This window comes from Cyprinus carpio, chromosome B15 (assembly GCF_018340385.1).
Source record: "Cyprinus carpio isolate SPL01 chromosome B15, ASM1834038v1, whole genome shotgun sequence".
Lineage (NCBI taxonomy): Eukaryota > Metazoa > Chordata > Actinopteri > Cypriniformes > Cyprinidae > Cyprinus > Cyprinus carpio.
This window is the reverse complement of record NC_056611.1, coordinates 18,345,178-18,570,177: the sequence shown is the minus strand read 5'-3', so window position 1 is coordinate 18,570,177 and position 225,000 is coordinate 18,345,178. Positions and strand designations below refer to the sequence as shown.

General features: G+C 36.7%; 12 protein-coding genes across 23 annotated transcripts in view; 8 read left to right on the top strand and 4 right to left on the bottom strand.

Moving 5' to 3' along the window:
* Nucleotides 1-9,768, bottom strand: part of bcas3 (BCAS3 microtubule associated cell migration factor) — a 218,411-nt gene extending 208,643 nt beyond the window's left edge. The window contains exons 1-6 of the mRNA XM_042739622.1: nt 9,635-9,768; nt 8,850-8,941; nt 8,594-8,648; nt 8,300-8,375; nt 7,261-7,367; nt 1,332-1,413 (exon numbers count right to left, since the gene is read on the bottom strand). Of these exons, the coding sequence (XP_042595556.1) occupies nt 1,332-1,413; nt 7,261-7,367; nt 8,300-8,375; nt 8,594-8,648; nt 8,850-8,920 (391 nt within the window). The 5' untranslated portion in view covers nt 8,921-8,941; nt 9,635-9,768. The remainder of the gene's footprint in view (nt 1-1,331; nt 1,414-7,260; nt 7,368-8,299; nt 8,376-8,593; nt 8,649-8,849; nt 8,942-9,634) is intronic.
* Nucleotides 9,769-10,249: 481 nt separating this feature from the next.
* ppm1da (protein phosphatase, Mg2+/Mn2+ dependent, 1Da) lies at nt 10,250-17,507 on the bottom strand. Its single transcript, XM_019073356.2, has 6 exons — nt 16,894-17,507; nt 14,662-14,890; nt 13,959-14,083; nt 13,313-13,494; nt 12,999-13,229; nt 10,250-11,261 (listed from the first exon to the last, which is right to left on the bottom strand). The coding sequence occupies exons 1-6, from the start codon at nt 17,372-17,374 to the stop codon at nt 10,986-10,988; spliced, it is 1,524 nt and encodes a 507-aa protein (XP_018928901.1). The 5' UTR covers nt 17,375-17,507; the 3' UTR covers nt 10,250-10,985.
* A 1,046-nt stretch (nt 17,508-18,553) lies between these two features.
* On the top strand, nt 18,554-33,114 carry ccdc9 (coiled-coil domain containing 9). Of its 7 annotated transcripts, none has more exons than XM_042739618.1 (16): nt 18,554-18,692; nt 19,154-19,209; nt 19,499-19,603; nt 19,807-19,956; nt 21,383-21,703; nt 23,602-23,685; nt 23,783-23,950; nt 24,387-24,568; nt 24,997-25,055; nt 25,298-25,345; nt 27,118-27,232; nt 27,771-27,915; nt 28,049-28,502; nt 29,232-29,363; nt 29,468-29,566; nt 30,163-30,200. In XM_042739618.1, the coding sequence occupies exons 2-16, from the start codon at nt 19,207-19,209 to the stop codon at nt 30,183-30,185; spliced, it is 2,088 nt and encodes a 695-aa protein (XP_042595552.1). In that variant the 5' UTR covers nt 18,554-18,692; nt 19,154-19,206; the 3' UTR covers nt 30,186-30,200. The 7 variants fall into 7 exon arrangements, with proteins under 7 accessions (XP_042595552.1, XP_042595551.1, XP_042595547.1 ...); XM_042739617.1 differs by lacking the exon at nt 30,163-30,200 and adding an exon at nt 32,574-33,114 and having other exon boundaries at nt 18,556-18,692; nt 28,049-28,523; XM_042739613.1 differs by having other exon boundaries at nt 18,556-18,692; nt 28,049-28,523; nt 30,163-30,287.
* An 8,219-nt stretch (nt 33,115-41,333) lies between these two features.
* kiaa0753 (KIAA0753 ortholog) lies at nt 41,334-60,338 on the top strand. Of its 3 annotated transcripts, none has more exons than XM_042739610.1 (17): nt 41,334-41,741; nt 41,901-42,432; nt 42,528-42,634; nt 43,505-43,567; nt 43,683-43,904; nt 43,988-44,180; nt 44,555-44,724; nt 45,143-45,276; nt 45,382-45,528; nt 45,705-45,794; nt 46,332-46,419; nt 46,640-46,693; nt 46,844-47,014; nt 47,610-47,685; nt 47,917-48,037; nt 56,206-56,427; nt 58,950-60,338. In XM_042739610.1, exons 1-17 carry the CDS (start codon nt 41,640-41,642, stop codon nt 59,077-59,079), a joined length of 2,622 nt encoding a protein of 873 aa, XP_042595544.1. In that variant the 5' UTR covers nt 41,334-41,639; the 3' UTR covers nt 59,080-60,338. The 3 variants fall into 3 exon arrangements, with proteins under 3 accessions (XP_042595544.1, XP_042595546.1, XP_042595545.1); XM_042739612.1 differs by having other exon boundaries at nt 41,335-41,741; nt 44,555-44,718; nt 45,146-45,276; XM_042739611.1 differs by having other exon boundaries at nt 41,335-41,741; nt 44,555-44,718.
* A 1,304-nt stretch (nt 60,339-61,642) lies between these two features.
* LOC109056116 (membrane-associated phosphatidylinositol transfer protein 3-like) lies at nt 61,643-134,642 on the top strand. Its single transcript, XM_042739609.1, has 20 exons — nt 61,643-61,988; nt 72,991-73,086; nt 80,493-80,597; nt 95,015-95,085; nt 95,175-95,395; nt 105,580-105,769; nt 107,827-107,934; nt 109,173-109,345; nt 111,705-111,862; nt 111,995-112,165; nt 118,948-119,148; nt 119,779-119,927; nt 122,276-122,398; nt 126,632-126,748; nt 128,215-128,363; nt 128,593-128,742; nt 129,099-129,282; nt 130,764-130,892; nt 131,001-131,389; nt 133,760-134,642. The coding sequence occupies exons 1-19, from the start codon at nt 61,964-61,966 to the stop codon at nt 131,319-131,321; spliced, it is 2,841 nt and encodes a 946-aa protein (XP_042595543.1). The 5' UTR covers nt 61,643-61,963; the 3' UTR covers nt 131,322-131,389; nt 133,760-134,642.
* Nucleotides 134,643-142,879: 8,237 nt separating this feature from the next.
* On the top strand, nt 142,880-153,543 carry LOC109056113 (multidrug and toxin extrusion protein 1-like). Of its 2 annotated transcripts, none has more exons than XM_042739607.1 (17): nt 142,880-143,198; nt 143,422-143,523; nt 143,732-143,797; nt 144,029-144,177; nt 145,521-145,563; nt 145,697-145,741; nt 146,012-146,109; nt 147,446-147,543; nt 147,659-147,772; nt 148,085-148,152; nt 148,774-148,882; nt 148,981-149,056; nt 149,141-149,210; nt 149,877-150,009; nt 150,307-150,420; nt 151,098-151,172; nt 151,251-151,392. In XM_042739607.1, exons 1-16 carry the CDS (start codon nt 143,058-143,060, stop codon nt 151,121-151,123), a joined length of 1,452 nt encoding a protein of 483 aa, XP_042595541.1. In that variant the 5' UTR covers nt 142,880-143,057; the 3' UTR covers nt 151,124-151,172; nt 151,251-151,392. The 2 variants fall into 2 exon arrangements, with proteins under 2 accessions (XP_042595541.1, XP_042595540.1); XM_042739606.1 differs by having other exon boundaries at nt 142,887-143,198; nt 150,307-150,401; nt 151,251-153,543.
* A 175-nt stretch (nt 153,544-153,718) lies between these two features.
* On the top strand, nt 153,719-163,009 carry slc47a4 (solute carrier family 47 member 4). Its single transcript, XM_042739605.1, has 17 exons — nt 153,719-154,394; nt 154,866-154,967; nt 155,083-155,151; nt 156,031-156,179; nt 156,298-156,340; nt 156,458-156,502; nt 156,594-156,691; nt 158,398-158,495; nt 159,157-159,270; nt 159,501-159,568; nt 159,665-159,773; nt 159,873-159,948; nt 160,126-160,195; nt 160,607-160,739; nt 160,840-160,934; nt 161,035-161,133; nt 161,366-163,009. The coding sequence occupies exons 1-17, from the start codon at nt 154,254-154,256 to the stop codon at nt 161,654-161,656; spliced, it is 1,800 nt and encodes a 599-aa protein (XP_042595539.1). The 5' UTR covers nt 153,719-154,253; the 3' UTR covers nt 161,657-163,009.
* A 337-nt stretch (nt 163,010-163,346) lies between these two features.
* Nucleotides 163,347-170,805, bottom strand: slc47a3 (solute carrier family 47 member 3). The gene is made up of 17 exons (XM_042739608.1): nt 170,324-170,805; nt 169,555-169,656; nt 169,376-169,444; nt 169,133-169,281; nt 168,913-168,955; nt 168,650-168,694; nt 168,478-168,575; nt 168,297-168,394; nt 168,066-168,179; nt 166,782-166,849; nt 166,599-166,707; nt 166,369-166,444; nt 165,848-165,917; nt 165,008-165,139; nt 164,165-164,260; nt 164,040-164,082; nt 163,347-163,936 (listed from the first exon to the last, which is right to left on the bottom strand). The coding sequence occupies exons 1-17, from the start codon at nt 170,435-170,437 to the stop codon at nt 163,722-163,724; spliced, it is 1,641 nt and encodes a 546-aa protein (XP_042595542.1). The 5' UTR covers nt 170,438-170,805; the 3' UTR covers nt 163,347-163,721.
* A 4,487-nt stretch (nt 170,806-175,292) lies between these two features.
* On the bottom strand, nt 175,293-184,872 carry slc13a5b (solute carrier family 13 member 5b). Its single transcript, XM_042739603.1, has 12 exons — nt 184,000-184,872; nt 180,704-180,832; nt 180,461-180,597; nt 180,146-180,357; nt 178,989-179,160; nt 178,797-178,919; nt 178,508-178,720; nt 178,197-178,303; nt 177,967-178,088; nt 176,500-176,661; nt 175,981-176,118; nt 175,293-175,648 (listed from the first exon to the last, which is right to left on the bottom strand). Exons 1-12 carry the CDS (start codon nt 184,126-184,128, stop codon nt 175,523-175,525), a joined length of 1,770 nt encoding a protein of 589 aa, XP_042595537.1. The 5' UTR covers nt 184,129-184,872; the 3' UTR covers nt 175,293-175,522.
* Nucleotides 184,873-185,943: 1,071 nt separating this feature from the next.
* Nucleotides 185,944-199,321, top strand: LOC109056110 (WD repeat-containing protein 81-like). Of its 2 annotated transcripts, none has more exons than XM_042739602.1 (12): nt 185,944-186,237; nt 187,230-187,628; nt 187,813-191,318; nt 191,436-191,543; nt 191,637-191,830; nt 191,935-192,116; nt 192,205-192,370; nt 193,025-193,190; nt 193,282-194,109; nt 195,611-195,756; nt 195,922-196,104; nt 197,431-199,321. In XM_042739602.1, the coding sequence occupies exons 2-12, from the start codon at nt 187,270-187,272 to the stop codon at nt 197,755-197,757; spliced, it is 6,165 nt and encodes a 2,054-aa protein (XP_042595536.1). In that variant the 5' UTR covers nt 185,944-186,237; nt 187,230-187,269; the 3' UTR covers nt 197,758-199,321. The 2 variants fall into 2 exon arrangements, with proteins under 2 accessions (XP_042595536.1, XP_042595535.1); XM_042739601.1 differs by having other exon boundaries at nt 185,945-186,237; nt 187,220-187,628.
* Nucleotides 199,322-199,869: 548 nt separating this feature from the next.
* Nucleotides 199,870-204,478, top strand: LOC109056109 (alpha-2-antiplasmin-like). The gene is made up of 9 exons (XM_042739604.1): nt 199,870-200,018; nt 200,846-200,917; nt 201,034-201,111; nt 201,192-201,492; nt 201,649-201,792; nt 202,967-203,155; nt 203,351-203,493; nt 203,588-203,792; nt 203,913-204,478. The coding sequence occupies exons 2-9, from the start codon at nt 200,861-200,863 to the stop codon at nt 204,242-204,244; spliced, it is 1,449 nt and encodes a 482-aa protein (XP_042595538.1). The 5' UTR covers nt 199,870-200,018; nt 200,846-200,860; the 3' UTR covers nt 204,245-204,478.
* A 772-nt stretch (nt 204,479-205,250) lies between these two features.
* The window catches only part of LOC109056107 (replication protein A 70 kDa DNA-binding subunit-like), a 24,372-nt gene continuing 4,622 nt past the window's right edge, over nt 205,251-225,000 (top strand). The window contains exons 1-14 of one of the 2 annotated variants that reach the window (XM_042739599.1): nt 205,251-205,425; nt 205,901-205,948; nt 206,335-206,413; nt 206,842-206,950; nt 207,531-207,625; nt 207,795-207,857; nt 208,947-209,073; nt 209,187-209,289; nt 209,363-209,431; nt 209,528-209,720; nt 210,292-210,428; nt 211,111-211,259; nt 219,730-219,862; nt 224,329-224,505. In XM_042739599.1, the coding sequence (XP_042595533.1) occupies nt 205,393-205,425; nt 205,901-205,948; nt 206,335-206,413; nt 206,842-206,950; nt 207,531-207,625; nt 207,795-207,857; nt 208,947-209,073; nt 209,187-209,289; nt 209,363-209,431; nt 209,528-209,720; nt 210,292-210,428; nt 211,111-211,259; nt 219,730-219,862; nt 224,329-224,505 (1,515 nt within the window). In that variant the 5' untranslated portion in view covers nt 205,251-205,392. The remainder of the gene's footprint in view (nt 205,426-205,900; nt 205,949-206,334; nt 206,414-206,841; nt 206,951-207,530; nt 207,626-207,794; nt 207,858-208,946; nt 209,074-209,186; nt 209,290-209,362; nt 209,432-209,527; nt 209,721-210,291; nt 210,429-211,110; nt 211,260-219,729; nt 219,863-224,328; nt 224,506-225,000) is intronic. The other variant, XM_042739600.1, reaches the window with a different exon arrangement.

The window sequence follows — 225,000 nt, the reverse complement described above, 5'->3', positions numbered from 1 at the left end:
GCCAGCTGACAGCATGCCAACATAATTGTGAAGGACTGATTTTAATATTATGAAGGGAAAACAGCGGGGCTCTGGCGAGCTCTCAGCGCTATTAAGAAACAGAAGGTAGTCTTTAATTTAAACATGATATATGGAAAAGCCAGTAAGGAAGAGAGACATGGAACTGTATAAATAGCCACATCTCGGTCTAGCTTGATTCGAAAAAGCATGTAACTGCCGAAAACTGACTTTACTTTCTGCAAATTTCTAGGCAAATAATAGTGGCAAACATGACATGTAAAATAACGAGCTGTTTATGTAACATATGACATGTGAAATAAATTTAAGTGTAGCGGGAGATCACACTCTGTCAACACATATTTCAATATGGAGGTGGACGCTTGTTCTTGACGAGCTGAAAATTAAGATGCCACAGGAATGTAGAATTTGTAATAATATTTCAGAGAAGCAGTTTTACTTGCAGTAATGAAAAGATTTCTAGCAGGGGTTATAAGCCTAAGATGGAGCTCAGGTCTATTCTAGAAAGCAGTTGGTGGGGGGGACAATGCTAAATGCAAAAAAATTAAATGCAACCAAATATTTGTGCCTTCTTAGGATGCCAAAATAAATGTAAAAAAAAAACAACCGTCTTGCTGTTCAGTCTACACTACCATTCAAAAGTTTGGGATCTGTAAGTTTAGGTTTGTGTGTGTGTGTTTCAAAGAGGTTTCTTATGTTACCTAATGCTGCATTTATTTTATCAGAAATACAGTAAAACACAGTAATATTGTGAAATATTGCAATGTAAATTTAAGTTTTTTTTTGTAAAATTGTGATGTAAATTAATGTTATAAATGTAATTTATTATCATCCTGTGATGGTGAAGATGAATTTTCAGCAGCCAATACTACAGTCTTCAGTGTCACATCATCCAGAGATCACTGTAATATGCTGATTTGCTACTCAAGAAACATTTCTTATCATCAATTTTGAAAAAGCATTTAGTGCTTTTTAATATTTTTGTGGAAACCGTTATCCCTTCTTTAGGATTCGTTGGTGAATTAAAAAGTTCAACAGAACAGCATTTATTTGAAACAAGTCTGTTACTTTTGATCAATGTAATGCATCATTGGTTAATAAATGTGTTAATTTCTTTAAAAAAATAATAATAATAAAAACTTTTGAATGGTAATGTATGCCAAGTTTTGCATATTGCTAGGCCTATGCAGTATTAAATTTCTTTGTTAGATTTCAAAAAGATTTTGTTGGGGCCACTATATGTTAAAAGTCATGCACTTATGTGGCTCTGTAGGATGAGCGTAGCCCAGGCTTTTGGGGTGTATGAGACTTACTGATATGAGGAGCAGGCAGGATCCTAGCAGTTCGCACAGGTCCATGCCTCACCGAGAACAGCTCCTGTGCTTCCCCGTTCAGCTGCAGAGAGACAAAACAAACAGACATGCTTAAAACACACCGGACAGTGATGTTAGAGAGATAAACTCAGTTCAAAGACAGCAAAGAGTACTGTGGGTGTGAGAATGTGGTGATGCATATGGGTTTGTACCAGAGCCACATCACAAAGGTTATCAGGCCCGAGACAAAATGGCAACGATATAATTACAGTACAGAGTTGTAAGGGCTCCAGCATTTTATCTTTTATCTGTACATCAGCTAACACATTCCATTTGAAAGTGTTGACACAGAGTGTCCAACTGAGAAACACCCATGACGAATGTCCTAAATACTGTGGCATCACTTTTGGAACATTAACATAAAAGTACTTGACTGTGAATCACACAATGCTCTGTTTGGACTGCAGCGGCTGTGATGTGGTTTGATAATGAGTCACCCAACAACTAGAAGATAAACATCAGGCATCTGTGGACAAACCAAAGCAAGACACTGCTGTGTAATGTTATCTGGCCTTCGGATATGAATGGAAAATGGATAAAAGTCATTGACAAACATGCTCTTAAATGAAACTTCAAAGCCGCAGTCTGTTTTTTTTTCCCATAGTTAAATGATCCTATCCCAGCTTAATGGAACAGTTCACCCAAAAATGAAAATCACGGGTGAATCACTTACTCACCCTCATGTTGTTCCAAACCCTGTATGACTTTGTTTCTTCAGTGGAACACAAAAGGAGAAATTGTTAAGTCTTTTTTACATAATGAATATGAGCGAGCACTGGGACTGTCAAGCTCCAAAATAACAAAAAGCTCCTCTGAAGTTTTATAAAAGTGGTTAATATGACTCATACATTATATTCCATGTCTTCTAAAGCCATAAAACAATAGCATTGTGTCAGGAACACACCAAAATTTAAGTCATTATTCAAACTTTGATAGTTCTTCTTGGAGAAGTAGCCATGATAATTATTAATGTTCCAGTTCACAAACTAGTCATTCTTTTGAACTGGATCTTTTCAAAGAGCTGATTTATTGGTTCATCATCTGAATGTTTCAGTCACAATGATTCGGTTAACGAGGCCACTGCTTCATATTCAATAACTTATTCAAAGACTTCAGTAGGCCGATTTCCCTGAAACGTGTAACATTGTGCAACTACTGCTCCCGACACTAGCTCAACCAATGGTGTGAGTTTGGGGCGGGACTATCTGCTATGCAACCAATTAAATGAAATTTTGAAATCTCAGATCCATTCAGAATTATTAAGTCTTTTCTTGCCTCTGCCAGTGTAGGAAAAATCAGAACTGCTGATCAACTCAATGCCATTCGGGGTCAAAAATGTGGTTGCGGGGCATCAAAAAACAATGGGGCACAAACAAAGAGATATTTGTTTACACTGTAGGACAAATCAATGCAAACTGAGAGAAACGGACTTCACATGAAGGATGGAGGGTGAGCCAACAACTAAACCACAAAACAAAAGCTACCATGTATTCCATAAATGTGCTCTTCAAATAAACACCATTTCCACGAGTAACTGTCCCAGGCCGATATTTAGCACCTACAATCACCATTTGATTGAGTTGTTATAACAATACAGACCTAAATCAAATGAAGTCTTAATCATGTCATTCTCATACCAATACTGTAATAAACTGGTGGAAATCCGGAGATCTGTAAAACCAAAGCTGGGGGGTGGCGTATCACATCGCAAGGGCGGAAATATCTTGATTGGCGCACAAATCCAGTGGCCTTTTATTCTAGCTTTTTGTTTTAAGAATTAAGCCCTGAATGTGCATCTCTTTGTGTGTTAAATTACAGAAATGTTCTTTATCACATTACTGGGCAAAATCCATGTGTCTTAAGCAGATAAGCCCACAGAGGATGATCGCTCTTTTGCACAATTAGTAGCTTTTTCGAATGCAGGATCAGAGTTGTGTTTTTATTAAAAGCGCTCGGTGCAGACTTTGTAGCTGCCAAGTGGGAGATTAATATGGCATCTACAGCATGGTACATTTGATGTGAGAGAGACAGAAGGGGAGAAAACAAGAGAGAGAGGTAATGCACGCGGGCCACCACAAAACAAAACCCCTGGCTGGCAAATGGGGCAAAGGAATAATGGAATTTAGCGGATTGTGAGGTTTACGTTAATGCGACTGTCATTGTGCATTACTAGACTGCTCATCCTCGCTTTACACGGCTTTAGTGGTGACATCCATCACCAACCTCTCAGCTATTACATTACTATTTATCACAGCAATATGCAAAATTGAGGCTTCTTTTTGTTTTTCCCTCTGGTTGTTTCTAATGTCTTTCACATGGATACAATGTAGATGCTGGTCATAAAATGAGTTTTGTTAATCTCCAGCCACTCTGTGTGATGGAATTCAGCGAATCGGAGCAATTCAACGGTATCTGGAGTTGAGAGAGATGGCAGCTCTGTCTGTATTCTTAGAAAGCGGAGAGCATCTGGAAGTAGAGCGGACCGAGGACAAAGCCCAGCATTAGACAAGAGAGACTGGTGACATCTCTGTCTCCTGGCCTTCTGGGCTCTTGATATGATAGCAATAACACAGACATGAACTCCTGCTCTCCTTCCTAAAATACACTATAACAACAAAATCTGAAGTCCATACCAAAAGACTTGGATTGCAAATATCAATTATCATTTATTGTTTCTGTGAAGGGAATTTAAATGTGTCATCTGAGAAAAAGAGACAATGATAAATCCTATCCTATATTCCGATGATTTAATGCATTTAATATTTAACAACAAAAAAAAAAAAAGTATCAGTACCAACTGAGACATACTAAAAACGTGTAAAATTAAATGTTTGAAAATAGTATTTAAGTTAAGTTTAAAAATAAAATAAAAATAGTAATACTAATGCAAAACTGACCAAGTTGATTTTTGGATAATGAAATAATATCTAAATGCCATAATATCTTCTGATAATTATATTATTACATCATATAATAGTATAATAGCCAGTACAGATAAATCTATTTTTAATGTTATAGCAAATAACTTATAAATGGCCTCTATTAAAGGGGTCATATGATGCTCTTTTAAAGATCATTATTTTGTGAATTTGGTGTAACAGAATATGTTCAAAAAACACATTATTTTTCAAATAATGTACATTATTGTAGGTCCACTATGCCCCGCCTCTCTCCAACACTCGTTTTCTACAAAGTCCCTCCTTCTGTTGATTGGCCAACTGACCCAGTGCATTGTGATTGTCCGATGATGACCGCAAGCACTCGTCGGAAATGTAATGCACCTTTCCATAACCGCGAGCTTCATCTTTCAAAATAAATGTAAGGACAGTTAATAGTGTCCTTAGTTTAACCATCAGTTTAAGCCCGAAAGGGGAACAGAGTTGTTTGACAGACACAGTGCTAAAGCTCGTATGTGTTTGCAGTACAGAAGCCACGGACGGTTAAGACAGCTGACTCCACTATGTGACCTTGTCTCTCTCTCTCTCTCACATGCGCGCGCACACACACACACACACACACACACACACACAATGCGCAAAACTCCGCATTTGAATAGTCAATAGCAAATACTTAAACTAATAACAAAACATACTTACAGTAGCTAATTCAGAAGCGCCAAGTCAGAATTACCTCCTCTCCTAGGTTCATGGACAAAACGGAAGTCCATGGTGTGTTGCTGTTCTGTTGTAAGTAATCTTAAAGCTTCCTAAATGCATCTACTTTCGGAAGGCCAAATAAAGTGCTTTTGCTTTCGCCTAGATTCTTTCTTTGTGTGAACATTTGGGTGGCATTACGCAAATATTTTCCCATAGTGATGTAGACATGTGGGGGCGTGTTTGAATGAGTCATTTTAGAGGGGCGTTGCAGAGTCTTAACTTTGATAATGAATATCTTTTTGGATTTGAGATTTTAGTCTTTGCAACTTTACAGATCTTCTTCTTGCACCAAGAACTTGTAACACTCCAAAGAGAAAGGAAAAATTGAAATCGCATCATACGACCCCTTTAAAACGTATTTTATACTATTTTCTAAAATAGAAAATAGAAAAATCTAAATTCAAAATAAAGCTAAATAAATAACTAAAAACTAAACATTACAGTATAATGTGCATTATAAAAAACATTTTGAGATTTGCTAAAGTTATTTTTAATAGCCCTGTGCACTTGAATCAGTTGTTTCTTGCTTAATATACAAATAAAAGTGTTTGCTCAATGAATACAATGTACAATATAAAGTGATTTTTAGTTTTTTTTTTTTTTAAATAATCAAAATAAGAATGAACAATGAATTATTCAATAACAGTATTAAATTAAAAAGTAAATAATAATATCATGCAAAATTTTGTGCATCCCTTATCATTTAATCACTCCTTAAACATGCAATTTCTGCAGCACTATCATTACCACATATTTCTCAAACACCCGTCTCTACACATTGGAATCATGATGGTAGAAAACGGTGAAGTGCATTGGGCTGCTTAAATGATAATAGCAAAGCAGACACCTTCAGTGTACTGCATGTCATCCCTCCACTCCAACACCACTTCAGTTAGCCCAGTCTAATCTAACTCTTATCTCCCACCAGCCAGCAACAGCTCCATCAAAGATTCTGCTCCACCAAGATGCTAATGCACAGGAATGCAGAAATGTACTACAGCTAGTGCCACTCCTGCTCCTCCCTTCAACGCCATTACTGAAGGTGTGGGCTCAGCAGCTGTCACAAACACTTTGCAGGCAACTTATAGCCAGACAATGTGACGCTTTCAACACTTCGACAAAAAGTATGAGATGTTGTGTCTTTAATGATGCCTCCAAATTCACATCATAAGGAAGTGCAAAGCTTCCTAAAGTGATAACTGTCAGGACTTTAAAAATTTTCTAAAATAAAGGCTTAGTCAGGGTAACAAATCACATAATATGTCCGATATCTTTATCTCTATTACCATATTTTCCTATTAAAAATAGGAAGCTTTGCACTTCCTTATGATGTGAATTTGGACAGCCAAGTTCGAGAAACCTTTTAAATTGAAATTGACATTTTCACTATTTTACTGGGGAAGCGATATCATGTTTAGTTACCATCATTTTTTTAAATATGACATGATTCAGAGCTTAACATGCATCCTGACATAATTTTTCACCCAACTTCAATACTCAAATCTGTATTCCAGAACACAGCCTTGCCTTTGTCTATGGCGACACCAAGTGGTGAAAAAGAGTCACAGCATAACACAGCAACTGAGCAATATCAAACACAATTTTAAGGTCGTTTGTGAGTCATATTTGACTGAATATTGATTTGCAATACAAAACTGGAATAAAAAATTCTAATTCTAATTCACTAGATAGTATGTAGTAGGCAGTACAGCAGTATTGATTTCACTGATGAGCTTTGCTGTCTACACCTTATTGTCACCAAAATGAATGATTTCCAGTTGCTTTGTCAATGACATATAGACAGAGTGGTCTAGAGAAAAACATGCTGGCTGCATCCAAAAAGTACTGTAATTTGCAACCATTAAAAATATGTTCTATATAGTATGAATGTGTGTTATATGAATGCATTACACAATATTTGTCATGTGACCTACAGCATTGGTTGCATCACTTCACTGCCATTCACAACTCCTCTTCAGTAGCCTCATGGGATAGTACAAAGTGTCCATTGGCTGAGCATGTCAGAATCTCACCACAAATAGTAGTTTATCCAAATAATTTTTTTTTTGCCTATTCTTTTATGAATACTGTGAATTCGGACATACTACTATTTTCACATTCTATTATTAGCCTTCTACATAGTAAGCAAGTATGCATATTCGGAAGCAGCCAGTGTAAGGCAAGGCAAGAGAGACCATTTAAAATGTACTCACTGATATGCTCCAAATCTGCATTCCATCAGTGTATCCAATCATCAAGCAGAGAGGCGGGTCACTGCCGCTGCCGTGCATCTCTTGGAACTCTGGTAAGCGAGCCACATCTGGACACAGGACAAGAAACACAAGTTGTAAGAAATGACACAGAAGTACAACAAATAATTCACAAAGTATGTAATTCACAAAGGCTTGACGCAAGTTGTAAACAGCTCAATAAACAAACAAGACGCAGATGATCAGAACAATGGAACACATAAATAATGACTCAAAAGTTGGCAAAATATAGCACCTTTCTGATCGCCACTGTTTTTATTCTTCTGACAAAAAGAAAAGATCATGGCTGTCAATACAAGTGCCAATACAACTGGAAAATTAGGAAAGTTATGTCTATTCTTCTGACAGTCATCTCATCCCCTCATGACATGTTTGCTGGAATGAGGAACATAGTCAGCGTTTGGATGATCCAACATTGGTGCAACCAAAAACTTAAGATAAGATAAATATGAACTACTAGCCCCAAACCACATTTAGGATTTGTGTAACATATCAGTGCTTGTTAAAACTGTTTTGCATTATATTGCTCACATGGGACAGTAAATATATTTACATCACAAAATACTTCAAATAAACGCTGTTCTTTATAACTTTTTATTCTTCAAAGAATCCTGGGGGAATAATAAAAAATAAAATAAAACATTTTATTACATGATTTCTGAAGGATCATGTGATACTGAAAACTGGAGAAATGGTTGCTGAAAATTCAGCGTTGCCATCACAGAAATAAATTACATTTTAAAATAAAAAACTAAATTTAAATTAAAAAAAAAAATATAATAAAAAAAACATTTTCCCCCACAACATCTAGCAGTACAGCGTGACCAATGTGGAGCAGTAAAATAATTTAGTTCTTTTAGCCAGTTCTTTTTAGTGAACCAAAAACATGCAGCATGACCAATATGATATAGTCTGACTAACAAACAAATGATTCATATGAACTGGTTCTTTTAGTGAATCAAAACATACAGCATAAACTTACCATTGATGTCTGTTTTTTCAAAACGGACCCAAACTATCTTCTCTTTTTCATCATTTGGAGGTGTCCCAGTATATGCCTGAAAATTCAAAGATTAATACAGGCTTGATATTGTCTAACTAAATTGTTCTTGCTCTATCACTTATATGTCTACAAAGAGTCTTTCTTAGGCTCTCGACATTTTTACAACAGAAATACATTAAAAATAAACATTATCCAAAACACATAAAAAAAGTGAATTTCCAGTTTTGTACATAAAATTCCAAGCAAAATTTAAAGGGAAAAAAAAACATTTACCTGAGGGACTACATCCTGCAGGAACGTAACTACGCTCTCCATGTATGACTGCTCTCTGCAAAACAGTAAAAACAATTCTCATGAAAATAATATAACCACACAAGAAGAGACCTGACCATTTAAACCTTAAAACTTGAGCAGCAATATTTTATCACTCTTTTGTTTATTAGGACCAACATCTTAACATTTACAATACTGATCACTAATTGGCTTTACAACTGTAATTTCATTCACAAATGAGCCATTATGGTCTTACGTTGCAGCCTGTGCTCGAACCACAACCCCACCAGCACAGCGGCTCGGTCTGCGCGGGGAGTCAGACGCCATGGCCAACCACTCAGGATCCTGCTGGAGTAGAGCATGAGAAGATACAGGCATGATTTCCACATGATCGTTACAATAAACATCACTGCAGAGATGCCTCATTAATCATTCTGATCTCAGTATTACTCTAAACTCAACATAATTAATAGGCTACAAATGATATCTGCACCACTACAGATCATCCACCTTGCAGATGGATGTTAACAAATCAGGCACAGATGTGCCTGGCTCAGTTAAATCTGCACAACAGACTCATTCCTATTAAGTATTCATCCTGTAAACGATCTTTAATACTGACTTGTTACGACAAGCAAGATAAACAAAAGAAAAGACTTCAATCAACTCCAGCAATATTTACTAGTAACCAAACTATAGGATGTAAATACCTACATTACCATCATAATAATTAAGTAGCTCTTCATTTATTTACATTTTTCCATAAATTTAACATAATTTAATCCAAGAAAATGTCTAAAGAGATGTCAAGAGTGTGTCAGAGAAAACACAGCTGTGAGTTCAGTCAGTTCAACATTTCATCATATCAACTGTCTCCACAGTCTGTTAGCTTAGCCAATACCGCTATCTGTCATTACAACGCTTCCAAGACAATAAACTGAGCAATGACAATAACTTTTCTCACTTTCTGAAAGAAATATGTATGTAATGTATGTAAGAAATGTGCAGCTGAATGTTTAACGATGCGACATTTGTACTAACCAGAGGTTTTGTGTTTTGAATTCGGATCAACAGAGGTCCTCACAAAACGCCACAGTGAAGCTGACATGCAGCGGAAACAACAGATGCTTTGGCCAATCAGAGATGAGCTTCGGAGACGGATAGCCAATAGTGTTAGGACAAAGGTGGGTACTTGGACCTTTCTGACCAATAGTGAATGGCAGGGACTGGTTGGGTTTTTTTGTTCGCTGAACGAATCTGACGCATTGTTAATATTAACATTAACATCTTGATGAAGTGTTCTATAAAGCTATATTTGTTTGGTTCACACTCATATGAGCATATCCGCATTTGAAAATTTGCACAACAGCCTGGATGAACACGAATGTTACATCACGTCACGCTGATGTGTTTATTTACATTGAAGTATCGCGTGATGATCCCCAACCGAGCTACTTCGCACAGCCTCGGCTTCTTTCGGAAAAACGAAGTCGTAGACACGTGAAAACTATGAAGAATGGAATAATGGTTCTCATCTTCAAAGGATGTCTTAAAATGATTTAAACTAGTTATATTAAAATAACAAATTGAAGTCCTATTTCTTGTTTTAATTTACCCCTATAACAACGTCCAATATTTTTATTAAAGAGCATACAGTTTTTATTGTAATTTTTTTATTGACCTGTTAGCATAGCAGCACCTTCAGTTTAGAATGACAGTTTCTCCCATTATAGGAAAAAAAACAATGTTAATGAAATCCTGGGAAACATTAAAATAACCATAATGCTTAAAATCCATAATGCATAATTAATAAAGTTCATGCCTGCATACAATGTTAACATTAAACCTTATGACACAGGGTTAAGATACCAGTGAAAACTAGAAATGATGAACCATTCTCCTTGTTCAGTAAAACAATAGCATTGATCCCAAAATGATGAAATATAACAGGTGACATGTAAGCTGCAGGGAAATATCTTCTCAGAAGATAGAATTTCTTTCTTTCTTTTTTTCCCCCACAATCCTCCAATTTTCCACAAAGACTGCACAAATTCAACTTAAAGTGCAAAAATCCCTATTTGATCCATCATGTCAACCTGACTGACCTGAAGCATAACAGAACTGAGCAATGGACACACAATGGAGGAAAAACTAAAACTCATTTAAAAATCCAACACATTTTCATTAGTCTGCAAAATATAAAGTATAACAACATAACACTAACATACGCTAAAACATGAGTGTCGTGAATGGAAGCAAGTGATTTTTTCTTTTTCTTCTGACATTGTTACTTGCTTCAGGATTTGGTTTCTCAGTAGCTTATATCAACTAATATCAGAATCTGACTGTCCAGCATGAATGTACAGATTGCATTGTATTAGGACCATGAATGTCAGCAAACACATACAGTAGTCTTCACATGCTGCTGAAGCAGCGCTTGGACATTTTCAGACTGTTTCTGACCATTGCTGCCACCACCACTCCTCGCCGAGGACTGTGCACTCGGTATCTTTGAGGATGTACATGAGGACTCTTTAAGAGGGGACTGGGATAAACTATGACGCCGTTTCTTCAGCACAGGTGAGGAGTCGTCCTCTAGCACCCGCTTGTCTGCAGGCATTCCATCACAATGGGTCTCATTTTCCAATGAGTCATTACAAGGCAGAACCTAAAAAAAAAAAGAAGGAACTATACATGAAGCTTAAAGGGTTAGTTAACCCAAATATTAAAATTATGTCATTAATGACTCACCCTCATGTCGTTCCAAACCCGTAAGACCTCCGTTCATCTTCAGAACACAGTTTAAGATATTTTAGATTTAGTCCGAGAGCTTTCAGTCCCTCCATTGAGAATGTATGTACGGTATACTGTCCACGTCCAAAAGGGTAATAAATACATCTTCAAAGTAGTCCATGTGACATCAGAGGGTCCGTTAGAATTTTTTGAAGCATCGAAAATACATTTTGGTCCAAAAATATCAAAAACTACGACTTTATTCAGCATTGACTTCTCTCCCGGGTCTGTTATGAGCGCGTTCACATCACATCCGGTTCGCGAACGAATTACTCGATGTAACCGGATCTTCTTGAACCAGTTCACCAAATCGAACTGAATCGCTTGAAACGGTTCGCGTCAACAATAAGCATTAATCCACCAATGACTTAAGCTGTTAACTTTTTTAACATGGCTGACACTCCCTCTGAGTTCAAATAAATCAATATCCCGGAGTAATTCATTTACTCAAACAGTACACTGACTGAACTGATGACCGTGCCAGATAACGAACGAAACATTGACTCGTTCTCGAGTCAAGAACCGGTTGCATCGGTTTTCGGATCACCGGTAGTGATGGGAAGTTCTGTTCTTCTCCGCGAACCGGTTCTTTCGGACAGTTTGATTCAATAAACCGGTTGCCGAAAACGGTTCACCAGTTCTTTTGCGCTCGACATAATGACTTCATTGGCGATGATTGCCCTTGATTCAAGCCTTCGGTTTACCCGCGCTCATAACATTAGCACAGAATCAGTTCAGAATCAATCATCAAAAGAACCAGTTCAGTTCAGACGCGCTGTGTGTCAGTCTGAATCACCCATGCGCAGTATCATCAGCTCCTCGGTTCTCGAATCAGACGCGTCCGACAGAAACGGTTCTTGACTCGAGAACGAGTCAATGTTTCGTTCATTATCTGGCTCGGTTCAGTCAGTGTACTGTTTGAGTAAATGAATTACTCTGGGATATTGGTTTATTTGAACTCAGAGGGAGTGTCATCCATGTTAAAAAAGTTAACAGCTTAAGTCATTTGTGGATTAATGCTTATTGTTGACGCGAACCGTTTCAAACGATTCAGTTCGATTTGGTGAACTGGCTCAAGAAGATCCGGTTACATCGAGTGATTCGTTCGCGAACCGGATGTGAGGTGAACGCGCTCATAACAGACCCGGGAGAGAAGTCAATGCTGAATAAAGTCGTAGTTTTTGATATTTTTGGACCAAAATGTATTTTCGATGCTTCAAAAAATTCTAACGGACCCTCTGATGTCACATGGACTACTTTGAAGATGTTTTTATTACCTTTCTGGACGTGGACAGTATACCGTACATACATTCTCAATGGAGGGACAGAAAGCTCTCGGACTAAACCTAAAATATCTTAAACTGTGTTCCGAAGATGAACGGAGGTCTTACGGGTTTGGAACGAGATGATGGTGAGTCATTAATGACATAATTTTAATATTTGGGTGAACTAACCCTTTAAGTGTGGTGTTATTTTGAATCAAAATCCACAACATAATACTACAGAAAAACAACTGCCTTTTAAAATGAAGCCTGGTGTGAGTAAATGTCCAGCAAATTTTTATTTTTGGGTCTACTATGTCTTAAAATAGAAAATCTGAAACATTCCTAACCTGAGTGGGCAAAGAGTTGGTGCAAGATTTAGGAACGGAGCCACACTTTGGTCCTTGGAGATTATACACTATCTCATAAGGTGGCAAACACTCAGAGGATGTCCCGAACGGCTCCAAACAGATAACGATGGCACTGGTATTATCAGCACGGAGCATGCGTTGACGCCATCTCAGTAAGGCATGGTTTACAAGCAGAACAGCATTTGAAACATTTTCTGTTTGGTTCTTTGCCTGTTGGAATAAACATTTAGATAAGCAAACGTTTCTAAAAGACAATCAAGAACTTTCCTGAAGCATACATTTAAATGAATCACCTTGGCATTGTCATTTTCCTGGCAAATAGACACAGCCTCCTGTGGTGATACCATGTTCCATAACCCATCACTGCCTAGGATGACGTAACGGTGCTGCTTCAAATTCAGCTTGATAACAGCGGTATCAGGCTCTGGTGACACTACAAACTCTCCACTGTAGAAGTCGTAACTCCACAGGTCACCTGAAGACACATTAATGTGCATTAAATTACAACATTTTACATACCAGAGAAATCTCAACTGTTGGCTCAGTCAGGAGCAGTGACTGCTGCTTGATTAACATCTAGGACACATACAGCAGCAGCAAGCAGCATGTTGACATAATTTTACATGTATTTGTCCATTTAAACATGATAAAAGGACAATTCCGTCAACTGTCCTGTGTATTTCACACTGGCCCCAGGCCCCCGTTGTGCCCTGAGAACTCAGTTTAAACACCTAAACAGCCTATGTTGCAATTCAACATTCTGTTTGTCATTGCTAAAGAACAGAGAGTATCACGTTGGTGTGTTGCAATTTGCAAAACAACAGACAATCTCTGCTGACTTGTTGGATGTGTTGAAACTCACTCAACATTCTAATCACTGTTTTTCCGATAATAACAGCAACAATGACCTCATGTAATGAAATAGCATAACCCTCTTACCAAGAGCTCGGGCCACAGCCAAAAATGGGATCTGATCGATGACAGTGCTCCTTCTTACTGGTCCATTGTGTGTGAGTCTGGGTCTCTTCCACACCACCCTATTGACTCCAGACTTTTTAATGACACTAGAGGAAAGACATGACAGTGATCAGTGCTGGGTCTCATCATAGTTAAAGTTTAATGCACAAAAAATGCTGACCAAAGATACTTGTACCTCTACCTAAAACTAAGCCTGAAAACGTGTTCACTAGAGTTTAAACCTTGCCCTAAGCCACACATTGCAAGGGGCAAGACAATGATACAGGCCACTGGATGCTGGTCTGTATCATGTTGACATGCTTTCTATGTTCTTTTAGGCTAAACGACAAAGAAAGCTTGTGTTTAGATTATGATAATGAGGGCAAATGCCAGAACATGTCTGGCTATGTTGTCCCACTTTTGAAGCTGTGGGTGCATAAACAAAAACCAGTCAGACCACTGTGGACACACAGGGCTGAAAGAAACGGGTGACGTTTTGTGTTTTCCTGATCAGTGTTGACATAAAATAAAAGAATGAGGATGGTTACTTGTGAAGGTTAACCAAAAAAGCAAATAACCTTAGATAATCTCATCCAGCTGTGTCGCTAGCACATGCTAGGTACCAAGGATGTGAACACAGTTTGTTAACGTATGTAAGCTTACTTGTTTTATTAAAACAACTCACCTGCCACCAAGCCCCTCTATTCTTTCCCTTTCCTTTGGGAGCTCAGGTTTGTGGTCCTGTGTAATTTCTACGGCTCGAATGAACTCGTCAGAGGGGTGATCCTGCACCCCCAACACCACCGCCGAGTCCCCCACATGGGCAACATACATACGATCACGGCGTATTACAACAATACTTGCAGTTGTACCAGAAGTGCTGGGAAGTCCTGTAACCGTCTTTGGCCATTCCGCTAAAAGAAAGCAGATTATATAGTTTTCAAAAACAGATCAGGGATGAACTACAGTTTAAAATGGACGTTTCACACAAAAAATAAAATTCTGTTATACATGTGGAAGAAAAAAAGCAAAAATATTTGGCAAAATTAGTTTTTTATTTCTTTGCAATGAAAGTGCATGGAATCCAAGGACACGAGACATACTGCTTGAACTTTCTTCCATGCAAGAAAGTCCTAGAGGTCTGAAATGAAGGTGAATAAATGAAAAACATGCTTTTAATGCAGAATCAATGAGATACTGATGAGTTTTACAATTGCTCATAAGAATTGCTAGTCCTAACTTGATCTCCAGTGCTATATTGTGCCTATAATAAAGACATTGGCTTTGTTGTTTGTTTTGGTTTGCTTGTTCTGTCTAGATGTACCTTTATGTTTATGCTTATATATTTACATAAACACGTCATTAACGCATTATTGTTTGTTGTTGTTGTTATATGCAGGTACTCGGTTAATTGCACGACCATCACGTCATATGTTGTCAATACACTTCTCCATAAGGGGGCGACCCGCTCTGTGTAGAAAACAGCATATTTTAGAAGAATGACAAAACTACTATTCCTCTCATGTGAGTTTATATAGGTTTAAAATTGATCTCTTAAAAAAAATCGTTATTTTCTCTGAAAGAAAAACTTTTTAATTAATGTTAGCAAAAAATGACTACGTGCGCCTTTAAGCAAACCAACTCAGTTTATGGAGGTATGATGACATAGCAACCACTCGCGGCGAACATTCTGCCTCAAAAATGTGTTCCAAACTGCGTGGTACTGTTAATGTGTGTGTCAGTCAATATCTACTCCTGGCCGCCTGGTGGGAGTATGTTTTTTTCCTGAACATGACGTTAACTACGTTGAGTGCAAACCCCTGCAGCGTTGGACACTTCGGGATTTCAGCCCTGAGGTGTTTTCAGGTCACCTCGACTTTCTGAAAATTTGCGTGGCTTTCAACCGGTCGGTGGGCTTCATCTAAGCTTTGGACACTACTGAAAGGTAGTTGGACATAAATACATAGCTTTTATCTTGGTACTGACGAAATTCCATCGAAATCCATAGAGGAGAAGGTATTTAACTAAATCGCGGAAATTGGGTAGTCACATTTGTGGCGGGTAGATTAGCGAACGCCCTGTCAGATGCACTGCAGGCATCGTTCAAAAAAAAAATAAAAAAAATAAAACAAAAAACTTATTGTCTGTTTGTGAATGAAAATGAATATTTGTTGTGTACTTGTATGAATATGAATTAACAATTAATAGTGATGTGTATTTTTGTTTTCTCTTGTATTCTGAAAAAAATGTTTATGAATATGAATGAACTCTTATTAATTATACTTGTTTTCAGTGAGGTACCATGGGTCTGATGCCCATTCCAGCTAAAAACAGTAAATTTTTCATGATTTCATTTGAAAGAACTAACAAAATCCTACCTTCTATTCAATTTCATGCAAATATCTGATAAAATGAGGAAGTTACAAGAAAAAATGTGTGAATAGTAAGCATTTTCGGTCACACGACTTCAATTGTAATTAATGTATACTATTTTACTATATTCCCCGTTATTAAAAATATCATAACTTTCGCAATCCTCAACTGATCTTCACAATCCAGGTGTCGTCGTAAAGGGAATTTTCGCTCTGTCTAGTCATGTGATCCATTTTGATCTTAGGGCGTCGTTTGAAAATTTTGTCTCTAGTTCAGTTTATGGTGTCTACGGTGTTATTTCTGTACGCAAATCACTTTTCTGATCTGATGTGCTGTCACTCTAGTTCAGATTTGTATTAGCTGTTTGGTGTGGCCTGCAGTGGTTGTGCAACTTCTTTTGGCGGGATGCATCTGAAGTTGCAACTTTCATTCAAAAAGATCAGCTGCCCTTACTCTTTCCATTGCACGTCCATAAAAATGGCAGAGACCTCACAGCAGTGTTAAACGAGAACGTGTATATGTAACGTTCAATTTCATAACTTACGTAATTTCTTCCACATGGCATGGTGACAAGAGATGAATCCCTTTCGCAGAGCCGCGCACACCTCGTCGTCGTCTTCAGACCAAAAGCCTCTTTGTTTTTTAATGTGGTCCCACAAATGGCTGCGAGCAAAGCGCGCGGCGTCCGGACCCCCGTGTCCGTCGAACACGGCGAACATAGCCACAGCCCGCGGCCGACGGACGTTTTTGGACGGGTGAGAGGAGGGCATCGACGCCTGCTGAAGAGTAGAGCTTGGTTCATCATCTTGAACATAAGTTACAGTGATAGATCCGGGGATGGAGTCTTGGATCGAAGCGTCGGGGTTTGGTTCTTTTGCTGGTGCCGCGATCTCGCCACGTTCGGCGGCGTCCAGTTCATCTTCACTCGGCTCATCCTCCTGCTTCATCGTCACTAAGTCCTCCATGTATTTCCTACCGCCTTGGTCATAATAAATACTTGATCGACATGAAAATATCCCATCCATGTTTTGATCGGAGAAAGGCCGGTAGAATAGCAGCGTTTAATGTTTAGGCAGGACTGAGGCCGGGAGCGCGCTTTCCTCTTTGTTTACCTTCGATGTTGTGAGCATGCGCAGAAGCACCATGACAGGGGTCAGTGGAAGCCCTAGGTTATCTGACCCTTGATTTGATTGAGAAGAGTCTTTGAGATAGCATAACATAATAAAATTATAAAAAACATTAACTCATAAAATAACAGACTATCTATTTATATATCTATCTTAAAGTTAGTAAACATAGTAAGGAAAAGCATTTAACATTGTATCATCACGCGCATCTTTATTTACGAAATGTATATTTTATTTCTTTTTTTCATTGAATTCCAGCGTCTGTATTACAGTAGTTTTGATAATATGGTAGCTATTGTGGTTTTGTTTTGACTGTTGAAGGATGGTGGGAAAATGGGAGATATATATATATATATATATATATATATATATATATATATATATATATATATATATATATATATATATATATATATATATATATATATATATATATATATAATTTTTTTCTTGTTTTACTTAGAGCTTTGTTAATATATAAAATGACTGCATTTAAACATACTACTCTGTGAATACATTTACATATAAGGGCATGCTTTAGATTTATACACAACTAGGCTACTAGAAAATATTATTACGCATAATCTATATAACTGTATATTTGTACAAGCCATTATTTTATTTTAAGGTACAGCATTGAAGGAGTCTTTGACCTTGTGCTTGAGAAAGACAACCAGACATACCTATAAAAACAAACATCGAAAATCAAGGAAGACATCCAGACAGCTTATTGTGAACTGTCTGGTGAAACTGAGAGGTGCAGTAATTTTAGTGGACTCATTCTAGAGTAGACAGGCAGATAGATCAGATAGAGGTCTTACACCTCCGTGAAGTTGGCACCCCAGTGGTGTCCAGCAGATGGTGCTTTAAGCCTAAAAAATACAATGCACCATGATCTGATTTTATATTGTTAGACTATTTGTGAGAATTTTATTATTAAGTCTTTGAAAGTGTAGATTGATTGACTTAATTATTCCCTTTCTTTTGTTTTGTTTTTTAATTGTTTTCTCTTTGAACGTACAAGCGGTGTGTGGCAAATACAATTTGTCAAATCCCAAACTAAATGACTTTTATTTTGAAATTCAGTCTACTTTGATGCTCACAACCGTTCCGGAAGTGGAAGCTGTTGTCAACGGAAGTAGATTGAGTAATAGTTGGTCTCCGTTGATCGAGTGCACCTTACAAGCCACATTTAGGGGCGCTGCACTTGCCAGAGGTAAAACAGTTAAGTTTTAAAGCTTTGAAACATTTAATAATATTTGTCTGTATTTCACAGACATTCATTGAATGTATATATTTCATTTGAACTGTCTTTTTGTTTCACTTAACAAATCAAAAAGCTACGTGAGCTCGTCTCGTGAATTGGGCTCAAAGACTCTTGGCAGCTTCTTTGATGAAATTGATACATAGTAACGTTAATAGTCCTCACACTCGTTTAAGAGAAATAATTTATTGTAAACACGCTCTGGTGATGTATTCAAACGTTCGGCTCGCGTGTTCATAGAGTTGTGTTCTCACTAATACGCTTATGCAGGGCTTTATATAGTCTGTGTTCATAAGAGGGTTTATGATGATGGCAACCTCTCCTATTGTGTGATTTGAATAGTTCTGGTCGTGTGTTCAAGCATGAGGAGGAAAAATGTTTTTCTCACTGCATTCTTGTCTCCTCTCGTTTAGGTTCAGGGATTTCTTCAGCTCTCCACCTTTTGCTTTAGGACAGGCTTCCAGCTATGGTGAGGCTTGCTATCATCAATCTGTTAGGATTCATGTCAAGATGAAAAAACTGGGGGGTCCATATATATATATATATATTGTACATTTTAGATACCTTGTATGGGGAATGGTGTTCATTTTATGTTAAATATTATCATTTAGCATTGCTAGACCAATTGTTCCCAGACCAAGAGTCCAGATCTGGTCTAAATTTGTTCAACATGTAGACCAAATGTGTTTAAACTAATATAATCAGTTTTTTTTTTTTTTTTTTTTTTTCACCTGTCTCTCTTTTTCTCTCCTGGTCAGTCTACTGTGGTGGATCTAAAGACTAAGGAGGAGAAAGACGCAGAGCTGGACAAAAGAATTGAAGCTCTACGGAAGAAGAATGAGGCTTTGGTCAAGAGATATCAGGTGAATTTGAGTGCCGAAATCTGATCCGCTGCTGCCACTCTGCCAGATTGTTTATTTGGTGTATCGCTAGTGATTATTTAATTTGACTTAAAGTATTATTCATTGTACAGGGATTCAGTCCTTGAGATGTTCAGATTCAAGGTTATTATCTTGGTCAGTTTTATTAATTCATTCAGCTTGCTTGTCTTCTCTTGTGTCACCAGGAAATACAGGAAGATAAGAAAAAGGCTGAACAGGAGGGCATCGCTGTGACAACAACTCGCAAACCCCGCCCTCATGAGCCTGAGTCCGAACGGAGAAAGACGGAAAAGGAAAACTTTACAGTGACAGTTGACTTGTCCAAACCTGCTGGGGTAAAGACAGATGGCAGAATATTATCATAGAATGGCCTTTTACCATAATACTCCACTATCATAATTGGTTCTGCAAAAAATGGAGTGTCTTAAATATCAGGTGTGGTCTCTCTTATGCAGAAACCTTTTAGAAATAAAGTTTTAATTGTTTTACTGGGTCATTTTTACCTTTTATAAGATATTGTTTCCTCCTAACCTTATTAAATGTGTGCAGTGTGCATCATCTATTATGTCAGATTATTATATTTAATTTATATATTCCATTAGGATAATAAGACGCTATAGGGCTGTTACCATGTAAATAAAATCAGTGTCAACAAAATTCTAGTTTGCAATGCAATGGTGGCATGGAAGCTGCATCTGAAGTGACATTTCAATATACTTTCACAGACTGTTTAATGCAGCTCAGAGGTGGAATTGTAATTACATACATAATGCAATGAGATCTTAAATACTGAAATATAAATAACTGGAAATAAAACTGCTAGTAATTTTATCATAGACAATACATATTGCACACCCTTACAAATAACAGTTATAGTTGTCTTCACAGCCATAGAGTCCATGGTTTGTTAGATACTTTTGTTCTAATATTAATAAGTATATACTATGTTTCTTAACTCAAGTTTGATTTTGAATCATCTCAGACTGCTAATGATTTGCATCAGCTCCAATATAGAACAAGAGCATGTAGAAGTTAATTAGCACTCCTATTCCTCACAGCTCTGAGGATTTTAATTTCCCACCTGGGGAAGGATGAGACAAGCTGTAGAGCATTTTAATCAATACCTGTAGAGTTTCAGTGGATCACAGATGGCCCGCACAGCTGTGATAGACCCTCCTATCGTGGTATGTGAAGGTCATGCCTTCCAGTAACTGCAAAGTGAGGGCATTTTCTTCAAATATACTTGTTGAAATAGACAGATTTAAAGAATTTGATTTCCTTTAAAGAATGTGATTTCCAGTTTTAAAAAATTAGGTATGGTAACATGTCTAATGCAGTGTTATTATTGTTAACCAAAACTATTAAAGATGTTTCTTGTTTATTTATATGAAGAAAAACATATACTTGTCTTGAACTTAAAAATAAAAAATGTGCAAATGTTGCCTTGGGAACAGAATGAAATAAAATAAGTTTACGTACTTAAAATTACTACTTAAACTGTAATAAAAATAAAGAAGCTAAATATTAATAATTAAACTAATAAAAATGATAAAAGCACATCAAATTTCTAAACTTTAAACTAAAATGGAAACTGAAAATATAAAAATAGACTAATAAATTAAATACTCTATACTAAGATGAATAAATACTCTATACTTAAATTACATTGGTCTTATGAACTTGACTGAATAGAATTGTCATAAAATGTTTAATTTTTACTCTTGGACTAAAAACCTCTTAAACTTCATATTTCCTTTCTAGGAAAAGCGTGTTGTGAATGACAGGAAACCAGCTGCTCATCGTGGTGACCAGGGCCCAGAAGAAGAAGAGTCTGGTCGGCTTCATGGTGAGAGCCCCCCACCCAGAACTGGATCAGGTCGGATGAGCAGAGGTGGCCACCGCGGTGGAAGAAGAGAGCCTCGTTCAAACAAAGGTGAACCATGGTCGGAAAGGCAGCCTCAGGATGATGAAGGTGGAGAGGGTCCAGCTCGAGGTGAACGCTCCTCTAGAGGAGGGCGGAGAGGAGGAGGAAGAGGTGGAGGTGGAACTCAAGGAGGATCAGGCTCGGACAGGAAATCAAAGGTCACTATTGACAGTCACCAGTAACCTTTTTTATTCATTTTGTAATTGAGATATTGTAGAATATAGTTGTGGTACATTAATTTACTTACAAAGTCATTTGTAGGTGTGTATGACACAAAATGTACAGAAAGAAAAAACACAAGTCCCACATTGCCGTTGTCTGCATAATGAGTTATTTGTACACAGCAGTGCTTCTTCAAGCCTGTTGTATCTTTGTAAGACAAAACATTCATGTGTCTTTAATCTAGATTTAAACAGAGAGAGTGTGTCTGAACGCCGAACGTTATCAGGAAGGCTATTCCAGAGTTCCAGAAAAAGCTCTACCTCCTTTAGTGGACTATGCTATTCTAGGTACTACCAAGAGTACAGAGTTTTGCAACTTTAGGGAGCAGGATGATTGTAGTGTGGTAGAAGGCTAGTTAGGTACACAGGAGCTAAACCATTTCGGGCCTTAAATGTAAGTAGTAATATTTTGTAACTGGTACGGAACCTAATAGGAAGCCAGTGCAGAGAATGTTAAATTGGGGTAATATGATCATATTTTCTTGACCTGGTAAGGACTCTAGCCGCTGCATTTTGGACTACCTGTAGCTTGTTTATTGAAGATGCAGTGCAACCACCTAGCAGTGCATTACAATAGTCCAGTCTAGAGTTCATGAATGCATGAGCTAGGTTTTTTGCATCAGAAACAGGTAGCATGTTCTGTAACTTAGCAATGTTTCTAAGATGGAAGAATGCTGTTTTTGTAACATGGGAAGTATGATTTTCAAAAGACAAGTTGCTGTCTAATATAACACCCAAATTTTTTGACTAGAGGAAGTAACAGTACATTCGTCTAGAAGCAAACTGTAATCCAAGAAATTCTGTGTAGTGTTTTTGGTACAATAAGTAATATCACTGTCTTATCCAAATTTAATAGGATAAAACATTTTTTTTTACCACACTCTGTTAGCTTAGATAATTTAGGAGTTTCATCTGGTCTTGTTGAAATATACAGTTGAGTATCAACAGCATAACAACGGAAACTAATCCCGTATTTTCTAATAGTATTACCAAGGGGCAACATGTATATTGAAAATAGCAGAGGGCCTAGGACAGATCCTTGTGGCTCTCCATACTTTACTGGATTTAATTAAGATGATTCCCTATTTAAATAGACAAAGTGATAGCGATCAGAAAGGTGGGATCTAAACCATCTTGCCACCTAAACCACCTGCCCTTGAATACCTGTATAGATTTGTAATCGATCTATGAGTATGTCATGATCTATAGTGTTGAACGCAGCACTAAGGTCAAGTAAAACTAGCAATGAGATGCAGCCTTGGTCTGACGCAAGAAGCAAGTCATTTGTAATTTTAACAAGTGCAGTTTCTATGCTATGGTGGGGCCTTCAAAGAATTTCTTCAAAGATATAATTTTTTGCAGGAAGGAGCACAATTGAGCAGACACAACTTTTCCTAAAATTTTAGACATAAATGATAGATTTGAAATGGGTCTGTAATTTGCCAGTTCACTAGGATCTAGATGTGGTTTTTTAATAAGAGGCTTAATAACCACCGGCTTGAATGGTTTTGGGACGTGACCTAAAGATAACGATGAGTTAATAATATTGAGAAAGCGGTTCTTCTGCTACAGGTAACAACTCTTTCAGTAATTTAGTGGGTACAGGATCTAATAAACATGTTGTTGGTTTAGATGCAGTGATAAGATTTAGATCTTCCTGTCCTATAATTGACAGACACAATCTTTATAGATTGGACAACGCAAGTACTCACATTTTCGCAAGCAATGACAGGTAGTATTCATAATATTTTTTTAATGTTTTAGATTTTCTTTGAAACAGCAACACAGATTTAGTTTTTAAACACTAGCATTATAATTGATATCCAATTTCTCAGGAGTGGGAGGAAAAAAGAAGGCAGAACATAGAGAAGATGAATGAAGAGATGGAAAAGATTGCTGAATATGAAAGAGGTCAAAGGGTATGTTTTGGTCAACCCAACTTTCTCTTTTTATTGTATCATTCCAGTTCCAATGTGATACATCTGCACATACACACTTGACATTTATTTTTTGCAGGCTGATGGAGAGAAGAAACCCATCAGAAACTTCCTTGATGACCCACGGCGTAGTGGGCCGATACCAGAAACTGACCGCAAAGAGGGAAGTCGCCGACATGTGCGCAATTGGGGTGGTGTTGACTTTGACAATGTGAAGACTGGTGCAGAGGTTGAGAAAGAATGGACGGTACTTAGCAGATAGACTTGTTTGATTTCATATTTCAAATAATTCCTGATATTTAACATTTTTTCATATAATCCTAAAAAAAAAAGTCTCAAAGTTTCCACAAAAAGCAGAACTGTGTTTAACATTGATAATGGTAAGAAATGTTTTTAAGCACCAAATGAACACATTAAAATGATTTCTGAAGGATAATTTGACTATGAAGACTGGAGTAATGGCTGCTGAAATGCAGCTTTGCCAGCATAGGAATAAATTATGTTTTAAATTATATTAAATTAGAAATTGGGTATTTTAAATTGTAGTAATATTTCACAATTTGACTTATTTTACTGTTAAAATCATACCAACCCCACACCTTTCAATGGTAGTGTATTGGTAAAGACCAGCAATATTTTTCATACTTTCAAACTTTCATTCACCCTTTTTAATCTAATAACAGAATCGTAGGCCAAGTGGTAAAGGCTCAGTGGATATGACTCTGTCCATGACTGGTCGAGAAAGAGCCGAGTATCTCCACTGGAAAAAGGAGCGAGAGCAGATTGATGAAGAACGACTGGCTCGTCACCGTAATGCCACTGGACAGTGGAGACGAGAGTGGGATGCCCAGAAAACGGATACAATGTGAGTATCAAAGACATAAATGCTCACTTTTGTGACAAGATTATGCCATATAGCTATGGAATCCTTAAAGGGCTAGTTCATAAAAAAATTTATTCTGTCCTTTTGCTCACTCTCATTTGGTTCAAATCCCATATGATTTAATTTCTTCTATAGAACACAAAAGTAAACATAAATACTGCACATTCACTATATGGCAAAGAGAGGCCAGTACATTTCTCTTTTTGTGTTCATCAGAACAGTATCATGAATGACACAAATGTTGACAGAATTTTTATTTTTAGATGAATTATCCCTTTAATGTCAGCTGTAACAATTTTGTTCCTGTCCGAGTGTTAAAAAGAGAGGCAGATAAATACTCAGTGTCTAGGAGTAATTCATGCTTACAGAGTGAGAATGAGATGACCAGTGACCCTGTGGCATTTTCACAGGTTCAAGGAGGACCCCGCTGTGGCTGGAGAGGGCACACAAGAACAAAGCAACAGGAGAGGTAAATCGCACACAAATACTTCCACACCCATTACAGTGACCACCTGACACCTGTTCTACACAAAACATGAATGTCACCCTGCAGTTTTACAGTACATCATACAACCGGCCAATAGACTATAATACTCCCAACTAAAGCATAGAGTAGTTACAGGTACACGTTTATAGACATTTATTACATTTCTGCTTTGTGAAACTTGTGTTTGTGGCCCTTTGGTGATGTTCTGTGCTGTGGTTTCTCAGCAGCTAGGGGGCGCAATGCCCATGTACAGCAACGCAGTGGACCTTCAGGTCAGCTTAAGACATGGGACTGTGTGTGTGTGTGTGTGTGTGTGGCTCTTTGCCCTGCTTCACATTGGCCCTAGTCTGAGTGCAAGCCAACAGCTGTTCCTGAGCTGATAGTTTCTAATTGCTTTCCACTCCTCCATAATAAGATACAGTGGGGAGTGTGTGTGTCTGATTGAATTATCTATTGTCTAAAATGCAGTTCACTGAATAGCTGAGAAAACATTTCCTCATCATTGCTTTCTGCCAGTTGACCAGCCATTATTTCAAACTTGCTTCCCGGTCATTTTGCAGAAAACATGCACCCGGCAACACCTTGCATTCTTGACTTAAGTGACCTTTTAAAAAAAGGTCTTTGCACACTGAGTTCGAAATTCTCATTCGAAATTTTGGCACGTTAAAAATTAAATACGACCTCACATTGTGTCAATCACGTTTACACATCCATATAGAAATAGCATTTTGATAGGAAAGGATGACGAATACGAAAAAATCACAGACTCAGTGTGCAAGGACCATAACTCCTTAAAAACTGACAGTAAAAGCAATACTAGCAGCAACTGTAAACAAAGAAAAATATTTCTGTGGCCTGTTGCATGAAACTAGTTGAACAAACTCTTAAGCTGACAAAATCTAAATCCTTCTTGAGCCTGAAAACTCAGAGTTTGCTCAAACTAAATGCAAACTTACATGGGTTAAAAACGAAGCCAGTTTTGTGCAACAGGCCTCTGGACACTCTAGTTTAGGCTAATTAGTGGTAAATAAGTCTGTAAACCATTCTTCATCTTAATGTTCTTTTAACATCACCATTCGTTTTCCGTCCAGGTATTTGTGGATCAAAAAAGCATTAACTTCTCAAATTCATTCATAGATTTTAAAACCATAAAATATCTTAAATAGTGTAGAAAAAAAGGTCTTGTGATTTGTGGAGATGTTTCATTTGCAAATGAATAGACAGGAGAAGCTTCAAAGCCTGTAGTTTACTTTAAAGGCAACTGATTTCATTTTTAACTCATCCCAATATCAGAAACTAAAAAATGTATAAATATAAATATAAATCGTATTTTTGTCACAGAACTGGTCTGAAACTTTCAACATTTGTCGTAAAAAAGAGGCCCTGCATCCTCTGGGATGGTTTAAATGAGGACATCAGCACGTTTCACTTTGGTGCTTTCATTTGGGTACTTCTGAGTACAATCCAGCAAAACTAAATGTCCTAATCAAAAACAATGTTATCATTTTTAGATCTGCACTGTGAGAAGTGTTCTGTTATGTTCAGTATTGTAGCAAAGTTCCAGTTGGCTTATACTCAAACGACCTTCCCCTGCTAAGGCACAGTCCTCTAACTAACATCACTCTTTTTCTTAACATTGTGATTTTTACATTAAGTTTTTCTCTAGAATATTGATTTTCAAAAGCTGTCACTCATAACAAACCTAAGTACCGCTTTTGCATCAAAGAAAGTCTTGCAGCTTTTGACACATGCTCATTCGCTGATGTCTTGGCTTTGAGTGCTTCACAAACACAGTATCTACCTCACAACGTTCATGTCAAGTCTCATTACGGTGCTGTCAAATCAAGGGCACATTTGCATGTTTTTCTCATCCATTCTCTTCCTCTCATCCTGAAGAGTGATGCATAGAGGGGCCATCTGTTACTTTGAGCCCAGGGTCATCTCTCTCCACCACAGATTTCAAATGCAGAATTGTTTTCCAAGGTCTTGCTCAGCCCCACATCACCCTTCAAAGATAAATATTGCTGTAATCTCTCTTATGCAGAAGACAGCAAGAGGCCGCCTAAGACACCAACCTTTGGGGACTTCATGGGACAGGGCAAACCCAGACAGGGAGGCCGTGGACGAGGGAAGGGTCGCGGTCAAGGCAAAAGCTACAGGTATGCAATAGTCCTTTGCACTGTGGAAAATTATCCACACCAACATTGCTCCTAGAGCAGGGGGGTCCAGTCTGCTCCTTAAGGGCCATCAGTGTCCTAGCAGTCTTATTATGGCTTAACTAGACCATTTCTTCTTTCCCGTGTTGATGTCCTATTAAAACATGACTACACAAGTAGTCAGATGCATTATTATTTCCACCTGGTATTAACATTCATTTCAAATGCATCTGAAGGAGGTGAGCATATGTTACTGGGGTTAGCAGGAAAGGAAGCAAATGATAAGTGTAAGGAGTACATTTGTGTGTTTGGTACAAAACAGCAACATTTAAATTGCTTGTTTAGGTGTGTTCTCACATTGTGTCTCAGAACGATCACGTGTTAGGTGAGCAACAGCGAGTAGGTGGCGCTCTGTGCATCTTAATACCAGGTGGGACCTGCAATTGCTATTTGGAGCAAGTGGCATTAGGTTGAGAAATTATCATTCTAGACTACATTTGATGAATTAATGTTCATTGACCAGCATGCTTCCTTCCTAAAGCATGCATGATAATCGGTGGGAAGGAGAAAATGAAGAGGAGAAAGGAAGAAAGGAGGAGCAAGAAAAGGAGAAGGATGAAGAGAAGGTCAAAGAGAAGGAAGACAAGAACAAGGATGACACCCTCAAGGCTCCGTTGTCAGACAAGGTAAAAGGCCTAAAAACACTCATTAGGTACTGAGTATCATGGTACTAAGAGTTCTTTTGAAGAGCCTTATGAATGAAGGTTGATTTCAATTAGTCTGTGTTTCAATTGTTTCTGACTTTCTCCTGCTGTGCAGAAGACTGATGAAGGAGGGCTTGGTGAAGAGGATGATGATGAGTGGGAAGATGCTAGCGATGGTGAAGAGGAAGGTGTGGAAGTGGATGAAAAAGCAGATGGCGAGGAAGACTCAAAAGATGCTAAACCAACAGAAAAGACCCCTATCTCTCCTGCACCATCTACTCCCAGCCCAAAAGAACAGCGTACCACAAGACCCAAAGTCCACATCCCTTCCCCACAGGAGACGCTCAGTACACCAGAGGGACCTAAACCCCTCAGCCCTTTCTCACCACTGGACGGCCACCAGCCAGTAACAGACTGGGGTGAAGAAATGGAGATGCTTTCTCCTAAGAGCAGTCTGGGTGAGAGCCCTCTGAGGCCCAGCAGTACTGAAAGCAGTCCAGCTCAACCCAAGAGCAACCCGGCTGAACATAACATGACGACCACCCCCAGCCAGCCAGAAGAACCAGAAAGCAAAGAAATTACATCTACAGGTGGAATAATTATGGTCTTTATTTAGTACTTCACAGTTTCTCTTTTTAGCGGTGCTTTAAGACACTTAGCAAGGTCTGGGGTGTGCTTCATTTTCTATCTGCCATTACATCTCACACATGGTTAAGCATTCTATCATTTCAATTTATGGTGTGTGTGCACACCAAAAGCTAAATTAATTATTTGCGCAAACATGTTACATACAAAGTCAATGCAAAGACGTTAATAAACGTGAATTCACATCGAGTGATGCGATTACGCACGATAACTGTGCAAGTTGAATAATTCTAACTCGAGTGGAAAATTTGCATGACGTGTTGTTGTGTAAGCCAATTAGAGAAAAGCTATTTTCATGTCCGGTTGTATCATAAAATTGAGTAGAGCATTACATGATGTCTTTATTCATGCGAGTGACACAACAAACATCCCACGAGTAATCTAGAGTGCTAAGGCTATGGAATACTCGCTTCAATTTTGGTGTACACACACCATTATACTTCAGCTTCCGTAGTTTTTATTTCCTTTTTCTGATTCTTACTACTTCTACTACTTTTTGCAAGCAACAACCCAGCTGTTAGTGTTGCCCCCTAATGGAGCCACTTAGTATGGCAGTCAATTTCATGCATGTGTGATGTATGTGTGAAAAATAAATATTAGATGAAAAACTTTGGTATCTTAGTAGTGAATCTTAATTGTCTTTTCACATTCAGTGGTGGTGTCTGCTTCCTGTGAAACACCAAAGGAGACTGTACCAGCTGAATCTGCCGACACAACCACCTCGAGCAGCCATGACACAGCAGATCCCATAGTGCCGCCCACCCCAGACAGCGCCAACCAGAGCAGTAAGTCAAAACAATTTATTAATACACAAAGTTTGAATTATGGTTTCCTCCAAATGAACCATTAATTGTCCTCTCCTGCATATCCTGTTCATCCTCTTATTCAGAGGAAAGCGACGCCCCTATTGTAGAGCCGGATCAGAGTCAGCCTGAAACGAAGGTTGTGGAGGATATAGCAGTGGATTCTTCAGATCAGCCGTCCTCAGGTGCTGTTCTTATTACCAGCTTTGAGACTGTGGCTTTTCGAAAGAGGTCCCTTACTTCAGCTGACTTCTAACGACTAACCAACGTCCTCCCCTTTTCTCCGCGCCCTTCAGTCTTTCTGGTCTCTCTGTCTCTCCCTCCCTGTTCACTACACTCATGTCTCCTTTATGTTCCCGTGTCCATCTGTCTCATGGCATGAGATGGCGTCTGCTATTGGGCTTGTCTCTATCGTCTTTGACAAATGGGAATGCAGCTCCTCAGGCTTTGACAGTCTTCCCCTCCTCTGGGACTGACTGCTTCTGTCTGCAGCTTCAATGTCATTCTCCACTGTGAACCTTGCACACCTCCTCCAGCACGAATAATATCCCACGTTTACTGTGCTCCTGGATCCCTCTCATTGTCACTCATGCACCATTTTGATTTCACACCTTTCCCTGGGTGACATGTTTGGATGTGGGTTTTGGCTTTTTCCCCTTACATGCATGTCACAAAATGCTTGAGCAAATAAGTGTTGGTTTGATTTTTATTCCATTTTTGCAAAAGCATATATATATGTGTGTGTGTGGACTGAACGTGATCTATAACATCATCCCAACAGGATCCCATTTGATTGCTGTTTAGGATCATTATCATTGAGGGGAAAGCTGTTTGGCTTTTCTCCCACAGCAACGTGCAGAGATGAATTACACAGGGTAAACCTAATGTGGTTCCAGAGACTGTATGATGAATATATCAAGTTCACCAGAGTGCAAAAAAGTTCAAAATTCATAAAACATTTATCAAGCCACACAGAATGAATGTACACCAGAGTTCAGATAGCTATGTTTCCATCCACCTATTTTTATGTGCATTTTGGAATATCGCATTAAAAAAACGCTGGATGGAAAGGCTAAGATGTGGATAAATTCTAAAAATGTGCATTAAAAAAACTTATGCGCACAATTGAGTAGGATACACTTTTGATCTGCTATGAAAAAAAATGTGCGTAAACTACAATGGAACACATTTACCGAATAAATTCCCTCATGCGCATCAAAAAAGTCATGTGACTTTGCACAATTGGACAAGAAAACTTGACTAACCAGCGTACCGATCTAATTCCAAAGCATCTGAAATGTTTTGAAATGCCTGAGCAAAGTCTGTCATCAAAGTCTGTGTAACAGCAGGCATCCACCTCCGAAAGCAATGACAGCGTTTATTGTGTTTTGTCTTCTTGCTTTGAGGCGGAAGTTATTTATCATATTTGAAAATTATTATATTTAGTGGCTTCTCCTACTTTTCTGATTGATATTTAGTGTCAGTTTATCAGGAAGTGACAATTTTATTCTCTTTGACTCGTTGGATGGAAACGGTGCTTTATTTGCAAATGTTTTGTTATGTTCCAGTTTTGCGCATAAGTCAAATTCACATCTTTGGATGGAAACATAGCTGATAGATAGCTGAAACGTAATGAGGTTAGTTTTCGCAAATAAAACCCATTGTTTATTCGCATAGATTAAAAAAAAAAAGTCCTTCATAATGGTCAGGGTTCCTGCAGTTTAAGAAAACCTGGAAATACCAGAAAATTTAAAAAATCATGGAAATTTGTGCTTAATCTTCTAGTTATGCACTGATTGAAATTGTTTCATCAGCTAGAGTTAAGTCTTTTTACTCATTTTGAATAAAAGATTTGACACGTGACATGTTTGGATGGGTATATGGTGGCTTAAATAAGCCACAGTAATATCGGTAAAATGATTTTTAAGATTCCTTATCCAGTAATCACGAACAACTGGAAATGTTATGGAAATTCTTTGATTACAAGAAATAAGAACCCAGTGTCAGATTCAGTTACAAAGCAAAGGAAAATCTAAACTTAAAACAAGCCTAGCCAAACATTATGAAAGAAAAATTAAAATGGTGGCCTTTAATCTGATCTTTTTTTTTTTTTTTTTTTTTTAAAGTCTGAATTTTGAATTCTCTGCTTTTTTTATTGCCCTTTTGAGGTGCGGTCACATTCGACGTTCAGCAAATTTTCACCGGCAAATCCAGTCATTTCAGTAGGAATTCATGCAATCTGGAATTTAATGTGAAGGCGATGTATTTCCCCACAGATTGCACAATAGTTTTAAGTTGGTCATGCAAATTTGCCATGTTGACCAAAGCAAAGCTGCTTGGTTTGATTAAGAAAATACATACATCACTCCACTGTTGACAACAGACAATGGACCTTTAGTTCCTGTGAAATTTTGCCGAAATATCACTGATGTGACTGCACCTTATTCTGTACAAAGTATTCTGTCGCTGTAGGAGTTTTACTTATACAAGTGATGAATTTGTAGTTTACACTGTTGAATGGCGAATAAATGTTGTGCTTCTTGTTACTTTTGAATGTCTCCCATTCCCTTTGAGCCAGTTTGAATTTAGAAAGCACTCCTTAGTGTTTTGTGTTTCGTAAATGTTTGACGTCGTATCCACTCCATTGCCAAAGGCCCAACCCTGTCACTCAGTCATTTGGGATCACTGTCCTTCTCCACCTGCTCCTGCTTATTGCCATTACATCATACCAGTTTATTATGCGACTAACTGCTCATTAGCAACTAATGAGTGGATGTTATTTCTTGCCAGTTCCCTAATTCAGATTTCCATTGTCCACTGGAAATATTAAACACAAGCTCTAATGGCTCAATAACAAGATTCTTATATTTCCGTTAATTTGATTACTCTGCTACGTTTAGCCTGTTTACCAGGAAGAAACATCCAGAAAACGTTTTTTTTATTGCTAAAAATGCTTTTATGAGGAAGCTGGAGTCAACTTTCAGATCAAAGCAGTAATGAAACCCTTCGAAAAAATTAAATGTACTTTTTGTCTTCGAGTTTCACATTAGGAGACACTATTATGAAGCATTGTATTGTGTGCTTATTTCTTTGTCAAACAAAGCAACTGAAATGGTGGTTTACAGTTTATCACTCATACTGGGTGTTTTCCTGTTGATCTTTTCATCCTGACTGCTTTATATATGTCAACAGGCTGAGGACTAACTGCAGGTGAACTAGTGCTTCACAAACTGGAATTGGAGGTAAGCGGAGGAAAGAGAAGACATCAGGGGTAATGGATGACTGTTGACTGTAAATTAAAGAGGTCGAGGGGGCATCTTTGGATCCCTGGCAATGCTTCATCCAAACAACTCGCTGTATTGTTTAATTATTCCTCATTGGTTGGGACTCTATGCTGTTGTCGAGCTAAGCTGCTGTTCTTTTCTTAAGTTTACCCTGGGATTAATCTGTAAAGCATGTTATACTCAAACCATAAGAATATATATATTTTTTTTTATGATGGAGCAGTGGAAGTGTCTGTTCCCCAAAGTTGTTTAAACCACCCTAGGCCACAAGGACACTACATTTTGTCACAACAGCACTCTGATATATGATATCTGAGCTTAAATTTAGCTTTGAAGGTCAATAAGGAATATATTAAGGTGTGTTTATTTCTAAGACTGGCATGCTTTACTTTTTTGCAATTCCGTTGTAAACTAGGGCATTACTTTTTTTTTTTTTTTTTTTTTTTTTTTTTTTTTTTTTTTTTAAATCAGGGCTACTTTTGAAACTATGACATTTTAATATTATATTCATGAATATGAGCTGTGGATTTTTTTTTTTTTTTTTTTTTTTGCTAGAAATGATTGGTGCCCTAGACATTATGTGCTCACTGACCAAAGATAAAAGCAAGGTAAATAGTAAAGAGTTTGAATGAGGTAAACTAGACAATTGGGGCAGCAACGATTGTGTACCTAATTGCTATCAAATCTAATATTGGTTTATTGACCATTTTTTAACGTTTTGTTCATGCATCATGTTTGTTTAGTAATCTTATGCATTTATCCAAGGTGTATTTGTGTGTGTTCCTGAATTTGAATGGACTGAGGAGGAGCTTGAAAACTTGCAATATGTATATGTCTTTTAGACTGACAGACATTCCAATGCTTTCGTGTGAGTGCTTGCTCTCTCTTCACATGTGCATTGTATATCCCTGTTTTTCAATTTAGCTCACGGAGCAGAAAGAATCATGACATTTGTGATTTATCGTACCCACTGCATCTCCCTGCAGATGAAATGTCTTCCTGTTTGGGTAGAAAATATAGATATATAATTTGGTTTGCCTCATGTAGGAGGTTTGGTTTGGCTTTTCAGAAGTGCACGTAGCATGAGTGTTTGTAGGATTTTCCTTCAAAGTTTTCTTCTAAGACTACATGCATAACCTTACTCTATATATCATAAATGACATCTATTTCTTTTTTAAGCTTACTGGAGATATCTCTTGGTTGCTTTTATCAAAGTATTATGATGTGTGAACAGTAAGCAAGCAATGCATCAGTTTCTGTACTTTGTAAGCTGTCATATCAAATAAATGACATCTTTGCCTTATGTATTATTTCATATTTGGCTCGTGATGTTGTTGTAAGACCAGGGTAATCATGCACTTTGTTTCTTCCAATAAGCAAATTTTAATGTTACTGGTATACTGATTTTTTTTATATATTTTTTATAAATTTTCTTTGCATAAGGTAATTGATTACTTAATTGTTCAAGACAATTTCACAGTATATTTACATTCTTTTAAAATATGCAAGTTTTTTTTTGTTTGTTTTTTTGCCACAAGGTATTATTTACGAAGCATGTGTTTGATGCTGCTGACGCAGGAGCTAGAACTCACACATAAAACCAACATATAATTTCAGTTCAAATAATGGTTCAAAGTAAGTAAAGCTGGGCAAAAAATTGCAAGTCATCCTCTCTGTCGAAATCTTCAGACATGTTTATAAAGATTTTATGTACAGTTGCGTTGTCTTCTGCTTGTAAACAAGGCGCAGCGCTTGCATCGTACTCTCGCGACTAACACGGAAGAGATGAAATTGTTGAATAAAGTTATTTTTGCTTTCTTTGTGCACAAAAAAAAATCTCAAATCTACAAAAAATCACGGCCTAAACACTTAAGTCACATCGACAACTATAACGATCACAAAACAACCTTTCTGGGCCTGAACGTGTCAGTTGCATCGCTATCTTTCAGGATCAGAAAGCTTTCAGATTTCATCAAAAATATCTTCATTTGTGTTCTGAATATAAACAAAGGAATTCCGGGTTTAGAGCAACATGAGGGTGAGTAATTAATGACAGAATTTTCATTTTTAGGCGAACTATCCCTTTAAGCAAGTTTTACTAAAGCACTCTTTTTTTCACCGTTTTCCTATTAAAACTACTAACCATTTTCCATATTAACTTGTTGAAAATCAAATGATTAAATAATTCACAAATTTATTTTAGTACTCAATATAAAAATAAAATGTCATATCTCATTTTAATAATTTTCTTTACAAAACTTGGTAATTCCGAGTCTTATAATAATATGCACAATAAAATATATTTCCTTATAGCATTTTATCTGCATAATATAGAAGAATTTGTTTCATAAGAGATGAAGCCCAATAATGGTGGAGAAAAGCAAACTCCGCCCAGCGTTCAATTAAAACTAGTGTGCATCTCTGAGGCATGAAACACACTGATGGTGCAGGAACACTCTGATCAGAAGTGCAGGAATCCAGTCACCTGAATCAGGGGATTCGCAGCAGACCTCTCAAAGCCTCCGAGAAACACACACCGACCGCTGGAAGTATCAGGAATATCCGTCATCTCAGAATGAAAGGAGACAAACCCGTCAGCACCGTCAGGACCAACGGAGGAGCGGAGCGGAGACCGAGTTACCCCGGAGACCAGAGGGTGAAACACGCGAACAGAGCCACGAAGATCTGGGTGAAAGTGGCGATGGGCATCGCTTACTTTCTGTGTGTCTCAATCGCAGCTTTCTTCTTAGCCATCTACTATGTGCTCTTCTGGACCCCAGATGGTCACAACAACGCGACGAAGACAAACGGCTCGTGCCTTCGCGGATAGTTCACATGGACAGAGACTGCTTCGGCGGATTCAATCACATGTAACTGAAAGAAGCTGTTACAGCTGTTTCTAATGCACTATGCAAACCGTCCCAACACAGCACACTTATCAGTGCGAATGACCTTCCTCTGCTCTGACTTTGTTTATTTAAAATGGGCGACTGACAAACTTACGTTTTATTTATTAAGTATTAGGCATAGCCTACAATGTAATTTATTTTCCTATTGCACCTTATGTTAAATGGCAATAATGATACGGGATGATACGATTACGACGATGATACGATTTTTATTGTGTTATAGAATTTGATGCATAATTTAATAACATTCAGGTTTTGTTGTATATATTCACTTTGCAATAATCCGCACATATTGACGTTTGGCTTATAGTTTCGAATGCTAATTAAAATTATAGTTATTGTCACCAGGAAAAAAAAAAGTTAAAATGCTAGCTATAGTAAGTCATATTAATTAAGTTACTTACTGTGGTAAAAAAAGACTTTAATTTTACATAAACAGCACAATTATACTGTAAAATAATGTAAAATCTATATCATACACAATACAGTTACCCATTTAAAGCAAAATACTGTAGGTACAAACTATAGGCACCTTATAATAGGCTATATAATAAAAAAAAGAAAGAAAAGAAAAAAACTGTACAAGGATGTTCCAAAAATCTCCGTTGCATTTTTCACATTAGTTACATTTCTTATTATTTTTAAGATCAGCTATCATTAGAGTGTTTTGTTATACATTTTATGTTTACTGCTTTCTTTTACTTATGTATGCATGATGTTTTTCTTTTTTTATGGTGAAATAATTCTTTTGCTGTGGAATATAAATGTATGTATTTATAACCTCCATTGCTCCTTACAGGAATGGGGCCCTTTTCCATTTTAAAATTAAAAATGGAAACTGTTGTGGACCTCCATGGATCTTTCTCTTCACAAGTTCCGGCTCTGTTTACAGACTTAATTTATTTTTATTTTTATTTATTTGGAAAGGGACCATATTTAACACAAAATGTTACTGCACTGTACCAGATTTAGCCTGCTAACTTTCATCCACATTGAGAGATGGTGCTTTGTGTGACCTTTGCTGACTGGAGTTCACCAAAATTACTATTATTTTACCCACTTTGATTGTAAAAGTTGAATGAAGAAAATGTTCTTTGAGGTCTGTTCTTGAGTGTGCATTATGTTTACACATGACTGGTTCTCATGAAGTAACTTCTTTTGTCTTCCTGCAGTTAAATGTTATTTTTTATTTACATCCTCTTTGTGCAATTAATCTGCTAGTTTTTATAGGAAATTACATATGATGCACTCATTGAATAACACTTAACAAAGGATTTATGACTAGAATTTTTACAATGAGTGCTAAATATGTCTGTCTTAGCTTTATGTAATGGACAGTTATCATTACAATTTGATTATGCTCTGTTTCTCCTAATTCGAGCCGACTGGGTGTGATGATGAGAACATGATTGTATTTTACCTTACAGTAAATCAGATATGGATTTATTATCTTCTTGATCATGCCATTTCCCACTGTTAGTCTGTGTCAGTGTGTCTGTGTCTATTTGCTTGATGAGTGAATCTACTGGAGACACTGTGTCTCTTCACTTGCTCAATAATTAAACTATAAACTGAAAGTTGTCAGGACATATTTGTTCTCCCTCCGTTCATACTTCCAGCAGAAGCTACAAGGTTCTCCAGTGAGATAAAGATAAATAAAGACTTGTAAAATGGGAATACAACAGCTGCAAGTTGCAGCAAACTAACACTGACCATGTTTACATCCATCCTTTCTGATGAATGTCAATCCTGTATTCTGAAAATATTGTCTGGAAGTTCTGCATAAAGTAGAATATTTCTGTAAATATGCAAGGGATATTCCTTGCTGTCCTGTTCTTGAAATATTATAGTTCTTGCTATTTGTTACTTTGCATGTCAGTAACTAATTCTAATTCTTGTTCATGTAACAGAAAAATACAGAAACATGATGAACTGCAAAATGAAAAATAAAAGTCCTCACTATTTATTTTTTAATTAAATCTTATATCAATTCACATTTTGCCCCATGTGTTCATTTAGAAAGGATTGGCATTTTGTTATTATCACAAGATCATCACAACCTGAACCCAATTACCACACAGCTTTCAATATGCAAACACTTATTATGCATAATTGTTTATGGACCGGTCAGAAAAGAATGTATAAAAGGGCCAAAAGTAAGTTTATTTGTTTGGGAACAAAAGACAAACTAAAGTAGAAAAGGTGCAAGGGCAATGAGAGAACATTGGTTTCTGATGAGATTTGTGTTGATGGTTGACCTTGGCTGTACAATGACAGAGAAGCTGAGCAGATGCTACAGCCAAGTTGAAATCACTTCACTTTAGCGTCTACACACAATGCTTTCGCAACCAGAACGATAATATTAGCGTCCACACTAGTGCGTGATAACGTTCATAAGAGCGCTGTAGCTAATACTGTCTTAAAGCTCATTAAAACAATATGGATTTGTAATGTTTTTATTGCTCATCATCTGGAAAGAATTGTAATTCCAACGATATCATTACCCTGTGTTGTTATAGTTGTGCTGTGGATTCTGTTTTTACATTTAGAACGATTTTTTATCTGTATTGTTATTGTCCTGGGTATGAATAGGCCATTACTGTACATGAACTTGTAAAAAAAGCTGCCTGCAGCACAATAGTAGGCCAACCTGTTCTATTTTTGCAGAAATGTGAATAAGCAGGTCGTAGTCAATGTTAGTTTCTAAGAGAAACTCAGACTGTATGGATGAGGATGACAATGTTTTGCGAGGAGTCGACAAAATTGGTTTTTAGAAATCTTTTGGCATTCTGCATTTTCTGCATCCCTGTCATCTTGGCCTATGTGGCACATTTTATTGCCTGTCCTCAATTGAAGCAGAGTGGTCATGCTTTGTGTCCGTTTCCACAGCAGCCAGCTATATCAAATTATATTCAAACCAATGAAGTTTAAACAAGGTCATTAAACAACAAATAATAACAAAACAAATGAAATATAATTTAACTTTTACATAATATCATAAAAATGAAAAAAAAAATGCCAAAAAGTTTCAACAAAATAATTATTTTTTTCTTATGTTGTGAAAATGTTATATAGAATTTAAATGTTGTGGTAAATGGTTTACCAAATACCATTAAATATTTAAATAAACAATTGTATATAATTATATAGAATTTATGTAGTTATGTGAACACTAGTCTTTTGAATCCACAAGAGGGCGATGTAATACCATTGAATCTGTGAATCAACGGGTTTTAATAAAGATAATAAGCTGTAGAAATGATCTTGATATATTTAACTTAACAATATGCTTTTTTCTGCCTTTTTAATTACATATAATTAATTTACATAGGAGAACATAATGTAGTAATTTAATAAAGTATCCAACATGAGAAATCAACAGCCTATATGACATTTAAAACAAACATGAAAATGCACTCATCAAACCACACAATTTTTATTCAATTCACAAGCAATATTTTGTCATAATTCATTTGATTCAATTAAATATTTGTGACCTGTTAAATAAAACAAATGGAAAAACACTTGGCCCAAGTTTGGAATGAAAGAATGAAATTTGGAGACATTTAATTTTTTCAAAGAATTTTCATTAGGGATGGTCTTCAGGTAGCAGTGTTTGCAAATCTGTCTCTGAGTTTCTTCTAAAAAAAAAAAAGCCTCTACTCTGGGTAACTGTGTGGCCGCTGTGTCCCAAATACATGTGATGCGATGTAGACCTTACTCTGATTACAATGTGCAAACAGATGAAAATAATTATGTTTGATTTAGGAAAATGTACATGGCAGTGTCCCTAGACTTGAAAGGTTAAGATTATGCCTTTCCGTTCTTTCAAGTCCAAGAAAGTTACTGCCCTCTTCCAGGAAGCAATGGTTTTGCACTACTTTGTCTATGAATGGCATCTCTTCTGCTATTTCGGCATTCTCAACATCCTCATTGGGGACCAGCAGATTATTCTGCGATTCACAGGATGAGTTAGGAAAAGGTGTTATCCATCTCCAGAGGATGCTATTAGTGTACACAGAACTGAATCAAAGTGACATGACGCTCCTCTCCACATCTAGTCAGGGAGAAATCCAGCTTTTGATGCAAAAGCTGGGTTTTTAGTGACCTGGTCTGGGATTGCCAGCTGGGCGGATGGCCAGAAGTCACCATTGGGATATTTTTCTCTTCATCATGTTCCAGTGCATAAGGGTTGCAAATCACATGCTCAGTCAGAAACAAATCACACACACAGTTTGTTTACCCAGCAAATGCCTGAGGCCTCTAGGCAAAGCACCACAATATATTTTTGGGACTGTTTTCTGGTTGCCAGCTAGCTTATTTTTCCACGGAGCCTGACAGTGTGACCTCTGTGTTTGTCTTTTATTTCCTATGATTTTGCCACTTTCAACAGCAACTGACTGAACTACATCAACATGGCATCCCTTACGGAAAAGAAGTTTATTCAAGTGTGCTATTAGTATACTTCTTTTAAACTAAAAAATAGGAAAGTATGCTTTTAGTTTACTTTTTATGTACTTCTCAGAAATGGGCTTTATGTACTTCTCAGAAATATACTTAAAATGACATTTAAGTATACTTGACTTATACTTACAAAAAGTCTAAATATACTTGAACTTTACTTAAGTATACTTAATAAAATAAACTTGAAGTATACTACTTTTTGGTAAGGGATCCCAGAGTGGCATAACTGAGTGGACATCAGCCCTCATTGTCACAGGTGTCTGTTTGAGCACCACTGAGTACCAAAAGTCATTTAGCATGCAGGTATCCGTGCTGACTCTGTCTACGTCCGCCCCACGCCCGAGGAGCAGCTGTATGACACAAGCGTGCAGGCTGGAGTGTATCTGTTAAGCAGCGCACATTAAACAGAGTAATTGATCTGAGAATGATCGCCTGAATGCTTTTTAATATAATCAGATATATTCATATCGTCTGTGTGCCACCCTGTGTTGTGTCTTTTGGGGCTTTTGAAATGTCTGTGTGCTTAATAAGGCATTGATTTGGTAGACAGGCCTTCGGGCCAGTCTCTTCTTTCTCTCTGTCACTCCCTGCCCTGATTTCCTCTTTCCATAAACAGCTTGATATTGTGTTTTGGCCTGCTGTTCATCCCCATTGTTTGTTCTGTTCATGCCCCATATTTCATGTGCTCTGATTCTCATCTATTCAGGTGAGCTGTCTTCTTTCTGAGGCAGAGGCTCAGCGCTTGAGTGAGGCTGGCCATGTTTCCATGGGGACAGGGTCTCTGACATGAGCTCATTGAAAAGTAAACGAGGGCAGAGAGCAGCTGAGCTGTGTAGAATACTGTACAAATGATTGCCCTGCGTAATAGGTGTGTGTGTGTGTGTGTGTGTGTGTGTGTAATTGCAGGAACATTTGGTGCCCAAAGTCATTATATATACAATTCCATGATTTTTCATGACTTTGTATGATTTTATTAATGTACTTTTCCAGCCTAATTTCTTTCACCTTTTAAATATGCAATATTTTAATATTTGTAAAAAAAAAAATATATATATATATAGTAACTTCATGTACCTCCAGTTTTAATTTAACACACTGTAGTTTTAGTTTTATTTACAAAATAAACTTTAATGCCAAAAAAAAAAAAGTTTTTACAACATGAATAAATGAACAATACACTGCAATATTTAAAGCTCAGATTCATGAATTCAATGAATACAACCTTTCTGGGTCACCTCAGGCAGCAGTAACTTAGTCCGATAGGGGGCGACAGCATGCCCGAGCGCAATTATAACAGCTGACAGATAATCACGAAGAAGTGTTTTGTTGTCATGGCGGTGTTTTAAACTGCCTGACACTTCCTATAAACAAATCTTGATTTTAGCTAGTCTTTACCAACTTTCTGTCATCTTGAAACATAATACAACGGATTTACTCGTCGGGTGTCCATTTACTATGTGTTTTCGTGCGATAAAGCAATTGCTTTTTGAAGTCGATCGGATCAATCAGTAGAGAATTATTTGCGCTGAGAGGGATTACTTAAGCAGGATTGGTTGAATTTATTACTTCCATCAAGATAGCTGGTAAAAAATATTATCAGGATGATTTCAGATTTCCAAAGGGGGTCTGCTATGACCACTGTGAATCGTGAATGGATTCAAAAAGGCTCCTCTGGGTCTCAAATGACTGGTCTGCAAACACAGGTAAGTTACTGATGCAAGAACGTATTGTAAATGTATTGTCCTATATAATGTAAGTTAATGCTGCATGCTATATTCTTGTGTATTTGAACAAAAAAACTTTTGGTGCCGATGAACACGCTTCTCCTTCATTCTCATTGGTTGTGATTCTTCTCTTCACAGCTTCAGTTCAGTAACACAGTGGCAGCCAGTGTTCTTAACCGAGCCACCCGCGTGGGACCCCCGTCTCCCATCATAATAGAGAAACTTATACCCCGTCCAGAAAGACAGGATGATCTGGAGAGCTGCAGCAGCTCCGTACGTCTCTCAGTCCTCTCAGAAGAGCGTCTGCAGGCTGCCGTCAGACTCGCCAGGAGAGATCTGCGCAGGAAACATCAGGAATCCATCAGCTGTATGTCACCCGAACCAGCAGAGAGATCCCAGAATATCAGCCCTGAAAGAAGCAACATAGATCACAGTCCTCATGCGGTGCACCCAAAGATGTCAGGTCCAAAGAAACAGTTAAAAAATGGTGCTCAGGTGCTTGTTTATACTCCTCATCAACCCAACAGCCAACTTAAACAGAGCCAGCCACCTACCAAAGTCCTCGACCCGAGAGTCAACAGCGGTGAACCTCAGCTCACTCAGGAGATCCGGAAACTACAGAAGGAGCTGAGCACATATGTGCAAAGGATAGAGCAGTTGGCTAATAAAGGTATTCTCATTAATTCTGAGCACCTGTACTATGTTTTATTTTATTTTTATTTTTTTTTACACTTTTTAAGAGATGTGCATGTGGGTTTTCTGCAGGTCGTGCTGTGGAGGTTCAGGAGCCTGAGGAGAAACAAAGGATGGAGGTCCGGCGACAGGAGCAAGCAGCCCGTTCTGCACGCATCATCTATGTGTTACAGCAGCAGGTCTGTGAGCAGCACTGCAGTTCACAAACACAAGAAATAATTTTTTTATTTTTAGTACTGCACAGAAGTCAGACTGAACTTTTAAACTGGTCTTAAAACAGAAAATAATTTAAAAGGTTTAAATAAAAGCAGAGTAGGTTTCCTATGGATAATTAATGTAGGTAATTGTGAAATAATTATTAAATTATTAGTATTATTATTTACAATTAAAAATGAATGAATAATGAATGTGTGAATATAGCCACACAAAAGAAATGATTGCCAGTACATTTAAAAGACAACCAAAGTAGATTTTCTAATAAAATTTCTTTATAATTCTAAAATAATGATTTCAGACATATTTATTCATAATGCAACTTATTTACCATGGTAAAATGAGTAAATACTGAATGTATAAATATATCTACACAAAACATTGACCTCCAAATACGTTTGAAAGAAAAACATTGTAGTTTTTGAAGGTCTAATTAACATAAATAATTATAAAAGAACTATTGAAGACATCATTTTTCATAATTTTGCTTATTTGCCATGGTTGAATGTATGAATATATATCCACACAAAACAGAGGTCTGTCAATAGATTTTAAAGAAAAGCATAATAGTTTTTTTTAAGGCTAATTAACATAACTGATTCCAGACATAAGTATTCATAACCACCCATTTCACAGATATAGTGCACACGTTTAGCTACAGAAGTTCAAATATTTCAGCGCACATGATGTTCAGTTTGGATCCAACAATTCTGCATATGGATATAGTCAGAAAATCATGCAAAACCATGGATTTTTGTACTTGAACGACAACTGGTTTGAGATAAAAAGGTGGCTTTAAAGATCCACAATGGGACTGTTTTGTTGTTTTGTTCAAGGTTAAAGGAATACAGGAGGATCTAGACAAGCTGCGTTCCCAGAATGTCAAACACACCCAAAAGGTACCAAAGTTCATTTCGCCCACCCAAAAAAATCAATATTTGATTGTAGCTTGATTTTAAAGTGCAAGAATGAGTCATGCAAGGGTTTTAAATGTTTCTATGGATGTCTTCTCAGTCCAGGGCAATGGACAGACTGGCTGCTGCTCACCGGGGGGCTGTAAGAGCCATGCAGGTTTTTATCAACCAGCTGTCAGACCCTGCTGAGAACAGAGTGCCCACCCACTGCAAAGAGCTGGGGCAGCTGATTCGCCAGCTCTCTCTCTGCTCAGCCAAAGCAGAGGTGGGGCAAGGATCTGCCGTCCCAGAGACAGCCCTCGACATCCTGCAGAAATTAGAGGTGATGTATCGTATATAAACACAATAAACTTTCAATGAATGTCAAAGCCTTCATTTAATGCTGTTTTGTTTATGATTGCTCAGACACTGGACTCAGCACTGAGTAAGCAGGAGACAACCAAGAAAAGAGATGTAGATTTGCAAAATGTCAACCCAGTGGAAAAGACTTCTACCCGGGTCAGGGCCCGCAGCATGTCCCCTCCCCGTCCTGCCAGAGCACCAGCTGAGAGGACCTCACAAAGACCCCGAAAGCCAGCTGCTGCAAAAAAGCCTGGTGGTGAGTCATGACAACCAAAGTGATGTTCAGTTTTCAAAAAGAGTTTGTTGTTTCTGTCCATAAGTCTGAATGTCTTTGCAAAACATCTAACCAAGTTTATTTTAAAGAAATGTATTTATTTTAACACACCAACACAGTGAGTTCTTAGAAAACTAGTAGCAATTTTTTGGTATTGTATCTTGTTTTGATATTTTGTCATTTGTATGTATAACTGTACAAATACTTTTTGGGCCACTGTATATGAAAATCATATTCATCAAATCAATATTTAATTATTTATCTTGAGTAGAATTGGTTTGCAGCATGTGCTGCGGGTAGGTATTTGATTTCAGGGTATTGCAAAAGAAAATCTGAGATTTTGGTAATGAATGCAGGCAGCAGACTGGCAGCAAAATCCCACAGGACCTCTCAAGCACTGGTGAAGGAGCGCAGTGAAGTTCTGAGGGCAGGGCTAGAGAGCCTCTTACATCATCAAAAACTGAGAGCGGCAGAAGCACAGAAACCCAACAAAACTTCCAGTGCCATCAACCCAGACCACGTAAAGGTTTTTTTATTCTTCTTATTAATAATCATTTATTTATACTTAGTTTAGTTATAGCGCTACTTTTTTATTGAGAAACACTAACTTTCAAAATTTTAGAGTTAATAAGATTTTGAAATAATTTTTTTTTTTTATTCAGCAAGGATGCATTAAACTGATCAGAGGTGTCAGTAAAAATATTTATTTTTAATAAATGCTTTTCTATTAACATCAAATAGTCAAGAATAGTTTTTTTTTTTTATCAAGGTTTCAACTAAATCATTTGTGTTTCCAACATTGATAATAATAAGAAATGTGCACCAAATTAGCATTAGAATGCTTTTCTGAATGATCTTGTGACTCTAAGACTGGAGTAATGACTGTGGTTTTCAAACAGTTTAAAAAAAAAAAAAAAAGATAAGACACACTGTCTCTCATTCAGCAGGCCAGTCATGTTCGTGATGCCAGCTTCCAGCAGCCCACTGTCTCGTCCCGACTGAGGGAAAACCAGGTACCTCAGAAAGAGCCCACTGTGCCTTGGATACCAACATCCCCTCACTCTCCTCCTCGCCCACGGTCAGTACATCCAGCCCCTTCATCCATATTTGTCTTGCACACAGGACTTTACATTATTGCAACTTTGTGTTCTTCTAATAAATATGAATATATACACCTGTGTAGTGCTGTGTCTAGCCGGCCAGAGCCCAGATGTCTGTTCTCACCTAAAAAGAGCCCTGAAAAGCAGAATCCACAGACCAGCCCGAGTGGCAGCACACAGCTCAGCCCTTCATCACATGACAGGAATCAAGCCCAAAATGAAGCCCTTAGGTATGTAATGAACCCTCTCTTCATTATCACTGGGCTCTCTTTCTAACTAAATGATCATCTCTATGATCCTCAATTGTGACATTAAAGTGCTCATGTTCACTGTTGAAGAAGGTCTTTTTTAACTGTTGAGTATGAGACAGCAGAAGCTCATTGGTGTGTACGTTTATGTGCTAAAGGCAAGCCTGGCTGGACCGAGTGACTGCAGACAGACTAAAAGAACTGAATCGTCTGAGTAAAGAGGAGGCTGACCGCATTAACAAACTCCGGTATGATGGCAGCTCCCTCATTATTATTATAGTTAACCAGTGCTTCAATGAACTGTGTATGCAAGAAATGAGTTTCGCGGCTTGTTTAATTGAGTTAATTAAAATGAGCTTTTTATCATGAAATTTCATTGGTTGCCATCAATTTAAATTAGCAAAATGGAAGATGACATAATCCATTTGCGTTGAATAATAATGTATGGAAATCAAGATCTGGACAAACTGGCTGGAAATTAATTTAATTTTTTTTATTTATTTTTTTGGGTGGTTCTCGTACCATCTGTCTATGGAGTTAATTTAATAAATATACCACTACATTTAAAAAATGGTTATTTTTTATTTTTTATTTATTTATTTTTATTCATGTTATATGCCAGAAAAACAGCCAAAATTTATTGGGCAAAAAAATAAATAAATAACTTTTTGGTTACATTTTGGAATGTTTTCCTCAAGGTTAATGAGGGGAAAAAAGGTTAATTGAACTTTCTATTATTTGAGGGTTTGTTTGCATTGATGTGTATTAATATGTGGCCATGGTAGGACCACAGTGGGCTCTCCGACACAATGGGCGGAAAAAGCTGAGCAGGCTGCTAGAGAAAGAATTCAACCTTTGTTGGACCAAGCAAAGGTAAAGACATTCATCTGATGTTGTTTTCCCCAAATAATGTCTGACATGTTACTGTATCAGCAAGAGCTATAAATCTTTGTATGACTGAGTGTACAATTTGGAGCGTTTTTCCCTCATATTTGAATGTTTTTCCCTTCGAGCATACTGTGAACAGCTGTTGTGTGTGGATGTAAATAGAGAATCCCGTCTCTACTGTTTCTGTCTCATATTTGTATGGCAGGTGGTTGGAACAGGAAGTGACACACTCAGAGAGCGGCTGAAGGTTGCAGATAAGGTGAGAACTCACACTTTTCTTCATTTTTTTTATTCCTGCATCTTTGGCACCAAGAACTTTTGTAAACTGAATATTTAATGAAGGTTCAATTTACTAAATTTTTGAAGTATTCTGTTATTCTGTGCTGTGTTGTGCTGGAAATGCTGACAGCCTGGGGCCAGTGCGGATGTACTGAGCGAAGCTCTTCTGGAAGATCTTCTGGAGGACGCAGCTCGAGCTCTGTGGGTGACTGAGATGCAGCAGGTGGCCGAGGCTGATGCTGAGAAGCAGCTGCAGGGCCCCACTTTAGAGAGCATGTTGCTGAGGATGGAGGAGATGGAGGTCAGTGTGTGGGAGCTAAAGGCATAGATTATAAGATTTGTGAGTTTGGCGTGATGCCTCACTTTTTGTAATTTAATGGTCTGAACTTGATATGTTTTCTTATTTACTTAAATATTTATTTATTTATTTATTTATTTATTTATTTATAATAATAGTAATAATACTAATAAAAGGTTATTAAAAGTAAAAGATAATATAACAATTATAATATAAAATTCTCATATTAAAAGAAGTGATAAAATAAAAACAAAATTATTATTAAAAAGTTATTAAATCATAAGTAAAATGAATAATAATAATAATAATAATAATAATAATAATAAAATAGAAATGATTGAAAATAAAAATATATATATTTATTTATTTATTTAATTCCCCCCCCCCCTAAATTATTATTATTATTTTTTTCCCTTTGGAACATTTTCTTTGTTTCAAATAAATAAATAAATATAAAAGTAAAAAAAAGTAAAATAAATATTTAATTAGTTTTAAATAAATGTAAATTTAAATTAAATTAAATTAAATTAAATTAAATTAAATATAAAATAATAAAATGAAATCACATGACTCACAAAGCTGTATTTTTTTTACCCAGAGAGACCAGGAAGAAGTCCGTAGGCGCTTTGCTATGATCTCATACTCTGACCCACTTATCTGGGAAAAAGGCACAGGTGAGTCACAGGACCCAGATGGACCATTTACATTCCCCAGTTGATAGTAGACAGAAAGACTGACAAAAGTAGTTATCAGTTGTCCTTTTGAGAGCATCAGAAGGTCAGTCTCAGCGTCTCCCCACTTTGTCCCTGGAGAGACAGACAAGTATGTGCTCTGCATTTTGTTTGGCTGACATGACATTGGTTTCCACCAGATGGCAGCAGTGTAAAACGTTCTGTGTCTTGCAGATGCTCAAAGGAATATTTCTAGCTCTAGGCCAGCCTCTCCTCAGCCAATACGACTGACGAAACAAGTCCTGAATGCACCCAGAACAGCCAACATCCTCCTGCAAAATCCAGTGGAGACTGGGTGAGTGACTATCAGCTGATTTGAGAGTGTATTGACTCCATGTATGCCAGGCACATTTGGATCAGTCACAATGTAATCAGTCTTCACTTGAATTGTAGGGTAACTGCACATTGACCAGATATTTTTTTTTTTTGCACGCAATATCTGTCTGTTTAGGGAATATTCAATAACAGCTACATGAAAATCGAATTCCAAAATATCTGCTGGTTAAAGCCAGTCTCTCTCCCTCCGCCTCCTCCTTCTGTAGTTCTGCCAAGAGAGAGCGGGAGCCTCGCTTCTTTCTGCCCAAAGCTTTGGCAGCAGCTGTGGCTCAGTAAATTAATGTGGAAAATAAAAGAATAAAAAGGGACAGTCTTGAGGGCGTGAGAGTTGTCTAAAGCAGGATGGGCATGGTGGGAAATTTAGTGGAACAGGTTCAATAGATACATTAGAAGATTAAAATCCTTTCTCCTTTTCGGCTTTAGCTCGCAGCAAGGCCTTTCAGCTTTGTGAACGCAGTGTAAACATACAGCACTCCACTTTCTTTTTCTCTCTTGACGTAGGAGCACAATGTCTACACAAACTTCAAAGCACCATCTCATGTCTAATCTCAGGGAATTACAGTATTTACAAGCCTTTCAAGTGTGCAATCTGTCTGACTAAAATGATCAACGTACCTTTCAATAATTTATATTTGCATTTATTCAAGTAGCAAATGCTTTTATCAAAGTGACAACGCAAGCAAATCATTCTAAATGCTGCATTAGTATAAGGTTACAATTAACAACAGAGCCGAAACATGAATTCAGTTACTATACTTTTTAACTATAATTTTCAACACTCAAATTAAAAATTTGTATGCAAACATGTAAATTGCACATAATGCAGTTTTTAAATTAACATCTAAATTATACAGTTTGTATTTGTTGTTGAAATTATCATTTACACAATGGCTGTCATAACTTTTTTTATAAATGATTTATTTAAACATACATTAAATAATTAAGACCACTAACAGGTAAAGTAAAATATAACAGTATATAGTATAATATTTCTCAAAACGCTCTTCTCTAGACTTCATTTCTCTATACTATAGCAAACTGACGAGCTGTGGACACTGATGACTTGCCTGAGGTAAATGAAATGCTGCGTGACTTTTTGTTTACAAGCTGTTTTAATTACATATTTCTGCAATTGAAACACTGATTGAGTGATTACATGAGATGTTCAGTCATGCTTATTTCATGTTAAAACTGGTAGTAAAGATGAAGGGATGATTGCGCTCACTCACGCTCCACTCTGCCATTAGAACTAAGGCTTCTATACAGCGATCTGTCACGCCACATCAAAGAGTGCCAAATGGCATGTAAATAATTAAGACAGTCGATTAAAAAAAAATTAACTAATTGCACTTTTTTTTTTCTGAAATTAATCGCAAAAAAATTCTCCCATTTGATGTGGTCGTAAGACATTATGCATCTAAATAAATGCAATTTTTGTCAAGAAAAAAACGAGACCGAAACAGCAGTTGTGAGTAGCTTCACCTCTGCGTTCGCATGCGTTAACGTGCTAACTTTGAGGTTACTAATATGTGTGTCTGTGTATGTATGTTGTTTTTTTTCTTCTTTTTAACAACTGTTGTGAACAACCCTGCAATATATTTTTATATGTAAGTTAGGTAGGCAACTGCTAATTTATTGTCTGCCTATTGTTGCTGCCTCCCTGTTATCATACAGTGCTGCAGTGTTGGGCGTTTGTTAACTGGTCTCAGGTCAGTGAGCCACATGCTTCACTGACTTTCCTTGTCACAAAAGAAAATGGCACCAACTTCAATCTGGAACCGTTACAGACAGATAGAGGGACTGCAATCCTTTCATATTAATATTTGTGTTATCGTAACTTTACATGTAAAAATATTCAATTAACATCCCAGACAGTAACCACAAGGACTGGTTTTAGCACCACTTGAAGATTTGTTTACTCTCCATATATATTAGTGCATTCACCATGGGTGTTTGGGTTGCATTGATGTCACGGGCTGCTGAGAATCGAGGCTGCATGGGCCATGGTTTCTCTCCGCTGCCTCTGATCTGAACTATTGTTTGGATTTATTTATCCTCAGCCAGTCACTTAATGCTGACAGAAAACATCGGCTCTGAAATGTCACTCCACTAGAGACTATTCTTCAGTGTCTCTTACGGTGGCTGTGTTGAAACATGAGCAATGACTGTGACCATGATTAAGATCGCTCTGGAGAAATCCAGTGAGCTGCAGTGACTGATAGGGATGCAGGGATCAAAGCTCTGTCACTTACACTTATGCAGTTTTCTAGGAGAAAATCACAATAGAAGATTATTTTGGGGGTTGGTTGAAAGAAGCCTCTTCTACCAAGGCTTCATGATCAAAAATACAGTAAAATAGTAATTTTGTGAAATACAAATTACAGTTTAAAACAACTGTTTTCTATTTTAATATATTTTAAAATGTAATTTATTCCTTTGATGACAAAGCTGAATTTTCAGCAGCCATTACTCCAGTCTTCAATGTCACATGATCATCCAGAAATCATTCAAAAATGGTGATTTGGTGTTCTAGAGACATTTCTTATCAATGTTGTAAATGGTTGATCTGCTTAATATTTGTGTGAAAACCGTGATACATTTTTTCAGGATCCTTGATTAATACAAAGTTCAAAAGAACAGCATTTTTTTAATATATATATATTTTTACTTGTCACCAACAGTTCTGTATATACTATATATATAATATAATGTTATACAATAATGTTATATATAATTTTATTTTATAGTGAAATATTAAGCACATTAGTTTGTAATATTTTATATCCTTACATGTAATATTATATATAAAAGATTGCCTACAAGCTCTTGTGCTATTATAAAACAGTTTTTTATTGTTTGACAAATTACACTTGGAATATACATTTTGTACTGGTTTGTCTAACAGAAATTCCCCCTTTTTTGTGTACAAACTTCACCTGTTCTTTTTATTCACTACATCAGGTGCACCAATTAGTTCAAATCAAGTACAAATTAGTATAACCACATTAAAGAGGAAGGATGACACTTTTTAAAGATACACTTACTTTTTCACAACACTGTTGTTAGTCAGTAGTTTTGTGTCCAAAGCAACTTTATATTACACTCAGTGCCGTTGGCTTATTTTGAAGGACAAGATCTGCTGATGAAGGTGCCAGCTGGCCAACTAATGCGATATTTCATTACTCTGACTCAGAAAATGGCTGTCGCTGAAAGCTTTTTCAAGTTATTTTTCACTAATCCTTCCAAAAGAAGTGATGTGCGTTTATCCTGCATGCAAAGTATAGTGACGATTTGGCAACTGCTGTTCGTTTAAAAGCCACATAGATGGACATTGCACTCTTGATCAGAAAATTACGGTCAATCTACTCATCAGCTCTCTCTTAATGCCATTCATTCTTCCAGCCTCAGTTGTTAATTCTATCCTTATGTTACAGTTTTATATATTAGAATCAACCTAATGGTTCAATCAAACTCTTAGTGAACATTTTACATCCTTTTCCTTTTCTTATTTACATCAGAATGGACAATTATTGGGCGGATGTGGCCAGGAAAACAAAGTGGCCAGTGGAAAATGAATTATGCAAAGCATTATGGTAATTATTCGGCTTTTAGTACAGCCACTAAAGGCCAAGGCCAAACTGAGGATTTATGATTAAAAACAAGTTAAAGTTTATTTGTGTATGAAAAGTGCCACTAGAGTGTGCAAGGTCTGGGATCTTTGTGTTGGTGTAGCGCGTGCTCATGGGAGGTTGTTTGAGGAGCAGATATTGGGCCCTGATGTTGATTAGCATGCAGAGTTTATTATTTGTTGTCTTATCTGTGATTACCTGTGTAGACAACACACTGTTTGACATGGAAACACTGCATAGTTTGTAAATGCCACACACAAACGATTGGGGAATTATACAGTTTATTTGTCATTGTTAGACTGGTTGCAAAGATGCAGTGTGTATCCTTACTGTAGCACAATAGAGAGCTGTCAGTGTGGCTTCGCTTTTTAGCTTTTGTTGTTGTTGTTTGGTTTTTTGTTATATTCCGAGAACAATTTTGGCTTGAGAAAAGGGAAGTAAGGGGGCCGGAGGGGGGGGGAGCTAAAAAGCTTTGCTGGAGCGTAATCAATCATAGTGCCCTGATTTATAATGAAACTCAATACATGTGTTTGCTTCTCGCTTTTTCTCCCTCTGTGATTTGTTTTGATTTTTCTATCAGTGGGTTGTAGAGTCAAGTGTCATTTGATGCTGCCGTAAAAGCATCAAACAGACCAATCTGAACACTGAAATCACCAGCCACTCCTCTTCTATTCCAGTCCATTTTAGTATGCTCCTTTAATATCAATATTTCATACAGTACTCATACAGAGAGGAAGGATTTTGATGTTAAAGAAAATTGTGCACCAGTTTGGTTTTCTTTGTTTAAGTTGATATTTCAGTTTGACATAAAATGCATTCAGAGTTGCACTGGATTTGATTTTATCCATCTAATCTATCTTGAATGGGTGAAAGTGGGCAGTACATGCAAGTGTTACAAGTAATTGTAAATAGTGGTCGGCCGATATTTGGCATTTTGCAAATATCGGCATCGGCCGATACGTTTTTCTGCTTGGCCGATGTGTTAGAGGTGGGACTTTTATTTTGATGGTGCTTAGAGTGGCAGCGCCTGAACACACAGTGCTCACATTCTCCCTCTTGTTCGCCGTCATCGTTAACAGTTCTGTCTAAAAAGTTTGTCTAATAATCAGATAGAATGGTTAAACAAAAGGAAAAAATTATACAAAAAGTATTATAACGATTGCATTTATATTAGTAATAGTAATTAGTAATAGGCAAACATTATAATACTTTCTTGTTTGCCATCAGCATTAATCAAATACTTATTTATATCATTTAACAAATATTTGAATGACTAATGAACATTTTATATCACAAAACTTTAAGCAACATTACACACTAATGTTAAAAAAGTGAAATCGCAATCAACCACTCCTTTAAGAGTAAATTTAGTGGGGTTTATGCTTAAAACAAGAAAAAAAGAAAAAAATTCTAGTGGAGTGGTATTTATTCCAATTCTATCTTATATATATATTTTTTTTTGCTCAAGTACATTGTTATTGTTTTAAATTATCTTGTTTTTTTTGCTGTGTGCTATTGAATCTTACACAATGTGCAAGACAAACTCACTGAATGAGGTTTTCTAATGCGTGACTCTCAGGAACAGAATCGTAGAGGGGAGATAACCGATAAGTGGCGATATCTTATAATGTCCTTTGTCTGCACATGGAGGTTATTGGTGTTGGAGGACTCCACAGAGTAACCAGCACATCTGAGAGAGTGTGTGATCCACCACTGCTTATTCAGAGTTCAAAGAGATCAATGCGGAGCCCATGGTGAGGCTGCGGCTTTTGCTTTGATCCTCATTCTCTGTTCTGGAACCTTTTATTTCAAACCGCCATCTCTCTTTCTTTCTCTCCATCTCTTTCTTCATCTAACCTTCATCCAGCTAATCTCCCTCTCCCTGTCCGGCTCCACGACTGTAACCTTGCTGCTGGCGATGGCCTTCTCACTGGATTAAAGGTGCAAAAGCAGCCCTTTAGCTTTATTGGTTCTGATCTCTGCTTTCAGAATATTGATAGAGCATCGGTTGCCCTGAATCTCATTCACTGACTTTTACACGTCTCATTTCTGTTTGCACTAACTTATTACAGCTGGCTTTCTCCATTATATCACTTCTGATATGTCCAGGTCAAACGGTGTCCGTCTATCCTGTGGTCTGCTGCTTTTCTGGCCCATTCTGTGTTCCTTGCAAGAACTTCAATAAACCAGTCTGATTAATTTTTTTTATTGAAAGAACTGGTGAGATATTTGCTTGTGAACTGCACTACACCTCAAAAGCACAGAATGACAATGACACACAATCAATGTTATGAATGAAAAGTGTTCACTGTTTATGTATGAGATATTTATTTAAGATTTATGACCAGAAAAGTTGCATACTGTCTGAGTAGTCTCTACATTTGAATTTGAACTTGTTTGTTGTATGTACTATGAATCTATAGGTTCTATATAGTATGAATATGAATATGAATAGTATGAATGGAATGCGGACATACTACATCCTCCATGTGGATATGGTCTTGTGACCTACAGCGTCAGTGTTGTCACTTCACTACTATTCACAAATCCTCTCCTGTGGCCTCATGGGATAGTAAAATGTCTATTTAATGCATACTTCATAATCTCACTGGAAATAGAAAGTCATCCGAGTACTTTTCGCCTGCTTTTTATTTATTTTTGGCATTTTCGCCTTTATTTTAGTCCTTTATTACGATAGGACAAATCAGAACTGACGGATCGGGAAAGTTCCTCGGGTTGGGATTCGAACTCGGGACGCCCGTATTGCCAACGCCCATAGACAATTTGCACTAAGATATACTACTTTTTTTTGCATAATGTTTTTCGCATACTGTATAGTAGAGAAGTATTTGATTTCAGATGCATTGTATAATTGAAGGGTAGTGTACTGTAATTCTTTATATCAATCAATTATTAAATAATTAATAGTCAAATAATTGTCGTTTGCATATATCCTTCTGCAAGCTCAAAGTCTAATGTTCTACCAAAAACTGTGTTGTTAGTCAATATTGCGTAATAGCATAAATGGTTTGTTTTCATGGAATATACATCTTGAAACTCGCTCAAGTCTGTCTTATTTGTATTCTGCAATTTCATTTAGTGTTTATTATTTTTTTAGACTGACTTAAAACCATTCTGATGAAATTTTCATTGAAAAAGAGCTGGTTCATGGTTGTAGAATAGAAATAGAAAATATAAATTTCTGTAAATGCAATTTTTTTTTTTTCATTTACATACTGTGTGAAAAATTTCACCCTCCATGTAACCTACTAATTGCCATTTAGGCATGCTATTGCACTCTGTAGAAGTGAGGGATTCACTTTGGTTCTTGTTTTATAGGTGTTACCTTGTACACTGTTGATATTGGATACCTTATTGTTGATGAACCTTCCCCGAAAAGAAGTTCTCATCATCTCCCTCTATATCTCCCGTGCCTCATGCTGTCTGCCAAACACTGGAGCGTGTGCACAAGTCAGTGCAGCATTGTGTCTGCTCATATAAATCACATGTGGAGCGTTGACGGTGTTTTTTTTCTGCTTGTGACTGCTGGAGCTGTTGTTGAAAGCAGGAAGGGGAGAAATTTGGTCATTATTTTTGGCTTGTTTTGACAGAAGAAGCCTGGAAAGCGTTTGCCTATTTCACTATGTATGTGCGTGTTCATTGTTACATCTCACAGAACTGCTTGTGTGCTTATTTCTTTCAGCACCTCACATGACCTTTCTTGCTTATGACTACAGAGCTGAATTAACACAGGGGACGCCTTCTAATTTGAATCCCTTAATTGACTGCTTACCTTGACCATCCCTTCGCCTGTTCATGCTGTTTTTGTTTGCACTGTGCAACCACTCAAAGTTTGACATTATTCTCCCAGCTGTGGTCAATTCCTCACTTCTCCAGAGTGCCACAGCATGCCCAAAACGCTTGAGGTAGCTGTTAGCCAGAGCGTTATTCTATTAGCCGCACAAAGAGGGTGCCTTGCGGGAACGGTAAAGGGGAAGTGATTGCACAATAGCAGCGCCGGCCCCTATAATGTTCCATTAGAGAATAAATGGCCCTTGTGCACTGTTGGCGGCTTTGCGCTTTAAGTGTCTAGACTGAGCTTGTGTCTAATATTGTTTATTAAAATTGTTTATTAAACTGTTCCCTGAACAGTTGATATGGTGGTCTGAAGTGTGAATAAAGTTAACAGATGTTTCTGCTTTAGCCATGAGATATAAATATTCTCTCTCTCTCTCTCTCTCTCTCTCTATATACACATACACACACACATATATATATATATATATATTCTGTAGACTACTGTAATTGTCTTGTTACACTACAGTCTAATTAGAACAAACGATGTCGTCTTTTCTGTAGGCAGTAGCTATGCTACCCATAAACACATGAAAGACCTGAAAATAGTTTATTTTGCCTTAGAGGCACAAATTTAATACTGTGACCTTTATGGAAAAAAAAAAAAACATAAATTATATATATATATATTTTCTGTTTACAGGGCTGCATCAGACACATCGATACTAGATGAGGAGTCTTTAACTCTAAATGACCCCAGTCATCCAGTCCCAGCTGGAGGGGGAAGCACACGAGGGGTTAACTTGACTGTACCGCCCAGCATGCAGAGGAGTATCCAGAAATACAGGGAGAACCATGATGCCTTTCTGCGCCTGGTTTCACACGAGGCTCTGGGGAGCTTCAATCCTTGGGCAATAGCAGACAGGTTTGAATCTAATGATTTCTTTATTAATACAACATCTCAATCACTATTAAAGTGTGGCTTGAATTATACCTGAAAGAGGCTTGTTTTGTTAACTCATTATTTGTTATTTTTGAGGGTCGTCCATTAGATTATCACAGAAAATCATTTTACGATATATTTATTCCTAATAAGCCTTTGACACATATCATTATGTTACAGAATCTGAAATTATCAAATTAAACATGACCCTTTCTTTTTGTTTTCAGTTAGCAAGCTAACAGCTTAACCTAGATTAACCTTTTTAATTACATATCACACATCAAAATATATTTCAGAAACTTGTGTGGTCAAATTAAACGTTTTTATTTAGCCCGTTGGGTTTTATTTATGGGCAAATTAAAGATTATTAAAAAAAATTGTGTGGTTACAAGCACAATACTGTCATGACTTCATTACTAAATTAATACATTTTTAAATTTGCAATGCACAACCATCTCCATATGCATAGTTTTGCTGATGAAGTAAACTTGCTCAGTAGCACACCTAGTATAGCATCGCTCTTTTGATAAAGAGCATTAACCTTTTAGCACCACTCATCAGACATTTAATTTCCAAACTGTCACGATATGTGCAACAATCAACATCATAAAACGATTGATATTCATCTATTTTAGATAAAACTGAATGCACTTTTAGTGCCACTCACTGGACATTTGACTTTAAAGCTGTTGCGAAATATGCAAGAAACATTGTAATATCATTTTGCATGAATGAAATTTACAGGCACAGACTGCATTGGAAAGGGATCTTGCATGTCTTTTTGTTCATTTCACAACCAAAAATTGCAAATGAGTCTTGACACTTATCCATTTCAGATCTGCATCTTAAAGCAGTGACTTCAGTAAACAACTGAACTATGTGTGTACTGAAGCTGCAGTGTGCCTGTGGCCCATAGACATCTAACCTACATTAGCTCTTACTCATTCGTCACCGATATCTACAGTTTCCTGACATATTTTCATTGTTTTGTTTATGCTCCAGACACGTTCCTGGATGTATAAACACTAAAAACTCAGCACTTCCATGTGCACCCAGAGCAACAGCAGATTAGTCATAAGCCCCAGTGCATTTCCCACAGTGACACGGCTAGTAGGAGTTGAGATTGTTTACAGCCTCGCGGCTATCATGATCCTCGCACACAATGCCATTTTAAATGTAAATATTAGCTGTTTTTTGATGGGTGCTAATGTAGAGCGTACTCCTGTGTAAATGAGCGTCTTTGTTGTTCCACTAGTGCTCCTGCACACCCACCCCGCCATTAGCATACTTAACAGAATTTTTAAGTTGGTGCAATGCGGTGGATATTTATCAAGTCCTGCTAGTCCACAGAGAACAGACTTTTAACAACGGTGGGAAGAGGAACACAAAAACCAGAATCTGATCTTAGAGCTGAGGTCTCATTTGTCAGACTTGATCCTAGCGCCATGGGCTGTGTGGGTGGTGAGAAGAATGGTTGCAGAAATCATTTACGGAAAGGAGAAAGTGAGGAATCAAAAGTAAAAATATTTTTCTGTGTGCTGAAGCTCGAAAAAAGTATGAGTTATTGCACGGATATAAAAAGAAATTAAGGATTTTTTTTTTTTTTTAAAGGTTAGTGTAGCACCGCACAGACTCTGAATGGTTACTATTCCAGAGAAATAGAGAAGATGGGAAATGTCACGGCAATTAGTGCTGCTGCTGGGAATGGGTGCAGGCACTTGTCAGTCAGCGGTGCATTGTGGGTAATAAGAGCCTTGAAGGCAGTCCAGGCCTTGAGTGAGCACAGACTGACTGGACTCTCTGGGGAGCTCTGCTCTTTAAACAGAGGAAGTTTGATATTTGACTAAAAGAGAGGATTTAGATAATCTCATCACTGTCCTAAAGAAATAGAAGTCATTTTTATTCTTTAATGCTGAGAGGAGAACACAAAACGCTGTTATTACAGTATTACTAATGTACTATTAGAGATTAATTTTAGTTTAAGTTTTAGTAATTTTATGTGCTTTTGTCTGTTTTTGTATCAAAGCTGCAATGAAACCGAAGTAGCATTGACATTTTGATTAAACATTACGAGGTCAAAACATAAAAAAATTCTATATTCTCTGTTGAATTGGTTACAATAAAATCTGTAACATGCATTAGAATAGAAATAGAAAATAGGGTGATTTTTCATGCTGCCTTAAATAAGTTTGATAAATAAAATGAATTAATTTCAGTTAGTTCCCAAGGCAATTTAATTTTAGATTTAATTAGTTTTTCATTTATATTTCATTTTATTTATTTAAGCTTTATTTTAGTTTTCAGCATTTTCAAATACCAAAAAATGGTAAATGATTTTTTACACAAAAATATACGCAATGTTTTTTTTTTCTCCTCTCCTGAATGAGGCATTTAAAATAACTAAGGGATATTTCCATATTTTTGGGTGAACTGTCCCTTTAATGTGTGTGTATGAGCAATAAGTGCGGTGGGACTGTAACTCTCTTTTCCCTTGTTTCCCGCAGTCTGGCTGATGAGCTAATGGCTGAGGCTCTGGCTGATGTGGCAGCAGAGTTCCAGGATGTTTGCGAAGAGTATGCGGAAGCTGTTTTCACTTCAGAGTTCCTCCAGCCAGTCCAGTCTCCCACCACATAAATGTCATAGAGCCTCCTTATAAACAACTTACAAGCAATGACACTTTGATATATGTTTGGAACTGAACACTGTTATATTCAGGTTTATATTTTTGTATGTTTTTCCATGAATTACATTTAAATATTGGACTCTACAATCACTGAATAGAACCTGCTTGTTAGAGCTCGGTTTTTACCCAGACAGGCATTTCTATTGTAATGTGAAACCTCAGTGGGTGGTCTGACTTTTAAATGCAAACAGATGCTTTTTAGCACACAGCTAACAAATGTCACATCAATGTGTCATAATCCATACAACCTTCTTTGCGCATTAGTCAATGCATTAGTCGACTGTTTGCTATTTGCTATTCAGCATAGACAAAACCCTTAAAAGAACCTTTATTTTATTAATGCATTACAAATGATAAGATTTACACTGTTTTCTATAAATATCTCACTCTCTAGAGGATCACACACTCGCTTCCTCCTGAAAAAGCATTAAGGGTTGCATTAATGCTGTGCGCATCAGAATGCAAATTTGTTACTTCAAGGAATAATTTCATACGCTCTAAATGTTTTTGTTTCTCTATGCTTATTGTCTTTAAGTTCACTGAGCGTCCATATGTTGCCCAGTGTGACTGGACCGGTGAGGTATACTTAGAGTGTGTAGTTTATGTGTCAGAGCCTGAGGGGGAAAGTGGCCTCCAGATGGGTCCAGATGTTGTGCTGGTATGCTGGAAATGTGCTCGGACAGGATGAGCATTACAAGCATTCTTTCCATCAAAATGTACACGCATACAGCTCCTATATAACAAAGTAGGGCTATAATAATAAGAGAGTGTGCAGACATATTTAGGAATATAAAATGAGGGTCTATGTCTTTTGAGGGCTTTTTACGGCTTTAAAATTATTGGTTGTCCCCTTATTGCTTAATTCTAATGCAGTGAGCATATATTATGGTAGGTTTCTTAACCTGTCAAGTTGTAGTTTAAACCCCCAGATGTGAGTCACAGGTTTCTTCCCAGTGTTCAGCAACCTAGTTATTTGTGAAAAGTGCCAAAAGCAAAGGAAAGCACAAGTAACTGCATTTGCCAGCAAATTCTAGGCGTTGTGCCATGAACTATTATGAATGCTGTGACGCTACAGGAATGTAGTCACCAATTTGGCACAAACTTGTTCTTGGTTGTGTTTTTATTGCTGGTGAAAGACATACCTGTTGAATTTGTATTGTATGCATAATCATGATTTAATTTATAAAGTAAATAGATGTTTTAAAATGGCTCTTTCAAGCATTTCCCTGGCCTTGGCACATTTTACTCAGTGCTCTGGATGAAACTGCTTTTTTAAAAGAAAAAGTTAAATTAATTGAATTCTCCATTTTCCCTGTGTGCGGCCCGTGTAATCAATGTTATCTATCTTTCTGCTTGTCTGACCTGCAGGCTGTTTTTCTTCTGCTGCTTTTACCAGAAACACAATGCAATGTTTGGAGTCAGAAGTGTTTTGTCATTGGGTTTCCTGACTGCTACAAATAGGCCAAGTCCCTAAAGGAGTAGAATAATGCAACATGGGCAGTTCCCTGGAATTGAAGAACTCCAGACTTCACCTCTATCAATAGTCATTTAGAGCTACTCGAGAACAGTTATTTGGGATGCCTGATGTGCAGCAATGCCTAGCCTGGGGTGAGAGCTGGAAAGAACTTGGTGCGGTTTAATTTTTTTAATACATGGCAACATGGAACACTTATCATACAGACAATGAGCTAGTTAAACAAGTTGATTGAAAGTGCATCATATTTGGCCTTGATTTTGTCATGTTTTCTTCCAATTAATGTTTGACAGCTACCACAAGCCTCATATTTTATAGTCATTACAACCCAGCATTAATCAGCTGAACTGCTATTGAATGTACTGTGACGGAGCTGGTTATTTAAAAGCCTGAGGAGGAAGCGACGACGTAGTGATTTATGAGCAAGCATACATTTTGCACAGTCATCCTACTATAAGACTAAAGAGATATAATGCTATTGGCAGGGTGAAGATATTTGTATTTCTGTTTTCATCTGCACAATGCCTTTTGCTCTTCTGCTTCATAATGTAGATATTCAGTTTGGTGGAAGGCATGGACAGCACCTGTGGTCCCTCAGCTATGCAGCTGTTTGTATCACAGAAACGACTAAATGTTACTGTAGGACAAATTTTGACGCACTTTAGGGATTTTTAAGGTAACTGTCTGTTAGTGGTGTTTGGCCCGTGTTAAAAGTTTTCTTGTGGTTTCTTTTTGCAACAGTTTCAACTGTGGTCTCAGGAGTTTTGAGTCATTCTTCAATTGTGGCGACATTCTATCACTCACTTTTAGATGTTTCAGGGTTTCATATTTGTGTTACAAACTGTCACACAATTCCTGTAAGAAACCATACATATTTCAACACATTTTAACAGTAGGCTATGTGGAATAAAAAATTAAATATTATAGATTTATTGATAAAAACGTATAAATCCATGAGTTAATGCGATAAAAGTATTAAATATACAACACGCGCTAGTGTGATATTATTATTTAAAGTGCATGAATGAATAAATAACTAATATATGACGGCGGGTGGTCTGAAGCCTGCGTTAATGCGCTTGGCGTTTTCCAAGTTCACTGCAGCTCGCGCAGAGCCACTGGAGGCAGTCGAACATCACACCTCGAGCTCAACAGGAGGAGAGGAGGACAACAGCAAAGTCTGCACACATACAGACCCAAGTCCACGCTTACTTCAACACAAGGATCTGTCTCAGCGTTCATGGATACTCCCACCTTCGCATGTTCAAACACGAAACGCGCATATAGCCTACTTGAGATCGCTTCTCCCGCGCAGAGAGAAGAGACGTGCGAACTGTCCAAAGTAACTGCAAAGACGCAGGATGGCTAAAGAAATCAGAGGGAAAGGTAAGAGATGTCACATCATATTCAGACAACACACAGACATCTCCGAGATTGATGTGCAAACTGCGGTGTCACAGCAGAGAGAGTAGACAGTCAGTTTGCTCTCCTCACTTTCAGCGTCAATCTGTTGGAATGCGTGATGATCCGAAGCTGTGTCTCCAAACCTAGTGAGCTGCCTACCTAGACAACGTTGTGGGGCGTCATGGGCGCATTCCAATGCTTACGAAGGCTTTAAACCGTGTCCGGTTGACTTGGTTTTGAGAGACAGTCCAAACGCTGTCTTTTTCTTCATCTAAACATGTTCTCTTTACAAACTGGTCGTAATCATAAATGTAGAATGTTTTATGGATGTAGGAGTTGTCAACCATATCTAATCCAGCGATCCCTGATACAAAAAATATTACGATTTATTAGTAATGGGGTATAATAACTTGTGGAGACCGACCGATATTGTATTTTAATAGCTGATATGATCCAGATTATTTTGTTTAAATGTCCAGTAACTGATATCAATATTCAGTTGTAATTAAAGTGTTTTTATTTTTTTTTATTTTTTTGAGACTATATGAGACTATAAATCGTTCAATTATATTGATGATTATTTACATTGTTGTTAATATAGTGATGCAGAATTTTGTTTAACTGGTAAGCTGCTGTGTAAAATCTTATTTAAGCAAAAGGTGGACATAAAGTAAAGTTACTTAAGCTGTGGATACACTTAATTAATCTCCAATGGTGTTATGTTGGGTGCTATTCACTGATTTACAGGTAGACCTGATATTAAAGAACCAATTAAGTAGAAAAATCAGAATGTCTACAAAAAAAAAAAAAAAACATCTTTTTTCTCCACCAATATGCTTTAATTTAAGTAAACAATATTAACTGTGAACTTTAAACACTTAAAATGAGACAAAATGTGTTTTTGTTTTTTGGTCAGTTTGGCTCCTTGAATGTTGAAAAAGGCTGATGAGGGAGAGCTGATGGTCTCTTTTTGAGATTTATCCTGTATAGGACACTATGATATGATTGAATCTAAGGTTGAGTGCTGAGATTGTCTGCACCGAACATCTCAGCATACATAGATATAGTTTAATCTGTTTATGGCAGCACATCCAATCCAGCATGTCAGAGCAATTATTGATCTGGAAGAAAATTTACCCTTTGCATTTCATGATTCTGAGTTATGGTTGTGAGTTAATGTGGTACTTATATTTCTATAAGTGTATTGACTATGCAATTCACATAGGCTTCTGAGATGCCATGAAGGCAGAGAATTGTTTTGAGGACCCTAATGATTGTTTTGATGTTTTCAAATTATTTTTCCAACTAAGCTTAAAGTGATTGTTAACAACAACAAAAAAAAAGTCATATGATTTTCTTTCTCCTGTAAAATGCAAAAGAAAATAATTTGAATGTTTTTGGTTCGTACGGTGGAAGTCAGTGGTAAACTGTCAGCAAAAGAAAGTAAGTCGTACAGGTTTGGACCAACATAAGGGTGAGTAAATCGTAAAAGAATGTACATTTTTGGGTGAATTATTCCTTTAATATGCTATAGACCAGTGTTTCCCAACCATGTTCCTGGAGGCCCCCCAACACAGAATGTTTTCTGTCACCTTAATCAAACACCCCTTCTGCAGATCATCAGTTCAATAGTAGAGAGTCGAAGACCTGAATTGGGTGTCTCAGACAAAGGAGAGATGCAAAGTGTGCAATGTTGGGGCCTCCAGGAACGTGGTTGGGAACCACTGCTACAGACAACTATAAGTATGCAGTAGAAACATTGAATCTATCAATGGTGTGCATTTGGTATGCCATTGTGAAGATGGTGCCCCCCCCCCCCAAAAACAAAAACAAAACAAAAACAAACAAACATCTACTTTAAATCTAAATCACTTTACATAAAAAAAAGTTCACTTTTAAACCTGATTATAAATCTGCTCAGTCTCTAGGGGTCAGGAAACCAGTGAAGAGAACGTCAGCTGTTAGCCCCAAGTCTGTCAGTATGTGTGTAGCTTATGATCATGAGCGTTTTCTACAGTTTTAAGTGGTTTGTTATGATGTGAAGCTCACAGCATGTGTCTTCTGGGTTTTGAATGTGAAGCTCTATGAAGCTCTTTGGGTAATTATGGTGTGACAGCATGCCATCCATGTTACATTTCATGTAAGTATAATAGTTTCCTATACGTTGGACAGCAATAATGACTACAGACTGTTAATAAGATGCCATAGACATTTGATTTCTCCTCAGGCATGTTTCCGAATCAGCCAAGAAGTTCTCCTCTCTCTGTCATGTAGGAAGTCAGCATTTGATTTTGTAGGTGGAAATGTGTAATCCTACAGACTCCTTTGGTTTGGTTACTTAATTTACAATGTTTATGAGATTCCTAGTTTGTGAATCAGTGTTTTTGAGGATGGGATGGTGGGATAATAGAGTATCATATCAGCATTACATAAAACAGCTCACTGTATTGAACAAGCAGAACATGTACAGATAGCCTACATTATCACTGGAGCAAAATTTGTCCTTTTACATGATCAGAACTGGCAGCCCATCAGCAAACACAGACTAGGTTGGCTTCATTTATATGTTAAATAGCAAGGATTCCTCGTGGATACCTGTTCGGCCCCAGATTATTTTAGGATTATCACGTATTTCTCAAGATTTTTGTATTCATATTTGTCATTATCCAAAGTCAAATCAATCAGTTAATCTGCTATATGTTACTGTAGATCAGAGATCACTATTAGTGCAAATTTGTCACCAGTTACCATCCAAATATTTTTTTTTTCCATAGATAGACATAAAATATATAAATATCACAAAAAAAGCATTTTTAATGTATTTACAGGAATCGTAATTTAAGAAGCAGTGAATGAAGTAGATGCCTTTACTGTCATCTATTTTAGTTTCTCCAATCGATCAGGTTCACTTATAAATGCAACAGCTAGACAGAGTCATTGTTAACACACATAAAAAAAAAAAAAAAAAAATTTAAAGTATATTTTGTGTATTCACCTCACAGACTATTATTTGCGTAATGGTTTCCTGAAATGCACATTGCTTTTTGTTCGTTTCCTAGCCAAAATATCGACTCCTTAATATACTATGCTTTATCTTGCCACTTTTGATTGTTCAAACCTTCCCTGTTGAGAAGAAAATTAGGTGGTTGGGCCTATTTCCAACAGTAATTGTATATTCTAATATATTTATTGTAGCTGATGTTCATTCTCTATAAATTAGGATATAGCCCACTCAATGAACATAAGTCCCAGATGCAGTAGCCGCAGTTAATTTCTTTCACAGTCTGTATTCCCTCAGCAGAAGAGCCCCAGTGTCAGTGAGTGAAATCATCTTGTTGTGCTTGTCTGTAAGTCCAGCTCTGCATGATCCCAAAGCTTCAAAAGGGGTGCAATTTCCCATTGCACAAAATGTATTTCATTGTGTGCTCAATTCATCTGCATTACCTTTCTTGGAAAAAAGAAGGTGCTCTGGAAAAACAGGTTTAAGTATGAACTGCTCAGTAATGTGAATAAGAATTCAAATATTGGCATGCTTAGGCTTGTGCATGGTCAAGGTCTCTGTTGAATTGGTTCGAAATAAATGTTTCAAGTGTAACGGATAGATGTTTCTTCACATTATGCCTCCAGTATAGCTCTAGTAATGTAGAGTTACATGTTTCATATATACATATAGAGGTCATAGTCAGCGCTGCAGTGATATATTTAATCTTAGCCATTCAGGAAGTGACCTTTTAGTGGCAGATAAGCATGTATTATTCTGTGTCAATTCTCAAAAACTCATTTTACTTGGCTTTGGTTGAGAATAAATACAGGGAATACTGATTGTGTTGCTCACAGTAGCAAAATTGAATTGCAAAGTTGGCTTGTTTTTGCCAAACCAATTAACGTGCACCTCAGTCAAGGTGTTTCCTGCGGTGTCCTTGTGATGTACATTCAAATGAGAAACATTTCATCTCCTTTGTTTTGTCCATTTTGTTTCCTGCTTTTTTTTATGGGGTTTTGATGGAAGGCGTTGTGACACTATATCTGTGTGATGGCATCTCAGTCAATAGCGCACTCTGTATCTGTGGCTGTCAGACCAAGAGACTCGGATGATCTAGTATTAGCTCTCAGCAAACAACATTGCATTTACTTCAGGTTTCACGTTTGTTTTGTTTCTTGCTTGGTTTTTGTCACTGAGAAAATGAAATTCTATTTTTATCCTCAAACCAATAATTCAGCATTTGCTGCACCCACGCAGTAGAGTGAGAAATGACTGTTATTCCTGTTGAAAGCATCAAGGACGTTTCTACTTGATGGAAACTCATGAATTTATGTAACTAGCCAAGCATAATAGATCAAGCATCTTCGAGATCAGTGGCTCTCAAACTGTGAGACCACCTGGAATGGTGTGTGACATGAAAATTTGCAATATAATACATTTTAGCTTGAACCTCTTATTTCATTATTTTATTTACTATTCAGGTATTTTAGATGCTGCTCTTGTAGTTTACTTCAGATCTGCAAGGGACAGATGAAGGTCTTATAGCACCATGCTTTATCTTAAACACAGATAAATTGTATAGAGTTGATCTGTTGTACTGTTCTGCACTATATTATGATATACTATATACACTACCCAAAAGTTTTTTTTTTTTTTTTTTTTTTTTTTTTTAAATTAGCAAGGATAAATTAAATGTATTAAAAATGGTAGTTAAGACATTTATAATGATACAAAAGATTGTGATTGGTTTAAATGTTCTATTCATTAAAGAATCCTGAAAAAAAATGTATCGTGGTATTCACAAAAATATTAAGCAGCACAGCTCTTTTCAACATTGATGATTGTAATAAGAAATGTGTCTTGAGCACCAAATCAGCATCAGTAATGGCTGTTGTGAAACTATGGCAAGTGATGGCAAGTTCATTTGGGTGGGCCAGCCAGGATATATTTGAAGCATTTTTAGAATGTGTTCTCAACAGGTTGAAACCTTAAACCTTCCTGTTTTGTGGGAAAATCTGGTCTTTTTTCTCTTCTGAAATGAGAAAATCTAAATGTCTCAATCCCATTTTTCTCATGCTGTTTAGCAATGAATAAAATGCTTAAAAGCTACCTGACACCTCATTACAAATGGAACAATTCAGGGCAGATTTCAGGTTCCCTCCGTAATGATTGTGTTCTAGCGAACTTGCACAGTGATTTGGGTAGAGCACGGTGCTAAAAATAGCCTTGCACGAGAAGCAGTGACAGACTCACTGCTACCCTGTGGTCCTGTGAGAGAAAGAGAGAGTGACAGCCTTTCATGACCGTCTGTAGTACTGCAGTCTGGCTTTTGTGTCTGTTTACAGGCAGTTCAGGTCTTGATTTTTTTTATGTTATTTTGATGCAGTGATTCTGTGAGATGGGAGACTATGACTTAATTGGCTCCCTTAACCAAGGGCTATAAATGGATATTTTAACTACATAATGTAAAACGTTCAACATCATCATATAACATTTTAACTAGAAACGTTTTTTTGTAATAGACAGATGGCTCTTTAAAAAAAACATCTGCTGTAAATAAATCTCTTCATCATTTAATTCATTCTCGAACAGTGTTGCTTTTGCTGGCAAATTATAATAGCATCTGTTTTTGAGGATAGGAGGCTTTAATGGATAAATACAAAAATAATAATATAAAGGTTGTCTGACAAAGGCATAGACAGACAGACAGACAGACAGACAGGCAGATAGATAGATAGATAGATAGATAGATAGATAGATAGATAGATAGATATAATGTACCTTTGGCTTTTTTAATAATTATTTTATTACATATTTTTTGTTTCAAAAGAGGGTGGGACCAAAGGAAATGTTGGTATTCAGCATGCTTTCATATTATACAACTTGTTCATAAAAGAATGGGATGATCGTGATGACTGTACTTCCTAATTGGATCTTTAATCCTGCCATTTCAGATGGAACCTTTACACATGATGCAACGCCATACAAACAGCTCCTTTCAGAGCTTTGTGTAGACGTGCTTGGTTGAACAGCTTCACCTCAGTAGAGATGAGATGGCAAAAACTGATGATAACTCGGAAGCGTTACGACGGCGCTGTCTCGTTAACAGAACATCTCGATTTTGTATTTGCATTTCTTTGGTTATGTAAAGGCACAATTAACGTCCACCCGAGCGAGGTCTCTGTGCTCAAGCCTCATGCATTTGTAGCTTCGCCTCCTTCAGTCCTCAGTTGACAGAAGGAGGAGGTGGCTCTTGAGTAACCCAGTCAAGTGGTTCTGTTCCCTGCAGTTTACTCTCAATCCCCTCTTGATGTTGTGACCTTGCATGAGGTTTGCTCACTGTATTCTCCCCTGCTGTAATGATTTCACACTTACCTTTGCATGCCGTCTGTTGCAGTAAGCAGCTGTACCCTTTCTACTCCACTTAGTCTGAAAGTCTTGACCCTTTTCTAAAGCTAAGAGCACACTTAATGATTTTGGCCACGATTTTGCCATCTAAGAACAAATTTTCAGTAATATTGTGTAGTCAGCATCGTCAGTCACATCCAGAGTCCTAAGATCGTTGATGTTGCACAGTCTCCTTTGGCTTTTACCCAATATGCGACAGCAACAATCATAACGGACAGAAAAGATTGCACAGTATGGCTTTAGCCTGCACTGCCTGGAAATACAACCTTTGTCAGTATTTGCATTGTCTGGCAGCATCCGCTTTTGCATTTGTGGTCTTTTAGACTTTGAGTATCACAGTTCTGCTTCGTAATACTAAGTTATTTATCACACCAGTATTTTTTTTTGTGTGTAACTGTGGCATATGTGCTGTTTCACAGCGTGTGAGGCACTGCTTTGAGCTGCCAAACGGAGGTGTTTACAAGCCGCATGGCGCATATGCTGCAAGCGCACACACTTTGGTGATGCAGGGATAAGGATAAAATTTTCCTCCAAATGATTTAATGAAATAACTGATTGAGAACTGTTTGCTGGTTTTCTCTTGAAAAGGTAGATGTCCACTCAATGTTTGAGTGTTCAAGTGGACAAAAGAAAAGAAAAACATTAGTTTCATGCAATATTGCTGTCATAACTCCAACTCCAACATAATTGATCCTGTTTATTTTCTTTAAAATAAACTTAAATTGAATAATTTAAAATTAAAATTAAATAATTTTAAAAATGGATTTGATGCATTTTAAATATATCTGTGTGTATATACATATTATAAAATGTCTTCATTTTCAAAAATGTCATATATAATTATTTTCTAAATAAATTGAAGTAAAACATACATTTATGTTATTAATTATAACTAATTAGTCATTTTAATTTAAAATCATTTGATTTAGGTATATGCATTTGGAAGTGACTGATGTTGCATTCAAGGTATGCTTTTTTTTATTGTATAAGTCAAATATATATCCAGATTCAGTTGGAAATGCTTCTCATTACAGCAATAAAAAGCTGTTTGATAATCACTTATTGAAGAAAACAGCTAAGCTGAATTTAATAGGGAAGTGGTTCATGCCAGTCCCTACTAATCAGACGTCTAGACCTGGCAATAACAGAATCACATTATTTTCCAACAAGTATGCCCTTGTGGCCTTTGTTTATTGTCCCTTCCCTTTCAAGTCACCCACACAGCCTTAAAACCGGTGCAGTGAACCAATGGGAGCCTTATGATGTCATAATGGCCTTTACCTCTGCACTTTTCTCTAGAGGGGCTTTAACATCAGGCTGATGAACAAACGAGTAGAAATGGTGGAGGAGCTTCTTGAGTGCATGGGTAACAGGGTGAGGCTGAAGAGGAGAAGAGGAAGGAATTGAAGGTTGGGAGAGAAAGTGCAAGAGGGAGGGTGAGATATAGAGATTAAAGAAAGAGAGAAAAGCGAGATTGCTGCAGAAAAGCAGCTCCTATCTAGCAGAGATTATGTTTTTGATTAAGAGCAAGTATCTCAGTGAGTCGTGTCATGAGTGCTCTGGAGAAAATGCCATTTTAGTACTGTGCAAGCTCCTCGGAGAGGGGACATCAAACCTCGATATCAACCCTATCACAATCCATGACCTAGCATTCATAATTCATAACTCCATCTAAAATTAGACATATAGTTAGATAATAGCATGTCCAATTTAATGGCACAGACATCTGAAGCTAAAGTAAATATTGTCCTTAGATAATTGAGACCACAAAGTCATCTGAAATTCAGCTGAAATTGTATTTTTAGTCAAAACTCAATTTTGAGCATTTTTAAAGGAAGACTTCCATTCACAGCATGCATTCAATTTCATTTAATCCCCCTGTAGTTGATAACGCAATTAAACAGAAAAGTGCACATGCTGTCCTAACTTTAAGGAAGCTGGTCAAATTATTTGTTCTTTAGCTTTTCTAGAACCAGAAGAAATTATTTGGTTTATCATAAATGTATCATTCATGAGGACCATACCAATTTCATGGCTGAAGTACATCCTCTACTCTACGCTGTTTTAGTGCAAAAGCATCACCTGCATGACTTGCCAGACTGAAGCCAGACAAACAATGTCCTCGTAATGAAATCCATCTCGGTTCAGCTATGTACTGGCTTATAATATAACTTTGATTATATGACCACCTCTGTTACTGGTTGAAACCATTCATGTTTTTCTAATACATTCTTTCTTAGCCAAAAAACGTCAACCTTTCCCTTTTCTCAGCCTTCATTCCAGGGTGAATTATGGATGATGTGATTAGAAATGTGAAAATGGAAATGCTGAATAGACTCAATTAGAGATGCTTTAGTCCACCCTCCCATCTCTGAAAACAGGCCTCACTGGACTCCCTCATTCAAACCAATCTGCACCTCTTTATCTCCTCTTGTAAATCTATTTACCAAGCCTTAAAAGCCATTTCTCAATGTTTAGACTGTATTAATGAAACACCATGCCCTCCTGCGTCCCAAAGGAAAAAGCATTTCATTTCCATCAAAGTATTTAAAACAAAATACTGTGTGTTTATTTGCCCACTCTTAATTTGATTACTGTCACTTATGTTATGTAAAACAATAATTGAGCTGGTAATCCATCCACAAAGTGGAAGTTTTGCTCAGTTATTATCTATTTCACCTTATGTTTTTATGAGATGTTACAAATCTTATATATGCAGTGGCCCCAAAATGTGGCCACATAAGCCATATTTTTATCATACCAAGTGGCGTTTAATTGAAAGTATAGCATATGGAGACTTTTGAAACAAAACATCTAAAAAGAAAAAAAGAAAAAACCTTCACATCCTGTCTGCTGTACACTGTCCTATAGTAAAAAAAGCAGAATGCCAAGAATAAATCCTTAAAAAAGTAGTAGTTACGACTGCTTAGAAGATGCCAACATCTACTTATGATGCTTATTTGAATTCTGAAATTCTGTGGTGGCTTATATGGTGACTTATGTTGATGTTGCCTGGTAGGGCTTGGGTCCAGACAAAGGCCTCAGCAATGAAAGAGCAGATTTCTGTTGATGCCACTTTCAAATGTGTTGTGATTATAATAGAAAACTTTGAAGGCTGAGATACTCATCTCCATTAGGTGCATTAATAGTGCCAGCATTTGACCTGTTGACTTTTTTGCGGAAGAGATGAAAAGCTCATTAAATCCTGCGTGGTGATGTGGGGACAGAATGAAAACTGTGGAGCTGCACTGAATCCCAGTAATGGAAGGTGAGAGTCCTTATTGTTTCAGCAGAGTGAGCAGGATCATGAGGAGGTCCAGGTACAAGACAGAACGAGAACTGACTGCTTAGGTGACACCTCTCGAGTAATGCCAACCAAATGGGCAAAATAATCTACTGTGGCACTGCTGATGTTGGTTCTTCGAGGTTAATCTCTTATACTTGTGTTTTTTCTTCATTTGTAAGTCAGATCTGCTAAATGAATCAATATAAATGAAATTCTTTACAGTTGGATTTCTTTGTTGTGCTTGTTTCAGTGCGATTTTAAGCCTTATGAAAGCAGCAGTGAGCTCACTAAGCCTGGATGTGTGAATTACTGGATTTACATTAAATGATTTAATGCTTTGAGTAAAAAAGCAATTTGTTGAGCTATAAAGCGTCAAAAATCCCCAACGCTATATGTTCGCTCACAATGACGCCAATCTATAATTATTAAATCATGGCCCACTTAATATGATTGGGAGAGGATAACTTTCGTTTGACTTACGCTGATTTGTAATTTGCATTATTGCCGCTATCTGTCATTAGATTAGAAAGTTATTAACTTTAGATTTAAACAGCCCAGGGCTCACAGTCACAACACCTGCCTCACTAACATAACACACAGTTGACAAGTACTCTGTCTTCAGGAGTTGAAGGAAAGAATTTGTGTTCATTTGTGTTGTCATATATTTTCTACAAGGAGTTTTTGTTTAAAGCTCTTGAAGATAAAGAGTGAGATACCTCACGGTGCTTTTCAACACCATAACAACTGCCAAACCAATCAAACATCACCACCTGCCTATATATATATATATATATATATATATATATATATACATATATATATTATATATATATATATATATATATATATATATATATATATATATATATATATATATATATATATATATATACACATATGGATGCATGTGTGTAGAATTATAATAGAATTATAGAATGTGTGTGTTTGTGTGTGTACATGTTTATGTCTAATTTCAAAAATTTAAGCAGCAGCTTTTAGATCAAAAGGTTTTTAAGATCAATCAAAGCAACCTTTTGACAAGTCATCTTAAGTATGATCTGCACTCTTATTTTGAATTCCTTAAGCTCAGATTTTACACTTTGATTTCTACATTAGCCAGTCTTAATTTAAAAACATGCTTTCAATTAATTCCCAGCCGTTCCATTCCTTTAGACGCCTTCACGTGGTAATATTAAATAACATTGTCATCATGCATGTCTAATTAATTAGTCACTCAATGCTCAATAATTGCATGCAGTACTAGTGACCTTTGGTTTGATCGTATCTTTTTCATGTTCTCCCCTTAGCGACCCTACGCAAGCACAGCGCTTCTCACTGGCGCATGCAGAACATCGCCCAGGAATCTGTTGACAGCTCGGATGATGAGTTTTTTGATGCCCGAGGTAAGTGTCACTTATTTCCAACCCTTTGTGATAGCTTGATGGCTTCAGCTCTTCAGCATCTGTGCCCTACTCTCTCTCATTCTCTCTCTCTTTTTATGTCTATCATATGCTGTCCATTAAAGGTGCCTCATATCATTATGGATGTATTCCTCTGAAGCACTAAAAAACCCGTAAACCTGTATGAAAAATATTTTTAGGCCTCTTTCATAATGAACACATATGCTGAACTGTGGCTTTCTGTTATTTTGATATGGATTGGTGTAATGTGACCTGACTGAACAGTGTAGTCCGTTGTCTATCATGTACCAAGCCTTGATTTAACATTACTGTCCTTTTGTTTGTAATATGGTCCAAATAACAAGCCTTTACAGCCGACATGGTGAATACGGGCAACCATATGTGCTTGTCAGCTTACAAGTGTCCCTGCACCAGCGAGCCAATCGAGGCCCATACAATAAATAGCTCAAGATTTGCGTTTTCAGCAAAATGTCACCTTTAAATAAAATCCTCTATCTGAATTGACTGGGCTTCACTTTGCCTTCCTCAGCATAGCAACTATCCATTATCTGTTTCTGTAGGAAGCATTTACATTTAGCTGACACTATTATCCAAAGAAACTTACCGTGCAATTTGAGGATAAGTTTTGTACTCAAGCAACCCATTTTGTTTTCACTAATGTGACTTATTTCACTTCTAGTTAACCAAAAAAAAAACACATCTTATGACAGGATGTTTGTATTTGGAATAGCATGCATGGTTGAATCATACATTGAGAAATGTGTATTAGGAAGATAAGGTGCTGTTTTTTGCACCATACTATGTGCTGTTCAAACCTGTGGCAGTCGAATCCCAGAGCAGCTGCTAACATTTGGTCAGTGAATGGAGGTGTGACTAAAACGGGATTCTCCATTAGAGGTGGAGATCACATAGTCTCTTGAGTCGCATCTGCAAATTAGTTACTTTGATTTGCTGTTCAAAATGAAATTATTCAGCTTTATAATTTATTCACATGATCCTTGTGTCTGTCTTCCCCACATTAGTAAAAATGTAAGAGTGGGTTGTTGCAGTGTATAATGTAATCAGTATGCTGCATGTTTCCACATCTAACTTTCATGAGACACATTTCTTAGTCATTCACCCCCCGCATTATCACACAACACAGAACCTCAATTAAAGTCCAGATGTTACAGCGGGATGGAATGGGGAACCTGCCAGATAGTTCCTTAATGTGTTTTTGGCTGGTTTTTATTATATTCCATCATTAGGCTTTGTTTAGATGAGCTTGCATTTTTGTTATATGCACTACCATTCAAAATGTTGCACTTTTTTTTTTTTTTAATCAAATTCATCAAAACTGACAGTAGCTGGGTTTCCATCCAAAGTTGTGAATTTAACTTATGCGCAAAATTGTAATATCGCATAAAACATTTGCGAACAAGCACTGTTTCCATCCAACAAATCAAAGAGAACAAAATGGTCACTTCCTGATAAACTGGCACTGTAAATCACTAAATCATCAAAAGAAACATAGGAGAAGCCACTGAATATAATAATTTTCATATATAATTAAATTACTTGCACCTCAGAGCAAGCAGACGAACCAAAATAAATGCGGTCATTGCTTTTGGAGGTGGATGCCTGCAAAATGTAAAAAAATTCACCCACTCAAAAAAAAAAAGGTACAAAAGTTGTCACTGGGGCGGTACACCATTGTACCTAAAGAGTTCATACCGGTACCTTAACAGTACATATTAGTACCTAAAAGGTACAAAAGTGTACCTTTTGAAATGGTACCGCCCCAGTGACAACTTTTGAACATTTTTTTCTGAGAGTGTGTAATACAGTTCTGGGAAGCAATTATACATAAATACTTTGACCACAGACTTTGCTCTGGCATTTCAGAATCACCATAACAACATTTCAGATGCTGTGAAACGAGATCAGTCCACTGGTTGGTCAGGTTTTGCCATCCCATAGCGCAAAGTCACATGACTTTTTTGATGCGCATGGAGGAATTTATTCGGCAAATGCGTTTCCATCTTCCATTATTCACATTAACCCTTTTTCACACAAGTCAAAATCAACTTCAAGCTGTCTATGGAGGGTCAGAAAGCTCTCGGATTTTGTCAAAAAAAAATCTTAATTTGTGTTTCGAATAAGAATGAAGGTCTTACAGGTTTGGAACGACATGAGGGTGAGTAATTAATGACAGAATTTTATTTTTTGGGTGAACTATCTCTTTCATTTTCAAACAATCATGTAGAATAATGGAATAAAAAATGTAATAATGGCTGCTGAAAGTACAGTTTTGGCCTCAGGAATAAGATACATAATAAAATAGAAAATGGATGGTTGCTTTGTTTGTTTGTTTATTTCAAAAACATAAAAAAAAATTCTTATCAACCCCCAAAATTAGAATGGCAGTATATATATGAGCTTGACTGATGCAAAGGGTTTTCACACTACAGTGGTTTTTTTTTCTCGGCTTAGAGAAGATTTAGCATGAAAGAAGAGACCTCATGTAGAAAAATGATAGAGAAAAGTGAGAAATCATGACGCTTAATATAGCAGCTGTCAAAATAAATGTTTTGTATTAGCATTATTCTTGAATGATAATGGGAGGGTTTGTTTACTCTAGAACAGTATGGTGACACTATTGCCCACATAAAAAATAACTGCCCAAGTACATTACCAAGATGACCACTGACTGAAATGACTTGCCTTTAAGGCACTTTGAAGAAATGTATTATACTGTCACAGTGCATTATAGGGAATATGCTGAGAGGATGACCAAGGCTGCAGGCACAGAGGAACCAACACTAAGTTGTTTATGACTGACTATGACAGTGACTGCCAAACTTTTCAGAGCATTCAATGTGTGCTTGCATTTCTAATTTTAATCTAAACTAAGTGGAAGTAAATACATTTAAATTTTACAAAATATTTTGATTATAAATATAAACTAAGTGGAAGTAAATGCATTTAAATGTTACAAAATATTTTTATTTCAAATAAAGATTTTCTTATATAATGAAGTCAGTTAGCAAATATTTTCAATTTTGATAATAATAAGAAATATTTCAAAAATAAATGCAGCCTTGGTGAGCACGAGATTTTTTGATCAAATAAATGCAAAATTAATAAGCACGAGAGACTCAAAAAAAAAACACCTAACCCAAACAAAACAAATGAAATGTAGTCAAATCATATAAGAAATAAATTAATAAATAAATAAATAAATAAATAAATAAATAAATAAAAGGTATAGTCCTTCTGAAATTGAGATTATTTCTACTCCTAGTAAATTTAGTTTTCTAAAGAATTCCATTTGTCATGATTCAAAGCATTGTAGATAATTGTCTCCACTGAGTGTCATTTGTAGACTTGTTGTGACCTGTGAGAACTCTTTCAGAAATGACAAAAGAAATGTTGTACACACTTAAATGTTGTTTTCTAGTGGCTGAGGGTTTGTTTAGCATTCACTTTTGTCAGGAGAGGCACAGTCAAGTGTTTTGGCTCAGGTTTGGAGTGCAAACTTAATGGCTTTTTGTGTGAGCGACACTGCAAAGGTGTGTTTGTGAAATCACAGAGGTTGTGTGTGTGGATATATGTGTCTGTGGGTCTGTGTGGATACTCTCTGCGACTGGCTGTTGTTGACTCCTCTTCACTGACCTGTGAGATTGACCCCGTCAATCAGTGTGCGCTACAGCTGATCAGAGCGCAGAGCGGCAGGGAAATTGAGGCTCATCACAGTTCCAGCTTTGTCAGCCTGCCTTCACCTCCGTGACACATGAGCCCCTTTCACGTGTGTCAGACTCTCACTTGCCCTGTTCATGCCTCTCATATCCGCTGGGTTGGTCTCCTTCAAGTCGCAACATGGAGTCTCTCTCGTGTGACCAGGGCCTAGGTGCCAAATGCAGGTAAAACTTGAAAATGCACATGGACTCTGAATTTTTTTTCATCAATTTGTCCTAACCAACTTTTAGTAGGAAATACTTCAACACCATGCTGGAAAAGTGTTGTCATGGGGTGTTTAAGGACAAAGCTGTTTTAAATATGAATGAGTACGTTCAGAATCGTTTTTAACTGACATGTTGGCAAATGTCTAAGGAGGTTAATTCAGGTTTGTTATTGGAGCGTGTGCATTTGAGTAATGAGATTTGTCAGAGTGTGCTTAAACAGAGCCCATTTGTACAGCCTGGAATAAGATCGGACCCTCATTTAAAACTGTGTAAATTTCAGCTGGAGACAGATTGCTGTATGCATTCGCAGTCATTCATTGTGACTCTTAATGCTAATTGATTAGCATTACATACACAGGCTTTGCATTTTGAGCTGAAGTGTTTTTCTGTTGCATTGATTGCTTTCTGTAGTCGGGTAGCCCTGGGCCCTTTGTACACATGATTCATGTGCACTGACAAATCAACTAAGAAATTGGCTATTTATAACCTCTGTCAGATTATAAAGCATATCTGAAAATCATGTTACCTTACATTTTAATATAAAGACCCTGTTAATTGAGAATAGTATCTTGGCATTGATTTTATGAATAGCATTAGCCATCTGAGAGTTGACAGCTTGTGAATTTGAATTCATATGCAACTTTGGTTTATTTATTAAATGTTAAATTGTGGCATACATAGATACATGTCCGAGTTACAAAACTGTCACAGCCAATCGCAAAAGAAAAATACATTTCTTCTTAGTATTTGAGTTGGAGTTTTAAACCCCAGTGTTGGGAAGAAGGTCAAGACGTGTGATTTTCATAACCAAATATGGGCGCTCATTTGGAAGATTTTCCAGGAAAAGCCTGTTTTCCTGAAACTGTGTCAGACAGACAACGCTGTCTTATGTTCTTTGCCGCTAAACAGCCACGGGCATCTACGGTCATATTCTGGTCATGGAAAAAAGTATTAGTCGGACAAAATATGTGAAAAATGAAGTCTGCACGTTTAGAAAATGCTCCTTTTTTTTACTACTTTTAACTTTTATTGAAGCTGGCTATAGGTTTGCATTTTATTTCCATACAATGACTGAGGCTGTCATTTTGCATAACATTTCTTGTTGAAAAAAGAAAGTTATATGGGTTTGAAATAACATGATCTTGCAATATATACTCACGACAGGCTTGTGTTGTAAATTTGGTTCATATACTGAAGATAGGATAGGAGAGAATTGGAAATAGGATCAGCTGAAATCCACCAGTATTTGCCCATCTTTCAGCCCACACGGACATATCCATTGACTCCTATCTTTGTCTGTATGTAAGAGTAAAAGAAGAGTTGAAGAATGTTAATGGATAAGCTCTGGGCCTCCATGAACTCATTACTTCATCAGGTCTTTCTAGAATTTGTGAAATTTAGTTTCAGATTCCTTTTAAAGTCTTTTTAAAATCTCTTTTAATAAGCTCCAATCAAAATGTTTCCCCACCTTATTGTACTTTGCTTGTCTTTCTTCTTTTTCTCCTTTCAGTCACTGTTTCATGCACTTTTTTGTGAAAAAATTTTGAGTCACTCAGGGATTGTTTTATACACCTTCATTAGGGATAGGCCAGGATGTTTGTCTAGTGAGATTAACTAAAGTAGTAAAACTTTTGTTTTAGTATTTTATTAAAGGGGTAAATCAAGAGACAACTTCTTAGAAAGTGATTTATCTTGCTGGCAGTGTTTTGCACTTATACTTTTAGACTGTCAGCAGAATAAATTCTCTGAGAAGTTTCTTCATTCCCTAAATTCATTCTCTTTAAAGCACTGCTGCTACAGGCATCAAGCGCGGCTTGTTTAACAAACACTCCGCCTTCAACAATACATTTCAGGGCAATTATGGTCAGACTTCGGATCTCTTGCTGTGAGCAGCGTTCCAGTTGTTACGCAGTTCGGCTCTGTTCTTTGAGGTCTGTCATAGTTTTGTATAATAAAAGAGAATTTATTTGCTGAATATCTCTGTCTGTTAGTCTATTGAAGTGTTGCAAATTGTTCTGTGATATTTTTAAATTGTTGATCTGTGTAAAAATTCAGATTTGGTTGTCATTTTTCACCATGTTTCGCATCATAACTTGCTTTGTGTTTTAAGGTGATGTTTTCAAGTCAATACTGTGTGTTTTGACCTTTATATTCTTACTGTACTGAAGCTAAAGCAAGTAATTTTATATTTAAAAAATATATTTTATTAAAAATCAACATTATTTTAAAATTAAACATTAAATATTATCAAAAACATATCAATTTTAAATATTTTACCTTGATTATTTTCCACCCCATTTTAATGTTAGATATATAAATCTGAAGATAAATATTTTCAAATTTGATTCATGTCTAAAGTGGTTTTCTAAATAAATAAATATGAATAAATATTTTTTATGTTACTTTGACAACCCTAAAAATATTTTTTTTTATGTCTTTTCATTAAAACCATAAAAGTCTGTAGTTTTGCACATCCCTAACTTCCATAGTAACTAGTATCCACTAATTCAATGTACATAACATCAACTTTTTTCATAACTGTGCAGATTACACTGAATACTTCAAAATAAATTCTTCTGCAATGCTCATCCACTTTCTTTCTGAAAGCATGTTCCCACATTTTTTACATTGTTCTTTTTCTCCTTTTAACTCCCACTTTTTGCTGTCATCCTTTCTCAGTGAGCCTTGCTGCAGACCCTTGTGTGTTAGCAGTTTATGTGTTTTATTTACTGAAATAGGTGGTTGTTTCTCCTTCAGGAGCCAGGCTGCTGTCATTGCTCTTCTTTGTGCTAAGCACATTTCACACTTCAGAAGATCTATGTTCTTCCTGCTCTCTCTAAGCGCCGTTCCATTCGACACGACTCAGTAACTGCCAGTATTTGGATTATGATTTAAAACGCTTCGTCTCTCAACCCCGAGCTTCCCTTGCATTGTTTCTGTGAGCGTGCATGTCTATGTTTGTATACTCTTGTTTGAGACAACTCAAAAACCAATTCAATTGACAGTCTAGCAAATAGCATGCAACAAACAGCTGCCGATTGGCTCGAGTGGATGGTGCAGACGAGCAGGCCTGACAGAGCCCTGTCACAACCTCTTTTCCACACTGGAATATCAGCCCAGCAAGATCTGACACGGCATTGGGCTTGCAGTTTGCTGTCACACGCTGTGAACCGCACAGTCGAGTCCTCCATCAAGAACTCGTCTGTCTCACAAGTACTGGCGGAGTGGTTGATCGCTCGCTCTGTGCTCATTAGACGGACATCACTTTATGGCTCTAGCTGTATTTAAAGATAATTCGATGAATCTTAATAGTCTTTGATGTACTGCTGCATTCCAGCTGAGATGAGCATAGCATTATCCTGCCGATGAGCTAAATGATTGATTGTCTCAGCCTCATCATATGCTGCTCTCACTGAATGTGTGTTTGTGTGTGATTTCTTTCAGAGGTGCTGGAGGGGAAGACAGCCATGCTTTTGGGCATGAGTCAGTGGAACTCTAATGATCTCGTTGAACAGATAGAAACCCTGGGCCACATCGACCAGACGCAGGGTAAGAGCTCATAAATGGAAATGTTATGGTTCCTGTCATCAGTCGTACTTCGCATATTAAAATTCATGGTTTATGTATATTACATGAAAATAGTACAAATGTTCTGCAGTGGTAAAAACATTTACATGGTACCTGAGACTAATGGTGTGGGTCTAATGGGATAGTTTATATATTCTCCCTCATGTCATTTCAAACCTGTATGACATTTGAAAAAGTGGATATTGAAAAAGAAGATTTTTTTGGTCACTGAAACTGTTACCAACATTCTTCAAAAAAATCATTTTTGGATGTTGGTTGGAACAACATAAGAATGAGTAAATGTTTTTCATTTTTGGGTGAACTTGGTATTTATGGGGTATTTAGGTTGTACTCTGTGGTTGGGACCACAACAGTGCTTAAATGTGTTAAAAAATGAATAGATGAAATGATGTAAATGCAGTTTTTAAAAGTATTTTTAACTCGACACACTTAAAAATACATTGTTTGTGGTGAGAGACATAAAAGGATTAGTTCACTTCCAGAATAAAAATTTCCTGATAATTTGCTCACATCCATGTCATCCAATGTTAATGTCTTTCTTTCTTCAGTCTAAAAGAAATTAAGGCTTTTGAGGAAAACATTCCAGGTTTTTTCTCCATATAGTGGACTTCAACAGTGACCAACAATGATGTAGGCAGAAGTAGTATTGAACTCCATCTGATTTTCTCCTTCAACTTCAAAATCATCCATCATCGTTGTTTTGACATGACTTGCCTTAAAGGGACTTTGGTTGAAGTGAACTAATTGGAGAAAAAGTCTGAAATGTTTTCCTCAAAAACATGAATTTATTTTCAACTGAGGAAAGAAAGACATGAACATCTTGGATGACATTGGAATGAGTAAATAGCCAAAAAACCAACTAATCCTTGAAGCAGTGGCCGGAGACATCAGTCTTGATACATGTGAACATAGACCAGCTAGCCATCAAAAAGACCCAAATGCACATCTCTAGCTCATATCCTCGAGAAACAAAGGAGGCTGTAATCTAAAATGGCATTTTATAACACATCTCATTATGTTTTACATTAACCACCCATGTCACAGAAATTGTTCAACCAGCTGCTTGCCAAACAAATCTATAATTTTTCATTTTTGCCATGAAAATAGAGGAAACAGACGTCAGGCTTCATTAAGCAGCATCATGTCTCAGCTGTCTCTATTGATTTTTCTTACTCTTTGTTCTTATCTAGTCTATTCTTGTAACGGTAAGAGTTAGCTAGCATGAGTCATTAGTGAAGTAAACATCAGTATTCTTTACTTACTCGCTACTTGGAGGTTTTCGAAGTTGCTTTCAGGCTAAGGTTTTTTACATAATGTAGCCATATTTATTAATATCTCATGTTCTTTGTGTAAACGTCCATACTTTTGTGAAACTTGGAGAGGCTCTTAGCTTCACGCTAATGCTGCTGAGATTTATTCTGCTCAGTGCTCTTCTTGTGTTTAGTTTTTGGAAGCTCTGCTAGCATTTGTTCAGTGTAATGTGGAAGGAAGATAGTGTACATTTCTGCAAGGTTTGCTCGTGTAGTAGCTGAAACATCCCAATCGAATTTATGTACAAAATGTTACTCTCTCCTGTGATTTACTGCCTGTGGCATATGCAATTACGTATCGATTTACTTTTCCATATTGAGTGTTACTGGTGATGTAAATCCAATCTGCCTAACACACAACCAGATGTCAATTTCCATAACAACATGACATTCCCATATATTATTGAGTTCTCTGAGCTGTTTGTTGTCCTGTGTTCCACATACTTTTGGCATCGTTCATGGAAAATGGCATTTTACCTCAGACTGTGCATGCTAGTATTGCTCAACATAATTCACCCTTTGCCTCAATTATTCAGGTGGCCTTTTCTCACATTTTTGTTTTCCTCCTGTGTGCAGTATGATTGGTCTATTGGACGGCACTCAGGGGGATGGACACTTAAGCTGATGCGACAGCGATAAATGAGCTAAGTGAGAGGCAGGTGTTGACCCCACCAAGCCCCTATCATCTTAGTTTTCGAGTGTCTTGTGCCACAATGCTTCTTCCCGCAAGATGAAAGCGATGTTAGCTTTAGGCTGTCCCTTGCTCATCATGCTTAAATGCTTCTTTCAAGACCAATGCTGTGATTAATACTATGACTCAGTCCAAAAGAAATGCACTCATTAAACTGAAAAATTTAATATTAATTCTACATGCAGGTTCATGTCTGCAGGAAATGAGAATAATTTTGTTAATCCTCAAACTGCTGAATATTGTTTGAATAAAGGTGTTTTTATTCCTGTATAACCTGAGTTTGGACTACTTGATGATAGTGTTGACCTTTCAACTATAGCTGGGTAAATTTTGAATATTCAGTCTTTTTTGACAGTTTTGTTAATAGTAGTAGACTAGTTTCAGAGCTTTCCTGTTTTGCACCTTGAAAACTTGTACTAGGGCTGGATGATTAATCGAAAATTAATCGAAACCAAAATTCAGAACCTCTAACCGACCTAATTTTCCCACGTCGGTCATTTCATTTTTTAATCCTTTTAATACTTTCCCCAGGGTTGCCAGATCCGTGAAACAAAACAAGCCTGATTGCTAATCGAAACTAGATAAAAACTAGCCCTATCCTGTTTTTCCCTAGAGTTTTCCCTTCTGTTGGGTGTCCCCTCCGCCAAAATCGCATCAAGGGCGATCGTTTTAATTAAAAATCAGACTAAAAACAACCCCGTAGCGGCAGCCCGAACTGGCAACCCTGACCTTCCCCTTAAAAACATACTATAGCGTGTGTAGTCATGTTACTCCGTCCAGTCAGCGGCATGGAAACAACAGAACTCAAACACAGAGGCATCTAAGCAACCGGAGCTGCATAAAAATATGCTTTTTATGTATTTTTTGTATGAAAATATCCTTTTTACATTAAAACTGAAATGTGACTTTTGAAAGATGTTATGCTTTGATTTCAGCTGTTCGAAATATTTAATAAATAACCATAAATAGCTTTTCCTTCAATTATTTTATAATCACAAAGATAAGAAATGCACTCTTTCATTAGAAAAAAATATTGCACCTTTATATTTATATATATTGATATTGTAAAAAGAAATGCAGGAAAAATAGCAAAAGTATATTTAGTTATTATATTTTTTCTTTGCTACAATGACTCAATGATTCATCTGGTTCACTCTTTTTTCTCATCAAATAACCTATATATATGTAATGTATAAGATTTTTGTGATGTTTTGAAAGTCTCTTATGTGCACAAAGGCTGTATTTATTTGATAAAAATTCAGTAAAAACTATAATAGTGTGAAATATTTTATTTATATTATATTTGGTGTCTCATGATCCTTTAGAAATCATTCTAATATGCTGATTTTCTTCTCCAGAAACATTTCTTGTTTTATTATTATTATTGACAACAGTTGTGCTGTTTAATGTTTTGTTGAAACCATGAATTCTTTTTACCAGGAATCTTTGATTAATAGAAAGTTTTAAAGAACAGCATTTATTTGAAATAGAAACATTTAAACAAAGCCATCAAAAGAATAAAAGATATTGACATTATCTATAACTATATCTATATCGCTTGGCACTAATATCTTCTCAATCTTTTCTACTAGTTGAAATTTTCTGTTTCTAAACTTAGCATTAATTATATTGAATCCTAGTCTCATTTCCCCATAGTTCATTACAGTTGAGACATTTTTTTGACAGGATTAAGTGTTGGAGGTACACTGAAGTCTGTGGGGACTCCAGGTTTCCAGATTAATTAGCCTGTCAAATAGGGGGCTTTCTACCTGGTGCGCTAAAGACTGATGTTAATTGGAAAACAGTGCTGAAGCTACTTTCACATGCAGCTAGCGGGGGGTCCTTCCGTCCAGATTCCAGCCAGCTTGAGTTCAGCAGAGCTGTCTGGATGCTGTCTGATCCTGTCTTGGAGTAAAATTCTTGATTGATCTGTGTGCAGTATGGGAACACTTGAGTGACAGCTGTAGGTTCCTGCCCAATATTGACATCCTGCAGCATCCATCCTTCAAATATTACAATTAGCTGTCAGAACATTTGGTTACGCAGGCATCATAAACACACTGCCATTATGAAAATTGTCACATTCTAAGGTGTGGTCATTATTGTGAAATTTCAGTGACATTTCACATGCAAAAAGGCCGATTGTACTTGGTAGCAATGAGATGTGTAAAGAACAACTCACACAGACGTCAGTTTCAAAAACAAACTGATTTTTTTTGAGTTGGTAAACTTTATTTTTGGTCAAGTTAGTAACTTTATAAGTTGGTATTTATTTTAATTTCTTTATTGTGTTTTATTTTATAATTTTATTATGGATAAATATTTGTGCTTTGCATTTTTAACATGCTTTGCAATGTCCTAATGTCAAATTTTGTTGAAATCAATTATCACATTTCCCATGTGTAGTGCAGTTTGTTTGGCACGCAGAGTTATTGGCTGTGAGTAGACTGTTAAATATCTTTGGCTAGAATGATGGACATTTCTTTCAAATATCCTTTCTCTGCATTAAATATGAGATAGAGTTTTTTTATGGTCCTTTATATAAAGTCTACTGATGTCAAATCTTGTAAAATCAGCAATACAGCTAGTTAGATAAGCCAGAGACGTGATGATTAATTTTTTTCTCAGAAGTACCTGTAGCTTTTATTCTTTACCGTCTGGCTTTTTATCAGTAAAACAAGCTCTTTGTGACCTGCTGTACTTCACAGGCTTCTTAACTTACAGAGTTTGAGGGATTGCTTTTATTCCAACTGCTCCTCTTGATGTGAAAGCAGTAGGTACTTTTTAAAATTTGACTTATGTATTATCCAAGCTACCATTTTTACCTTTCATAGCAAGATGATAATGATTCTATAAATCAATTTAATGGGAACTCATTAGGACCTTTAAAGCAGACACTCCAGTTAATTGCAGTTCCTCGCAGGTAGAAATCTCATCAATCTCTGATCTAAAGGATCTGGGATGCCTTCCCTAAGGACTACCTGGTTGACAACCTAAATGACGAACTGATTATTTAAGGGATCATATGCGTAACTGACAGCTGGAGCCACACCAGACAGATTAGGGATTTGGAGACTTTTGTGACACTCTCTGTAAATCTATAAACTCTCATCTTGGGAGCAAGTTACATCCCCATGCAGCAGCTCTGGGCTGAGGTTTTGTTTTTGCTCATTTGCTATTCCTAGTAATTACTTTTCAATCATTGGCATTGCTTAATCATCTTGATTGCATGTGTATTAGAGGGGTGAGGGCAGTGATTGTTTATGTGAGCACAGATGGAAGTTGGAGTCATGGAGTAAGGGGGCATGTTGGCAGAGCTTGGGTTAGAAGACTGAAACAGCCTGATGAATCCTCAGAGAGAAACACCAGACAGAAGCCAGCAAACTCCTCTGTCTGGGTTGCCCTCTATACCTTCTTTTTCTGTCCACTGATTGAATTCAATCAGTGTGAGTATGATGGACTCCAGTAGGTTAGTACTTAAGATTTAAAGCTGGAGTTCTGTTTTGAAGTCATTTCTTAATTTATGCATTTTCCCATGATTATGAATCTGTGTACATACTGTACATTTGTGCTGCCTCTGAATCAGCAGCTTAGATGTGCTTACTACAGTGGTTCTTAACCAGAGGGCCACTTCCTCTTTTCAAAATTATTTAAAATATGACAAAACAGCATTAAAGAAAGTGAAAACACCTTAAAATCAAGATACTGCTTATTCACCACTTCAACTTTTTAAAAAACCTGAATAAATGAGAAATTGTCATTTTAAAAGTGTGAAAAATGGAAAATGCTTATCATAAATATATATTTTTTTTGGTAGAATCACAGAAGATCGGTCCTCTGTGAGATACTATAGTTGAGAGTGATTCAATGTTGTTTTTTGTATCATTGTGATACTAAAATGAGAGAGTATTTGTCAATATTTTAAATATTTTTTTTTTTATTTAGTTCAGTTTTTAGTCATTTTGATGTGTGTTATTTGTCATATATGTAATTATTTATTTATTTAAATATATCTATAAATTGTATTACATTTTTAGTTTTAGTTAGTTTAGTACTTAAAATAAATGAAAACAATGAATGTTAAATAAAATACCAAAACTGTTAATTTTTATTTTATTTCAAGTAATGGCAATTTTTTTTAAAATGCTTTTAGTTTTCGTTAATGATAATAGTCCTGGTGTGAGAATTTTATATTGTTATGAGCAGTTTCATGTGATAATTTAGACCAATGCAATTAATTTACAGGCGCTGCCATCTAGAATGTGCTTTTTTTTTATCAGAAAGAGAACTAATTGGTTGTTATCAAGTATAATATTATTAATTATTAAAATTGCAATAAAATCAGAGTTCATATACATTTTTTTTTTTCAAATTTAACTTAAAAATGATCTTCCCACATTTCTCATTTATGACCACTTCTTCCAAACTGTGCAGCTCTTTAACATCAACAGCAACAATATATAACAGTCATGTACCCACTTGGCCACAGGTTAAAACAAAGCAATAAAATCTTGCTCTTTAGCTAAATATTGATCTGAACTTTGCTGACTTTTGATACTGCAAGCATCTCAGTGCCCAGAGTGCTTGCCTGGCAGAAATATATTGAATATTTCACTTTCTGTTCCTCTCCCCCTTAACATTTTACTCAAGTTTTTAAATGTTAATCACCTAGTCAATGGCTTTGTGACAAAAACAAACTCTATGCAGTCCGGTTTCTGATTAGACCTCCAGCTCTAGCTGAATAAATTAGAACAGACGACTAATTAATGCAGAAAATAAGAGCCCTAGCCTCTGTCGGCTGATCGAATCACACGCGTTATCTTCTCAGCTTATCTGAGGGACCACGGCTGACAGGCTCACGTCGCTTCTAGTTCCTCACAGACATGGCCTCTCCGTGCCTCGCCAAAGCCAGACACTCGAACACACCTCATCTGTATTCTCCCCCACACAAGCTCCTGCCAAGTCGTTTTTTTAACATATGCCTCTTGTAGGCACAATCTCCCTCACACGCTAATTCCCATTTAATTACTTTTCTTTCCCTTTCTTTCTCAATTTAACCACAGAATGCCACAAGCAGGGAAAACTGGAGACACACAAAGCTAGGAACAATACGGTGACTCCACAGAGAGAAAGATAGATAGAAAAGGAAGGAAAAGGACCATAATAATGTGTTGATGCAGAGTATTCGCAAAGGAGGAGGTCTGAGCTCATTGCTGTATCAACTTGTATATATCTGCCAGCACTGAAGGACACTGATACCAGTCTGTGACAGAGTCTGCTGTTCTGAGAACGATGTGTTTGGGGTCCAACATTAACACTTGCCAAGCGCTAAAGCAGAGTAAAAATTGGCTTTGATAAAATGGTATTACTCGCCAGTTAGCTAACTATATTACATGGTTTAAAGGGATACTCCACCCCAAAATGAAAATTTTGTCATTTATCACTTACCCCCATGTCGTTCCAAATCCGAAAAAGCTTCGTTCATCTTCGGAACACAATTTAATATATTTTGGATGAAAACCGGGAGGCCTGTGACTGTCCCGTAGACTGCCAAGTAAATAACAGTGTCAAGGTCCATAAAAAGTATGAAAGTCGTCGTCAGAATACTCCATCTCCCATCAGACGTGCAATCTGCATTATATGAAGTGACGGTATCACTTTTTGTAAGGGAAGAAAACAAAAATAACGACTTTATTCAACAATTCCTTTGTCAACAGTCTCCTCTGTGTCTCTCCATATCACTGTATACTGTGTATGGTCTTCTGTGTCATCCGCGCCACAAGGATGTGCTGTTTCTATGTATATTTAGCTTTGATTTGAAAGAAAACAGTGCATCCTTGTAGCGCGGATGATACAGAAGAGCATACAAAGCATACGGTGATATGGAGAGACACAGAGGAGACTGTTAACAAAGGAATTTTTGAATAAAGTTGTTATTTTTGTTTTCTTCGCTTACAAAAAGTGTTCCCGCCGCTTCATATAACCCAGATTGCACGTCTAATGGCAAATGGAGTATTCTGATGATGACTTTCATACCTTTTATGGACCTTGACACTGTTATTTACTTGGCAGTCTATGGGACAGTCACAGGCCTCCCGGTTTTAATCCAAAATATCTTAAATTGTGTTCCGAAGACGAACAAAGCTTTTACGGGTTTGGAACAACATGGGGGTAAGTGATTAATGACAAAATTTTCATTTTGGGGTGGAGTAACCCTTTAAGATGAATAGTAAGAATTATGGCCTGGCCCTTCATAATGTTGGTTATGTATGCTATTCAAATCTTCGAAGAAATAAAAAAATATATAATAATTTTGTCTTCAGTACAAAATTTCCCATCTTAGCTTTATCTATTATGTCTTGGATTTCCTATTTACCCAGAACTCTATTTATTACATTACATTAGATTGAATATTTATTGAATTACGCTAACAAAATACTGAAGAAGAAGAAAAAGAAATCATGTTTTCAACCATGTTTTCATTTTTTGATGATGGTACTTAATAGGAGTATTTTGTAAGTCTAAAATCTTATATAATTTATCACATATCTAATATTTTATTATACTTTAAAAGAAAGTTATGAAGGTGCCTTTAATTTTATTGTATTTTTTTGAATATAAAACCTATAGTAACTCTTTTTTTTGGTTACAAACCTTCAGTAACACCATCCTTACACTGGACAATAGGTGGTAAAACTAATTCACTCCTATTATAATCAACAAAATTGTTTCCACTTTAATGTGCTCAATAGTTAACAGAATACATTATAGTTTTAACAGATTTTTAAATCACGCTGTGAGTGTACCTCAATACAAATGTTACATCTGAATATCTAGTGGCTGACACATTTCTGTCCTGCAGTGGGAGATGAATGCTGTTGATGCATCTAGCCAGAATAAATGAGCTTGTTCAGTGTTAACACTACACACCTGTTGTGATGTGTCCTCACAGGTTGATGTGTTTCTATAGTGTGAGGGTGTGAAGGCGGAGAGACAGGGATGGCGGTGGACAGGTGTTAGACCTGGACCTCTGTCATGCAGCAAGGGTGCCCAGGCTTAGCCACACACAGCATACCAACGTACACACAGCAGAGGGTACAGATGCTCCAGGCCAGTCACTCCACTCACATACACAGACTGGTGGAATTCAGCTTTTCGTTGTGAATTTGCGGTGATATATTTGTATGTGTGTGCATGTATGTGTGTGTGTGAGAGAGAGAGAGAGAGAGAGAGAGAGAGAGAGAGAGACAGAGTTTGTGTTTTGCCTTCATATTCTCTCATTTGAGAGGCTGAGTGCTTACGTCAGATTGTTGAATGTATTTCCACTGAACATATTGCTGTCTATGTCAAATTTGACAAGAAGCTGGAAACTGTTATTTTTAACTTTCTGCACCTGGGATTTGGTACAGCTTGTTGTGTTCCCTGGCAAGCAGATGGTCAAAAAATGTCTGTTCTGCTCTTCCTGAAATCGCCCACTTTTCCCATGTGGCAGTGACACCAAACTCATTGTGATGTGTCTCACAGTAATGCATTGCAAGTGACAGCCTGTAACTGTTTCACAAATGTCAATCACAGTGTGTTCCATTCAATCCATTCAAATACCGCTTGGAACACCGTACATCTCTGATTTGGGGTGTGTTTGTATGTTTATGTCCAACACAATATTCAAAGCACAGAGTTACTTTGGGTTTTTTACCTTAAATAAAAATGTAAAACAAAAAATAAATAAAACCATGGTGTTACTATAGATTTTTGCTTAAAAAAAAATTATGATAAAAGAAAATTGGTACTCAAAGTTTATAAATAACATAATATAAAATCAAAACCTGATAGTATTTTCAGTATTTCTATTACAGTATACGTATATGCTATAATTATGAAAAAGCTTCTTGTTTTCAGGCTTGTTCCAGATTTAACAGAAACTGGGAGTATTGGTCTATTTAGCTTAATAAATTGTGATTCCAGATGTGTAGAGATAAATAACTGTTTTTTTTTTTTCACTAAAAACAATATAGTTTAAAACTAAAAAATAGAAAAATATGGTTTAACTTCTTTCATGTCTTGGTTTTGTTTTTTCTTCATCATTTTAGCATTTAGGTTACAGTTATATTATTTTCATATATTATAATAATCTATTTATTTAATTACTTTGAGTCATCTTGTGGCCGCTTTGGAAGTTTGCTGAGGCCCCCTAGTGGGCCCCAGCCCCCGGTAGAGAACCACCAGTATAGGTATAGTGTGAATTTAATATACTTTTGTTAACCAGATACCATAAAACAAACAAAAAACAAAACAAACAAAAAAAAAACAAGCACATTTCTAAAGCCTGTAAAATCTGCGAAAAAAAGAAGTATTATATAGCTTTATGATTTAAGCACTAAATCCTTTTGGCCTTGAGTTGGCCTTTTTTGCATCTCATCTGCAGAATCTCAACTCATTGGTCAAACCAGTTATATTCTGTGTCAATTTTTGCATTTTTGGTTCTCTATATGATCCTAATCATCTATATAATTCCTAGCTCTCTTCAGTTGAGTTGTACTCTTCACTTCTCTGTCCAATCTCTTCATGAGCTCATCCAATCGCCTGCGGCCGCTGTCAACCCAGGTGTATTTTTGGCAACACTTTCATGTTTATTTCCACTTTAAATGCATATCTGCATTCTGAACAGCCTCCTCTCGCTATCTCTATCTCTTTCAATCTCAATCTCTTTCACTCTTTTCTCTCTGTCTGTCCCTCTGTTCTCTTGTTGCTCTCTCATTCTCTGTCTTTCCTTGATCTCTTTCTCCTTATTTCTCTCTCTGTCTTGATGCTTCACTACTTGGGATGCACCGAATGTTCGGCAACCGAAATTATTCAGCCGAAAATAGCACAAAAAGTTATTTCGGTGTTTGGCTGAATAAGCGAAAAGACTGAATAAATTGTACCGAACAATGACGTGACGCGATCAAATAGAGGGGTGCGCTAATGCAGCAAACATGTCTGCAGTGTGGAAGCATTTAAAACTGTCCGAAAGATGCAAAAATCATTACAAGCACCAACATCGAGAGACTGCTTAGCACTGAATCTGCATCTCATGTCTCCGATGAGAAGTGGAAGGGTGGTTGTTGCTGGTTACTGTATGATGATTGAGATGGCGAAATGGCCTTAAACAATTAGTGAATAAACTGTAGAACATTATGTTTTCTAATACACGCACGATTTGCACGAGATTGTTAGACAGGGTTCAAAGTCCAAAGCGAGATGAAAATCTGCGCTGAAACAGTGTTACTCGTCAGTTGCTCAGTAACGTTTTTATGCATTTTTACAAGACATTGCTTTGTTGATATAATGTCTGCTAGAATGTTAAAAATGTTCATTGTTAAGTAAATATTTTTAAATAGTTGTTTTTTTCTTTGAAAAGCAAAACAAAACAGTAAAAAGCTAAATCTGGGTATTTAATTTATGCAATGGTGGAAAAAATTGGCAAAATACATGGGGGGAAAACGCAAAAAAAAACGTGTTCGGTATTCGGGCTTTGGCCCAGTGTTTCATTTCGTTTGAATTTGGCCAAGATTTTTCATTTCGGTGCATCCCTTTTCACTAGACCATACTGACCAGTCCTACCTTAGCAACTGTTGCCATCCATCAGATTATCAAACAAGCTTTTTCTTTTGGCAGGTCATTTGTGTTTGGAAAGTTTGCAGTTTTAATTAAAAAATATTGTAGATGTTTTTGTTGGTGAACACAAGGTAGCACTGCTGTATTTTCTTCCTATACAAATATTTCCATATGGACTTTTGTAAATATCTGTCATATATTTGATGTCACATGAAAGTCAATAAAATGCACAGCTTACAAATGTGGGCTTACAGCTTTGTTCAGGTTTGCCTGGTAGAAATCCATGTTTTGATTGACTATATGATTGTGGAATCAAAAGGAGGAACAGGCTCAGTCGCTGAAGGAGCAGGTCTACTTATTGGTTAATTTTCTTTTTCTTTTTACTTAGTTTTGCTCCTCTGAAAGAAGAGAGTTGTTGGTTAGATGTTACGTATTGCTTGGAGAGGTCAAATCTTTCTGTCCATCTCCTTTCTTTCTCTGTCACATTCTTCACTGCCCTCCGTAGTTGTCTCTCTCTCTCTCTCTAATTGCTCTGTCTTTCTTCCTGTCCCTTGAATCTGTATTTCTCTACAGGATGCTATAAATCAGGGGTAGTGCTGGATGACTGCGCTGCTGTGGGAAATAGAGGACATGAGCTAAAGCAAGAGAGACAGGCAACTCCAGAGCAGAGTGAATAAGAACAAACTGTCCCCATTGCATTTATATAGAAGTGACATTCTGGACCAGAGGGTGTGAGGAATGGGAGGGGGAATCAATAATCTTGTCATTTCATTGTCCTGTGATTATTGCTTGTTATCCTTTTTCTCCATCTCTTTGCCATTGCTTTCTCACCTTTTGAGCCCAATTGAGGCTAAACTGTGGGAGTTCCCAGCATTCCCTGATCTGCCACTCTGGACAAGAATTAAGCTCCTACTGTGGAATTTCATTAACACACAAAGTTCACCATCTATCCATCTTTCTGTCATTCTGTTGGTTAATCCAGCTATGGTTCTGTTGATCCTTCTATCATTCGATTTGTCTGCCTTTGTCTGTCTGATTGTCTATCCTGTTTTTATTTCAGTCTGTTTATCTATCATTCTATCATTTAATCTATCATTCAGCCAGTCTGTCTGTCTTATCTAATTCAATTCAGTTCAATTCAATTCAATTCAATTCAATTCAATTCAATTCAATTCAATTCAATTCAGCTTTATTGGCATGAAAAAAAACATTTTGCATTTCCAAAGCATGCATAGGAACAGAGAACATACAGTATACAACAGTGTTATTTGGAATAATATAGCAATTGAAATAACATTTGAACAAGTAATATTGAAAGAATTACATTAAAACAAGGAAAAGATATACATATATATGCATACATCTATCTGTCTATCAGTCTGTCTGTCTGTCTGTCAGTCTACTGATCGATCTAGACATTTTATTACTTTTATTATCCATATATATGGCTCATTATGTAAGCTGAATTGGTCTGTGTCTTACAGCATCTGGAGAGGCAGTCAGACAGGTAGTAGTAAGAAAGTGGCAGTGAGCCTGATAATGCTTCGGCTGATTGGCAGTGTGTATACAGTGTTAAGCACAGGAGAGAGCACAGCTCAGCACCCCGGCTGTTTTCCTCATGGTGCGACTGTGAATGAAAGCTTGCAGCTGGGATGAGCACAGACTCTCACTATTGGGAGTCGGTACAGCTTTTCAATGAACGCAATTGCTCCTTGGAGACCCAATGATTTAGAAGTGAATGAATATGCCATTAAGAGAAGCAGTCTGGTCTATCATCGGCTCAGTCTGTTTGATGTCATAGTAGCTTGGGGTTGTTATGACATCATCCCGGTGGTTCAAATATGTGCCAGTTCCCACGCTTGGATATGAAAAGGATGGATTATGAATCAATGCTGTGTTTGTTTGTACAAACTCTTAACATGCTCTGTTTTCGAATGGCGTTTTGTCATTACAGAATGATGGGATTGAAAAAACACCTGGAGTTTGACAATATGTTGAATTAGTAATGTGGAAAAGAAAACAAGAAAATCAGCTATTGTTATTCATAAGTTTGCCATTGACAAATATATGTGTCATGTTACCTTAATTTATTTATTTATTTTTCATTTTCACCTTGTGGATTGTGAGTTTCCAGCATTTTCCCTCTAAAAGCAGGTAGACTGATAAAAGGGATTGACAAGGCATGGACACAAGCTCCATGCTGACAGAATGACTGGAGGCCAGCCAGAACAGGAGCGTTAGATCATGAGAGTGTGAGAATGAGATGGCAGAACAGAGCGGGAAGCTACAAATAGAAAAAAAATAGAGCGCGGAATGGTGAAGGTGGGGTGTAATGACTTTGGCTGAAGGCCAGCGGTCTTATTTGGAGATTCAGAGACACCGAAAGGCTTTTTGTTGGTTCTGTTCACTTCCTCTTGTGTGTAATTTGTTACTTGGTTTTGTTATTTTTGTATGACACCAGCCAACATCCAAATGAAGGGCTTTGTCTGATACAAATCCCAAGCTCTGTCTGTTTCCTATTGACGTGTTTTGAAATATGATGGTACCAGTATGTGGCTTTGATGATAATGCTACATTTTCTGTGTCATCTTATGAAGAAAATAAATGGAAGGTAAAATCATTAATGAAAGGGGGATGAGTGGGCTTTGTAGGATCAATAATCATTTGTGGTTCTGTTTGCTGTGAATCTGTGCAAAGTGGCTAAAATCACCTTCTCTCTCTCTCTCTTTTTTATATATATCCCATTTATCCATCTCATGCTCTTTCCTTAATGGGGTCAGAGAATCTGTACCGTGTGAGGAGGCCAAAATGTGTCCCACAGACTAGCATTGACGGTTTAGAGGAAGCTGAGGTAAGATGATCTTTTTGAATATTCAGTGTACTACTGCTTTCTTTTCTATGATATTGTGCCGTGACCTTTCCATGTCCCTTGTTCACCAGAACAAATGTCAAACGCATGTGCTGGTGTTGGTGGTTCACGGGGGAAACATACTGGACCTAGCGGGCGGAGACCCAGGCGCGAAGAACGCAGATGTAAACACCCTGTCCTCAGTGCTGGAAAAAGTGTCTCAAGCTCATTTCCAAGCTGCAGCTCAGCATGTCGTCATCAAGTTGGTGCCATGCCCGGCCGTATGCGCTGAGGCCTTCTGCCTTGTGTCAAAGTAAGTAGCTATTACTGAAAGCCACTTTTAATGACCATGTTTTTTGGAAATGGGCCATGGTATTCTTTGAAGTTAATACCATGCATGCTAGTACCTGATACCATTACTGTTTCCTTCCAGCAGTACTATGGCTGAAAATCCTAGAATGGAATGTTTTGCTCTATTGTGCATATACACTATGAAGGAGATGCCACATAATTAGAAGTTTTGCTGTGATGTCATTGGAAAACCCTCAGGTGAAACTGGCTAAAAGAATGAAACTAGTTTTTATGGGGAAATGCATGCAGATTCAGTCATTGGGCAGTCTTGGGAGTTGGTTTTATGAACTAGCTGAGCAACTCGACTTCAGCTGAAGAACATTTGAAAAACATTTTACAAATTTATGTCCTTAAATAAGAGCCCATTGGCCCCCTGGTGCACCACTGTTCACAAGTTTTGGGTCAGAAGATAAAATAATGTTTTTGAAAGTCTCTAATGCTCACCAGGACTGCATTTTTATGATCAAAAATACAGTATGCAGTATGTGAAATATTATTTAATAATGATATTTATTTTTTGAATATATTGTAAAATGAAATGTATTCCTGTGATGGCAAAACCTGAATTTTCAGCAGACGTAACCCCAGTCTGATTTGCTGTTAAAGAGACATGTCTTATTATCAGTTGACAACTGATAATAAAATGTTTGTGGACACAGTTTTTCAGGATTCTGTGATGAATAGAAAGTTCAAAAGAACAGCATTTAGTTGTACATTGTACATGTCTTTACTTTGATCTTTGATCCATTTTTTTGCATCCTTGTTGAATAAAAGTATTAATTTCTTTCAAAAAAATAAACAAACAAAATAAAAGCTCTTTACAGACACTACTCTATTAAATTAAGTAGTTTTTAATTCTTTTTAATTTTCACATGGAAAAGTCCACAAGGGAATGCAGTATTTTTTACAAAAAATAATAATAATAATTTTTAGATGTTGCAACCCTTATTTATACAATAGAATTTCTGTATTAAAGTTATTAAAGAATCCAGTGACAATAACCATTTAAAATTATTTACAGAACAAAAAGCAAAAAAGTTTAATCTAACAACATTTAAGAGTATTTTACAAATTTGTGTTCCCAAGTAAACCCACATTTGCCTTCTACTACAGATAATTTACAAGATTAAGGAGAATCCATGAAACATTTATTAATTCCAATGCCTTTCGCACAACATCTCTTCATCTCATGCAGGTAGAAAAGAGTGCAGATAAGATTCAAAGCCTAAGCTTACCGTGATGAGACATAATGAATTTAGTCATCCCTCTATGCTGCTTTTCGTTTATAAGGGATGAAACGAATAAGTGGTAAGAAGACAGCCCCAAGTAAGCATGTAACGCTAATGCTTTCTGTGAGAATCAGCCTTTATAATGAACAGACTCCCTTTAAGCTTTGAAACCGGATCCATTGCTTCAAGAGCTCAGTGGCTCAGGGCTCTTCTGAGGGATTTTTTTCTATAGATTTTGTGGCTTTTTTTGTGTCTTTGTCATCACCTGGGTGAAGCAATGAAGATGGAGGAGCTCCATAGAGTCAGAAAGGGTCTTTGATCACATGATCACAATCTCTGCCCACTCCCATGGTACACACATTAAAAAAAAATGTCAGTCATTGGCGTACCACAGAGATGGCTAACATGGTAAACCCTGTTCATGAGTGACATATAAACTGCATTTGCTCTTTTGCTGTGGTTTTATGGTACAGTGGCTGTAGCTGCAGTGAGTATTAAACTGACCTGAGCAAAGGACAAAGGGATAGATGCAGAAACCATGAGTAGTTTTTAGTCTATCTGTCTGCGTTTGTCCAGTGCTGAGAAAGGGGGATATAATAAAAGTGATATAATAAAGAACAAAAGCCTACTGGGAGAGACTGAGTAATTGTTGCAGGTAATAATCGTGCTCCCTGGATACAAAATACACACAAACACACACCCTTACAATCACACAATGAGGTTTTTTTTCATAAACACAACTTCCTTTTGCTTCCCACAGGATTAATGAAGGCATAGGCGGTCAGTTTACTCGTTACTTAAACCAAAACAACATTGGTAAGCTCTGGTTCTCCAGGAAGAGACTTGGCTGATTTGATCTCCTGCTGAGATCTGGCAGCTTGTTGGAGAGGACTAAACAATGGGGTGAATCTACGAAACCTGTCCAAATCACATTTCGCTCCAAAATCAAAACAACAAATTAAAAGGATATTTTGTTGAAGTAAATATTTATTTATTTTGCAGTTTGACTTTTTTTCAGATTGTGCATGAAATGTATATTTTAATTAATATATGTAAGTAATTATATTCATTTTTAATTTTTCATCCTTCCTGCAGCCTTCTTTTTTGACTTCTCACGTTTTTCTTTTTTCATAGCCGTTTTTATTAGTTTTAATTTCAGTTGTTGCTGCCTTAATTATATATCATTTTATTTCAATGAAAAGTGTTTTACTGGCTCAATTTTCTTTATTCATTAATGTTGAGGTGAAATGTGACCTGGACATGTTTTTGTGAGAATCACTCAGTTAATGTTCACTGCTCTCTCCCCCTTGACAGACATTTCAGATGTAAACAGCTCGCTGCTGTGTTTTGAGCCCCTTTTATAGTGCACACATCTTTTTTCAGTACAGCTGCCATGCGTGTATGTTCTCATTTCCTCAGTTTAAGAGCTTTGGGAATTGTCTTTGAGACCTGTGGTGTCCTGTCAAGCCATCGCTGCTGATAATGATTTTCCTCTTTTAATGAGATGTGCTTACAGATGTGGCTTTACAGTGTGTGTATGAAGCAGCGACTCACACACACAAGACACTCACACATGCATTAGTGTTTGTGGAAAGGAAGCACACAAAAGAAAAGGAGGGGCGGAATGTTATGGAGCTTTGTATTTGCCACCTCTACACAGCATTTCCAATTAGCAACTCTGGTAAAAAAGCTTCCACATTGATTTTCTCTCACCGACGCACGGTGTGCAAGTCAATTCAATACGCGATTCCCAGAGTAAAACAATTTGGGGCTCTGTCACAGCTTAGATGGGAAGAAGGTGCACACTGATTTGTCTCTCAAAAACAGTACCACCTGTGAGTTTTGGTGGTGTAAGTTTGCTCAGTCTTCCTCTTGTGCTTTGGACCTAGACAACCTGTAACTCCTCGTTAGACTTCAGCCTGAATCTTTGACTATTTAAACATTTTATTATGGGACCAACTAGTCTGTCGACAATTTATGCTTCTTTAGTTTGCTTACTTGTGTCCTACTTTACATATATACATCTCCAGTTTCATTTTGCTTGCACAAACTGTGTGTGTGGTGTGTGTGTGTGTGTGTGTGTGTGTATATATATATATATATATATATATATATATATATATATATATATATATATATATATATATATATATATATATATATATATATACAGTACAGACCAAAAGTTTGGAAACATTACTATTTTTAATGTTTTTGAAAGAAGTTTCTTCTGCTCATCAAGCCTGCATTTATTTGATCAAAAATACAGAAAAAAATTTAATATTGTGATATATTATTACAATTTAAAATATTGTTTTTAAATTTATTATACTTTAAATTATCATTTATTTCTGTGATGCAAAGCTGAATTTTTAGGATCATTATCAACATGATCCTTTAGAAATCATTCTAATATGAAGATTCATTAGCAAAGTTGGAAAACATTTCTGCTGCTTAATATTTTTTCAGAACATGTGATACTTTTTTTGATGAATAAAAAGTAAAAAAAAAAAAAAAAAAGAAGCTATGTTTTTAAAATATAAATATTTTGTAAAAACAATATACACTACTGGTCAGTAATTTGGGGTCAGTAATATTTTTTTCTTTCTTTTTTTTTTAAAATAAAATCAATACTTTTATTCAGCAAGAATGTGTTAAATTGATAAAAAGTGATAGTAAAGAAAATATATTATTAGAATATATATTATTAGATTTTTTTTATTCTTTTGAATAAATGCAGTTCTTTTTAACCTTTTTATTCATCAAATGTATTAGACAGCAGAACTGTTTCCAACAATCATAATAAATCAGAATATTAGAATGATTTCTAAATGATCATGTGATAGACTGGATGTTACATGTGACACTGAAGGCTGGAGTAATGATGCTGAAAATTCAGCTGTGCATCACAGGAATAAATTATTTTTTAACAGTATATTCAAATAGAAAAATATTAGTATTTTTTATAATAATATTTCACAATATTACTGTTTTTCTGTATTTTTGATCAAATAAATGCAGGCTTGATGAGCATAAGAAACTTCTTTTTAAAAACATTAAAAATAGTAATGTTTCCATAATTTTTTTTTTTTTTTAATCAGTATATATATATAAAGAATAACAAACTGTCAGTCTGTGCATTGATATGGAGATTTGACTCTCCAGTTTCATTTTGCTTGCACAAACTCTCGGTCTGTGCATTGAGATGGAGATTTGACTGGCTGTTACATACTTATGTCAGTGGCTGGCGACAAGTGACTGTCAGTGAGTCACTGAATTGCACAATTAGCCGATTTGTTAAAAGACTCTGATACATATTCATTCAGGCAAAAGTGAGTCATTGAATTGTTCCCTTAACTGACTTGTTCAAAAACACTGATTTGTTTAAGAACAAGGTATTAAACCATTCCCTTGATTAATTCATGATTGAATGAGTCATTAAATCATTCACTTAACTGATTTGTTTCATGATTCTGATTCATTCAGGAACAAGTGAGTCATTGAATCATTTACTCAACTGATTTGTTCAAAAATACTGATTCATTCAGAAATGAGTTAGTCATTAAATCATTCACTTAACTGATTTGTTTCATGATTCTGATTCATTCAGGAACAAGTGAGTCATTGAATCAGTTACTCAACTGATTTGTTCAAAAATACTGATTCATTCAGAAATGAGCTATTCACTTAACTGATTTGTTACATGATTCTGATTTATTCAGGAACAAGTTAGTTACTTACTCATTCACTTGCTCGACTACTGCCCACCCCCCCCCCCCCAAAAAAAAGATACTGACTCATTCAACAACAAGTAAGTGTGTTGCCTTTGTTTGGAGCTACTTTCATTGGCAGAGCAAAAACAGACAAAGCATATTGTGTCTAAAATGCAAGAACTCTAACCTTGTAAATATCGCATATTTATAGTTATGGACTTTTGTTTATAGCATAAACTGGTGTAGGAGATAATATATCAACATTGAAAAAAATTACGCCCTTCAACTTTAAGACAAATTTAGAGCTGTTGTTATAAATTAATGGATTGTTCGTGGCAGATGTTAGCTCCCTGACATCATGGAAAGGATGAGGAAATATTTACTATTTACCAATCTTATGTTGATTGAGTGATAGAAAGATGTAGCTTTCAGATAAATATCTTTTATCTGAGCCCTATTGGCCCTAATGGTTGGAAGAGAGATCTCATTAATGAGAGCTAATGCATTAGAAACAGAAATGAGATTGATAATGAGATAGATGCTCCTGCAAATTAGATCTTCAAACAGATGAATTTCAGCTTGTGTTTTTGCAAGAGGTTTTTTGGCAGTCTAAAGGTGTGTTATTGATCAAAACTCCTTCCTCTTGCCTTCCTCAGCTGGAGCTAGGTTATTTTGAGACCCAACAGTCATCGCCTGAGGAGCAGACTAGCAGGGAGTACAGGGATCTTCATTTGCTCTGAGTAGGCTTGGAAGGTTTTGTCTTTGAACAGGGGTCACTTCTGCTAGTGTGAGTCATACTAACATCATTAATGAGGGTGGTAGAATTAATATGTTAGGATTAGTAAGACATTAGATTGATGGATAAATTCTTGTGTTATTTATTTGCACTTGATATTCATAAGAGAGAGTTAAGACTGTGGTGTTATATACAGAATTTTCAAAAGCAACGTTTTGAAATATTACAGCTTGTAATAAATGTTTTCTATTTAAATATATTTAAATGTATTCTAGTAATGGCAAAAAATGAGTTTTCAGCAGCCATTACTTCAGTCTTCAGTATCACATGATCCTTCAGAAATTATTCTAATATGCTGGTTTAGTGCTTAAGAAACATTTATTATTATCAGTGTTGAAACAGTTCAATATTTTTGTGGAAACGCTGATACTTTTTTCAGGTATATTGATTAATAAATGGAAAGTACAAAAAGAAAAACATTTATTTGAAGTAGAAGTATTATGTAACATTTAAAATGTCTTTACTGTCAATTTTGATCAATTGCTGAAAGTCCTTGCTTAATAGAAGTATTAATAAAAATTAAAAAAAAAAATAATGTCCATTTTTGGACATGTAAAATGGTAACACAATGGTATTATTTTGTATCTAAATGGTAATTCAGTACCGTAACAGATTTCAAACTATCCTAATTTTATTATCCGCTCTCAACAATGTACCTTTGTACTGCTACATGCTTTCACTTTTTGCATTACTGCAGGCCTTTGCTTGTTTAAATTCACAATTGCTAGTACTAAGCTAACATTTTCTTGTACAAGAGCTTAGTATTCACAGCTTAAGGGAGGGAAACTAGATGAACATCTGATCAAAATTTTATGGCAAACAGGAAAGTTCAGTGTTCATTCTCTTTCTTCTTCTCTCTGAATTTCCTTGCAGTTTCCTCAATAGCTTTTTTTCTGGTGAGATTTCTTCTTTACTCCCCTCAGGTAAAGAGTGCAGGCAGTTCAAAGATAAAGACATTTTTTGACAGACAATGGTTCTTAAGATGCCGTTTCTACTACGGACATGAATAACACCTCAAATCATGCTGCTTGTTGAGAAGAGGTGTGCTAGTACTTTTCCAAGCAATTTTACTTTAAATTTTCACCTTGCAGAGAAAGGCGCAGACTTACCTTCTAACTGAAGTAACCACCTGGCAACCACAGAGAACACTAAATCAGTGCTAGCATCCACCTCGAACAGCCTAGCAACAAAGTTGGCATGTTAAAACAGATCAGAAAATTGCATAGCAACCACCCAACACAGAAAAACAGCTTTGCCTAGACCTAATGGTTTCTTTCTGGCAAACGTTTTATACATTACATGTTTCTTTTTGTAACTTAATTTATAATTACAGTTTATCATTGTTATTTTTCTTACTATAGCCATTTGATTTCATGAAGGACAGCCATTTCTAACAGCCAGCAAGGCTACACTTAAGAGCTATGAGAACTAAAAAGTCTCAGAAAAGACTGTCATTACTCTTAAAAAAAAATGGCAGGTTGTTAGACTTCATTACCCAGCCTGCCATATTCATATTAGTGAGGTAATCAGCACCCCAGCAACAATGCCAGCTGCTAGCATGGGCCAAACATTAATTACAGACTGTGTAAATAAATAATGAATCCGGTGAGGGGCCATACTGAGAGGTTTGGAGGTGCTCTTTGAACCCTCTCCTGCTGTGGAGCATGTCTAACAGGGCTGGCCCCTGGTCTGCAGGCTTGTTACTGTAATGGCTATGTCCTTCTCCAGTTCATGTAAACATAGCAGGAATTATTGTTCACACTGGGTCATAGCGCATTAGCCTAGCCTTGTAAGGAGTCAGGGTAAAGATCAGTGGCCAGAATGCAGTTTGGAGGAAATTTTAGAGAAGAAAAATAGCAGTAGATTATTAACAAGAAGGGGGGAAAAAAGCAGGCTTTGCCTTCCTGTGAGTAAGATGCAAATGGGACCTGCTTTTGTGTTGCACAGGCAATGTCAGTGAAGACTGATTACAATGAGCTTATGGGTTGTCATTATAATCAGAGAAGTGACTTCTCTGTGACTTCCTTCACAGCCCTCCTAGAGCTACATAGTTTTCCCAGTCAAAAGGATGATAAAAGGAGCTTCACTACATTTTCAGGTCTCCAGTAGATAGATCCATTTGTTACTTGCTCATTTCCACTTGGAGGCTTCTCCTTCAACAGTCATTTATCACCAGTAGCCTGTGCCACACTTCGCCAAGCAGCAGCCTATCACAACTACACTCCTGGGAAGTTTCTTATCTTCGCTCTGCACATCACTGACATTTCAAACCAGAGTTTGGCGCCATTCAGATTTGAAATGAGAATGCCTGTTAAAGTCCAAATCAAAACTTGATTTCACATTGGTTTTGTATTGAGGCAGCAAACGGGATGTGGAATCGCAGTTGAAATTTAAATGTAAAGAAGTTGAATTAAAATCATTTGAAATTCTAACTTCTAATTGTAAGTGAAGCCTTGTTTAAAAGTTCTGAAAAAATATTTAAAGCCTTAAGGTTTGAATGTTTATAGGCCTTGCACATGGATGGATGGATGGATCTATGGATCGACAGATAGATGGGTGGATCTATGGATCGATCGACAGATGGATGGACAAACTATTCATTACCCAGAATGCCTTACCTGTGTTGTGTTTGAATTCTTTTTTCCCCGCCATTGACGAGTTATCTCGTCATTTAGAAGACAACGCTTCCCCGCCATTGACGAGTTTTTACGGCTTTTCGTGTTTTCACTGTTATACACTCGGGGGCGCTATTAGACATCTTTTGAACGAGTACAAAACATCCCGAACAAAAACACGCGTGAACAGATGTATATGATAAATAATGTGATCATCAGCAATAGACAGCATATAAATTAAAACTGCATGATGTTATGGAGTAAAATGATGATCCAGGAAGTGGTATATGGCTGTGCAAGCTTTGGAGATGTTGATGGAAGCGATTTACTGGATTTATGCTTTGATAATCGTACTGAATATTATCCAGATGTAGTTTTTATTAAAAATGTGATTTTCTCACCTTTTTGCTCAAAATTATAAATTTTTATGAAACCTACCTATATTCAAGTGTTGATAAAAAAAAGAATGCTTTAAGCTAGAATAAAACAGATTTTTTGTTTAAAAGTAGCATATTGAATTGCATATTCAAATATTCATACAGCAAAATATACTGTAGGCCATCAAATTTTAGTGAAAATCATCAAAATTGCTGGTGGTGCCTGGCAACTTTTTTCAAAAATGCTGGTGGGGAAAGAGTTATCAAATTTAGAATTTTGCACAATTAGACCACTTGGTGGTGTGTTCTCCTCAAATAGGTAAAGCTCTTGCCCCAATCCTGGCCTGGGCTATAAAAAGCCTGTACCCCTCCATCATTAGTCCTACCACCCCAAGCACTGCTGTCTCTCTGTCAGAGCCTTCGGGGCGCTAATCACTGTGCTTGATCGATGGCTCTGAGGTTAGCACAGCTGTTCAAGGTGACAATGTTAAGGCAGGGCAATCTTTCAGTTTTCTCTTTATTTTATTCTGTGGACTCATGCAGTGCAGCATGATAAAGCACCTCAGGCTTCTCCGCAATTCTTCTTCTCACATTGGGTCATCGTCATCTCTCTGACCTGAGTCATGCATTTAAATCATCTCTGCTGAAAACCTTTTTGCTGTGAATTGGAAAATGGTAATCAGTTTCTAGCTGGTCTAAAATGGTAATTAGTTGGTGTACAGTGGTCATTAGCTACTTAAAGCTGGTTTTTAGTAGTATGAGCTTGTCTAGCAATTCTAGCTGGTCAAAGATGGTTGTTAGCTGGTTTAAGCTGGTTATTAGCCAGTCAAAACTGGTCATCTGCTGGTCTGAGCTGGTCATTAGGTGGTATGAGTTTGTCTAGCTACTCCAGTTGGCCGAAGATGGTCATTAGCTGGTTCAAGCTGGACATTAGTTAGTGAAAACAGGTAATCAGCACTTCAGCAGTTCATTAGATGTTCTGAGCAAGTCATTAGGTAGTATGAGCTAACCAGCTACTGGTTGGTTGTTCTAACTTAAAGTGTTTCGGCTGGTTTTGGAACATAGTAGCTGGTCATCCAGCTAATGTCCAACTAGTACCAGATAATGACCAGCTTGGATTGGCTAATGACCAATTTACATCTAGAAACCAGCTACCATGTTCCCAAACACAGCTAACATCTGAAACAGATTTTCCTTAAAAAGAGTGATCAGTCATTTTGACATGAATGAGTGGCATCAACTTAAGTAAGTACTGGGGCACCTGCCAAGCGTCCAGTGTTTAAAAACTTACTGATGTAGTTTATGGTGCATTTAATCTTTTAAAGTTCAGAAGGTAGCAAAACAAAAATGTCTTGTGTCTGATGCTTTGTCAAAGGGTCACCAGTTTGGATACTAACATGCTCTTCACTTCCACAGTCTGAACCCTTATAGCTATGACGAGAGTTGCGTGTCCAGCAGCGTAGACCATCTACCTCTGGCCGCTTTACCTCTGCTCGCCATAGCTGCTCCGCACTACCAAGACGCCGTCGCGACCGTGATCGCTCGGGCCAACCAGGTGTACAACAGCTTTCTGCAGTCTCCAGAGGGACAGGGGTTCACGGGGCAGGTGAGTTCAGGAGCACCCATCAATCTCAAGGTGTGCTCACATTAGCAACATTTTGGTTTATGCATAAAGCTTTGCTTTCACAGAAGTCCCAATCAAACCAAGCAGCTTACTTTTAATTAATGCAGCATTAAATACTTTTTCACCCTTGTGCAATATTCACAATTGTGCACATTCCTATAGAACAACAGTCAGGTTTCAGAAGTCAACAAAATCCATTCATTTTCTCCATAGAGAAGCTGATTGATTTTTAGTGAAACTAATAACTGATCATTAAGTGGGCATTTAAAGACAGGCCTGTTGTGAGCTCCAAGGTTAATTAATGGTATATGCTTTTGTCGAAGCCATGATTTTGCATTAATTTAATTTTTTTTTTTTTTTTTTTTTTTTTTTTTTTTTTTTTTTTTTTTTTTTTTTTTTTTTTTTTTTTTTTTTTTTTTTTTTTTTTTTTTTTTTTTTTTATTTTTTTTTTTTTTTTTTTTTTTTTTTGCCATGAAGGTGTAAAGAAAATTCCACCAATCAAAAAGTTGCTGTGAGCAAATTGTGAAAAAAAAAAAAAAAAAAAAAAAATATGACGGGGAACACCCACTCCCATGAATCACAACAAATTAATCAATCAAGTCAATCTTGCTATGCTCTCAACAACTTTGGAAGAATCGTGGTACCACTTTACTTAAAGCCTTTATGTATAATGTATTATAAAGGGTTATTAAAGAGTGTAATGCCTTATAATTATTCATAATGTGTGTTGTAATACATTATACTGTATCTTATCATATACCTAATTTAAAATGCATAGTGTAACAATGAATTGATAAGTGTTATAATGTATTAACTGTGGTTACAACTATTTATTAGATTGTACTATGCACTATAAGGTGCATTACAAGGCATAATTAATGCATTAAAACTACTTTTATAATGCATTATACATAAAGGCTTTAAATGTTACCAGAATCGTTTTATATTTCACCATTGTTCAATTATGTTAAATATATAATTTGCAGTGTTTCATGGGATTTTAGTTGTCTGCCCTTATTAAAGCTGTTAAGTAAACAGTGTTGTAAATTCTCTCCTTTTTTGTCAAATTTCCAAGTACTTTTTTTGCTTTAAATAAAAATTTGTAATGTGATTCACCTCCTAGATGGTTGGTTTGGATCATGGCTTATAATGCTTTACCAAAGACCTTTTAAAAATAAAGACGAATGGAAAAATACCAGTAGCATGGGAAAAGTAGGCAGGACCGTTGCCCTCTGTTGAAAACATACAGTACTTTGTTTTCGGAATTTTTCAGTGCAATGGTAAATGTGGCTGAGATTTTAGTTTCAGCTCTGAAACCATTTTTGGCTATTTTTTCGTAACAAATGAGATTCGGCCACACAGGCAGATGAGGGTGGTCCCTGATTTGTATTAGGAAGGCAAACTGTACAGAGCAGCAGTGGGAAGGGTGTGTGGGTCTCTGGCAGGGAAAGTGACTCATCAGTGATGAGTCATTCAAAACAGACGAAAAGGAGGGAGTCTTTCCACTCGTCTTACTCCATAATCTCACATGATTAATCCAATAACACACTCCTGTCAATTTAGAAGGCACAATGATTTCCTGAAGTGGTGACTACAGTTTATGAGCTACGTGTCAAGTGTTGACTCTCTAGGGAGTCGGACCATTCAAATAGTGCTTAAATAACATATTAGCCTTCTGATTTGGGGAAAAAATTAGGGTGCTTTTTGACAAAGCATAGCGTTGTAGTTCATTTACAGCATGCCACAGGCTCATCAGTTGTTGACACAGATAATTAGCCCTGTGGATTTGTTTGTTTGTGGAACATCCATACATTATTTGAGCTCACCATAAAGATGTTCCTCAACAGCAAACAGGAAAGCATAGAGTTGCAGCTGTGTTGTTTCTGTACGATTAATTAAATGTGTTATTGACTGTCAGGCTGCCCTGTAGATTGAGCTGTCATTATGCAATCCTGAGATTTGCCTGACAGTGTTGATTGCATGGAGAAACTCTGCACTGATTCTGGTTGAATTTGTGTGCGTGTGTGTGTTTTGTACAGGTGTGTTTGTTGGGAGACTGTGTGGGAGGTGTGCTGTGTTTCGATGCTCTCTGTTTCAGCAACAGCCCGCGACACAGCAGCCGACAAAACAGCACAGAGAGCTTAAAGGTATGTACAGAAACACTAAAACACACCTGATTAGGGATACACTGTTGACAATTAAAACAGATGCCACATATTACACAAAATATATTACAAATAAAAAACTAACAACTAGAATCCGTCATTTTTGTAATGCTTCAAGCCGATTTAGGCATCACAACTTTATAAAGTGCAATATGAAAATAGATGTAAAAAGTGCATACAATGAAATTCGCAATCAGCTGATACTGATATGTTAAAATGATATTACATTTAACAGTGATATTACATTATTCATGCTTGTAATGATGATGATGGCAAAGAAAAAATATATGTACCACTTCACAATAAGATTCCATTTGTAAACATTAGTTTACTACATTAGTTAACATGAGCTAACAATGAAAAATACTTCTAAAGCAATGAATATACTAATACAAGATATATGTTTTATTATTGTGTGAATCGGCTAGTTTTCAAAATCAAACAATTGGGACACTTTTTGTAATTGAAATGAATTGGAAAAAGTGTCCCAATCAACCAGAATTCACCCTACTCTTTGAAGTCATGACTGCATTACAATATGTTGTTTTAAACACCAAATATCTTACTTATAATAACTTCATTATATTTTACTTATAACGTTATTAGAATTCTTCATTAACAATTATTCAGTTATTTGTAATGTTAAATGTAAAAATAAAATAATAATAATAATAAAAATTGAAAGTAGTTTCAATGTAGAGATACTTTTTGATAGTAACTTTTGTAGTGCAGCTAGCTACTTTTTCAGTAGCACTGAGTGTTACCAAAATAAATAAAGGTTAAAAAGTTGGTAAATAGTACATGCACAATGAAATGCCCAATACTGACTGATACTGATAAATTAAAACATCTTAAATCTTGGCTAATAACAGATTGACATAGTTATTCTATCCACATCATAGCTCTGTACTATAACTCAGAATGTCGATAATTGTCTCAATTGTGTTTATTTTTTATCTTTTCAACCCTCTGAGACAAAGTTGATAAAAAAACATCACTGAGAGCTCATTTAAGTCTTCTGCGCTATGAAAGAGCAACTTCTGAGCAAATTCCTGTGGGTTTTCCTATCACACTACTGTGATCTTCAGGGAGCACAGAACAGCTGTCACATCAGTCACACCATCCAGACACTATACTTTAGTGCTCATTTATATCATTTGCACATTTATATAAACGATGACTCTGTTCAACTAGCTGTTTCACATTTTCCACACGTTCAGGATAACCCTGAGGTCAGTCCGAGTCTGAGCTCCAGCAAACGTCTTAGCAGGAGCAACATTGACTTATCTGCCCCCAGTGAGACCCGCAACAGGAAAACTCCACTCAGCCGCAAACAGAGCGACTCGTTTGATGGAGAGTCCTCTGGCAGCCAGCACCACCCATTCCTCAGCAGGTACTGCATACTTGAAAGAACACACACCAGAATTTTAACCTGCTTCTAGAAGTGTATCTATTACAATATTTTCTCCATGCAGAAACAATATCTGAAGAGTGTCAAAGTTGCTTTTGATTTTGAGTAGTCTGACATATTATCATTGGTGTGGTCATTTTTTTGAACAATGGCAGGGAGAATTTCTTAGTATTATCTATGCTTCTATATAATATACTTCTTTTTTGTAATAAGAAATCAGAACAAGATTACCCAGATGTGTCCCTCTGGACAAGCCATCCATATATGTCATATTTTTTCTTTAATCCAATTTATCAATATTGGCTGCTTGATGGCATGTTGCGTCTGTCTGCAGTGCTATTAATAGTCCCAGCTGCAGTCAGTGTGCGAATACTGTATGAGAGATTGAAGCAGAAGTTGCTCAATGCCACAGCAACAAAGGACCAAATATCTGACTGTTTATCTTCTAAATGATCCTATTAAGGTATTGATGTGGCAAGAGAGATTTCTCTGCACTATTGTTGTTGTAAGTCTCCAGCAAAGCTTTTTTATTAAAACAGTTCCTGAATATTGCTGTGTACAACAATAGAATTCCATAACCTCAGTTATAGCTAACAATTTATGTCATTGTGCATAAAATTATATATCAAATAAAGTAGTATTCTTATGTAGTTTCGGATTAGGGCTAAGCTGTGTCATGTCAAGGTATAAATTGAGTCACTGGGGAATACATAAACTGTTTTAAATAAAATGTGAGCACAAATGACAATAAATAAAAATGTACTTTCCCATGTTCTGAAGTCTTGAATCCCATAAGCCAATCAGGAAAAATTAATATTATAATCTGGATATTTGAGAGTACTGAAACATTCTTGGAAAATCTTTATTTAAATGCTTAATTTTATTTATTTATTATTTTGAATATAAATGTATTAAGTGAAACAATTTTTACATGTTAATTTTTACTATTAAAGTTTAATATTTTAAAATATATAATTTAAAATATAATATATAGTATTATACTGTAATTTATAGTGTAATATACTGTAACATAGTATACTGTAATATTCATTTTATTGTAGTAACATTTTCAGCATTTATTTTTACTTAGTATTTCCTAGTTACAATGTGTGCTATCACAAAAATGCTTAATTTAGTAATTCAGCCTAATATGTTGTCAAAATGCATGTTTTATATATTGGTCATCAATTCATCAACAAGCATCAACAAGCCCCCTTTTTTGTATGTTTAAATGTGTGTGCAATAAATTTGCTGTTACATAAAACTTATTTTATTTGCCATATAGAAAATACAAATTTTGCTAAATTATTTTTGCATTTAAGTAGGTTTTTTCCTATACAAATGCTGGCTTAAGGGCACCATGATGCTGGTTTCCTATTGATGATTGATCTACCTTTTCATTACCAGCCCTTACAATGCAAGTTATCTTGTCATAGGTTTTTATATCTTGCACCTTTGTTCAGTCACTAAAGGGCCGCTGAGAGGAGTACTGGACAAAAGCACTTTTTCTCACCCAGGACTGATAGCGCTGGACCTGAGGGAGACTTATCACTTAGTTCATCCATACCCCTCAGCTCTACTACATTTCACTCCCAATCATCTGTCCCCGGGGTCCTGTACACCCCATCCTTTTCACACTTTTCACACACAGTCTGAGGTGAGATAGCCAGTCAGAGTCTTTAAGAGCTTTTCTATCATCGCTCCTAGCATAATGGTAATAAAGACAAACAATGTGCGAAAACAGAGTGGAGATTTGAAATGCAGTGAGAACAGTTGTTGACAGTCCAACAGAAAGATTCTTGCTGTAATCCGTTGGGGTTGAATATGATTTTATATCAGGGTATGCACATTTTTTGATATCTGCGAGGACAGCTGTCTGGGAATTCTGGAAGGAATAGCTCACCAAAAAATAAAAATTTGCAGAAAATGTACTCACCCTCAGGCTATCCAGGAGTTTCTGTTGAAGGCATTATTATGAATAGAGGACTTGTATTTTAACCGGAAGCAACAATTTAAATTTAAAAATGCACATTTTGATGGGTTTGTTTCTTACATATATGCTGCTTTTTGCTTCACAAGACAGAAATAGATGAACTGGATTTGTGTAGATTACTTGCAGATTATTGTGATGTTTTTATCAGCTGTTTGACTCTTATTCTGACGGCACCCATTCACTGCAGAGGATCCATTGGTGAGATGTCCTGAATGGCCTGAGGGAAATTCAGAGAAAATATTTGTGTGGACTGTTGCTTTAAATAACTCCCAAAATGCCAAAGGCAACAACTACGTGGCATACTGTAACTTTATAAGTAAATGGCATCTTTTGTGTGTGTGTATTTAGTCTGATACAGGATGGAACAGACCTGAGACCGAGCAGCAGCACCAGTTTAATGTTGAATCCAGGTCGCTTTGACTTTGAGGTGTCGGATTGTTTTCTGCTGGGTTGTCCTCTTGGATTGGTGCTTGCAATGAGACGCACTGTGCTTCCAGCTGTCCAGGGTTGGTGTGGAAATTCTCCAATTAATGTCAAGGGCGCATTGTCCTCTGTATACACTTCTGTTATGTTTTCTTCCTCCTCAATCATATTCACAATTAATTTTGACATCTTTATCTGTTCTATTTATCCTGCAGTGTCTCAGCTCCGGCCTGCATGTTCACAGATCTTCAACCTGTTTTACCCCTCTGACCCGTCGGCCTCTAGACTCGAGCCGTTGCTGCACTCCCAATTCCACAAACTGCCTCCGTTCCCTGTGCCCCGCTACCAGCGTTATCCACTGGGAGACGGTCGTTCCAACCTTATCGGTGAGTGAGATATCCCGTTGAGAATCAATTATACTGTACGCCGCTAAACCACATGCACAAATAAAGTGCAGTATTCACTCATTTATTCCTTTTATTATGATTCATAACTGCTTTATCACAGTAATGTGCTTATCTTGGTTTGCCAAATTGTTTCTGTGTGCTATTTTGAGGAATTATTCTGGTTTGGCTTTTAACAAGGTTTTCTGGGGAAGAAACTACACTGGATTTTTCTACGACTTCCTCCTTTCCCAGACATATAACTGCTAACCTGAGCAATTCTGTGCCCCCCTTTTGTCCCCCTTACATTCTTTTACTCCCTGTCAGATTCCCTGGAGTTTTACCAAGTTCTGCAGGCTGGTGTCTCGCTCTGTAATGAGGTCCTGATTTATTTAGAGCATATTTTATCCTGCTTTGCAGACATATTTAACTTACATGTCATCCATTTTAGGCTTGTTCTATATTCTAGGCTAGGCTTAGAACTAGGACAAATATTATTGAGCTAATGATGTATCCTTAAGAAACATTTCAATGACAGAAATAACGAATCTGGCTAAACTAGTGTTTTAGTATTTTTCATATAATATATAATATAGTATTTATTAATATTTTGAATTAGCTTTTAATTTTAGTTTTAATTTAAGATTTAGTCATTTGATAAATTTTAGTATTTTAAAGCTATTTCAGTCAGTGCTTGTATTCAAGTTTGCATCTAGTACACACACACACAAACACACACTAAATATTTTTCAATGTCATTTCAACTAACAGACTTTTCAGAAGATTAAAAGATGAAAATTTATTCAAAAACAAACTGAAATAATGAATAGTAAACACATTTGAAAATGCCTAAGGATAATAATCTGAAGGACCATAACTCCACTTTAAATATGATGTGTAAATGAGCTGTTTTTAAGATCATTTGACAGGAAAGCAAATGCATACAGTATTAACTGTGAAACCTTTACAACCCTCATCAACACTCATGCAACAGAGACAGGCATCAGCCATTGAGAGAGAACAGTCTGAGTCTCACAGGAAATGTGACACTGACTTTTAATTACATCAAGTCTCACTCTGCTGATCATAAGCGAAGAATGTCACAATATTTGTTAGATACCGAGGCGTGGATGTGTCTAATTTAATGCATGCACACACACACCGCACACACATGCTCTGTTTTAATGCAGTACTTAATGATTGCCATCCTAATGGAGTATCTCTGGAGCAGCCTCCCATGTGTAGGGTTCTTTCATTATGAATCATTACAGATTTACTCAGCGGGCCTTTAATGTGAAAAATGTATCTGATATCCATCTGTTTTCGTGTTTATGCTGTTCCTGTGCATTTTGATTGATTCATTTCATTTGCCGGCTGACTGAGAATCCGGAGCCATTTATTTCAAGTAGCTGGAAACTGGGGACCGCGATCCCAAATCCATATGTGAAGCGACATCATGGAGTTCCTTTTCTCATTACACAGAAGAACAGCCTGATTCTTTCCACTGAACTCTTTATTCCTCTCAACTCCGCATTGCCTTCAGCCCCTCATGCCCAGAGCTCATATACCACCTCGCCCTCATCTCAAAGGTCCCTCGTGTTATTCTACAGCATAGTAGTAAATGCTGTGCCTTAGTCTTCAATCTTCTCAGAGTTGCCCAGTCGTTTTATAAGTCATGCTAAGCCAGTATTTTGAGCAAGACCTTTTGCTCAGTTGAGCTTGCTTTTTGTGTTCCAGTGCGGTGTCCTTTTTTTTTTTTTTTTTTTTTTTTTTCTAAAAGTTGAATGTTGCACCTTGCCGCTGCCGTCTTTTTGTTTTATAAATCTCTTAAGCTCAAGGCTGCATTTATTTAATTCAAAATAATTATATCTGAAAGTAGCTGTTTTCTAATTTAATGTATTTTAAAGTGTAATATTTCCTGTGATGGCAAAGCTAAATTTTCAGCAGCCATTGCTCTAATCTTCAGTGTCATAAGATCCTTCAGAAATCATTATAATATGCAGATGTTCAAAAAACATTTCATTTCATTTAAAAAAAACTACATTTGTACTGCTTAATGATTTTTTTGAAACCCTGATGCATGTGTAATACTTATGAAAATGACTTTTATTTCAGGATTCTTAGATGGATAGAATTTTATAAAAAGCAGCATTTTTTGTAACAGTGTAAAAGTCTTTACTGTCACTTCATCAATTTAATGCATCCTTGCTAAACAAAAATATTAACTTTTTTTTCTCAAAATTCTTACTGATTCCAAAAATGGAGGCACACGTGCACTCTAAAGATCTGACCACACCACATTGATGTTGATAAAATGTATCTATAATTTTGAATAACTTTTAATTTGCTGCATAATGGTCACATTCTGGAGCACTGTCACATGCTCCGATTTCTCCTTCCTGCTCCAATTTCCCTGTTTTCATGTACTGTATCTCTTATCTCTATCACTTTCCCTCTGTTGCTCATGTATCACTTCTCAGGTATAATTAAATGGGTGACTCATGAACTTAGAAAGTGGCTATTTAATTGTATGCTTTCAGTTATTCTCCTTAATGTATTATCATTGCATCTGTGCTTTTTAGCTGTACACAAGTCAAGTGTTTGTTCATTTGTCAAACTAATCTCTCACCCAAATGTTTTCGTCAGTGTCGTGATCACACCAGAATATGCTTGCTACCATTTATATGCATGCTTCATCTTGGTAAGAATGAGTGGGATTGTTGTAAAAAGCCCATCGCTCACTTAACTAGATAGCTTTGGTAACACTAATGAACTCTGTATTGAAAGTGTGATCAGTCTCCCTGCCTGTTCCTAATGTCTGCATATAGAGCAGTCGTCTTTCTCTTTCCTGTGTTCATCTGGGTTTAGCGTAATGGTGCTGTCTGATTCCAGTCCACGCTTTCTGAAGAGAGAGCTCCTGTGAATTTGTATTCTGTAGCTGGCTCCAGGGCCTTTAGTGACATGAGAAATTAAGCAGCGTCCTGTGCCCGGCAAAAACTCCTCGGAAAAGGTCAAGCTGAGAGACTGTGGGGGTTAACTCTGCAAAACTGTACCCAGATAGGAGAGTTTGGCACTCTGGAGCATTTTGCAGTTTGTGGCTACACTTGGAGCGGGCATAAGCAGATTCTGAACACGCCTTAGCCAAGCTCTCAGAGATGTCAGCATGACTGGAAAGCAATAAAATCGCAGAGGCTCTTTCTGATGACCAGCACTGATAGGGCTGCCCTTGCTTAGAATTCACACCTAGCATCAGTATCGTGCTCTCTGTCCACCAGCCCTCATCCCTGCTCGTTTCCAAGCCATCCATTTCCCCTTTTCCAGACCTCTATTACCAGGGTCATACCAATCATTATAACTCGCCTCATCCCTTGTTTGGGAGGGTGGGGTAAAATGTGTCAGTTCATGAATGACAAACTGAGCATAATTATGATTACGAAAACATTGAGAATTGTTACACATACATTTTTATTATTATTTTATCTCTATCTATCTATCTATCTATCTATCTATCTATCTATCTATCTATCTATCTATCTATATATATATCTATCTTTCTACATATACATATACATATACATATACATATACATATACATGTGAGGGGCCGTACAAGCCATAATTCATTCTGGCACTCTCACACACTTACATTCTCCTTTCATATACATATATTTATGCTTTCACACACATACACTCTCCATTCACATACATACATTTCTACTCTCTCTCTCTCTCTCTCCTCTCTCTCTCTCTCTCTCTCCTCTCTCTCTCTCTCTCTCTATATATATATATATATATATATATATATATATATATATATATAATATAGAATGTATGTATGTCTGAAGAAAATGTGTGTATGTAAGAGAAGAATATGTATGTGTGAGAGCGAGTATATGCCAAATTTTCTCAGGGAAAAAAAAATCTCAACTAATGCTGTAAAATATACACAAGAGTCAGCTGGTACTACATTACTATAATATTGAAGGTTAATATTGACTGATTTGTAAAAATTACACTTATAATAAAGTTACAATTACAAAATAATAAAGTTACAATTACCTGTACATAATAATATTTCTACTTTAATTTGTTGTTGTTTTATATATATATATATATATATATATATATATATCTATATATATATATATATATATATATATATATATATATATATATATATAAACAATGGTGGATGTCATAAAATCTTGATGGATTTGTTCAAACATAAATTAAACATTGAAAAACAGTAAAATTTATAATGAACATGTTATATGGTCATATATTTAAGAAAATGCTCCTCTATACAGTTTATTTTTCTATCTGACTAATGAGTTTATGGTCATGAATATGTTTTTCTGAGGTAAATGTGACGTTATGTGACATTGTTTACAAGACATTATATTGACGTCTTTGTGCGGCTGAGAGAAACACTCATTGTGCGATTACATGAGAGGGATTGTAAAGTTGTACTCTTTCTTTTAACCTACCTTCGGATGTTTAGTCATGTTTATTTTGTGCTGAAACTGGTATTAATGTGGAGGAGATGATTAGCTCACTTGCGCCTTTGCTGTTGAACTGAGGCGCTACAGCGATCTGTCACTTCACATTAAACAGTGCCAAAACAGCATTTATTGTTTGAATACTGCAATACAACAACAGACAGAATTTGAAATCTGAGATTTTGTTTCATATTAAAAGTACCAAAGCACAATGCTTATTGCAATATATTGGATGGGATGTTCCATCCATTAACTGAAAACAGGCTAGACTAATCGATTCTTGGTATTTAAGAATCGATATCGTTCCATAAAAATGAGAATCGATTAATATCGAGATATCAGTATTTTTTTACCAAGCCCTAGTTAGCATGGCCACTTGTACATTTTATGGGTTTGGCTCATAGACCGTATAAAACATGGAGGTAGTGTCCATGACGTCACCCGTAGGGGTCTGAAGAGCATATTTAAAGGCCAAAGTGGGCGGAGCCAGTCATTGTCATCTTGGCAGTGCATCATCGCGCATCACTCGCGGATAAACAAAAATGGGCTTTAATTTAAACGGATGAATTATATAAAAATTCACCCCCTCACAGTTGTCATGAAGGGCATAATGATATTTCAAACTGGTGTATCTTACCATATTATTTTAATGTATTATCTTAATTTTGAACAAACTGGTTTGTAGTGCAAACAGTTTTACTGTTTACTGCACTTTGTTGTTCTTCTCGTTATTTCCCTACTGTGGCTAAAGAACCACAGGTCTTGCACATTCATAGAAAATGGCTTACTTCAGCATTGAAAAATAATTTGGATATGATTGTATCTATGGCAACTAGGCATTTAAACCATATCATACTTGTGAAAAGATGCTGATATGATTTAAAATCTCTCCTCACCTCACTTTTCGGATTGTTCCTACGCTCTTGTCTGTTACAGACATCCAACCATCCCTGTCCCCCACAATTCAGTGACTGTCATCATAATTGAAACCCTGGCCATTTGCGAGCCCATGGCAGTGGCAAATGAGAGAAGCCAATTGCTGGAATGACAGAGGAGAGGTGATCTTTACCACCTGTAGTGGTCAGTGGGACACAGCTGCCAATGTGACACACACATATATTCCGGCTCACACGTGCATGTGGTTGCGCCCATAATGTGGGCCAGACTAATGGGATGTTTTCTGCACTGGCTGCTGGACTAATGAAAATGGATTCAATTTACCCCTGTCAGAAATAACAGGCCATGTGTGCACGAGGCAGCAGGCATATAAAGGGACAGATTAGCCAGGGTGGACCCTTAAAGAATTTCTGCCTGCATGTCATTCTGTGTTCTCAAAGAGGGAGGAAAGGAGAGCGCTTGATCCCTGTCAGGAAGCATTTAGGGCCGTTGCACAAACATAGTTTGACGTTGTGGTGACTTATATTGAGAGTGAAAGGGAGGCTTTTGTTGTTTTGGTTGTGCAGTGGCTGAGGGTTTTATAAATTCAATTTAAACAGGCTCCTCTGGGCTCATGGTGTGGTGTTGTCTAGAATCGTGCCAGTTCTCTTTCTTTCTGTCTTTCTCACACACAAACACGTACTGCATTCATTTATATTCACAAACTTTTCATGAAATCAAAGAAAATCCATAAAATGAGGCAGATTATCACATATCAGTTATTACTGTTTTTATACATATATATATATATATATATATATATATATATATTATATATATATATATATATAGTATATACCACACACACACACACACACACACACACACACACACACACACACATATGAATAGTTATATACACACAAACACACACACACACACACACACACACGTTTAATATTCACAATTTATCTAATTAATTTTTTTAGATGTTTAACAGAGCTGGTCAATTTAAATTATAATTTAAGTTTTTGAGATGTTGAGAAAAGTCAATCAAATGAAAAATAAAATGTAGAGAATTGTTGTATTATTGCAGCTTTGCATTAACTGTAGGTTTGCATTTCCCAGATGCTTTCCAAATTAATTACTGAACCCAATACTTGAACATTATTTTTTTTTCTTTTAAAAGGATGTGTTAACCACAAAAATAGGTCAAGAAATATTGGCATTAAACGACTGATTCTTTTGACAACCCTAGTTTCATGTAATCATTTCATTTGTTCTATCTAAGGTATTGATTTTTATCGGTACCAGAGGCAGATATTGTACCAAAGCCAAAATTCTGATATTGATCCAACCCTACTCTACATATCCAACTTTCTCCACCATGACCTGTTTTTTTTTCTGCAGTCGATGAGATCCACAGCTACCCTGACGTGTTCCTGCCCGGTAGCACGGCTCTGGTGGGCGCTTCGCACTCCTCCTCTCCCCAGAAGGAGCACAGTGCAGGTGGGCGGGTGGCCGGTGAGGTCCGCAGGTCCAGTTTGACCAGCATGGACAGCCAGATATCTGGCTGCTGGGAGAGCAGGCTGAGCAGCACCGTCACCAACAGTGAGTGGGCAGCGGGTGGGCGAGCTCCAGGCACAATATTAAACTCTCTTACTAACTTTATCTAAAGCCTTTTGATCTTTTGTCAGACTCAGTACTGCGTAAACCTCATAATTAGAAATGCTTTTTGCTCTCTAGCCAAGCAATGCAGTGTTAGCGGCTCTCTGTGCTGCCAAAAGGCCTGCTGCAGTGTATGTAACTCTGTTCAAGTAGATCATATCTCAGCTGCAGAGAAAGGACATAATGGCAGTTATTAGTCCAAAAATGGCAGTTTTATTGGCACTGCTTTATTCTTACAAGATCTGTCTATCTCTAACGAGATATATATATAATGGTACAGTGTGCCATAATGTTTAGCATTATTCTCTATTATATGTTTCTTTTTTATACAAGGACATAAAAACGGTCTTAAATGTGGGGAAACACATTATAAGCCCTGGTTTATGAATTTTAATTAGGTGACAGTGTCCTCTCAATTATAACTGTAACTTATGTGGTTGCCAGGTATTTGCTTTTTCACTACTGTGATCTTTAATCTTTAAAGAAATCTTACTGATTTCAAACAATTGTGAACAATTGTATATAGTTTATATAAACCATATACCAAATAGTTTGTTTCTGTGTATGTAATAGTTTCCAGCAACTGGTGGGGGTCTAAGCGGTTGGATTACGCTCTGTACTGTCCGGACGTCCTGACAGCGTTCCCTACAGTGGCTCTGCCTCATCTGTTCCACGCTTCGTACTGGGAATCCACGGATGTGGTCGCCTTCCTTCTGCGACAGGTACATTTAGAGCCATTTATTAAACACTGGAACAAAGCTCAAAATCATTTTCCATTTTGCTGTGAGACATTGACACCTCAGATCTTCCCGAGCTGTGTTGAGGACCATCCTGAACTTCATAGGAGTTTGCTATAGCCATTGTTTTTTTTTTTTTTTTTTTATTGTGCATCTTTCAGGTCAAAAAATTTAATAACTTTCAGACTCCCTGACTATGCTCCACCCATACCAGAGAAATCAAATTAGTACTACGTGACAAGACTGCAAGACTTGCCTTTTACCACAGAAAGATTTTAGATACCCTGTTCTCACAACCTCTATCTGTCCTCTTTCAAAAGAGTCCAGTTCTCTCTGCCCGCTGTTCCTAATTCGTCCCCTTTTCCTTCCTCTCTGTCTTTTGTGCTGGAAATTTCGATTCAGCCAAAGGACTGTACTTTATTCTAACATGCCTTTTTTATTCATAACAGCCGTACCTCTGGCTGAGAGACAACTAAATATAGGCACACCCTTCACTTTCAGAGACTTTTGAAGATCAAATCACAGATGTAGTTCTCAATGCAGATGTACACGGGCTTCACTTTAGAGTGTCAAATGCAAATGGCACCTCTTATTAAATTCATTCTTAAGAAGCGGCTTCGGCACAGGTGGGAAGGAAGTAGTCAATTTAGGCAAATCATAGACCAATCTATCTTTCTGAATGCAGTTCCTTCATGATTGTCTTTGCCTGCGTGAAGGAGAGAAATAGAGCTGACAAGAGTTCCAGCTGCAGTGTTTGATTTAGGTGTCTCACGCCAGATAGTGTTGTTATCTATGTGCAAATTTTGTGCTTTTGGTTTCATGTTTTATGTATTTGGTCTAATTTGTTTGTGTTCTCCTTAGTTTATTGTGCATTCCTCAGGGACTGCTAAATGGAAAGCTGTCATTGTAGATGCCATTATGACATGATCAAGTTATTATATACTACTTATACATTTCAAAATGTCATATGAAAAGGTGGAGCCTTGCCAAAGCGTGTACAATCATTCAGAGATATAAATATGGGTTGTTCAGTATGAAAAAACTAGGATTTTGTGACATTTGACAATGTTATTTGACTATTTATAGCATTTATTAATATTTTTAATGACCTTTTGTTTTTATGTTGCACTTTTCATTTTAAATATGGTAATTATTTTTATTTGTATTCAGCTTTGTTTTAGTAATTTTAGTACTTCATCTTATTTGAAGTTTAGTACTTTAGTACAAGTTTTCATCTATTTATATTTTATATTATTTCAGCTTTATTTTAATAAGCGAAATCACGGTTTCAGTTAACAAATATCAAGATTGATGTGAGACTGACACCTTGTCTTTGACATGCGATTTCTGTTTCTGTCTCATCACACTGGGCAGCACTGCCCACGCTGAAATCTCATTGGTCCAGCCACTTCATCCACATGGCTGTGTATCAAACAAATTAAAATATGTTCTCATTGGCTGTGACTGTAATATCAATTTGAATTGAAAAAGGATCACTTGGGTCTTATGACTCAATGTCACTGGAGTTTGGTTAACGCCTCCACTGACAGAATGCAATAAACACCTTTGTCGAAGTCAAGGTTGGACATGATTTTGCAAAGATTTAGAACCTCAAGTGCAGCTATCTCAAATCCTCAACCCTTAATAGTAACACAGAAGACTAATAAACATGACCTTTTGATCCAACTTAAATGTTACAGCAACAAAGATTTCAGTTTCATCTACACCTGAATCCACTGAGTCAATAATTTTTTTTTTCTCAGAGGTCATAAGGAATGTTTTTGATTGTAGGTGTATTTCTCACAGTAGCAAGTTACATTGCAGCAGGAAACGGATAAAATAACAAATTTTGTATTTCATTTGAAGAGTTAATACCTGCATTCTGATTCATTCAGACCTTTGCAGTAGCAGCATTTAAAGAATGTTGTATTGTTTATCCTTGGGGGAAATAGCTTTTCTTATTTTATACACTTGAATGAAAAATGATTACAACTTGACTATTCATCCCTTAAGAATACTGCTGATTCATAGTTTGATTTAACACCACATACTACACATTTTATTTTCCATTTTGTATCAAGGATACTGTGCAGATACTACCTGTACTGCAAGTCATTTGTAGTCCAACATCTCATCATCTGTCTCAACCAAATAACATGTTTGTGAACCAAGGGAAGCCAGGAAACCTGTCACCTGTTGGCAAACAATTGCAATTCCGTGTGCTGCTTCTAATTCCACAGAAATTCCACACTTCGCCTTTAACATGCCTTAAAGGTTGCACAGCCTCGTGATAACACTGATTGGTTACTAATATCTGTGTGATTGATTGACAGGTGATGCACTGTGACTATGCGAAAGCCCAAGAGATGGAAAACTCTGACTCCGCCCCCCCCTCACCACCAACAACTACGGAGAAGGAGAATACGCAAACCAGACGCACACACGTCAAGCTTAGGGTAAGGACAAACGTGGCCGAGCTGACAAAACAAAACATACTCTCACATACATTGGAAAACTTTCAGACATCAAGCTTTGTGTTTTTACCCAGGTAGTTCAACTTTCCATTAAAAATAACTGTCTTTAGTTAATAATAACACACCCCGTGCACAAAAAATCCTCAGAAAAATTATACACATCATTTAGATGTCAGTGTGATAGAGGTATTCGTCTGCAGCAGTGTCAGATATTTATTAAGAGGCAATGTTTGCCTCTTGGAATTGATTTTTTAATGGTTAATATGTGGGCATATTGTTTTTCTAACCATATAAAAACAGCACTGCATGATATATTAGTACTATATTGGTTATCGGCTGAGTTTATATATATATATATATATATATATATATATATATATATATATTATATCTCTATATCAGTCAATGTTGAATACTTAAATTCGTAATTGAATAGAAGTAGCAGTAGATGTTTTCTTCTGTATTGTGACATACAGCCGAGTATAGGCCATGGACTTTGCTTGATTGTAAGAAACGAGTGGATTTAAACTGACTAAATGGTTGGAAAAGTCCAGCATATGTCACCAGAGAGAAGTCTGACGTTTCACTGGATAATCCAGAATTTGAATATCAATTTAAATTTAAATCCCTAATAATAATAGTAATTAAAATAATTATCTTGTCTCTGTGTTGGATTGTAAAGTATACTGTCTGTGGTCATTGTAGATTTTTATGTAATAGCTGTTCGATTAGGGACATTTCTTTGGCTCCTATATTTCAATATCCAGGGCATTTTTGTCCCTTTTGAATGGCATTTTTCCCCCCTGAGCCCTGGCTAATTTCTGGCTCTGGTCTACAGATTCAGACAGACACACAAACACACACACATATCACTCAAGTGAAATGTGGACTGCAGCAGAGTCATTGTAGAAGAACTAAAAATATCCCCCCTCTGCCAGGGCTTTGAGTTTCTCAAATGCGGCACAATAGCTCAGCGTGTGTGGGCAGAAATCTGCGCCTTACGAAAATAAGCATCACGGCCGACCTTGATTTACTGCTCGGAGACACATCAACACAATTACCTAACAGTGCTGCTGAAAACTAGTGCCTATGCAGGTTTACAGGGTATTTTTTAGCGCTCGCTTTCAAAAGAACCCACCATAACAAAGACCAATTCTTCCCAGTCCTTCACTGAGGTTAAGTATAGCTCAGTGAAACACTTCTGTGTTATCACTGCTACCTTTTCTTTTGACAGGGAATGTTTTTTTGATCACTCAGGGCCTTGATCTGAAATCGTGGTTATTTTTGCCACCCACTGAGCCCTTCTGAATGCACTGATGGTCGCAATAGTATTTGATCAGAGCGCTTGTTAGCCTTTCAAGTCAAAGGCGTTTCTGTGCAGTCATGTTGTTTTCGAAAGACTCTCCTGATTTCTTTGTGAGACCCTGAATGCTTCTATTTGTGTGTATATGCTGCATCATTCTGGCTCGGTGAGCGAGCTGCAAGGCATAAAGTAGGCACCAATCTGGATCCATTCGACAAGCATACATGCTTTTCCTACACAGCAACATACTCCTTTGTCGGATTAGCCTTGTGTCTGAAGATCCACTCAGGTGTGTCACCAGCACATATGGTGGTGTGTTGCTTGTTGGCTGTTTGTGTGTATCTCATCAGTATGTGTGTTGGTTTGGAAGCCCATCATATGGTAAACATGTATAGGCCCATGCCAAGATGAATTATTGACTGACTTAATCAATATGCAAATGGCTGCAAGCTGAGAAATGTTTAACCGCTTCATTAAATGACAAATCAGTGCAATCAGTCTCATTAGCTTTTGTGGGCTAATGATTTACGGGGCTGTACAGCTCTCTGTGTGGGCTCATGCCATACCAACGTAATAGCATAATATTAACAAAGTCACAGTACTTACAGAAGATTCTCATTCAGAAGTAACCATGGCAGGAAGTTATTTTAAAGTGATGTACACACTAAAGTGACAAAATGACCTGAAGTTAATAGGGATGTGACGGGATCCGATGTGTCCTGCGAGATCCGGCTGGTCTCGAGAGAAAATGAAGATATCCTAGCAAAACAATTTGCAGTTACATTAAAGCTGCACAATTAATCATTTAAAGATCACGATCTCAATTCAAACACACATGCAATCTTATTCCTGAAAGACAACAATTCAGCTATGTCTATTACGTCTGTTTCACATCGCGAGCATCAGTGGAGCGTGAGAAGCACGTTTTATCGCTGCTCATGTTAATGAATCATTCAGGCTGTGTTACAGACATTTAATTAACATAAGTACTGGGATAAAAGTTTATAGTTTGGGTATAAACACTTATTCTCTACAGTAGCGTTCAAAACGAAAGTATCTTAACACGTGTATGTATTGCAATGCTTACAATCTTCCTTCAGCAGGTGACGACAACTGCCCATTTAAAAAAAGTATTTGTCATTGAATCATTCATTCAGGAGATTCCAATAGTGAAACAAGTCTTTATGAATTGAGACACTGACTCCTTAATTTTTTTTTTTTTTTTTTTTTTTTTTATTAATATATTTTTTTAAAGACTTAAGCAATGAACATTTTGCCAAAACCACTAGTAAATTATTTTATTTATTTATTTAGTTTTCTAATCTTTTTTTCTTCAGAATTGTGTGATAATCATGATCTCCCATTTATATATAAAAAACAGCTCTAGTTTACATGTTGTTTATTGCTGCATATAACAGATATATTATAATATGTAGATATATAATAGAAGTTTAATTTAATAAAGCACAAGTTGATTTTGAAATGCTTCTACATTTTTTGCATTTTGTGTTTTTCCATTGAATAAATGTCTATTTTCCCCTATATATTTAGTCATTGAGGATTTCTTTAAAAAAATCAAAAAATCTCATCTTGTGTCTTGTCTCGTGGGATAAGTGTCTCGTCACACACCTAGAAGTTAATCATTTTCAGTGATTTCTGATGACATGAGTGCCAGAAACTTGCTTGCTAATTCTAACATTGCTTTGACTATTTCGAATTCTTAGATTTTTTTTCGGACTAGTTTAGCTCTGTCATCATCTGTACATTTTCTGCGCTCATTTAATTATTGCCTGGCACTGAGGCGAATTGGAGTGCGCATCTGAAAAGTTTCCCATTTGATGTGGTCGTGAAGACGTTCTCCGTCTAAATAAATGCTATTCTCTCTGCATTGATAGCCTTGTGGGCCGACCCCCCCCCCCCCCCCCCCACTTCGCTTCCTGTCAGCTCTGACCTGTCCAACCATAAAGCCAAAAAAATGCCAAAAATAAATAAACGCAATTCTTGTTAAGAAAAAATAGACAGAAGCAGCAGTTGTGAGTGGGGTGGCCAACCCTAGCTCCGCCTCTGTGTTAATTGCATAAAATTAAAAAAAAGAAAAAAAATTGCATGCATTAATGTACTAATTTTGGCAGCACTAATCACAATTAATTTTTTTCATCCAAATCATGCAGCCCTATAAATAACCATCTAGCAACCACATGGCAACATGCTGACAACCACTCACAAAGCTTTAGCAGTGGCACATAAAGCCATGGGCAAGCACCACTCAAACTTAGTTCAGAAATGTGAAAATTTTGTACTGTTTGCAGTTTTTAAGGCCCCAGATCATTTAAGCCTCAGTATCCTGTTGGATTTCATCACTATAGTAGCTGGTATGTGAGAGGGATGTTTTGAGTCAGGCTTATGGGAACATGTTTTTGTGAATTTAGACGCTGTCTCAAAGCCTTGCCTTTGCTCTATAAAGCAGCAGAGTAAAAGCTTATTACATTTATCTTCCTCTCTGTTTGCCTGCTTCCTCTGCTGGCATGAAGGTGACTGTGGCCAGTTATTTTCAGGATTTGCATAGCTCTGTATTTTGCTTGCTTTAATTTCACATTTAAGCACAGCTGCCTCAGCAGGGGCTGCAGGATTTATCTTCACTGAGCTCTGTGTAGAACAGCTTTATCACTTAAATGAAATTTATTGAAGAAGGGAAGGATTAGAGTGTGACACCCTCTTTTGGAAGTACTTTGTACTGCATACTTATTAAACTGCCCCTTTCTCTTTTTCCATCTGTCAGAAATGGTGATTGGCAGTATTATCAGTGTCATTTACGCTTATTGTTTGCCTTATTTATTTGTGATAACAGACTCTCTTGTGGCATGAAAATTATAGAAAAGAAAAAGCAACCTGACATCTTTTTCTGTCTGCAGAATGTCACCGCCAACCACAGAGTCAATGATGTCATCGCAACCGAGGACGGGCATCAGACCCTGGTTGGTCGCTTCATGTATGGTCCGCTGGATATGGTGACCCTGACTGGGGAAAAGGTAAGAGAGCTGGGGTCCACTATCATAGAATGTGCATTCAAACAAGCTGTTTGCATGCAACCAAAATGTCAGTGGAATTGTTAAGGGGTTGTTGTTTTCACAATGAAACTACTAATGAAAAAATTAATGATGATACTGGTACTTTGGACGCAAGTGAAACCTTACCAGTAACTTTTACAGTATCAGTACACATTCAGTTCTCTGTGAATAGCATTTGCACGTTGTAATGTGTGGCTGCACGTGTAAACACCTGATGAACTGCATAGTTAGACGTACAGATGTGTTAATATGTAAACCATTCATTAACTACATTCTGAAGCCAATAACTAATCTTGTTAAAGTACTAATATAAACTTTTTAAGTTATACTTTGAGAGGCAGGAAAAATTAATAATATTGTTGTGAAAATACCTACAGTATTTACTCTTTGTTGTTCAAATTAATAAAAATAACACAAAGCCACTTCATTTTATTTTCTTAATTACTGACTGTTTTTGAGTTATTCAGAATGTAATGTTATTGATAAATACTGTGTGGCTTATACAGTATTTTTAATATAAAAATAATATTTACTTCTAAAAACACTGCCATTCAAAAGTTTGGGTTTTGTCAGTTTTTTGTTTTCATGTTTATGAAAATTTATGCTGACCAAGGCTGTTTATTTGAATCAAAAATACAGTAAAAAAGTAATATTGTGAAATATTATTACATATTAAGGTAACATTTTACTTAAAGCCTTTATGTGTAATGCATTATAAACGGTAATTAAAGGGTATAATCCATTATAATATTCATAATGTGCATTGTAATGCATTATGTCTTGTTGTAAATAATTATAACTGAATTTAAAAGCATAGTGTAAAAATGAATTTATATGTGTTGTAATATCTTAACTGTGGTTACAATTATTCATGAGGTTGTACAATGCATTATAGGGCATGATTCATGCATTAAAACTACTTTTATATTTCATTATACACATAGGGCTTTAAGTAAAGTGTTAAAGTAACTGTTTTATTATTTTTTGATATTTTAAAATGTAATTTATTTCGTTGATGGCAAGCCATTACTCCAGTCTTCAGTGTCACATGATCCTTCAGAAGTCATCGCAATATGCTGATTTGGTGCTCAAGAAATATTTCTTATTATTATCAGTTTCTTTGATGAAAGTAAAGTTCAAAAGAGCAACATTTATTTGAAATGGAAATCTTCAGTGGCATTGTAAATATCTCTGCTGTCACTTTTGTTCAATTTGTTTATTAATATTTAATGCGTCAAATAAAGGAGTGCATTAAATAGCAAAACAGTGCTTGCTGTGGTTTTGAAACTGATATATAGCAATGTCAGTGGTACTGGTATAGACTACTGACATTTTGGTGTCGTGACAACCCTAGTGTGCCTCAATTATCTCCCTCCATCTCATTTGCTTCCTCCCACTGTCTGTTTCTTTGTTGTTTTGTCTCTCAGGTCGATGTGTACGTGATGACCCAGCCGCAGTCGGGTCGCTGGGAGCACTTAGACACCGAGGTGACCAACAGCAGTGGCAGAGTGACCTACACCATCCCCAAAAGCAAAAAGCTGGCCGTGGGGGTCTACCCCATCAAAATGGTTGTCAAGTAAGTCAATGGGACCCTGAGGATTACTTGTAATGTATCCAAAATGGCCGTGCTCTCAAGGTTGTCTCAGCGGGGATAATTTGCAAGCGTTCAATTGGCACTCATAAAACTCTCACCCTGAGGGCTGAAGGAGAAGGACTCCTCACTGTTAAATTGATCTCGGGCTTCATGCCACATCTTGAGCTTGATCAAGAGCCAGATTTTTGTTCATGTCACTCTTTCCTCGCAGGGGTGACCAGACAAGCGCGGAGGCCTTCCTGACGGTCTTGCCGCGGGGGATGGAGTGTGTCGTCTTTAGCATTGACGGTTCATTTGCCGCTAGCGTCTCTATTATGGGCAGCGACCCTAAAGTACGGCCCGGAGCTGTGGATGTGGTCAGGTAACAAATTCACAGGGTGGCTTTTTGTGTAAATGTGTGTGAGAGAGAATCAATGCTTTCATTTCATGCCACGGCAATATTGAAAAGGACCGGCCTGCCAGTGAGGCACAATTGGATTTCATTTAATAGAGAGATAGCAAAGTGCTGATACCAGATATCAGATGGGGTTTGGGATTTACAAATGTACAATCTTGGGTTGTTTCCCAGACTGTCCTTGGGCAAATTTACTGCTTTGTCAAATGCAATCTGTTGCTGGAGGACCAGGCGCCGTGACTATCCAGGAATCGGTCCCCAACTGTTTTTCGCCAAGCATTATGGGATTGCTCAGAGGGTAAATGATTGTATTTTGCATGCAGACACTGGCAGGATCTGGGCTACCTGATCATTTACATCACTGGCCGTCCAGACATGCAGAAGCAGAGGGTTGTGTCCTGGCTGTCTCAACACAACTTCCCTCAGGGGATGATCTTCTTCTCGGAAGGGTTGGTGCACGACCCTCTTCGTCAGAAAACCATCTTCCTCAGGAACTTGGTGCAAGAGGTTAGTCTTCTGCTACCATGTCCACATATTTGGTAAATGGGTCATTCCTGTTCTGAAGTACCTTTTGAACTCTGTAACTGTAAAATATGAATATGCCTGTGTTGAGGTTTAGAGAAGTGTTTCTATAAAAGGGTTCACTAGACTTTCAGAAATATGCTCTGGTTAAGCTCAGGCACTTTATGAGTCATAACTTCTTATGTGCACATTTTAAAACAAACAGGATGCCTATCAGGATGGAAATAAAAAGCTGTATTCAAGCAATGCTCAATGAGGGATTAAGATTTAGCCTACGATTTCCAATTGTTTAATTAACCATCTTTTAAAATGTTATGACATTATATAGGTTTTGAAATTTGATCAGGAATAAGAGTAAGATAAACAAATACCACAAAACATCAAAGATTTCTTCACATCCCTTTGTAATACTTGCTGGTGCTTTTGCTGTTGGTTTCCCACCAAAAATGATGTCACTTGCTGGAGGATGACGTCATTGAGGATCTGGCTTTTGTTAGATTTTGTAAGAATTTTTAACATTAACAAATTTAAGAAATATTTTAAATTAAAGAAAAGATAAATAAAGAAACACTTCAAATGTTATAAATTGCCAGATTTTTTTGTCAGAAGCACGCGATTACAACTAGTGAAATTATTTAAAATTCACATTTATTTTCAGTTAATTGTGATAAACTAGCTAATAGGATTTCTGTACTTAATAGTAAGAAAGTATTTTATCCTATATATAGAAATATACGCTACTTTTAAGAAGTTTGAGGTCAGTTTATTAATAAATAAATAGCGATGCATTAGAGTAAAAATACATTTTATTTAGACAGGATGCAGTAAATTGATCAAAAATGAATACTTATTCAAAAAGGATGTATTCAGTTGATCAAAAGTGATTTCTATTTCAAGGAAATGGTGTTCTTTTGAACTTTCAGTTGATTCTGGGGGGAAAAGCATATCACTGTTTTCACAAAAAAATTCGATTTTGATAGCAAAAAGTAATCAGCATATTAGAATGATTTCTGTGATCCTGAAGACTGGATTAATGACTGCTGAAAATTCAGCTTTGCCATTACAGGAATAAATTACATTTTAAAACACACTAATAGAAAATAGTTATTTCAAATTGTAATAATATTTCATGATATTATTGTTTTTACGGTATTTTTGATTAAATAACGCAGCTGTGGTAAGCATAAGAGGCTCCTTTTAAAAACATAAAAAAACTTACTGACCGCAAACTTTCGAATGGCAGATTGTACATTTCAAAAACTGTATTTGATGGAGATATACCACACAGTAGGAATGCAGCGTAAGAATCATTTTTCTTTATTCCTTTATTTCTGCTTCTCTTGGTCCATCTCTATCACGCTTGCTTTCTCTGTCTCACGCATGAGTAGTCACACAGCAACTGAGGTGTTTTTGTAGTGTATCCTCAGGCTGTCTAATCACGCTTTGCCCTTTTCTCATGTTGGCAGTGTCACATTAAAATCAACTGCGCCTACGGCTCCATGAAGGACATTTCCGTCTACAACATGCTGGGCCTCAACCCCAACCAGATATATATAGTGGGTCGGCCCTCTAAGAAGTACCAGAATCAATGCCAGGTTAACTAACTTTGATTCTTCTTTGTCTTTCATTCAGTTTCCACCATAACTGGTCAAAATGAATCTAGTTTTCTCTAATATCTTTTCATATCTTCTGATCTACCACAGTTCCTGAGCGAGGGCTATGCAGTACATCTCTCCTCCCTGCAGTTCAGTCACAGAGCCCGGCCCAAGAAGAGCTCCTCGGTGCGAATGGTTCTTCGAAAGGGCTCATTTGGTCTGTCAGCCAAACCGGACTTCTTGTGTAAGCGGACACACCTTCGCCGCACCATGTCAGTGCAGCAGCCTGAGCCACCCATGACACCCAACCCTAAACCAGAGAGAGCTCAGAGCCAGCCCGAATCAGACAAGGATCACGGGGGTGGAGGGGGTCCAGGCCATGCCATGTGGGCACGGGGGTCCATGCACCGTGGCGACACCACTCCGTGACCCAAGAGAAACATAGGAGGGATGAAAAAAGGACAGATGGTAATGACCTCTCGGGGGACAGAGCCCAGGTAAGCTTTAGATTTAAGCCCATGTTTTTTTTTTTGCATGCTTTTAAATTTTTTTTACGTAAACATGCTCTAGACCAGAGGATCTCAACTAGAGAGCCAGGACCCACTAGTGGGCCTAAGCACACTTCCAAAGGGGAACCACAAGATGGCTTAAAATTAAAATAATGTTAAAAATGGCAATATAAATATATATACAGGCAATATATGAAAAGGCAATATATCGTAAAAAGGTTTTTGCCCCCTTCCTGTTTTTTATTTGCATATTTGTCACACTTAAAAGATTCAGATCATCAACCAAATTATGCAAGTAAACACAAAATGCAGTTTTTAAATGATGATTTCATTTATTAAGGGAAAAAAAGCTGTCCAAACCTTCCTGGCCCTATGTGAAAAATTCATTGCCCCCTCCTGTTAAATCATGAAAGAACTGTGATTAGGTGTATGTCCCGTTACATCTGGCGTAAAACCAACACAGCATTTCATATAAAGAACATCATACCAACAGTCGAACATGGTGGTGGAAGTGTGATGGTCTGGGGCTTCTTTACAGCTTCAGGACCTGGACAACTTGCAATAATTGATGGAACCATGAATTCTGCACTACAGAAAATCCTGAAGGAGAATGTCCAGCCATGAGTCTGTGACTTGGATTATGCAACAGGTTCCCAAACACACCAGCAAGTCCCCCTCTTTCTCAATGGCTCAAGAAAAACTAAATTAAGGTTTTGGAGTGGCCAAGTCAAAGTCCAGACTTAAATCTGATTGAGATGCTGTGTCATGACCTTAAACATTCATGCTCGAAAACCCACCAATGTGACTGAATTAAAACAATTCTGCAAAGAAGAGTGGTCCAGATTCCTCCACAGTGATGTGAAAGACTCATTGCCAGTAATCGCAAACGCTTGATTGCAGTTGTTGCTGCAAAGGGTGGCATAACCAGTTATTCGATTTTAGGGGGCAATTACTTTTTCACGTAGTACCAGGCAGGTTTGGACAGCTTTTTTAACTTAATAAATGAAATCTTTATTTCAAAACTGCATTTTGTATTTACTTGGGTTATCTTTGTGTAATATAAAAATCTGTTAGATGATCTGAATCATTCAAGTGTGACAAATGTGCAAAAAAAAACAAAAAAACAGGAAGGGAGCAAAACCTTTTTCACACCACTGTGTGTGTGTGTGTGTGTGTGTGTGTGTGTGTGTGTGTATAAGCTATAAATAAAATAATAATATAATATTTCTTAATGTAATTTTCCCCCTTAACTATGGCCATTTTTAACAACAAAGGAATTTTAAAAGTGTGATTTCGAGACCTGTAAGTAATAGAAATAATAGAAATTTAAAGTACTTAAATTTTTTTTAATGAATATAAATTTTACATTTTAAAATGTACATAATTTTCTTTTATTGGGTAGAAATTGCTTGAGTAAAAAATTATTTAAAAAAAACCTGTATTCACAGACTATTGGTAATAAAATATAAACCATAAGGAGCATTTAGCTTTTGAAATGTAAATTATTTTGAATTAAATTATTTCATGTAATTTTCTCCCCATTCCGTTTTTTTTTTTTTTTTTTTTTTTTTTTTTTTTTTGAAGCCAAAATATACCGTGTTGAACAGTCCCTTAGGCTTTTTTGTTTTGCCTCTAATGCATAACAAACAGATTTTGTGTGAGGATAGAGCATGACCATGTTTTAAATTTGAGTTACATTAAAATTTCAAATGAGCACACATCTAATTTTCTCACTGCAGTACCATTGTGCTGTAAAATATTCCTAATTTCAATCTCAGCATAGCTGAATTCATAACCCAAAATTTGTATTCAGAACCTAGCAAGACCTCAACCCCCACGATATCTGTTTGCAACCCTCCTTGAGTGATTTAGCAGCTTTATCCCGGCAAATGGAGAAAAAGTGATTAGGGACCGTACTAGTGGCTCGACATCCTTCCGAACCTTGCCATTAAATTAGAGGGTACCCCTCCTCTAGCTCTGGTTCATTCATAATCAGGACTGTAAAAAAGGCTGAAGAATTATAAATAGAGCTCAGGCCTCCCACCGCCTCATCTCCCATCATGGTGCAAATCTGAATGCAAATGCGCAACTGAGGGGCTCCTCTGCTGGGCCCGGTGATCCGCAAATAAGAGTGCCCAGACATGCCCCGACTCAAGCGCTCTTCCCTTTGCCAAATAATGTTTGCCTGATGAGATAGATGCCGGCTGCAGCCTGCGTGTGGCTCCTTGGGAAACCGTTTGTAATTTTCTCTGATGATTTTCATAATGAAATAGATATTTATATGGGCGCTCATTGAAGTGTGACTGCTGTGTGAAGCGCTCTTCGATTCACAATCTCTTTCCTCCTTCAACCCCACAGCGTCTTTACTCCTTCTGCTGATATTACACCATAAAATAAGACAAATCCCACCTGAGCTGATAAAAACTCCTCAGTGAAGTGCCATCCACATGGATCTGACACAACGACGCACAAACTCTGAGTCCTGATGCATTGTTTCGGCAGCAGGAGCAGAGGAAATTCCGTTTCTAAATTCAGTTTCATCCGCCCGTGATGCTTTGGAGAACTTCTGGATTTATTTAGCATTGTACGAAGGCTTCCTCACATCACCCATCAGGAACAAATAGGATATCTGATAAGATCCTTAGAGAAAACATCAAATTTCCTAACGCCTAAGCAATACGGAGGAAGAGGGGGGGGTGAGTATCCCGCTGCTCGGACAGGTGGCAGTGCTGACTCCTGCAATAATCCCTCTGTTTTAATATTGCAGGCATTTGTCTGCTCTCTGGGCGGCTGTCTATGACCCGCTTGTGGCCAGACGGACTTGCAAACTGTACATTAACCTTTTGTGCCAGTGTGGCGACCTTGGCTGAACTCTTGTCGCCCCTGCCGCTGTTCAGCCGCTCAGCCAGAACACAGTCTGACAACGATGGCCACTGCTACTGAACTCCGCCCACTCCTCTGCCAGGTCACGCCACGACTCGCAGCTCTGGTACACTGCAGAAGCAAATTTACAACCATCGCTGGTTCTTCTTGTGCCTGTCTCTCACTCGTGTTGTAAATGTATAATAAGTGGCACTGAAGCAAAATTACTATGTGCAGTCCTCACACTGCAATGAAGCATTTTCTTAATTGGTATTTTTGTCTCTTTTCCAGTACAAATATTTAAACATCCTTAAACAAGATTAATTTACATGAAGCAAGATTATTTTCAGACAGTAAATCTAGGGAATAAATAAATAAATGAAAAAACTGATGCAACTGATAAATGCAATTTTCACTGACACAAGTGATTTATATATTAAATAAAACAAAGTGAAAATCTACACAAAAATAATCAAATCATAAAAAAAAAAAAAAATTAAATTTTATGGTTTAAACATGTATTATGGTTTTCACAAAATGTTAAGCAGTACATTTGTATTCAGCACTGATAGTAATAACAAATGTTTCAAATCAGCATATTAGAATGATATCTAAGGGATCATGTGACACTGAAGACTGGAGTAATGGCTGCTGAAAATTCAGCTCTTGAAAACCAACCATAATAGGAATGTTACATTTTAAAATATATTCAAATAGAAAACACACTGGACAATATTACTGTTTTACTGTATTTTTGATCAAATAGAGAGACTTCTAAAAGCTTACTGACACCCAAACTTTGGAACAGTAGTGTAAAAAAATAAACATACATTCTGTCATTTCTTTATTTTGCTTCTCAAGTAAATTGATCTTTTTAAGAATGCTCAGATATTTTGAGTGAAACCCAAGATTTAAAATTCTGATGAAGAAAACGTTTTTTTATAGCACACCTCAAATGGCCAAATAACAATTTTAAATTTGTATTGTAAAGTGACTGTGGTTGTAAGAATGTTGTCGTGTCACATTATTGGTTTTATCGGTACGACAACTTGCGTGAACAAAACACGTTTATATTGTTTACATGTTAATCCATCTCACTGGGTACGATGGTCTTGTTGAAGAACATACTATATTAGTATTTTAAACTATACTTGAGGACAACCTCAGTGTTACAATACATAAATGTAAATCAACAAAAGACACCATCAGGCCACTATAATGCTGTTATCACCACGAGGGTGTCCATACTCAATAGTTCTTGTAATGTCACATTTTCCTAGCGTAGTTACTGATTTCGGTATTTTGTATGGGGCTGTCTATTGAAAATTGCAGTTGCACAGCGAAAATATTTATGTAATTTTATTTTGTTGTATATTTAACTTTAAATCTTTATATAACACTAGAGACAGTGTGAAAGTGGGTAGGCATGAGTGTTTTGGTCTGTATCTATGTGTGCGCATGTCTGTTACATGTATGCAAGTCTTGTGTGAGTGTTAGTTTGGAGATTTTTTTGTATTTATTGTACATATTTTTAATTTAGAGATCGTGCTAGTGGCCTTTTGATCCTCTGATAGTTATAAACTAAGCCTGTAATTTGTGGAGATTTTATAGGCAAACTTTTTAATTATTTCGTGTGTGATCATCGCTGAATTGTCAATATATATGAACGTGTTTTCAGCCTTATCAAGATGTATATTTATTTGTCTAATATCTATATTCTCAGATGGTGTGTGAAAAAAAAAGTATATTTGTATTTTAAAAACATGTAAAGTACTTATATTCTGTACACAACTGTGTCAAGGCCTCTTGACAACATGTATTATTGTGGTATTTGGTCCAGTCAGTCTCTTTCAGTGGATGTGCTGTGTGATTCTGTTGGGCCTATACCGAGCTGTATACTCATTCTTCAATAAATCATTATAAATCCTGCTTGATGTATCTGGGTAAACTTTAGCTCTGTCAGTACTGTGAAGATATGTGAAGTTGTGACCTTTTCTCTGACCAACCAGAAAGGTGAGTACAGCTCTATCAATTCACACACACACACACACACACACACACACACACACACACACACACACACACACACACACACACACACACACACACACACACACACAACATCAGAGGAAGCAGCTCAAGAGTTTTCACACTAAATTACTCTGTCAAGAGTTACAATGCTCTAGATGGACTACTCCTGTTCTTTAATATGTATGCAAATCCAAAGCTAATTATACTATCTTTTACGCTGGTATGAACTAAAACACACCAGTTGCTTTTGTCTTTCTCATTCAATTTGAGTAGTTTAAACCAAGCGCAAATAACATCTGTCCTTGAAAGCGTCAAATGTGCAGACAACAGGTTTCCATTTAATTTGAAATTAACTATTTCTTTCCCCCTCAAGGGACAGTTTTTGTCCTTGCAGGAGATCGTCTGTGGTCTCTTAAAGTCAGCAGGTGAACAAATCCTCTCAGTGGCTGTCACCATTAATGAATGTATCCCGCTCATTCTTTGGGATGCTCTGGAAATGGCCCTTTAATCACAAATCACACACTTTAGCTGATTAATGCTCCAGGCATGTGCCGGAGAGGTCGGCATGTGCAAATTGTGTGAACATATCGCTGGGATTATTGATGGATGCCAGCATTGTTGCACATTTTTGATTGAATGCATCTTCGTTTTGGACTCGCATGGTAATTACTGCTTGCAAATATTACAGATAATTGCTTGTTTTGTCAACAAAATGAGAATTCAAATGAATCGTTTTCTTTCTAGTGTGCAAAGCAAAATTCATGTTTATTTTGGTATCATTGGATTGCTTTGAAAAGAAAATGTCCCCTCTGCTGTTCTGTGTTACTGTGTTTAGGGGAATAAAAACCAGATTTGAACTATTTACATTTCAGCTCAATTTTTCCTTTTATAGAAAAGTCACAGAGGTTTTTCAAAACCAGGGACTATATCTGGAACATCACAAAAGAGAGACGAAGCCTATTTCAATCTGATATTATACTGTAGCTTTAAAAATGAATAACTACACATTAGTGCATTTCTCATCATTATGAAGATTAGTCCCAGCACGACATCATCTATTAGTTACTATTAGCCAATCAAACACATTATAGATATCATTCCAGTCAATAGGGGCCCAGCAGACCAGCAGTTTCGTTGCAGCGTTCTTTAAGCATGTAGATTTGTGTGAATCTGGGGCTTTTGAGACTGTTGAGTGACTTCCTGGATGATTTTTGGAATGAGTACAAGAGATGTTTTGACCTGACAAGCAAGACTCTGGGATAGAGAGCTTACCCTGAAAGCAGACCTTCTGCAAAATGAACACAAATACACACTAGTGTTCTCTCGCACAAACTATTACATGCAGCAGCCAGTTTGTCATAATCCATATCCTGCTACAGAACATTCTTCAGCTGCAGGGTCAAGCTCATGAGCCCCTAGGGACTAGTTTCCCAGTCACTGTTGTTCATGGGAAAGTCATGTAGTATCCAGCAGCGTCTCAAGCAAACTCCTGTTAAAGGCACTGTTAAAATGTTCTGAATCATCATTGTTGTGATAGCTGAAAATGTTCAGGATGTTAAAATATTCAAAAGTGTGTTCATATGCAATTAGAATTTGTATAATTTGCATATCCTTAAATTCTTAAACCAGCCTTCCTGGTGTTTTTGCTGGGTTTTTGTTTGTTTATAATTTTTGTTCATGTAGCCTTTTCCGTTGGTTTGGTTTGTTGTACTGTAGTTTTTTTTTTTTGTTTGTTTACTGTAGTACTGTGGGTTTTTTTAATTATAAAATAATCTTATTTACTTATTTTATTTGTACTGTGCTTTGTAGCAGTTTTTCTTTTTTGTTTCTCTTCCTCTTTTTCTTATTTTATACTTCTGTAGATTTTTAGTCCGGTGTTGTTTTTTTCTGTTAGTTTGTCTTTTTTACTGAGCTTTTGATTTTTGGTTTGTGGAATTTATTTGTACTGTTTTTTTGATTTGTGTTGCATTGTGGTTTTGTTCTGTTTTGCTTGACTTCTGTTTGTTTTGTAGTTTTTGTCTTGGTTTATTTTTTTCCATTTAGATGTGACAGCCTTATTTTGCTTTGTTCTGTTAATTTCTTATCTAGGTTTTGAATGATTTTTTCTTCATTCTAACAGGAACCTCATTGGACTCTGCCTTTAACCTAAGCATGAATATTTAACTTGAATGTCATAACTTTTGTGGTTTTAAATGACATGACTTCATCCAGCCTCAAAGTAATGTGTAACCTATTCTATTAGATGCTGAAATCGTTGTGGTGAATCATTCAGATGAGTCAGTCATGCTCCCTGAGACCGCCAATAATTTGATATCTATTCCAACCAGAAAAATAACTAACTATTAAATCATCTATTCCATCTATGACGCTGTCACACTACTGTGCCGGAAGGAACACAGAGTCGAGAATAATCGAGAGAGTCTTTAATCCAACACAGGGGTAAATCCAACATGGAACACAGGAGGAAGACACACGTACTGACTTGTAGACATGACAAAACTAAACTGAAAGGACAAGGCTTATAAAAACAGGGTAACAAGGAACAGACAGGTGCAGGGAATCAATTAATAAGTCAAACTAAACAAGGACAGGAAACAGACCAAATAAGGTAAAACAGGAACTGAAACACATGACAAAACAAGTCCAATCCTGACAGACGCCTGGTAACTAGTGATGAAATATGTTATGTTTGTGGAAACTACTATTTCCATTTTTTATTTTAAGAATCATGAGCTACGATCTTGGAATTGTGGCGCATCTGTTATATGTACTTTCATGACTTGAGAGGAAAATAACTCATACATTTTGAAATAATGGCCATAGACCAAGGCCCTGAAAAGCGGTTTGACCTGCTCTTGCTGTCACTCTAGTGTATAAAAAGACACTTTGGAGAAGAAAGTGACATGAAATAAGTTCTATTAAAGATTTTTGTGCCACAGTTGAAAGCCTCAGTGAATTTAATGTGACATGTGACCGCCCTGGTGCTCTGGTCCAGAACGTAACCATCCTCCAGCCTGACATTGAGGGTTAGCATGTACAGAACAGCCTCAATCACTGTTGCCGCTTTCATTCTCTAGAGAGGATGTGCACTATGTACTAGCCTTTCTGATTGCATAACGATCAATATATTGCAGTGTTAACCACAAAGCAACGGGACCATTTTTACGTCATTCAAACCAATTATCTTTAAAATGGTCTGACAGGACAATAAGAGGTTCCCATCACCTCCACACAGGGCTTACAGTATTTGTCTATTCTTCATTAGATGGAGACTGTGGATTCTGTCTTAAGTGGCAGGTGAAGGTGACCTGGTGATCTTCTAAGGTCAGATTCTTTCCTCCATTTGTTCTCTCTCCAGGAAGCTAGTTTATTTGTGTTCAGTTGAGGTAACCATAAAAGAAATTCAACAAAAAGTTGAAAAGTTATTGTGATCTGCAAACACGCTTTCTGCTTAATTCTTTCTCTTATTCCATACTTTTTGAGAAGAGTGTGATTGCATAATTTCATTAAACCATCTGCCAAACAAGAAACCACTGTGGGTAACAACATATGCCAAAGCTGTATATAACTGGCTAGGAAACAATTTTATGATATTACTAACTTGAAGTTGCAGCTTTTTTAGGCTCACGTGGCTTGCTTTTTTTATTTTTTGCTGTAAGAATAGTGCTAAGTTTATTCTGTCTGACATATCCTTGCATTATGACACTAGGGATAATAATCTGACTCTTTTTTTTTTTCCTGGACACGTCCTGTCTGGGATATCTGAAGTGCCTTAAAATTTCAGGGTTTGAGCTTTATTTTCCTATTGTTTAAATATTTGCTAAAGATAATGACTGTTTAACCAATAGCATTGTACATAACCAGACGTCACGTGCAAGGTGATGTGGGATCTAAGGAGAATGGTCATAAACTGTGAGATAGAAACTCAGAATTGCGAGATAAAAAGTTGCAGCAAGGTTTTTTTTTTTTTTTTTTTTTTTTTCTCAATCCGTGGCAGAAACGGGCTTCCATGGATTTGTAGAGAGCACATCAATAGGGAAACAAAGCCAAAACATGGATATTTAAGGGCGTATATAAGGCCTTATTTAGGCAATTTAGAAATCCCAGCAAGGACATGTCTTGGAAAAAGAGGACGTGTGGTCATCCGACAATTAGAATTAAATTATTTTTTATAGATGCGTTAAATTTCACTATATGAATAAAACTTTGCACACAGCTTTTTCACCAAGAGGGCTCTTTAAAGTGTAAATAAAGTCATTAAATTAAGCTTAATTTGAAGTGTGATGTTTTTTATGCTGTCCTTATTTTGCCTCAGGTTCTTCAAGACATCAATTTCAAAATAGAAAGTGTCAAGCTTCGAAAGGCTAAGTAAACATTTCTAAAAGCTGCCCATTATAAATCCATCGCACTGACTGAATTCTTAGAAAACGCATACAACACAAAATCCATCTCGCTGACTCGGAAAAGTGCGTAAATGTCAAATTGTATCTTTTTATAGGCCTACTACAAAATGTGTCAGAGAGTTTGTGCAGGATAAATGATGCTGTTATTTTCCTACCTGATAGGTTACTGGATGATATAGAAAGCACAGGAGAGGGTGAAAGGCCCTTCACATTTGGGTTATTTTCATTCCAGACTGCCAAAGCTAAACGTAGAGGACGATACATTATACCTGACAGAAATAGCCAACACTGGGCTGAGAGTAGACTATTTTGAGACCCCACATCTGTTTATAGCACGAAAACCGGAGCGGGAATAAACAAGCACCTGACCCATAGCCTAAGTCACACACGGCAGCGGGATCTGACGCGTCTGTACTGTAGGTGGAAATCAAGCCGTACTGATTTGGACTGTACCAGCAAACTAAATAACAGTGCCCAAAGAGTCAACATAATAGGCAGAATTTTATTAGCTGTATCATTTGCTCCCTGTTCTCTAAAGCAATCGGTTTGAGCTTTTTGGTAATATCGGAATGTCTATGTGAAGAGAATACTGAGAGACTCTGTCACTGAAACGCTATTTAAGAACAGCGCGCTCCTCGGAATTTAATCGCTACTAAATCAACACGGAATCGTCTTGTTAGCCGTCTTCAACAGCCTGTTCAAACTTATTGTTATTGGCAAAACATGACGAGGCAATCTCCATCATGTCAGCCCAAATCATGCGTTTCAGTTTGCTTATAGATCAAGACGTGTTTGCGTAGTAATCCTACGGTTGCCATGGAGACCCCTGTTCCTCTCTGCGCCGCCGCCTGGGTAATTAGTGGATGATCACACCTTGACGATACACTAAATCTGGTGCGGAAAATTAAATCTGCAGAATTAAGTGTATGTAAATGTCGTATTACAAACAATTAGAGAAGTCAACAAAAGAACGAGCCCGAATTAGCCTGCCGCTTTGACTTTGGAGTCATTCTAGGAATGTTCAGACTCCAAGTGCTGTTTTTACAGACATAAAATGCGTTTCATTCAATTCTGTCACGAGTTCTGCAGAGTGGTGTTTAAGTAAATAATCAGGTTTTCAGCCGTGAGGTCAAGCAGATCAATATCAAACATTCCCCTAAGTTATATCGTGCTAGATATTCTGTCATCATGTATTATCACTAGAATTATTTGTCAGGAAACATCCTCTCACGGTGGGCTTTGTTTAAAGCATACACATTATAAAAGGACGCAGTACATTTCTAGAAGAACAAGGCAAATGTATAGATATCCTCTATATAGGCTACATTATGAAGTTATGAAGAGCGTGGGAAGTTTTCCAGTAGGCCAGTAATTAAAGCTCTGTTGCCCCCTCTTGTGTGCAGTTCATGCTGTGAATTCGAATCGTTGTCCTCAAGTTCTAGTTCATGTGGAAGGATGAGAGAATTTTAATAATAGCATTTTTACTGTCTTTTTGCAGCATTTTAAGGCTGTTAAAACACAACAAACAATGAGGTAACCTAAATTTCTGTCATTATTTATACAATTTGACTGACACATGATCTAAAGATAAACGTTGTCGTATGAACAACCAGTCAGTAACAAAGCTAAAATTATTCTTATTAGTGAGTTATAATCTGTATGTTTAATTTATTCATTAGAGTCGTTCGTTCGCTGTTGATTCAGTGGCGATATTGTGGCGCTAGTGTCACAACAATGCCGTACTAAAATGTCCTAATTCTGTAAATAAGAATTCAGAATCATTAGATAGATGGACATTCAAGAAAAACAAAATAGCTATTTATTTTTGTTTGCTAAGATTTGCCAAGCAAATTAAGGCCTGTACCCCAAATTGGCTGTGTTAGTAAGTTGATCAAATGTGAGCTTGAGCTGTGCTTTAAAATGGCACAGTAAAAAAATATTTTTCGAAGTTGTAAATAAAACAAATATTTTTGGAGTACGTTTTAATTAATTGTTACTTGACATTTCTTTGCAATTATTTGTGAAATTTACTAGCGATTTCTGAGCTTTTTTTTTTTCCAGTTTATATATATTATATATATTGTGTCAATCAATCCTGACTGTTCTGACACATGCTGAACCTATCCCTCAAATTCCCATCTTGTAACTATTCTCTAAACGTAAAGATATTTACAATCTCTGTTGTACTTGGGTCATCTAGATGCAGATTTCAACCCTTCCACTCATATGCCTTATCTAATCAGTAAGCTTTTAAGATCGTGAAACTTTGCCACATTGCCCTTTTAGCAACACAGCTGCAGCAGCGGGACCGTCCCCTGCCACGTCTCTGGCCTCACTGTAGATCAGGATTTAAGGAGATCATGGACGTTTCAAGTCCCAGGACTGAAGCTTCATCAATGGACCCTAGTTCCAAGCTTTTCTGCTGCAGATCCGTGAGGCGTTGCATCCCTCTGGTATATAGACAGGAGCTCTACCACATCCTATGCATGACTGGACCCCTGGTATGACATTTTTCTCTCACTTACACTCATGTATGAATATAAAATATTAATCTATTCATATTAACATAAAGGACACTTTGGAAGTTTTAAATCAATTTCTCTTCATGTGGCAAAGAATTAATCTGCAAGCCAGGAAAGCAAAGAACTCTCATTATTTCCTCCATATAGCTCAGCGCTCTCATATACTTCTCATCCACTGAGAATTCTCAGGTTGTCATTCCAGGTTGCATCGCACATTCTGAATTATCTCCTGCCATTTGTCATAACAATGTTTTGCGGTCGCCTGGGAAACAGTGTGCTGGCTGGTTATGGAATGGCCTCAGCTGTGAGTTTATGTTTCTCTGGAGTGTTACATACTTGCTTTGTGGTAAAACAGAAAAATGTGTATGAAATGCAAACGTTGGCACAGTATTGAAAAAATTCTGCCATCAGGGTTTTGACGTATCACACGCGTTTGGTTTTAAATCTTGTGTATTGAAGTAGTTCAGAGCATGGCTGAGAAGAAGCTGATGCTTGTTATTCTGATTCATCAGACGATAAACATAACTGCAGCTACAGGTGGAGGTCTTGCATTGGCGGCTGACACCCTTATCTCTCAGGTACGAAAATATGTATGGATATCCAGTGGGGTCCAACAGGATGAGGATTTAAACCTAAATTGAATTAGGGGGAAAAAAAGCTAAATAAAGCATTGGACCCCCTGGATCTCCTGCAATGAAACAGGAAATACATAACATTCTGCTGAAATTCTAAATTTGGTACCATATGAGATATTCAGGAATACAGAATAAATTTTAAGTGTCTGAGTTCTGATCTCACGTTCTTGTCAGACCTTCGGTGGGAAGAACCTGCACCGTGTTGGCATCATTTTGCAGAGGAGTGTCCTGATCCTCCTGATCTTCTGTTTGCCCTGTTGGGGTCTACTCATCAACACCCAGCCCCTCCTCCTGCTGCTGGGTCAAGATCCAGAGGTGGCCAGGTGATTCACTGCACAAAAAAAAAATAATAATAATAATTAAAATATTTTTGTCTTCTTGTTCAGTAGAATATCTAATTATATATAATATTTTACATTTATTTAATTTTTGTTCATATTAAAAATGTTGTAAGATATTTAAAATAGATTTAATTTTATTTGTCTTACCCTATTAGCATTGTGCTTTTTCTTGTTTTAAAGGAATCTTTTAATGAACATTTGCTGAGTATTTATTTACCCTCAGGCCATCCAAAATGTAGACGAGTCTAATTCTTCATCTGAACAGATTTGGAGAAATGTAGCATTACATCACTTATTCACCAATGGATCCTCTGCAGTGAATGGGTGCCGTCAGGATGAGAGTCCAAACTGCTGATAAAAACATCCCAATAATCCACAAGTAATCCACACGACTCGAGTCAATATATATATATATATATATATATATATATATATATATGAATATGTGTTTGTGTTTGTGTGTGTGTGTGTGTGTGTGTGTCATTAAGGTGTTAAACTTTTTTACTTCTGGACAAAATACCAATCCATAATTCATAATAATGCTGGATCACAAACATGAAGCTTTCACTTCACAGGATATTAATTGATTGACTGGAGTTATGTGGATTACTTCTGGAATATTGTGATGTTTTTATCAGATGTTTGAACTAAAGTGTATTTTCAGCAAATTTTCATTTTTTGGGGGGAGGTGAACGTCTAACAAAATGTATTGAGGTTTATGCTAAAAACAAGTAAAACAAATATTTTTCAGTGGGAAAAAGTTTCAAGATATATTCTCTATAACATTTTGCTTCAAGAAAATGTATCTTGTTTTAAAGACGTTTATGTTTTACTGGATAATAAAACAAAAATATTTATTTATTTATCGGCAAACACTAGGTTGTGCTAAAAAAAATAAGTGGTGAATGGCTCATTGTTTACTGTTTAGAATGAATAAATAATTTTGACAAGAACCACAAAATTTTTTTAATATATAATATTAATATTTATTTATAGTATAATATTTATTCATGTTAGTGTAAAGTTATAGATCCCCAAGGTTTTGTACAAACAAGATAGTGTCTGAGAATGACAGTCCTCCCTATCTCTAGCAAATATATTTTGCATCATTTTTTTTTTCTAAATAAATGTTGACGATGTTGTTAAATGAGGCATTTTAATGTGCACAGGCTCACGCTCTAATACTTAATTTAGATGCAGGCCAAGATGAAAATGACACTGCACAGCAGATTTATTCTACTGTTTGATAACTCACAGCTCCCTTTTTCAAATCATTCATGTTGCCTTGTCCTCTATATCACAGTTACAAATGTGCTTCTTTTCAGGATAGCTCAACTCTACGTGGTTTTTTACCTGCCAGCAGTTCCAGTGAGTCATAAAAAATAGCATAATTTTCCTCTTGCCAGGACAGTCACATAATTTACATGATATAGCTTGAAATATGATACATATATATACACCCCATCTTCAACCAGCAGAGTTTCTCTCTCTTTTCACACAGGCTATGTTTTTGCATCAGCTGCAAGTAGCCTATCTCCAGAACCAGGTATGCAATCTTTTTTTTTTTTGGCAGATATGTGTAGATAAGCACCTTAGCTGAGCTCTTCAAAAAGCATTGTTGCATGCAAGATCTTAAAACCTGCAGAGCTGTGTAACTATCACAGTCAGCCTCCAACTGTTACGGTATGACCTTTATTGGCAGAGATCATCTCGCTGTATGATTCAGAGTGACTTCTTATGTGTTACTCAATGTTATGTCACAGCAGTGACTATAGATCCAAAGGATGGTTTAACAGTGGTTGTTTTGGGTCTGTAGGGAGTGATTCTGCCTCAGATGTATGCAGCCATTGCAGCCAACATTGCAAATGTGGTGACAAACTACATCCTTCTGAACTGGTTGGACCTTGGATTATAGTAAGTTTGAAGGGTTGTAATCCCTGTCAATCATTTATACACAGTTGTGCTGCATTGGTTATTTATGCAATAGTTCCAGTTCTCGAACAGATTGAACATATTTAATCATGCAGTAATGGGACTACTTGAGCAGTTGAACTGTTTATTCAATTGATTCATTCGAAGACACTGATTCATTTAGGAATAAATCAAGTCACTGTCTTTATGAGCGTGTTATTGCATCCTTCACTGAACCAATTCATTCAAAACACTATTTTAGGAATGATAGGTTCTAATACTTGCAACATTATTCGATGAAAATCATTCTAAGAAAAAAAATGCTTTGGCAAGTCATAATTGTGAGATGAAAAATTGAAAATTATGGCGTTAAAGCGATAGTTCACCCAAAAATTTAAATTTGATGTTTATCTGCTTATCCCCAGGGCATCCAAGATGTAAGTGACTTTGTTTCTTCAGTAGAACACAAATTATGATTTTTAGCTCCAGGCGTTGCAGTCTCTCAGTCGTACAATGCTTGGCAAATGGTAAAAGAATCTATGAGAGGAAAAAAAACATGCACAGACAAATCCAAACTAAACCCTGCATCATCATCTTCTGCTGCTTTATGGCAGATCGCAGACTTATAAGTGCATTACCGCCACCTATCTCTCAAGTGGACCATTGACACTCCTAATTGAGATTGTAGATAGAGTATTAATGCGCCTGTCACAATTATGATTTTTTGGGGGTTAAAATTCTGAATATTATCATATATTCAAATCAAAATTTCGAATGTAGTCATAATTATGACTATTTCATGATATCAATGTTGTGTCATAATTAAGCCATTTAAACTTTTCGTCTCATAATTATGACTTACCACAGCATGATATTTTTCTTATGTGGCAGAAAGAGGCTTCCATATGATTCTGCTATGGCTCTGTTTGGAACTATTTTTGTTTGCAAAGTAAAAGTACTCAGGTGGTGCTCACTGGAGAGCCAGATGATATAGGTGGAGTTTGTCCTAGTCCAGCGCCACCTCTACGGATCTAATGGGTGGAGCATGACCTAATTAGGTTTAGTGATAGGGTTAAAGTGTGGCTGGACCTTCAAGCACCAGCAATTAGATCCAAAGAGGGGGAGCTGAACTTTAAGCTCCACCCATTGGCTATACACTGACCATATTGTGTCTAAAGTGTAAGTTATTCACTATTAATCGTAATCATAATCGTACTCTGATATTCAGAACAACTATACTTGTTTTAGTTTGATACTGCTTAAATTTGAATCCATACAAGGACATGCCACTACTGTACCAATTTTACAGTCGTGTATTTTTCTGGCTTTTGTATTTCAGTGGATCTGCTGCTGCCAATACCATATCTCAGGTCTATATTTGTGTTTTCCTCTATTTATATATTCGCTGGAAGAAGCTCCATGTTGAAACATGGGGAGGTGAGCTAACTAGCTAGTTAAACTTACAGTTAAACCAGACAAACTTACTATATTGTTTAAATAAACACATAAAATACCACTCTTTGTCCGTGAGATCTTTCTCTGCTCTGCACAGGCTGGTCATGTGACTCACTGCAGGAGTGGAATGGATATATGAAACTGGCCATCCCCAGTACCATGATGCTCTGCTTTGATTGGTGGATTTATGAGATTGGAGGATTCTTAGCAGGTGCTGTCTAAAAACTAAAGTCGAAAACAAACCTTTGTGTTAATACACAGAAACCACTGCCTGTAAAATAAAATTTAATTATGCATTTTATTAGGCCTAGACATGAAGAATGGCCTCCAGTTAAACTGTCTGTTTGGATGTAGTGCTTAATGTGGTTTAAGTTTATTAATTTCAGCCACAAATGATTTTTCATGCATGATTGCTTTACGAAAATAGAAAATGCTTGTGTAAATGCTTTAACACAGAGAGAAACCACTTTAATATAACATTATAATGCTGTCAGATGCATTCCCTTATGTCTGTCTCTTACAGGCATGCTAGGAGAGTTGGATCTGGCAGCTCAACATGCAGTCAATATGCTGGCTGTTATAGGCTACATGGTAATTTAAGCCCTAGTATTTACCCAATTATAGATTTCCCAAAGGAAAATGAACAGATGCTTCCATTTTCCTACTTTGTCCCTTGTCAAACAATGATTTACTTGATACATTGTCAGACAAACAAAGTATATGAAATTTATTAGAGAACTCATAAATTATGAACAAGTAGGTTTACACATATACTTTGAGGTCAGCAAGATTTGTTTTTAATTAATTGATGCTTATATTTAGCACGGATGCATTAAATGGATCAAAAGTGACAGTATAGACATTTTTAATGTTGCAAAATATTTCTGTTTAAATAAATGCTGTTCTTTTGAACTTTCTAAATATCAAAGAATAATAACTGCATAACTGTTTCCATTGCTAATAACATATTTCTTGAAAATCAGATCAGTCTGCATATCAGAATGATTTCTGAAGGATCATGTGACACTGAAGACTGGAATAATGGCTGTTGAAAATTAGGCTTTATCAACCAGGAAGAAAAATATATTAACATAGAAAAGTGATTAAAATATTTTAATGTATTTTTGATAAAATAGGTGTCCTTGGTGAGCATAAGAGATGTCTCTAAATGACCTCAACTTTAAACAGTAATGTATTTTCCTGGGATGCCAGTTTCCATTAGGGATTCAAGGTGCAGCGTGTGTACGTGTGGGTAATGCACTCGGAGCAGGAGATACGGCCGGAGCGATCCGCACCAGCAAGGTGTCCCTCACCTGCGCAGGTTTACAAACAGTCATATTCCTTTGAGACACATTCATCTTTCATTGTCTGCTTATGTCTGACACCTCCTTTTGCTTTTCCTTTATCTTTTGGATGCAGCTGCCGTGGCTGTTTTGCAAGGTCTTGTGCTTGCATCAACAAAAACTGTGATTGGTTTCTTATTTACATCAGATGGGTAGGTATTTGTTTTGCAAATCAGATTTGCAGTAATGATGTTCTTTAAACAGTACTGTACTGGTGATTTAGTCTTATTTTGTAGGCATATTGTGGCGCTCGTCTCCAAACTCTTGAACGTCTATTGTGTGGTTCAGTTATTTGATGGTCTTGTTGTGAGTACTTTACATTACTATTATTATTATTTTGTTTTTTTCAGAAGAATTGAAAAGTGATTTATTTTTATGCATGGTTTTAGATGGCTGTGTTTTCCAAATGCACTGTTTGTTTGTTTTTCTTAATGTTAGTAAAGTAAATCAGTACTGTTTGAAAAAGTTAAAAAAGTGTAGGCTATATCATGATTTAAAAAAGTTATAAATAATACAAGATTAAAAAATACTATTTCAGTCTTTCTACCTAAAGGTTTAATGTTTGTTACTTTTTGCAATTTTTATGCATTTGTAAAATTTGATAGCTAAAATTAATTGAAAGGAAATTCTACACCATTTTTTTTCACAATAAATATATACATTAAATAAAACATATATAATGAGTAAAGAAGAATGGATCTTGAATGAAGTTTATTTTCTCACCCTACTGGTGAATTGTTTTTCTGTTTTTGATGCATAATTGTAACAGCAATATAGTTGCCAATGGGGTAAAAAATATACATGTTTTGCTGCTTAAGTAAATGTTTTTTGCAGTGTAATTATTTAAGTGTTTGTTTAGCTCAACTGGAATGCACCAACTGATCAAATGTATAGTTTGAATGCACAGTCAGATAAATGTTCTGAAAATGCAAAAATGTAAATGTCTTAACGTATTCTTTTGTTCTGTCCTCGTGTGTCAGCATGGGTATTCTGTTGGGTTCAGGGCAGCAGAAGATTGCAGCTGTCATTAATTTCTTTGGGTATTACTGTATTGGACTTCCAACGGGCACCTCGCTCATGTTTGCTGCGAAATTAGACGTTGTTGGTTTGTCTTCTTTCATTTTTTCATGCTGTGATCTTATTAACAATTCACATAAATTGTCACTCATTGTACTCGTTGATATTCTGTGACCTTGTTATCTTCTGTGGTCACCATGTTAGCATCTGGTTTCTAAATCATAATTTCATTGGGTTGAAGCACGTAGAGAACATCAGTGGACGCAGTACAGGTCCCTGCAGAATTGCATTAATGCATCTCAAGCACCCAGAACAGCATTCATTAAAACATCTCTGTAATGAGATAACAGCTGTCCTAAAGCAATGTCCTCTCTTTCGTCCACAGGCTTTTGGCTGGGACTTCTCATTTGTACATGTGTGCAGTCCAGTTTTTTCATTGCAGTCATTTTTAAGCTCAACTGGGAGCGAGTGACCAAAGAGGTATATTTCAGTATTTCAGGTGTGCTTCCTATTTTTGAATTACAATTCACAGTCTATTTTACTTCATAATATGTTGAAAACAGATATTAAGTGAAACAGATATTAAGTGAGGAAAAAAATAGGATGAGACTTGATTATGTCCATCAGGATTAGATAAGATTATCAAAAGTGGCTTTTACATACCATATATATATATATATATATATATATATATATATATATATATATATATATATATATATATATATATTTTTTTTTTTTTTTTTTTTTTTTTTAAGCTGTTTGATAACATTATCCAGTAGCTTGTACTGCCCATATGATGTCAACAGAAAATAAAGAAAAAAAAAACTTTTATTAAACCTAATATTAAATAATATTAAATAATAAATACACTGCTTACATTATTTAAAAAAAAAAATTATATAAATTATTATTAGTATTATAAATTAAATTATTATTATTGTTATAAAAATCTGATAATTTTATGTATTAATATTATGAGTTTATTAACATTGTGAATTTTGACTTTTTATTCAGCTTTACACTGCAAAGAGTGATGCATTGTGTGTATTGATTGTTGAGTAAAGATGATTAAAAAAAAAAATTTTTTTTTTTTGCTGTCTTGAAATTACAGTTATTTCCTTTCATGTTCTCATCAATTATATGGTTTGATATGGTACATTCATAACATTTCAGGCAGTGGAAAGAGCTGGAAAGCGTAAAACCCCAGCAATGTCAACTCTGGATAGTCTCACAGCGAGGCACATAGAGGTATGTCTGATGACTTTTACTGTATCTTAACACAAAACATCTCTGGAAACTTGAGCTTGATGTCTTGTCTGCTCTCAGAATGGGGATGAGTACATGAGCGTGAACTCGAATGATCAGAACGAGGAGCCAGACGTGGAGGAAAAGCCCTCAGTTCTGCTCTCTACCGCTCAGCTGATCCTCAGGAGGGGTCTGACCACCCTCGCTGCTCTTCTCATCCTAGCTGTAGGAATAACTGTCCATCTCACTGTACCTTTACCTGAGGTATCTGTCAGAGCAAATACTACTTTGGACTCAAACTTTACTACGCCTTCATCTCTCATCCATTCAACTTCAGTCTCAATCTGAAAACCAGAACTGTAGCTGTTCGTACATACAGTATATCCCAGGTATTTTCTGTTTAGCCATTTTCTAGAAAGTTATGGTTTCCAAAACACATTTAATCATTTCTGAAGCATTACATACAAACAGAAATGCAAATATATTTGGTTTTAAGAATATTTTGTTTTGTTGGAAAACAAGACAAAACACTGATTAAGAAAGTGATATTTTAAAATGTTTTATTTGAAAACCTACAGACTTTTTTTTTTACTTTTGAAAATGTACTTTCGTTTTGTTTTGTTTTTTTCAAATTTTATATTTCATTTGCAATTTTTAAATTCCCAGCTGGCAGCAGCAGTCTACTGATGTTTTGGACTCTTATGCTTGATTGAAATTGTTTGAGAACAACAATGATAGCATAATCTATCACATCTTCACCTTTTCCCCAGGGATTCATGGGGCAGAAAGTCATTTTTACGGTCACCTTGAATGAAACAGTCCCATCTGCTGACCATGTTCTGTAGTAATGAGAAAGAAAAATGCCACAATCCTTATAAAATATCAGGGATTTGTACCCTTTTCCTATTTTACTCATGTCCTCTGATGCATTAAGCCTTTTATGTTAGGATTTTTAGTTAGAAATTGTTAGAGTTTTCAATAATGAGCAGTCTCTGAATCATGTTTGATATAATCAGGCATTCCTGATTTGATTTGTTTTGATAAAAAAAAAAACTGATTAAAGGTGAAAATGATAAAACGGATGTTCTGATATTCATTCATCCTTAGCACACATCCTTAATATTTTAAACATAAATTCAAAAATAATAAAAGGAGACATATTGGTGTATGCACAATATTTATTTGGAAAATGATCGAAAAGTTTTAATTAAAATGACTAAAATAACATACATGTACAGTATAATTTGTTACTCATCACACATTTGCAATATTAAAGTTCACGAGTCCAGCTGTAGGAAATCAGAGCAGCTGTTTTCTCTATTTTTTCTTATTCTTTTTCTTGAAATCTTGCCAGAACTTTCAGCTTTGTGAACATCACACTGGTTCAAAGGTTTGTGTGAGTCACTGAGGAGGAAGGGAGAAATGTGTTAATGTTTGCCTTTCTCCCTAAAAAAGTAATCATTTTTATGAAATCATATCTACTGTATATGATGGTACATTAGTGTAGGTATTAGTCACACTTGAAATTGATTCTTGGAACCTGATTGATGATTCACTGATTTGTTTGTAAATGTTCTTGGCTGTGAGATGTACTATATGAAGAAACAAACCAAAATAGATCTACAATTACAGTGACATTACCAGCAAACGACAATCGAAAGCCTGTTGTAATGATAAACAAATCTTGGCTTTTAAATGTTAAAGTCATATTTGTGGCTCTAGCTTGAAAGAGCAGCTAGATGAATAATTTCATATGGGTTAATGGAGGGGGACGTGGAAAAGAGGAAAGATAACATGTAAATGGCATGCATAAGGCAAAAATATTTGTCATTGTAATCTGAAGGTCATTGAAAGTGAAGAGACCAAAGGCCATGTGGAGTATAAAAACCTGAGAACGAGATGATTTAGTAGCATAAGTTTTATGCAAAGTGTATATATAAGCTTTTACACACTTTGTTGTTTAATGTTTTTAAAGAAAGACATCTCTTATGCTCACCAAGGCAATCAAAAATACAGTAAAAACAGCAATATTGTTATTAAAATATTAAAATGTTTTCTTTTTAAATATATTTTTAAATGTAATTTATTCCTGAGTTGGCAATGCTGTATTCTCAGCAGGATTACTCTTTAGTGTCACATGATCCTTCAGAAATCATTATAATATGCTGATTTTCTGCACAAGAATAATTTCTTATCATAAATGTTGAAAGCAGCTTTATTATTGCTTAATATGTTTCATTTTGCTCAGTGTGCACCGCTTAATATTTTTGTATAAGCCATTATTTCAGGACTGTTTTATGAAATAAGAACTTCAAAAGATCAGCATTTATTTCAAATGTTTTTGTAACAATGTAAAATGTCTTTAATGTCACTTTTAACCAATTTAATGCATCCAATTGCTTAATAAAATTAAAAAATGTCTTCTGTAAAAAAATATTTTTATAAGAATTTTAATAGTAATTTTTTTTTTTTTTTTTACATGAGGAGCTATATAGTATTTTCATTAAAAAAATATATATATTTTAAATATTTTTTTTTTTTTTTTTTTGCTGTTTAATATGAACTCCATGGAACACTCCACTAGTAAACGATCCACCAAGCTGTGATACAATAAGTCAATAATTTAAGTAGTGACTTGGTTGTTGTGGTGGGACTAGAGGCAACTGTAACTCGGGCATGGGTTACATAGTTAGAGCTGGAAGTCTTCTGCTGTTAAATACACTAAACTATAAATATTCAACTCAATACTGGCTATATTACATATAATCATTATTCTTATTGCATTTATGTGTTGTAAATACAGTTGTTAATCAACATGTAATAAGATTTTAAAAATAACTGATTCTTCTTTTGAAAAAATCTATCGTCACACAATGCAACTCTTTGCCAGGATTGCGAACATCCTCCCCCCATCCTGTGGATTAAATCAAAGTTTCTCTATGTCTTCACCTCAGTTAATCAGTAAGCCTTTAAAGGTGCTGAATGCAGACCTGAAGAAAGAACAGTGTTAGAAGGGTCCCATACAGTCTATGAAGCAAAGCCAGGCCTCTTACAGTGTCTTCGAGGACCACTACTGAGAAGATCATGGACGCCTCGAGTCCCAGAACTGATGCTGTGTCAATGGAGCCCAGTGCCAAGCTGTTTTGCTGTGGTTTCATGAGGAGTTGCATCCCTCTGGTGTTTAGAGAAGAGCTATACCACATCCTGCGAATGACTGGACCCCTGGTGAGGAGTCTGTCACATACACATCATGATGATGTGCTATGCTTATTTTGTATGAATAATAGAGAGCTGACAGAGAAATTCAGCCGCTTATACAAAAGTTATCCATTACTGAATAGACCATGATCTGTTTTGGGTACAATTTGTTTTATGTCTTCATGCATGTCCATCTGAATATAAATTAATCCTGGATGATTTGATTGTTAAATGCATCCAATAATGTATGATATCTCTTGCAAAGAACAAATACTGTAACAAAAAAAAAAATGCCTGTCATGAATAAAATTAATGTCATGGATATTTCCAAAAGATCAGTTAAAGAAATTGGTTTGCAAATAAAATTCTATCAAGAATCTTCACAGAGGCGCTTTATTTTTCATCCATGTGACTGTGTACTTTCACAGCCATAATCCATGTGTGTCCAGAACTTTCTTCTTCATTTTGTGCTAAATATTTCTTTGTTTGTATTCTTAGCTTGTGTGCCGGTTCCTGAATTTCCTCCTTTTCTTTGTGGTGACGATGTTTTGTGGCCGCCTGGGGAACACTGTGCTAGCGGGTTATGCCATGGCCTCAGCTGTAAGTCTGTTCGAATCAAAACTTCTGCCGGCCAATATGTGTTATGGGCCACATTATTAAGATGTGTAATCTAGTTATAGAGCATCAAGCAAAATGTGTTCGATTTATTTTCCAGACAATAAATGTAACAGCTGCAGCAACGGGGTTGGGACTTGCTTTGGCATGCGACACTTTGGTATCACAGGTGTGTTTTATACACAAATATCACTCCAACTGCTTAATAAAATAATAAACCAAAAGCCTGAAATGAAAAAAAGAGAATTAAATAATGAAAGGACTACCATGAATCACGCAACAGCTTTTGACAGTAATGAAAATGAGGCTGTAATGGACTTAAGTAGGCCTACAGTGCGTTTAATGGCTTGGACTGTTGTTTAACAACATACCGATTGTTCAGCTGACAAAATGTCTTTCCGAGAAAATCTTTCAGTGGACAAAAACTCCATAAACTGTTGTCTATCAGTTTTATTTAATGCTTGCTGTTAGTTTAAACGTGTGATTTCAATATGGCGTCTAGCCTTATAATGTCTATAAATAACATGATGTCTTATGTTAAAATACTTCAAAGGCATTAGAATGCAAATGATTCTCATTTGTTATATTCAAGCATATTATATGACGCCTTGCATTCCATATACAGTAGATTAAATGCTGTATAATGATATGCAAAGAAATCTACATAAATAGCAACAGGTTTTATGTGTTATTTCGATTATAGATCAGTAAAAGTAATTGGTAAAAACAAGATTCTGTCATAATATTTATAGCCTTAAGACATTTTTAGGTTGATTACCCTAAACCATTAACATACGGTTTAAAGATTTCACTGAAGCATAGGTAAAAAAAAAAAAAAAAAAAAAGCTATGACGGTATATAATAGTATCTTAAAAGCACATATTAGTACTTTAAATTACATATAAGTGTTTATTTACTTACAAACCCAAAGAGTACATGTTAGTACCTTTGAAAAGGTACTGTACCAGTGACGGTTTTGTACCTTGCTTTCTGATAGTGTATGCTAATATAACTAATAGCTTACGACAATCTTTCGTCTTGCCCTCAGACATTCGGGAGTAAGAACCTTCTCCGTGTAGGCGTCATCCTGCAGAGAGGCATCCTAATTCTGACCCTCTTCAGTTTGCCCTGCTGGGCTTTGCTTGTAAACACCCAGCCTCTCCTTCTCTATCTGGGGCAGGAACCCGAGGTGGCCAGGTGACCGGCACACTCTTTCTGAACATATTTGAATTGATATTGACTGTTGAATGCTTAAACTGAACATGCATTAGGGTACACTATGAAGAATGACTGACTGACACTTTCTCTCTCCCAGGATTGCACAGCTGTATGTGGTTGCATATTTGCCAGCAATTCCGGTAAGGTCCACTAATGGATGATTATGGATTGCATTTCCAGCCCAGATGAACTCAAATCAAATAATTCTTTGTATACATTGCTGTTCATCCTCATCCTGTCCCATGTCTATATTACAGGCCATGTTTCTGTATCAGCTGCAACTGTCATATCTTCAGAACCAGGTACATAAAATGATTTTAAGGAAATGAACAACTTAATAACTGCAATCAGTTCTTGTATGTTGATGTTGTCATGCTCATGAACCCTCTGTAGGGAGTGATCATGCCTCAGATGTACGCATCTGCAGTTACCAATGTTGCCAATGTGATAGTGAACTACTTTCTGCTGTACTGGTGGGATTTTGGGGTCTAGTGAGTATAAATGTTTAACATATTATTTATGTGTCTTTTCACACTATGTGTGTTCCTTTTTAACTATTATAAACAGTTCTTTGACTAGTGGGGTTTTCCCAGAGTCTTTTAAACATGCTTCTGTACAGCCCCTGTTAAAAAGATCTCACCTTGATCCATCTGTTCTAAGTAACTACCGGCCAATTTCTAAACTCCCATTTATGTCTGAGGTTTTAGAGAAAGCAGTGCTTTCACAGTTTACTTCTTACCTGGATGCTTTTAACATTCTGGATAAGTTCCAATCTGGTTTTGTAGTACTTCACAGTACAGCGTCGGCCTTGCTTAAAGTTATGAATGATCTTTTGTTGTCCATCGATTCAGGGTCATCTGCCATTCTGATACTGTTAGATTTGAGTGCAGCTTTCGACACTATTGACCATGAAATCCTCTTGAATCGACTCAAATGTGTAGTAGGGGTTCAAGGCATGGCATTACAGTGGTTAACCTCTTATTTAGAACGTAGGACTTTTTCAGTAAATATCGGGTCATTCACCTCACCTTCTGCGCTCATCCCTTATGGTGTTCCTCAGGGTTCTATCCTTGGCCCTTTATTGTTCTCGCTCTATATGCTTCTCCTAGGCTTCATTCTCCAGAAATATAATATTAACTATCATTGCTATGCCGATGACCTCCAACTTTACCTTCCAATCAAACTTGAAAATGACTTTTCTTTACAATTTCTTTTCTCATGTTTTGACGAAGTGAGAACTTGGATGGCTAATAATTTTTTGCAATTAAACACTGACAAAACTGAGTTGCTTCTACAATGCCCCGCTGCACTCAATACTACTCTTACAAGTAGGTTAGGTTCCCTTAGTGATAACTTACAATACCATGTAAAAAAATCTAGGGGTCCATTTCGATCCATTACTACAATTTGACAAGCATGTAAACACGGTTGTAAAGAAAAGCTTCTTCCACCTCAGATCTGTTGCAAAAGTCAAACATTTTCTCACTCGAAAAGATCTTGAAATTGTCATCCATGCACTAATCTCTTACAGGCTGGACTATTGTAACTCTCTCTATCTCGGCTTCAGATGGTACAAAATGCGGCAGCTAGATTGTTGACAGGAACAAAAAAGAGGGAGCATATTACTCCTGTTTTTGCTTCATTGCACTGGCTCCCCATCAAATTCAGAATTGATTTTAAGATCCTTCTTTTTGTATACAAGGCATTGCAACAGTCAGCCCCGGATTATATCTGTGATCATATCCAGCCATATACAATCTCTAGGTCATTAAGATCTTGTAACCAGCTTCTTTTATCTGTCCCTCATTCTCGCTGTAAATCCAAAGGTGACAGAGCTTTCACTGTTGCTGCCCCTAAACTCTGGAACAGTTTACCCTTTACTATCAGGGCCTCTCCATCACTCTGTGTTTTTAAATCAAACTTAAAGACTCAATTTTACACCCTTGCATTTGAGTGATGCTGTGTATGGTACTTTTGATGTATGTTTTGTGTTTATATACTTTTTTATTATATTTTTTATTTAATATTTTATTTATTTCCCCATTTAATTTTTGATCTCCGTTGCTTCTTAAGTAACCTTTTATTGTAAAGCACTTTGGATCAACGATGGTGGTGTTAAAGTTGTGCTCTATAAATAAAAATTGACTTGACTTGACTTTGGTTTTCAGTATTTTCATATTTTTCTGTTCATTTTTAGTGGGTCTGCCGCTGCAAACACCTTTGCTCAGGTTTTTAATTGTTTTGCCCTGTTTTGTTTCATCCGCTGGCAGAGACTCCATGAGAAAACTTGGGGAGGTGAGTTTTGAGGATGTTACTTTGAAACTGTAGTTTGCAAAGCTACTTGATTGCCTATTTTTTAAACTACCTAAGCTACTTTTTGTTACTTTAGTCTTTTTCTGAAACAAAATAACGCTTTGAATGCTGTTTAGGGCGAACCATTTTCCTACAATAATTCGGATTTAAACATTTGACATCGTTTGGAGTGATTCGATTCACTAAATTGAATTAGACTTTTACGGCTGTCTACTGGGAGTCGATTCACTGGAGTAATTCTTGCATATATATTCTTCTGCATATGACAGAGAAAAGACAAGCCTGTTAACTAAATCAAATAAGATTTCCAAGACAATAAATTGAATCAGACTAATGCTTTGCACTAAATGAATCGCTTATAGGAACGTTTCTGAAGAGCATGTTTGTCTATTCAGCTTGTTGAGCTTGTTATTGGACAACCTACACAATTTTAAAAACATAACCTTTCGTATACCTGAAAGGTTAGTATACCGTCACTACATTTGCTTATTTACTTCTGAATGCAGGTCCCTGTGTGAAGGTTGGTTGGGTCGTGAAGGTTCAAAACACACTCAGACATAGAATTTATTGTCATAGAGCTTGGGGGAAAATACTGTAGTTGCTCTTTGGCTAATTTCTTACTGCTTTCCTTTTCCTCTGAAAGGGTGGTCTTCAGAAGCCTTGCAGGAATGGGGGTCCTACATGAAGCTGGCCATTCCCAGCACACTGATGACCTGTTTTGAATGGTGGATCTATGAAGTTGGAGGCTTCTTGGCAGGTACATTCCATGGTTATAATAGTGAACTAAAACCATAAAAAAAATAAAATAAAAACAAATGTAAAATATTGATGAGAACTATTATAGTATATCAATAGTGGTGAAATAACAGTGGCATATTCACAAAACAGAAAATAAATATGTTTATGTTTGTATACTTAACCAGTTTGCTTTTACTATTGTTTTTTCATTGAATCATTCCTTTATGAATAACTTCCTCTTCCAATCAGGAATGCTGAGTGAGGTGGACCTGGCTGCTCAACACGTGGTTATCATGCTGGCGTACATCAACTACATGGTGTGTTTGGATGATCTGAAAATATTCATATTATCATAAAAAATGTGCCTTTTCCTAATGGTGCTGTTTTTGTTCACCTCCTTTCTTATATGCCAGATCCCATTAGGAATGCAAGGTGCAGCATGTGTTCGTGTGGGAAACGCACTTGGTGCTGGGGAAACAGCTGCTGCCATCCTCACCAGCAAGGTGTCTCTCATCAGTGCAGGTAAGAACATTGGATATCAATCATTCGCAAGCCTGTCATAACACTTAGTCATATGCAGCACCGATTGATGTCATGTAAACACGTTCATTTTGTTCCTAGCTGTTATAGCAATCTTTCAAGGTTTTGTTCTGGGCTCGACAAAAACAGTCATTGGCTACATATTCACTTCCGATGAGTAAGCCACTTATCTCATTATTTCAAGCACCAAAAAACAAAAAACAAAATAATTGTTGGCATATGTACACTTTAACAAATCTGTAAAAACTCCAGTCTTCAAATTAAGATTTAACAGGAACAATGTCAACAACAGCTGCGTTTTAATTTTCCATTTTGTGATGTTTGTCATATTTAGGGCTATAGCGGAGCTTGTGTCTCACCTAATGAACATCTACTGCCCTCTTCAGTTCTTTAATGGAATACTGGTGAGTTCTAATCATTTTTTTTTTCTCATTTTTATTTAACATTTTTACCAGTGACAGTATATAAAGGGAGGAGAATGCACCACCTGTATTGAAATGAATGGGAGAATCTGTAATGCAGAAATATAGGAGTGTAGAAATGAAAGTACTGCCTTTTAGTTAAAAGAGCCAGTCTTCAGAAACTTATGATGCCTCTTTTGCAGTGTTATTTTAGTATCATTGATACACTATCATAGTTTTTAAATTTTAAAATAGATTTTATATTTTAAATTATTTTATATTTAATGTTTAAAAATGTATAAATAATATTTTATTTGAGTTATTTTGTGTATTTAAGTTATATTTTCAATAAAATTGTTTTCATGTTTTTGTTCATTTTTAGTTTTCTTGTACTACAGTTTTTTTTTCTTTCAGTGTGTTGGCATGGGCATTCTTCTTGGCACAGGGCAGCAGAAGATAGCCGCTATTGCAAACCTCTTTGGCTACTACTGCATTGGACTCCCATCGAGCATTGTTCTGATGTTCACAGCTAAATTACAAGTTGCTGGTTCGTCTAAATGTGTCATATTGACTCTTGTCACAATTACTTGGGTTCGATTACAGTGAACCTTTTAATATCTACAATTATTTATTGTCTGCTCTTTCAGGCTTTTGGCTGGGCCTCTTTATTGCAGTATTTTTGCTAGCAATTTTTTTCACTGTGGCTATTTTTAAATTAAACTGGAAGAAATTGACAGAAGAGGTAGGGATATCAGGTCTATTAAAACAGCACCTTTCTTCTAATTATACTCCTCATGATCATGTGCTGAGTTGATGACTAAAAGAGCTTCTTTTTTTTAAAGGCAATTGAGCGTACAGGAAAGAGTGCAAATGGAGCAGCAAATGGAGCAGTGAACCCGAACCATCGCAACAGCTTCTACCAGGTGGTGCTCAATGCAGAGGTATTTTTTCTGTCTTTGTAGTTTTTATTTTAAATAATCAACAAGAACTAGAAGTTTAATGCGTTAACTAAAAAAATGAAAGCATTCAACGGTCTCTGCTGATTTGTACATTCATAAATACACTTTTAAAGGGATGATTCACCAAAAATTTAAAATTGGTATTTGCTCATTCTCATGTTGTTCAAACATAATTGTACCTCATTTACATTGCGTTGACAAAAAACGCTTACAGTTTCAGAATGGGAATGGATACGTGGTTGTGAGCTCTCAGGACCAGGATGAGGGGCTCATCCATACTGTGGTGCACGATGGGCCAAACATGACTCAAGTGGAGGAAACGCCCACAGTTCTGCTCTCTACCGCTCAGCTGATCCTCAGGAGGGGTCTGACCACCCTCGCTGCTCTTCTCATCCTAGCTGTAGGAATAGCCATCCATCTCACTGTGCCTTTACCTGAGGTCTCTTACAGTGCTGGTGCAAATTTTACTTTGGACTCAAACTTTACCACAGCCACTTTCATCTAGTCAGTGAGTATCATTTGAAACCTGGACCTCAGATAGATTCACTGTGAATATCTCTATGCCGTGACCATGAGAGGTAATGAAGAAATTGTATTGAATTAGAAAAGTAGAAGAATTTTCACATTGGTCTGAGGCTGTATATTGTGACCTAGACAGATGATTATATTTTTATTCTGCGTGCATTTGCTTTATCCACAGCATTAGGCCAAGTAGTAAGAAAATCGAGCAGCTTAGCAGGAAAAGGTCTGTTCCCCAGTGACACAGTCATATAATCTCTTCACTTGACATTTCTAGTAAGGCGGCTGGAGAAATGCTGCCAAAAAGAAGATGTTCTATAAAGCCGCTGTCTTATATTGAGTAATCTGTATTATTAAACATGGTGGAATGATGGAAACTCGAAGCAAAAGTTGTCAGTTGCATGTGGAACCTTCCTAAGGAATCTCGCCTGACTATATTAAGGGGCTGTTCAAACAGAACACGTTTTTGTGTTTAAAAGTGTGAATAGATTAAAAGTGCAATAGATGTGCATGTTTTAACATACAGTAGCATTCTAAAAACACAGTGTTAAAAAAAAATTCAACTTCATATTTTGATCTTTTTTTTCCAATCATATTTTGTCCATCCGAAATACTAAGGCTCCATCCTAAGCCTACTAATATATATTCACATGCTGATATGCCTCTCAACAGCTCTGCTTGTTTGTTGCTAACTTGTTATACTGTATGTAAATGTTTGAGCCACCTATAGGCCATTAAGATTAACTAATCATAGGAATTTTCCTGGTTAAACAGTCTGATGTGATTGTGACTCTGGACTGTTTTCAAATAAGTGTCACATGTGGAAGGCTAATTCAGCTGCAGGGAGCAAAGAGTAATATTAGAGGGGTTGTTTCATTTGAACCAATAAAGTCTGTGACATAATTTAAATTGAACAAGACATATAAAAACACACATGCCCTGTGCTGAGCAGTTAGGTGTTTTTTATTGTAAAAAGATGACCTTTAATTAGATTTAATTCATACTTTCAAACAGCTGCAAAAGATTGCACATAGCTGACTTAGAGCAGTTTATCACAAATGAAATTCCTGGGTCAATAAATCGCTATCCCATTACATAGAGAGTGTCTGGGGTTATCTGTCTTTATCAGCTATATTCAGAGCCAGGTAATTTAAGGACAATTCAGAAATTTTTATATAAAATGCACATCGCCAGATCCTTGCATCTTGGTCCAGCGTGAAATCCAATGACATCTATGTGAAAGTCATATTTGCAATGTGGCATGGTCTCAGTCGACATAAAACAAAAGTTGTCTTCCATGTTGCAACATATGTCTGAGTGAAACGTTTTTGAACTGAAATTCCACTGGGAATTGGCTGAATCATTATTGTTTGTTAATTGCTGAGATCTTAATGACCGGTTGTATGTTTAAATTAATTTTATGAGTACACATGAATTATATTCATAAAAAATGATGTGCACTGATAAATAATTTATAACAAAACTGCATTATTTCATAAATCAGGATACTGAATTTTAATTTCAAAAAGAAAATTTTTGTGCATTTCAACTGTCAGTCCATGAAATAGCATTCATTTAAAAAGGTTCCTGATATTCATGTTTGTCATTTCTGTTTGCGGCAAAACATTTGCTTTTTTTAATATAAATTCATGAGATGATAAAGACGTGAGAGCATGTGGGAATGAGAGTATAGCCTTATATGCTGGATTTATTGCAGGACTTGGGATTGTACAGGTTGTTCTTGTTTGAGTAAACAACATATTAATAAATAAACAAATACAAAATAAGTACAAAGTGACGCAGCTAATGTCATGTAAACAAAACAGTGCCTAGATATTTAATGCCTGGACAGTGACTGAAATCCCAGAAAGCTGCCACGCTTTGTGCCTGACAGGCCTCACTTGTCTTGCAGATACAGTACAAAGTGGACATAATGGACATGCTGCACTGGCTGCTTTTGTGTAGCACCCTGACATGCACTGGCTGGACTCTCTGTCTGCTTTAAGACACTCTAACATTTCCCCAGTACCAGTCCTTCAGCTGTTATAACATCATCTCTTTAGAAAGAACTTAACAGAGAGTCCAGCAGCTAGGAGCATTAGCATAGTTGCCAGAGCCAGACCGCGGCGCAGCACTAACACACTCAATGGCAGCTGCACCCTCACTGTAGCAACTAGCTCTTCAGTCTCCTCATTTACTAGCCCATCCATATCTGTGGCATTATTCGCATCACAGCCCTCAGTATATCCGCCGTCCTCTTGCGCACCTGTCAAGAAAATGACCCTTATTAGCATGCCTCATTAAATAAAATTAGAGACAGACTTCTTGAGACAGACTTCTTGAGCTGTTAATGTCAAAACAAACATTACCATCATCCGCCCCTCTCGTCAGTACACCAGCCCTGATCTGTGCCTGGGAAGTGAAAAGTTTCACTTAAGTGCACTGTAAAAGGACTAAATCAACTTTTAATGGAAGGATATCCTATATTCCTCACCTCTTCAGAGGCTTTCTTCCAGTTAAGTTTGAAAAGAAGGGCAATGAGGAACACTGACTGAAGGAAGACAGAAATTAACAGACCAGTCCACAGACCGAGAAGATTAGAAGAATGGATTACATAGAATGCAGGACAGAGTGAAACAAAAAAATTACATGTTAATAATAAAATATATCAAATCCTATTTGTGATGTGTATTTGTATTTTCAAATATAATATAATGTACAGTTTTTAGTTGTTTCTCTTTTACATGTAATTAATAAATATATGAAGCAGGGGTGCACGATAAATATCGGCCGATAATTAATGCGCAGCTGTTACTACACAGAGCTGTTGTTAACTGACAAGCTGCGTAAATCCACATTCATTATCGGCATGGATTTGTGCAGCTTGTCAATTAAAAACAGCTCTGTGTAGTAACCGCTGCTCTATGTGAAATCACGCACCTGATGGAATTTACTGCTGATTAGATAACCGGCTTTACTGACGAGATGTGCATTAATTATCGGCCGATATTTATCGTGCACCCCTAATATGAAGTCATATAAACGTTTTAAATTGTATTTCTAATGTATATTTAACATTAATTATAAATATTAAATACATATTATTACATATTACATTGTTTGTGTATTATTTTTATTATATACACATAATTTAGTAATATTAAGATAAAAAGAAATTCTGAATTCATTCATTACCTATATTATATAAGCATACTACTAATAAAGATACATTGTATTTAACAGTAAAAAAATTACAATATTTAACTGATAATACAATATGTAACTGATAGAAAATATATATTTATTTTCATTTATTACATTATATATATGCCTCACCAAGAATTCCCCATTTTGCAGCAAACATCAGGGATATTCCAATAGGAAAGCCAACAGCATAATATCCAACAAGGTTGCAGACTGCCCCAATCTTCTGCTTGCCCAGACCTTTCACTATATTGCCACTTGCTGCCTGGTTGGTTTGAAGGAAGAAGAAATAATTCATATTTTCTCCACAGATGACCCTATGCAGTGTTTCTATGGAAGCCCGTTTCCGCCACTGAATAAAAAACTAAAAAAAGGTAATTGTGAGTTTTTAATCTCACAATTCTGTCCTTTTTTCCTCAAACTTGCAAGCTCATATCTTGCAACTTGACTTTATAACTCACAATTCTGAGAAGTCAAATCAGAATTGCGAGATATAAAGTTGCAATTCTGAGTTTTTTCTCGCAATTGCAAGTTTCTATCTTGCAATTCTGACTTTTTTCTTACAATTGCGAGTTCATATCTCGCAATTCTGACTTTTTTTTCTCACAGTTGCGAGTTTTAAAGTCAGAATTGCGAGATATAAACTAGCAATTGTGAGAAAAAAGTTTATATCTAGCAATTCTGACTTTATAATGTGCAATTTTGACTTTATAACTCGCAACTCCGAGTTTATATCACACAATTCTGAGAAAAAAAAGTCAGAATTGTGAGTTAAAAAGTCGCAATTACCTTGTTTTATTTTTGATTTAGTGGCGGAAACGGGCTTCCATAAGTTTCAGATTATAAGGGATAACATCCAATATAATTAAGGTTTGAACTCAACTTTTCTGATCACTGTGTTGGTGTTGTCAGTATTGCTATTAACACTAATGAGGGCTGTGAGTGCTCTAACACAACTCTGCTAATGACTTACCGCTGTGGCGTCAAGAAGATGGAAAGGAGCGAATAAAACCATTACCGTGGCAACCCTCATTGTGATGTCTCTGTGAGAGGAAGAAAACATTTACCCCAATATTAGTCTTGTTTTTCTCAAAATGCTGTTTTCAAAAGTGTCAGTTTGACATATTTTATGACTCTGAGGCTTTGAATTTTGTGGCTTTAAATTATTATTTTTTTTTTTTCAAAGCAGGTTATTTTTAGGTTAATTATAGATGCAAAATATATTATTATGAATTAAAAAAGTGTATACTGTACATGACTAACTTTTTGTTTGCATCTGTACTAATGTTAATCTAAAACCTTACCTTAACAAAGATTTTGGAAATGCCTTAAATACAAATACGTACATGAGCAAAGTTCATTCTGTAGTTGCCACATAAGTACTATCAGAATCAGAAAGAGCTTTATGTACTAGTGATATTAGGAGAAACGTACAGAGATAATTAGGAAAAACAGTTAAGAAGCAAATGTTTTTAACTAAGGAAGAACACTCACTTGTCATTTGTGAAGATATAAGCAATTACATTCCTTGAAGAACCAAAGACAGTTGCCAAAACCACTGCAACAGATACTGAAAATAAAATACAATCAAATATTTTCCACATTTCCATAAGAATATTAGCATGGTATAAAATAATTTACAGTACTAGCTAGTAAAGTATACAGGCATAAAGTAATGATTTCTGTAAGCAGAATCTAAAATCTTTGTTCTTTCTCAGTATTACCTGCACAAATCATAGAGAGTTTGGCAGAGAGCTTGGCTTGAGCAACATCTCCTGCTCCCATGGCATTGCCCACCCTCACATTGCCAGCTACACTGAAACCTATAGGGAACTAAACACAAGCCACTGACTTTAAATGTTCATGCAACCTTGAAATAAAACACTTTCACACTAATAAATATATACCATATATGCAATATTTGCCAGTCCATACACAACTGACTGAGCTCCGAGCTCCACCTCACTTATCAGACCTGCCATAAAAAAATACAATTAAAAAAGGTCAAGAACAGGGTTCATTTTGAGCCAAATCCAAATTAAAAGGGTTTGCATAATTGCAATTAAAGTTTGAATTTCAAAAAGTAGAATTAAATTTAAATTACAGTAAAAATGTAAAAAGCCTGTATTCACATGGCTTTACATTAAAAATAACACACAAGTACACCAACGCATTGTAGTTAACAAGCCTCCATCACCCATAATTTCAAGTACCTTGGAGTGATTCCTTTTTTGAACAATTTAAATCATATTCATACATAAATTTGTTTGCTGTAAGAGTCGTTTTAAAAATACATTTTGTTATATAAATTTTATGTAGTTGCTGTCAAACGAATAATCGCATCATAAATTAAAGTTTTTATTTACATAATATATGTGTATACTGTGTATATTATATATATATATATATATATATAAACACATGCATGTATATATTTAAGAAAAATATGTTTATATATTAAATATATTTTTATATAATATAAAATTTATGAATATGAATATATAAATGTATAAACAAATATTTTCAAAATATATATTGTATGTGTGTATTTATATATACATAATAAATATACACGGTACACACACATTATGTAAACAAAAACTTTTATTTTGGATGCGATTAATCGTTTGACAGCACTAATTTTATGTTATCATAGACATAAGCAATCAGAAACATTTTAAAATACTAATAATGAAAGAAAATACATTTTCATATATTTTTAAAGACTTATTATTGGCATTTTTGCCTTTTATTGCGAAAGGACAGATCAGAACTAACAGGAAGTGAACGCCCGCAGCGCAACGGCGCTGTATGTCGATGCGCTGCCCACAAGGCTATCGGTGCTGACGTACATTTACATATTTTAAACTTATTTTATTTGTCATTTTTATGTTAGGTTTATCATATACTTTATATAAGAACACTTCATTTTCCAGAAATTTTCCCCAAAGTCATAAAAAAATGCAATAAAAACATATTAAAGTCAGAATTGCTCAAAACTAATAATGTATTTATGTTTTGCGAGCTAATGAAATAATGTAACTTCTTTCTCTCATTCCAATTCAACATCCTGTGAGTTGTGATCTATTCAACTCCAATATCAACTCTAATAATACCAAACAAATGACTAGACATATTCTAGAAATGCTCTAAAAATGTTATATAACAGTTTGACAAGTGTGCACTCTAACCTGACAGCAGTCCTCCAATCTCATAAGTCCACCACTCTGCACACATCATGAGCATACTTGGAATGGCCAGATGGATGAATGAGTCCCACTCCTGCAAACAATCCATCGACCAACCTATACAGTAATAAAGAAATGCTTTAATGTATCTGTCAACTGGATCAGCTTGCAGTGACTGTTGCATACAAACACATGGAGAGAGGACATATAATAACAGATTTCTCTCCAACTTACCAGGCCAAGTATCCTTATGAAGACCCTTGCATCGGATGTAGATAAACAATATGATCGCCAAACTGTACTGTGAGATTGTATTAGCAGCTGCTGATCCACTGCAGATGGATTACACATGGTTGGTAAGTTCTCTAGTTACTTTCTGTGGCGTAGTTTAACAGCAAATATTATGGAAACTCACGGAACACCCATGTCCAGGACAAAGAGGAAGATATAGTTGATTAAAGCATTTAGGAGATTTGCCACTACTCCGGTAATGACCAGGGGCCAAACAATTCCCTGTAATGAGAGATTTCATTAACTTTCACATTCATGCTTGCACAGAGCATTACATTTTATTGTTTTCCTCATACCTGATTCTGAAGATATTTTGCTTCAATAATGAACACAAAAGCAGCCTGAGACAAAAATAACAGTGTTATTTTTCTACACTGAGAGCCCTAAATACCTTAAAAAGATGTACCTGTTTATGAAAAATCATATTTTAGTCATAAAATCTATGAAATAACAACCATTAGACCAAAAAGGAGAGCCTTTCTTTTAAGCATTTAGTAAATTTGAGACGTGACAAGAGTGTGTGTAACTGATCACTTTTCTAGATAATGGAAGTACATACCGGAAGACCAGGCAAAAAAATGTTCACATACAGCTGAGATACTCTGAAACAGAAAAACAGTTATTGTTGTAGCCTGTTTCTTCTTTAATAATTAATTCCTGTTGAGCACATGAATATGTTACATAAAGCTATTATTGAAGGATGGTATTGCATGGATTCTTGTTTTATTTCAGGGTCAGTATCTGCCAATCTGCTAATTACAATCTTGAATAGTGCTCACCTGGCAACCTCTGGGCTTTGCCCTACAAGCACTAATATTGACTCTGTATTGATAAGAAAAGCACAGCATGGCAAACATGCGAGCAGCAGAATTAAAATCGCTTTCTGAGTTATAACACCAACTAGATGCAAGTTACCAGCTCCAAAAGCCTGCAAAAGACAGCATAACAATGTAAAAAAAAAAATAATAATAAAAAGGTCATATTTGTTTATATGTTGAATGTACAGGAAAACTAATTTCTACCTGAGAAATTAGTGTGTCACATGCTGCGGACAAGCCATAACCAATACCAATACCCATAACACTGATGACCTGTAGGTGAAAACACAATGAACTCTCATTAATCGCATATATTTAAAAAAACATATTTAAAATTTCATTACACATATCAGTTAAAGAGGAGATAGATATATTAAACTCACAGCTGTGGCAAGAGTCACACCATCAAGCTCTACCTTTCCCAGGTGCCCACAGAACACAGTGCTTACAAAAATAATTAAATAGTCGAAAAGATAGGACAAAAACTATGAGAGGGAACAACAGAGACATGGGTGACATGGTGAGTGAATAATAAAGCTTTAGCAGTGTGCCATTTCTGTGATGCTAGCTCAGTTAAAGCTTAAAATATTGTTTTATATAGGCTAAAGTTTTTCTCCCCCACCGAAACGATACTATTACACTGCTTTTGCTGGCTTGAAACAATCGTGATGACAACTGATTTTCATAGAAAGCAGTTTTCCATTTATTTGCTATTTTGTAATTGGTTGCAGGTAGTAGGAAGCATAAATTCCCATACCAGAAAACATAATAAAATAAAAAGGTTTTGACCAGCAGGCGTCACCAGCGTGTGAAACACTGAATTATTTTGCGAAGCATGCTTGAACTGGAAAATGGAAAGCTTCGTGTCTCCCATCAGGAAGTTTCTAATAATCTTGAACATCATGCCTAGCTGGTTCAGGGATTAGGGAATTAAACTCTGATTGATGGACTGGACACCTCTGACATAACTAAACAGGGCTCAAGAAGACACAATTCACATTTATTGATGATAAACTGATGTACTGTACTGTACAAAATTAAATACTGGTTAAAATAATAATGCTCATAGAACAATTCTAATCATTAAGTTAATCGATTAAGCCATAAAGTTAGATTTAAGATAAACAAACAAGGACGTAGTACTGTACTTACCACAGGCAGAGCTAGAGAGCATAAGTTTACAATTTCTCTTGAAAAGTGCACAGGTAAAAAACGACAACATCTCAAGCACCCTTGACATCTGAATGTGTTTTCTTGTTCGTTCATCCTGACAAATGGTTTGATATATCAGATATAGAGCTAACTGTTATATCTGATTCAGAACCTGGAACACGTGCCTTTAGAAAGCTGTTCTTATATCTCTAGTTCTTAAATTCGACAGTTTATGGTGGTCACAATAAATGAGTCACAGTTCAAGTCCAATCCAGCTGACGTCGGGTGGGCGGATCGATCTTGAAATATTAATACTGACTGTTGATACTGTGTTGTATGGCGACAGGCGAGGATTGATCCTCACATAGCCTAATAACAACGATACTACTGTATGTAAGTTTCTTAAACTAGTGGTTTCAGTATTTGTTTATCACCCAGATTAATGCATATCGTAAGGTTTTAAGTGAAAAGTAGGAAAACAGGTTTGTATGTTTGTTTGATAGGAACCACTTCTTCTGCTCATCTCAACACGCGCAGAAATGCTGCAACACACAAACAGAAAAGTTAGAGGTAGAACACAAGTGTCTGTGGCAGTCCGAGCTCACATCGTGTAAGCTACACGTCTCAGTGTGCACCCCAGTGTGAATAAATGTATTATTATAATAGCTTGTAATATAAAAGCAAATGTCCCCCACACACACCCAAAATTTACACAAAAAAGATCAGAGACTCTGTTGTGGGACAGTCCTCAAAGTATTTGCTTGCTGTATCTTTCGATATCCAGTAAAGTATGAAATCCCATGAGATTTTGAACACTATCCTCATAATGGCAAAAATGATATTTGATATTTCTAATCGGTTGCTATGTTCAGCCAAACACTGCTCATGGACACTACTACAGCTGCTACAGTTACTAATGTCGCCAACTGGTGGCGTTATTTGTTCTAAAATTCTAAGAGTTTGAATACTTGGATTTTTGTTCCAGTAAAGATTTCAAAAGGTTGATGTTCTATATTAGCACATACCTTCACTACATGTAGGAATTGACTACGAAAAAGGATATTGGGCATTTCCACTACTGCTCAGAGAAAAAAAAAAAAAGAAGAAGAAAAAAACGGTTTTGATCTTAGCAGTGGATGTTGTCACAACGGAACCTGCCATTAAACAGCTTATTATAATATTTAAAGCTTATTATAGTTTTATTACAGTCATTTAAGCTGTAAAACAATTATGAAACAAACAATTAATTAGACAACAAAATGAAACAAAGGTAAGGTTTTAGGCTAACAACAACAACAACAAATAAAAATAAAATATATATACTGAATTAATTAATGCAAGAAGATCTTTAACCTTACTTAAAAAATTTGACTTTTTTCCTCAAAACCATATAGATGCTGCTAGTACATTGACCTTTGTGGTAACCTCCGTTTGTTACCCAGTCTCCACCACAGTACAGTATATACTTCTTTGTGACACTAATACTGGCTAAATGTAAATTAATTATCTTTTTATCCAACATATTATTTTCCAGGAAGAGTACCATGAGAGTTAAAGAGAAAATAAAAGTTAACCATATTCACTTAGTTCAGCAAAAGGTCTTATTCAAGAATAACCTCCAAGCAAAAATGATTTTTTTTTTCTAACTATATTTTTGGGCTCTCATATGTATATAGCCAAATTGGAGGCTGAGGTATATGCGCTTTTGGTTCAGATGGATAATGAGTGGGTGTTGAAGTTGCCGAAAAGCAGAAAAGGGCACTGTAATTATATCTGTTCTAAGATCATAGTGATCACAGTGTCACTGCACACCCAACCGCTTGTTAGCTGCTTACTTGTTAGGCCTATAACAATTTAATTTCTTAAATAGAAAACAGGCATTCTGTGGTGAATGGCAGACCTTTTTGGGGACCTTTTTTCTGTAATTCAATTTTATCGCTTTGTTTCATGCCAAAGATTTTAATTTGTGTGTGACTGTATTTTTAAGAACGATTTCTTTGTTTGGCACACTTCCCTCTTACTGCTGCGCATTTGGCATCATGCATGTGATCTAAACCTAACCAAAATTGTATCATTCCTCTGTAGTTATTGCAACAGTTGTAAGAAATTATAATGAGGTTTTAACCTGGTCATTCCTCAGCAATTGAGGATTACTATGCACTATGGGGTTGCTGTGTGGCCGCTGACTGGAGACTGTAAACACATGGTTGTGAAGTCTAGTCTTTTGTCTCCACAAGACCGTGAACTATCATTAATCCAGTGCTTCTGACCTCGGCAGGTTTATGAAATCATCAGGTGGATTTGCAGTGGTGCAGCGCTGTCTCCCCTTAGGATTTAGCTTGACCTTAGAGATTTTCATTGAGAGTCACAGTCACAACCAGCATAACATTGACTTTTAAAGTCTTCACCAAGAGCATACTGATTTCACCGCTTTCCACCCTTTTTGTGTGGAACCCCCTGCTTTCTTTTGTCATTAATTGTAAGCGTACATCATGTTCTTGCTTGGGTCCAGAGCTTTCCCACACTTTCTTTTCAAAGAAAGGAGACTCAGCCCAGCTAACAACTTTTGGTACCCAGAACATTGTGGTTATAAAATTAAACCGTAAAAATAACCATAGAGAATGTTCTGTATGTTCTCTTTAGGTTGTCACAAAACAAAACTCCGACAAATGTTCAGACAAATGTCATTTTTGGTTACAAAAACCTACAGAAAATTTATTAAGAAAAATTATTATTTGGGTCCCAAAATTACCAACTGGGTACAGTAAGCACTGATTGGAGAATTGAAGAAGCATGTATGTACAGTACACAGAATATTGAAGTTGCATATTTACCAACTGTAAACTCTGTTAAATGACAACAACATAGAGAGATTACTATAGTCTGATTGCAAAAAAAAAAAAAAGTAAAAAAAAACATTTCCTAGATGGTTATTATTTAGTTTCTAAAATATCCAAGCGGGAACCATATGCCAATGTTAGGAACATTCTGTGTTTTCTGGAAGGAAAGTTAAGAAAAAAAATATATATTGAACTGTCAGTCTTGAAGTTTTATTTCTTGTACTGGTCCATCATGTGGAAAACTGCTTTTATTGTGCTCCAGGCAAGTTGAAACACTAAGGATTTGACTTTGCATTTTTGGGAAAACCTGTTTGCTTTGTTTTTATATTACAGACTGCCATTTTATTTTTAAGTGACAATGGGCATTTCTGGTTCTGCTCGCATGAGCGAGAGTCAGCTGAGCTATTTTATAGGACTCAGTGTTTATAGTACACTGTCATTGCTTCTGTGCCATGTTGTTTCCCCAAATAGTTTTTGCTTCACATTTAATTTGTACTGGCGGAATCACTTTGAACATAATGAAACTTCTTGAACTTAATGAAAGTTGTAGTTTTAGTGTACTTGATGTACAAAGTTTAAGTAGCATAATAATGGTTATTTTTAAAATGACAGCTGTCAGTTTTTCTGCATCTTCATATACCAGTATGATATAATAGAATTTATTGATGCTAAATTCAACATTAGGCCTCTGAGATGTTATGAAAAGCATATTGTGTAAATATACACAATGCAGTATTTCATCCACAATAATAAGCATAATGCAGGGAAAGATTTTATACAGTTTTATTCAATTTGATCTCTTTAACATAATAGAACAGCAGTTTCAGGATATATTCCACTCACATGTCCTATAAGTGCTTTATTTTTCATAAACAGCATTATTTTTTATTTTTATAATTTCTCAAAAATTGCAAAATAATGTTTCAGAAAGCATTGCAGTATTCAATCAAATAAAATGAGATACAGTGTATCACACATCACACTGGTAATGTGCATTAAACTCTGAAAGACCATCCCTGCATGTGCGTTAATGTCATACCCTTTCCAATTGTGCAGTATTTTCATTTTAGAAATATTTCTAAACAAAGGCATTTTGATCTTATAGGTACAGACTGGAATTATAAAAACGTAGATGTACACATAATATTAAAGTTGCATATTTGAACTCTGTTTCGAGAGATTACAATAGTTTGATGCCCAAAACAAAACAGACTCATATAAAACAAAAGAAAATCAGTTGTTGCATTAACACAAGGAAAAATTGTAACATTTTAAAATTGCACTTCTCCAGTGATTTAATAATGCATTTTTCATGCAGTTTGTGGCGTATAACACTATAAATTGTATACATACAATGAATATATATATAAATTTATACATGTTCAAATGTTTCAGCACACCTGTTATGAACTAGGATTATTTCATGTGTCAAAACCATGAGGTATTTGCAGAATTTAATCTAGGAAATTGCCTGTGATGTGTCTTACTAGTTTAATGCCCTGAGATTTAAGGCAGTTGTTGGTGAGGCTTTCACATCTCAGTCAGGTTTGTCCCAGAGAAATTTTAATTATTAATCATAATTAGAATGATTTTTTTTTTTTTTCTGGGTCATCATTTAGTTGAAAAAGGGATAGTTCAATTAGTTGTGGTCTTATCAGATTAGCATGCCATCTAAAGCTATGTTTGCGAATATATTGAATGTTTGAAACATCTGACCTGCATATTTATTTGATAAAATTGTGTTACAAATTGTGATGACCATGTACACCAGTGTTCAAAAGTTTGGGGTATGTACAATTCACCCTTTTCTATTCATCAAAGAATCTTAACAAACATGGTTTCCACAGACATATTAAGCAGCGCAGCTGTTTTCAACAATGATAATAATAAGAAATCAGCATATTAGAATGATTTCTGAAGGATTGTGTGAAACAAAATACTATATTAAAATCAAATATAAAACTCATAATTGCAATAACACAAAAAAATAACATTTTAATATATATATATATTAAAATAGAAAATGGTTATTTTATTACAAAAACTATTTCTCAATATTATTATTCATAATATTATTGTTTTTATTGTATTTTTTTTAATTCAGATTTTAATGCATTTTTGATTTGAGATTTTAAAAACATCAAAAAATCGTAAGAGCCCCAAACATTTGAACATACTGTAGTATATCCTTGTGCTTAGTTACTGTAGCTCTGAAACAGGTTATGAGTGTGCAAAATAGTCCTGCAAGACATGGCAGGTTTCATTTTCTCTCTGCTGCAGCTTTGATCCACGTCGTTTATGAGAATGATGCGAAGAAAATAAGCAGCTTGCTGGTTTCCATTTGGCCTTGTACTGTCTGTCATATTACTGTTTGGTTGGCCCATGCAGGGAAAGAGTCTAGGTTGAACATGGCCTTGCCCCAGGTGTTGATGGATAAGGTGATGCAGAAAATCCCTATGATATTCATCATCATGCCAGTTTTTGCCTGAGAAAAACAAAATGTTAAATATCACTGAGTGAGTTTATTGGTCACTGGAGCAGCTGGGAAGGAAAATCTTTTAGATGTGGTAAAATGATTTGTGGTTTGTCTATATATGGGGCCACATTTGTTTTAACAATGCTATGTCACTGACGTAACTACTTATAAATGATTGATGTCTGGCAGCTGATCTTATAAACTGGTTCCTCTGTGTTATGATGAGTTTTAAAACACACTTTGAATATGGAAATAGGCTGAAATTGCCACTTGGGCTGAGTACACCAGGGAACCCTTTTTTCTGTGTGGAATAAAATTGGTTGCCAGTTTCTGGAACTCACCATGTCTGAAACCTTGAGGTATCCATAGGAAAAGACTATAGCGTTTGGTGGAGTTGCCACAGGTAACATGAATGCAAAGGAAGCACTGAGTGTGCATGGCACCATGATGTAAAGAGGGTTGATTCCAACCGATTGAGACTGCGAAACAGAAACAGAATTGTCTGATGTACTTATAAAGCAGAAAACAAGATTTAATTGTGGACAGCGCTGACTCATATGTCTCTGATCTAACTGCATGTTTTCTAAGCTCATCACAAAGTGTCTGTAATTGGGCTGTAATTCTTAAAGATTATAACAAACTGTGAGTCATGTCTGCATGGAGGCTGACGTTTTAGTTAAGCTTTGCACAGCTGATGAGCAATACAACTTCACAGCTGATGCTATTTCAAGAATTTAAGCACCTGCCTAAAATGATGCATATAGATATGATTATCATATTTCATTATATGTTTTTACTCATCTTCTGAGGATCTACTTGGTAAATATCATAATTTTACAGGTTTTATATACCAGTCTTACCATGGAAGCAAGGACAGGAAGAAATAAGGTAGCTGTGGCAACATTGCTGGTACACTCAGTGAAAATGGCAATCAAGAGGCACAGGATGATAACAATGGCCCAAGGAGGGATACTATGTAGGGGAGTCAACTGGTTTCCCATCCATCTGGATAGACCTGACTCCTGAGATACAAAAGAAATTTATGAAGTCAGATGCAGGTTACAAATGGAGTTAATAAAGAAAATGTTGGGAGTTGTTCACTATTTTTTTTATAAAGATGATTCTAGTCAACACATCGGTATGTTTGACTGTCCCTGACTGTGCCTTTATATTTATCAAAATGCATGAAACAGTTGCAGAATCACTGCATTTTAATCATGATCCAAACAAACATGCATATTGCTTGAGCGGTTTTTGATGTAAATTAGATTGTATAATTTTCTAATTTATAGCAAAAGCAGAATGGTCTGATCTTTGTGAAATGCTACATAAAACATCTGAAAGAAACAAAAACAGCAGACAGTCTAAATGAGAATGCAAATTCATGCACTGACGTGGTGATACCACATTTCCTTCACCGCTGTAAACAAAGCAGCGCTGCACTTTTAAATATGCGTTATATGGAGATAAGATGAAAAGAAAATCCCATCTAAACTTTCCCGAAGACAGTCAGTTCCTCTCAAAGATACATTCATTTAAACCCCTCAACATTTAGGATTTTCTTCCTATATTTTGCGCATCGTGAACAGTGAGCTTGATCTGCCTGATACATCTTTGCATTCATCTTCAGCGTCTTTGGCTTCTGTTAATGGCCGTTTACAGTTGCTCTAATGTGCCTTTTTAAAAAAAAAAAATCATACCGTTTTCGTAATTCAAGCCGGTTTACCGTTTGAACTGGTATATCGCCCGGCACTAGTATGAGAGGTTTTGGATATGTGAAGCACACAGTTTGAGACCTAAATGTGCGGTCAGCGTTGCTTGCTGAAATTATAAGTTCGAAATCCAGTCATTTCAATAGAAATCCATGTGTGATGGAAAACATTTCCCCACATAGATTTTGTATTGGTTCAAGTTGGTCATGCGAATTTGCTTCATTGACAAACAGAAAGCTGCTTGGGAAGTGATCTCTATGTGGGCCATACTGTATACATTCCTACACTATTGACTACAGACAATACAGCCCTTTTCCCTGCTAAATTTAACTAATGTGACCGATTTCTAAGCATATTGCCACTATTGTAAATGTAGTGTTAAATAGATGCACTATTACAGACACATTGTTATTTCTTTTATCCTGTAATTGAAGTATGTGTGAATAAATCTTCTGTCAAAAATGTCTGAAAATAGTTTGCACACTTCAGAAGCCATTTTCTCAAAAACTGGTTATGACAGCCACAATTTAAATGATTATTTTCACAGCAGTTTAAAGAAACATAATAATCACAATTTTAAAACAGAAACATTCCTTTTTCATTGAGTGCTCTCACCTCGCTACCTTTGGCTAGGGCAAATCCTCCACCTAGGAGCAAAACTATGTTCCAGGGTAACTTCTTTTGAGCTACTTTCCAGGAGAGCAGGGCTGGACTGGGCGCAGAAGAGGGTTGAGGCTCTGTAAATTAATATATACAGTACAGCGAGTCAAACCAAACCAGAACAATAGATCCAAACTCTCTGAGTCTTCTTTGTAGACCGTTTCATTGTATAAAATTCTTCTTACCCGTTTCAGAGCCAGTTGATGACCAGAAGCAAAGCCGGGGTGGTTTAGATGGCAGAATGAAGAGCAACAGGGCAATGAAGACTGCAACTGTAGCATCTGTCACATATCTAAATGTACGGAATATTAAACACCAAAAAGTCATATTATTATTATTCCAGTATTTTTGGAATAATGCCTGCATACATACTCTCGTTAAATATGAATATACATATTTTTATTGATTTATTTCGATCACAAACATGGTTAGTGACTTTGATCAATTGCACTTTTGCAATAAATTCATCGATCTAAGCCTGTAGTGTAAATCGTACTCTGCTTCAGTGTTAAAGGTGTGTGTTGCCCAGCCTGTTACAAATCCAGGATCTCGCGTAAACCACAGCGCTACAAGCAAACTGAAGAGAGCCAGAACGCTGAGTTCACCAAAACACATCGGTCCCAGCTGAAGATGCTGCTCCCGGATCACGTTATAGGCGGCTATATCCTTCTCTGACTTTACCGCTCCACATCCCCATGTCTTCCTAATGCTGGAGACATAAATAAAGCTCTTAAAGGAGTGGAAAAAGAAAATGTGAAATGTAACAATTCAATTATCTGTCATACTTGAATCCCATGAAAATGAACTGAAGATAGAGCCAAGCTATTGTCAGCATGATGATCATGTTGGGGAAGGCAAACCCAAACCATGAGGCAAAGTTGATGACATCACCATTGTCAGGAAATAATCTGAGGGAAATAAATGAAAGGGTTCAGTTTCTTGAAACAAAATGGTAGAAATGTTTATTCAGTACTCACTGGTTCATCTGACCCTTCAGTACTAGGTTAGGTCCAGTGCCTGTGAGTGTAGCCGTTCCCCCAACGCTGGCAGCATAACACACACACAGAGTCATTCCTTTAGCCATGAACCGCTTCTCTGCTGACTCCTTTCGTTTGGCCTCTGGTGAGACATCCAGCATGTGTAGCACCACTAGGAAATAGGGAATGCACTGAGTGATGATAATTCATCCAAAAATGAAAATTGTGTCTTGAAATGAAAACTACTGTTCAAAAATGTGGGGTTGGTGAGATGGTGAGAAAAAAAGCCCCTGGGGGATAAAGGTTTAAAAAACATGATACATTACTCTCATAACCTACAGTTCAAAAGTTTGCGGTCAGTAAGATATTTGGATGTTTTTAAAAGAAGTCACCTAGAAGTCGCCTTGCTCACCAAGGCTGCAAAAACACACAACATTAAAACAGTGATGTTGTAATACATTATTGCAATTAAAATGTAATTTATACCCATGATGGCAAAGCTGAATTGAAGTTTAATTCTTTTTTTGCTGATTTGGTGCTCAAGAAACATTTCTTCCTTTAATGTTGAAAATGTGCTGCTTTTAGTGGATACCATGATGCATTTTTGTTGTTGTTGTTTTCAGAATTCTTTGATGAATAGAATTTGTTTGTTTGAAATAGAATTTTTTTAAAACAATAAAAGAATTTACTATAATCAGTAATCACAACCTTTTATCTTATTATTGTGAGTTATGATAAATAAACTAATTCTGAATTGTTAGATATAAAATCACAATTGTGAGAAAAAGATCTGAATTGTGACATAAAAAGTCACAATTACCTTTTTTTACCTTTCTGAATTGTGAGATGGGAACTCTAATTCTGCAAGATAAACTCGGAACTCAGAATTCTGTATTTGTATCTCATAATTCTGACATTTATTCTCTCTGAACTGCAAGAAACAAATTCTAAAAGATAAGAGAAAACTCTTAAAATTATTTTTACAATTAACTGCAATTAATTTGTGGTGGAAACTGGCTTTAATGCTCCCTTGCTAAATTAAAGTACACATTTCTTTCTTTCAATTTTTTTTTACTGACCCCAAACTTGAACGGTAGTATATGTACTGCTAAAATACATCTTATTGCATGGACCTCATAAACAATTATTCGCCTGACCTTCTGTGTCTCTGTCTTTTGCTGTCTGTTTGTATTCCGCCTCAGGGGCCTGGGGCCGTTCCTCACCACAGGTCGTCTGTGACGACTCTGTCTCTTGTTTGTTCAGCTGTTCCAGCACGGCCTGCACTATGGGGACCATCATGGCCGTAGTAGCCGTGTTACTGATCCACATGGAGAGGAAAGCTGTCACCCCCATGAAGCCCAGCATCAGGCTGCATTAATACAAAGGAAGCAATCAGAATGTGAACACAAATGTGAAATCTAAAGATTGGATTTAACAACCTATCAATGATTGTATTACAGGGTTTAACTTACAGCGCTGGGCGCACCCCAACAATGAGAAGCACTCTAAGGGCGATGCGTTTGTGCAGGTTCCAGTGCTCAACTGCCACAGCAACCATTAGTCCACCCACAAACAGCATGTTAGTGTCCTTCAGGTATTGCATACACACCTAGAGAACCAAATCAGAGCCTTAGTTTTTTGATGTGTGCTTTTTTGTTGTTCATCTCTAATTAATTTTATGGCTTTCTTAACTGGAAACACTAAAACCAACTTACCATTTTGGACTGCATGATGCCAAGCATGGGGAAGAGAACAGCAGGTAGCAGTGACGTGACAGCTAAAGGAAGAGCCTCAGTACACCAGTAAACTGCCATCAGTATGATCACATAGGCACAGCTGGCCTCCTGGAAGATGGAAACGTGCTCTTTCAAAACTGCATTCTAGTATGATTCTAGACATATTTTGGGGACATGTTGCTTTAGTTGGACTTTGAGTTTCTAGATAAGTTTCTTTTGTCTGTTTTCATTCGTTTCTATGGTTACTTATGGTTTTGTTAGTGTTTGCACCTGCTGTTCATTTTGTTGATTGGTTTGATTCAATGTATTTATTTTAAGCCTGATTGTTCTGTTCAGTTCCGGTTTCCAGTTTTGAGTTTGTGTAAAAAAATCTAAACTGCTGCATTCACCTCATCCTTATTTGTAACCATTTTGTGACAGAAGAACTGATCCCAAAGGATGGATCTAGCAGCAAAAAGAATCCTCCTTCTCCCGCAGGGGAACCAGTCCCTAAAGAGGCACACACAGGAGTTTCTGAGCCTTTACCATCTCATCCCTTATGATGATAACAGCCTGTGTGTGGTTTCCGGACAAGCCTCAATGCAAAAATAAGCCTCTAGGGACTTTTAAGGAGTATGTGGAGTGGGTACTCCTTCATAATGGTTTCCTCTTTACCATCCATGAGAGTGAGGAGGAGACCAGCCCACCAGCTCAGCTGCAGCAATGCTTAAGCCCACCGTAAACCATGAGCCTGAGTCTGCCACGATACGAGAGCTAGAGCTAATGCCATGATTTTCTACCTGTTTCATTTATCTGCACGGACTCTGTTTCACCCAGCACCACACTTTTAGAGTCTGTGTTTCCACCCTGTCCTGAATCTCCTTTGTCTCCACTGCTTCTGCCCAGCCCTGAATCTCCTTTGTCTCCACTTCTTCTGCCCAGCCCTGAATCTCTTGAGTCTCCACTGGTTCCAGCCATTCCTGAATCTCTTGGGTCTCCACTGGTTCCAGCCATTCCTGAATCTCTTGAGTCTCCACTGGTTCCAGCCATTCCTGAATCTCCTGAGTCTCCACTGGTTCCAGCAAATGCCTGAATCTAATGTGTCTCTGCTGGTTCCAGCCATTCCTGAATCTGATCCGCTGGTTCTGCCCAGCACCAAGTCTGTGTCATCATTAATTGGTCCCACCCTGACTCCCTCTCCCACCTCCCCTTCTAAAACCACAGAGTTTTTGGCTCTACCTCCAATGGTTCCCTACAGCTCCTTGGCTCTATGTTCTCCACTTTGCAATGTGAATGAGCCTCAGATCTCAATCTCCATCTCTGTTCTGGGATGTTGGTCCCATGGCTTCACCTTTAGTCCTCCGAGTCCTGGAATCCACCTCAGGCTCCTTCGTCCCTCTGGCTACATCTTGGTCAGTTGGTCAGTCTTCCACTCCTCTGGCTATGCCTCGTCCCTCCATCCCTTTGGCTCTGTCGGGCTCCTCCATCCCTCCGGCTTCATCTTGGTCCTTACTACCTCTAGCTCTGCCCTGGCCTGCCAATTCCCTGTATCCATCTCGACCCCTCAAGTCTGCAGCTCTACCTTGGCCCTCCCGGTCTCTGCTGTCACTCCAGGTCTCTGTCTCCTAAGCTTCGCCTGGGTCTCCACCTAATTTGGCTCTGTCTCAGTCTGTAGTATCCCTGGTTCTGCCTGGAAAGGCTCCACCATGGCTCCTCCCTTTCTCAACTCTGCCGTGGGCTCCGCCCTGGCTCCAACTGGTTCAGTCTTCACCCTGGCTGCTTCTTCATTCGTCTCCACCCTGGCCCTTCCTGTCCTGTATCCTGCTCCCCACCTAAGACTCCTCCCACCCTTCTCTGTTGGACATTTTGTTTGAGGCACAAGGATGTGCCTCCTTGTGGGGGGATACTGTTACGAGTCATCTGTGTTTTGTGTTTGCTTTAGTTGGTTTCATTTTCCTTTGTCGCTTTTTTTATTAGTTTCAGTGGTTACTCGTGGTTTTGTTGGTGTTTGAGTGTTTCACAGTGTATTTAATCCCTGTGTTTTCTTCTGTTCTTTGTCAGTTCTCATTGTGTTTAACTTGGTTGTTCTGTTCAGTTCCTGTTTCCAGTTTTGAGTCTGTAAATCTAAACTGCTTAGATACCCCCTCATCCGTCAGAATGTTTTAGTATTTGATATGATCTTTTGCTTGGAAAATGGAAAAAGCAAAGATGAAATGTACCAAATTAATTGTCTGTCTGGCTCATACTTAGAGCAAAGCTATCATTAGCATGATGATCATGTTGGGGAATGCAAACACAAACCATGAGGCAAAGTTTTTTTTTTCTTCCAAATACTGTATTTTATTGAAGTTATTAACTTTTTTTATTATTAAAATAAATTTCAGAGTGTCCTAGTATTTTAACGACAGTGGCGCTCATGTTATCCAGCATGATTTGAAATTTATCTAAAGTGTATCTTGTAATTCAATGAACGCAAGGACATCTGTTATTGATTATTTGTACAAAGTAGTTCTCAAAATCAGTATCACAAATTTACTGAAGATGCAAATGCAAATTTACTGATTTTAGTGAAGTGTCCTTTAATTTATGCCCATTGTAGTTTTAGATCCCTGTTTAATATGTTGAACATGATCTTTGCTTAACACTCTTAAAAATAAAGGTCCTTTATTGGCATCAGTTGTTCCAGGAACAACCTTTAATATTCCCAGAACCTTTCCACTGGACAAAAGTCTCTTTACAGAGGAAAAAGTTTCTTTAGATTTTTACAATTTTCTTTACACTAATCATAATTCACTGAAAGGTCCTTTAGGGAACCAAAAGTGATTCTATTATGGTATCACTGCAAAAAACCTAACTATTTTTGAGAGTATAATCCTGGCAATAAGGATTTTTTTGAGAAGTGATTTTTGATCTAACTGTCAATGGGAGTAGTTTATATAAGCACTGTCTCAAATATGCACATAAGGGTCATGACCACAACACATTGACTCTGAGTCAGGAATTTAGACTTATGTGTTCCCACGCTTGAACATACACAATGACAAAGGGTTAAAAAAACAAATTTGAGGTACAATGAATTATTGTACATGGAGGCCTCAGTGTATGAATGTAGTATCCATGTATTAAACAGAATTTGTATTGAACAGTGTTTATATATGCAGTGTTTGACAGGTGCATACAAACTAACCATTATAACCTCAGACAAAAGCATACAAAATCTATGTAATAGAAGTAATTAGACAAGTGTAATTCAAGCAATGAATTAAAAATTTGTGGAAATTTAGTTTGATACATACCGTTGTGTTGATGACCACTGGAAGTGGAAGAAAAATCAAAGGAGTGAAGAAAAGAACTATCCCATTCTTCATGCTCCATATGGATTTTAGTGCAGGGATCATCTCAGAATAAAGAAAGTTTGTACACATAAAGTAAGTTTAACAGTGCTGGACACGTCCTTTTAACCTGCTCTCTGGGGTGGAGTGAGTGAGAGAGAGAGAGAGAGAGAGAGAGAGAGAGAGTGAGGGAGAGTGAGAAAAAGCAATTATTATTACATACTCCTGCACACAGCCAGCTTTTAAATCATATTCTTATCTTTAGGGTGTACTCACACTAGGCGTTTTGAACCACGCCGCGCGTTTGACGTCCAAAAAGTGAAAATCAATGCACGGAATAAATTATAATTAAATTATTATTAATTATTCTGTAGAATTTTAGCGAAAGTGCTCTCCATTATCTCATACATGACAAAAGCTTGCCCCGGCCCGGAAAGTTTAGTGCAAGTGTGAGTGCAGGCCAGCGGGGGAGTGGGGAGGGGGGATAATCGCGTTCGGGTTCGGTTCAGGGCTACCGTGACTAGTGTGAGTACACCCTTAGAACTTGATGATACTGTAAGGAAGCAGCTGCTGTTTATGGGCTGTGTAGATTTAGCAGAAGAGTGGATGTCATTTAACATTGTTATAGACCTGTGCTTGTTTAGAAGTTATATTAACAACTTGAACAAAAGTGGTTACACAAGTTTTATTCAACTGTGTTTCATTAAGATGAAATAAATCCATGTACTCAAATGTTTTGTTCCATGTTGTTTTATGAATTCTTGTTATAATCAAGCTAGAAGTAAGGGAGTAGTTTTGACACTTTTTGCTAGTGAATATTCCCCAGAGTAGCTGTATTTTTGAAAGTAATTATTTTATTTTTTATTTTTTTTTGTATAGACATAGGCTACCTTAAAGTCTGGAACGCATATTGTCACAATTTAACTTGCCACAAAATAGCATATTATAAATTGTGCTAAATTTAAAACATAATTAAAATGGAATACAATGAATTTGGTGTAGGATTCTGAAACAATTTTCACTCAGAAATTGCCAGTAAATTTTACAAATGCTTACAAAGACATGTCAAGCAACACACTGACTTGACAGTGTGTTGCACTTGACATGACACTTTTAAGTAGAAAGACAGAAACAGCATTTTCTTTTAAAATTTCTTTTAAAACTAATAAAAATGATTTTATTTTGTTCACCTCTTACCCAAAAGCTAAAAAAAAATGATGATTCTGAAATTGTAGACTGGAGAACAGAATTTGCATAAAATTTAAATTAAAGATGGGTTTGAAAACCACTTCTATAGAAACCACACACTAGTGTAACTGGACGTTTCATTCAAAACCTAGTTTTATAATGCCGACAGTTTCCCAGCAACTACAGGCCCGAGAGTTTTCGCATAGTTAAAGCTAAGAAAATCTGACTATACTGAAAATGAAGATTGTATAGGACACAAACTTTTTTTTTTTTTTTTAGTTTGTTAGTTTTGGTGGGTCTGTGACTGTGCTAGAAGATTTGAATAGCTGTTATAAGTCTTACAACAGAATAGCAGGACGCCCTCTAGTGGATTTCTTTAGGCAACAGGTTTATTTTTCGGAGTCCGCATAAGATACTAGTCATGTATCAGCGTCATGTTTATCATAAGCTACTCAGTAAATTGCAAAATGGGTACAAGTACTTTAACAGGCCGCCTGAGATTATGCCTATAACTAAACGTTATATTTATATTTAATTTTTTTCATATTTTTCACATTTTGCAGCTCATGCTGTGGAGCCCGGACTACTTTTTATTAGAAGTCATATTCGCATGGCCATATGTTAAATAACAGTGGTTCTGGGTCGGGGGTCAAGCCGGAGTCCTTAACAGAGATTAATCAGAATGACAATATAAGTTTAATGTTTGATCATGTGTTTATGTATTTTTTCTTTTATGATCTTGAGGGGACTTGTATTATGACACAATTCTACTGGCTGAGAATCACACGGTCTGGAGCGCACGCACAGAGATGAGAGTCACGTGACGCGCTGGACTCAACACTATGGCTTCTGAAGACAACAAAATATTCTCGACTTCTTAGATAATTTTGTGCGGTTATGGTGGTTCTCAAAGTACTGGAAATACAATTTATACATCCCGCAAACATGGGACTTGGCATCGTGATGGCAGCTGTTCCGGAGCGCAGTTGCTGACAGGCAGTAAACAGTGCAGAGGTGAGCAACAACAACATCTTGATGGACAGATCTCCTCTTTTCCAAATGTTTGCTTAACGGTTGTGCTTGTGTGTTTACATTAGCCAAACAAGTTGTGGCTTAATGTATAGTGTAGTGCTTTTTTGAATCTGTAACTTTACAAGCGAGAACTGACAGAAGTGCACTATTTCCTTGTTGTCTGTAAGAGGAACTAAAAATGTAGAAATTAGATGCAGAAATCAAAGATGCATGTGTAACGTTACTACTACATTTAACACGCTCGATCTTTCGAGCTTTTGTTTTGGATGTTATAAATGAAGTTTATTATTTCTGATGAAGTATGGAAGAATACAGTGACGGGGTAACGTTAATGCATGACATTTTCAGTGATGACATTAGTGTCCTCGACAAATCATTAGTTGTTGCTATCCTAAAGATGATTTGATCTGCAAGCTTCTGCTAATGTTATTGCATATTGTAATTTGCATAACATTATTTTATTCGAATAATAAAATAATTCTATAATTATTAAATACCGTAATTATTTTGTTTCCATTATTCTACAGGATTTTATTTTAAAATATTTTACATCTGTTCGTCATAAACATTGCATTTAAATGTTTTTGTTATTATTATTATTGGTAATAGTTTTAGTAATATGCATTGTTGCCATACAGTGTTGAATGGATTTCTTCTGAAATGTAATATGGAACTGTACAAATTTTGTTAATATAAATAGTGTAATCAGTAACAATTTTTAGATTACACTTTTAAGATCATCTGTGATTTAATAACTTTTATCTGGGTTTCGCACAACTTGCACAAAGTACATTAAGTATATTATTCAGGTTTGCAGTGGATATAAAACACACTTTCCATGTGTCTCCATACATTTTTTATTCATTATTTTATGTCATGGACATATGTGTAATAGTGTCTACAGAAACCGATAATAGTATTTTTAGTGCTTTTCATTTAACTTCCTGTCCTGACATTTTTTTAGCTTCTTATAGGGGCCTACAAGGGCTACAGTCTGGTTAACTGAAAGAAATCATGGAGTGGTTAGCACCAGCCTTGGAGAGGGACCTGGGTATTGATCAGCGGCAGACTAGACCCAGTCAGCGACCCAATGAACTGGTGGTCCTGGTCCCAACTCGATGGGTAATGGCCCTGAGAAACAAGAGAGTAACTCGCTGTGCACGATATGAGTGCTTCAGCGAGGGTGAAATCTGCACTCTCCTCCAGCGCTCTCAGATGAAATTGCCATCTGGTTGGACTCGTGTTTGTATCCAAGGCCTTAGAAAGCACAAACTGGGATACCGATTAGCCAGGGAGCCAGGCTGCCATGGGGAGGGACTCTCACAGGACTCTTTCATGACTCTGATGCAGGGAGTATCCCAGTCTAATTTCAGGTACAATTTTTGTAATTGTTGTGTTTTTAATTCTGTTGATTAAAACAATCTGTTCAAAATCACCTCGTTTTCAGATGTGTGTATATTTAATTGTGCTTGTGTTACTTTTATAATAACAATGGTCATTTGGTTAACTTTTTCAATCAGTGTTGACTTGTAATATCCTTTTTTATTTCATTTTCAGAAATCTATGGCGTGAAGCTTACATGAATCATGTGCAACCATATGGAGATTCCATTGAGCAAACACCTGTTTTGGCCATTGATGCTGTTCGCCAAGCCTTACAGAAACTGTTTTGCTCCAGCATTATCTCTACCGATCGAGTGTCACCATCCCTCTCTCCAGCCAAGGAGAAGGAGAAAGACAGCCCATTCCCATCCAACTGCTCAGCTCTTAAACAAAGTACTGACAGTTTGTGTCCAAATGTGCTACCTGCAGAATGCTTGCTGGAGTCGGAGGAGGTTCTTTATGTGGTTTTCCCGTACACACAATACACTGTTCATGACATTGTCACTTACAGTCCAGCTAAGCTGGCTAACAGCCATGCTAAGATATTGTTCATTTTGTACCAACTGCTCATAGCAATGCGCGAATGTCATGCCTCAGGGCTACTGTGTGGCGAACTCTCCTTACTTGACACTGCAGTTGATGAGCAGCTCTGCAGTCGCCTAAAGATATCTCTGGCACATTATGAAAAGTTTGGAGAGTACAGGGATTCTATGCCGCATGCATTTGGAAGTAAAGCGCCAACAAGTGTTACAGCAAAAGACAATCAGAGTCATAAAAGTGGTGTGAGTGAACATCTTTGTAGAAATTGTCTGGACAAGCTCAAATCTCTGGTCTTAGACTGGGTTAATGGTCAAGTCAGCAACTTCCAATATCTGATGGAATTAAACCGACTGGCAGGGAGGCGTGAGGGAGACCCAAACTATCACCCGGTTTTACCTTGGGTGGTAGATTTCACTGTGCCATATGGAAGGTTTCGTGATCTCAAGAAGTCAAAATTTCGTCTGAATAAAGGTGATAAACAACTGGACTTCACATATGAAATGACCAAAGAAGCACTAGCAGCAGCTAATGGAAGTGGTGGAAGCAATTTTGCCTTAGACCTTGGTGGGCCAGTAGTACATGGTGGCTCAGGCCAGTTGGATCACCTCCACGTTCCCCATCATATCTCAGATGTTCTGTCAGACATCACTTATTATGTCTACAAAGCTAGACAGACACCCAAATCTGTACTGTGCAGCCATGTTCGTTCCCAGTGGGAGCCCAATGAATATCCAGCTAGTATGGAACGTATTCAGAGTTGGACCCCAGATGAATGCATCCCTGAATTTTACACAGATCCCTCAATATTCCACTCCATTCACCCAGACATGCCAGACCTTGATATACCTCCATGGTGTAAGTCCTACGAAGAGTTTATTGCTGTGCATAGACAACTGCTGGAGAGTCGAGAAGTGTCTCAACAGTTGCATCACTGGATTGACCTGACATTTGGCTACAAGTTATCAGGTAAAGAAGCCGTCAAAGCTAAGAATGTGTGCTTGCACTTGGTGGATAGCCACTCACATCTCACCAGCTATGGAGTTGTGCAACTGTTTGACCATCCTCACCCACCTCGTCTTGCACCTTACCAGTATTCACCTCCAGAGCCTCCCCACTTTGGGCCTGTCAACGTATCGACCTGGCACATTCCACCACCTGAAACCACAATGAATGGTGTGGATGGACTGGTCCCAGAAACAACAGGTTGTGAATCCAGTGGTTGGTCAGTTGTAGGCAGGGACGAGGAGCTTGAGCAAGCAATGGAAGCCCTTGACTTAAGTGGCTCGTCGTCATCTAATTCTGTTCCAATCCCTTTGGCTGGTTCTGCAGGTGGAAAGACCAGTGGAGAGAGTATTGCTTTGGCTGTTTCTCCTTCTCATGGTTCGTACCCTGGTGAAACACCCGGAAATGTCACAAATACCCTAGGATCAGGTATTCGAGCATCCATGCTTCACAGAGCAGCCTCTGTTGGTAAAAGGCCAGAGGCTTCTAATTTTGAGGATTTTAAGATAAGCCTGCCAGAGGGATTTAAACCTTTGCAGCCTTTGGAAGAGTTAGAAAAGCTCAACAACTTCTTGGTGAAAGGTCTACACTGTCAAGCCCAGCATACGATGGGTCTTGACACGAACAAGAAAGACTTGAGACCTGTACTGAAAGTTCCTCTGTCATTTGCAGATCTTTTCCAGAGAGATATACAAGCATTGGGTGTTCTCATTGCTGAGATCTTTTATTCCTCCAAACTGCGGGGACTGGGACCTGGAAAACATCTGAGTGATCGATTTCAAGTAGTATTGAAGCTGTGCTCTTCAAACCTTCGAGATGTTCCACTACCACTCCATCATGCACTAGAGTCACTTCTGCAGGTCCACAAGCATTGCTCTAAGACAGAAACATTCACAAGACACCCGCAAGGACTACCGTATCTGTTCAAATATGACCCTATTTGTGAGGGTCTTCCACCACCAAACCCTTGGCAATTGCTTAGTCCTGTTCTTTCCCCTCTACCCTTTCCAGCATATTTCCCAACACTGCACAAATTCATATTTTCCTACCACTCCAAGATGGAGTCCATTAACAGTGTTCAGGGCCGTGACATTGTGTTCAATTTATGGCAACAGCTGGAGACACTTCTCAAGGACAACATAAATGCAGAGGGGCTTGAGATTCTTCTACCCTTTGTGCTTTCTTTGATGTCAGAGGAGTCCACTGCTGTTTATGCTGCCTGGTACTTATTTGAGCCTGTGTCCAGGGTTCTTGGGCCTCGCAATGCCTCCAAGTATCTACTAAAGCCTCTGGTAGGTGTGTACGAGAATCCCAGATGCCTTCGAGGCCGCTTCTACCTCTACACGGATTGCTTTGTGCTGCAGCTTATTGTAAGATTGGGTTTGCAAGCCTTTCTTTCCAGCCTTCTTCCACATGTTCTGCAGGTCATCACAGGCTTTGAAAGCTGCAATACAGCTGCAGGGACTGAATGGGATGGCTTGAAGGTTTTAAGGGGAGCTGGTGGTGCCTTAGATGAGGAAGAGGAGGACTGTGAGTGTGAGGATGGGAGGTCGTCTACTGTCACATCATCTGGCAAAGTAGGAGGAGGTAGTGGAGGTGTTGGTGGAGACCAAGGACTTGTGGATTACCCATCAGGCATCAGTCTCAACGACCAGGTTTTTCTGACTGAAGGTGAGGACTTTCAGAATGGCTTTTATGTGAATAATAGTGCATCTGGGGCAACAATGGCATTTGGCGCCAAGCAGCAGAACCAAAGCCTAGCAAACAAAGATCAAGACCAGGAATCTCTCAGCATGGGGAAACTGAGCGACAAGAGCAGCGCTAGTGAGGTGTCCATTGGAGACCGTGCAAGTTTAAAGTCTGCTGACAGCAGTCAGGACCTAAAGCAAGCTAGTGATGGTGAGGATGGTGGAGAGCTTGAGGATGAGGAGACAGTGGAAAATACAGTGCAAAGGGTGCCCAGTCTAGAGATGACTCTTTCAGTTTGCACAGAGGAGTCTGAGGCAACCTTGGCCACACTTGAGGCAGATGTCATGAATGGAATTGTGCAAGAAGATGCAGAAAAAAACATGGAGGAAGAAGACACTGAAAATGACCCTTTAGAAGATTCTGAGGAAAAAGAACATAAGATACTTTTAGGTGAGTCAAAACAGATCTTTTTGTAATTTTTGTGCATGATTTATTTGTATATGTTTAGTATTCAAAGTAGCAGTATGCCTGAATAATTCTGTAACAAAAATACATTGTGTTTTCCAGACACTGTTTGCAAAACTGTCAGATGGCTGTCTGCAAAACTGGGGCCGACACTGACATCTCGATTCATAGCCAGGAACCTGCTAAAACTTCTTACTACATGTTACATAGGTGCAATTTCTGAACTACATACACTTATTCTGCTGTATTTGGTGGTTTTAGCTTAATTTATTATCTCTGTTATAAGTAATCTTTTTCTTTTAGGTCTTGATAAACACCAGTTCATGCTCTCTGCAAATGAGGAAAATAGCCTTGAGAGCGTAGGAAGTGTATATGAGAAGAAGCCAGTTGTTGGTGACCAGACTGCACGACCAGTCCTCGAGTGTCTTATTTACATAGCACATCTCTTTGGAGAACCAGTCTTGACTTACCAGTATCTACCCTACATTGGTTACCTGGTAACTTAGAAATTCCTGAATCTCACTGATTAACAGTTCGGCTTGTAAAATTTATTTTTCTTTATAGATTTTTACTTAAAATTTTACTTCCTTGAAACTTGCAGGTCTCTCCACCTTCTTCTTGTCGTTTGAACACTCGAAAGGAGGCAGGGCTTTTGGGTGCAGTGGTACTCACTCAGAAGATTATAGTGTTCTTGTCAGACACCACTCTAATGGATATGCTGATGAAGATTAACCAGGAGGTTCTGTTGCCTCTGCTGGATTTGTTAACATCAACTAAGATGGGGTAATAGCTTACTTACAGTGCGTCAGTCATAGTCAGGAAGTTAAAAAAAGGAAGTTGGCAACTGACTTTTTTTTCCCTCTTTGTTCAGCTTTCCTAGTGGAGTGCAGACTCGTTCTGCTGTGTGTCTAAAGACTCTGAGCCTCATGGCACTGATCTGTCTGCGGATTGGCCGAGAGATGGTACAGCACCACATGGCAGAAACCCTCTCCAGGTTCTTCCAAGTTTTCTCCTTGCTGCAGTGTCTGCAAAAACAGGTAACCAAAGACAATTTACAGTATTGTATAATTTATAAGTCTTTTTTTTTTTTTTTTGTAGGGATGCATGCTTTATCAATATTTGTAATTATATGATATTATGGATTTTTTTTTTTTTTTTTTTTTTTAGTTTATCCGGAAATTGCATATTTAATTTCTCATCAGGGCTCCAGACAAAAAAATTGAGTAAGGAGCCATTGGCCCCTTTAAGAAAAAACTTAGGTGCCAAATTATTTTTTTATGTGCCACAGAATAAATGTGTTTTATTATTTTTTTTTATTTATTATTATTATTATTATTATTATTATTTTACATTTTAACATTTCAATCATACTGTCATGTGTGTATGATTAAAGTTTAAATTTAGTGTCACGATTCATGGAAATCATTCTAATTGTGCTCAAGAAATAATTATTATTAGTAATGTTGAAAATAGTTTTTTTGTGGAAAACATGATAATTTTTTTCTTTTGTAACATTATAAATGTCTTTTACTGTCATAAAATTTTTAATTATTAAAAGAATCTTTCAAAAAACTTTGGTAGTATACTTTGAAATTATTATCAGAGGATTTTTAATACTACAATAGTTTGTAGTCCGATTCATAAACAACTACATCATTACTTAATAATTATAATTCATTTTCTTTGTGCAGATGGGAAGTGCCCCACGTAGGGAGGATGGAGACAGCACATACCTAGATATGTGCAGTCCAGATGGAACAGAGATTACTTGTGAGCTTAGGGTTTTGGAGGAACTTCAGGCTGTGTTTAATCCTGAAATGGCTTATGCATCTTATATTCCTTTCTACTGTCTTATTGGTAAGACACATTTCTACTGGTTAGCTTTTAAGCATTGATAAATGTGTTCTTATTAATCTTCATTAGCTGAGTTGTATATACTTTTTTTTAGGTGATGCAGCAATTCGCAAACTAGTTACAAATCATGAGCTAGTTTGGAGTCTGGCTCAGTCATATCATGAACGAGCAAGTCCAGGTAGCCCAGAAACCAACCCTGCTGGAGGTCAGAAAACTACTGTTACGGGCCTTTCTCCTAGCATGGGCCGCCAGATGGGTCGTAGTCCCTTCCCTGCTCCCTCGTCCACTTCCACACCACTAGGTGGAGACATCCTGCCTGAGTCAGGAACATTTGGTAGTCATCTGGTGGGAAACCGTATCCAGGTACCCCGGGACACTGAAGCCTATGGGAGTCCTAACTTGTCTTCTTTGGAAACATGGACACGGCAATATGGTAGCAGTGCTCCTCAGACGAGTCTAGCCACCACTGCACTTTCCTCAGCCGGACCTTCTTTCTCTCAGTCCTCATACTCTTGGGTCCTGGGACCCACTCCGGAGGACAGCGCACTGAAACAGGACCTCCCACGCAGCAGTCGCTCCCTGCAGGGTAATTGGCTTGCCTACTGGCAGTATGAAATTGGTCTCAACCAGCAGGACTCGCATTTCCACTTCCACCAGATCCGTCTTCAGAGTTTCTTGGGCCACTCGGGCACAGCCAAATGTCTGGCGCCACTAGCAAGGGAGGACTACTTCCTGTCTGGGAGTAAAGACAAAACAGTGAGGCTGTGGCCACTTTATAACCACGGTGATGGCACACGAGAAGTCGAACCTCGACTCATGTACACAGACCACCGCAAATCTGTCTTTTATGTCGGCCAGCTAGAGGCCTCACAGGAAGTGGTGAGCTGTGATGGTACTGTGCATCTGTGGGATCAATTCACAGGTGAGAGAATAACAGTTCATTTGAGCATCTTACAGTATTACAGTAACAGTCCTTTTTATCTGGCATAGGATAGGTGATTTTGTGTTATTAATCTCTTACATTTTTTCACATTCACTACCGTTCAAAAGTTACGGTTCAGTAAGGTATATATTTTTAAGGAAATTAATACTTTTATTCAGAAACGATGCTGTATTTTTTTTTTTTTTTCTCCAAAGAATCCTACAAAATTAAATGTATCACAGATTCCACCAAAATATTGGCTGCATAATTGTTTTCAACACTCTCTCTCTTTCTGTCTTTCGGCTTATTTCCTTTATCAGGGGTCAGTTGTTTACAACACTGATAGTAAGAAATGTTTCTTGAGATACAAATCGGCATTAAGGATCATGTGACACTGTTTGCATGCACAATTTTTGGTTCAATCGGACTGAATTCATTCCGACTGATGAATCTGAATGTAGTGTTTACATAAACGCTAAATAAAGTGATCGGGTTGATGTGCGTGCTTGATGTGCATGTTTATATGTCACAAGCTTCAAATCAGAATAGATTTTATTTGACATGCACACACTGCACAAATATAGAGTTTCTCACTGTTTGCACATAATAACCACACTCCTACATTGTTTCTTTATTTGTTTTTAACAGCAGAATTAATACTGATCCATTTCTACAAATGGATTATTTGTTGCATGTAAACGTAGCCAGTCTGAAGACTGGAGTAATGGCTGATGAAAATTCAGCTTTGACATATGAGATAAGAAATAACATTTTAGACATTATTCAAATAGAAAGCATCTATTTTACTTTTTAATAATATTTTACAATATTACTATTTTTTTCTGTATTTTTTTTATTAAAATAAATGCAAACTTGGTGAACATAGAGATGCCAAACCATAAAAAAAATTCCCACCCCAAAATTTTGAGGAGTAATATTTGAGAGATTTCAATTTCAGCTTTTAATCATACCTTCAGAATTTGTACTTTTCAGATATGCTTATGTGTAGACTTCATTATTTACCCTCATTCCTTACCCAGACTTTCACTTTTAAGCTTTGAAAATCCATTACAAAAATATGAATTATTACATGGAAAACATTTAATTTACAATATATTTTATTAATATTTATATACTTTTTAAAATTTAATTTAAAATGAAATAATCTAATCTTACTATGTATAATACATACAGCCAAGATGTATATGATGCACACAGTATGAAAATAGTATTTTATTTTGTTGATGTCAGATACATAAAATGGTAGTTTTTTAAATTACCCATAGCATCTTTTTATTACAAAAATGCATTTCCACAACTGTCAACTCCATTACATAATGATATTATTATTAGATCATTGATATACAAAATGTATACATTACTACAAATTCCTCTACAAATAACACATACATATTCCTATATAGATTGCCTTTTGCCTGTGTCTGTCAGACCAACAGCTTTCACAAAATTTCTTCTTTTGCTCTCTCCTTCATATGACTAGGTAAGAATATTCGTTGTTATGAAGCTCTGGACGGGAAGAACCCCATCACGGCTGTCGCCACTATGCCTGCTCCTCACTGCAGTGTAGTGTTTGCTAGCGCAGACTCTGTGCTGCGTTTCATAGATGCACGCAAACCTGGCTTGCAGGTATCACTCATTCCTTTTTCTTTAATACATGATGTGTTACAGGCAGTTATTTTTTCAGATCAGTTTTTTTTTTCAAGCATTATAATGGCCAGGCTGGTTTCTATATTTTCCTTTCTGCAAAGCTTATGATTACCAGTAAGGACCCTGTTTTTTCTCTGTTGACAGCATGAGTTCCGTCTGGCCTATAGTAACATGAGCGCTGGCCTGATCCGCTGCCTGGCTGTCAGTCCGAGCGGACGCACTGTGGCGGCAGGCTTCTCCACTGGATTCATAGTGCTGCTGGATGCAAGAACGGGTCTGGTGCTAAGAGGCTGGCCTGGTCACGAGGGAGATATACTGCAAATGAAAGTGAGTATGCGTGCCGTTGGTTAATGTGTAATGTAAGACGTGCATATGACTGCATGCTCTGTTGTCCTTTGATGTTTTTGTAGATCACATACTGTATTGATTTTAGGGAATATTATGTTATATGGATACACACTGTTTGTAAAAATTACTGAAACAAACAAAAAATTCTGAATCAGATTGTCCTACCACTCATCATGAAGAGTTTACAGGACGACTACATGTACTATATATAGTCAAATATTAGAATGGAGAGGAACCAGGAATCATTACAAAACATGGACTAGATTCCCATCTTTGTTTTGGTGTCTTGATTCACATCTGTATTTGAAATTTCAGAATGAGTAAAAGTTGTACCCTGTTGGTTTGTTCAGATGGAGTCAACAAGGGACTAGAACTAAGCAAGCTTTATTTAACCCTGATTTGTAGGGTCAAAGGTCTGTCTCTGCCACCAGAGCCCCCTGTTTTGGCAAATATAGACACAAGTTACTCATTAGGACAAAATCTATGAGCTTTGCAGATTGCTGCACAATTACTTTATTATTTGTGACTATCAGGAAATGGATGAACCTTAGTAGGGCTCAACAATAACGATGTCCTGCTGGACCAGGGCCAGTGTGAGGGAGTTTCAGGCTGATGCTTTGTTGCTATTTATAATCTCACATTCACGAATCTTGTACATACATTTGTATGCTTTATGCATTTAAATATTTGGTTTTCTGTGATATATTCATCATAATCATTACACCTTCTGCTCATTAGTAATCAGTAAGTACACCAGGGTTCATAATTTTGAGGTCATTTTAGAAAAAAGTAAAAAACATTTTTTAGCTTTTAATCTTATAAATTAAATATATGATAAAATATATTAAATACATTTTGTTCTTTTAAACTACTTTCATCAAAGAATCCTGAAAAAATCTAATAAATACTGTCTTGATGAGCATTAAGAGACTTCTTTCAAAAACAAACAAACAAACACACGAACAACCTTACTGACCCCAAAGTTCTGAACTGTGCTGTATGTGTTGTTTGTATCATGTGCCATTCTTTTCCAGCAAAAGTATAATTATTTTTTTTAGGGGGTTAGCCTCCTGTTTTTTTTTTTTTTGCAAGATTCTAAAAGTTTTTTCGGTTACAAATTGTGATTTGTAAAGAAAAAGGAATGGAATGGAAAAAATAGTAAAAATTGATTAAATTAAAAATACAATTATTTATATAGAATATACTAAATAAATAGTACCCAGAAGTACTTTCGCTCTCTAAATGTGGATACTTGCCCATCTGTTTGTTACTGACAGTGATTTTTGTGTGTGTATCATTTTGTAGGCAGCAGAGGGCAATTTGCTGATTAGTTCTTCATCAGACCACACGCTGACCGTTTGGAAAGACGTGGAGCCCAAGCCACTCCACCAGTACAGGACTCCATCTGACCCCATCCATGCATTTGATCTTTATGGTGCTGAGATTGTGGCAGGCACTGTTGCTAACAAGATCGGAGTGTACTCTATTTTGGACAGCACGGCTAACCTGGTGGGATCCACCAAGCTCAGCACAGAGAACTTCCGTGGGACTCTCACAAGTCTGTCCGTATTGCCTACAAAGAGGCTTCTGCTGCTCGGCTCTGACAACGGTGCCATCAGGCTGCTGGCTTAAACTAGCTAGTGTTGCTTTTTCAGAAAATGATATTCCTCGTGCCACCTTTGGCTCCTTTCCCAGAATGAAACGATCTTGCCAACCATGCACAAAGAAACCTGTTTCAGTCGTAGAAGGAGCAAGCCTGATATTTCCATTTTAAACTCGCTGAAAGAGAACTTAAAACCTCGCTCTTTAGTAAGTGACCAAAACTGAATATTGCCTCTGATTCATACAATCAAAAGAATTGTCTTTTTTTATTATTTTTAGGGTTCATGTGATATAACTGCACTAGCTGCTTTGTACGTAATAATCAACTCAGTAAATTCTCTTCAAAAAAGTCAAGCGAATGGATTCTTAAAGGCATGCTTGAGATGAGCTGCTCAGGAAAGTTCAGGTGTGGTTCTAGTGTAGCATTCACACTTTCCATTAGATGAGTGAAATCACCAAAAACAACACTGTGAGAATCACAGGTTAGTCTATGTTTTTTCATACCATATGATTCCATTCACCAGACTTGCTCAGCAACTATGCAGTATTCATGGTAGACCTTCATAGTGCACCATGTTTGGCACTTTTTTTCTATATTACACAGTACGTTTCTTCATCCACGTCAATGAAGCATAATGAACAAGCAAATGTGATCAAAATGTGAGTCTGTTACTGTACACCGATTGAGAGTGTAAACACCTAATATGCAACGGGGCGGTCCTTAATCCTGAATTTGGACCTTCTGACATTAAAAATTTATCTAATGACTATATAGAGCAATTTGATGCTGTATTAACCTTGATGATGTAGTAATTCACTTGACACATCAACCCCAGGTCAAGCAACATGTTACATTTTACACACACCATACTGTATGTATGTTTGTATATACATACACATTTATATATGTGTATATATATATATATATCTTTGTTGAGCCTAATGCTTACTATTATTAAAAGAATACTTTTATGCAACATCCTTGAATAGATATGAACTAGGAACTAACTATTTAATTTATTACTGGAATGCTTTATGTAAAACATTATCGTCTCCAGACATTCCAATTATATAATGTTCGAATATTTAATGAGAATTTATTCAGATTACTAAAACATGTTACTGGCTCTCTAATTTAGCACGATATACTTTCCGTAACCCACTATTTGTCAGGTTTAGAAAATTGGCTTGTGGATTATGAGTTCTTATATGAATTCATGCCTGTATTATTTTGTGTTGAAACAGGCTTACTAGTGTTCATTTTGAAAAAAGCACATTATTTTATGTTACTAAGTAGAGGATTGTGGTGAATCCCATGTGGCAAAGTATTTAAAAATGCAATTGGTTGTATTTTACTCCTCAAACAGCTTGATGGTTTTGATGATTCATGCTAAAGACGATGTCTGTTTGAGATTGACAAACATCTGTCTGATGTACAGTAACACAAGTAACACACTGTCTTGACATTGGCCATTGCTCTTTTGTATTTCATTGCGAGTATTTTTCTTTTTTACTTTTAAACTGTGACCTTTTTCTATATGCTCACTAAAATGAACCTTTTCGATGATTTAAAGTAAAAGAAGTTGATCTTAAATGTGTCTTAATTTAATTTATTTATTTTGTCTGAAAAACTTCAAACTGGGTGATTGATGACCTACTCATTGATGAATGAGCAAGACTGGTCATATGGTTTGCTCTGTAGATTTTCATGCTTGGAGCACCCAACAGAGAGGTTACTCTGATAGGACAAAGTCCATTTGAGTGTTTGCAACACACTGCCTTTCAACTGCTCTCAATTTGGAGATCTTGGCATATGCTTGTGGATGACCCAGGGTAAATCTGGCATATAAGAAAGCAATATAAAAGCCCTCTATCCAATAACGGTCTATATTAATATCAGCATTGGCAGTGCTGACTTGTCATCTCCTCCTCATTTATGTGCAGTTTTTCTTGTGCAGCATGTTTACTCATATTCAGTGTCTCGCATGCACTGTCAGCAGTGAGTTTATTTAGCTCGGCAAACTATACAGTACCAGTTTAAAACCTACTTCATTCAAAGTCTTCACAGATCCACGAATCTACACACTTGAGTTTGATGTTTGACCCCAAGGTCTCTCAATATTTACATCTATGAAGAGGTAGGTCTAAGAGCTATACGAGGTAAAGATCAATGAAAGTTGAAATGTAACTGCCTGCTCCGAGACTGCCAACCCCTACAGCAAAGAATTTTCCCATTGCCTATTTTGTGTTTCTTTCTCGAATCAGGGCTGGATCCACTGGAGATTTGCACGGTAAGCTCACAGTTTTGTTTATTCTCATGCATTCTCACCATAAATAATTGTTTGCAATATATTAAGTAGATATTGTGTTAAAATATACAAGTTTAATCCATTGCCAGCTCTTTTTGGTTTGTAAATATGTACACTTCATCTTACGTTTGTGTATTTTTTGAAGTGTAATTCCCAGTAATAACAAATAATTCCCACAAGAATGTTTTGATGAAACATTTAACAAAGCATATTTTATTTGCACAAGAAAATTGATTAGTAGTAATTTCCATAAATACATTGTTGATTTACAAACAAAATATATTTTTTTAATTTTCCTGCAATCTGAATTTATTTAACCTGTAGCTTTAAACGATTTTAAAATGCTTAACCCTGGAATTATGCAACAGCTGAAAGACCTTTAGCCATGTGAAGCATTTATTGATTATTTGACTGAATATTTTGTTCAATCTGTAAGTTAAAAAAAAAAAACCCCACCTGAAATTGGAGGTGTTATTCAGATCATGTATTGGTTTATTGCCAGTAGCTAGATTATGGATTTCTGTGCAAGTGAGGGAGACTTTCAGGAATGAGTTTCTACCAAAAAAAATAATATATTGATTAAAATTGTGTGTGAGGATTCTTTTCTTCTGTTTCTGCTGAACAATCTGATCTGATGAAGTGTATACAAAATTTGTATTAATGCATATAATACGTTTTATTTAATAATAATATTTTAATAAGTATGGATATGTAAAATGGAAAGGGTACTTTTGTACAAATGACCAGTAACAGATCAATGCCAAATCATCCCATATTCTGTATAAATTGTGCTATTCTTTGGTTTTTAGACTAACTTCTAGAACATGAACTTTTGTTTTCTGGCATTCCTCCTCCTTTGTTATGCCAAGCAAGGCTGGACGGTAACACTCTCATCTTATGCTGCTTATTTTTTCCTAATGATTTTTCATTCTATTTTGTTAAATTATTGATTTTACTCTATTATTTAAATGCCACAAATTGCTCCTTGTCACTGCAGGAAGATGCGCTTGAACCAGAGGATGGATCAGAGCCTATAATTCCTCTCATCCCCCTGATGCCTAGTAAACCTGTATCAGTAAGAACCCACAATGTTACATTCTTGAAGGTATATACATGTTTAGACTTTTGACACTCCAATCGCCTTGTCCCTCTCAGGATTTTTCAGGCACTCTTGACCCCACTATAACAGAAGCACACACAGTTTCTCCAGATGGCCTAGAAGGAGATCCTTCAGCTTCAGTTCCCTCTCCTGGGCAGAAAGAAGGCTCCTCTGAGGAGGAACTTGATTCGCTCTGTGATGGGGACATGACCAGCCAACAGATTAAGCGGACCGTAGGCAACGGCATTCTGAAGCTTGGCCTTTGGTTCTTGGAAAACTTGAAGCCTAGTCCAGAGCAGCCCAATGTCATCATCTCCCCTCTTAGCTTGTCTGTAGCACTCTCACAGCTAGCACTGGGTAAGTCTACAATGAAAAACAAAAGACTCAGAGAGTAACAAATGTTTTGGTTTCCAGTTTCAAGGTTTTTTTTTTTTTGCATGCCTTTATTTTAGCAAATTTAGTGCTATTGTAAGTATCTCAATAAGACAATCTTGTTGTTTATCTGACTCTTAGGAGCAACTAATGAGACAGAAGAGCTGCTTCTACATCACTTGCATGCGGATGCACTGCCATGCTACCACACTGCCCTCAGCAGCCTCCTGCGCAACTTCCGCAAAAGAAGCCTGTCCATCGCCAGCCGCATCTATCTGAAAACTGGTGAGAATCACACGTATACCACAAAACAGATGTATTGTCAGGGAGGTTGATATTGTGGCCACATAAAGCTTCTTTTTGGTCCCTTAAAATTGGGGGTGGGCAATATACCGGTAGAAATTTGTCAACTATCGTGGTATCACGCTCACATGATGTTGCTGTGCTACGTGGTCACAGAAACATGTCATTTGCATGTGTTTTTAAGCATTGCGGTTTAAAAACCAGTGATGTTAAGCTGTTGAAATGTAATTAGCAGCGAAAGAGAACTCATTTTGTTAAATGCACACACTGTCTGAGAGACTGTTTCACACATGAAGAAGCTGCTCATAGAGTGCAGGAGTATTAAACAGAGATGTTTTTGCTGCTTTATAGGCCTTGAACAGTTAAATACACACTTTTATGTGTCAAAATGCCTGTCTTTGCAGGTATCCTCATAAACATAGTAGGTCTTAAGTGAAAGCAAACCGCTGAGAAAGAAAACACAAGTGTAAGGGTATATTGGATCCGAGCAGCTCTTAAAGTGACAGCAGTCTAATATTCCTGCTGTCTGTCATTCATGTTAATCAAACAACAAAAGATAGAAAATCTGTTACTGCTCTTGACTAAATCACTTTTATAACTTTAATAAGAAGAAATATATATTTCTTTTAATTTAATTAGTGAAAATTATGCAGTGTTTCTATACATTTTGATAATTACTTTGTATGTAGCATTTCTTGTTTATTCGTTCTACTGTAGTTTTTTTGTTCTGTTGCTTGTAATGTTTTTTTTATTCTCATTTAACTGCTGACTATTTACTTGTCTTCAGTGAGCTTGAGTCATGAAATTCATGAATATGTTCCACTAATGACTGACATCCAGAAAATATCCATCTCTTGGTTTCTCTTTATAATTATTTAAAATTATATAACAAATTTTACATTTATTCATATTTTAGGTTACATTTTTTCAAATATTGCAAATATATTACTTTAAAAAAAGGGTGTGTTAAAAGTCTCCCAATACATTTTTTTTTCATACATAGTATATGTATGTATGTAGGTTATTTGAATTATTTTTCTTTTAAATAGGATTGGGAATTTGATTACTGGCTGATATTTGCTTTCTGATTGAAAGTTGAGTGACAGTTTATTACCATACTACGCAAAGCTATGAATGGTTTTCTCTTTTCCCTTAGGATTTAAAGCAAAACAGGACTTTGTGGAAGATTCTCAGAAACTGTATGACTCAGAGCCGGCCACATTGACTGATGTTAATGACATCAATGAATGGGTTAAGAAAGTCACAAATGGGCACATCTCAGAGTTTTTGTCCAGCCTGCCTCTCAGCGCCGTTATGGTGCTCATCAATGCTATGCACTACAAAGGTCAGAACAAACACCTGTTACCAGCAAGTATTTCACAGTTTTCTCTTTTACATCAGCGAGTCACATCGGATGTTTTGCATAACTCAGATCTGTTGCATTATTGTTCCCTTGTTATTTCACAAGTGCAAATCAATAAAGGACCACACAAGTCTAATAAACAAGTCAAGTATACAAGTCTAATTTTCTCTCTCACAGGAGAGTGGCTCACTCGTTTTGACCCTCACTTCACCTCCACTGAGCTCTTCTACATAGATGAAAACCAGATTGTTAACGTGGATATGATGCTTGGACCAAAGTATCCTCTCAGCGTTTTCACCCACCATGAGCTGGATGCCCAGGTTACTGCCTTTAAGATGCTACTTTATAAATAGCACTGATTAAATCTCTGTTCCTCACTACTGAACTCTGTTACTCACTATTTGGTCTCTATAGGTTGCTCGATTCCCCTTTAAAGGTGACAAGAGCCTACTAGTAATAATGCCAACATCTGGACATATGAATGTATCAGCCATTGCAGCTAAGCTCAATATCTCAGATCTTTACCGTCGATTACCACGAGAAAGAAACATGCAGGTCAAACTCCCAAAATTCAAACTTGACTTCAACCAGGAACTTCAGGAGGCCATGACAAACATGGGTAAGATATCTTGCATCTAATTTATGCATATCATGCATATAATCACCTTGGATTCAAAATCATCTTAATATTTCTGAATTATTTATATTAACAAATATATATAATTCTACTCCAATCCAGGTCTAGGCTTGCTATTTAGTCGTCCGAAGCTGGACCGCATCTCTGAGGGCCCCTTGTTTGTGTCCAGTGTACAGCATATGTCCAGTATTGAGATAAATGAAGAGGGGGCAGAGGCAGTGGCAGCAACAAGTGTGGTCATCTCACGTTCTAACCCTTCATTTACTGTCAATCAGCCATTTTTCTTTGCCCTAATGGATGACTTAAGTCAAACTCCATTCTTCCTGGGAGTAATTTCCAACCCAAACCCTGGAGCATCTACTATGGTCACAAATCCTGGCAATTCAGATAAAAATAATGACAAACCACACTCTTTTGATGTTCCTCCAAAGTAGATTGTTTTCATACATTTAGCAGAATGAGTCCATAAGTGATTGTTGACTGCGTAGTTGGTCCCCACTGGGAGGCAATTAAGGACATATCTTCTAAAAGTTAATTCTAGTAGATCATTTGAAATTACTTTCCCTATGTAAATTAATGTTGTTCTAAATATCCTAATCTTTGTTAAAAAGTCATGCTTTTTTTTTTTTGGTTTGTTTGTTTTTTAATTAAAGAAATTTGACCAGAAACTCCAAGTGTCTTGTTAGTTTTTCTTTTTAGTGAGGTTTAGTAAAATGGTGCATTCTTTTTTAGATACTGTATAACAATCTGCTGCACTACTAACAGAGAAATCACTTTTACAAACTGTACTGGAGATTATTACAATTTGTTTTATTGTCGTATCTTTTTCAAATAAATACTGATCAGAATTTACTGGACACAATTAAAAAATATTGAATTTTTATTACATTTATAATAATAATTATATTTAATTTAATTATATATAAATATGACAGAACACAAAACCTACAGTGTATTACTAGAAAAATGGGTTTTATGAAATTTTGTAGTTTATGTGCTTGCTTTCTGGAGTAAAAAAAAAAAAAAAAAAAAAATAACTGAAATGTAAAAAACAAAACAATTAAATTATTTAGGTTATTAAGAAAATACCATATACACAATAATCAAACCAAATTTCTAATATTTTTAAGATTTATACATAAATCTTTTGAAAGATGTTTATTTAAAAAAACTTTTTAAAGCACTGACATTCATGCAACTTCTGTCTGGCAGCTAATGTTATTAATAAAGTGACGTTTGCTGTTGTGGCATTAAATAAATGTTAAAAGAAAAGTTTAAATAGAACAAACCTCTGCCATATACATAGTCTAAAACATGCAAATAAAAAATAAAGAAATCTTAGTGCATCAAAGAGGGAATAATGCTAGTGTGCGTCAAAAACAAAACAAACGCATAGTGTCATTTTTATTTTAAAGTTTAGCGGAAGTTGTTGGAAACGGGAAACGCGTCATCGTGTGTCGCACTTTCGCGCGTTTGGAGAGAGTTGGCGCGAGGAGACAGGAGACTGCTGTTGCAAGAGACGTTTGTTGGTTATTATAATTACAGGATTTAATCTTCGATTCGCAGTATTTTTGTTGAAAATATGACTGTTCGACTGTCAGAAGGGGCGATTGAGGTAAGAATAAGGCAGCAGCATTATTTCAATGTTTACAAACATAAGCTTGCTAAGTCAGTTAGCCAGCAAGTTTTCATGCACTAACTTTATGACATCAAAACAACACAAAATCAAAACATTGACTATTATTTTCCATGACTGCATGTTGTAACTGTAACAAAGTTAAATGGATTGAATAAAATTTTACTTGCTAACACATTGCAGTACAAATGCAAATATTGTTCTATATTGTCCGCTCAGAGTAAAATTATTGTAACGTTAGCTATAATTTACATGCATTCATTGATTTGAAGTGTATAAGAAAGTCAGAGTCATTGTAGATGGAAGGTGGATCATATAACGTTAGTCGTCTTTTTTTTTCTATGTGGGTAAAATAAGGCAAATATCTAAATTTACTAATATTCTTACGTCGATTTGTATGGTAATAGTTGAAAATCTTTGTGTTCTTAAGTGATTGTGTACTTTTTCTTTTCAGTCCCTGACAAAAGGAATTGAAGTCAGCAACCCTGTTCTGCAGTGTGTGGTAACTGTCAGATTTCTTTCACACTGTTTACAAATTAATCAATCAAATTATTTTGTTACTACGTTTTATAAAATAGGGATGGTGATGTCAAAGCGGATATTGCAGACATTAATGCCATAATCAGATTTTGTGATTTCTGAGGGAAATAAAATATTACTGTTATATTTGTATTATACCTTACATTATTTGTAATATTTCAGTAAGCCTAAAATGAAACTTTTAGGTGTATCAGACTGTTTTGTTTATCATTTTTTCTTTAAACACATCAGTTTTTAATGATTAGTTTACTTACTCTTTCTCTTTGCTTTTATTTCTTTGTTTGGTTAAGGCACTATACTATTTATTTATATGCTACTCAACTTTATTCTGTGGAATATCCTTTCCAGAACATTCGTAAGATCGATGGGGGAAATGGCCTGTCCCGGTTCCGTCTCATGATGAGTGATGGGCTACACACCATGTCCTGTAAGTTCCATTAGTTTTTAGATGTGTTTAATTTGATGTGTCTGTCCTTTAAATTGAATGTAATTTCCATGCTCAGGATGTTGTTTTGGACTTGTTCTGTTGAAGTGTTTTGTAAAGCAGCTGTTACTTTAGTTCACATGTGGAACTTTATGTTTGGATAGACATCAGCCCCAAAGCAGTATATTTTTCTGCAATATTTTTGTTAGGTACACATGTATATGTCTGTGTTAGGTGCTTGTGTCTTTGAAAGCTGGTGGTGGGATCATTTGGACAAGGAGTTTCTTTAAAGTTAGCCATTAAGATCTAATGTTGTCTCATCAGTGGGAGGCAAACCCCAGCTATTCTATAAAAATGCAAATAACCTGGAATCCATGTATTTTTATGTTATTTTTTAAAAAGTTTTTGTCTATTTTCCCCCTTGCATCCAGCATTCATGCTCTCCACACAGCTCAATCCCATGGCTGAGCAAAACCAGTTGGCCTCTAACTGTGTGTGTATGCTGAAAAGAAGCGTCACTAATGTTCTCAAAGATGGACGGTAAGCATTAGTCTCCAGGTCTTGATCTGATTTTCCCAGTTGTTGTTATTAGGATGTTTATGTGTGCCTCTTATACTCACCAAGTCTGCATTTATTAAATAAAAAAATACAGAAATCATTAATATTATTGAAAATAATTATTGAAATTTAAAATTATTGTATTTCTTTTTAATGTTTCTAAATTTCATTTATTCTTGTGTTTGCTAAGCTGAATTTTCAGTAGCCAACTACTGCAGGCTTTGGTGTTACATGATCTTTCAGAAATAATTCTAATATGATGATTTGGATGCTCAAAAATAATTTTGTACTATCAATGTTGCAATGTCAAAGTTGCTTAATACTTTTGTGGAAACCGTGATGTTTTTTTTTTCTCCATGATTTTTTGCCGAATATGAAATTTGAAAGAACAGTGTTTTTGTGAAATAGAAAACTTATATAATTCTAAATGTCTCTGCTGCGTCTTTACTGAATTAATGTATTGATTTCTTTAAAAGAAATCGTGCTGACTTCAAACCTTTTAACAATAGCATATGTTAATTAATGCTTATTATCAAGCTTTTGTGTTTGATGATGTACACAGACGTGTGGTAGTTATACTGGACATGGACGTGATCAAGTCTGCTGACCAGATGGCAGGAAAAATTGGAGACCCAACTCCTTATGTGGAGGGTGAGAGTACATTTGAAATGTCAAAATTTATGGAAATTTACATTAGTTATGTTCATATTAAAACATTTTTTTTATTTTGTTGTTAGCATTGAGGTTCTATTATGTCAGTCACCTTGTCTAGAGGTATTTAATATTATCAAATTTATCCTGCAGTGTCTTAATTTTTGTGCTACAGGCCAGTCAAACCCACAACAGAATGCAGCTCCGGCTCCTGTACGTCCTCAGAATGGAAGTGATGGTATGGAAATAAACATAAAAATGTATTCAGTTTTTATTATAGATATTTGTCCATAAAAAACCTCAAATATGTATATTAATTATAAGAATATGTTCCTGAGCTGTAATGCAGTAGCTGTGTTATGAAATTTTGAATAATGAAGTTCTGATTGTTTTTTTTAGATTATAAACATTACTAAAATAATTAAAATATATTAGTTGAAAATCTGACACATTTTCAAGATACTTCTTAAAGTGCTGATATATTAAATTAAAAAAAAAAAAATGTAAGACCATAAGCCTTAAATGAAAAGCTGATTGTAACTATGGTAACTGATTTGAAAACTAACTGCTGACCAACAGCTTTTAGGTGAACTGAAACAACCTTTAAACCAAACAACTGTTTCCTCAACTTTACTATTTGCACTGTATGTTGGAAATGTTTTAAACTTGAAGTAGAACTGCGGTAGAAAAGGTAGGACTCATATTGCAGCTGGTGTGCTATTCCTTCAGTTACCGTGCATGTGCTAGTGTGTGACTATTAATATCATGACTAATAATAGGTGGATGCTTGCACTTCTTGTCAGGGATTCCATCCAACTCATAAGTATTAAACTTAAATTTGTAACTTGCCCTTTGCTGTAGTTGGTGAATGTAAAACCATGTGATTTGTTGGGGAGGCATATATTATATCTCTAAGGAATATATAAATATAGTTTTGTAGCAGAAACACCAAAACAAGCCATGAAGTGGTGTTTGTTACTTTGTGTTAGTTGGCGTGAAAATTCATGATCTGCTTAGAATAGAAAGTCTTCATTTCATTCTTTATAACATGCAGATATCCTTTTTTGTTATCAAAAAGCATTTGAAGATGTTTTAATTATGTATTTTGAGCACCGAGTCTAATCTTCGACAGTTTTAACTTCAGTGTGGATTCACAAGCTGTATTCGACAGCCGTTTTAATTCACACTTTCAAGATTGTCACATAAGATTGTTTCAGAAGTGTTGTGTCATTACTGTCAGTCATTATTTCAAAATGTGCTCTAGGTATCTGTGATAATGTCTACCTTATTATAGTTCTTTGCAGTGATGTGTGGTTTTCTCTTCTAGTCTCATTAGGTACAATGAACAGACCTTCTGCTCAGAGCTTTGGGAAAAAGCCCATGGCTGCCCCCAACACTCCTGGAGGCAGCTCTAAAGTCGTTCCCATTGCCAGCCTCAATCCATACCAGTCAAAGTCAGTCTAAATCTCACACCCCTGAATATTTTTCTTTCCAATCCAATTGACCGTTGCATGTCACATAACATACTGTGTTGTCATAATTAATGAGAGGGTGTTGTTTTCTTCAGATGGACTGTTAGAGCCAGAGTCACCAACAAGAGTGCCATCCGCACGTGGAGTAACTCCAGAGGGGATGGGAAGCTCTTCTCCATGGAGCTTGTGGATGAAAGCGTAAGCATTCATCAGCAGTGATCAGATTAGAAACTAGAAAGTGTATTAACTTCTTGCTTTTTGTTTATTATAGGGGGAGATCAGAGCAACTGGATTTAATAACGAGGTGGACAAATTCTTCTCACTCATCGAGCAGGGAAAGGTAAGGCCTACTATGTGTTCTCGTCTAATATGGTGTGTGAGGAGGGCTACACAAATTATTAGAATAATGTTGATTCATTCCTCTTGTTGTCCTCAGGTCTACTACATCTCAAAAGGCACCCTGAAAATTGCCAACAAACAATTCTGTACGCTTAAGAATGACTATGAGATGACTTTAAACGGTGAGACAACCATCAGCCCTTGTGAGGACAGCCATGACGTACCCATGGTGCAGTGCGACTTTGTTTCCATTGCTGATCTGGAGTCCCGGGAGAAAGACGCCATCGTAGGTGAGCGTATTCCCCGTCCTGTGCGATTGGCATCATCAGTAACCAGCATTTTAATAATTAACTGCGATGGAGACAGTATCGTGGCTCTGCGTAACAAATGTGTTGAGACCCAGGAGGTTGTGGTAATTATAACGTTGATGATGAATGCAATATTAATAATGCTTATGACAGTAATGGCCTATGGCGCAGATTGACTTTGTGTCCCTGTCGGGTTCTAGCAGAACCAGAGGAGAAAGATGCTGTCACTGGTAGAATGAAGAGTCAATAAGCATGCCTCTAATTATGATAATGGCAGTCGGAGCACGCCGAGGTGCAGCAGGCGTATTTCTTATCCGAGATTTGAGTCAGGTGCTGGCAGTGATTTGTGAAACGCTCCTAATGGCAGCTAAATGATTCATAACAATGTCTGATACGGGCGGATTAAGATGGCACGCTGAAATGGAGCGTTGACGGGTGTTGTGGAATTACATTCTGGATGAGTGGTATAGGCTAGTCATCCCAAACCTATTTACTGTTGGTAAATTGGGGGGAGTAGCAGTGTTGTAAACCGGCGTGGCATGTGTGTTTGCAGATGTGATTGGAGTGTGTAAAAACACAGAGGATGTGACGCGCATCATGACCAAGAACAGTCGTGAAGTTTCGAAGAGGAACATCCAACTGATGGACATGTCCGGCAGAATCATCCAGCTAACCATGTGGGGTAGTGATGTACGTAACTAATTGCATCTATCTTTATTCATTTTACATGATCCAGTACAAAATAAATAGATTTTGTAAAATTAGTCCATATTGTGATAATTGTAATACTACTTAAGTTGCATAAAGACTCAGTATTGCAAAACTGATAGTAATGTTTCACATTAGAAATCATCCCATGTTGTTTCTGTTTGAAATATTAGGCAGAACTAACTGTACTGAAATGGAAATCTTTTGTAACAGAAATGTCTTTGCTGTTACTTTTAATCAATTTAATGCATGCTTGGTGAATAAAAGTATTAGTTTCTTAATACTTCTCGAAAAAGAAAATATAAAAATAAATTATGGACTCCAAACATTTATGTATCACAGCTGATTGGAATCCTTATGCAAACAGTGACATCCAGCCCTAAACATTCTGATCTTGTACCAGATGATGTTTTTGTCAAGCACGTGACTGGGAGTAACTTCCCTCTCCCATTACAGCTGCCAGATGTCAGCTTTTGTGTGGCATGTCAGCCATTCTCATCTAATCTGGAGTTGCCATAAAAGACCAAATGCATAAAACCACAATTAGATGGAAAATACTTAGATCCTTTGCACTAGTGCTTGCAAGAGAAATGTCACACTGTTGAAGGAGTATGTGCAGTTGTTCAGTGCTTGACTATTTGTCTTTCGTTCCCTCACTCTGCAGGCAGAGACGTTTGATGGCAGTGGGCAGCCTGTCTTGGCCATTAAGGGAGCAAGATTGTCTGACTTTGGTGGGCGTTCTCTCTCCACTCTCTACAGCAGCACGGTCATGATCAACCCTGACATTCCCGAGGCATACAAACTGCGGGGATGGTGAGTGATTTTTCTCTCCGTTTCAGAGACAATACGCTGCATCTGTTGTTAAGTGTTTGTCCTAGATGAAACAGATGCGTTCTGATGCGCTCCTGTTTTTATTTCTCCACTTGTGAGAATTGGGACGAGCAGAGAGCAGACACTAAAATGCACACTCTAGAACTCCGAGAGGGTGAGCATGCTCATGCCTTTGATATCAAGATTAGCTCTATCAGCGGTGCTCTGGTGGGCTTTGCATTCAGGCTGATATAGGAATGCAAATCATGGCTAATCCCCTGCCAAGATGTTCAATTTCCCCTAGTGGACTCATGTGACCTGGTTCCTTTCAGAACAGAAATGTTTATTTCTGCTCTGGGGATATGAAACAAGGAAGATGGGGAAACGATGGCACTGAATGCCTTGTTTAGAGATGGTGCTGTTCGAAATACTTGCATACAAGGCAGCAGCACTGAGTATATGATTACTGCCTGTGTTTTTGGAGCACAGGCGCTGTCTTAATCCTCATAGATTCTTATTGGCTACTGAAGGAATTGAAAAACTGTTATGACTCATTTAATGATTTCCTCTGCCTTCTTGCCAATTTAGGTGTGTGTTGGGACTGCCAAATTTATAATTATGAAGCTTAAAATATCTCGGATAGACCTGTCACAGTTATTACATAATCACCAGATTGCGATTATTTGAGCAAACAACAGTCATTGTACGCTTTCAGTTGCAAACAGAAATGGTCATAAAAATAAAAATAAAAAATGAAGTGTTTAATAATGCATTTTTCCCATCGCAATTGAGTTTTATATGAATGTGGTAGCTGAACTGGAATCATTTTAGTTCATTTTGCATTATTAACTACATTTTCTACTATTTCATAATAAAATATTACGAATACTGAGGTGCACCACTAAAACTTTATATAGGCTATTCATATATAAAATTTTCATTATGGAGCAGTTCCACTTGCAAATAGAAAATATATTCCACTTCTGCCCAGTTTAATAATTGTTTACATTTTTTGCTAAATTCAACTGGAATATTTGAGTTCTTTAGGTGTTTATGTATTAGACTGACGTGACGTACACACATGATTGCATGCATAACTACATAATTGCATTTACTGAATGGCATTTAATCATTGGTTTTTTTGTCTCTAAAGAAGAAGCATTTTGATGTGTATATTTGTTTTTTTTTAAAGGTCTACTGTTGTTTCAACCCCAGCGTTCTTTAAAATTGAATGAAATCATACAGGTTTAATTGTCATGAAATGAGGATGAGTAAATGTCCATTTTAATTTGAGTGAACTATCCCATTAAATGGTCCGTGTGCTACTCATGAAGTGTTGCTCAGCCTTCAACCTCACTTAAGCCTGTTTGTTACAGTGCCACACTGACTAATCCTTCCTCCGTACCTGTTAACAATCCATACTCGCCACCTAGCAGCCCACTTGGCCGAAGCCATCCACGAGTGTCTCTCTTCATTCTCCCTGCAGGTTTCAATCAATTCCTCTCCATGTGCTCCATTTATTTACCTCCCAGTAACACAGACCCCCAGCCTTGAAGGGAAATAAGATGAAAGCTGTGCATAACAGGGCTGCAGAGTTGAATTTCGCTTTATTTTCTGCCACTTTTTTTTGCACATTTTGACAAGCGATTAAAACCTCCGTTTCAGCAGCCTCTAGTCTGCAAGTTTGAGAGGGTAATTATTTTGGGGGGATCTGAAGGCTTCATTTACATAATGAGGGTAGTGGAATGTGACTGAACACAGCGGGGTGAGGTAGTGGAGAGGTAGTGATAGTCACAGCAGCTTTCCTTATAGTCCCAGAGTGCCAGCTCAAAGCATCTGGTTTCTATGCATGGCTGTACATAGGGCTTGGACCGGCATATTTCCTTGCATTTTGAAGGGCTAAAAATGCTCTTTGTCAGCGACGTTTCAGAACTTCAGTTTTGCTGATCCAGTCGTAGGTAAGTTCAACTGCTTAGTCTCTGGGCTCACGTCTGTCCTCTTCTCACTTGGAGAGCCAGAGATAATGAGCTTTCAAATCATGGGCCAATGCGCAGTGCATGGCCTCTTGGCCAGCGTTCTGAAGGTCCAGCGGGCCACTGTGGAATCGATAGATGCCCTTCAATTAGTAGAGCTGCAGTAAGTGTGGTTTTGAACCTAGAGGTGTTGTAGACACATTCAGCCACTTGACACACTGTGCCAATTTTCTACTTCCGAGACCTCTTAAAGTTGTAACTATATTTTACCGCTGTTGTAGCAGTCAATTTTTCTGCCACCAGTGGTTAAAAATAATGCACTAGATAGATAAGTGTTTTTTTTTTTTTTCATAAATAGTATTATTCATGTTTTACGGCCACTTGTTGGAGAAACAAACTATTACTGTACATTAATGTTTTTTTATAGCATTTACTGTTAATAAATATTTTTTTGTAAATATTCAGCTTATATAATCCAAATACTGCTCCTGTTTGATTCTTTATACAAAGGAAGAGCTTTTGACTAAGCAATTTGCCTCCAAAGTTTTTTTGATCATCAATAATCACTCTTGTTTATCAGCCCCTCTCCTCCAACCATCTATCATATATATATATTATTATATATATATATATATATATATATATATATATATATATATATATATTATATTTTTTTTTTTTTTTTTTTTTTTTTTTTTTTTTACTTATTCAGTTGCATATGCTGTTTTACTTGGAAATGCTTTACATTATATAAGTAAAATGTGCGAACACAGTACTATGTTGACTTAAATGACAATGTGCATCTTTGATCTGTTAAGCTGTAGACCCAGTGGGATTTAACCTTGAAGTCTGGTCCTCGTGGAGTTGAACATGTTGGGGCACACACATGCTGTCTGCCATTTAAAGTCAGTCCAATTAATCACATTGATTGAGGATCCTTCGTTCTCACGCTCCAGAGCTCAGTATAGGGAGTTGTTAACACTGTGCTGCTTTACTGTCAGTATTTCTGGCTTTGTGTAATTTGATGTTGATAATGTGGGTGTTGTCTTTCTTCTAAAGTTATAGTGCAAGAATTGAAGGAATATTTAATGCATGTTCCTCCAATTTTGTGTAATTCTCACTTGAAGAACCTGGGCATATCATGAAATTTTATATTTGTGATGTCTGAGCCTAGGAAGTCAGACATTTAAATATGTTATGCTCTTTTAATGCTTCGCTCTAAAATATTTCATTGACGGATAGTTTCTTCGGTTGTTTTTAGTGTAGCAGTCAGTTTACATATTTGGCCGAAGCATGTGTACAGTATATAATCTAACCCTTAATGATACTAGATAATGGATCTCAGCATTTTGATGCAAGTCTTCTTTTGTCCAATAGATGGCGTCAGAGATTAGGACCACTCTTAGTCTGCTCCTCCTGCAGAGTGGACTGAGTACTCCACCATCAGTCACGCCTCCCGTCTTTTCTTCTCACCCTGCCATTCTCGCCCTATTCATTATCATTCTTTCTCATTCGCCGATGCACTCTTACTTATAGGTTGCCAATTACTTTGACTGGCTAATTTTCGACAGTCTTCTCAGAGGCAGCGGAACCTCTCCTGCTTCCACCTCATCTGTCAGAGCCTTAAAACCAGCATGTGGAATAAAGCAACACACACCCAGGAGTCTGTCTGTGCTTGCACTCCCTGTACTTACACTAGATGTCTCCATTAAACTCATTTTGATATATTAAGCGAGGGTCACTAGTTTCGGTGACTTGGTTTTGTTTAAAGAGATTTTTGGGGGTGTAACCGCTTGGCTCACACATGAGCAAAGTTCTCCTCGGGGAACACTATTGTACTGTACAGTGAGCTTCAAGAGAACATTTGCTGCCATACTGTTTCCAGGTCAAAGTAATTGTTGACCCAAAAATGAAAATGTTATTGTTTACTCACCCCCATATCATTCCACCCCAGTGTTGTTTTCTTCTGTGAAACACAAAAGGAGATCTAAGACAGAATGTCTAAGCTTTTCCATATAGTAGAAGAGGATTTGTACTGCAAAGCTCTATGAAAGCAGTCCGTATAGCTGGTGTTTATATCAAGGGTCTTCAACGAGGGGTCCACAACGGCATTGCAGGGTATCCGCCAATTCATGTTTGATCACAAATAATTTTTTGTTACAATAATTATAATATGGATAAAAAAACATCAGAATGTCAATTTTAAAAATAAGCACCACCAAACGAAAGCAAGAGCACTCCCAGTTGATACTATATTAATATTATGTGACCCCTTGCTTGCAAAATGAGTTGGAATGTACAATAATTTAAAGCTACAGGCAAAAGAAGTTAAAAATGTCAGTTTTGGTCGAATTTGAAGTTTTCACAAAAATGAAATCAAACAAAAAAACCCTCACTCATAAATCCCAACTGAGAGGAGTACAATTAAACATGTTCAAATCACCATCATCAACATACTTACATAATATAAGAACCTCACACACAACTCACTTTTGATGACTCCTGCTGCTTCTCACCAAGCTGTAGGTCTGTTGTTGCAAAGCGCAGCATTCCAGCTTTGAATATTCATATCGAATTCTCGATGACAGGAGTCCAAATCAGTGAAATATGATTTTCAAACCCATGCAGATGAAAACAAAACAAACGTAACATTTGCAAAGTACGTACATAAGACGCGCCTCCCAAGAGCGTGCAATCTCCTATAAAGTACATTATTGCAAAATATGTCTTGACGAGATTCACACAAACATCTGTTATGTCTTACATGAACGTTAAGTTAATGGTTGGTCAGAAATCTGATGTGTAGCTATATTAAATCCACGCATTAGCCTACAGTATAGGTCTTAATATAGATCTGTTTAAATAATCAAGAGAAGACAGAATCACTCGCTGTTCTTGATTAAACTATTATATTTTTAATAACAAAGATAAAGTTAAAAAAACATATTTTGTCATTAAAAATATAGTAATTATTATTAAGAAAAGAACTGGAGGAAAATATGCAGTGTTGCTTGGCGATTATGCTTTGGAATCTTCAGAAAACTTAAACTCGTTTGAAAATCAAACTCTTCTGACTCTATCGCCTTCATATGGCTATAGCTCAGTCAGTTTTGAAAATTACTCATTCCAAATAATTTTACCAGCACAGATCACATATTAGCCTATTGGCGATTTAGCAAACACTCCATCCACTGTCACCACTCAAAATGCCGGAGTTTCTGTTAGGTGATGAGTTATGCTCACTCTAATGAATCCTCTCTCATTAAAAATGAACGACACAACATAAGTAAGAGATTCTTTATGTAGTGTAGATGACTTCATTGATTTTAATGAAACGTTCTGAGATCGCGAACTGAGATGAGTGACAGCTTCTTTTACACTAGCACTTTTGGTGTGCACCCGGTTTCGATTGACGTCAGAGTTCGGTTGGGTGATGTGAACGCTGTCTTCCGAACTCGAGTGCGCACATAAAAATCTATTCATATATGAATCTGTCTTCTAACACTTCTAATTGACAAATAGACCTTTTTTGTCTGTAATAAATTGTTGAAATGTAACTGTGACCAGAGACATACATCAGTGGAGAAGAAATCAGTCAATTAAGACTCAATTTCATTGTGTTTCTTAAATGCATCATATGGCTTTAGAAGACTTCATTATATTAAAATGAGCTGCTTGAATAGCTGCCTAACATATATTGCTACACAGAAGGAAATGATTTTGTAAAGACATGGATGTGAATAAATTACCATTTTTATTTTTGGCTGAATTATACCTTTGATTATCTTGCTGATGAAGCTATTTATGACATGCATTGTATACTAACATCAGCATTCTAATCAGCAAATTAAAAGGTATAGTTCACCAAAAAATGAAAAATCTGCCATTACTTTTTTTTTTTAAGTAAATTTTAAGTAATTTACTTTTTTTCAGAACACAAAATATTTTTTATGAAATCTGGGAGTTTTCTGTCCCTCCATAGACCGCAAGTAAACTACCACGCTCAAAGCCCAGAAAGGTAGAAAGGACATTGATAAAATAGTCTATGTGACATCAGTGGTTCAACTGGTTTGGAATGACATGAGGGTCAGTAATGACAGAATTTTTATTTTTGGGTAAACTAACTCTTTAACGATCTACATCTCTTAGTTTAAGGACCTAGTTATACCATATTGACACGTTTAAATATAGTTTATTGACATAATTTTTTAAAGGGGTGATTGATTGCGATTTCCCTTTTTTAACGTTAGTGTGTAAAGTTGCTGTTTGAGCACCAAAAATATTTGCAAAGTTACGAAGCTGAAAGTTCAATGCAAATGGAGATATCGTCTTTTAAATTTCTTGCAGTTTAATGCCTACAAAAACAGCTTGTAGGGACTACAACAAGTTACTTCCTGGGTTCGTGACATAACAAACCCAGATAAACCAAGCCCTCAGGAAAAGGCAGCAAAGGGGGTGAGGCCATGCTGCGCTGCTTTAGAGAAGAGGAAGAGAAAACTAGAGGCGCACATAAAAATCTATTCATATATGAATCTGTCTTCTAATGCTTCTGATGGATTCACAAGTTTCAAAATCAATGTTCTAAAGCAGAGGTTCTTAATACTGCTCTGCATCTATGTCTCTCTCTCTCTCGTTCAGCTCAGCTCCAACAATGAACTGTTCAAATTATAAAATTTTCACATAGCTATGAGAAGCGTTAAACATGGACACATGTGCAGTTACTGTATTAAAGCTTTAATCAGGATAGAAATGTATATTAAAAGCTAACATAAGCAGTAGCATTTACAAATAGCAGCGTATCTAAAAGCATGAGACCACAACAAACCAAAAACATAGGTCTACCAATAAAAGCCGTGCTTGCACAGGTTCTGCACCATTCTCTTCAATAATATCCTCTGCTTCTCAATCGGGCTCAAACTGAAAAACGATATTAACGACCCCTTTTTTTACAATACAACTGGAGCACATGCTGCTGAGGTAAGGGGCGTTTACACGCGCACTAGAAACTGTTTAGCCAATCACAACACACTGGGCTAGCTAACCAATCAGAGCCCATTGCCTATTTTTGAGGGAGGGGCTTCATAAAAGCAGGAAATGATTAGCGTGTTTCTCAGAGAAGGGACAGAGCGGTGTGGAATAAAGGTAAATTATGTGAAAAAAAAATATATATTTTTTAAAACGAAGCATTAACAGATGTTAGACTGCACCCCATAAACACAATCAAGCCTAGAAAAAAAAAACTGTAATAATTTTTTAAAGCTTCAGAGAAACAGCACTCAACCAAGACTTATTAATAACATCCCTTCATAGGTTCTTAATTTTCTTGCCTCTCTTACTATTCCTGTCACAAGTATTTCATGTCCTCTGACATGTGGCAGTCCGTTTAGTGCTCAATCTCGCTGCTTTCCTCTTGTTGTCTGCTCCGCTCAGCTCAGACACACTGCACTGAGAGCCAGCCTGTCACTCCACTGCTCTAAAGCACATGCCATTTCCAATTTGCTCCTCCGGTGTTCATTCTGCCTTCCTCGATGGCACCGGCCGTCATCCATACATTCAGCCTCAGTCAGCCAATTACCGCACACCATCAGGTCTTGGCCATGTGAAGAGTTTGTTTTAATCTGCGGTATTGTTTATTTTTATGACTCATTCGCAAGATTCTCAATTAGTTTCTTGCTTTATTCCAGTGTAGTATCAGTTTCAGTCACTGACGTATGTATACGCTTGCCTTTTCTGAATATCCACTTTTCACTGAAGTGTGCTGAAAACGCTGGGGACAAAAAAAAAAAAAAAAAGATCAGAAGTAGGCTGAACCTTTTTGCAACGCACAACTAGCACTATATTTAGGAAGTTATTTTGGGAAGTACGTAAGTGCGGTGATATAACAAAGCAGCTGAAAACTAAGGAAGAGACCGTGCTTCAGAATTAAACCCATTTTTCACATGGCAAACACAGCACAAGCAGCCAGGGCCACACACTTGTCTATGGATATTTTCAATTAGTCGTGCCACACAGAACAAGACCTGAACCCTTGTATTTACCGCTCCACCCCGTCCTACCCCTCTGGTAACCAGGCCTACGGTCTCTAGATTATCATGTGGTATCGATTCCTCAGACACACTGCTTCATCCTAAGTGAGCTTTGTTGTTTTGTTTTTTTCTCTCTCTCTCTCTCTCTCCAACCTCTGTCTTCCCAGCCACTGCGGAGTGTGAGTGAAAATGGGTTTCTGATTTCACCATTGCAGCTCTGACCCCATCTCCCTGAACCATTCCTACACTGTTGATTCGTTTCACAAGTAGCCCCCAGCGTCTCTGTGGCCAACGCTGCTGTTTTTCTCTAGCTCTCTCTGTTTCTGTAGATCTAGTTAAGATATCAGCTACTTATCTGCCTGAACAGATGAGCTATTGCCTTGTATGTAGAGATGAACAGATGTCTGACTGACCTATTTTTTGATGATTGACAGCATTAGAGGCTGACCATTTTTTTTGTGTATTTGTTAACAGGTATGATAAGGAAGGACATGCTATGGATGGACAGTCGATGACTGAGTTGAGAGGACCTGGTGGTGGTGGTGGAAACACAAACTGGAAGACCCTGGCGGAAGTCAAGAATGAGCACTTAGGACATGGAGACAAAGTATGTCATCCACACATCAAGATTGGCTTCAAATTAATCAAATCTTTTTTTTTAAAGAGAAGATAATACACTAGAATAAACTTCCAAATAATAATCTAATTACATATGTATTTTATTTACATTTATTTATATAATATTTAAATAATATTAAGTTTAAATCTCGAACTAGTATTTTATAAATAAATATTTTTTCATAGGGGTCTCATCATGAGGAATCAAATTTTTCTGGGCTCTATCTATCTAAAATAGCAGAGTTTCTAACATTAGATACCTAAAACACTTGACTGCCCACATTAACAGTGCTTATTATAATGTAGAACATGGCAAACTTCTGTACATATAGCAAAATTGCAGCAATGAATGGCCTGTTTAATTCTAAGGGTCACAGAGAAGGTGGAAAATGGCCATATCAAAATGACTCGTTTTGGTGCAAAAAACAAACAAACAAAAAAAATAACGAACAGATTATTAAAATAAGCTGTAAATAATACACTTTTCAGGAATTCCTTGTCTTGTGGAGCATAACTTTATTAGGGTGTGTCATTGTCTGTTATCTGATTAGCTGTAATAAGTCGGTCCTGCGTGACACGTGTTCTGAAACGAAAGACACAGGGATGCAGTCATTTAGCTACACTGTTACTTTTCTCTCTTCTCATTAATCACTCAATGTAATGCCCTTCCCATCTTCCCAAGGTGTGTGCTTAAGCATTACTCACATTCAGCACTGGAGATAGAGAATGGAGATTAGCAGGACTCCATTTACTAAGCCTAATAATTAAGAGATTATACTGCAGATAAGCTGCATAATAAATCTGACCTTGTCTGCTGTCTATTTTTGGTTTTTCTGGCATATATGTAGGAGCAGGGTTGTCGTGATACCAGTGTTTTAATAGTTGATACCAGTACCAGAGATTATATTAATTGGCAATTATAGATGACAATTTCAATACCACAGCAAAAGAATTTAAATATTAACAAAGTATGGCATGTGGCCTTCAAGTATTTCTAAATTAAATTAGCATATTGTTTTAAATATTAGGTATATACTTAACTTATTTTTTGTTTTAGTAATGTAATTGTATTTATTTTTTAAATACATTTTATTTATTAACTTAATATTCTTGTTTGGTTATAGAGGATTTATTAAAGGAAAGTTATTGTATGGTGAATATCATTGACATTAACCTTTGAGATTATTGGTGTGTTTACACTATTGTATATTTTTCCTATTTTTCTATGGCGATTACCATGTTGACACTATTGTTTTTCAAGGGTCTATATTTTTTTTATAGCTGAGAACATGAGTTTAGCATAATAGCTTGTGATTTTAGTCATGAACGATAAATTCATTTTTTTTTTCGGGTGGCAAAATTAAAGAGAAATGTCCAAAAAAAAAAGAAGAGAGAAATGACAAGCTTACTAGGTGTAGCACAACAATGAAAAAGAGGGGCTGCAGAATAAAGCCACAATAACAGATGAGTATGTGAAAAATGGGAAGACTGTTTTCACATAAGTTAGAAATCAATTATTTAAGCAGAGAGAAAACAAGACTTTTTTTCCCCCCTTTGTGTTATAAATTTCTGAAGTATGTGATTTAGACTGGGTGTTGCGTGATACTGCTGTTGAACACTGCATCATCAGTCAAGTGTGGTTGCAAACAAAAATAGCAGCATGAAAGACTCACACCATAGTATAATAGAGGAAGCATGTAGAATGAAATGGAATTTCACAATCTGGTTGGGGCTTAACAACCCAGAATTTTCTTCAGTTGATCATGTATGTACATTGGTGAATAAGCTGTCTACGAGTTATTGAGTTATTGTCCAGAATGCTACTGAAGTAGCGCATTGGTGGTGTTACACTGGGGAAATGATTTAAGCCTGACTGTAGGTGTTAGGGGTACTTGTGGAAAAAAAAAAGTTACTATTATTTCTATGGACAACTGGCAAGTATGTTAACCCCATCAGAGTTTATTCTCTTTGACAAAATGTATTCACGCCCTCACCCTGATTTCATCCTATCTGCTCTATTGGGACACAAGGCTAGGCTGCTAAAAGCTCTCAGCCAGTTGTATTTAATTAGCGACGCTCCTCGCAAAAAAAATTTGTGTCCTAGTTTTCTGTCCCATGTTACCAGAGTGAAATGTCAAAGTTATTGGAAGGGAATTTTAAAATTGTTTTCCAGGCCTGGAGAAGTAAGGGATATTTCTGTAGTGAATGTTTTTTTTTTCTTCATTTTTAAAAGATTTAATCAACAAGGAATTGTGCTTTTGGAAATCTTTTTGAAAATAATGTTTTGAAAATTCTTATCTGGTGTCAAAAGCTGAAATCATGAAATCATTCGTGTTTGATTGAGTGAATGGTTTAACATCTGCGTTTTATCTGTTTGTGCTAATAGAATGAAATAAATGACTTTATCTTGTAAAACAAAAAGTAAAAAAAAAAAAATGTAACATTGTCAGCCATATTGACTGGCAACTAGAATAATATTCTGCTCTGCACGCTCTGTGTGGACCCATTCATCTACCAAACGAATGTGACAATAATTACATAGGTAGTTACTGGATTAATTATTGTATTTCAGAGAGGCGGAAATGTTCAGAGGGAATTTTTTTTTTGTCACTAAGTGTAATGACAGTAATTTATGGGGATATTTCACTTATTGAATAGCAAGCCTTTTTTCTGTCTGCTTTCTGCCTTTGTCGTTCACATTTCCCGGGAGGCTTTTTATTTATTTGAAATGACATGGAATATCAATTCCAGCCCTTCGAGAAGTTAATTGGGGTCGAATTCTCAAAGCGAAACAACTAGGTGGTCAGCAGTAAACCTGTTAGAAGAGAAATCAATTACAGTAGTAACACGTTTTTGCCATTTGCTGTTGTTTTCGTATCCCATTTCCTTAGAAAATATGGGGGTAAGACATTGCCAGAGGCTCTGTATAGATTATGCTCCAAAGAGATTATAAATCCACTGCGATCTGAATTCTCAGTCCTCAGAAAGGCAAAGTGCCCATTTTTGGATTTCATTAGTCAATTTTACAGCATAAATATGAATCAACCCTGATTTTCTGAGGAGCGTGAGTTTCTTAAGCCCACTGTAGATCATGGATGAAGAAGAATCTTAGTGCTTTCGTCAACACCATTGTCACCAGGGTAAACATGGGTGCCATGTGTGCTTGTGTGGGAAAAATTTGGTTTAACGTGTTTCTCCAGAGCCTTGTGAAGAGCAGAGTCATGCTCATGTCCAGCCACTGACCCCTTTTTCACCCTGTAATCCGCTATCTCCTGTGTCTGTCCTCCAACTTATTTCTTGATGTGTGATGTGTGTAAAAGAATAAGGTGCCCTTAAGCTGACTCTTCAAGACTTTTTTTTTTAACCTCCTTTCTCTTCTCACCCTTAAACATGCAATTCTTCTATTTGAACCCCCTTCTAGTTGAGGTATTTTTCATTAAAAGGCTACAGAATAGGACCTGAAAGTGCATATTTTATTCTGTATTCGTGAAAGAATTCCAACCCTGTAACCTTTTAAAATCAATAAAAAATAAAAATAATAAAAAAAAAACATGTAAAATTCACAACACTGGTACAAATATTGATATTATTTAAGCTAACAGTAAGTTTTGGAATGTTTATGGCTAAATGTTGGTTTGTAAATGTATTTCCCATGAATTAAAGAAATACTTGTTTGACCTTTTTTTTTTTTTCTTGCAAATAACTTTGATAACAGGGTTGAATGGTTGAGCTTGAACAATGTAGTTAACATTAAAAAATACAGATATTTCAGATGCATTATGCTGTTATGTTAGATAATGGTTTATTTGACATGATTCTAAAAGCAAAACATGATGTCTGTGCCTCTAAGGCTTTCAGAAAAGTCATAGGAATACCAGAGAGTACCGCCTAAGCAGGAAGTGCCAACTGCACAAAATAATTCCTAGTATCGCTTTCTCCCTTTTCATCTCTAGCTCCAGTGGCTGTGCACTTCCTGTACTCCCATTGTCTCTTCTGCATACATTTAGCACAGAGCCTTTGACCTCCCCTCCAGGTGCTCTATGGCTGCTGTTTCCCTTCTGCCTTCAGCCCCTTTCAGAAGTCCTTTTAATGTTTATTCATATCCTCTGTTTTGCATATACCACTTTTAAATGAATATAGGCAAGTTTTTTGTTTTGCCTTTATGCTTGGCCCATTTTGCAGGCAGGTTGTATTTTTAAACTCTATATATCATGTTATATAAGTTCTGCATCTACCATCTAATAACTTTAGGGATTTTATACCATAGAAGTGGTAGTTAGGATGTACATTATTAATCAAACGTTTGGACACACCAACTCCATTTTTATTGTTGTGTAAAAAAGTAATAAACTGCTACTGTGTTTAATATAATCAGGTTTATTTTGCAGAAACAGTACTAATGTCTCCTTGTATAAAATGTTTTTTTTAGTGATCTCAATGGTCTTCTCTTCCCAGGCTGATTATTTCTCTTGCATCGCCACCATAGTCTACATCCGTAAAGAGAACTGCTTGTATCAGGCCTGTCCCAGCAAAGACTGCAACAAGAAGGTGGTGGACCAGCAGAATGGCATGTACCGCTGTGAGAAATGCGACAAAGAGTTCCCTGACTTCAAATATCGTCTCATGATCTCGGTAAGGGACTTGCCCTTGGCTCTACTGCCCTTTCTGAAATAACACATCAAACTCCTCCAGTCAGTATTCTCTGGTTGTCCTGAAATAAATATCTCTGCCATCCCCTTCATGCTTTCTGAAAAATTTGATGTCTGAAATGACTTGGTAACAGTTAGTTGCTTTTTTCTTGCTCTAAAAGCATCGTTCATCTGAGGCCACTCTCTCTGTTTTGTTGGTTATCAGCTCAGACTGTTTTGCGTTTTGGTAATTTCCCCTTTTTGTATTTAAAGCTGCATCTTGAATTCCAGGACAGGATAGAAATGGGCAAATAAATCTTACTGCTGGTCTACAGCCAAAAATGTTGTAAAAATAGAAACAACTCCATTACAACTCCATTTAGACTCATTTGGCTCCAGGATCCAGACATGTAGAAATGTCAGTTTCTCTTGTTTTTCATCCCATCTACAGAGCACATCGCTGTTTTTAACACTGGGTCTGATGTGCATGGCCTCTCGT

Coding starts and splice junctions, on each gene's coding strand:
- ppm1da (XM_019073356.2), bottom strand. CDS start 17,374: ATGGATGGGATATTTTCATGTCGATCAAGTATTTATTATGACCAAGGC. Junction 13,495..13,958: donor GGCTGTGGCCCGAGCTCTTG/GTAAGAGGGTTA, acceptor ATGTGTCTTCAG/GTGACCTGTGGAGTTACGAC. Junction 11,262..12,998: donor CCAACTCTTTGCCCACTCAG/GTTAGGAATGTT, acceptor TTTTTTTTTTAG/GTTCTGCCTTGTAATGACTC.
- ccdc9 (XM_042739613.1), top strand. Junction 23,686..23,782: donor AATATGAAAGAGGTCAAAGG/GTATGTTTTGGT, acceptor TATTTTTTGCAG/GCTGATGGAGAGAAGAAACC. Junction 25,056..25,297: donor AGAACAAAGCAACAGGAGAG/GTAAATCGCACA, acceptor GTGGTTTCTCAG/CAGCTAGGGGGCGCAATGCC.
- kiaa0753 (XM_042739610.1), top strand. CDS start 41,640: ATGATTTCAGATTTCCAAAGGGGGTCTGCTATGACCACTGTGAATCGT. Junction 45,277..45,381: donor CACTCTCCTCCTCGCCCACG/GTCAGTACATCC, acceptor ACACCTGTGTAG/TGCTGTGTCTAGCCGGCCAG. Junction 47,015..47,609: donor TGAGGATGGAGGAGATGGAG/GTCAGTGTGTGG, acceptor TTTTTTACCCAG/AGAGACCAGGAAGAAGTCCG.
- LOC109056116 (XM_042739609.1), top strand. CDS start 61,964: ATGGCTAAAGAAATCAGAGGGAAAG. Junction 95,086..95,174: donor ACGGTTTAGAGGAAGCTGAG/GTAAGATGATCT, acceptor CTTGTTCACCAG/AACAAATGTCAAACGCATGT. Junction 95,396..105,579: donor GCCTTCTGCCTTGTGTCAAA/GTAAGTAGCTAT, acceptor TCACTTCCACAG/TCTGAACCCTTATAGCTATG.
- LOC109056113 (XM_042739606.1), top strand. CDS start 143,058: ATGGACGTTTCAAGTCCCAGGACTGAAGCTTCATCAATGGACCCTAGT. Junction 149,057..149,140: donor TTCTTATTTACATCAGATGG/GTAGGTATTTGT, acceptor CTTATTTTGTAG/GCATATTGTGGCGCTCGTCT. Junction 150,402..151,097: donor GGGAGCGAGTGACCAAAGAG/GTATATTTCAGT, acceptor ATAACATTTCAG/GCAGTGGAAAGAGCTGGAAA.
- slc47a4 (XM_042739605.1), top strand. CDS start 154,254: ATGGACGCCTCGAGTCCCAGAACTGATGCTGTGTCAATGGAGCCCAGT. Junction 154,395..154,865: donor TGCGAATGACTGGACCCCTG/GTGAGGAGTCTG, acceptor TTGTATTCTTAG/CTTGTGTGCCGGTTCCTGAA. Junction 159,271..159,500: donor AGTTGGAGGCTTCTTGGCAG/GTACATTCCATG, acceptor TCTTCCAATCAG/GAATGCTGAGTGAGGTGGAC.
- slc47a3 (XM_042739608.1), bottom strand. CDS start 170,437: ATGAACGAACAAGAAAACACATTCAGATGTCAAGGGTGCTTGAGATGT. Junction 169,445..169,554: donor GTGTGACTCTTGCCACAGCT/GTGAGTTTAATA, acceptor TTTCACCTACAG/GTCATCAGTGTTATGGGTAT. Junction 166,708..166,781: donor TGGCAAATATTGCATATATG/GTATATATTTAT, acceptor GCTTGTGTTTAG/TTCCCTATAGGTTTCAGTGT.
- slc13a5b (XM_042739603.1), bottom strand. CDS start 184,128: ATGTGTACAAACTTTCTTTATTCTGAGATGATCCCTGCACTAAAATCC. Junction 180,833..183,999: donor CAGTGGTCATCAACACAACG/GTATGTATCAAA, acceptor TCCATCTTCCAG/GAGGCCAGCTGTGCCTATGT. Junction 178,721..178,796: donor TTCATTTTCATGGGATTCAA/GTATGACAGATA, acceptor TTATGTCTCCAG/CATTAGGAAGACATGGGGAT.
- LOC109056110 (XM_042739602.1), top strand. CDS start 187,270: ATGGAGTGGTTAGCACCAGCCTTGGAGAGGGACCTGGGTATTGATCAG. Junction 187,629..187,812: donor GTATCCCAGTCTAATTTCAG/GTACAATTTTTG, acceptor TTTCATTTTCAG/AAATCTATGGCGTGAAGCTT. Junction 191,319..191,435: donor AGAACATAAGATACTTTTAG/GTGAGTCAAAAC, acceptor TGTGTTTTCCAG/ACACTGTTTGCAAAACTGTC.
- LOC109056109 (XM_042739604.1), top strand. CDS start 200,861: ATGAACTTTTGTTTTCTGGCATTCCTCCTCCTTTGTTATGCCAAGCAA. Junction 201,493..201,648: donor ACTCTCACAGCTAGCACTGG/GTAAGTCTACAA, acceptor TCTGACTCTTAG/GAGCAACTAATGAGACAGAA. Junction 203,494..203,587: donor ACCATGAGCTGGATGCCCAG/GTTACTGCCTTT, acceptor TGGTCTCTATAG/GTTGCTCGATTCCCCTTTAA.